At 34.6% G+C, this 244,204-nt stretch overlaps 18 protein-coding genes, 1 long non-coding RNA gene and 16 pseudogenes across 22 annotated transcripts; 21 read left to right on the top strand and 14 right to left on the bottom strand.

The window, feature by feature from the left end:
• The first annotated feature begins 4,025 nt into the window (after positions 1-4,025).
• On the top strand, positions 4,026-9,570 carry LOC120179921 (annotated as a pseudogene).
• Positions 9,571-11,109: 1,539 nt separating this feature from the next.
• Positions 11,110-15,173, top strand: LOC120179999 (annotated as a pseudogene).
• Positions 15,174-19,039: 3,866 nt separating this feature from the next.
• On the top strand, positions 19,040-21,506 carry LOC120179998 (probable WRKY transcription factor 21). Of its 2 annotated transcripts, none has more exons than XM_039185436.1 (4): positions 19,040-20,334; positions 20,451-20,576; positions 21,097-21,264; positions 21,338-21,506. In XM_039185436.1, the coding sequence occupies exons 1-3, from the start codon at positions 19,604-19,606 to the stop codon at positions 21,239-21,241; spliced, it is 1,002 nt and encodes a 333-aa protein (XP_039041367.1). In that variant the 5' UTR covers positions 19,040-19,603; the 3' UTR covers positions 21,242-21,264; positions 21,338-21,506. The 2 variants fall into 2 exon arrangements, with proteins under 2 accessions (XP_039041367.1, XP_039041366.1); XM_039185435.1 differs by lacking the exon at positions 21,338-21,506 and having other exon boundaries at positions 19,044-19,308; positions 19,565-20,334; positions 21,097-21,331.
• Positions 21,507-22,782: 1,276 nt separating this feature from the next.
• Positions 22,783-23,664, top strand: LOC120179963 (annotated as a pseudogene).
• Positions 23,665-24,287: 623 nt separating this feature from the next.
• On the bottom strand, positions 24,288-27,136 carry LOC120179962. Its single transcript, XM_039185408.1, has 8 exons — positions 26,966-27,136; positions 26,655-26,875; positions 26,469-26,530; positions 26,046-26,267; positions 25,547-25,673; positions 24,955-25,277; positions 24,718-24,862; positions 24,288-24,552 (listed from the first exon to the last, which is right to left on the bottom strand). Exons 1-8 carry the CDS (start codon positions 27,102-27,104, stop codon positions 24,310-24,312), a joined length of 1,482 nt encoding a protein of 493 aa, XP_039041339.1. The 5' UTR covers positions 27,105-27,136; the 3' UTR covers positions 24,288-24,309.
• Positions 27,137-36,910: 9,774 nt separating this feature from the next.
• Positions 36,911-38,881, bottom strand: LOC120179918 (annotated as a pseudogene).
• A 3,327-nt stretch (positions 38,882-42,208) lies between these two features.
• Positions 42,209-44,672, bottom strand: LOC120179958 (F-box/kelch-repeat protein OR23-like). The gene is made up of 2 exons (XM_039185406.1): positions 43,647-44,672; positions 42,209-42,578 (listed from the first exon to the last, which is right to left on the bottom strand). The coding sequence occupies exons 1-2, from the start codon at positions 44,594-44,596 to the stop codon at positions 42,287-42,289; spliced, it is 1,242 nt and encodes a 413-aa protein (XP_039041337.1). The 5' UTR covers positions 44,597-44,672; the 3' UTR covers positions 42,209-42,286.
• Positions 44,673-46,840: 2,168 nt separating this feature from the next.
• Positions 46,841-47,427, top strand: LOC120179971 (transcriptional regulator TAC1-like; the record flags this gene model as incomplete). The annotated part of the gene is made up of 1 exon (XM_039185411.1): positions 46,841-47,427. A coding segment is annotated over one exon (516 nt), but the record flags the coding sequence as incomplete, so codon positions are not given.
• An 11,573-nt stretch (positions 47,428-59,000) lies between these two features.
• Positions 59,001-59,914, bottom strand: LOC120179906 (LOB domain-containing protein 29-like). The gene is made up of 2 exons (XM_039185361.1): positions 59,600-59,914; positions 59,001-59,360 (listed from the first exon to the last, which is right to left on the bottom strand). The coding sequence occupies exons 1-2, from the start codon at positions 59,876-59,878 to the stop codon at positions 59,001-59,003; spliced, it is 639 nt and encodes a 212-aa protein (XP_039041292.1). The 5' UTR covers positions 59,879-59,914.
• On the bottom strand, positions 59,160-72,807 carry LOC120179905 (annotated as a pseudogene).
• Positions 72,808-77,698: 4,891 nt separating this feature from the next.
• On the bottom strand, positions 77,699-82,496 carry LOC120179970 (annotated as a pseudogene).
• A 597-nt stretch (positions 82,497-83,093) lies between these two features.
• On the top strand, positions 83,094-84,766 carry LOC120179904 (annotated as a pseudogene).
• Positions 84,691-85,936, top strand: LOC120179928 (probable mitochondrial import inner membrane translocase subunit TIM21). Its single transcript, XM_039185379.1, has 3 exons — positions 84,691-84,765; positions 84,872-85,492; positions 85,576-85,936. The coding sequence occupies exons 2-3, from the start codon at positions 85,349-85,351 to the stop codon at positions 85,858-85,860; spliced, it is 429 nt and encodes a 142-aa protein (XP_039041310.1). The 5' UTR covers positions 84,691-84,765; positions 84,872-85,348; the 3' UTR covers positions 85,861-85,936.
• A 12,374-nt stretch (positions 85,937-98,310) lies between these two features.
• On the top strand, positions 98,311-104,343 carry LOC120179916 (RNA-binding KH domain-containing protein PEPPER-like). The gene is made up of 9 exons (XM_039185368.1): positions 98,311-98,681; positions 98,768-98,869; positions 99,022-99,252; positions 99,395-99,453; positions 99,554-99,651; positions 99,766-99,878; positions 100,029-100,091; positions 103,483-103,559; positions 104,056-104,343. The coding sequence occupies exons 1-9, from the start codon at positions 98,352-98,354 to the stop codon at positions 104,066-104,068; spliced, it is 1,086 nt and encodes a 361-aa protein (XP_039041299.1). The 5' UTR covers positions 98,311-98,351; the 3' UTR covers positions 104,069-104,343.
• A 916-nt stretch (positions 104,344-105,259) lies between these two features.
• On the top strand, positions 105,260-108,089 carry LOC120179917 (peptidyl-prolyl cis-trans isomerase FKBP20-2, chloroplastic-like). Of its 2 annotated transcripts, none has more exons than XM_039185370.1 (7): positions 105,260-105,383; positions 106,132-106,213; positions 106,300-106,496; positions 106,590-106,699; positions 106,987-107,095; positions 107,192-107,268; positions 107,880-108,089. In XM_039185370.1, the coding sequence occupies exons 1-7, from the start codon at positions 105,290-105,292 to the stop codon at positions 107,997-107,999; spliced, it is 789 nt and encodes a 262-aa protein (XP_039041301.1). In that variant the 5' UTR covers positions 105,260-105,289; the 3' UTR covers positions 108,000-108,089. The 2 variants fall into 2 exon arrangements, with proteins under 2 accessions (XP_039041301.1, XP_039041300.1); XM_039185369.1 differs by having other exon boundaries at positions 105,261-105,383; positions 106,294-106,496.
• Positions 108,090-109,456: 1,367 nt separating this feature from the next.
• On the top strand, positions 109,457-110,387 carry LOC120179902 (nitrate regulatory gene2 protein-like). The gene is made up of 2 exons (XM_039185360.1): positions 109,457-109,726; positions 109,833-110,387. The coding sequence occupies exons 1-2, from the start codon at positions 109,457-109,459 to the stop codon at positions 110,385-110,387; spliced, it is 825 nt and encodes a 274-aa protein (XP_039041291.1).
• A 3,186-nt stretch (positions 110,388-113,573) lies between these two features.
• Positions 113,574-114,554, bottom strand: LOC120179901. Its single transcript, XM_039185359.1, has one exon. It carries the CDS (start codon positions 114,552-114,554, stop codon positions 113,574-113,576), a length of 981 nt encoding a protein of 326 aa, XP_039041290.1.
• A 4,075-nt stretch (positions 114,555-118,629) lies between these two features.
• LOC120179911 lies at positions 118,630-120,929 on the top strand (annotated as a pseudogene).
• A 10,334-nt stretch (positions 120,930-131,263) lies between these two features.
• LOC120179900 (phospholipase A(1) DAD1, chloroplastic-like) lies at positions 131,264-132,496 on the bottom strand. The gene has a single exon (XM_039185358.1). The coding sequence runs from the start codon at positions 132,494-132,496 to the stop codon at positions 131,264-131,266; it is 1,233 nt and encodes a 410-aa protein (XP_039041289.1).
• A 29,531-nt stretch (positions 132,497-162,027) lies between these two features.
• Positions 162,028-162,670, top strand: LOC120179955. 2 transcript variants are annotated; one of them, XR_005521656.1, is made up of 3 exons: positions 162,028-162,115; positions 162,391-162,462; positions 162,587-162,670. It is a non-coding gene; the product is annotated as an uncharacterized LOC120179955 (long non-coding RNA). The 2 variants fall into 2 exon arrangements; XR_005521657.1 differs by having other exon boundaries at positions 162,605-162,623.
• Positions 162,671-162,679: 9 nt separating this feature from the next.
• LOC120179899 (GTP-binding protein YPTM2-like) lies at positions 162,680-163,697 on the top strand. Its single transcript, XM_039185357.1, has 3 exons — positions 162,680-162,739; positions 162,897-162,997; positions 163,383-163,697. The coding sequence occupies exons 1-3, from the start codon at positions 162,680-162,682 to the stop codon at positions 163,546-163,548; spliced, it is 327 nt and encodes a 108-aa protein (XP_039041288.1). The 3' UTR covers positions 163,549-163,697.
• Positions 163,698-168,513: 4,816 nt separating this feature from the next.
• On the top strand, positions 168,514-169,421 carry LOC120179898 (uclacyanin-3-like). Its single transcript, XM_039185356.1, has 2 exons — positions 168,514-168,712; positions 168,994-169,421. Exons 1-2 carry the CDS (start codon positions 168,559-168,561, stop codon positions 169,419-169,421), a joined length of 582 nt encoding a protein of 193 aa, XP_039041287.1. The 5' UTR covers positions 168,514-168,558.
• A 1,714-nt stretch (positions 169,422-171,135) lies between these two features.
• Positions 171,136-172,526, top strand: LOC120179947 (annotated as a pseudogene).
• Positions 172,527-172,955: 429 nt separating this feature from the next.
• Positions 172,956-185,496, bottom strand: LOC120179897 (annotated as a pseudogene).
• A 1,124-nt stretch (positions 185,497-186,620) lies between these two features.
• LOC120179969 lies at positions 186,621-187,955 on the top strand (annotated as a pseudogene).
• A 562-nt stretch (positions 187,956-188,517) lies between these two features.
• On the top strand, positions 188,518-190,713 carry LOC120179896 (annotated as a pseudogene).
• Positions 190,714-193,541: 2,828 nt separating this feature from the next.
• Positions 193,542-194,906, top strand: LOC120179968 (annotated as a pseudogene).
• Positions 194,907-195,041: 135 nt separating this feature from the next.
• Positions 195,042-196,863, bottom strand: LOC120179895 (annotated as a pseudogene).
• Positions 196,864-198,079: 1,216 nt separating this feature from the next.
• Positions 198,080-198,614, top strand: LOC120179894. The gene is made up of 2 exons (XM_039185354.1): positions 198,080-198,290; positions 198,358-198,614. The coding sequence occupies exons 1-2, from the start codon at positions 198,080-198,082 to the stop codon at positions 198,612-198,614; spliced, it is 468 nt and encodes a 155-aa protein (XP_039041285.1).
• Positions 198,615-200,835: 2,221 nt separating this feature from the next.
• LOC120179984 lies at positions 200,836-205,478 on the bottom strand (annotated as a pseudogene).
• An 8,375-nt stretch (positions 205,479-213,853) lies between these two features.
• Positions 213,854-215,282, bottom strand: LOC120179893 (annotated as a pseudogene).
• Positions 215,283-217,818: 2,536 nt separating this feature from the next.
• On the bottom strand, positions 217,819-218,382 carry LOC120179933 (FCS-Like Zinc finger 3-like). Its single transcript, XM_039185382.1, has 2 exons — positions 218,191-218,382; positions 217,819-218,067 (listed from the first exon to the last, which is right to left on the bottom strand). Exons 1-2 carry the CDS (start codon positions 218,298-218,300, stop codon positions 217,905-217,907), a joined length of 273 nt encoding a protein of 90 aa, XP_039041313.1. The 5' UTR covers positions 218,301-218,382; the 3' UTR covers positions 217,819-217,904.
• A 7,265-nt stretch (positions 218,383-225,647) lies between these two features.
• LOC120179932 (40S ribosomal protein S11-like) lies at positions 225,648-226,326 on the top strand. Its single transcript, XM_039185381.1, has 3 exons — positions 225,648-225,830; positions 225,968-226,057; positions 226,196-226,326. The coding sequence occupies exons 1-3, from the start codon at positions 225,772-225,774 to the stop codon at positions 226,284-226,286; spliced, it is 240 nt and encodes a 79-aa protein (XP_039041312.1). The 5' UTR covers positions 225,648-225,771; the 3' UTR covers positions 226,287-226,326.
• Positions 226,327-230,437: 4,111 nt separating this feature from the next.
• LOC120179975 (E3 ubiquitin-protein ligase ATL4-like) lies at positions 230,438-231,800 on the top strand. The gene has a single exon (XM_039185418.1). The coding sequence runs from the start codon at positions 230,531-230,533 to the stop codon at positions 231,563-231,565; it is 1,035 nt and encodes a 344-aa protein (XP_039041349.1). The 5' UTR covers positions 230,438-230,530; the 3' UTR covers positions 231,566-231,800.
• Positions 231,801-241,118: 9,318 nt separating this feature from the next.
• On the bottom strand, positions 241,119-242,964 carry LOC120179912 (acyl carrier protein 1, mitochondrial-like). The gene is made up of 2 exons (XM_039185363.1): positions 242,727-242,964; positions 241,119-241,523 (listed from the first exon to the last, which is right to left on the bottom strand). The coding sequence occupies exons 1-2, from the start codon at positions 242,919-242,921 to the stop codon at positions 241,347-241,349; spliced, it is 372 nt and encodes a 123-aa protein (XP_039041294.1). The 5' UTR covers positions 242,922-242,964; the 3' UTR covers positions 241,119-241,346.
• Between the last annotated feature and the right edge of the window lie 1,240 nt (positions 242,965-244,204).

The following is a 244,204-nucleotide window of genomic DNA, read 5'->3' as shown; positions in this document are numbered from 1 at the left end:
ACGACCACGACCACGACCACTACCCGAGACGAGACGGCGGCGGCGGCGGCGCGTGAGAGTCCCCCTTGTTCTCTTCCACTCAACGAGGAAGTGGGAAATTCAAGCCTTAAATACCATTCCCAATAGTGTTTCTAATACTATGTGGGATTGAGCATTACCAACACCATAGAATCTTAGTTCCCGACCACCACTTACTAATCAAAGAGACCGAAATATGAAGGGATTGTTAAACTGCATACATAAGCATCTGTTTTAGTGCTTCATTGACTATGTAATGAGCATGCATTTCTTTAATATATGTGTATTTTTCTAAATCTCTGCATAGGAAAATGCTAATAGAATATAGTAACTAAGATTCTATGGTGTTGGTAATGCTCAATCCCACATAGTATTGGAAATACTATTGGGAATGGTATTTAAGGCTTGAATTTCCCACTTCCTTGTTGAGTGGAAGAGAACAAGGGGGACTCTCGTGCGCCGCTGCCGTCTCGGGTCGGGTCGGGTCGGGTCGTGGTCGTGGTCGTGGTAATGGTAATACGTGTCTTCGACACGTCCGCGCGGATACTATCTTTTTAGAGAAAATTCTTAAGAAACAAAATTTTTTTTTTTAACTATCACAACGAATTTTCGCAACGAATTTAGAAAATCGCAACGAATTTGGAAAATCGCAATGACAACTGTAGACTATCGCAACGCGAAATGGAAAATCGCAACGCGATTTTCAACTATCGCAACACGAACGATTTTCAACTATCGCAAACCGAAATAGAAAATCGCAACGCGATTTTCAACTATCGCAACACGAAATGGAAAATCGCAACGCGATTTTCAACTATCGCAACGCGAATTTACGATAGTGGAGATCGCAATGCAAATTAGAGATCGCATTACGATTTTGTTGGTCATTTTCGCAAATCCAAAAAAAGTTGGTCAAAATCGTATATTATCTGGGATTTTTGGTCAATGAGGTTATTTTCTCTATATATAATGTTTTTATTTTAAATTTTTTTTTATTAATCTGGATAACTACAATATAATATATGTTCAAAGATGAACTCTCAACCTTTCGACATTAATCGCTCACACCCCTGACATCTATGGTGTGCGACCCTGAGTCATAAGGAATAACATCAATTCATTTACCAAATACCACTTGATTTGTGCACATATGTGCACATCTAACGTTTTTTTTTCTTCTAATCACACATTGTTAAATTTGTTTGTATGATGATAATTTATAGGTTTGATATTAAGAAAATAATGGACAATTTGGTGTTAAACTATTTTTAGAAAAGTTGATATTTAAACTTTTTCTAAATTTAAATATATTTTTTTGACCAAACAAAGTGTAAATACCAAAATATATCAATTTGTCTATTAAACCTTGAAAAAAAAAACTCAAAGCTAAAATGGATAATTTCTGTACCATATAACCTGAAATAGAACTTCATAAGAAAATACTTTTTTATTTTTAATATGCACCAATCTTTTTCATTTCTTCATCGATAAACAACAATTTCCACAAATCTCAACATAATTAAAAGACAGCATTTTTTCAGATCAAAATCGTAAAAACCACCGCATCCTTAAACATTTTTTTAAAACATAAAGTGGCCAGCAACGGCGGCAGCTACAACTCCGGCGAGAGCAGAGACCTCAAGCGTGACACCATTTCCAGGAGTAGGAGCAGAAGCCTGTGCAAGAGGAGAACTAGCATCGGCCCCTCCAGGTAAACTTGTAGGGCTGCCGAAGGAACTAGCACCGCCGGATGCGGGGGCCGGTGAACCAGCAGACTTGGAGCCGGCAGCAGAAACCAGACCGACGAGGGCAATCAATACCAAAGCAAAGACAACAAATTGACGTGCCATTTTTGTATTGGGTAATTAAAAAGGATAAAAGATCGGCGATGAAGAAATGCAGATTTTCTCTAAAGTTTTTGAATTAACAGTAGAGAATCACTGCGGGACGAGTAAAATGATTGCTGGTTTTAGTTTTCTGATCAAGTATTTAACGAGTACCGTAAATTAAAAATATATCACATTAGGGGATCAGATTAAAGTTCGGGTTCTTGTTTAACTAAAAATTAGGAATCCTCAACGATTGTGTGTGGAATTGAGATCCTTTTTCACCGATTAAGCTGGGCACGTCAATTTGCATTTCCTCACGCGATCTACTTGACGCGCCCAACTCTACTTTGCTTTGCCTTTTTAACAAAGTATATAAGCAACAATTAAAACATACTAAACCGATTTTTCATTATTAAAATTTTAATTTTTTTAGAATATCATGAATTTATTAAATTATAAAATAGCGATAACATATTATAAAATAATGATAAATTTTAATAAATTTAAAATTATTTTATATTATTATTCAAACAAAAAATTATTTTATATGAGTTCAATAAACTTTAATAATCATTTTGTAGTGAACTTAATAGTTATTTTATAATGATTTAATAAATTTAATTATATCTAAAGTCTACAAAATCATTAGATATTAATATAAAAATTGAATATTTTTTTAAAAAAACAAATGATATAGGTGAGTTTGAGAAAAGTTAAGTTCATATTTTTGAGTTAGATTGATTTTTTTACGACAACTAAATTTCATTAATAAAAATAGAAAAATAAAAATTATAATGTACCTGAAGAAAAATTAAAGACAATAGTCACCAAAAACTCATACATAAAATTAAAATATTAAGTTCAAAGATACGAAGAGAATGAAACCTTCCAGACATAAAAACAATCCAGTAACCTTCATAAAACTCATTGTCTCTGTCTAACTAGACGTTTTACGATGTGATAAATGAGTGGTGAGCGAACCAAACAATTTGGCAGATTGCTTTGCTACACAATTCTGATTATATCGGCAAACGATCATTTACAAAAGAGGGGATCTGACAATATGTGACTACCGACAAGCCAATAAAAAAACAAATGCGTGAGAATCTTTGCGAGCAGCCAATACGATCGCATAGTATGCGAAAAACTTACCGAAAACCATAGGAATTTCTACAAGAGTATAGAAAAAAACGTACCATAAGAACAGAGAAAAATTTATCACGAGGATAGAGATTCTTATTTAAAAAAATAAAAAAAACTCAAGAAAAAAACAAAGACATAATAATAAACAGAACAAGACAAATAAAAATCACTGACTGTCGATAATCAATATTAAGATTGGTGTCATCGCTGGGTAAACAAAAAACAAAGGAAGAAAATAAGACGGAACAAGAATATTAAAAGAAAAAATTTGAGTTATATTGATTTTAACAAATATAAAATGAGTTAATCTTATACATAAACTCAATCCGATCAAGTATCTCTAGTTCTATCATGGATTAATAAAATATCGGCTTAATTAGAAAATGGTTAAAATATCATTCTTTGACATGATAATTAACATTATTAGGATTAATAAAAATTATTTAAACTAAACATCTTTTTCTACTACGCGTTTAAATTATTTTCCGATCAATTTAAGTGTCTAACGTTTTTTACATTTTCATTTGAAGTGTTTGGCTCATCACGGACTTTAAAAAAATCCGTTAAAAATTAATCAACAACTTAGTGTTTGACATGTGACCTAATTATTTTTTAATAATTTAAATATATATTTTTTAAAGGTAAAATGTTTCTACGGTGATTAGGGTGAGGAAAAACTCACTCTAATCGACTCGAAAAAATGATCTTTTCTACTCGACTCAACTTGAACTTTTCGAGTTATAATTTCATAAATTTAACTTGAAACCAATTCAAATTTAAGTTGAGCTAAAAATATAACTTGAATAACTCGAATAAATCAAAAAATTTAATAATTAATTACGTAATTTCAGTTTGAGTTATTTAAATTTAAATTAAATAATTCATATAAATGTTGATTCGACTCCGTCAAAAGCTGATCTTTACATTTGACCAAATCAAAGGAAGAAACAAAGAGAAAGTAAAAGAATGAGAAAAGCAAGACCGTTAAACACGCGCCAAGTGCTGAGAGTAAAAAGCAAGTAAAGTTTATCAGTTTTCTCTGTTTCCTTTTTGTCTTCTTTTCTTTAATGGCTCGAGAAGTGAATTCGGTTCCGCTGGCAGAGACGACGCAAGTAGTTTCGTCGAAGAAGAAAAGTGCGGCGACAACGAGCTGGATTTTGATAGACGCGAAGGGGCAAGGCGTGATTCTTGACGTCGACAAGTATGCTATAATGCGCCGCATTCAGATTCATGCTAGAAATCTTCGTATTCTTGATCCCATGTTATCTTATCCTTCACCAGTTTAGGGAGAGAGAAAGTCATTGTTCTCAACTTAGAGGTAATTTTTATTTTGTTTTATTTTTCTCCTTTTTGTTATTTCTCCTAAAGATGTTTTTAAATTGGATTGCAGCACATTAAAGCTATCACAGCAGAGAGGTAGTTCATCGAATCTGAACATTTTATTCAACTTTGAGATAGTATAAAGTTTGTTATCTATTTCAATTTAGGAGGTTTTACTTTTGGAGGTGAGTTGTGCTTTGTTTTGCGATAGGTATTGCTTAGAGATCCATATGATGAAAACGTAATCCCCATTGTTGCTGAGCTCAAGCGATTGCCTCAAGATAATCTCACAGTCAAGGCCAAGGAGAAGAAGAAGAACACAACCTGATGCACACAACGATATCGATACCGATGAAGAAAATGGTACCCATTAACTTATGGATGGAACTCTTGTGGTTTTATTGTGTATAACTATACCATTGATATATACCGGATCATTTTGGTATGTTTCATGCAGAGTTTCCATTCGAATTCCGGGCATTAGAGTTGCATTAGAAGCAATTTGTAGCTTTCTTGATGCACGTACTAGGGAACTGGAGATTGATACTTATCCAGCATTAGACGAGTTGAGCTGACCTCCAAGGTAATTTCTCTTTGAATTGTTTGTCCTTCATTTTATAGCCTAAGCCATTTGGTGATTGGTGAGATTTGTGCTGAGTGGCTCTTTCGGAATTTCGTTTGAAGATAATAGGTTGGCTTTAACTGTGACTAGAGGAGTCTAATGTTGGCTTAGCTGCGACCTTTGTTATGTCTATTCTATACTTTCTCATTTCAGCAACTTTTTTTTCCTGTCTTCTTTCATTTTGGTTGTTGACAGTGATGAAAGGTATACACCATTACATTCACAAAGGCAGAATTACATGAGTTGTATACAACTATAAGAAATGTACATTAACTTTTTTGCTGAAAAAATTGAAATCCCATTTGAAGTCTGGTTTTTTAGTAAAAGCATTCATTAGCTACTTAGGTAAATATCTGCAATGTTTCTTCTGCGGAATCTGGCATTCTGCCATTTTACGTGTGTTGTTTAATAATTGCAATTGCTCTATTGCTTCATCTGCCAAACTTGACTCGGTAAAGGCAATGATTACTTTCCATGGTGGTAGTATAGGTAGCAAGGTCATTCGGATCGGGTCATTTTGGATCGGATAATTTAAGGTCTAGATTAAATTTGGTTTAATTTTTTTTGAATAGGGTCGGGTCAATTTTCGGGTCGGTGATTATTGGATATTTTGTTTTCCAGTTCAGATCAATATCGGATTGATTGATTTTATGATCGTGTCAATATCTGGTCGGGTCAATATCGAATCGTTGATTTTTGGGTCGAGTTAATACCAGATCGGTTAGATTTTGAGTCAGGTCAATATCAGATTGGTTGATTTTCGGTTTAGGTCAACCTTTAGATCAGGTCAATTCGGGTTAAATTGGTTATGAGTCTAATTAAAATAAGTACATATAGAATAATTGATATATACTTGTAAAAATATGTCTTCTTATTTGTTAATTTTATCATTTAGGTTTAATTTCAATTCTCAATCGTTCAATATTTTGAATTAAACCATCATTTAGAAATGATAAATCGATAATTTAACACAAATTATAAATTTTTTATCAAAATTTTATATTGATATTGTATGAAAAGTTTATAATAACAACTATTTGATAAAGAAATAAATTTTTTGTTAAAATTTTTATTTCAAATTATAAATTTAATATTTTTATTAATTTTAAAAAATAATACATAACTCTATTTGTTAAGTTTTAATCGTAACATAAGTAAACTTTATATTATTTTTATTATAAATCTAATATTATTTCCTTTGTTTTAGTTGTTTTCGATTATTTTTATTATAAATCTAATATTTTTATAACAAGTAAGATAAATAAACTTTACTTATTACCGTCTTCAATATTACAATTAGATTCTTACTTTTATATTCCTCTTAAACTTTCTATTATTTTATTATAAATATAATATTTTTAATAAATTAATTTATTATTAAAAATAACTTTTATCAATTTTAATCTATTTGGGTTGCTTTTGGTTCGAGTTAAATTCGGTTCGGATTGCTTTTGAATTGGGTTAAAATTTTGTTCAGGTTAATTTCGATTTAGGTTTCTTTCGGTTCGGGTTAATTTCGGTTCTGGTTGATTTCGGTTTTGCTAAATTTTGGATCAGTTATGGTCTAGATAGGGTATGAGTCGGGTATCGGATCAAATTTGATTATCATGTTCGGTTTAATATCGGGTATTGGGTCAGTAAATCGGTTCAGGTAATCAGGTTCGAGTCAAGTTTGTTAGGTCTAGGTGGTACCTGAGTGGTTTGCATTGAAACTATGAGGCAAACTGTTCTTTGAGGGGTCATAAAAAGATTTAATGTTGCAGGCGTCATTTTCTCTTCTTTGTTTTGAATTAGTTCATATGAAATCTGCTTTCTGAATTCCCGAGTTTTTGATGAAATCCATTTTGGGATCAGTATGTAATGGAATGAAGTATGAATGGTATATGGAAACTGTAAAAATAAAAATGACGTTCTATGTTTTGATTCCCCCCCCTCTCCCCCCCCAAAAAAAAAACCCACCCACACCCAGTGAAGTATGAATGGTATATGGAAACTGTAAAAATAAAAATGACGTTCTATGTTTTGATTCCCCCCCCTCTCCCCCCCCAAAAAAAAAACCCACCCACACCCAGATTGCAATAACCAGAATGTCAAAGAAAAGGTCTTACAGCCTCATATGATGGGCTGTCACTTAGATTCAGTTTTTCAATTGTCATTTAACATGGAAATATAATAATCTATGTGGTCAGATAAGCAGCCGTAACTTGGATCTGGTGCGTAAACTGAAAAGTGCTATGACAAGGCTGACAAACCGCGTTCAAAAGGTTCGCACTATGTTATTTTTCTGGAATCCAAACATATGTGAAAGTTTGGTTCCTGGTGTTCAGTGATTTCTTTCTTTCTCAGTTTGTTTTGGCCGATACTGGAAAACATCAAGCTGCTTACAGTTTTTCAGTGATCAGATGACTTTGATATGTATCATAACCGCAATAAAATGCATATATCTTGAACAAGTTTCCTTTTTAGGGCCAGATTTTTTGCCGATTGGTCTATCATGCAGAATGGTCCATCTAGTTTCTGAACTGAAAAATTAAATTTAGAACACTCTTGTAAACTTCAACTAATTTTTTATATATACTGATACAATCTAATGCTGTTTGAGTTCACTTTATTTAGTAGAGTTTGTAAGTTTGATCACGATTTCAAATATTTTTCCTAAAAATTGGAAAAGCCTAGGGGAGCATTACTTGAAGGGGTGATTTACAGCCAACAAGCATTATATACAAATGCAATATCTGTAAGCTTAAAAGGAAACTGCGAAGAATAGACAAGAGAAGAAAGAACAACCAGTCGCATGCTGATGGAAATATCATTATATCTTCTTTGGTAATAACATAATTGATACTACAAAATAAACTGAAGTAACATCTCCCGGACTAGGATAATTCATAGTCAGAATCTCTGTTTTTTTATCCTTGGCTCATTCATAGTGTGGTTCATGTAACCTGAGTTCCAAAATTCAGTTTTACAGCTGATATGATTGCTAGTGCCTTGTAGTCATCAGTATCACACACAGCCAATCCTATGGCATTAATGACTGGATAAAAACATAGGGAACTGGATCTCTAATCATGAGTTCAGACTTATCATTTATCAACAATTTTATTTTTTAGGTAAGGGATGAACTCGAACAACTTTTAGACGACGAGGATGATATGTCAGACCTTTATTTATCAAGAAAGTTGGCTGGGGCTTGTTCCCCTGTCATCAGTTGTGGTGTTCCAAATTGGTATCCATCCTCACCACCTTTAGGTTCAATGATATCAAGAACCAGCAGGGCAAGTGCAGTAACAGTTCATGAGGACAACGATGTGGAAGAGCTCGAAATGTTGCTTGAGGTTATCGATGTCATTACCTGTGGCGGGTTTCCATTAGTTAATGCAAAATCCAAAACTTGATCTTTGCTTCTGGATTCTGCAGGCTTACTTTATGCAAATTGATGGTAAGCTGAACAAATTGACCACGGTATGTCCCTTACTTTTTTACCTTCTGCTTTTATCCCATAATTATTGTTTCATAACTATCCTTTTTCCGACCAGCTCCGTGAATACATTGATGACACAGAGGATTATATCAATATTCAGGTGAACGGCTAAAGGAATTTATACTGAAACCAAAATCTATGGTGAAAATTTGCTGTTTACTGTAGTTATCAAAATTCTCCAAGGCAATCTAGCAAATTCAAGTAACGGGTCCTAGTATGTGATCTTGAATCTTGATAATCTAAATGCATTCTCTTGCAGCTCGACAATCATCGAAATCAGCAAATTCAGGTAATTCACTAAAAATTAGCCTTCAAACCCTTTTCTCTGTTGTTCATTGGCCTAACATTAATGGGTTTTCACCGAATGTGGCAGTTAGAGCTCCTCGTAAGTTCTGGGACTGTTTGTTTGTCTATATATTCTTTGGTTGCTGCAATCTTTGGAATGAATATTCCTTATACGTGGAACAAGGGCCATGGATACTTATTTAAATGGGTACAAATCTCGTGATCACCGAATTAAACTCTTGATTTATTTCTTATACATTAAACAAGGCCTTAACGGTAAAAAAATGTTATTTTTTTTTTCAAAGAATCTGTGTTTGAGTAGTCACATTTACAGATGTATGTATGTGTTTTATTATGCAGTTCTTTTAATTCAGTTTATTCTATTCATGATACTAATAGTCAAACTTTTTGATAGAAAAAATATGCTTTTTTTGACTCAGGTGGTCACCCTCACTGGATTGCTATGTGTGTCGACTTTCACATCAATAATGTCCTATGCGAGGCACAAGGGTCTTATTGGGTCTTGAAGTCCATGGAACCAGAGCTTCGAGTACACTCAATATCACAGAGCTTGAAGAGGCGCATCAAATAAGAAACTGAAGTGCTGAACGGAATTCCTTCCTTACCTTACCCTTGGGCCCGGCCTGGTTAAAGATTCAGGTGCCGATGCCAGGTGAAATGTGTGCTATACTATTAACGTTATTATTTATATCATGCTTTTATGGTTGTGATGAATAATGTCCATGCGCATCATGCATGTAGGGTCATCGTTTTGTAACTGGCAAAAAGTGTCGTATAAAGTGTATATCCTTATGTTTGCTTATATCCATGCAAGTAGGTCGCAAGGTAGGTGACACTTGGGGTCCCGATTTAAGAATATTAGCAATCATCATAAATAAATGAGAGCAAATGAAATACTTCTACTGTGTAAGGTAGAATTATTGTTTTAGAATTGATTTTGTTTTGATTAATACAATTGTAATATGGATGTAACTCCAAAGTTGATACAAAACTTTAAATTTATACACCTGAGTAAGAAATATAAAACTTCAATGATATTATTTTTTTAGAAAATAAAATTGATGAAATGTGAGAGGAAAAAAAAGAGAATTTGTAATTTATTGGTTTTCAAAATAATGAATTCAACCTTATATATTTTTTAAATAGTCTAGGATAATTGTAAGTTACATCTATTTATAATATTTCTTAATCATTGACAACGCACATAGATATTATAGATACAATTGTTCGAACTTAAAACTTCAAGGGAGAATAACACTCTCTTTAATCACCAAAATATAAAATAGATTGGGGTTGCTTTCATAAGTCCAACTATGAACATAAATTATCTCATTAAAACTATAACAATACAAAATAGTTAAATTTTTATGTACAGTACGAGCGATAAATCTATAACAATAAAAACTACAACAGCTGTCTAGAGTTGAATGACCCAACAGTAGTGACAACCCACTTAATTGCAAGGATCAACAGTGAGGTTGGGCTTGATGACAAACGGCCCAAAACTTGAGCAAATCACAAAGGTTACTCAGTACAACCAGATGTGAATAAATAAAATCTGTTATTTTATGTTTTGCACTTGCAAAACAACTGAGGCGTAGATGGAAAATTATTCTGGCATTTGAATGAAATTTCCCCTCCTTTAAACCCTAATATATTGTCTTATTAAATCTCTAAATTCTGTCAGATTTCTCTAACATCCATAACATGCCAATAAAATTTTCCATTGTGTTTTTTCACGGGTCAATTGAGTGAGTTTAACGAGGTTGAATGCCCTTGGATTAAGCTTCCTAATGATTTGATTTTTGTTGTGTGATCACAGTAATGCAAAATCATTCTCGCCGTCGTCTTCCGCATTTTCTCTTGCGCTAAAAATTTAATTTTTGTTTAAATCAATTAGGATTTTGTTCAAAGAAATTAATATTATTTCAAATTTCAAATTTATGTAATAATATTAATTATAATTTGTAATATTAAAATAATATAAGAGATTGAAACTTAATTATATTCCATCACTTTAATTTTTCTAAACAATTTATAATGTATTATAATTACGTTATGATGTTGGCTATTTTATTTTATTTCTCTCACGATAACGATAAAAGGATTAGGTTAGTATTTAATGCCTAATAAACGACGTCGTATGTAATACAAGAGGCAGCCTTCTCCATGGTATAAATTTATATATAAAATAAAAAGAAGGGAGAAAAAATACATTAAAAAAAGTAACCGAAAACTATTGTGTTGTGTGTTAAGATTTCAGATCATCGTCGTGCTCCTCTTCTTCTCCGTTGGTAAGTAAAATCCACGTCCAACATCACCCTTTGTCTCCAATCTCATTCTCAATCTCTTCCCCTTTCTTTTCAAATACAAAAAAACATTATCCATCTCTGCTTTACGCCGCCATATCCGTTCTCTATCTAGCTTCTCTGTCAATTAATTACCCTTCTTCTTGTTGGTATTTCCATCTCGGGTTTTAATGCAGGTTTTTATCAACATACGCACGTAAAAAATACACCCTTTCGCCTTTCGCCTGTCGTTGTTGACATGCTGTGAGAGAAGGCGATAACGTGCAAAGAGGGGGGATTTGTCTTAATTAGTTTTCAAAAAAGAAGAAACAGAGAAGGTAAAAGGAGTGGGATATGGCGAATCAAGTCGTCAAAGTGAGGAGAGAAGCGATTGCGGCATGCATGACTTGCCCTCTTTGCAATAAGCTCGTTAGAGATGCCACCACCATATCCGAATGTCTTCACACGTGTGAGATTTCTCTTTCTTTCCCTTCAAAGTTTCAGTTTTTCCCCTATTGGGTTGTACTCCTTATCGAACAAGGATTTCTCTTGTTTTCCCCGTTTTATTATCTGGGTTTCTTTTTCCCGGTTTCTCTTCTTGACTTCTTAGCTTAACGTCCCACTGTTATTCAATTTACTGTTTTTGTTTCGTTCCTCTTTCTTTCTAGCTAAGGCATTCTGGTAGAATAGCAAAATTGGTATAAGATTTTGAATTGGTTTTGTTTAAAATCTAGGATTTTAAACAAAAGTGTGCCTAGGACAATTTTCATTTCATGGTTACTATAATATATATATATATATATATATATATATATATTATTACTATGAATAGTATATGAACCAACTATACTTTTTTGAAGAGTACTCCGATTGTTAGTAAAGCTCCAAAATTTATTTTGAACAATTATTGTTTTCCACGTTCAGCTAAGGGTTCTTGCTACCATATATACTTTACTTCCAATTCAAGGGTCTTTTCCAAGATATGAGCCTTCTTTTTTTTTCTTTTGTTTTGCAAGTTCATAAAGATTCAAACCTTAAGATGATTTTTTTCCTGTTTTTGATATGGAACCAACATTATGCAAGTTACTGTAGTGTTTTCAGTTGCTTTAATTACTACACTTTCTCGGCTTGTTTATTGAATTTTTTCTTTTGCAAGATTGTTTCCATTGAGTTGATAAATAGAAATAAATGATTGATTTTGATTTTGATTTGTGCTTTCTGAGTTCTATGTAGTTTGCAGAAAGTGCATTTATGATAAGATAGAAGATGAAGATTTAGAATGCTGTCCAATATGCAACATTGATTTGGGTTCTGTTCCTCTGGAGAAATTAAGGTATACGTGTTCATTTTGAATTAGGAGTCATGCCATCATTTTGAGGTTGCAGTGGCTTCTACACGCCATTAGCGAAGTTCATTGTTACAAGTTGCTAAAGAAGATAGAAAAGTATGGCTATGTTTACGAGAAGCCGATATTTTGCTTAGAAAAAGTATGGCTATGTTTACGAGAAGCCAATATTTTTGCTTAAACTCTCTTCCAGTCCCAGGGTCTTGGTCCCCTTTTCTACTGATTTGAGTATATGTAACTTAGTCAATTCCAAGTGAAATATCTAGCCAGAATTTAGCGGTGTTATGTAAATGTAAGAACTCATTGCGTTTTTTGGGATTGAGAGTCTTTCAATGCTAAAATCAAGGTGAAAAAATATGTTGAAGTGGAAAGAAAGACCTACTGGTGGATTCATATTATCGCATGCAGCTTTTGGCTTTCCTGAATAATGCTTTTGTATTTTCTCGGTAGACCCTCTGCATGGATGCATTATTGTGGTTAACCAAATTTAGGAAAATTTAATGTGTATTGAGATGCATCTCTGCTTTCAATAATCAGGCCAGACCATACTTTACAAGATGTGAGGGCCAAAATCTTCCCTCTTAAGAGAAGAAAAGCGAAGGCACCTGAAGTTCTGCCCCTGGTTATGATGCCAACTAGAAGGAAGGAGAGATCACTATCTTCATTGGTGGTTAATGTCCCCAATGTATCGACACAAACTACCATGACTGCGAGGAGAACAAAGCTGTTGCCAAAAAGTCTGGTCCTTTACGAGGTTCTGGTTTTCGGTAGAGAAGTCTGTTAAAAGAGAGAGAGACACTGTGGAGAATCACCAGGAGAGTGCAAGCTCACCTGAAACCCTAAATAAATTCACTCAGAATAAGAGACAGGTACATTGGATCCTACATCATGTTCAATTATCTTATAGTGCTTGATGTCGTTTTCTCTTTTTTTTCTCAAACATCCATTACTTGAAAAAGTGTTTTAGATAACTGATTATATCTGTTGTCTTTGTAAAATTGAGCAATACAGTGTACTTCTGCCGAACCTAGCCAACACACAGATAAAGAAGTAGAGAATGGTGGCAAATCATGGGATGGAAAATCGGATCTCTGGAAACCTTTGGACTGTTTAGCAGAGGTTGCAAATAGGAACAACTCCTTCAAGTCTAATTCACAAGGCTCTAATTCTAAACAAGAACTTACCCTTGTCCCAAACCCTGAAGCTCAAACATGCAAAAACAAAGGAAAGACAACTTTAAAACAAAAGTCAAGGATGAAAATAATAATGCTGGTCCTGCAAATTCAGGAAACGTGACTCCTAAAAAGTTACGTAGGATCCATCAAAAAAATGGTGCCGGATTCGGGGATTGCTGCATATCTCCTCAAGCCGTGCTAGATGCTGGTGGTGCAAAGCATCAAAAAATAATTGGACCTGTGTGGTTCTCATTAGTGGCCTCCGATGACCAGTAAGAACTTATTTAGCCTTCAAAGCTAAAAGGGATAACGCAGTTCTTTTAAGATTATTTGTCTTCCTAATTAATTGATTCAAATGTCGATGCTTTTAGGGAAGGAGAGCACCCTTCCCTCAAATTCCTGCAAATTTCATAAGGATAAAGTAAGTTCCTTTTGCTTGAGTCTTGTATAGCTATATATATATATACTTTTTTGTCTGCACCATAAGCTCCTGGTATATGGCTTGGCATACAGAAAAGCAATCGGACATATCAGATGTGAGCAATTTAGAATGAATTCAATAAATAATATATGCTGGAATCCATAAAGTCATAGACATGTATAACTTGGAGTTATAAATGAAATGTTTAATGGGCCATGAGAGCGGAAGGATGAGTGAGGAGAAGATACTAATATCTTCTCCGTCTTCTGCATATCTCTGACACCCAGAGTTTCACTTGCGAAAACCTGGGTAGTGGAAGCTTCGAATTTTTCTAATGGTACATGAACAACCAAGTAGATGTTTTCCATAACCAAGCTGGTTAAACTATTTTGTTCATCAAATGTTGCTACAAAACCCTAAAACTTGAACTTACTCTTCCGTTATTCTTTTATTCTGTGACAGGGATGGAAATATACCTGTTTCCGTTATTCAAAAATACCTGATGAAGAAACTGCACCTTGCCGATGAAGCCGAGGTGAGTTAATCTCTCCTCAAATTCCGTCTAATGATACAAATAGAAGAATATCTGCTTAGAAAGCAGAATTCCTATCGACTCTGATACATTTGTATATTATACTTGGGTAATAGGTGGTAAAATTTAGGCAAAGCATATTGCACTAAAGAAGCTCAATGGTTTCAGCTTACACTTCCTTTGGTAATCATTGTTGATGTCTAGCGATATGTATATCTGTCTTCATTTACAATTTGTCAGGTTGAGATCAAATTTATGGGGCAACCAGTGGTTCCGACGTTGCAGTTGTATAATTTAGTCCACTGGTGGCTACAGAGAGCTTCGACATCACGGAGAGTTGCGGCATCTGTCGGTTCATCTGCAAAGGATTTTATCATGGTGTTGGCATATGCTCGAAAAGCCCCACAGCAATAGTAATGCTTTCTTCCGTTCTTTACCCACCACATCAACGACATACATATATATACATACAAACATATCGTTATTAGAATCTTGTTGGTGATAAGAGTAGGACATTCGAATACGGTATCGTATTCGGTAGAAGCGTGTACTGTATGATAGTTTTATTTCATTTTCTTACATGCAAAATAGAGCAGTGTGTATGCGGGTAAGTAATCGGATTTAGCTATATCCTAGTTGCTGGAAATCATGTCATTCAACTGGTAGGATCTTGAATGAATTGAAGCATGTCTTTTTGGTTATATAGGGTTTAATTAATTTGCCCCTTTACTATGTTAAAATTTGAGATTTGATCTTTCTATTTTTAATTTGATCCTTTATTTTTTATAATAAATTTGAATTTATAACACTTTAATTGCTCTCGTTAAAGTGGTTATGGGAATTTTTTGTTGGTTCTTATAGCAAAAGAGTGGGGACACTTTTGTTACAATAAAATTAAAAATACCACTTTAACATAATAATTTTTTTTATCGAATTTAGATCTATTAATATTATTATAAAAAGAGATCAAATTTTATGATATTAAAAAAAATTCTAATATTCTACTATAAATGGGGGATTGAAATATTCTTAAATCTGATTAAAATGAGAACTAAAGAAATATAGAGTAATTGGTTTAATTATGGATTTCATCCTTTCACTTTATGAAAATTGAAATATTAGTTCATTTATTTTAATTTGTCAAAATTTAGTCATCGTATTTTACGAAATTAAGAAGTTAGTTTATTTTTCAAATTGGTGCTTTTACTAATTGGTTAATATTTTAAAATATAATTTTTAAAATTGATATTTTTTATTAATTTATTACATAATTATTAAACCGTTGACGGTTAATTTAATGTGAATAAATTGTTGAACGTTGATCGATAGCACATCTAACGTCTAGGTTTAACGGTATTACTCAATTGTAATAATTCCTAATTTTATAAAAATACATAACTAAAGTTTAATAAATTAAAATAGAAGAATTATCTTATTACCCCCTCTATCCTATAACTTTTGTCTTATATTGACCAAACACATGGTTTTAGGAGATAAGTTTGACCACATGTTAAGTTATATAAAATGAAAGAAATAATTAAATTATCCCTAAAAATGATATATATTTTGATATATCTGCTTAATAGATATAAATGTAAAATATAAGACAAATAAGGGTAAAAAGAAAATTTTAAGTATTGTTATTTGCTAAATTTTCTAATAAGACATTTTAATGAGATAATTTAAAAAATCTAAATAGACAAATTTAATAAGATAGAAAGTGTACTTTCGTGACATATGTTTGAGTTGGTGTTTGAATAGTTTTATTAAATAAAGAGTAATTACTAGATTTTATCGAATAAAGAATAATTATTTTAAAATTATAGGAAGGGCCTACAAAATCAAGAGTAAATTATTTATATTGACTAATTGTTTTTCTATAACCATTGAAGTGTACAAACTAACCACTTAGAATAAAAAATCATGCAAGAAAAAAGAGAAAAAATAAATAAATATCATTGTGGACAGTGAGAAATAAAGATAATCAACAATAATTTAAAAATATGCAATAATGATAGTTGTTGATCATGATTTTAAGAATCAGACCGATCATCGAACCGGTCATATTACCGGTGGTTTAACCGGTCGAACATGACAATGTTATAATTATTTAAAAAATTAAATAAAAATATAAAAACATTTAATAAAAAAAAGTTTTTATATCATAGGTCATATTCAAATGCAAGTATAACATATATAAGTTAAAAACCATAAATCAAAATCAATACAACATAATATTTAAGGTAAAACATATTAAATAATAAATATAATTATATTACGATAATCAAAAAATAATTTGGGGGCTAAAAAAATCATAACAAACGATGTCGTTTGATTTAATTTTTTTTAAATCTCACATAGCTACATAGAAGAGCATCACAAAAGTCTAAAGAGTAAAAATATGAAAACAAACAATCTCACATGACTAAGAAACATAGAAGAGCATCTCAACCGACTTCTATAAATAATAGAGGTAATTTGACATTCAAAATTATGGAGCATTTTGGTGAGCACTGAACGAACTATTCTTTCGCTTCAATCGAGATCGAATTTCAGGCTTCAATCGAGCTTCTAATTTTTTTTGAGTTCGAGCCTTTTTGAGTTCAAGTTTCAATATTATATTTCAAGTTCGAGTTGAACTTGATAATTTTTAGCTCGTGAGTTTTTAAGTCGAGTTGAACTTACTTTTAAAGTTTTTGAGTTCAACTCGGCTTGTTTAACAAACGACGTCGTTTGATTTAATTTTTTTTAGAAAAAAAACAGAACCGGTTTTCAACGGTACCTTCCGGTTCACTAGTAATGGTTTAACCGGTGTAGAATGAACCGGACCAGGTAGTGATTCCCGGTTGAACCGGCCGAACCAGTTCGATTTTCAAAACACTGCTGTTAATAATTATTGACTAAATGTTTTTCTATAACCATTGAAGTGTACAAACTATCTTTGATGATTACAAACCTCTGTTAAAATACAATCCGATAAATTAAAATAAAGATAAATCAATAAGATAATCAAATAAATGTCATCTAATTATAAAGAGATGACGTGAAATTTAATTTTTAAAAAATACTACTAGAGTAAATAAAAACATAATATGAAAGAAAAGACAAAGATAATCAATAAATGTCGTTTGTAGTATAGAAGCCATCGAAAGTTCGTCGGGAAACCAAAGTTTCCCATCAATTTTCGTCAATTTTCGGTCATCCAGCCTGCCCGCCCTTTGTCTCATCGCCGCCATTGCTGAAGTCCTCTATTCTTTCGACCAAAACCCAGTCGATTTTTAAGCAGTCCGAAACCTATTTTTCGGTCACCCTGTGTCCGTCCATCTCACCCCGGCCAAAAACTCAACCTATAAAGTTGAGTGAGTATATTGAAAATTTTAAAAGTACGGTGAGTAAAAAAGAACCATAAAAGTTCAGTTATCAATTTGTAATTTACCCTAATTATTATTACTACGTGGAAATCCGATGATGCATGTTTAATAGTAAAATATTTCACGTCAACGAGTTGTTAGTGAAATAACGATGGAGTGACCAAAAAAGTTCAATCCATAAAGTTAATGAGAAAATTGAAAATTTTGAAAGTACAGTAAGTGAAATAATCGTAAGAAAGATCAGTTACCAAAGTTGTAAAAACTATTTTGAATTTAAAAGGAAGCCCAACACGAGACGGTACATAGTTGTTAAGTCAACGGCAGTGGGACCCACTTGGGCCACACGAATCTATCAGGCCCGGGCGGCCCAAGTTAGCGGTGTCAGTCAAACGCAGCACCACAACGTGTAAAGATCGGTAAACGTGGCAACCGTTGATTAGGTAAGTCCAACAACGGTTGTATTGGATGATGCTCTCAAGTCCCCGTCGGGACCCCACTTTTGAGGCGGCCATTTTTATTAGGAAAAAAAGATAAAATGACATTTTTAGTCCTTATACTTGATAATATTTTAATTAGATCCTTAAACTTTGTTGTCTACATTAATCCTGAATTTGAAAACTTTTATTCTATTTTCTATTAAAATTTTGATCAAACCCAACCAATCTCAATCCTAATTATATTAAGAAAGAAATAGAAAAGAAAAAAAATGCCAAAAGCATCTGATTTGGCATATTGTAAATGTAATAAGTAGCAATGGGAAGTACTTTTTATGAGATTCTATATGTTCTAATAATTATGCTATCAGAGTAATGTATTTGCATTCAAAAAAGTTGATTTAAAAAGGGATAAAATTTGGTCTAATGAACATTTCCTGTCACTTTATTTTTTGTTTACTTAATTGTATTAATTATTTTGAAAACAATGGATGAACATGTTGAAGTAAAAAGAAATTAAAAAGTGGAGCTGCAAAGTCATAAAGGTCTCCCAACTCTTGCAATATTTACAGTACAAGCCAAAAGCAAAGCACATTTGATTGTTGTTGAAGAAGAAGAAGAAAGTAAGAAAGAACCAAGGTCTTTGCTCGGGACCCACCTTCAATATCTGTGACTATGACAGAGAGATGGCTGTTTCATTTCTTCAGCTCTTATTCCGCTGCTCAAAAACCTCCACTTTTTTCTTATTTAAAATCTCTCAAGTTTTCTTTCTTTGTTGGGTTTCTCTCTCTCTTTCTCTCCGGAATTTCTCATTACTTTCTAAAATATTATTTATTTATTAGTAGTAGTGGTAATATAGTAGCGGATGGGGAGAAAAATGTGAGCTTTGTATTCTTATGGCCGTTTATGAATTCTCCCCCACAGGCAAAACAAAGTCTTATCTTTCACACCCTTTCAATCCCCAAGCAAAAAGAACATGGGAAGAAGAATCTAGGGTTTGACAACACCGAGTCCAACAAGGTCTGTTTTCTTTTTGGTGCCTTTCCCTTAGTTTTTAATGGAAGGGCTGTTTCTGCTTTGATCCTTGTCTGCTTTCTCTCTTCTTTCTTTCCTGTTTTTTTTTGTGCGCCTCTTAACTTTTAAGCTAAATTTGAAGTCCTTAAAGTTCATTTGGATACCTGAAATTGAATTTTGATTGATAGGTTTTCCTTGTTTTTGTTTAAAAATCGAATCTTTAGTGTGAACTTTGATGTTTTTGTGTTATTTTTTGGTTTAGGTGATTTGGGTTTGATTTGTGTTTCTGGGGTTTGGTAACATGGAGGAGGTTGAAGAAGCTAACAAGGAAGCAGTAAAGAGCTGCCATAGAGTTTTGAGTATTTTGTCTCAGCCTAAAGGTCAAGTTCCCTATAGAACTTTAATGGCGGAAACTGGTGAGGCTGTTTTTAGGTTCAAAAGAGTGGTTTCCCTTTTAAATTCTGGTTTAGGACATGCAAGGGTGAGGAAGATGAGGAAATTGGAAACCCCTTTGCCTCAAAGCATCCTTTTGGATAATCCACACCATAAGTCAGCAGATAATTATCCATCCAAGGCTTTGCAGCTTGGTTACCTTGAAAACCCATCTTTGGAATTGGGTTCAAATGGTAAAAACTCTCTTCGACTCGCCCAACAGGCACCGGCCGGACACTACGGTTTCCTTCACCAACAACAGCAACAGCTGCAACAAAGGTTACAACTCCAACAGCAACAGCAAATGAAGCATCATCAAGCGGAAATGTTGTTTAGGAAGAGTAATAGTAGTGGCTTGAACTTGAAATTCGATAGCTCTAGCTGCACACCTACCATGTCATCGACTAGGTCTTTCGTTTCTTCGTTGAGTATAGATGGTAGTGCAGCTAACTTGGATGGTGGGAGTGCCTTCCATGCAATCAGGGTGCCTTGTTCGGCCAATCAGGGTTCCCAACAGAAAAAGAAGTGTCCTGGTAGGGGAGAAGATGGTAGTATCAAATGTGGAAATAGTAGCAGTAGATGCCATTGCTCCAAAAAGAGGTTAGAATTCCGTTTTTCCGATAATTGCTAATGTATACTTTTACATGGAAGGTGTTTGATATAGTCCTTCTTTTACCTTTCTCCTCCTTAATTGGTTGTGCTCCATCCATAATCAGGAAACATAGAGTAAAGAGATCGATAAAGGTGCCAGCAATCAGTAACAAGCTTGCCGATATTCCTCCCGATGATTACTCTTGGAGAAAATACGGGCAGAAGCCAATCAAGGGTTCTCCTCACCCTAGGTAACGATCACTATCTTTTATATGCATCACACTGAGATTTGATCTTGTTGTGTGAACCCGGTTTTGCTTGTGGAATTAATGGAACTCACTGACTAATCGATGTTAGTTTAGTGTCTATTTTTCTAATTATCACCTCATTCCGGAGGAAGTGTTGAGGACTTGAAATGGAGAAATGAAGAGCATTTCTTCCTTTCGTTTTTTGGAACATGCATATTTTTTGTTCAGCTATAAATTTGTAGAGAAAGACTAGTAGTACCGAATAACAGCCTATTTCCGCTCGATGGTATTAGATCAGAGTAATGCTTTTAGTGCACTGTCAAGTACCTAGCCTCGATATTACAGTGTTTTAAGATTTCGGTTCTGTTTTCATGTTTACCTTCAGACCAAGCCAAATGGAGATGCGTATTTAAGTCTTCATGTATATTATTTAAGATGGTGATTATTGGTTGTTAATTTATTTGCATGACGTGGAATGTACCGAAATGCATTGACAAAGGAAGCATTTTCTTTGCTGGTGCAGGGGATATTATAAATGCAGCAGTCAAAGAGGTTGCCCTGCAAGGAAGCATGTAGAGAGGTGCTTGGAAGAGCCATCTATGCTTATTGTTACCTATGAAGGCGAACATAATCATCAAAGGTTACCATTGCAATCGACGACAACGTAGTCTCGCCGAAAACTCTTCTGACATTGTTGCAAGCCTTCGATGTTTAATCTGGTACCTCTATTGAAGACTTGCTCTTGTACATATTTTGCATGTTTTGGGCATGGGATGATATACTGGAGCAGTTTCGTTTTCTTTTCTTTATTCCATTTTCTCTATTAGGGGTGGCATTCCAACCTTGACAATTGTGGTTTTAATTGTAAGGCTATGGTGGAGCAGAAGGAATGTTAAACAAAATTGAGAGATCGGTAGATCAGATTAGAATCTATACGCAGCTCAACATATAAAATTATACAACTGAAAAGGAATTTACAACAATAGTTGGGACCTAAAAAAATTCCCCAAGTTTCTAATAACAACAATAATAACAAATGCAAAGTCAAAGATTCAATCAGGATTTATAGTAGATGAAGATCCAATATGTATAATTAACGAAGCAAACACATTAATTTGTTACTACTAGTTCACTACAGCAGATATGGCTCAAGGGAAGAAATGGATAGCTTAAGTAAGTTCTGTTCTAACTTTTGAGTACTCATTGTAAGAAGACAAGCAGTCAGCACTAAACAAGGTGATCAAAATTCAATAACATACAATAAGGCACATGCAGAATCTTCACTTGAGAGAAATAAACCTGGATGAATGGGTGGCACCGATACCAGGCCTTCCTTGCTTGACGGGCTTGTACGAAATTGAGAATTCAGCCAAGTAATGGCTAATCATTTCGGGCTTGATTTCCACTTGATTAAAAGTCTTTCCATTGTATACACCAATTATACTACCAATCATCTCTGGAACTATAATCATGCCGCGGAGATGTGTTCTAACAGGCTCGGGTTTCTCACCAGGTGGAGCCTCTCGTTTCTATTTCAAAACAGCATAACACCATTCTCAGTACAGTTGCAATCTAACTTAATTTTGATTATTAATCTTAGGATGGTAAACGAGACGAATTGCACCAAAGTATTGTTGAGTTCGACTCAGACTTTAAAAGTGTTAAATTGAGTTTAACTCTACTTGAAAATTTAAGAACTTAAAATTGTCCAACTCAACTCAAAATTTAAATAAATATTTGAAACTCGAATTGAAAATAGAATTTAACACATATAAAATCACCAGAAATTGCACGAAAATATTCATTACAAAGCTTATACAACAAACTAACAATGGGAAAAAGAATAAATTTTTCCATGGGATACAACTCAAGTCATGCTTAATTCAATCAAGGCCAAAAGTACACCTAAAATGTCCAAAACACGTCAAATTCACCCTAATTCCTCCCGACTCCATTCCTTTCTTCCCCTCAAATATTGAACTGTCGATAGCGCCTTATCCAACGGTCCATATTTAAACTTAAAGACAGAGAGAGATCAGCGTGGTAGTCGTCTCCACCAATCAAGTTTCATCTTACGGATACCGTCCCTACTCCATAAGTACTTAAATCAATTCATTTTCATCACCTCCCTTTCACGATCAAATTTACCAGTAAATCGTCTATTTTCCCAATTTCTCTCGGAACCCTAATCACTCTTATCGATCAGTTAATGGCCACCGAGGAGCCGACAGTTGGGTAGAAGCCGCGCCGAGGACGGTGGAGGATAAGCATGAAGAGGCCAAAACCGGTACTAAATCTGGCAGAGCAAAGAAAGCTAAAGAACCCAACCCTAAGAAAGCTGAGGCTCCGAAGAAACCACGAGCACCTTCTACTTATCCTACTTTTGAAGAGGTATTTTGCGATTCATATTGTACTATTATTGTTTGGGGTTGATTATGTGTTTTGATATACGATCGGCTTTGTTATAGATGATCAAAGATGCGATCATTAGTTTAAAAGAGAGAACTGGTTCAAGCCAGTATGCCATTACTAAATTCATTGAAGAGAAAGAGAAGCAGCTTCTTGGGAATTTTAAGAAGCTCTTGCTTTTCCATTTGAAGAAGCTTGTGGCTGCTGGGAAGTTGACCAAGGTTAAGAATTCTTATAAGCTTCCTCCAGTGAGGTCTTCGAAGCCTGCTACTCCCGCTTCTCCTCCGGCTAAGAAGAAACTGGCTGCTACTAAGGCGAAGTGTATGCCTGCAAAATCAGGTTCTAAAGCTCCGGTTAAGAAGAAAACTGCTTCTAAGCCCAAGAGCAAGCCGGCGGCTAAACCAAAGGCTAAGCCTGCTCCTACGAAGACAAAAGCGGTTGCTTCTGTGAAGCCTAAGACTACTGCAGCTACCAAGGCTGCAGCCAAGCCGGCTAAGGCTGCGAGGACTTCAACAAGGATGTCTCCGGGGAAGAAGAAGGCGGCTGCTCCTAAGCCTGTTGCGAAGAAGGCTCCAGCGGCTAAAAAGGCTCCGGCTAAAAGCGTAAAACAGAAGAGTGTCAAGTCACCTGCGAAGAAAGCCGCGCCGAAGAGAGGACGGAAATGAGAGAACATAAGCCTAGTCGACGTAGGGATAGTTTTGTAAATTCGAGTGAAGCTTAGTGGGTGTATTTGAGTTCATGTATACCGAGATAAAATATGTTCTTTTACACTTTTCTGAGTTTTGTTTTTATTATGTTAAATTTCTATTTTCCTTCTAATGCAGATTCTAGATGCGATTTTCAGTTGAATAAATTTTAAGGTGAAATTAAATCTCTGATCTTTATCTCTTCGTCCTATATTTCTTCTCGCTGAGATGATAAGGGTTTTGTATTCAGGGTTGCTTGCTAAAGTAGTAATACGGAACAATGGAAGGGTTAAAGCTCTCCTCTACAGCTGCACCGATTTGAAACATGGAAGATAAGGTTCAAGGTTAAAGAACTCTTTTGTTGTAGTTGTGCATGTCTTTAAATTTGGTGGTAATCGAAAGCATGCTCAATTTGCATTAATTGAATTGCGAAATGAGATTTTATTTTGGTTAAGTTGCTGCCGTAATTGCTCCTACTGTAGCTAGCCAGATTATTTGAAACAATTAATGGGAAAATATTCTATTTTTCAGTTCTAAAGCCTGAACTGAGCTTTAGCAGGTGACAAAAATTGTACACATATGCTTCATGATGTCAATACATAGTTAGCCATAAGTGAATATTCATAAGCCTGAAACTCAAATTAGAGCTTTGCCATTCTTTCCACTTCCTGGATGGTAAACTTGAGCTCCTTTTGAATATTTAGTCTAGAAGGTGATAGCACAATGTCTTTCCAAATTGAACCAGCTTCACAAGCCGGGTTGGGGTTTTTGTATAGTTCATATATGGACTCGGCGTTTTCATTCAGCCTCCCCACCTGCTCTAAACACCCAATCTCATCTGGATCAACTAGCAATGTCCTTTCTCTGTCTTTCCATCCTATCAACTTCACAAAAATTGTTATGTTAATATTGCATACTTGGTTGCTTGGATTAATTTTGCGAGCAATGAAAGTTCCTGCTCAGTTTTATTTGTTAACTCCTGCATGTTGCAACTTTCTCTAGTGGCATCTGGAGAAATCAAGATTGAAAATGTGGGATAGTTAATTCACCTTAGGTGGACCTTCCAAAGCGTTGGTGGAATAGAGCCTAGCATTGTCAACCAGTTGGCAGTATGTTGGAAATGCATTTGCAAATCTCTTGTGGGATTTCAATTGTGATTTCACCCTCACAGCTCGTCTACACATTATAGCTCTCCTGCAAATTCCGAATTCCTTGATAAAATCAGTATCTCAGGAGGAAAAGGACTAATTACTAGGTAGTTAAAGAATGAGAATTAAGCAATGTACCTTATGCCTCTAATAACTGCTAAATAGGCATCGCAAACAACCCCAACGAGCTCTATTCTGTATGGCTTCCTCCTTTTCCCTCCTTTTGGTGATTGATCATCTTCTTCAATCTGTTCCCAGTAATTCTCAATTACGGTCCCATCAGGTTCTTGCCTGTAACCAACCCCCATACGATATCGCCGGCGATGGACACATCGCGCCATAGTTATTGTTTGAAGAACAAATGGTATCCAGGAAAGTGTTCCGTCCATGATCACATCCCGCCCTTCATTGAGTGCTGTCACAAGTAGGGATGCTGCTGCATCTGTAGATGATTGATGCACCTGTTTGGAATGATTGTTAAAGCCAATAACTCGATTACAAGAGCAACAAAAACCAAGTTCCAGGTTGATGGCACCATAAGAAGCATTCATATGGTTATCAACTTATTCATTTACCTGTGTGGAAGTTTTTTTTTCCTGTTGATTTGTACATATAACATGGAGTTGTATTTTTGGGATTTATATGCAATTGAATTTAGTTGGTTTGCTAAAGAAACGATGGGGGAACTACATGTTCCTAAAGTTGATCAGGCTGAGAAAGTGACTCTTACTAGTTCAGCTGTATGAACCATGTCCGCATGACCTTTGGAGCTGAGGGCTCTGTATATGACATCGGATTCTTTGAATGCATCTGCCTCAATCACAACTGCATTCGCCGCTGCCTCTGCCCAGAAGGGTCTGCCATTTTTTTACTCACAACACTTGATAAAACTTCATTGTAAATTGCTCATGATTATTAATAATTTCAAAGCAAACTTTCTAGAATAGTTATACATTCAGGAACAAAAGGAAACTAATTGTCTGCCATGTTACCCTCTAATTACTTGGGGATGAGTGTCTGATATAAGTATGTGTTCGACATTGTTATGTTCATATATTTAGAGGATTACACTTCCATACCTTTGTCTGAATATGTGCCAGAAGCAGGTTTCAGACACCAGTACTTAGAAAGTGCCAAGTTCAAGTAACTAGATTGTGAATAGACATGTATTATGCTCAGTACTTGAGTACGTTTTTGATATTGAATACAGGTTTCCGACACAGGCTTACTCTTTGAGAATGTCCTTAAGGACTGTACTCTTGCCGGCTCCCATTCCACCTCCCATGAGTAGCAGCACCGGACTTCTGTCACTGTGAGCCACCGGAGCCATCACCTCCGTACATTGATAATCATCAGATGAGGTGAGCCCCATTGCTTTCATTTCTTCCACCAATGTATTAAAAACTCTGGCCACCTTCAGGTGTTTGGTCACCCTCTCAAATCTTTGTTCCCTATATCGGAAAACCAAAGTTTCTTTTTGAAGAATCACTAGTCAGGAACGACAAAAATGTTAAGAGACTGTATCTAGGTTACTTTTTAAGTTTTTAGAATCCCAAGTTTCTTGCTGTAAAAGAATATAGCTAATGTTAATTTCTTATAGTTATTGTTATGATCACACTATAACATTAATTAATAAATAGAACATGCCCAACCTAGTTGCTGCCATGAAAATCTGCTTGAGCTTTCTCTTTGGTGCAGCATCGGCACTTAATACCTGAAACAATGCGGCGTAAAACAAGTCACTATATGTTCCCATTCGAATTCGTGTGTCGGATATAGTTTTGTTTTTGATATAGGTATGTTTATTTTATGATATATATGTATTTTTATTTTGTTACCTGACTAATCATGATATCTGCATGGCTCCAATGAAATGCAAAATAACTAAGAATGCATCTCTCAAACTCTTCCACGAGCTTAACGTACAACGAATCTACGTCGGGTTCATCGGAGAAATATGAATAAATATCATCTTCACAACTTTCGCACTTCCTGATGTATTCTGCTGCTAACTTGCAGAGCACTGGACAAGCTCTTCTATCTTTAAATCCCATCTGTCTAGCTGAGACATACCAAAGAAGCTTCAAAAGATTCACAAGATTCACTTGTAAATCGATAATGAAGCCAGGACAAGACATGGGATCGATATTACCTACGTATTGCTCAAAGGTCTCTAGCATTTCGAGACGACCCCAGCTCGTGTTCCTTGATCGTAGGCGTGGAATGATCTTTTGATCCCTTAGGTTTTTTATGTGATACCGCACCGCCACTGCTGCGATGATCCCCATTGATGAAGCAACCAGGATCTGTGTTACCTGTGTTAACAAACATTGAAAATAAACACTATCAAACGAACGATTTACATATATTAACTTATGTATGAATGTATGTGTTACTTAACCCCTCGGCATGTCTTGAAATTCAAGAAATTAGAAATGTGAGGAAAGTCTGAATCTGATGATAACAAATTTGCCATTACTCTTGGCCTTGAAGATGCGCTTGTTAATCGTTATATTTGTTTGGAGGATAGATGGTTTCATGGATCTTCATTGAGATCAAGACCCAGCACTGACACATGTTATAACCTTATTCCCTGCTATACCTAAATGCATGCCAATGCTAGCATACATTAATTTCCCAAATTTTTTGTGTGAAAAAAAGTAATACATGAAAAATTTGTAAAAATAGTTGGACAATAAAATATAAAAACATAAATTTTTTTTACTTTTTATAGTTTACATCTATTGTAACCAATATGATTGGAAATACTATTTTTTTTTTATAATTCTGATTTTATTACCCAAACAAAGTTAAGATACAACCAATCAATCAATCAACATAAAAAACAAACAGCCTATACAAAATGATCGGTTAGCCTATACCCAAGCATTACAAAGCTTTAAGTTAATACTATCTAGTCTATTAATATTAGTTCCCCTAAGACGGATTCCAACGACGTCTTTAACCTCCTTTAGCAAATAGTAGATCGTTCTACTACGTCCTTGAAAAATTCTTTGATTTATCTCTTGCCACAAAAAGTAAATAGCTGCAGTCAGGAAATTTTCAGAATGATAGTTAGCAAAGACCTTCCTTTCCATAAGGAACAAACCTTTGTTACCATTTCATCCCATGGTAAGAAAGTGGACTGCATCCCATTAAGGTTCATAATTAAATTCCAGAGATCCACTGCCAGTGTACATTGTGAAAAAAGATGGTCTCTTGACTCGTAAGAATTGCTGCAATTAACGCAAATATTGTCGTTGCTAATTCCCATTCTAAGAAGTCGGTCTTTTGTAGGTAATTTGTTGAGCAGAGCCATCCAAGCAATCAAGCTAAACTTTGGAATATGCAATGGAAACAAAATGAGTTTGTGCCATATAACTATTTATTTTGTGTTGTCCTAACCCAGTTTTTTTTAGTTTGTATTGTAGTTCATTTGTTTCTTATTCAACACCATTACATTTACATTATAACTAGCCTATGTGTAATACTCTCAATCTCTATTGTTTATGTAACTTTTAAAGTTTATGTCGTAGAGATTGATATTTTCGATTAGAATCTATATCAACTTATAAAATATCTACGTTGATAATAGATTTGTGTTCTATTTTTGTAGAAATAACATAAATTGATTCACGTTAAATTTAATCTCTTATATATATATTTTATTCTACATTAATCTCGTTTTAATTATTTTACCGCTTACAAATTACCAAGAACTTCAATGATTGCAGGCCTTGTCATGGTAGTTCATAGGATCATGTTGACAATGGGAAGTGGGGAGAACTATTCTCACAGAATGGGATGGCATCATAATTAGACTACAGAAACAGACAATAATCTTGAAAAGAATCTAAAGTCTAACACCTACCCTAATCACCTAACACTCTACAAATACATTGAAGTTTGGATCCAAAACTTCGATCAAAGTCCTCATATGCCATACCGATAAGGACCCACTACCGGAGACGACAACCCATGCCCATGGCTGCTCTCAAAACCACATCAAATTCAAGGGTTTGTTGCCATCTGAAGTTTGACTGTAGTCAAGTCCTAGGGCCGGGCTCTGGCCTTGGCTTTCAAACTAGCTAGGTCCTTGTTTAGTGTTCGGCTGCAAGTTCTTCATGATATAGGGGTGCACTGTTGATCGGATCTTTCTCATTGTATTGATTCATTTTTCAACAGATTATTGCTCATCTTTCTCGGCTTATTCATGCAACCGTATCATATAAGTTGACATTTTTGGCCAACGTTACAGCTGAGGCAGATGTAATGATAAACTGCATGAGTTATTTCTCAATATTATACCATGGAACGAGCTTATACCATGGAACGAGCTTCAGTGGGGTCAGTCTAGCTACTTGCTTCTTATAACAATGCCCTTCATGTGATTGTGATGTCCAATAAAATCTGGCTTTTTTCTTTTGCATGGAATGCTATTTATATATATTTCCAAAATATAGTAAAAATTAATTTTCGATAAATTACACTAGGCAATTTATGTTTTGTGTCATTAAATTTAATTTCAATTTTTATTCAAATCAAATTCTTTTAGTTTAATCAAGTTACACCATATAAAATAGACGCTCGAATCCGGATTCTTTAAAGTGAATAGCAATTCCTTTTACTTTGAAATCACTTATATATTCAAAATTACTTAACTAAGATCATCGGTAGATTTTCGCTGTTATAATATTCACTGCATGACTTTGTTCATATATATGAGAAATTGTTTGATGCAAATATTGTATAAATTGTATAAATGGGTGTCATTGGACAAATTTGAATGATTTTAAACTCTAAATCACAATCTCTAAAATTAAACTTAAACCCTAAATCTAAATCCTAAACCGTCATATGTTATCGATAAAACGCCTTCATTATATGGGATAATAATCCTATGTATATACTTGATAGCTCTAGCTTTAGATAATGCATGGGAAAAGATATCACAAAATGGGACACATATAAGCAGACAAGTTCCAATGGTGGCTCCCCCTCCCCCTCTTCTTTTTTGGTTTTTCTTTTTCACTTTGAAATCATTGATCTCCAATCTGATTAATTCTCAAGCAACTCCTATCATATCCCACAAATGAACTTTGATTCCAATTTTTTCAAAATATAATACCACTAGTTACCACAGTTTATTTGACTGGTGACATGAATGGTCTTTTCAGTATCTCATCTTTTACAAATTACTGCAGATAGTGCATGTTTCTTTTCAAACTACCTTCAGCCATGGAGCTACGACAGTTGTTGATGACAACATACTGACAACCTACGACAGATATGAGTTCTGTCCCACACGGAATTATGAGCTTTACATGAAATATACCAGAGACGAATTATAAAAATTTAAAGACAAAAATAAATTATCAATAAAAATGTAAAAAAATATTTAAAATATATGATAATTTGGAATTTTCAGTGGACAATTGTCATGTCCCCTCTCCATCTATCCATGGAAAAGGCTGTACACGACTATCCAAGTTTTGCAGTCAGATGTTCACATTGAGGCACAACTGTTATACGACAACATATTAACTAGAAAGAGGGAAAAAGAAAGGGAAAAAACATGGAGAAATAGGATGTAGGGTTCAGGGTTCTTCAACCTTTAATTTCACTGGCTCCAATGCTGCTCTGGATCGACGCTTGGGATAGTGAAGCTGTGAGAAGACATGGCTATAGAACGGAGTTGGGGGGAATGAAGCCTGGTCCGAAGTCATTCAGAAGACAAAACACAGTTAAGATTTCATATGAATGACTTCGAACCAGACAACATTCCCCGCAACAGTTCATGTTATAGATGCTCCTAGAGCATAACAAAGATGGTGTAATGAAGAAGAATTGGGAGATGTGGTAAATTCTCTTAGAGAGAGAAAGAGAGGGAGATAAGGAGAGATGGGATGCATTATTAATAATTTGTGATTTTGGTTTCGCCATGCATCACTTTTCTCCCATGGGGTCCTTATATATACGTAGTGCTGAAGATAGATTCTCACATGATTGATTAGAGTCACCCACCCTAAACCCCCTCGGTTTCACACACACAGGGTGCAGATCAGGCAGTTAATTTCCCCCCCCCCATAATTCATGTTTAATTTAGTGCCTAAGCTCGAGATTCATAATTGTCTTCCGTCTTAGATATTGTAATTCGAAATTCGTTCGACATAGTTCGAAAAGTTATTAGAGCAACTTTCTTAATGAACAATCAAAATTGAATAAAATAAGGGATATGTTCTGGATGCAAAGACTCTTGGACTAGGGTTTAGTGTTCGTACACTTTATACAAATGTACCTAGCTAGGGTTTTTTAGGATATGGGCGCCTTTTGCATCTCTTGTTAATTGTCTTCGATCATTGTAAAACTAGGGTTTTTCTCGTAGAGTGTTTTCCATGTAAATCCGTGTCCTTTTTTTTTTACCTTTTTTGATTTATGAGTAGTTAGTACTTGTCGGTAACATGTAACATTAATGATAAATTTATCTTCAAGACTCGAATCTAAATTCTCTCGCTAAAAATACAATATACCTCCAACAAGTTTGTTGGTTAAGTATTTTCCCTGTTGGGAACTCGTATAGATGTTTTCATTTATCTTTCCCATTAATGATTTTTAGGTCAACTGAAAGGAGTCACTAATTCTGAAAAAAGAGAGAGAGAAAGCAGTCACTTTTAGACTCATAGGCACAGGCAATTAGTCTAGAACCACTTGCTTTTTGAGAAAAGAATTTTGCACGGTTTAACTTTATATTGAAGATCATGATCTGCTACATTTTCAGTGCCATTACATATTTCATTTCTCTAGGAGAGAAAAAAATTAGAATTCATATGAAAATAACTTTTTGTTTGGCAGGTAAAAGAATGGTGAAGAATCTTCATTAAAAATGGAGGCATATGCAGCTCGTGTGATGCCAAGCTTGAATCCCAAGCTCGTGGCTGATAAAGCAAAAGAAACTAAAAGAGGAGCTGCAACTCAAGTAACTAAAAGGAAGAAAGGGAAAACATAAAGTGGAATGCAAAGTCACCAAAGCTAACTTATATTATTCAATTATTTTTCATTTCATTTCCTTTGCTTTCTTTTCTTGGTAGCCAAGTGGTAACATGGATTTTTTTTTATATATAGATATATAAACTAAGAAATGAATTAGAAAAAGGAAAAAATCTCTTAAGTACCTCTCAATTTTAAAATTAGATAAGTTAACCCCTTGCAAAAAAGTAATTTAATCCCGTTCAATGTTAAAATTAGTGAGCAATCAGAGTAAACACATTTGGTCGATCGATCAAGCTGTTTATCTTTGTTCTCTTATATTTCTTTAGGACATGGGTTATAGACCAACTAATAGCACTCCCCTTCTTTTCCTTAAAGGCCACATTTGGTCGATCGATCAAGTTGTTATCCTTGTTCTCTTATAATTCTTTAGGACATGGGTTATAGACCAACTAAGAGCACTCCCCTTCTTTTCCCTAAAGCTCTCTTCCCCTCTTCTCCCTTCTAGATTAAATTAAGATTAAATTTAAAATTTGTAAAAAAAAATAGTGAACAATCAATGATAATTAATCACATTATCAACATTTTCCATCAACTTTATGTAATTTTGATTGATATGATAATACATTTTATTTTTTTCATATTTATATATTATCTTTAACCTAAAATTTAATAAATTTATCCCTCAAAATTTTTAGAATGCGTAAATTTCATGTTGAATATTCTAAAATCATGATCAAATTGATATATATTGAAGGTTAAATTTATTGTTATGTTAATTGAAATAATGTAAAATTGAGCCACAAATAATTTATTATAGTTTGTAATTCAAATTTTATTTTAATCCAACATAAAAAATTCACGGTATGACTCGTTTGATAAAGAAATAAAATTCAATCTTTTTTTATTGAAGTAAATTTATTGTTGATAGTCAAATTTATTTTATAATCAAATAATTGATCCCATAAATAGAGATATAGATTAATCTTTTAAAGTGTACAATTAAAGAAACACGACAAAATAATTTAAGATTTTATAAGTTGTTTTGTGTTTAGTTATTTTCGACATTTAGTGATATTTTTTCTTCTATCAGTAATTTTCTTTTGAATGTTAAGCATATAGTTTGATTTAATTATTATAATAAAGTTACTTTCCATAAAGCAAAAAAAAAATGAAAGATCGACCGACAGCTTGAATTTGTTATAAACATAAGTGTATATAGTATATACAGATGTAAACGGTATTTGCATTATAATTAGACATTTGAAAGAAGAAGAAAAAAGCTAAAAAGCTAAGGAAAAAGAAATATTTTTTAAAATATTTCTTTTATTAAACCTCACATTTGCTACTCCCCTAGTCTACATGAGAGCTTCGTTATGTTCCTTATCCAATTTTTATGATTCCGTATACACATGATTAACGACGAATATAAGATTTTATGTCATGAGTGAATTTATAAGATTTTAGAAGTGAAAACATGTTATTAATAAAAAAATATTAAAATTTAAAATTTTCAAGAAGACGGATGATCCTCATCCGCGATAAAATACAAAAGCATACTTTTACCCTCCATAATCCCAATGAAAAAGTTGATAATCCCAATTATAAGGCAATTTGCCTACACGAAACCCACTTTCCATGATAGTCATTCATTTTTAACTGCAAATAATTGTGGAACATTAATGTCAAAGGTGAGTCTGTTGCAGCTTTGAATTATTCGACGTACCAAAAGATATGATAGTCCCATACCCAAATCTGTTGATTTAGAGACATATATATTATATAATTTATTAGGTAAACTTTGATTGAATGTAGAGTTTAACATCACAATGATTTGTGAACTACCATCAGGATGGGATGTATATCAGACAACAAAGGCAAACCCATTTTAATCACAATTATGACATACAGCTAAGGAAACTCTGTATCATATGGAATCCCACCATGTTCTGTATAACATCAAACAAAAATTGAAGAATCTTTCGCCATGAAAGGCACTGTAAATACGTCCAAGTTTTGCTTGGTCCAGAAACCCCCATTTTTGTCGAGAAAAAACTTGCATGCTCATTTTAGTATCTGGTGTAGATACTATAGACAGCGTAGTCATAAAAGTCAAACCAATCTTTTGTATTATCATTGTGTTTCCACATTTCAAGCATGTTATATATGTATGTATGTATGTATGTATATATGTATGTATGTATATATATCAGATTTGCTTTAGGGAGTGGTACTTGTGAAATGGTAGTATTTCTTGGAGGTGATTTTATATGCTCAAAATGTAATGAAAACAAAATTTCCGGGAGCTAGGTTGTGATGAGATGTTATATAATTTCATGTAAATAGCCGATATGATTAAACATGAAAAGATTTGCATGTTTATTTTAAACAATGATTTACCATTATTAAAGTGTTTCAATGACTTCCAGTCTATCTTTCCTGAATTTGGTGATGTGAAATGCTACATAGAGAAGTCGTAATGTCACGTTGGATCGTGACAATACAGATTGAAATTATTTTATTTAGGTTTTTCACATGTCTTTTGAGATTTTAGTCTATTAGTAATTTAAGGTCTTTTACATTGAAATATTAAATAAATTAGGTTATATTTTTTAAAACTTTGAGTTCAAATACTTAATAAAATTATTATTTTTAAATTTTAATAATGTTTGATCTTCATTTCGTCCCTATCATAAATCATGTCATATCCAACACATAAAATTATTGTGGGGCTTAGTTATGGAAACAATTTTGGACAAATGCATCATCTTATGTTAAGGTACGAACTTACAAGATTTTAGAAATGACAAACTTATTAAATTTTAAAGAGAAAGAACTTATAAAATTTTAGGACGAGTGAAAATAAACTATCAATAAAAGATATAAAAAATTAAAAAAAAAATACAATCACCTCCGTCCATCCTCTTCGATCTATCTCTGAAAACAACTATCATGGTTGTTTGTTACTATTTACTCTTCTTTTTTCTTTTGGTATAACCACCGATATCCGATATATTGATCGACTAATTCAGATCGGGTATTGTAGAGGCAAATGCGACCCTCTCAACCCAATTTGCTCTATTCACAATTGTCAAGATTCGAACCCCTAATTTTGCTTAAGATATCTAGTGCCTCATCCTACTAGACCAACTGATTGTTGGTTGTTGCTATTTACTCTTTAATGAGAAAGCCTTGATCAGGAGAAATTATTTTATGATCTCACTCACCACGCCATCCATAATCTTAATGAATCATATCAATCAAATTTAAATTATTTCCTCATTAATTGGTTTTGTCTTCAATTTTGTTTGTTTATGGAAAATATGGGAGACAATGTCATCAACTTCCGTGAATTAGGTCTTTAGGACCCAAATTTCCGGAACTCCTCTCATCTAGTGCCATTTATGATTTATGTAACATCGATTTTGCTACTAATTTTTTTATTTACTCTATGCACATAGTATAATTGTACATTTATTTATTCATTTTAAAAAAATGTTATTTGATCTTATTATATTTGAGATGGATAATGGAGCTACGTGGGAATGGATGCCACTAAACCCACCACCCCATTATTACTATGATATGTCCCTTTATTTGCTCCGTTTTAGTGTAGATGTATTTTATAAGATAATATTTGTTCATAATTTTTTAAATTTATTATTAATATAAACACATCCTACAGATACGTTACTCGAATCCAAAACCTTTAAAAAATTAATATTATATTTTATCGTTGAGATTACTAAATGGGTCGATCGATATTGACGTTTACTTTTTGAAATTCACTACCACGTTCATAAACGCTGAATATCTCAATCCCTGTCTTGTTTCACGTCGGCTTCAATTTAAATTTTTCTTATAAAATATAAAATTTTATTATAAAGAATTAAGTTTTAAGGATTATTTTATCTTTGTAGTATATTTAAATAAGTAAATTTATATTTATTTTATAATTACATTAATTTTATTTTTGAATTCATTTAATTATATTGATTTTATCCTTTAATCGACATTGATTATTATAATATTGATATCATAATTAAAGACAATGATGTGGAGCTCCATCGAGGTAATATGATAGTTTATGATGTTAATATAATAGTCTATGTGTGAATGATGATGCAAAAGATCTTTATTATTTTTTGATCAACTTCAAGACATAACTATTTTTTGACTGACTTTGAGGATATAATTACTTTTAATTGAAGGTTTGAGATCTTATTTGATATTTAAATAAAAGGTAATAAGAATTTAATAAGTTATTGAAAATTTAAAATATTAAAATATAAAAATATAAAAACATTACAAGAAATCAAAAATTAAAAAATATTAAACGTTATAGAATAATAAATTATAAATACTAAAAAAAACATACTGCTGGGTATCTTGACCCCGAAGATTAGTTTTCCCAGGCCCAAATCCATTTGTACTACGTAAAAGATCAGTATGCAAAACGTTAAAAATATAACATCAACGCCGTTGCCGGGGATCGAACCTGGGTCACCCGCGTGACAGGCGGGAATACTCAAAACTATACTACAACGACCTTTTTGATAGCTATTGTTATGTTTGCATATTATGATATTTGTTAAGTTTTGGGGATAAGCTCACATCTTATCTCATCTATCCGTCGAATGGAAAACCATAAGTTTTCCCCCCTTAAAGTACCATAAATATTGATTTAATTATGTTGTACTATGACACTAAAGCTTAGGGTCTTCCTCGAGAATAATGTCAAAATCAGCTAAGCTATGATATTCTACTTATGTTGTGGATCCAAAAATATATTTTTTTGTTTCTTAAAGTTCCATGAGATAATAATTGACCCAATAAAACTATTTAGAATTCGGGCATTCATCGATCAGGAGAGTGTATATCGTACAACTTTACTTACATTGAAAGAGATCTGAATTATAACAAGATTGGTTAAAATAGTAAGTAACTTTATATCGCTTAAAGTAAATCTCGAATTCTAATCATTGTGTATGTAGAAAATTTCCACCGAAAATTCACCCACTAAAGCAAAAAAGAAAAAAGAAAAGGAAAAGATAAAATTAGCAATAGAAAGATGGAAAGACTGAGGCGGCTGACCCAAATAAAAAATGGAAATAAAACATCATTTTATCATTTGTCGGATCTAAGAACAATTTAGGTATCACTTGAAATATGATCTTCTAGGAACCTGGCTCTGTATTTGCCAAACAAATCAAACCCACAGTGATTTCATACAAAAAAAATTGCTCTGCAACTTCGTATTGTAATGTAACACGGTTCACCCTGCCATTGCTTCCGTTTAAGACCGTTTTCGACAGAAGCGTGACCTCCTGCAAGTTGAGATGATCACCCAGTAGCTCGTTTCAGAACTTAACGTCCTCATTGAGGTCGGGTGTTTCTATCAGTTCCACCACTTTCTTCAACGTTGCTACGTTCCTACCGGCACCGCAACCCATGGCGGTAGCTCCACCCACGGCATTTGCGAATGCTAACGTAGTAACCAACGGAATGTCGTGTATAAAGCCGAATGCAATAGCAGCAACAAAACTATCTCCGCACCCATCGGTGTCCATGATTTTCACCTAATCAAGCATATGAAAGAATCCAAGACCAACAGCTTTAAAAATAAATTTTCAAGCTACCAAAAGCAGCATCCAATCTTAAAGCAAATCGAAACTTAACCGAGGAATTTCCATGAATAGCATTCATATTCTAGCTACAACCTTCTATGTTTTTTGGATATAAACGAAGCTATAACTCACCTTAAATGCAGGCGCACAAATAATACCTGACTTGGTTATCAGAATCGAACCCTTAGAGCCCATCTTCACAACCACCCATTTATCACGGTTTCCTTTCTTCAGCAACTCCTGCCCTGCTAGAATCGGGTCAGCTATGACGGTTAAGGATTCAACCTGGAAGTTCACGAATGCAAGTAATAAGGTAAACAGCCAAAAACTCTATCATCAGACAGGAAGACATTAAGTTTCACATCAAATACTATAAAAGCCCAAATACTTCCTACTGGAATCAAAACCTCCATAGTTGCAGGCATACCTAATATTTATCAAGGAATGAAGAACACGAACACTCATGTTTATAATCTGTCATAACGAATGAAGTATAGACTTCAGTATTTTCATCTTAGACAGATGATAAATATTTCTTAGATCAATGGTTCAGCTAAAGAACTAACCGATAAAGGAACAATCATTCACAGCGATTAGACGAATCTTGTGATGATTCAGGTACAAATTAAAACAGGTCTAATAGGAGAATGTACCATCAGGATCAATAACCAACACTTTAAGAAAGATCCAGCGAAGCAACTTCCGAAAGTCAAAATGATTACAATGTGATATGAAAGCATTGAAAACAGATATAGAAGCACAACACAAGCAGATAAAAAAGAAATTGAATAAAAACATGTCCATTGATTCTGTGAAAAGAACCTCATCAGCTGTTAGAAGGAGGACATCACTCATCCTCAAGAAATGCCTATGTGCTTTTCGCTCTTCCACGGTTCCACTTAAAAGACTTTTCCCACGTGGCCCCGAATCAAAGAAGACCGATGTACCGACTTCAACAGCATACTCCACGGCTGAGTCTATAACATCAGGGGACAAGTCATCAAAGCCATAACTATTACAAAACAGGATTCTCGCGAGTTTAATCGCCCCCTTTACTTCTTCAGACAGTGTATTCATTCAGCTAAAAGCAGGTTCCTTACTAAAATCCGCCCGACTATTGAAACAAAAACAACGCATAAAACTTTAGCAACCATTTTCTCATCATTGAAAAACAGAAAAAAGAAAAGGGTTTCTTGTTCTTTACCTGCAAAAGCCATGTTTTTGCGAAGGATCAACGAGCACCCAGCATAAGAAGGTTTCTTGTTCTTTGTGTGTGGACTGCAGTGGTGAAAGGTAACACATGAACGACTGGTGAAAAACCTTGGAAATGCAGCAGACTTTGTTGGCCAAGTAGAACACTGGGACATTTATTTGGCTCAATTGTGTGGTATATTTGGCTGCATTGAAACTCGGTGATATCCGATTCATCTGAACAGGACAGCAGATCGATATTGGAGCGAAGGAAAGCTCTTTGGATTTCTACGTGCAAGGCTTTGGCTGTTGAAAATGACCAAAGACATTCATTGCCCAATCTGAATTTAAAGAGTATGTGCTGGAAACGACCACCTTAGGGATGGATAAAAGTCAATTCAGATGGAGCTCGACATAATCTGTTAGGTGCCGCATCTTGTGGAGTACTCATTCGAAACTCAGAAGGTAGATGGTTGATGAGTTTTTCTAAATTTATAGGAATTTTTTCCGTCTTGGAGTGCTGAGATTTGGGGTATTTACCAGGGATTGTTATGTACGAAAGAGCTGGGATTTGAGCAGGTTCTTGTGGAAGTTGACAGTAAGGAAGCAATCAATGAAGTTACAGGACCAATGGCGACTACTAACCGAATTACTATGGTGCACCACATTAAGGATTTGCTGCATGGAGAGTGGATTGTGCGCTTCATTCATTCCCCTCGCAATGGAAATAAAGCGGCTGATTGGATGGCGAAATCGGCAGACCGGAATTCGCAGGATTGCTGCAAGTTTTGGAATCCACCGCTGGGAGTGCAAGATCAACTCCACGAGGACTTATCAATTGCCTGAGTAGTTTGAACAGTTTTAGAAATTTTTATCTTTCTTTATAAAAAAAAGTTAAGGAATTGATGAGATTAACAAAGAGTTATAGTTATGGATCGAATCGAATAATATATATATATATATATATATAAAGGAGGAATCAAAGATACATTTGTATTTCACATTAGTCGAGGAACATGTTCAAATTTGGTGAAAAAAAATTAAAACGAAAGAGTAATTGAATAAATAAGAAAATCAAGATTATATCACAAAATAATTAAATTATGTAATTAAAGATCAAAATAATATTATTTTGATTTTTGATTTTTCAATTGTTTAAACTTTAAAAATGTCTGACCTTGCACGCATCCTTTTTCTTCGTCTTTACTTGGCCAAACGCACTATCCATTTCACACATTATATAATACATAGGGGATTGACAAAGATGATCAAACCCTAACCATTTTCTTTTAAAACCAAACATAAATTCCCCCACTTTTTTATGACTGTCAGTGGTTAAATTAAACCTAAAAGTGCCGTGTTGTTCCACCTCGTTTCAACCTTCAAACCACGGCTTAATCAGTCAAATTCCGCCATTTTAGTAAACCCTAGACCCCACATTTCAGGCTGCAGTCGAACCACACCCATCGGATAACCACTGAACGCCGCTGCCTCTCTCTATATATACACACAAACACCAATCTCAAAAAGAAAAGCTTCATAGCAATAAGATTCAAGGAAGATGGCATTCAAAAACCTGTTTAGAACTTCATTGGTTATATGCTTATTAGTGGCTTCGTTTGAACTTGGAGCTATGATGAGGCCATTGCATGGGGAGCAATGGCTGGAAAAAGATAATGAGCTTTCGTTTCAATCGCTGCAGAAAGGACCGGTGACGGGTTCCGGTCATAATCCGTGCACGGAAATCCCTGGAAGAGAAACCGGCGTCTGCAAGTTGGGTGGCATGAACGTTGCCGGCTATGTTACGCACACGCCTCCGGCTTTTCCCGTGGTTGTTACAGAGTTTGGGGTGGCTTCCATTGCCAAGGGGACTGCATGATTAATTGATAGCTGGCCGGAATTCAAAATACATAGTTTTCAATTTTCTTCTTCTGCTTGTTTAATAACTTATTTTTCGTTGTTAGTTCTTGGTTAGGACATACGATCCAAGTAACGTTTGTTTGTAAATTGAACCGCTGTTGGTTGAGAACATAAATAGTTCATTACTTAATTTATTCAAAATACTTGTAATTTTCTGTCAATATATATTGTTGATGGTATAAATGGATTACGATCATTATAGGTAGTATACCCTTATAGTTTACTTAAAAAATCACAATTAGTGATTAGACATAGACGATGGTTGATAGTATCAAAGTCTTTTATCTCCATAAAGAGAGACGAGCAAAAAAAGGATTTTATTTCTTTCAATTTTGATCGAGAAATTTTATAGAGGCATTTAGTGTTTGTGTCAAATATACGGTCATAATGACTGTTCATATGTTAACAAGTTCAATAGATATAGTCGGTTAAATTTAACTCTAGCAGGACATGTGAAACTGTCGGAAGAGTGTCATGAGTTTGAGATCTTACCTCCAGAATTTTTTTACGGCTTCTACTGCAAAGAAGTTCTGCGAAAATATTTTATGTGGAGGAAATTTATCCGGAGACTGATCTTATATAGAGAATCGAAAGAGGTACAACAATCCCTAATTAAAAATTTTGACACTATCCGCCCGAGCATATGAATTAGAAACTCAACAATCTGAAATTACACTATAAACTTTATAAAATTATACATTTTTTGAAAAATTAAATCTAAAATATGAATATTAAACTTAAATAATCTGAATTTAAAATAATTAAGCCTTCAAATAATCTGAATACAAACTAATTGGTTCTTCAAATAATTACTCAAAATTAATACGAATTAAAATAATCAAATCAAATCAATTTAAAGTTATCTCGATCCATCCAACTAGATATAAACATATTTAGATGTCTCACATTGTTGGACAAAAAGAGGTTAAACCTAAAAGTTTAATTTATTTATTTTTATTGAACTTAGTTGAAGAATTTGACTTCTGACCACGATAAAAAGAGGAATTGGAAAAGTCATGATAAAGAAGAGTCCTAAAAATGCAAATTTGCGTGCATGGACCGGCTACCAATTTTTTAATTACCGTATAAGTATGATCACAATATTAAATAAGATTGAAATTAAAAACGTTCTCTTAATAAAAATTCAAATATAAATTTTAAAATTGTCAAAATCTCAATCATATTATTAAAGGAAAACGTCATGTTGTACACTTTTTTCTTGGAGCAAAAGGCAATTCAGATTAGATCAAAGCATTGACTTCTAGTTTGGATAACCCTTTAACCGGCAAGAATATTACAACTTGGAGCAGAATACAAGCATTTCTAAGAGGGCACTATGACAAAAGTTATAAAATATATCTAACTAAAGAAATGTATGTATGTATGTATGTATGTATGTATGTATGTATGTATGTATGTATGTATGTATGTATGTATGTATGTATGTATGTATGTATGTATGTATGTATGTATGTATGTATGTATGTATGTATGTATGCATGCAAAAGATGCAAGAGAGGGATAGTTGGTAGTTAAATTGCAGAAGCTATTGTTTCCTTTATCCACCAGGCATTGACATCTTGATAACCATATATATATATATATATATATATATATATATATATATCATACATACAAGCTAGACATCACAAATATAGAACCAGAAATATCAACAGAAAATAATATAGGGATCGTCGGATTATTTACGTGTGATTAGCGGCACTAAGCAGGAGGTGTTCTTACATTTACAGTCGAAACGAGCACATAACTGTGGTACTTAAATCCAAAGGTTGTCGGAATGGCAGCTTGGTGACAAGGAATCTCCAGGTCTTCTTCCTAGGATGATATATCTGCATGAACAATGCCCCCGTCCTCTTCTGCTGTCGTGACCGCCGAGTTTCAGTTGAATCAATTCCATTTACAATTGTCATTACATGCAACTCCCCATTCAGAACAATAAAACCGAATGAAGTCTTACGAGCAGTTCGCCTTGGTACACTGCACTCTTTCTGCCAAAGGTTTGAATTCATATTGTATCTGCAGATAGATAAAGCAAAGATGAGTGTGCCATCATACCTAAGACCTAGAATAAGAATTCGGAATAAACAGAAAGGCAAATAACTTCAAATTCTGGCTTTTCTTCAAACAAAATCCTAAACTGAAACTGGTAAAAATTGCAGAAAATGTAAATTGCATTTTTGTTGACAGAAGAGAGAATCATGCAGTTTAGTACAAGCATCCGAGTAAAAGGAACCAATAACAAAGAGTCCAATTAAGTAATCAGCCCAAATGCGTCAATAGTCCAGGAAATGCTGAAACGTAAGCTTATTCTCTTGCAGAACCGAGATTTAGCAAGCCATTATTGAGAAACACATGGATTAAATCTGTGAACAATGCAGGGTGCAGGAATTCTAGGTATCAAATGAAGAACCTGACAAGTTGGCAATAATTCTTTTTTTTTTTTTTTTTTACTTTTTTGCATGATACTATAACTAAATAATGGCAGTACCATCAAGTCATTAGAAGACTAGAAGAATTTCAAAACCCAGAAGCATACAGCTTACATTTTCTTCTCACAACACACACACTACAGTTATGCATCTTTTCTATCAAAATATTGTAAATTCTTGCCGAGTTAAAATCGAATATGACACTCCAAAATGTGTTACTAACCATTATCTGCCTCACTCTACAGATAGAAAAATACCAAATCTTTGAACTGGTTCAGATTTTAACTATCAATTAATACATATGAATTTACAACCTCAAGTGATTCAGTACATGAATCAAATTCAAAATTCAAGCGCAACTAACTTATCAAACAAGTACAATTTCTTGCAATTGATATTGCTGATACCTAAGGTAACATAATGTGCAATCTGTTTCAATATTTGAATTCAGTTGATAAAGATGCTTTTATGAATGGTACATTTAAAACGCATTAAACTTTGTTACTAGCAAAACTATCAACTCATTGAAGCAGATGGCAACCTTCTAACACTATCTCTAACATCCTTAGAGAAAAGCAAATTTCTCCAAAAAGACAATAAATTCAATGATGCCAACATAAATGTAGTTATTTAGCAAAAAGAGAAGCATAATTACATGAGGATATCATAATCATCGAGCATGAAAATAGTAGGAGGATTACCCCCTTCCTCATCCTCCACCACTACGATTTTCCCGAACCGAGGCGTCTCCCCTGCTCCCCACATATCCCCAAGTTCTCTCCACTTGCCACCCCCATTTTCCTTCAACTCCATCACCAAAGCATCCTTATAGTACTCGTCGACCGGGAACACACCCGAGACGGTTCTCGAATCTCCATACCCACCCATCACCCAAAACTCCCTCTCTACCCCATCTCTAACCGTAAACCCCACGCAACCAGCTCGAAACTGAGGCAACCCGTCCAACGCTTCCCATTGATCTTTCTCCACGTCGTACCTCTCCACAGAGCATATCCTACTCCCAGCAGCCCTAAACATGGTGTGCCTGGAACCACCCCCGGCGACGATGATTTGATCGGAGCTGGGGACCGCGGCACAAGCGAAGCTCCCGCGCGGGGAAATCATAGGTGTGAGGCGATCCCAGGAGGAAGTAACGAAGTTATAGCGGAAAGCCGAGGAAGAAGGGGAAGGACGGTCTAAGGGGAAAGTGCGGGTGTCGAAGAGGGAGCCGCCAAGAACGTAGATGGATGGGCCGAGAGAGATGGAAGAGAAATTGCAGAGGCCGTATACGTGAGGGTTGCAAGGCATGGGGGGTAAGGGACACCAGGCGAGGTGTTCGGGGTCGAATAGGAAAGGGGAAGAAATGTGGGGGTCTTCCGGGAATATGCAGAGGAGGTGGGAGCGGCGGTTGCGAAGGCGCAGCGAGAGGAGCGCCTTAGAGGAGAGGAAGATATACCAGGGCTTGCAGGTGGGCTTGAGGCGGCAGTGGTGGGAGTACGGGAGGAAGGAAAGGATAAGGGCGGCGACATCGTTTGGGAGGCCGGGGATTAGGGTTTGGGCATCGTCGATTTCGTGAAGATTCGTCGATGACGATAGAATTGACATTTCCTTCTCTCTCCCTCTCTCTCCTCTTCGATAGTTAGAGTTTCGCTTTGCTGAAACTGAAAATCCAATTCGATCCCTGAAATCAAAAGATTGCAAGTGATTTTCCAGAAATGCGGGAAAGTAAAAATCCTAAAACAGTTTATTGACACGTGTTGAAAGTTAGAACACGACACAAATTAAATGAATTAATGTTAAATGTTTTTTTTTTTACATAATATTACATGTTCAAGTTGTAAGTAATGAGTTTGGTTATACCATTACCATACAAACGAAAAGGTCGTGAATTCTAAAAACATAGTTCTTCTTATGAAATTTAATTTATTATTCTAATTGAAAATATTTTCAAATGTCTGTAATTATTTAAATTTAAATTAAATTTACAATATTTTTTAAAAAATATTATCAATAAAAAATATTATATATTCAGGTTAATTATGAAGAGAAATATATTTAAAAATCAAATATAAATATAAAATTATGCCTTAATTTTTTTTATTGGACTTGTGTTAGTTTTAATTATCTAATGTTTGTGGATGTGGGTTGGGGTAAGGTTACATTTTGGGTTTCGATGTTGATTTGAATAGTGCAAACGACATTTATTTGGATCTGGGCTTTAAATAGTGAAATTGTACTTTTGATGATATTTTTGGATTTAGGATTGATGATATATATTTTTAAAATATATTATAATTACAATTTAATAAAATATATTTTTAGATAATTTTATGGGTTTGGTTTTTTATGAGACCAAACCTTACATAATAATTTATAGATAAAGTCTTAAAGTTTTGATAGCATCTTAATTTTTCACTAAGATTTTTAATTTCGTTATAACTAACTTAACCGCTACTATTATTTTTAATCTCACTGTTAATCCAAAATAAGCATTGGTCATAAAAAAAATACAATTTAGTGGAAACTTGACAGCGTTAGCTGCCGTTAGTGTGTTTCCCTTGTCTGTGCCGAACAAAAGCACCTGCCCAGTTAAACACAACTAACCTACTCTTCAATATAAAAATGTCGGCCTGCAAATATCCACAGCATATTATAAAATGCATACGTACGCCACACATTTTGACATAATACATGATCAACAACAGCTAGATCAGTTCAGTTGTTATCACAAGTTAATAAATTTTCATTTAAGCATAATTACAAGTGTTTCCATTTATCTTACAACGAGTTTTTATATTTTCTTTAAAGCAGTTATGATAAGTAATACAGAATACAAAATCAAGTATCTAAAACAAATTTACAGACAAAGTATTAATTAAGACTGTTGAAACCATCTCGTGGTAGTTTGAATGTGTTCAATCTGTGAAGAATTCATCACGTAATTGAAATAATATTATTTATTAACGAGTTAAACCTAATAGAGGATGATGGTAAATGATCATGAAGCTGATTGTGACACAAAGATGATGCGTTTTTCCATTGATTGTGGTGGGAAAAAATGGTTTACTTTGGGACAAGTGCAAAGTACAAACACAGACTATTTCCCCTCATTATTTATATATTCTGCAATCTGCGGGAAGGTTCATTTACAGTTTCCCACAAGATAAATACTTTCTCATTGCATTGAAAGTATGTGTATATAAATAAATATATATATACATAGGATACATTCTCAATGAAAAGTGTATTTTAAACTTTGAAAGTTGAAGGCAATTTATTTATTTTTCCATAAAAATCTCTTTGTTTTCTATCTTCAGTTTCAATCATTTAACTATCTAAATATATAAATATATAATTATGATTCGAGTTAATTTAATTTGTTGAATATTCATGAATATCCTAACCAATAGAATTTGAGTCTCACCAGCAAATTTGCTGAACAATATATATATATATATATATATATATGTAAGTATCACTCTCACTCTATATGAGAACAGTAATATACCAAAACCCTAATGTTTTATGAGAAAAGAAAGGTGAAAATATATGAAAAAGGGGAAGACAGGTGACAAAAGGGAGACTGCTTTTGAGGAAAAAAGTTAGATGAAAGGGACAAGAGATAGCTTAAAAATGGCAGACATATACGAGATAAAAATATCAATTACTGCCAGCTAAAGATGTATCCACTACCTCAGCCGGCTAGCTAACAACAAAAGCTTAAGACTTTTGTCTCTGGGAAAAAAAAAACTCTTACAGACAACTCACTTACCTAATGCCTGTGTCTTTTATTTGTCCCTTCTCTATTATTATACCCACCTTCATCTCCAATTTGAGAGTCCTAGTTAACAATTCCCATGGAATCCCCATCATCTCCGAGATTCAAAGAGCTTGAGCGAAGAGACCGATAAATCCGAGCAAAGCATCGACTATACACGCGCCGGTAGTCGCTCCTACGAGTGCGTATTTTGCCGTAGAGGGTTCACCACAGCACAAGCCTTAGGAGGGCATATGAACATCCATAGGAAAGATAGAGCCAAGAGCAGGCCTAGTTCAGTTCCCATAATACTTTCAGGAAATGATGACAATCACCCAACACTTAAGTCCTATACTTATCTGCCACATTATTCCATAGCTCCTGAGGTACATGTAACTTACCAAGCTTTTATCCCAGTTTCAGGTTGGGGTTTTAGACCCCCTCCACACACGGCTGAATTCTTTGTAGACAATTCACAACATCCAAATCGGAGTTTAAGCCTGCGAATCGGTCCGTCCAGTGTCGAAGATCATCGGAACAAGAAGGCTGATGGAAGTATTGGAGAAGATGAATTAGACTTGGAGCTTCGATTAGGTCATGATGCATAGTATATATATTATAAAGTACCAATAATGAATTTTCTCTATCTACAGTAGTTGTGGATGTATATTCATTATAAAGGACAGGGAATAAGAAGAAGAATTCCATGCAGAATGAAGAAGAAAAGGAAGGCCCTGCAAGATGGATTCTGTAAGATGTTCTTTTTTATGCGCTCTTCTGCTTTAGACTTAAAATTCTCTGTTACTTCATGTTTTTGTAAAGTTTTGAACTTGAAATATTGGAATTATTCTGTAATTTTCAGCTGTTTTCTTATATTTGTAAAGTTTTTTAATTTACAGGAAACCTAATATGTTTTGAACGAGGGAAAGAATAAAAAAAAACTTGTGTTAGTAGGGTTTGCGATTAGGTTAGACTATATAGTACACTCAAACCCTAATTAATACCTATTAAGCTTGTTTCTGTTTCACTGAATTAAAACCTAGGTTGGCTGGTCCCATCTGGGAACATTCAAACGAAAAACAAACAGTTCCCTAATGTTTCTAAAAATAGGATATCGTTCAATAGAAAAACGTTCGATTATTAATGATGGAGTTACAGGCCGTTAGATCGCCTGATTCTTTTAGTGTTGAGAGGGAAAATAAATGGAGATAGAGAAAAGAGAGTAAGTAGGAGCCAAAAAAACATTCTCTACTCGTAACGGGGTTTACTTATTAACCTTTAGTACCAGTGTGAGGCGTAGGATTATATCAGTAGGTTGGTAGAATATGTAGGTATGTGTTCAACACTTCAGCTATCAATTGATTTTGGGTTTGATAGGTCACATATGTCTGTCTTGGGTTATATATTAAAGGATTGTGGTTTTTTTTAAAGAGTATAGGGTTTTGAGTCCTCTATGTCTTATGTCTTATGTCCGAAAGAGTTGTAGGAAGACCTTGTTGTGAGAAACAGAAGTGAGTTGAAAGGGTACTAATAACACTAAAAAAACTTCGAAGGATAAATTTGAGGTTTAGTCCTATTGTTTCATGCAATCACTTTTAAAATATGTATAATAGATCTTCAAGTGATTAATCTCAATATTCACAGCTCTTTTTATGGAAGATCAGATGAGATGGCCCAAGTTATTCCTACTGGTTTTTCTGCAATGGGTTCCATTGTTCATCAAAGGAAATTATTTGATATAAACACTGATTTTTTACTTTTTTTTCCTTCATTGAATATTAAATGCTTAGGTTCTTAAGTTTTCTGGTTCAATATTTTCAATAACTTTCAAGACTATAATATTTCCATTTCTTCATAAGCATAATTAAGTAATTAATATCAAAATCATTCTTTCTCTTAGATGAAATTCGAAATTCCAACGACTTTGTATCAGATTAAATCACTAGACTGACAAAAAAAAACTAAAACAAATAAAATCATACACTTTTTAATTAAAAATAATATATAAAAATATGTGATTTTTTTCATTTGAAAATCAAATATATAAACCAAAAAACGATGTTTAAATGAATTTTTAAACTTGACTCATTAAGGTTCCAAATTATAAATGTCTATAAAAAATAAATATTTGTTGCACTCCGAAATTAAGAGCCAACTGAAACTCCTCTGATGATATTGTTCCTATTACAAATCAAGAAAGATGTACTCAAATACAAAATAATTTAAATGTTAAACTTATAAAGATCAGTACTACACATTTATTCTATTATATTTAATGAAGTTTATAAATATAAGCATGCAAATCAAATTGAATATCATAATATAAATGTCTTAACTTACTGACTAAATGATAACGTTTTATCAATTGCAAAAGTAAAGAAATTAGTACACCCGAAATCACATCATAATTACATAGTTCTTAATTAACTTTCACAAACGTATTGTAATGGTAGTATCATATTGACACAGCTCAATCTACTAATTCATGGAGTATGTTATACTAACAAATTTGATCATATGGCGAGCCATATTAAGTATTCGGATAATCTTATGTCACTGTTTTCCGTGTATTTCTTTTTAGATCCGCTTTCTCCTACTGCTGGGTAGAATACAATGTATTCTTTTTCTCCCGTTTAGGTTTAGGGAGGTTTTAATTTAATGAGACATTCTACTTGAGCCTTGGTTGTTTAATCTTATCAATAAAAAATTTATTTGCCGAGAAAAAAATACTTCATATTTTATTTATTAACTCGTTTGTAAAAACATATGGTAATTTGAAGAGAAAATATTAAGTTATTCAAATTTGAATTTAAAAACAATCAAGTAAATTAAATGAACTAAGTGATGTTTTACTTTTAACTTTCATGAGTTGTAACTTTCCATCTTCTTACTTATGTTAACTAGATTGAATCATTGAATAATGTTAGAGTACATGAAGCACGGGACAACAAAGAAACTTCGTTTCAAGTATCCGATACTTCCTTGGTATTGGGGTGGCTGGGATACATATATGAGATTCAAATAGTAGAACGAAAACGTAATAGCAACCGTTATTTCGCGGTAGCGCCGTCGTCCGAAATGGATATTGCCCGAAATAGCGGTGTGAACATGGAATCACACCAATAGCGGTCGATAGCGACCACAACTTAACGGGTAACAGTTTATCGTGACGATAACGACCTGCTATGCTTGTTATATTCCGTGACACGAAATTAGTCGAACAAGACAAAAAATAGGGTGATTCGAAATTAAAAAAAAGGAAAAAAGAAAGATAAGAGAACTCACCTTCATCACGAGTAGCCGGGAAGCTTGAGGATCACCGAAATCCAAATTACCAAAAGGTAATTTCTTAGATCTAGGACTTGTTTGGTTTTAGGAAAAATGGGCTTTAGATTTGAGTTTGGGGAAACGAGATGAGTCTTCTGAGACTCTTGGACCATCCCCGACCACCGTGGTCGACCGTCACTGATGTCCATGACTGATGGACTACGCGATTGAGGAGGGCTCTTTTAGAGCATGTGGATTTTCTTTGGCTTTGAGCAAAATAAAGAAATGAAATGTGGGTTTCAAAACCCCAGCGTTTGGGTTATAAATAATAATATGTGCGACGTCGTTTTTAAAGGTAGGGGTTTCATGAATTCGACGCATGGGTAAATTGCTTGATGAGACCCTTTCTATTTGTAAATTTTCCTTTTAGTCATCAAATGAAAATTTCATTTTTTTTGATTCAAGCTTATAATTTTGTTTCAATTTTCGTTTAGTCCCCTAATTGAGACTTTTATGTATTTTAATTTGGTCTCCAATTTTTATACGTGTTGCAATTTAGTCACTTTTTGATCTTCTGATTTGGATATTTTATTTTACACACGTTCATTTTAGTAGATTATAATATGTTGATTTTCGTAAATGAATCATAATGGATAATTTATTTTTATCAAATTTAATTTTTTAGAGTTTTTTCTATGTTGATAGTGTTATTTCTTTAAATAATAATGACTCTTTAAAATTATAACTATAATTATTATATTTTATTATAAGTTGTGTAAATTTTAAAAATATTCACGACCGCGACACTCGCAGTGATCGTGATGACATCCGTTATGTTAGCAACCGCGATAAACGTGACGCGTCAAAAAACGATCCCACGAACACTATTTAAATCCATGATACGTACCTGGGATTTGCCACGATGGCAGGGTACAATTGAACAAGCTTGAGGAAGTTCAAGGGCTTACCAGAGGATGTTTCGGGGACGACATGTGGCAATCACATGCGTCCCCAGGCGGTTGAATCGACCCATAAAGACGATGGATGAGAACCAAAGCTCGCGGATTTCATATTAACGCAGTCCCATGTTAACAACGAGGGTTGGGGTCACAACATGAAAGCTTTTTGACGATGACCGACGACCTACTTACCTTAGACCAATAAGAATGGTAGCGGCGCGACGAATTGTAGACGAGCGCTCGTGAAACAACAAAGGAAGAAGAAAAAAAATAAGGGAGTCGCGATTGAATGTTAAAATAAAGCAAGGGATTTGTGATATAATAAAAATGGTATAATTGTAGAGTTAGTCCTCAAATATTCTAGGGTTTACTAAACATGTTACACGCTTTACAATAATTACAACTTGGTCACAAATTTTATTTTCTAATTTTCTATGAAGTATTGACTTTATTTATGATTTTTATATCTATTTATAATTTAATTTTTTTATATGATGTGTACTTGTCGTCCCCGTACCCTATAATTTTAGGAATTTCCATTTCCCGTCCCCGTATTCGTATCAATGCAACATAAGTTAGGGTTACTTGGAAATAAGTATAGATTGGGGCAAGATCCACTAAAGTTGAAAAACCAAGTTATGAGACGTTGGAGTTGACACTCCGATCACTTTCTGATGCTTATTTGAAATTGAGAATGCTCAAATTTGATGTTTTTATGAGTTTAACCAGACCACTATACTTCTGCTCTCCCTACCTCTCTCAAAGTCGTCTTCAGTCGTTTCGAATAAAATATAATTGAATATTCATAAATATAGTTTATGTCTAATATCGATATCGAAATCGAGACGAGTTGATCAGATTAGAGAAGTGAATCTGCGTATAAACCCAAGTCTAAGGAGTTTTGGGCATTGACCTGGCTTGATGGTATTCTAGTAGGTCTATGTGTGTAGATTTGGTTTAGTTTGGGGCCGGACCACCCTAACAAATTTAGTGTCTACATTGACAAATAGTTATCCTTGTGTTTTGTGATGTTAAATATTTATTTCTAGTTCGAAACCACTCATTTTATGGACTTATATTATAGTGCTATAACACTATACATTGACATGGACAAGTAGCACATGCCCCACAATAATTTAGTTCTCTAAAGCTAAAGAAATCCTTGCAACTAATCCCCATAAATGATTAATTGTTACAGGTCAAAAATTACAAATTCAAAATAAAATATATATTAATATGATCCAAAGTGTTGTAAAACACAGATTGTGCCACTTGCAGTGTTTGCGGGGGGGGGGGGGAGGGTTTAACTCCTATCCTGTCGCCAAACAAAGTCTTTGACGACAAATTCTCGGACCAATTCTTTTCAGACACTGCTTTCTCCTCACAATCATGTCGCATCTCAAAACAGAAAACACCCACCACCCATTTCTTGTCATCTTACGATATTCAGGGAATGTCTCCTTTCACTTTGTCTGGTTCCAAGATCGAATTTCACATGTAAACAAAAATGCATGCATCGATTAAATGATATCGTCTTATCTGTTTGCATTACCACTGTTTGATCTGTGAAATTGCCCCAAAAGCATGATGTGATTCTTGAGTTGAACCCAAGTGTGATACGACAACACTATAAAGAAGACAGCTGCAAGTCATTTCCATTTTAATGCCAACTTTATATCATTGCATGCACTGTGCATGCATGATGTATGGGGTAAAAAAGTTGCAAATTTTTGCAGATACCAACGACACAATCTCTGAACTTTTTGACATTTATATGCATTTCTTATCAGAAATAGCAAAATATCTTGTTTGATTCTTTGTCTGCTTGCGGTTGTTACATCTTTTCTCAATCATTCATTCTTGAATTTCACTTGGTCTTCGTCCATGTTCCTTCTATGGTGGATTGAGCTTGAGGTCTACCCATGCTGCGGCCTATATCCAATTGCTCAGGGTTCGACTCTTCATGCGTTAATGCTCACGTTTTGCGGACTTTTATTGAAGTCGTTCTCAACTCTCGATAGAGTAGGATAGATAAAATCGTGACATAAAAATAAGATTAATTGTTGAAAGTTTAATTATTTATTTAACGAATGATATTTTACAACGAAAAATTTATCTTTTGCTTAACACTCGATCCAACTCAATTCTCTATAGAATTAATATACTCGAAAATAGGCGGCAATCCTTGCGTATTTATTGGGAAGGCATGCCTTTAGAAAAATCCACTTAAAAGGCCGCAATTAAAGGTATGGAAATTGTATGATGTGATTATGGATCTACAAACTTAAGGTATACAGAAAGTGATTGCTTCAAAGTAGAGATTTTGATAGGACTAAATTATTAAAATAATATATATATATATAATATTAAAAAAATTATTTCTCAGAATAACATTCATTTCTATCGTATAGTATGAAAGCGTGTCTATGTGACAACACCTATTTATGTTGCAAGAAAGAGCCTTTGCTTAAATGAAAGTTTCTGGATGACTTCAATGTTGAAAAAACAACTCAAATAACCTATCATAAGTAAAGACGCTTTTTTGAGGAAGAGTCTTTTAAAAAGGTATCGATAGAGTGTTGATTGGTGACTATTTGCAGCGTTAATGCTTGTTGTTGGGTGTATTGTAGTCTGAACTGATTATCCTCGTTGGTATTAGTGTTTTCGCTCTTGTTATCTGGATGAAGTACTATTTTTCTTCATATAGATTTAAGAAGATTTTTAACGAGACATTATTCCCCGTTAATTATTAATAAATTGAACTCTTGCTGAGGAAAAAAAAAGTATTGCCACATTGGTGCATCTTTGTCTTATGTAACATAAATAGAAGTCATTTTAGAAATTAAAGATTTCTTTTTGCTACTTTTATAAAAATATTATTTTAATAACTTAGCACTTTGAGGGAGTAAGTATCGATTTTTTCACTTTAAAAATGAAGTCCAAACATAAACATCCCATTATTAAAACAGTCACGAATCTCGAATATATATCATAAAAATGATGTTATCCGAGAGTAACAATGTGAGACTAAATTGGAACATAAGAAAAAGTAAAAGAAATAATCAAATTCTTTAGAAATAAAAGGAAATAAAATATTATTTATATTTGATTTTGTGATCGGAATCAATTGATGCTTATCACTATCACCGGAAAGACTAAAGGAAAAGGAATATTTTCTAAGAATGAGAGAAAATATTTTTCAAGAGTATAAAACTTCTTGAATTCTGAGTCGTGAAAAAATGAGTGATTTGCTCAATATTTATCGGGGAATTTCAAGAGAGTTTAACTCAAATTAAACTCTTTTAATATCTAAATTTAAACAGGCAATAATATCTTTTATATTTAAAATATTAAATCTGAGAATTTTACTTTAACTGAACATATTTTAATATCTAAATTTAAACAAATAATAATATATTTCAACCACTTAGTTAACCTTTTTTTCCAACAAATGAGACAACGAGACCGAAGGAAGTGAAAGCAAATCAGTGAATACTAAGGACAAAAAGAATGTGGGGGAAACTGTTACCTTTGGAAGGAAAAAAAATGATGGTGGACTTATTAGATAAATCCAGCTAAATCAAATGGGCCAATAAAAGCCTAATAAAATGTCGACCCTTGTTTCCAGCCCAAGCCATGGTCAGTAGATTTAAAGAACCCGACAACAGTTCTGTCAAATCTTATGTTTGGAACTAATTTTTTTTAGCAATGATATGTGCAACAGAAGAGATGGACCAAAAGTCTACAGTCTGCAAGAAGAAGATTGTTTGTTTTTTAACGTCTGCAGACTGTTAAAATAAACAGATTTTTTAAACTATACTCAAATAACCATTTTTGCTATTAATTTTTTAAAAATTATAAATGTCATTAAATTAATTGAATTATTACAAAATAGTCACTATAATGTTGTAATAAATTATAAAAGTTCGATAATATAATAATTATTTTATAGTATTTAGATAAATTTATTAATAATTTTATAATCTTTTAATAAATTTAATAAGTATTTTATAATTTTTTAAATTTTATTGACGAAAATGATCATTTGTATAAAACTTAACTATATCTAATATAATTTATCTGAAAAAAATATAAAATACTTATTAAATATCAAATAAAGTATATTAGATATCGTTGAGTTATATACAAATGATCATTTTCGTCAATAAAGTTTAAAAAATTATAAAATACTTATTAAATTTATTCAAAGATTATAAAAATTTTAAAAATTTTTATCTAAATACTATAAAATAATTATTATATTATCGAACTTTTATAATTTATTACAATATTATAGTGATTATTTTGTAATAGTTCATTAAATTTAATGACATTTTATAATTTTTAAAAAATTAATAGCAAAAATAGTTCTTTGAAGAGGTTAGAAGAGCTTTAAAGACATAAGTCCACGTCTGCGCCAAGAAGACGCGCAGACGTTAGAAGAGCTTCTGTCTTCTAAAAAACAAACGGTATGCGAAGCCCAATGTCTGCGCATAGTCTGTGCGGCGCAGACATAAGAGCTTTGAATACCTTAAACAGTGAAAACAAATATCACCTTAGTGAGGCAACCAAGTAAAATAAAATAAATAAAATATTTAACTTTTAAAACAAGTAATATCATATAAAGACGTTAATAAAATAAAACATGTATAAAATAGATGTCAACTCGTAATAAGAATTTATTATAAAAAACTGTAATTCAAACTGTAATGTGCCATTTTAGATTTGTACTTTTCTATTTTAGTTCATATCAACGCAAAAATATTTTTTTTCAAAATCCGATCATGTCAAATCCATACTTTTCTTATTCATAGCCAAAAATATTCACATGATATGAAATAAAATACCGAATAAAATAATTTGGATTATTCAAACCCAAAATCATATAAAAACATTTAGTAAATCAGTATAAAGATATTTCATAAAATAATTCAAATTGTTTCAATTGAAAAACTTCGAGGTTGGATCATCGCAAGCCGTCCTCATATCGAATATAAAATAATTATGTTGCACTCATCTGGTGCCTCACTAGCTTACTTTACGATCACCTTTATAACCCTCGTATCTAGTTCATTTTGATCTTGATTATAATCACGAACTACTCGATTATCGATTTCCAACATATAGACAATTTCGAACACATATTAATATTGATACTTAAACTAATATTATAATCTTATATTTAAACAAATTTCTAAAAAAATACAATCAATACATATTCGAAACTAATTTATCTTCCTTAATTTAAATCAACTTTATTTCTTTTTATACTCCCTTCCAAGTCCTTGACATAATACTTCTTAACCATAAATCACTTAACTTTTCATAATTTAACAACAAACCCAAAATTACATATTTCTTCTAAATTAATCCCCATAATTCGGAAATCCTCAATTTAGTCCCTATTAATCACTTTTATTCCTCGTCAATCACCATTTTCAACTCCAAACAATTTTTTTCCAAGCAATTTCTTTAATCCCATATTTTTACCATTTCATCATCAACTTCCCCTAGACTTCCAACTTAGTCCTCCATCTTTTACCATTCTACAAAATAGTCCAATTCACTATTTTAACACCAATTTCCAGCATAGTAATTCAATTTCCCAACAATTACCTAATAATCTTTCAACTTCACCAAGCTTGCAAAAAGGTCTCATAAACTTAGCATTACTCCAAATTGATCCAAAACTTAATTCTAATCGCATGAAATCATTCTTCGATCTAATCCAAACCCTAAAGAAATTTTTGCATAAATTTTCTTATATTTCTTCTTAAGGCCTAAAATTTTGGAATCTTTCCTTAATGGTCTCCAACTTTGATTTAAACTTGATTTAGTCGCCTACAACTCTTTTTCATTCATTTCTAATCATTCATATATAAAAAATAACCAAAAATTAACATTTCTCATACTACCCATACATGACCGTATACTTACATCTTGGTCCCATAGTTGTTTTTTTATTAACTTTTAACCTTGTAATTGATTTCATAACACTACTATAATCAAAATTCAATCTTATTTCATTGATTTATCACCTCTCTTCAACCACCATAAAAACTCATTTCACTCTTTATGCATGAAATCATGCAAAAGTGTACCAAAGAAAGAGAATTTAGTGGAGAACATTTTCCTTTTTCACACTTTAGTCCAAATTCTAATTAAAATGGGCCAAAAATGAAAAAGAAAATCACACTCACCTTGGCTATGGAGGTTACGGTCAGCTGTTGGAGAAGAAAAAGAATTTCAAGAGAATTCTATGAAATTCTCTCTTAATTAAACCATTAAAAACTAATTTAAAATGAATTTTTAATTCTTTTTGCACCAAAAGTCTAAACTACCATTAAGGAATCCTTATTTTTACCTCCATGCCACTCCTTTATTTCTATTTTAATAGTCCTAAATAACTATAAAATATCATCTATCAATATCACTTTTTGTCCTTCCAATTTTATAAAATTTCAATTTAGTCACTAAATTGCACTATTTCACTAAGAAAGGGTAAATTATTTTAATCTGACTGATCCACTTCGAATTATTCACATAAAAAATACTAAAACAAAATTTTTAACCTCATACTACCATTCTTAAATTTTTTGTAAATTTTTCATTTGATCTGGATATCAGATTATTTACCGAACTTTACCGATTAATAGGTTTTTCTACAAATTTCGGATAAAAATCTAACAGACACAAAAATCTTTTTTAAGGTAAATTATCCATTTATAGGACCAAATATATATATATATTCAAAATTATACTTTAAGTCTCTAAACTTTTCTAATTTTATATTTTAGCCATCAACTTTCAAAATTTTCATTTTAGTCACCTATTGAAATTGTTGGGTATGACAAAGTTAATCTTAGCTAAACCACATGCACTAATTTTACTGACTTGGGTTGACGATTACTTAGGTCAGTACTTAAATACATAAATAGAGCATTCGATAAAAGTATCTTTTTGAATAACCATCAATATTTAATATATTAATCGATTAATCCAAATCGAGTAATACATAAATCGAATATAAATGATGCTTTTATCCAATTATTCGATTCACAACATTAAAACTCAAACTTTAACCTTGATTAATGACGTAACATCTTATATTTTAGCCTACATGATTTCAGGGTTTATAAAGGGAAGTGTTTATAGAAAAGTAATTAAAGATAACATAAATTTATTACGTTAAAACTCGAGGTCCCTATAATACCAAGTCCATAAACAAGGTAAATATAATGATGAAAGGAAACAGGTGATGGCAATTGTTCCTCTGAAAATTTTAAATCATTATATATTTTTATTGATATCATGTTTTAACCCTATAAAATTTAATAAATTCGTCTTCTAAAACATATTTATCCCTAAATATACCTCAACAAAAACCAGATCAAGTTCTCTAGTTTTTTAAGAGAGGGAAATATTATTAACTTTATCAATATTCCAGGATTACACTAGATTATATATCAAACAAGTATGGTAGAATTTACACGCTCTAAAATTTAATAAATTCGTCTCCTAGAACATATTTGTTCCTAAATATACCTCACCAAAAACTAGATAAAGTTCTCCAGGTTTTTTAGAGAGGGGAAATATTATTAACTTTATCAATATTCCAGGATTACACTAGATTATATATCAAACAAGTAATAGGGTAGAATTTACACCCTCTAAAATTTAATAAATTCGTCTCCTAGAACATATTTGTCCCTAAATATTCCTCACCAAAAACCAGATCAAGTTCTCCAGTTTTTTTTTAGAGAGGGGAAATATTATTAACTTTATCAATATTCCAGGATTACACTAGATTATATATCAAACAAGTAATAGGGTAGGATTACACTAGATTATATATCAAACAAGTAATAAGGTAGAATTTAGGGTTTCTAGTTTTATGAACAAAATCTAGGGTTCCTCGTAGCTTTTATTTATAGCCACAAAAGGTGAATATATTTATATATGTCCCAAAATATGCAGCATGCAATTCAAAAATGGAAGGTTCACCGATTTTTAATCCCAACTTTCTTCATGAATGTTGAGCATAGCCAAAGGCCATTGCTTGAAGGTCATCAACAGCAACATCCTGGCAATTATTCCATTGTCTGTTGCTTGTCTGCATGCCAAAAGTTGTAGTAAACGAGACACAATCCTCGGATCCCGAAGAGCTGCCTGAATTTTCGAAGTTCCTCAAAGAGCTAGTCGGATCCAACACCAACCCGTATGAATTCGGATCAAAATTCGGTGTACTATCCGTCTGAAACCAACTTTGGAAATCCTGAAGATTATGAAGTTTCCCATGGTATCGGTCATTAGGGTTTTCAGTAACAGAGCTCTGAGCTGCTTGTAATTCTTTGAGAGAAGCAAGCTGTGCCTGTAGATTGAAAACCTGCAGAGAAAGAAACAATCAGATCTCCACTCGAGACTCAAATTAGGGTTTTTAAAATCCATGGAGGGAGATAAGATTTTATGCTAAACAAAATTTTAGAGAAGGAAAACATATCATCAATAGAAAATATAAACAAAATATTTAACATATATGATAATTTAAAATTTTCAAGGGACTACTTTTAGTTTGTTCTCGCTCGTTCTCCCTTGATCCATCCTATCTTCTGGTACAAAACAAACCTGTTGTTGGAGAGCAAAGATATGGGAAACGCAGCCATAAATAGGGTCTTGAACCCTAGCTTGAGCTTCATATGAAATGGTTAGAGCAGCTTCAAAGCGGTCATTTAGAGGGAGTTGAGCAAGCAGCTTTGAAACGTTGCTTGCACCAAACACCTTGTGTATGGCAGCAAAATGTGTAGCACCTTGTTCATGGCAGAAATAAGGTGCAAAAACACAGCCCCTGACGCATTTTCTCCTCAAGAACTTGCAGGCACCACAAGGTGAACTAGAACCTGTCATCTTCTTCCTTCTTTTTATGGGTATTTTAGTGGGTTGTTTAAGAGAGATGGGTTTGAGCTAATTAGAATTATCATCTAAAGGGTGATTATAAACACCAGAAGAAGAGGAAGGTGGATGATTTAACATCAATTGTTAATTACAATTGGTCCCCTTATTGGGCTACATCTTTTATTGTTTATTTTCTTTTTTTCTTTTTAAATAAAACCCTCTTGCAACCTTTCAGTCTCATTTTCTTATACAAATGACATTCAATTTGTTACTTGTTCATTTCAACTATTGTTCAAATGTCTTCATTATTATTAATCAGAGGAAGCTGCAGTTTCAGTCATAGGTAGATCATCAGCTGGTCACACCCATCCATTCATCAACCCAAAATAAATAATCATTGGAAAAATATTGGGAAGAAATTGCCTCATTTCGGTGACCTGAAAGATTATATATATATATATATGGTATAGTGGTCCCTCTCCCTTTGCTACAATAGCTATATATATTTAGGGTTGAAAAAGAAACAGTGGTCCCTCTCCCTTTGCTATTTTCCCACCTGAAAGTGGACTTAATTTCCCCACGATATGGTGAAACTGAAAACCCTAAAATTTCATGTTACATTTTCAATTTTATTGATGTAAAAATATACGTAAAGATATAATACGAAAATTCATTCTTAATATTTGATTAAATGATTATTTTAATCTCTATATTTTTTTAAGTAATTTAGTCTTTCAACGTTTTATTTTTAATTAAAATGATTTTTGGTAGGATTAGAATTCTTTTGCTCTTGTAATAAGTCATATATATCTAAAGTATTGATATGATACAATCATGTACACATAAGTAATGACATGCTACAAATTACGTGTTCAAAATAATAATGTGACACTACTATTTGTCTAAAGTGATGATGTGACAATATCGTATATAAAAAAATGATCTAACACATGTCACATGACATGTTAATATAATATTACCACATATATAAAGTGATCATGTTTCACTATCATATCTTAGTTACTTTAGATATGTAAGAATTATCAAATTAACGGCGAACATTGATTGTAAGTTTTCATCTAATTAAGGATCATTTTGACCTAAAATAAATATTGAGACTAAAATATTTTAAAAGTGACCGTAGAAGTGAATTTAAATTTGAATATTAGTGGTAAAATTTGATATTATGCGATTACATAATACAAGAAGAAAAATAAGAAGCAAAAAATGAATGAATTAAATGATAGTAACAATGGAAGGAAGGGCTTATGTTTATTAATGGTTTAGTTTACTAATTAATGTTTAAAATGTTGATTTGGATTAGTTTAAGTAAAGTAGGTTAGCAATACAGCATTAATTAGCATCCCCTTCCACTTTCAAATCACCCTTAAATCCTTACACACATCCCCAGCATGTTTACCCCCACGGTCCTACACTGCCAACCCCTTCCAATAATAGATTCAAAATATTTAATCCAATTTAAAAAGATATAATTAAGTTATCATTTCAAATTAATTTTAGAAAATAGTACATGTTTTAAATGAAATACTATTTTGAGTTTTTTTTTCATAAAAATATATAATTTATAAATACTATTCACTTTATCATGTGTAGTGTTGGAAACTAACAAAAGCACGTTTCCGGGAAAAATGGGAATAAGGAAACTTTGTTTTCCACATTTTGAGTATAAATTTTGTTCTCATTCTCATTTTTAAAAACAAAAAGATTTGTTTGTTTACTAAAATAGGGTTATGAGTATGACAAGGTTAGAATAATAAGAAGAATTGGACATATAGACAAGGCATTGGCATTGGCATCTATCGACCTTATTGGCAAAGGCAGCCAATTTATCCCACCATCGCCCAAAATGACCATTTTTAAGTCATGCTCATTTGTTGGCCACGTCAACATACAACGATAGGAAGGCTTATTTTTAATTTAATTTATCAAGTGATTAAAATATTTATCACTTTTAGCCACTAATTTAGAGGAGGGTTCAACATGTTTTAGTATTGGTCCCAATATCAATTCAACAAAAAACTCTTCCCCTACGAATTATAGCATTCCGAGCAATACGAATTATAGCTCATTGCAAACCCATCCCCTACCGTTTCAAGAAGCAACCTGCATATTCACACAATAAGCTTTCAAAATTAACCCACATACCTGCCTAGCATAACCGCAGAAAACAAAGATATGATTAGGGGCTTAAATGAGCAAAGCGTTCGGTAAACAGTTCGTAGAATGCCCGTTTATCAAGTTAAATAAACGAGTATAGACAAAATTTTTATGTTCATTTAATAAATAAATGTGTGTTCGGTTCGTTTATGTTCACAAACAAACTCATTTAAAAGCTCGTTTATTTTTTTATATTTTGAATATTAGTGAAGGTACATACTAAATTGAATATGTGATGAAATTTAGAGCTTAACTATGAATCCTAAGAAGTTTAAGCAATAGTTGGGTAGTTTTACCATTTTCCCTATTATAACACAAAAAAATCTCTTCGCTCTTTTCTCTTTTATTCTAAACGAAAATGTTCATGAACGCTAAACGAACATATTCACAAACGCTAAACTATCATATAAACGAACATGTTCGCGAATATTTAAGCGAAAATATTCACAAACATTAAATGAACACATTCGTGAACGTTAAATAAACGAACACGAACTTCTTCAAAAATAAATAAACGAATAATATACTAAAAATTAAAAGAACACGAATTGAATATAAATAGCTTCAAAAACAAACAAACAAACACGAATACAACCTTCTTCGTTCAATCTCGGTTTATTTACACCGCTAGCCGTGACGGATCCAGAAATATTTTTCATGGTAGGCATGTATTAATAACGATATATAGGATGTGCACAAATAAAATTTTAGAGTGGACACATCTAGTAAATGAACGACTAACATAAAAAATTCAAATTTTAGGAAGAGATACCTTTAATAAAATTAGCAACTAACGTAAAGAAATCCGGTTCCACCTGAATTAAACATACATACGCCAGTGACCTCTAGATATGAAACTAACCCTTTATTTATTTATATACATATATATAGAAAATGTTATTATTATACATAATGCGTTTTCAATTTTTTTAATCGCTTAAGAGGAATATAAAATAATATATATATATAATTTTCTTAATTAATATAAACATACTTTATATAATTATTTAAATTCAAGATTTCTAAAATCGACAGGTTGGTTATTACCCAACGTTAAAATTTATAATTCTTAGGAATTATGGTGCACGTGCAAATTAAATAAAGAAACATAGACTTTGTTGACAAATTGATTCTGACGCTGACATACAACACGAGTTAAAGTAGACACTGCTACACGTGCAGGTCTCATCTCCACTAGAGATGTTTACTGTTCTGTTAAAATCAAATTAACTGAATTAACTAAAAATATATAATATATATTATTTATATATTTCAGTTAATTCATTTAATCGAACTTAGTTTGATTCGGTTAATTTTTTTTAAAAAAAATTGGCTCAACTAATGATTAACGAAAAAAAATTAATTAATGAAATTTAAGTAATTCGGTTCAGTCAGTTAACCGAATAACACCCTTAGACTCTCCATAGCATTACACACTCATTAATAATCAGGGTCATTTAGGAATTTTAATAATAATAGTTTCTTTATTTTATAACAACATTATTGTTGAATAAAGGCCAAATTGTAATAAGAAACTCGCAAAAATATGTTCCAAATTAATTAATTTACTTTTCAATGTTCCAAAATTTTCATGATTTTCGCCCGGCGCTTACTTCCTTGAATTTTGTAATCCAATTTTAATTTTAAATTAATATTTTCAATGTTCCATCTTTCTTAACTTTGCTTAACTGACTAAACACCAATAAAATTGTGAAATAAAATTCGTTTTCAAAAAATTATTATTATATTACGTTGTGTTAGTCTTTGCTAACCATATCGTGTTAGTGATGTTTATGTTATGTTAATTGTGTTATTTTCAAGTTTAATAAAAAGAATATTATTTCATATATTTGTGCTAAAAAATAGTTTGTGTAAAATAAATTATAAGTCAATGACAAAAATATGATTATCTCTGTAAAATGACTTATCATATTTTTTTTTCAATAATTCATTTCTCAAAGTGTTCACTAATTTTCTCAATTCACTTACACCATTGCAAATAAGTTGGAGCAAAAAATGGATCAACTCACATCAATAAAATAAGTTAATAATATTTTTTATCATATATATTACTAATTAAATTATTATAATATTTTAATACCTACAATGTATCTCGTGTTGACAACAAAAAAAACCCTAATCTCTCTCCCTTCACCCTCTCCCTCTTTTTTTTTACGATTTATGTCATTTTCTATAAATTGAATCAATTTTTTTTTTTGTTTAGGCGGCGGCAACATCAATTTTGATACTAGATGCCGACTGGCGGTTGTCTTTTTTCTTTGTTTCTGTTTTAGTTTTTAATAAAAATAATTATGTCTTTGTGACACGTTTATGTATGTCTTTGTGGCATGTTTATCTCTGTCTTTTGGTAGAGTTCTCGATTTTTTGCCATTGTTTTCGTTTATCTTTTTTCTCATGGTTGGATTTGCATCACTACGACTGATCAAGATGACACTTATTTGTTATCATGTTGATCTTCTCTTCTTTAGACCCTCAAATTGATTTAGATACGCGTTTTACGTTCGTGAATAATTTTCTCACGTTGCTCGACTGTGATTTACGATTTGTCGATGGTCTTTCAATAGCTTTATCCTTTTGTGATTCGTTTGTCAATAGTTTTTCAGTAGCTTCATCCATCTCCTAATGTTCCGGTTTCAATGCCAATCACCAATGTAACCCAAAAAAATATGTAGAAAAAGAAAGAGCTGTAGGGTTTGAAGAAGGGCAAGCTTTAGGTGATGGAGAAAGACAATGGGAAATGTTGGAGAATGATGTTAACATTTGTATTCTTGTAAGTAATGACTCGTCAAACCGACATCTGGGGCCTTTCTTACGTATATTTCATTTGCAAGAAATCTAGGGTTTATTTATAATAATAATAAAAAATCTGGGGCTTCTTAATCATTCATATTGTTTAATTTTGTATTAAATATATGGGTATATTACATAAACTTTTAAAATACTTTCACTTTGATCAATGAACTTTTACAATTTGCATTACAATTATTAAACTTTTAATTTATTTTCATCACAATCGTTACTGTTAAGAAATTCTCACATGACATGTTAAAGCCATCTTCCTCAAAAAACCCTAATTGTCCAAATTGGCAGTTGTCACAAAGGTCGATTTTTTTCAACGAACAAAGTGGCCGTTGGTCAATCCTAACTATGAAAAGACTCCATTTTGTTAAAATATTAACATAGTTTTATTTCAAGTTGATTCGACGGTTAACATTGTCAGATCAAATTTTTTTAATTTTTACTTCCTATGGATCGTTGTATCCTTTTATCTTTGTTTCTACCATCATTGGGTGATTTCTCTGATCGGAAAGAGCACCAAACTGCACTTTTCTTCTTTTTCTTTCTTTCAGTTCAAGCTCTTCGAAAAACAATTTAATCTACTAAAATCTCAATCAAATCCAAATCGAAACTAAAAGCTAAAACTTTTTAATTCGTCATTGTCAAAGTCGGATCAGTTTGAAATCGGAATATGTTAATCTTCTAACTAAACAAAGTTTTTTTTCACTATTGGGATTGACCCACGATTGTTCTATTCATCAAAAAATCAATCTTTACGGTGGTTGTCATTTTGAGTTAGGAAGGAGAATTTAACGTGTCACATCGACATTTCTTAATAATAACTAACGATAATGACCGTAACGAAAGCGAATTAAAAGTTTAATGACTGTAATGTAACTTTTAAAAGTTTATTGACTAAAATAAAAGATCCCAAAACTTCAATGACTACCAATATAATTTACCCTAAGTATATTTAGTTCTTACCTTTTTTAAAAAGGTTATCTCATCATTTAATCAAGAAATGCCCTAAAGCATCTAACATAATAAAAATTGTCAAAGCGGCCTATGGTCATGAATGGGACAAAAAGTCATGGTTTGATAGCTTCATTAATTATATATATAATGGTTTTATTTTTTATTTTAAAAGATGATGCCAAGTTTCATGTGAGTTGTGTGATTCAGGGTTTTAAATAGCGTTCGTAGTCATATTTTCGGTCGCGTCACATTTATCACGGTTGTGAATATAATAGATGCTATTACGGTCATTGCGGATATCGCAATCGTGGATTTTTTTTCGAAAGAGCTGATTTTTTAAATAAAAAAACATGCTTTTAAAAAAATTAAAATAATGGAATAATAACATAATAGCGGTTCGCTATTTTCGCGATTGGTCACGATTCGTTAAATTATGGCCGCGATCCGCCGCGATTGGTGTGATCCTGCTTCACACCATTATTTTCCGTGATAGCGATTTCAGATATCGCTGTGACCGCGATATAACGGCTGTAACACCGCTATTCGACCGTTATTTAAAACCTGGAGTGACTTGTTCTAGACGTTGAAACATCCATTTCGATTCCCAACATTTGCTGTCACTACCCACGAAAATGTCGTTTGATGACATAAAAATGGTTTAAATCATTCGAGTATTAAATTCATTTGATATTATTGTTGTTAATTCAAATATATTTAAACATAATCGCGTACTCCAATTTAAAGATAAAAGATTATAAATAATTTAAACATCGTAATCTATATCTTAAAAATCGCTAAAAACACAACTACTAATCTCCTCAGATTTATGTGACATCGACATTTTGAAGTGCAAAAGCAACCTTCTGTCGACCGTACAATAAAAAATAAAAACAAATCAAATTGGTTTCTTAGTTAGCAAAAGATAATGATTATTTGAGTGGGTCGGCATTGTGCCCAAAAAGTGCAGTCCATGAGAAACCTGTTGCTTAATGCAAGTAAGAAACCAATTTGATTTGATTTTTATTTTTTTATTGTACGGTCGACAGAAGGTTATTTCTCTTACAACAATCATTAAACATGAATGTCATAAATAATATGAGATCGTAGTAAGAAAGGATAAAAAATCAATTGAATTTGAAAATAATTGACTTGTCACAACTCAAGCTTTTCATATTTAGGGTACTTGTAAGCATTTGTCAATATAAGAAAATTAGTTCGAGAATCCAAAATAAATATAGATCAATAAGATAACTAAATATGCCAATCGAAGAAATGATATCAAATATAAAAACCATCCATATCTTTGTATGAAAAGGAAAAAACTAATTAAATAAAATAAAAAATATAACATATATGCAAAACAAAGATTTTGATAAAGTCCAAGAAAAGAAGGGTGAGAAAAAAAGAAAGAAAATTCAACGATCCACAATTAACTTCAAAATAGTGTGAATGTTGACAATAAAAAATATAAGAAAATTGGGACGAGAGATGAGAGAGAGAGAGAGAGAGAAGAAATTGCTAATAATAATAGAATTTTAATTTTGAGAAGTCATTTTATTTTAAATATAACTAATTATTAATGGTTAGGTACAAAGTTCATGCGGATGTAAATCGAGGGAAGGAGTGATCTTTCTTAAAAGGAAACAATTAACCCAAGCTTGCTTTTATGATGAACCTGGCTTCAACTTTACCTTGGATGCTAAGACAAAGACCCCCCACCTTAGCCCATCCCTAACCAATTCAGTATAGCCATACCTTTTTCTCTTTGTTGTTGAGGTGGGTAGTGGTGGGGAAACCTGTCATCATTTGTTTATTGGAATATCTATGCATTCATAAACATAATAGAAAAACTGGATTTGGCTCACAATCAAGCAGTTATCCAAGGGGAATAAGAATTAACTAAATTGGGACAGAAAACAATCCACAGCGAGTGATATTGTGTTGGTTCGTAATAATATATTATGAGTCATAAAGTTATCGTGTGTCCACGCTTCCGACACTTCATACTCCTCACCAAGAATAGAGCATCTTCTAGCGACCCGCTTTGCTCAATAGATGAACCATGCATCCAAAGTGTTGGAGGGGATGGAATAATGAAGATGCTTAAAAACATTGAGATCATGTGAGTTTTGCATTAAATTGGAACATTGTTTCATTTGATGGGCGATTGGTTGGATGTTTAAAGTTAGCGTTGGAGGCTGTTTGAGAGGTGTTGCTTGTTGAGGTTAGCTATGGTCTGATTCTAAAGGCCGAAGACGATTGTGGGAATGGATGCCAAAGAGAACGCAAGTACATCCCATCACTTTTGCTTATAATGACACTCAGGGGTTCTGTTCTCCTTCATTGGATGGCAGCACGAGTACCAACAACCGTGTTGATGAAGTGGTTTTATATCCAATGCACAGCACACAAATTTAAACCATGCGAAGAGCTCCGATTAAAGAAGAAACACAAGGAAAATATCCAACTGGGGGAAGAAGATGATCGATGACATTTCCCTCAAAGCATGAAGAACAGAAGCATACCGTTTCTTAAGTATGCTTTCTCTCCTTTTCTTTTTTATGGGATGGGGAGGCAAAAATCACAAACCAACCAATATTTTACACAAGGAGCCAATGTTACGGCCTCCCTTACGTGACATGCCCTTGCTGCTAGCTTGTAGCCTTGGATTGCAAAATTTGCACTAGAGACCATAAGATTTCCATTCGATGAAAAACTCTCTTCTGTCCCTGCAATGTGTTCAGAACTGAGTATTAGTTTTGGAAAGAGGGAAGCAAAGTTGAACTGCACGGCACTTACAAATGCAATTCATACATGCATGGAGTTCATGGGGTATAGCTTATCATACATTCAATGCATAAACTTCATAAATATCACAAGAAAGATAATAACATGCTCCATTAACGTCCAAGTGGATGTTTTGGGCAGGCACATAACTGATGGAAAACACAGACCACAACCTCAAATAAAAAAGGCAACAAGGACACATTACAAGTTGATTGTGTCCACTTGTTTAATTTCCTTTTTTTCCTGACACAATTGCTTATGATAGATTCAGGTTATATAGGAGATGGAACTTTGAGCTTTATGAAATAGCAAGTATGCTTGCATATTGCGGCGACGAAATACTAAACAATTAAAGATGTACATTAAGATGCCCAAATGATCCTAAAAAAGGGTAATAAATTTCATGTGCAAGCCCTAACATGCCAGAAAATTCATCCTGGAGAATAAACCCTACCTCAACCACAAAACATATCCAAGTCTTCTCACCATGCACTTCTGTAAACCCTTTTAAAATAGTCAGGCCCAAACTTCTGATTGCCTCAGCTATCTCAAGAAAATGACTACATTCCTCACTCAACGGCTGCATGGATCAACTAAAATAATTAGAACACCGATAATAAACAAATGAATAATGAGTAAAAAGTGAAAACCCTTTATTATTCACTTGATTATTCTTGGTTTTCTGACATATTTCTGATAGACAGGTACCAGTGACAGAATGAAGAAAATTTCAAAAATAACATAGATCATAGACTTAGCAGACAATAACTACAACCACTGAAATAGTGGACAAAACTTCCTAAACTTACACTAAGCTGTGGAACCGCGAAATAAATGATAAACTTAACAAATAATAACTACAAGAATGTCACAACATACACAGATGAAAGACCCGATACGTACCTCTACACGTATCTGCCCATTTTTGTTTATATTCTCCGCTACTATTGAGCAAACTTTTAGATGGCTTCCGACTTCCACCGCCCAGCTTGAACCTTGTTCATAATTGGACGATCCAAGAATGCCAGCTCCCTTTTGATGCATCTACAAAACCAAAATAAGATGGTCACTGACAAGGACAAAAAACAGTATGCTCCTCTTGATGATAAATGTTTCCACCAAGTCTTACTCATTGTACACCAACAAGTTCAAACAAGTTTTGGCATTAACAGCCAATTGAAAAATCATGATAAAACTTGATTTCAGCTGCTGATCAGTAATTATCTTACCATTCCAGAAAACGAACAATAATCTATAAATATATGTCCATGAGCATCTTTCAAAAAAAATGTCCATAAGCACCAAACAGAAAATTCCTAGAAAACTGAAATGAGTTCATTTATATCATATGCCACATTACTTGACAACAGCATGGAGAAATTCCCAGTTTCTAATTTACTTAGCCACAAAGGTCATTAACCAGTAAATTGCATGGGCCCTTTACCTTTGAATCGGCACATTTACCAAGCTTGTCAGCATGCTTAGTGATACCTTGCAGAAAAACCATGTGCTTGATTGTGCGCTCCAGCAATGAATCAATACTGCACTGCAGTTTTTTTATTGAAATGTTAGTAGACACATTTATAAGGGCAGAAACAGCAACCATCAGAATCCAACACTCATCAGAACAGCAAGAAAATTACCTTTGCTCCATTTGGCACAAGCTCTCTCAGCTCCTTAATACGGTCTTGAATGAGTTGTCTATCCCTTGCCTAAGCCTGGGATTTTCACCAGGTCTAGCCCTCTTTTTGTTATTCTTATCTGGCTCTGAAGACCTCTCATGATGCTCATAATTGCTGAAGCAAGTAGAAGAATGTGCTTTTGAAGACATTGTTCCACATAGGTCTGATGAATTCAGACAGTCCTGTTTGTTATCTTCCACAAGAGAGGACTTGTTAATTGAATAACCAGCAGAATTAATAGTAGACTTTGTTAGGATAGAAGGCTCTGTTGTATTTCCCTTTGTCAGTGACGACAGTGCTGGTCTGCAAAACGATATCTCGCGTTTCATATCACTGCTACTATGGCAAACATTTGCCACTACTGCTTCTAGGAGGTTTTCTGAGCCAGATTCGAAAGTCAACTGGCTGCAGCTCATCCCCTCTTGCATTTCAATATTAGTTCCAGCTACTGTATTAACTACCTGGCCATCAGCATAGATACTCTTCCCCAAAAAAGCTGGTCCAAGCACTTCATAGAGCTCACAACCAGCAGAAAACTTAACGGAAGCATTAAATCGAGTCCATATCAACTAAATCATTTTCATTCCTCAACTTCAAATTATTTTAAAATTTTATGTCTGAAGATTTGGGTATGTCCAGCACCTCATTTGGATAAGAACTCAAACCAATTGGCTTAACCATGTCACTAAGCAAAGAGCTAAGTAAGTTTGAGGAGTAGTATGCATGATCGGCTCCATACTGTTCAGCTGGAAGCGCAACATTATATAAATTTATACTACCCACAGCAGGACTGTTAGCATAGACATTTTCAGGTTCCAAACTCGTATTTTTCCATCCATCTGTCTCCCCTTTGCATACCGCATTGTGTATCAAATGCCTCCCCAACTGATTTTGATGCTCCAAGTTGGAATCAATTGCTGCTGAGGATAGCTGTAGCTGTTCATGCTTATTTTCCACTTGAGTTGCCCGTTTGGGATGATTACTGGACATTGGAAGAACAAATGAAGTATCACCGTACTTTTGGCGATGTGCAAACTCAGGTAACAACCCACCTGGCCATTCTTTTTGCACAGCTTTATCTAAAGGAATAACTTCTGAATCTAACAGTTCTGGTGAAAAATATTGCTGCAAAATAAAGAGCAAAATCTATTATTACCATATAATATATTAGGGTTAAAAGAGGAAAATTAAAAAAAATGTTTCATGTACATATGCACATGCATAAACTCAAGTATACGCGATAACACAAATGAGGCAAAAAGAGAAAACTGTAATCATACCTTAAATAACGAACTCTTCATGCTACATTCCACTGAGCTGTATATATGTCCTCCAGAAGACTCTTGACGAGCAAAAAATACATTTCTGATGTGACTCACCAGCTTCTCATCCTCGTATACCTGCTCCACTCAAATAAATAAAAATAGTCTAAACAATAAGCTTGAAAAAGTTAGAGCATCACACTGGCAACAATGACACTAAATGTCAAACTTACATCTGGAGATGGCTTTGGATTTGAAGCACTTACAAATAGTCAAGTAGAAAATCTAATAGAACCTAGATAAAAACCTGAAGCACATGAAATGTTGCACACCAAATAACTGGAACTGAATACTAAAAACACGTTATCGTTTTTCCATACGTGACATGTTTATCAGGTAAAAGCGACTTTAATAACAAATCATGAAAGTTTCTTACCGAAATGTGCAGTTTATTCCATCTAAAATAAACATAAAAAAATATAGAATTGAGAATTTAAAGAAAAATAAAATAAAATGGAACAGTAATAGACACTGCCCCAAAAAGTAATGACATCTTTCAAGCCATGAACATACATTTGTAAAAAACAAAACTCTTAGAAGTTTAAAGATATCCATCTCAAACACCCAAAATTGCACCAACATCAACTTAAAGTATATTTATTGATAGTGACGTGACAAGCATTGATAAAGTAGAATACACCAAAAAAAATTGGAAGTCAGCTTACTTTATTTAAGTAGCCAAGCTGCACAACTCCATGTGGAACAACAGAAACAACAACAATGGTTTGCAAAAACTTGAAAATATTCCTATTAACACACTAAACACATATATGGCAACGAAAAATGTTCTAGTTAAAAGGCAGTTTTAGACTACATTTTTGTTGGGAAATAAAACACGAGTAACGAGTAATTTTCCTATAACCAGATTAGTGAGAATGCGAAATAAAAGCAGAAAAATAATACCCGAAATTGATAATGGAATTCAACCAATTTTGCTTGCGTCTCCAGACTGTTGCAGATCTTTTACTAAGAGAGAAAATTTACAGGTGTTTACAGAACACTCACTACTCATAAGAAAGCTCTTTAGTATTGGGAGAAAGAAACGATTTTGGGATAATTTTGAAACTAAATGAGCTAGGGTATTTATAGTTGAAGCTTAGGGACTAATCTTTGAAAATACCCTAAAGTGCAATGACTAAATGTGTGATTTAACCATTACAAAAAAATCAACAATATCAGCCCCTTTTGACTTCCCCATTTTCAGTGCATACATTTGAAAATTAAGCCAAATATTGTTGAAAAAACAGCCCCTCCTTTGTTGAAATTGCAGCCCCTTTCTTTGACTTTAACAATCTCCCACTTGAAGACTGATTTCAATCTGTCTTCACACCTAATCAATGCAACAATATTTCTGGTCTTTTATTCTAGCATGCCGACTGAAGCTGTACACAACTTCAGTTTGTCCATAGTCACATTCTTTGTCAACATGTCTGCCGGATTTTGACCTCAACTAATCTTTTCAAGTTTCAAAATCTCATCTTCCAGAAGAGACCGGATAAAATGATATCGCAATTGTATGTGCTTCGTCCTGGAATGAAAATACGGATTCTTTGCTAGATGGATAGCACTTTGACTGTCGCAATACAAGACATTGTTTTCCTGTTTCTTGCCTAACTCTTCCAAGAAACTTTGGAGCCAAACCATCTCTTGTTGGCTTCCGTAATAACGACATATTCTGATTCAGTTGTGGAGAGAGCAACTATCTTCTGTAGTTGAGAAACCCAACTCACTGCGGTTCCTCCTAGAGTATAGACATACCCTGTAGTGCTTCTTTTGATGTCGACATTTCCGGCTAAGTCAGCATCTACATAGCCTGTCAGTATCGTATCTCCACCTTTGAAACAAAGTGCTTTGTTTGTAGTACCCCGCAGATATCTGAGGATCCATTTTACTGTTTCCCAATGTACCTTGCCCGGATTATTCATGTACATGCTAACAGCTCCCACTGCTTGAGCAATATCTGGTCTGATACAAACCATGGCATACATCAGACTTCCAATTGCTGAGGCATACGACACCTTCACCATGTGTGCACGTTCTTCCTCCGTCTTTGGTGACTGTTCTTTGGAGAGTCTAAAATGAACACCTAAATGTGTACTTACTGGTTTAGCATCTTGCATGTTGAACATGGAGAGTACTTTGTTGATGTACTCAGGCTGTGATAATATCAAAGTCCCCGAATTTGTGTCTCTCTTGATCCTCATCCCAAGAATATGCTTTGATGCGCCTAGATCTTTCATTGCAAACTGCTTTGACAATTTTTGCTTCAAGTTAATAATTTCTTGCATGTCTGAGTCTGCAACGAGCATGTCATCAACGTACAACAATAAAATAATGAAGTTATTGTCGAACGTCTTGATGTAACAACAATGATCTGCTTGACATTTGGTAAAACCATTGCTACTCATGAAACTATCAAACTTCTTGTACCATTGTCTAGGAGCTTGTTTTAAACCATACAATCTCTTCTTTAACCTGCATACCAGGTTTTTCTTGCCTGCCTTTATGAAGCCTTCTGGCTGCCTCATATAGATTTCTTCCTCCAAATCACCATGAAGGAAAGTTGTCTTTACATCTAACTGCTCAAGATGTAAATTCTCTGCAGCTACAATTTTCAACACCAGTCTGATTGTAGACAGTTTTACGACTGGAGAGAAAATTTCATTATAGTCAATACCTTCTTTTTGCTGAAAACCTTTGACAACCAATCTTGCTTTGTAGCGTTTGCTCCCATCATACTCTTCTTTGATCCTGTAAATCCACTTGTTGTGGAGTGTTTTCTTGCCTGGTGGTAATTCAACTAATTCCCACGTCTGATTTGACATAAGCGAGTACATCTCATCTTTCATGGAAGACTCCCACTTGACTGAATCCTCCACTTTGCATTGCTTCATCATAGCACTCTGGTTCACCATTGTCAGTCAGTAACAAGTAGTGCAAAGAAGACGAATAGCGCTGGGTTGGTTTAGGAATTCTGGAGGAGCGTCTCAGTTCTGGTGTGTGTGGTTCTTCTTGAACTGCTTCAGGATTGATCTGAACATCATTTCCAGAAATCTTCTCAAGCTCAGCAAATTCTTTTGTTTCAGCTTTGGTATTGGATCTACTTGATTCTATGGTTGCCCTGTCTTTGTACATCACATTCTCATTAAAAACAACATCTCTGCTTCTGATGATCTTTCGATTTTCATAGTCCCAAAACTGGTAACCGAACTCATCACCGCCATAACCAACAAAGGCACATTTTTTGGACTTAGCATCAAGTTTACTTCTTTCAGCAGAGTTTATGTGTACATAAGAAATACAACCAAACACTCCTAAGTGTGAAAGGTTTATTTCTTTCTTGCTCCAAACTTCCTCTGGTATTCTGCCATCCAAAGGAACTAAGGGCCCACGGTTGATCAAGTAAGCTGCAGTGTTAATAGTTTCAACTCATAGAAATTTGGGCAATCCGACATGTATCCTCATGATTCTAGCACATTTATTCAGAATTATGTTCATGCGCTCTGCTACGCCATTATGTTGTGGTGTCATGGGAACTGTTGTCTCCATCTTAATCCTATTGTTTGCTCACAAATCTCTGAATCTTCTATTTTTGTACTCTCCTCCATTATCAGACCTCAACCGCTTGACTTTCAAACCAGTTTCCACCATGGCTTTCCATTTTCTTAAGGTATCAAAGACTTCTGATTTCTTCTTCAGAAAATAAACCCACACATTCCTCGTAGAATCATCGATGAAGGTGACATAATATAATGAGTCTGCAAGAGATGGAACTGGAGATGGTCCTTATACATCAGTATGAACCAACTCTAACTTTTCAGCCTTGGGTGTCTTGCCAATCTTTGCAAAACTCACTTTCTTTTGTTTGTCAAAGATGCAATCCTCGCATAGTCCAACATCTACACTCTTTAGATCCGGCAGCTTCCCTTTTGACAAAAGTGTCTTCATCTCTTTCTCGCTCATATGACCAAGTCTTTGGTGCCATAAGTTTGATCTTCCATCAACATCAGCTGCAACAATGATATTCTCTAAATTTTATGTTACATAGAGAGTACCAATCTTCTTCCCACGAGCAATGACGAGTTCTCCTTTGGTAATCTTCCATTCACATCCTGAAAAGGTTGTGCTATATCATTCTCCATCAAGCTATCCTACAGAAATCAAATTTCTTTTGAGGCCAGGAATATGTCTCACTCCCTTCAGCTTCCAGGTGGTCTGGTTTGGCAACTTTAATCGGATGTCTCCTTTTTCGACGATCTTCAAGGTTTCATCATCGGCTAGATGAACCTTCCCAAAACCACCACTGACATAGTTCTCCATGATTTCTCGGCATGGGGTTGAGTGGAAAGATTCCCCTGAATCCAATATCCATGATTCAATCGGACTGTTAACGCTTAGAATCATGGCATCACTTGTCTCCTCTGTCACGTTGGCAGATTTCTGTCCGCTGATATTTTTCTTTGGTGCTCGGCAATCTCTTTTAAAGTGACCCTTTTTGCCGCAATTATAAATAGTAAAATCTTTCTTTTCTGTTCTTGATTTTCCCCTTCTGGATTTGGGTCTGCCACGATTTGAATTTCTTTCTGAAGTTCTCCCTCTGGACTCCGTGTGCAAGGCTGAGGAGGTTGATGCTTCACCCGATTCTCTTCGTCGAATTTCTTTACTCAATACCAGATCTCGAACATCGTCGAATTTCAATTTACTATTTCCCGACGAGCTGCTAACTATTGTAACAGTAGCATTCCAACTGTATGGTAGAGATGATAAGAGAATTAAAGCTCGAACTTCATCATCGAATTCAATTTCCACGAAACTCAACTGGGTTGTGATTGTGTTGAGTTCATTCAGGTGTTGAGCCACTGATGCCCCTTCTGCCATCCGCAAATTGAATAATCGCCTCATCAAGTGCACTTTGTTTGAGGCTGATGGCTTCTCATACATACTGGAGAGAGCCCCCATAAAACATGTCGTGGTCTTTTCCTTTGCTATGTTGAAAGCAACATTGCGGGATAACGTCAGTCGGATAACTCTGAGGGCTTGTCTGTCGAGAATAGCCCAGTCTTCATTCTTCATGCCCTCTGGTTGCTTTCCTGAGAGGGGTTTATATAGATTTTTCTGGTAAAGAAAATCTTCGATCTTCATCTTCAAAAAGCCAAAGTCCGCACCATCGAACTTTTTAATTTTCACCTTCCCTTCGTCTGCAGCCATCGCTCCCACTCGAATCTGGCTTCTTCGGATCGTTTCTGACAATTTGTGCGAACCACCGTGTATTATAACACCTCCGTCGACAAACTCATATCGCCGACAAACTCATCTCCGGTTGTTGGGAAATAAAACACGAGTAACGAGTAATTTCCCTATAACCAGATTAGTGAAAATGCGAAACAAAAGCGAAAGAATAATACCCGAAATTGATAACGGAGTTCAGCCAATTTTGCTTACGTCTTCGGACTGCTGCAGATCTTTACTAAGAGAGAAAATTTACAGGTATTTACAGAACACTCACTACTCACAAGAAAGCTCTCTAGTATTGGGAGAAAGAAACGATTTTGGGATGATTTTGAAACTAAATGAGCTAGGGTATTTATAGTTGAAGCTTAGGGACTAATCTTTGAAAATACCTTAAAGTGCAATGACTAAATGTGTGATTTAACCATTACAAAAAAAATCAACAATATCAGTCCCTTTTGACTTCCCCATTTTCAATGCCTACATTTGAAAATCAAGCCAAATATTGTTGAAAAAACAGCCCCTCCTTGTTGAAATTGCAACCCCTTTCTTTGACTTTAACAATTTTGAAGTGTATATACTTCCAAATTTCAATGGTGACGTTATAGGTTCTTTCACTTGAAACCATGAAAGATGACTTGAGTTTCATCTCAAGCATATGACATCTAAATTCTGATCATTTGTATCAGTTCTTAAAGTCGTTGATTTGATATAAAAAAAAAAGGATCAGTTTTGCTTGACGAGCTCTCGATTGTAACAAATTACTTGAAAAAAGTTCAACTTGGAGCAAGAGTGACCCTCCCTCCATTGATGAAACCATCGACAAAAACATTAACTTTATCATCCATAACAAAATAGTGTACCAAGAACAACAAGAATTTATGCTCGATGCTATAATTTAAAGCAACTAACTAAATCACAAAGTTACAAGCAAATTTATTGATCATGTACAAAGAAAGAGAAATAAGAAATTGATGAACGATGAAAATATATGCCTATTGATTCTGAGGGCCAGCAATGATTTCAGAGTCAATGGCGGCCTCTTCTGCAACAATTTCCATATCCACAGCACCATTCTGATCATCAGTCACCTGTTCACGAATTTCCTTATTACCACAATTTCCGTCTTCAACACTCTCTTTAAGTTCAGATTTAGTTGTAGAAGGTTCACTGTTACTAAGTTCTTTCTCACCTGAATCATCTGTTTCTCGAGCTGCAACTTCAGTAGTAGGTTGGCTGTCGCCATTATGCGTCGTTGTTGAATGCTTTTGGGATGTTTCAGTGCATTCAGCCATACCGTTGTCAACTGCCTTTGGTTCATAACCAAGATTGTCAACAGTTTCCGAATGAACATGATCTCCATATGATCGGAAACCAGCATCAGTTGAATGAGTCTTACTTCCGTTCTCATTCTCACTTTCTGATGTCACTGATATATCCAGATTCGGGGCACCGTAGGCTTTCCCGGGAGCAGGCATGGATGGCACTGAAGGTTCACTACTCTTGCTGCCGAAATCATCTTGATGAGTCGTTGTGCATGGCTTTGAAAGCTGTTCTGTTTGGGGAACCTCATCTGGTTGTGGATCCACAGCCATCGCACTTTCATGGCAATTTTTGTTAAAACTTTCTTCACATTCAACTTTAGCTCTTAAAGCATCATCATTGGAAGGTGAACTCAAATTAGGGCCCTTGTCGATAAAAGCTCCGTCTCTATGATCCAGGAAGACATTACCAGGTATAATTACCTTAGCAAGAGATGGTAATTCAGGAAGGTGAATAGCGGAGGGCGGGTCAACACCCATCTCAGAACCGTATATTCCTTCTTCAGCAGTCTCACCATTTATACCAACTACCCGATCAACCGATTCACTGCCGAAATCACTTGCAATACCAGCAGGAGACTCAGAGCAATCTGTGGAACCATTTTCGTGATTAGACAATATGTTCCCATCTACACGATGATCCTCATCAGTTAATCCTCTATTTTCTTTAGCAGAAGCCACCGGTGCGCTTCCTTGCTCAATGCTATCTTTGGTTTGTTTCTGAACTTCACCACCTAGTGAATTTAGCTGTTTCTGCACATATATTGCTAAAGAAACGGCATGATCACGGATCAAAGAATCATGAGGTGGGCAATGTAGCATGTCAATCAAAGCTTTGTGGTACTGAAACAGGCTGACAGAAGGCAAAATAGATCTTTTTTCATGGAAGACCTTTATGACCTTTAAGACGTGCTCACAAAGGTATCCCATATCTGCCCAAGAACAACCACAGATCCCAAACTGAGAGCCGGGGTTCCAAACAACATAAACAGTGTCTCGATCAAGCTCATCAGTCACCTTTGCAGATCTCCCTTCGATGGAAACGTCTGAATCAGGAATCTTCAATGCCTTCCGCCAAGATGTCAAACCACTTACCCACTCATCCTTCCAATACCGTGCAAATCATCTTTCCCCGAATATTCATCCAGCCAAAAGTAGGAATGCACTTTTGAACCCAACTTATCAACCAGCCAATCAGTGCGTTGGTATGCAGCAGGATCCTTCTCATTCAACAACCGGAGCTTCAGTTGATTGTGGTAAAACTCCATTGCTGCACAAGTCTCCAGGCTTGCAAGTGGAAGAGTTTTAAGAGAAGAGACCCAAGCCCCTGAAACAAGGAGAAAGTTATCATTTCTTTTTCCACAAGTTAAAAGGGTTTCACAAAGGCGAAAGATGCCTTCATCCGTTAGTGAAATATTTAAATCAAGAGTTTGGGAACAAGGATAAAGTCGACAAGAAGAAAAGGCCAAAGTAGAAACGAACCTATTCTAGGATACCAGACTGCTTTGAAGTAATCCATAAAATCCGAGCAATCAACAAAATCTTCCATGAACTTCTCAAATAAATCCACATTTCCACATCCTCTGCAAATATCATCAATAACCAGCCCAAGTCGTCTTGATATCTCAATACGCATCTCTGTCTCTGCACATCTCTTCACTAAGTTTTATGCCATGCGTGGCGGACCCGCCAAAAGGATATCAATATGGAGCACTCGAAAACATCCCTGAAAACAATGTAAAGTATTGAGTGACACGGAGCACATTACATCTATTGATAAAAGAGAGCAAATATGATTACCCTTCACTGAGTTTGAATGATGTAACCATTTCAATATGCCACTAAAGGAGTTCACTTAATCAAGCTAAACTAGGCTCTTCCTAGTTTAAATCAGAAGAGAAAAATGCATTCCTTCAGTTTGTTCCATATTTATCAGAATTACATCAGCAGAGGAACCCCAAGGCTAGAGAACACACAAGAGATAAAAACCAAGCAAGGAGCTGATGCACAAATGAACAATCTTGAAACAAAAGGAATAGATTCATTGCTTTAACAGAAACAAGGAAGTTGCCATTCTAATGCTACAAACCAGTGGATCCTAACTCTAATAACTAACGAAGGGAAATTGAAGAAATCATATGAGCCCATGCTCCTCAGTCCTTACCGTACAAAATACACAATAAAACAATATTATTAGCAATAGTAATGTAAAGTCAGCTGAGACAAAGGCCTCAACGCCATACCTAATTGTATGGACATTAATCGAAGGATCATCGACAATAAACCCAGCCAACTTCCAAGTAGGATCTTTCGTGCGAACCCTGTTGTATAGAGCCCTCATCCATCTATGAGCATCTACACTAGCAAACCTCGGGGTTATTATCCAAGCTACCGGGATTGCTTTCTTGTCTGAATTGAAAACAATGAGACTGTGTATAGGATACTGAAAATAATTCATAGAGAGCACAGTTAGATTCAAAGAGATTAGAAGAACTCATGGACTGGCAGTAACAGCTACAGTTAGAGGATTGAGTCACATAACGTAAGAGGTAAGTGGTCGGGGGAAGTCGAAGAAAGGAAAAGAGACAAACCTGAAGTTTATTTGTTCCAAACCTTGAATCAGAGGCAAGGAGGCTGTGATTTCCAAATCGAATCATTTGTTGCAACTGCCACTCAGTTTGAATGCCCAAGATAAAAGGATCTGAATCAGTGAAGTCCTCGTAGAAGAATACATAGTTCTGGTGGCTTTCAACCCACATGCTTACACTCACAGCATCATCTGCATCCAACTCATATGTAGAACGTCTAATGCTCCTCTCCTGTCTTCGAACATACCTGTGGGTCAGAAGGTCATCTCGGTTGTATGGACCACCCTGTTTCTCTACAGATTCATTGTGTCGCTGCATTATGGTCTCCACGGAGACCCCAACATGCAATAAAGATAAAACACGGAGGCGCAGATCCTCTGAGATGTACGGTGCAAACATAGCACGTGTGCCAGCTGCTTTTTTGTCCTGTGGCCCATGGCATGGCAACCCTTTCTTATCCACATGCTTGTCCTGGTTATATAGTATCAATGCTACTGACGGTTCAGCAATTAAGCGTTTTACAATAAAGTGACAGGTGCATCCTCTTTTCGTATTAGGTCGGCCAGCATTTGTCTTCTTAGGAATGTATGTATTTCGGCTGGGACGTACAAGACCCCCTTTCCTATGGTCATCAGGGCCAAATGAACACCAATACCTACAAGTTCAACAGTATAGATTTAAACACAAACAAAACCGTAAGGCAAGACCATTGAGCACAAGCTATCAAAAGATTTTTCAAAAAGAATAAAAATAAAACATAGAAGAAAAGAAGGAGAACCTACAAGATATATTCAAGAATACCATCAACCTTCGGCTTGTAAGGTGCCTTTGCCGTTCTCCGCCTTCTTGCTTCAACATGAAATTTAGTTGGACAATCTTTGTTAGAAGATTCACCCCTAACAAAGTCATCCACTCTAGCAAAAGGGATCAAAGCAACTCTATCTATATTGTCACGCCAACCTTCCACCTTCGACCATACAAGATCATGTGCAGAGAACTCCAAGGTTGGTGGATTTTGTACCGGAAGAGAGAGAATATGATCCCATCTAGCCATCTACATTAGAAGAGTCAGTGATTACACTACCTATCAGCAAAACTATTGCAATATTTTAACCATGGGAAAATCCCATCAATAATAAACCCAAGTTACAACAACCCCATTTTCCTAACGTTCATTACAAGACCATTCAAAATCACATAGAAATTATCATCAAGACCTCAGTTTATTGATATAAGTTGTGTCATGTCTTGGCAGAAATGAAAGAAACAGAAACCTGCAAGAATAATACTTAACTCAGGCAGCTTCAACCAAATTTCAGTGAACTTGGAGCATAATAAAAAATGAAAATGAACAAAAACAAAACAAGTGGGCGATAAACATCCCCCGAGGTTCTCTATCAAAATAGAAAAACCATTCAATTAGCCTCTTCAATAGAAAGGTTTTAAGTTTTTAATGTCCAAAGACTCAAAAAAATCCCATTCCTTCATTCCACCTCAATCATTACTCCCAGGAAACCAATGAAACCTTAAAGCTCCAGCTTTTTGCTCAACTAAAAGTACAATTACATGGAAAAAAAACATATTTTTGTGCACTATTAAGCTTACATAAGATACGGCAGATAAATAAAGATATAAAAATTAAGCTAAAGGTTTACCTGGTAAAGGCAGCTCAAACCGCTCCTTTTTTCCCGGCCTTTCTTTACCCAGACAACAGTCGGAAGGAGAGTAAGGGAAAGGTAAACACCCATTAATATTTCATATTTGCGGTAGAGATTAACCGTTTGTCATTATGTCCTTGAGAATACTGGGCCTTGAGGGAGGTTTATATATTTGTAGCAAACTATTGGGCTCAGGTTAGACCCAAAGCATGAGCCTTGGGTGCAATTTCTCTTCAATTAAACCTCTGTCGCTGGTGTTTCTCGCTTCCCCAATTGCCATCCCGTCTTTCCTCCTGGTTTATGCTTTTGAATTGATTTTTACCCATTGTTTTATTTGTTCTTCCTTGGTAGTCCAACAAGAAAGTATTTTTCATAGAGTTGTAGAAGAAAAGGTTTAAGCTTTGTATAGTCTGAAGAAGCAGATCATTAGGAGGTCTGTAATATCTAGTAAGAGCATAGGATGTAGTTCCTTCAGATCATTGGTGGAATCTAAGCTTTTTTTAATGATTTTGCATCAGCTGCTAAAAGGGTATGTTGGTGTATCCCACCATTACTGCTTTCTATGGGTAGTTTTCTATTTGGACATTACTGTTCTTTCATGATTTCATTGCTTTATTGATGTCTTCTTTTTGTTGCCAACAATATGTTGTTCTTTTGCTTGTGTTATTAGCTGATAAAGTAGTGGCAATGGTGAGTTTTATGTCAAATGTAGGTATACTGTTGCATAAATTATATATTATCACTAAAAGCAAAATGTCTCTGAGGCAATCACTTTTATTGGCTTTTTGCTTGTATGAGTTGTGCCTAGCCCTTTTTACTTGATCAATATGATTGCAGTATAGTTTTTGTATTCTTGTAAGAGTGTTTCTTAGATATATTCAATCTGTTATCAGTTGCTGAATCACTTCCTGATGACATACCGCAGTCTTCAGCGGATCAGAATTCTAGTTTTGAAATACAGTATGTGACAAAGGTGACGCGCGTGCTCTTTCTATTAACATTTTTTTTGTTCTCTAAGTGGCTGCATTGTGCAGACGTGCTTTCTATTCGTATTTTTTTCTCTCTACATAGCTGCATTGTGCAAAACTAAACGCTTCTTCTTTCTGCAGGGTGTAATTGAAGCTAACGGTTAGTTATTTCTCTTCTAAGTTTATCTTTCAACATTTACAGTCAATTTTTTTTGTATCATAGAATTGCTTCATGCATAAGTGACCTACTTTTTGAAGTCAATAACAGTTAATTTCAAGTTTGATTAGCATAAGGATAATTGTTATATTTTTTTCTCCGATATTTTTTTCACTATTTTATCTGACAATTCTGTCAGCAGCAGGCATTCCTCTTCCATTTAGAGGACAGTGTGTCAGAGATTGTATAGTTAGGTTTCAAGCTTTGGTTCCTCGCATAGAAAATTGTGGATTGAAGCTCATGTCTCCTTACTTTGTTAGATCCTTTGCATCAAGAACTTCAAAGCAATCGAAAGAAACATCTGAGGTTTGGATCTTAGCGTACATTTTTTGGCCTTTTGGTTCTTATCTCTGTTGGCTTTTAATAATTGGCAAAAATACTTTTCAAATTGCCTGTTTAGTTTGTAATTCTAATATGTAAGTGAGTTCATGTTTTATCCACTTAAATGGTGAGGCAACCTACGCCTAAATGCTGGAAGGATACAAAATAGGAATCTCTCCGAAAGCGTTGGGGATTTATCATCTTCTTTCTTTCCTAATTGAGCATGGAATTACTTAATTATTCATCGTACTTTGGTTTTGCGTAGCATAAAGATGAAAGAAAACATAAGCACTACTGAAGTTCATTTCATACCAAGTAAATTACGTTTATGCATGTGAGAGCTTAAGGGTAATTGTGTACAACAAGGGCAAGGACGTTTAAGGGTTTTCTGAGTTGTACTCATTAAATGCTATACGGGTTGACATATAATTGCCTGCATTTCTAGTTCTGTGAGCTTTATAGTTACTTGAATTTTCACATCAGTCGCATTGAGTTGTCTTTATCCTTTGGCAGACTAGAAAAGAATTATCTAACGTTGAAGATCCGTTTGGGGTTTTCTGAGTTGTACTCATTAAATGCTATACGGGTTGACATATAATTGCCTGCATTTCTAGTTCTGTGAGCTTTATAGTTACTTGAATTTTCACATCAGTCGCAGTTGTCTTTATCCTTTGGCAGACTAGAAAAGAATTATCTAACGTTGAAGATCCGTTTGATGCTCCTACATACAATACCAGAAAAGCCTGTGACATTTACAGAAGGGCTAGCTACATCTCATAATCCTTGTTGCGCTCGGTATTGCTGCTGCTGCTGGATATGCTGTCTTTAAGGAGTTGATATTTCAACCAAAATAGTAAGCTTCAAATGCCTAGTTGGCAATTGGGTTACTATTAAGCATGGAATTACTAAGCTTCTCCCTTGTGTTACTTGCACCCTAATTCCAAACCGTTGTTTTATAGGTATAAAGTATTCACCAGGCTCTGGAAAGGATTCAGAACGAATGCCAGGTTGTAAACTAGCTTTCTTGTCTTTGAACCAAGTCCAACACTTCGAAAACAGTGCATTGGAGTTTATCTCTGTTAATCAGTTCCTTATGGAAACTTGAAATGACAACAGTACATGTATTATCAGTTATACTGTGGATCTTCAGGCGAAGCATCTCAATATACATCTGCAGCATGAGCATCGAAATAACATCTTAGAACCCTGATTTGCCTTGAATAATAACCTGATAAATTATAACAATGAGCACTATCATCTATTTGCACTTATCAGGTCAGATCTCGGATGAATCCTGCGTATACTGGCTTGATAAATTATGAGTATGTTTCTGTTTTCTTGCATGTATATATGTGATTCGACAGACAGCCAAGCTATATGTGATTCTAAGCATTTTGAAGTATCAGTTAGGGGTTGTCATTCTAATTCTATGCCACATGGTATTACTTATGCTTCTGTCAGGTAGGGTGAGGATTGGCCAACCTATTACCGGGTATGGTCAAGAAACTAGGAATTGCGCTGCTCGCCAACGTATTCCAAACAGGATATATATGGATGAAAATGGCATCGAGCAAGTAGAGGTGACTCTCTAGTCTTTACAAGATTGTTAGGAAAAAAATCTTTTTTTTTAGATGTTTGTAACTTTGTTATCCATTTCAAACAGGTTAATTTCTATATTTGTGGGCCCCATGTAGCCGGAAAAGTTTTCACCGAAATGTTCAAGGACAAAACGGACAATAAATGGAAGTATACCTACTTGATCGTTCAGATCAATTCACCTTCCCGGGCAGAATTAATGCGGGAGTCTTATTTACCAGCAGCGGAGACAAGGCCCTTCGCAGCCATTAACATTGGGATAAACTTGTTTTTGCAGAGAATTGAAATGTTTCTGGATGATGAGCTTTGTTTTCAGTGTCCCCAATTTGATCAGTCACCAGTTGAACTCTAGCTCCCCTCTAGGGGTAAAATGTTTGAGATTATAGATTGATCAATAATTGTTCATTCAACTTTTACCCCTTGGTGAACGCATGGATTGAAATCTTAATCCTACCAGAATATGCTGGGTCAAGATTACACTGGTTGCAGTCAATAATAGTCCAGCATTGTAATTGTTTTTTTTTCCAGCCCCTCTCCACGTTCAAGGTGCCTTGAATGTTATTGGACGATCATGCTCTTATCGGATTCACGACTTGAAATTTGTTGTTGTGAACTTTAAATTCGATGAACGATCAATGTTAAAGAAGGTAAAGATTTTTTTTTTTACAAATGACAGATTTGAAACACAACAATTGCAACTTCTGGATGCTCAAGCTCCCATTGTGTGTCCTTAAAAGGGTAAATGATCTTAATCCAAGCTAGAATTCAATCATCCAACATCCTTGTGGATGCCGGAAAGTGAGTAGAAGCACCAGGAACAGAGAAGTGACCTCGACACAGTAGCCACTGAAGGGAATCAAACAGTGATCACCAGCATGAATCCAGCACCCCCATGAATTGAAACGGAATGGTTCACACAAGGAACAATTCGTTTTCGTAAATGATTTTGACATGACTTTAGAAGTAAATGGAAATAAACCAAAGTTATTGGTGATGTTTGATAACTAGTACATGATAAAAGCAACAAAGCATGGAAACAAAACTATTATGTGAAATGTAACATTTACTGTGATAGTTTGACTTGGAAACCTTTCCCACCTCCAATTCTTTGATTTACAGAGAAATTACAACAGTAAGTTTTCCCCATAGGCCATAACATACATGTTGGGTAGCAAACAACATTTGTGGAGGGCACTAGGTGCCATTTCATCTGGTTCTGTAGTGGGCAATATAGTATAACTGCACCAGAGATAAGATCTTATACCAGAATCCAGCCTGCAAGAGCTCACTACAAAATCCGGATGATCGGTCCTTTGCTGGGAACCAGTCGGGAAGCTACTGAACAGCATCGAGCAGTTTCAAGTTTGAATCACATCTCGTTGCAGATCACTATCCATTTCAGAATCTCTGATGGTCAGGCAACACATTATAATCTGCTGGAAACTGAAAATTTGACACAATTGAGTAGGGATAAAGACAATATATTGCCTACCAAAACAAGAAGGAAACAGAACAAAGCAAGATACCTGCCATGTTGTCGTCAAAACATGTCATTTCGTGGAACATTTTCAAGATGGCAACAACAATGGTGTGAATGACATGGCCTTTCAGTTAGGCTGAAGCTTTAAACAACAACAACCCAGCATTTTGTATGGAGCACTGAATTAGAAGTCAAAACAAAGTAAAAAACACATGAATATTCTGGCACTTAATGGACTTCCTTGCACATGAGCAGATTATAACCATAAACACCTTTGTATTCAATGTTTCCAACAAGATACATATACGACACCTGCCACGTTGTCGTCAAAACGTTTGTGCTCATGGAACATTTCAAGATGTCAACAACAATGGGGTGAATGACATGATCTTTCAGTTAGGCTGAAGCTTTAAACAGCAAACCCAGCATTTTGTATGGGGCACGAATTAGAAATCAAAACAAAGTAAAAAAACATGAATATTCTAGCACTAAATGAACTTCCTTGCATATTAGTTGAGAATATAACCATAAACACTTCTGTATTCAATGTTTCCAACCAGATGCATATATGATTCATGGCTAACCAGAGACTTCAAGTAGAAATGTCAAAATAACAGATGGAATCATCATTTATCTTGGAAAAAACATCCTAACAAATTTAAGGCCATGCTATACTCTAGTATGTGTGTGTGTGCACGTACGTGAAGGTTGGGAAGCAACCAATAGCCGAAACAGCTGGCAATCAGACAACAAATCAGATAAAATTGAAAATAACAAAATTTATATCCCTAATCATTATGCTGCTATAGTAGGACTAGGCATTTATAGAGTTTCCATATGAAGTTTGTCAAGAGGTTACCAAAAGCAGTTTTTTTCCCTTTAGAGGGAAAACATACTAACTCTCAGACACACATATAAAGCATGGTCAATCATAATAGCGTAACCAAACTCTTTAGTTTCCAATACTGATATATCCATGAAATTACAAGCCTAATCAGTCATTCACATCTTGCCATTAAACGCAAACAAATTTTTCCACACGTTTTGCATAGGCAGTTACGGAATGCATATTTTCACAAGAGCATCAAGTTGATTGTTTGACTTGAGGGCTTCCGTACAGCAAACAAACATCTGAGCATAAGTTGCTACTGGATCCATTCACTTGAACACTTCCAACTGGGGAGTTGAACAAGTAAACTAATTGAGAATGTCATTTTTCTTAGATCAGGTAAATAAAGAAAAACTGATCCCTTTTTACTTTTCACGAAAGCAATTGCAAAGCAAGATTTAAGTCACACAATGCACGGCTTCTACGACTCAAATCTTTCCTATCAATTGTGTCTCGGAATTATGTGAGGCATCTACCTCACAATCTCTTCAAAAAGAAGAGGCACACAAAACAACTTTATAATTCATTAACAATTGAACTTGATCTCAAACCAGTCAAGGGCCAGTGAATTAACCTCTTTTCGTCTCATAAGTTTGCTTTCTGATAGCATGTAATAAAAGATATAATGCCTGCAAGCCAATTAGAAGGGCATTATACCAAATGTCTCAACCTATACACAGGAAACACATGCCTTGAATGATTACTTTTACCATTCACAGGCACATATCTTGCTTGAATGGAAACCAACGGGGTTTGTCACTCGTGCTATCTAGAGATATGACAGAAAGAATAACAAGACTAATTACTTTTACTAAATAATGACAGTTTCCTAATAAATTGAAGCCAGCAGACTAGTCGTTTTTGCTTCAACAAATATGCATTTAAGAAGCAAGAAGGAAAGATATCCAATGTTGCAAATGAATCATAAAGCTGCATTCCTACAATATATGTTTCCTTTATATTCCCTCAAGCATTCTGTATTCTAAGATATAGTAGCTCAAGAATGCTCACATGCTAACTATTTAACCCATCAATTACTGCCATGTGCTCAGAACTACTCAAAACTGTTGATTGCAACACCTGCTCAGTAATCAATCAGTAGTTTCTAAAACGTGCTCAGAACCTCTCAATCCGTTAATTATAGAATGTACTTAGAGCTAATGATTGGGTTGATTACAACACGTGTTCAGTACTCAATCGTTAGTTTCTAGAACATGCTTAGAACCACTCAATACGTTCATTGTAGCATGTGCTTAGAGCTACAGAATCAGTTGATTTCTAACACATGTTCAGTATCGACTTAATTGTTTGATTTAAAACATGGTCATATCTACTTAAACCGTCAATAACTAACAAAGGTCATAACTACTATCCCAAAATTACTCACATTCTCCAACCAATCAACTATCAGCACACTAAAAACATTTTATCTGACAGATGCATATCGGAAGAACAAATAAGAAAGAAACAAATGCACATCAAAACAAGCATGCTCTCGAACTTTCTTGATTAAAAAACAGTTATCATGCTCCAAATTATTTCCACATCTACTTAGTCGTTTGATTACTAACTCGTGGCCTTATCCCTTCTATACATCAATAACTAACAGAGCTCAAAACTACTATCCAATAACCGCCAATGTGTTTCTCCAATAAATCAACTGTTAGGAAATGGAGAACATTTATCTGACCGAAGCATGTTAGAAAGAACAAATGAGAAAGAAACACCTGCACATCAAAACAAGTATGCATCCTGAACTTTCTTCATCGTAAACAATTATTATGCTCTAACTCGTGTTCATATCTACTCAATCGTTTGATTACTAGAAACATTATCATATCTATCTAATCCATCATTAACTAACAAAGCTTAGAACTACTATCCAATAATTACTAATGCAATTTTTCAATCAATCAACTGTCAGCATCAACAAACGGTATTAGCTCTAACATGTTTCATATCTACTTAATTGCTTGATTACTAATACGTGGTCGTATCTACTTAATCGTTTGATTATTAACACGTGGTCGTATCTACTTAATCGTTCGATACTAACATGTGTCATTATAATTAATCCATCAATAACTGACAAGCTCACAACAACTATCCAACTACTACTAACATGTTTCTCCAAGCAGTCAATGTTGGTAAACTAAGAATATTTTATCTGACTGATGCATGTTGGAAAGAACAAAATGAGAAAGAAACACAAGCACAACAAAACTAGTATCCATCCCTAACTTTCCGAATTGGTAAACAGTCATTATGCTATAAAACATGTTCATATCTACTTAATCGTTTGATTACAAACACGTGGTCTACTTAATCATCAATAACTAACAAAGTTCATAATTACTATCCAATGATTACTAACATGTTTCTCCATGCAATTGACTGTTGGCAAAAACATTTTATCTAACTTATGCATGTAGGAAAGAACCAAATGAGAAAGAAACATATGCACATCAAAACTAGTATGCATCCTAACTTTCTGGATAGATAAACGGTCATTATGCTCTAAAACATTTTTTTATAGAAATAGGAGGCCTCGTTAAAAACCTCCCTCATAGTGGTTCCTTTCCCTAAAGAAAGAACCAACCAGCGGAAGGAGGAAAATAGTGCCTTAATTTATTAAATATAACAGCATTACTAAGACTTAAAATTACACCAGAAAACAGAAACTACAAAAACGAATAGAACAACCAAAACCTTACATTCACCCAATCACTTCCTTTGCTCTAAAACGTGTTCATATCTACTTAATCGTTTGATTACTAACAAAGCCCATAACTACTATCCATAATTACTAATGCGTTTATCCAATCAATCAACTCACGGCAACTACGAACACTTTATCTAGTCGACGCATATAGGAAAGAAAAATGATAAAGTAACACAGGCACGTCAAAACAAGTATGCAACACGAACTTTCAGGATCGGGAACAGTCATTATGCTCTTATATTTAACCAGTTCCTTGAAGAACTAACAAGTACTGAAAATCTAAGATCTAAACGATCTACCTTAGAAAACGATTTCCTTTTACATAAACTGAAAGGTAACTTAAAACCCTATTTATGAGTCTGACAAGTTGTATTTACAATCTGTAGGCTGTAGATATTCATAACAAATTTCATAATATACTGTTTCCGCCATCCCTCTAACCTCGTCACATATTAAACAAAAAGGCACAAGAACAAGACGCAATTGTTACCCTTTCATATCTTCGAGCTCATTCGACGACTGCAAAAACGATGTTTAGCAGTCGTCTTTATTCCCACCTTCAGCAGCACTACCATCTAACCCTGCGATCACAAAAGGTCAAACCTTTACTCGGAATAACTTGAGCACGTAATTGAAAAGATTAAACTTTTTGAATAAACAAATCATCAAACCTTCAAAAGAGAGTCAGGGACTTTGTACGATTCAGGAGTTACAGTATGTAACCACATACCAGGAAACAAGTTCTGCAAAAGATTAAAAGAAATTAGAAGAAACATTCAAATCTCAGAAATAGAAGATTGAGTGAATCAAAAGGCTTACATCGAGCTCTTTCTGAACATTCTTGTGTCGCCTTTTCGGCTTTCTGGTAGGCCTTGAACCAGTCATGGCAAAGAGATCATCCTCAATCTCTTCTCTAGTAAGCGAAAGCGAGAACTTCTGTTTCCTTTCCGGTTTTGGTTCAGTTGCATTCCTAGTCCGGCTTGACTCTGGTTTCGGAGCTGAAGCTCCTATCTTAAGCCCGCTCCTGTTTTGATTCTGTGGCTTAGGTATCGGCTTCCTAGGCCTCAGATTCCATGTCTTGGGAATGAAGTCCTCAATGTCTTCCGCATTCAAGCTCTGATCTTCAGTTGGCGGAGCCTCGGCAACAGGGTTAGATCTTTGATGATCTACCCTCAGTTGACTGAGTAGCCGAAACACCAGAACCGTCGATGACTTCTTGTCTGAAATACCCGAAACACCAGAACTGTTGATGGCTTTCATCTTCTCCGAAGGAACCGAAACGCCAGAACTGTTGATGACTTTCTTCTCAGAAGGAACCGAAACGCCAGAACCAATGATGACTTTCTTCTCCGAAAGAACAGAAACACAAGAACCAACGATGAATTTCTTCTCCGAATGAACCGAAGCAACAGCACCAAAGATGAATTTCTTGTCCGAAGGAATCGAAACACCAGAACTGTTGATGACTTTCTTCTCCACAGAAACACCAGAACCAAAGATGGATTTCTTCTCCGAAGGAGCCGAAACACCAGAACTGTTGTTGACTTTCTTCTCCGAAGGAACCGATACACCAGTACCAATAATGACTTTCATCTCAGAAGGAAGAGAACCACCAGAACCGTGGATGACCTTCTTCACCGAAGTTACTTTCTTCTCCGAAGTAACCCAGACACCAGAAGGTCCAGAACTGTTGGTGAATTTCCTCTCCGGAGTGACCGAAACGCCAGAACCGCTGATGACTTTCTTCTCCGGAGAAACCCAAACACCAGAACTGTTGATGACTTTCTCTTCCGAAGTGACCGAAGCACCAGCACCATTGATGAGTTTCTTCTCCGGGTTAATGGAAAGACCAGAACCCGTGGTGACTTTCTTCTCTGAAGAGATCAAAACACCAGAATTGTTTATGACTCTCTTCTCAGGAGTAACCAAAGCACCAGAACCTACCAAGACTCTCCTCGCCAATTTTCCAGTCTTGTGTTCAAGAGAAGGGCCAGAAGAACCATTCGGAGGAGGCACCCGCACTATATTCCTCCTCCGAATAACATCGGAATCGAAATCAGTTTCGCTGGGGCGAGGAGACCTCTGAGTGTTATCGGCGAGTTTCCGGAGGCGTTGAGTATTGTTGTGGTTCATGGCCCATCTGAGGTCATGTAATTGAAAGTTGTGGAGAGGCTGAGATTTCACAGCAGAGAAGAGGAAGAAGAATCAGAAGAATAAGCCATCCCCACAGGTTGAGATTCTCTTTCGTTTCTGTGTGGATTGTTTTTTCTCTTGTTGAGCGAATGATACTGCATTGTGAATAAAAACAAATAAAAAAAAACTCTAACTTTCTTCTCGACTGGAGAATGAAAATCAAATGGCTTATGAATGAGAAACAATGAGAGAAAAACTTTGGTTTATAAAGAAGAGAGAAATCTGAGTTCATGAGAAAAAGGACAAAAAATAGACAGAATTGGTGTACTCAAGTGAAGGGTTTTTGAGGTTTTTATGAGAAGAAGAAACAGCAGTTATATTATGATACTCTCAAACTACGAACAATGGAAGGACAAAAAAACATTTGTTTCCGGTTTTGTCCTTTCATGTTTTGCTTATTTACTTCAAATTTATGAAGCTGTTTTTGAGTCTGAACGCGCGCTGTTCTGTCGTTTGCCCACAACTTCAAGGGTTGTAGACTTGTAGTAGTATTGACTAGGGGTGTAAATGCAATTATCCGTTTTTTAAATATCCGGATTGTATTTGAAATTACTATGATTTTGGACTTGTGTTGTAATTAATTCATATTTGGGATATTATCATAATTAGTAAGTTCTACCATAGATTGATTAATTGACTGCTCTTTATTTCTTACAGATATTACACTTTTCCCAAACCTTTTTAATTAGCTATAATCATCTTCAAACTTTTTTAACTCATTTTTAATTTGCTGAACAAATTATGTGCAAAATTAATTACATAATAATTATCATCATTTTTAATTTATTTTATAATTGTAATAAAAGATTAGGGGTGTTGGGCTAATAGCTGATTTTAGTAACTGGTTTGATTAGTTAATTAAAGAAATTGATTTGATTAATTATTTATATAATAATGTTTAATAAAATTTAATTAATATGGGTAAATGATAAATGAGGGTATTATACATTTAGTTGTTAAGTACATATATGTTTTTATAATACATTAGTCTTTATTAGAGTAAAATTATTTTGATAAAATCAGGGATGAATAATTACTTTGAGCTTCAACCATCATTTCAACATCATCATTGTTCGAAAGTTCGAACATTGTATAAGTTAATGGCAACAATGATGTTGGAAATATGTACTGCAATGACGACATTCTTCTACTACTTGCAACATGAATCTTCTTCGAAATCTTCGTTATCAGCTTCTCAAGAGTTATGTTTCTCTTGAATGATATTTTAACACGCTCATTTGATACAAAAACAACGTCAGTTTCATCTTCTCGAATTTCACCATCATAATAAACAATATCTGAAAGTCGTGTCATTCTTTAAGTTTAAAAATGCGGCAATATTATATCTGCAAAAAAAACTGAAACAAACCTCATTAAATAAATAATATATGAACGAAAATATAACACAATAAATTTTTTACACGTAAACGTAAATAATTTAAATAATATAATTTTATATTACGCAAAACTATTTTGACGTATGCTTATGCTTTCCAATTTTAGAAACACATAAATTAATTGACAACAATTAGTATAATATTTTTTCCATATAATCATAATAAACAATAAGTATAATAAAAAAAATTATAACAAAATTACCTTATAACGAAAAATCGAACGAACTTTTGAATTAAATATGAGAAGATTGTCGGATTGTTGTATTAATTTTTTTTTTGTTGAGAGGAGATGTGAGGAGTTCCGGGGGAAGGGTATTTATAGCCGAAAAAAGTTATTATAATTATGTCAGATTCACAGGTAAGGCCCTGCCCCGCGCTATACCCTACGTGGGCTAAGGCGCTCCCCAGGGGGCGCGCTATACACACGTGTATCTAATGTCAGCATAAGGCGCGTCTCACGGGGCGCGCCTTACCCCACGTGACGTCAAATCAACGTTAAGCGCGCTGTAGGGGCACATCTTTCTGCAAAAGGTGTTAGATCAGGAAATATAGTATGAACGGTACCTAATCGAAAATATTAAATAAAAAAGATGATTTTTCGGGATAAACGCCTTGTTTTTCTATATTTAACATATTCTATGAATATGGAACCCGCATGATCTTTCCATTATATAAAATAAATTTAAACATATGGTATTCAACGTTAAATTTTAAGGTAAAGTATATAAATAGTCTTTTGATTATATGATATTATTTTATTGAGTCTTTCGATTATTAAAAATTATAAAATGATCATTCGATCATAATGTGTTTCTCTGTTGAGTCTCATAATTATTAAAAGTTACAAAATGATCATTCGACAATTCATGTGTTTTAAAGTCGTCCTTTTTTGTTAAATTATTAAGGCTTAAGGGTCACTGTTGCCCCTGTAGTTGATCAAATTTATCGATTTATTCCTTATCGTATTTTCGCATCAATTTAGCCATCGAAGTTGTTTAATTACATTATTTTATACCATTAACCGTTAAGACTAACAGAACTGTTAGTTTATGTTGACGTGGATGCCACCTATTTCCATCTCAGATAATATTACTGACGAGTCTAATTGATGATTTGGCACTTATAAAAAATATTTTTTTTAATATTAACTAACATGTACCCCAAATCCCTTATTTTCCCCTAGTGCCTTAATCTTGAAAATGAACGAAGAGAGCAAACAAATACCCAAAATGAGAGATGAGGTCGTTGTTGAAGCGATTAAGCCCCTCGAGGAGCTGTTTCACGAGGGTTCCTCATTGGTTGCAATTTAGAAACAACCGACCGTTGTCCTCGCCAGATATGAAAATCAGAGTCGAAGTTGTTGAACATGTGCTTCATCTGCAAAAAGAATGTGGGTTTGACTGGGTTCAAGTGCCGCTGAGGAGTACATTTTACGACGAGCATTGGTACCCAGAAAAACACGAGTGTTCTTTCGATTTCAAGGGCACCAGTCATGATGCGATCGCCAATACCATTCCCGTTATTAAAACCGACAAAGTTTGCCTTCGATTTCAAGGGCATCGATAAGACTATCTGGAACTGAAGATCGAATTGTTGTTTATTTTACAAGTTTATGAGGGATTAGAAGAATTTAGGGGATTATTACACTGTTAGGATGATATTTAGAGAGTTTATAAATTTGAGTTGATGAACCAGATATTTCTATGGATTTAGCTTATAGGATGATATTTAGAAAGAATATCCATGTTTGTCTCAGGTTTTTATAAAGGGAAAATATGTTAATGGTGCTGAAGTGATTAAGAGCATGTTTGAAGTTAGGGAATTGGCTAAGATTCTTAATGATTTCCCCAGGATACAATCTGGGTTTTGTTTGCGATTGTTGTGGTGATGTCAAGTTTGTGCCTTGTGGGGATTGTAGTGGGAGTCGGAAAGTGTTCGATGAAGACGAAGGGTTGTTTAAAGTATTTTTTATTTATTTGTTTAATAATTATCACATCATCAACTAAACACATCAACAATATTATCTGAGGGGGAAATAATTGACATCTACATCAGTAAAAACTAACGGTTCTATTAGTTTTAACGATTATCGGTATAAAATGATGCAGTTAAACAATTTCGAGAGTTAAATTGATGCGAAAATACGATAAGTGCGAAATTGATAAATTTATTCTACTACAAAGGCAATAGTGACCTTTAAGCTAACTATTAATGGTCGTCTAAGCTTAATATTAACATGTTGACTGAGATATGATAAAATATGATCCCAGTCGACCATCAATTTTATCATATCTCAATTAACATGTTAACGTCTAGGGATGAACATAAGACCTGAACCCAACAGGTTCTGACCTGACCCTTAATCTAATTACTAATGGTAAGGTTTTTTATTTAAAAAATCAAGTTCGGGTCGGGTCAGGTCGGATTTTTTAAAGGTGATGGTTAGGTCGAGTTCAGTTTTAGGGTAAAAAATACTCGATCCAACCCAAAAAAAAATATAATTTTACCTAATATACTTAAGGATAATTATAACAATACCCATTTATATATTATTTTTTTAGTTAAATCCCTATTTTTTATTGAATAAAAATAATATTTTTATTATTATTTCGGTTCGGGGTCAGATTTGGATTTTATCTTAAAAAGTCAGGTCGGTTTCGGGTGGGGTGGAAGGTATATATTTTTCGTGTAGGGTCGGATCGGGTTGATCTAAACCCGACCGGTGCCCATCCCTATTAACGTCCAGCTTAAACAATTGTTAAATTTTTATCGAAAAAAGATGAGTTTTGAAAATATAAATAGTTGGGTGACTATTTTGTAACTTTTAATAATTAAGGGACTCAACATAACAATGCTTAATGGTTAAGGGATCATCTTATAACTTTGAATAATTGAAAGACTCAATAAAATAGCACCCCATAGTCAAAACACCATTTATGTACTTCACCCTAAATTTTAATTGAATTAGTTGCATAGCATGTTTTCAGATTGTGACTTTGATCATAAAATAGTTCTTGATTTTTTTATTATTTTAATTTTATTTTACATTACAATCTTTATTTTAAATTGACCTCTAAAATTTTAAATATTTCAATTTCATCCAAAATTTATATGTATATTTTAAGCACGTCTCTTGTAAATAAAATTGTTAGGTTAAGTTATATTATTATATGTTTGAAAAAAATTTAGGTTAAATTATGATTGAAACTAATGACATATTTAGATGAATTTGAGAATGAAAGTAAAGGATTTAAGAGTTTGAGGTTAGTTTAGAATAAATGTCATAATTTAAATATTAAATTAAAATATTTAAAAGTTTAAAAACCAAATTATAATTCTCTGGTGAAATGATTAGATAGGGGAGTAGTTAAATTGTCATCGGGCTATAATTAGTTAGGTCTTTGGCAGTTAATTGGATCGTTTAATAATCTAGTAGATGATTATAAGTCTGTTGGGCGGTTTTATTAATTTGTTAGAATTTGGGTTGTAGATACTAATGGGCTTAAAGGACTTAAGTTTGTATGAAATCTAAATAAAAGTTTAACTAACCATTTTCCTTTAGTTATCATCGTCATGTTTCTCGTATGGTATTAGATTTTTTATAGTTTTATCATTAGAAATAATAACTTCAGTCTAATTTGACAAATTTTGATTTGCTAAGATTAAGTTCTATTCAAACCGATCGTTACCCTACCTGACGACCATTTTATAGATGAAAAACTATCACAATTGGAATTGACATAAGTTGAATCAGGTTTTTAAAATTTAGGGTTTTTAATATTTTGAAAAAAATTAGGCATTTTTTAATAAAAAATATATTTTTAAAATTTATTTAAAATTATCAGAACGTAACACATATTACTTAACATAATTTTTAACGACAATTATCATCCGAACACTTAGATGAATCAAAAAAATTTAAAACACATACTTTAAAAAATTATATAATTTGAACACTTAATTAAAAATACCTTGAAAAAAAGTAATATCTAATTAGCCAATTTACTTTGTGATCCGAGTTTGAAGTTCCAAATGTCCTTTCAGCGGGGTATATAGGTAAATCAACATGCTGAAGCAAGTTAAAGCCCTTGACTTCAGACTTCAGAGCTCCTACGGATACGCTTCGCCCTCTTCTTCTCTGCTTTTTGCCGAGCCACAGGCGATGGCTCAGCCTGATGAAATTCCTATAAATACCCCACTGGCCCCCACCTCTCAAATCGAAGCTCAACCTCCGTACCCGGTCCAATCCCAGCATCCGCCCCGAAAGGATATTTTGTCCACCGCCAAACGCCGCCGCGAGGAAGAAGACCCTACGGCGGCATATGATACGGGAGAATCGGCCCCAAAACGACAGGCAAAAGCTCAGGACGTTGTTTTCCGTATTGTCGTTCCTTCGAAGCAGATCGGTAAAGTAATCGGCAAAGGAGGTCATAGAATCCAAAAGATTCGTGAAGACACCAAAGCTAACATCAAAATCGCGGATGCAGTCGTCGTAAGTTTAGAAATATCACGATTTTTTTATATGTCGTCTTCCGTTTGATTGTTCTTTTTATGAAGTAATTGGTTAATGTTTCGCAGCGACATGAAGAGCGTGTGATTATTATAAGCTCTAAAGATAATGAGAACATGGCTTCTGATGCGGAAAATGCACTTCAGCAGATAGCTACCTTAATCCTAATGGTAACTCCTTTTTACTGCGAATGTAACTGAAACAAAAAGGATGAATTTCAAGGCATAAGAGCACGGGAAAATATGCCTTTGTTATTTTCATGGGCTTTATTGTTGTTTTTTAACCGTGGGCGTTTTTTGTATCCTATTCTATTTATTAATAGGAAGACGATGGTAGTACAGAAGCAGCAAAGGTCGGTGCTGTCGGTGCAGGACATGTTGCAGCAAATACTATAAGACTTTTGATTGCTGGGTCGCAAGCAGGCAGCTTAATTGGGATGTCTGGCCAAAACATTGAGAAACTGAGGTCTTCCTCTGGAGCCTCTATCACAATTCTTGCTCCGAACCAGTTGCCCTTGTGTGCATCGGCTCATGAATCTGATCGAGTTGTTCAGGTTAGATTTTAACATGGTTAAAGCTTGATGAGATAGGCTTGCAAACATTGTTCCCCATTTTTGAATCTTAACTGTGTCCTGTGTACTACTGTTTTCTTGCTCTGATATAACTGGATGATGATCAAATTCTTACTGAACTCAGATATCAGGTGATTTTCCAGCCGTACTGAAGGCTCTGGCTGAGATTGCTTATCAACTCAGGTATAATAAGTGGAGTTTTTCTTGAGTTTATTTCCTAAATACGACTAGCTATTTTCTAAAGATGAAATATATTTAACTTTTATGTTGAATCCATGTTCAGGGAAAACCCACCACGGCAAGTGATTTCTATTAGTCCGGCATATAATTTTAACTTGCTTCGCCCTGCTCCGACCCAGCCATTTGTGGACCCTACTTCAGGTTAATCAATAACTTTCATAAGCTATTTTTAGCTGCCAACTGCTACATTCTGTGGCTATCAAGTTTTAATATTTTCTTATAACCACATCATCTTTAGGACAACCACTCTTGCAGCTGATTTTGTAACTTTCGAGATGGTGGTTTCGGAGACATATATTGGTGGATTGATCGGTAGATGTGGCTCAAATATTTCAAGGATCAGAATCGAGTCTGGAGCAACTATAAAGGTAGGTGGATTTTTGTTTCTTACTTGCCCTATGGATTCAATCTTTAGCTATTCTTTGACTTAACTTTCAGGTGTTTTAGGTTAATTATCAATGTTTACAAATTAGGTGTGACCTTTTCAACTTCTAAATGTATTAGTTTTACTGTTGCAGGTTTATGGTGGGAAAGGAGAACAAAATGTGAGGCACATTCAGTTCAGTGGTAGTTCTCAACAGGTAATAATTTTCATTAAATGTTCTAAGATTCTGTAATTTTTAGCCCAAAGATTTATTGGCGTAAACCATTGTTACACTTTTGATGTTTTTTCCTTTCAAAACACTGTTTCATGATGTCATATAGGATATTGACTGGCAAGACTAGAGTTATACAAGAAACAAAAGTAGAAATCTAGTGTAATAGAGGAAACAAATAAAACTCTAATTGCCTGCCATCCATATATTTATCACCTTCCTTTTTTAATATTACTTTACACTAAAGTCAGCCTCATCAGTACTCCCCTTCTTGGAGTTGAGATTTTCCTCAAGCTTAAGTTCAGGATAAGCCTCTTGTTGAGATTGTCCTCAAGGTCAAATTCAGGATAATCTTCTTGTAAAATTACAAATGTGTCTCAGGTGGTGCTTTCTTTAAAATAATCTACCCATTGCACTGACACTTGTTTACCTTGATTGAGCATGCTACGAATGATAGCTTGTGGGGTGGGTAAGGCCTTGCTGTCTCACACTAAGAAAAGTCTCTGACAACAGTTGGTTAGGGTCCTTGTATTCTTTGAACAAATAAACATGGAACACATCATGTATCTTGCTGCCCACTGGTACCTCAAGTTGATAGGCACTGTCCCTATGTTGTTCAAGATCTTAAAAGGACCAAAGTACTTCAAGTAGTTTGTGATGCTTTTGTTTAGTTATTGGCAACTGTTGATATTGCTGAAGTTGCAACTAAACGCAACCTCCAACTCTAAAATTCAACTTTCTATTCCCCACATCTTAAGTGTTCATTCGTTGTTGAGCTTGCAAGAGTCTGTCCCTAACATTTTGGAAAAGTGCATCCCTATGTTGTAGAGTTTTTATCCACAACTTCAATCCTCGTAGAACCAACCAAATAGGAAAGAAAATGAGATGGGTCCTTGCCATATACTGATTGGAAAGGGTTGGCACCAAGGATAGTGTGATTAGAGGTGTTGTATCAATTGAGGCCCATGGAAAACAATCGACCTACTTTTGTTTCTTAGTAGAGATGCATCACAAATACATCTCTATTGTTTGATTAACCACCTCTGTTTGACAAACAAATTGGGGATAGTATGCTGAAGAAAAGGGTCTATGGTTCAGTTGAAGGCATTTTTCTTTAGAAGAGATGTTAAGGGTGCAACCACTTGCCCAGTGTCCTTGATGGATTTTTTTTGTAGTATCTTGCCAAACCAAGAAAGTCTTGTAGAGCCTTGGTAGATCAAAGAGCTAGTTAATCAGTCACAACTTTGATTTTTAATATGATTAGCCTTTACTCTATCACCATGGATGACATGACCAAGATAGGCTATTAGGGACTCACCAAAGAACCACATAGACTTCTTTAAGAACATGTTATCTCGCAAGAGTTCAAAAACTAGTCTTACGTTATGCATATATTCATTGCTATAAATTAATATGCCATCAAAGAAGACTAAAACTAACTTATGCAAATATGGGTGGAAAATGTCATTCATCAAACTCTAAACTATAGAAGGGATATTGGTAAGCCCGAATGGCATGATAAGAAACTCAAAGTGCCTCTGGTGGGTTCGGAAAGTTGTCTTTTCCACATCTTTGATGCCATTCTAATTTGAAAATAACCCGACCGTTAATTTAACTTTGTAAATTGTTTTGCCCTATGAAGTTCATCCACTACAAGAATTAGATATTTATCCTTCACAGTGCAAGCTCGCAGTAATCAAGACAAAACAGCCATCACCCATCATGCTTCTTTACCAATAGTACTGTAGAAGAGAATGGGGATCTACTGGGCTGAATGAGTCCTTGTAGCATTTGATCACATTGTTTCTAAATCTCATCCTTTTGAAAATGTGGGTATCGATATGGTCTGACTACAATTTGTCCTGATCCTAGTTTAAGAGGAATGCAATGGTCAAATCCACTGTTAGGAGGCAACCCAAACAGCTCTTGGGACGAATGTGCAAATTCAACCAATAGTAATTGAATTCTGACATTGAATTTGACCTAGTCGTGGAACTACTTCTGGAAGCTGCTCTTGCTATAGTATCTCCTTTTTTGTTTACAACAAATTTCATTGTCAAGGAGCTGAAGTCCCACAAAATCTGAACAAGGGTAAAAAACATTTTAACCCCCAAAATCACATCAAACCCCTCTCATGGTATGGTATAAAAATCAGCTTGAAAGCTGTCATTTGCATCCGTGAACTATACTGATTTACAAATACCTATGCTAGGCACTCGTTCTCCATTCGCCACACAAACTTGCAGCCCAGCTTTTCCCATGCTTCCAATCCCAACTTTGGCATCGAAAATTCACTTAAGAAGTGTGTAATGCCTGAATCGATGAGTACTGGTACTGTTACTCCCAAAACCTTTGCTATCAATTGCATAGTAGGTGAGTTAGGAGTACCGCTGATGGCATGTAAAGAAATCTCAGGGTCATCCACCTCATCATTATCTTGGTCGCCTTCATAATCTGGTACTTAAATCCAGAATAACCTTTTACATTTGTGACCCATGGAAAAGAACTCATCACAATTATAACACGACCCCTTAGCCCTTCTTTCCACCATTTTGTCTGTGTCAATCTCTTGATAAAGGGTGCTGAAGAACCTACTTTGCTGCTGTTCTCTATTGGTTTCATTGGTTGTTCTCTCCCTTCGCATCCAAGCTCTTAGTCATTGGATTGATAGGATTGCTACCAATGTTTTGGGAAGTTGGTCCAGAACTGGTTGGTTCGAGATGACATTTTTGAAGAGACTTTTTGTTTATGTTTCAATGCTTGAGCCATGTTCATTGCGACTCCAAGGTTTCCTGGCTGCTGCATCTCAATATCGATTCCAAGTTCATCTACATCAGTTTAAGATCAGAAGTCCTAGCCAATAATGATTGATCGATTCCAAGCTCATCAACAGTGGTTTAAGATCAGAAGTCCTAGCCAATAATGATTGAAATTGGCTTTGATATTCTTCTACAGTCCTGGTCTGTTTCAGGTTGGCAAGTTCCCCCCATGGGTGATTACTTATAGGTGGCCCAAATAACATTCCTTAAATGCCCCAGTCAAGGCTTGCCTCTTATTTTATCAAACCATAGTTGCTCCTCTCCTAAGAGATGAAATGCTGCTAATCCTACCTCATAAATGGGAAATTCCTTCTTAACAGTATCGTGACACCATGGTCCTACCTTGTTGCGAGTCTAAATTCCCCCTTTTGCCTCCACTGCTGTCTTGTCCCCAGACTAAAGTTATAAAAGGAAACAGCAATACAAATCTAATGTAATAGAGGAATCAAATGAAACTCTAATTTATTGCCATCTCTGATATTGCTTTCCTGTAAAAGCATCCACTTCAGATTCTTTGTCAGGTGTCTTACCTTGTTTCAATTATGGATTCTTCTCAGGTTGCCTTAGCAAAGCAGAGGGTTGATGAGTGCATATATTCTCAGGTGTTGCAACAAGCTGGTACTCAACCACCAGGGTAATTTTCCCACCATATTTAGTTTTCCATCTTGCCATTTGTTGGAAATATTTATTAATGCAGTTGCATTTTCTGGCGTGAGAATCTTTGAAACCCTGTTTCTGTATATCCTTGGTTGTGTATAAATTTAGTTTACTATATCCATGCACACTAATAAAAATTGGGTGTTTATGATGATCACATTAGTGCTTAAGATGGGTGTTAGGCTTTTAGCATGTAAGTTATATATTATTGTTTGATAATCCATTCAGCTCCGAGTATTTCATCTGAACACAATTTTGAGTGGAGCCTATATCTAATACATGTATCCCGTTGGCCGTTAGAGGTATAATCCATCATGCTTATTAAACTGATGTGTTATCTTATTCATCATCATGCTTTACTAGATGTATCCATTGATGACAAAATCTTATCATGTAGAAGTTTGAAGATGGGGGCGATTTGTGCCCCTTGTTCTGGTTCTTCGCTAAGCTTAACATAGATGTATTTCTCTCAGTTTGCAGATGTAACGAAAGCGTCAACGAAATATCCTTCTGATCATCAACAGTCGAAGGCCTGTTTTGGCTCAATGTGGTGTTGCACCTTCTGGCCTAGTAGCTAAGGCTTTATGATATGTTCCAAAATGGATAGACAAGTGAATCGCCAGGTTTTTAGTTTGCTGTTTAAGCGTATAGGGCAGGCTTGTATTCTACTAATGATTGAAACTAGAGCAGTGCTTGAAGGTCGAAAAGATGATAACTAAATTGACATTAACATGGTTAGAAAAGTGGAATGGTTCATCATTTGCCTGATATGTGCGGAATTGTAAACTTCATAAATGGTTAGTGTAAGTTTTTGGTACGCGTGTACTTAGTTTTCGTGCTTTACGAAGAGAGTGCATCTGTTAAGTTCACATACGTGAACTGTGAATAAATTGAAGGGCTTAATTGAGGTACTAAAAGCATAGGAACAGGGACAGGGACGGCCAAGAATAAATAGTAAAAAAAATGGTGGGTTAAGTCTAAATAAATTGAAATTGAGAGTCTAGATTCGTAAATACCCTTCATATATCAATAAAAGAAATTTGGGAGCCACCGTCCCCTAGGGTCTGACGTGAATTAATTAGTTAAGTAATTATTTCATAAATTAGTAAAGTTAGTCTATTTAGTGTTTCGTCCAAAATGAAAAGGCACTTTTTCAAACCTTTTATAAAAAATAATTAAGTTCTTAAAAGTTTTGCGCCAAATGTTCTATAACTTGAGATTTTAGTAATCTATCCTTTTGATTAATATTTATTATTAAATTTAATTATTATTTTTATCAGTGACTCGGTGTAATTAAATACATTTTTATAGGTTCATTCGGTTTTAATGAAATTTTAGAATTGATTAGAATTTTAATAAAACATCTAATAGAGAATTTTAATGTGTATTATTTCAAAAAAAATATTAGTACCTAACACATTGTAAGTATGTTACGATTAAAATCCGTTGTTGATTTTATTTTTTAAAATTTGAGAGTTTAATTGGTTTAATTTATAAATTTGAGGATTTAATTGTGTGTAGAAGGAATTAATAGGCTTAAATAAATTGTTTTCTTTCAAAAAGTTTGAGGATTAATAGAGCAAAGAAACAAGACAATGTCCTAGATCAAACATGTAATAAGCCTTTTGGGTAGAAAAATAAGTATCAGGAAATGGCAGGGGTGATTTGAGAATTTGAGATTTTACTCGCAACATAAGGATAACATGAATGCATTACGAGGCAAACGGCTACTGTAAGCCTGGAAAACGAGCCATGCCCATCATTCTCTCAACTCCCCTTCTGTCCGAACCATCGTTAATCTGTAAGTACCCGACTTTCTCTTACGTTTTCATCATCTTTATCGGAAAACTTGTCTGCAAAAGGCGAAATTGTTAATGTTATTCTTCCAACAGCTTTTATGCTTTCCGTTTTCTGGGTGTTTCTAATTCGACCTTTTAAACACCTCCTCCGTTATTTCTTTACCCATGAGGTGTTTCCAATTTGGCCTTTTCGTGTGTTGCAACCCTTAACCACAACTGCACAAAACTCTTGGAAGTATCCATGCCCGCATGCACGGACGCGTGATTTTATATTAGGGTGCGAATTTAGTAACTTATATTATAAATTTAGAGTGTGTAAAAAGTAAAATTATAAAATTTCAGCCGTACGGAATATGATTCTCAATAGAAAGTATGAAGAAAATACCAATTTGAAATTATTAGGACTGCGATCGCAACCCCAGCGCCTTCATTCTAGTCTAAGTAACATATGAATATGTATATCCGACATATGAATATGGAGATATGAGTTAACCTTGTATGCGTCGGATGTATACTTGTATCCGACTCTCACACTCTAGTCTAAGTAACATATGAATATGGTGTTGCCTTTCAGTTCATTCTATTTTGAACTGTTATCTACTATGGGTTTTGGCAATTCCTGCATTAAGGTGCTTGTATGTTTCAGGAACTTCTTTTATCAATCAAGCAATGAACTCAGACGTGTCATATTCCTATACCTTTTCTATATCAGTATATCTTGTTCATACTTTTTGACATGTTACATTTCAGCACATTTCGGGATAGGAAAGTTTTCCACTCAAAGGAAGAAAAATGCAATTTTCTGCTCGAGTCATGGTTTAAACGATAATGGGTGAGGCAGCTGTTATAATCTCTTCCTTTCCTATGTTTTTAAAGGTTGCTTACGTCCTTACCTTGGTGCATTTTGTTTTGGGCTAGTGTTCATCGGAAGGAAAACTCGAACCGTAGGTTTCTTCTTTTTGTCTTAGTCTCATCAGGCTTGTCTCCGACCTTGGCTTCTTCCGGAAAGACCAAGAGTAATAACCCGTATGACGAAAAACGCTTGCTAGAACAGAATAGACGGAGACAAAAAGAAAACAATGCTCCCGAAGATTTTCCGAATTTCGTTAGAGAAGGTTTGTGTTGCAATTATAGGAAGCTCAAACCGTCTTGTAATATCTAGTAGGATGCACTCCATCTACAAATATTCACCTCGTTTCCAAATTCAGGCTTTGAGGTTAAGGTTGTAACTTCGGAGGATTACAAAAAGAGTGATTCGGGGCTTATATACCGGGATTACGAAGTTGGTAAAGGTGATTGCCCAAAGGCTGGTCAACAGGTTTTCTCTTTCGTTGTCTTTTACCAATCCGTTCCTTTCCATTATTTGCATTACTATAAAATTATTACTCGAATGAATCTTTATCAGCATGCACATGATTTGTTTTGGCTGCATTTGTAGTAATCTTGTATCGTTAAGAGAATACTTCTCTCTAAAACATGATTAAGTCCACATTGAATTTCATAAGATATTCTTACTCTTTAAAGTCGGTTTTGCGGACTATTGAAGCTACATCGTATATGATTGATGTATCCATTTATGTTTCCTAACTACGAAGAGGTTTTCAGGTCACCTTTCACTATATTGGTTATAATGAGTCTGGCCGGCGCATTGATAGCACCTATATACAGGGTGATCCTGCCAGAATCCGCGTTGGAACTAATGCAGTGGTTCCAGGTATAAATTTGGCTTAACATCCCCTGCAAAATATAAGCAACGAAATGTATAACGGAATATACACATAGAAACGATTGAAATAGATGATATATGCAGGATTTGAGGAAGGAATTCGGGACATGAGGCCAGGGGGAAAGAGAAGGATAATCATTCCTCCAGAGCTTGGACCGCCGGTTAGTGATTCCTATGGCTTATTTTATTTCCTTTTGGCACGATACCTTGTTTTCAGGTTTACTATGTGTTTCTAGTGTTGCCATAACCTCTGACCAGTACCAAGATTATTCATTCCATATGCTTCTGCAATTAGCTCAGCTTCGATATGAACTTAAATTTTCTTTGTTGATTAGTAGACCGAAAGGAATCACTACTCTAGATATTGAAAAGGAGGGCAATTCCCTGGGCTCTTATCTCGACCAACATTCTATACTATATTTCTTTCTATTTGATTGATTGAGCATTAAACAACAACTGCTTCTCCAGTATGTTATGGAAACAACATAGTGGAGTCAGCTATGTAGGTTACTGTATTATGTTTGGATCATATTCTCAATAAGCTCGATAAAGCGAGGCCCTTTTCAAGGGTCTCGATCCTTTTATGTTAAATTAGTAGGAAGAATGACTGAAAACTAAGTTCTCAACACCTAAAAAACCTTCGAGAAAAGAAAACTGTAAGCATCAATGCTAGTATAATGTTCATTTCCCACGTCTAGATTCCCTGTTTCTGCCATGGGTTAGATCAACTTCGATTAATTCGATTCGTCGGAAATCTTGTTTCCCTCTGCAGGTGGGGCCTTCAACATTTTTCAGCTCGAAACAGTTCGAAGTTTTCGATATAGAATTACTGGGCATACAAAACTGTCAAAGGAGAACCATAGCATTTTATTCTGATGTTGTATGCAGTTGAGTGATTGGGAACATCTAAGTCCTAGAAGGAAGCCAAGTTTATCATGTAATATATCATTCTTCTCCCTTCACAAGAATCATATCCTTTTTTTTAAAAAAATAATAATGTTTAAAAGACATGGATAGTGCTTTTAGATATATTTTTCTTTAATTTTCAATCAAAAAACCTAAATATTCTTATGGATAGTCACGGTTTTGAGGGGCAGAGTTTGTTAATAATTTAGATGATTAATTTTTGGGTAAACTATAATTTTTGGGCAGAGTTTGAAACATATGAATAATCAGATGATTATTTTATAAATTTTAATAATGAGGGGACTCAACAAATTAATACCTTATACTTTGAGATCATTTTGTAGCTTTTAATCGTCATGGACTCAATAAAATAATACCTTGTAATCGATGTTATTTTATAATTTTTAATAGTTGAAAATTTAATAAAATAATATAATATAATCGAGAATTATTTGTGGTTTTTATCCTTTTATTTCATCGAGATAAATTTTCGAGTTCGACAAAACTGGAGGCCTCTTTTGAACAACGAGGTAAAAGATAGAACCGCTGGAAGTGCGACTCAATGTACATATTAGTGGGTCGAGAAAACAGATTCTTCTTCCCTCTGCGTTTATGTTTTGGGTTTGGATTTTCGATGGATCTAGAAATTCGTGTTATTGACTTTGTTATATTTTATTCTTATGTCATTAATGGGTTATAGGTATATTTTTTAAATAGTTTCACGTGGTTATAAATTAATATTATTTAAAGTTATTTTTAATTATAAATAATGTATGCAAACTGCATATGTAATAGTTTGAATTCGAATCTTTCCAATAGATTATGATTATTGTATATATATGATTAATATTTGATGCTTTGATATTAAGATTATTAGAAGAAAAATAGTCAATTAATAATTCTCAGTGAGAATAGTATTTGAAAAAGAATTATTTAGAAAAATAATAATATTTTGGTAAAAATGCATTACGTCGGTTGTGTTTTTAGTGACGTGGCAGGATGTTCATTTAAAAATTTTACTGTATGTACCATTCAGAGTTAAAATGAAGAAATTGTTTTTGGAAGATCAATGTCGCCCTTTATTCCCCACCGCCCCTCCCTTGTAAATACAGACAACAGCCTTCTCCCACTAATTAATCATATTTAATTACCCAACCAACCGAATTTAAACCATTATTTACTTATTTTGCCTTTGCCACTAATCACCCTTCACCCATCTCTCATCACCCGCCACAACACCAAAAAGCTAGAGTTCAAATGCTCCATTACCTATAATTTTACCTCTGTTACTATTCTTCTTCTTGTTTGATCTGTGCTTTGTTTTGCTCGGCATAGATTTTCTGTTTTTATTCCTTCTTCTTTTTTTTCATGTCTTGATCAAATAGTGACGTGCTCGAGAATAATGGGTTGTGCGGCATCGATGCTGGACTATGAAGACACCTGATGAAGGAAGCCGTCCACACTCGACACCACTTAGCCTCCGCTCACGCCGATTACTGTCGCTCTCTTTGTGTCACCGGTTCAGCTCTTACTTCCTTCGCTGCCAGTAAGCCTCTTTCCGTCTCCAACGAAACCCCTGCAGTTCTTCTTGACCCATCTCCTCCACCAACCAATCCCACCCCTCTACGTGTCCCTCCTTCTCCCTCCCCTTCCCTCCACCCTCCTCCCCCCCCCCCTTATCTTCTTCCCCTTCCCCTTCTGTGGCTCCCAATCGTCGCCTGCCACTAAGTTACCCCCGAAACTCCCCCACATTTTGTCGGATTCGAGTCTTTCTTCTTCTCCCCTAAGCTCGAAATCCGGGTTTTCCAACAATTTTTAGCCGACGGCATATCAAGCTAATTCAACGTACTTAGACTCTCCTTCCCAAGTTTCTTCTATTTGGAACTGGGAAAATTTCTACCCTCCTTCCCCACCGTACTCCGAATTCTTTGAACAAAAAGCAAAACGACGAAAGCAACAACTAATCCAACAGCGTCCTCGAAATCTACATTCTAACTACCCTGAAGACACAGAAGATACCAAAACGGAGAAATCAGGATACGATTTCTTCCGTCCTGAAAAACCGAACCACCGTTACAATATCAATACCGGTACTAATGGCAATAATAATTTCGATCAGGAAACTGAAAGAGAAGAAGTGCAATGCAGTGAATGGGGAGACCATGGCCATGATCGTTTCACCACCACAAGTTCATCGGACAAAGAGGGGGGAGATGATGTGGCATCCAGATCCGAGATTGGGACCCGCAACTCGGAGAGTTACATCATCTCCATCGGACTCCTCCACCGGTGCAACCACTGCCACGGCATCCAATGTAAGGGGTTGCTGCTGGGAATAAAATGGATAATAAGCCGGAGGATGCAGGTGCCATGATGGGTATGACGATGGTTGTTAGGCATAAGGATTTGAAAGAGATTGTTGATGCGATCAAAGAGAATTTTGATAAAGCTACTGTATTTACTCGACTCGGTATGCTCATGTTCCTATCATATCAAATAGATGAACACAACAGAATCTCGATAGGTGAAAGCTATTATTTTCTTGCTTTTCAGCAAATATGTGAAAGCTCAAAAGCATGTTTACAACTTGTAGAATCAACAGGCATACTACAATTCTGATTGCTGGATTGTTCGCTTTCTAAGAGGCAATTATTCTCATAGAGAACAAAAAGTTCTGCCCATGACAATGCCATTGCCTCAACTGTATCTGTTTTAAGGTTCACATTCGGAGTTCAGGACCGCTCATTGGAAGTCCTAACAATGTTGTCACCAAGGTGAGAATTCAGCCCCCCAAATGCCCACAGCACTAGGCACTAACTGGTACATTGTCCCAATTGTTAGGCTTTGTCAATGATCAACATAAAATAGGCTTTGAGAGCAAGTTTTATGGGCAACCAAAATAAAGTCGAAAACCTAATTGGTAAAAAAACTTAAAGATTCCTAATTCTGGTTCTCATGCACACAGGCACAATAATTTTCATACTGATTTAAAGCTTAAAAGTTTAAAAGAGGACCAACTGCATTCCCATATCATACCATTTAGTCATTAACCATTTAAATACAAAAATCTACATCTAAGAAGTAGCAGATGATATATACAACTCCAAAATGATAATAACCAGGAATCAGTTCATACATACATGCATATATAGTGTACTATTAAGCAAATTACCTTCTGAAGAACTTCAACCTTTCCCCCACTTTGAACCCCAAACATGATCTTTCGATGAGCGACAGCTTCATCGAGGCCAGTGCTTTGAGTACAGAAAGCGTGAGCCTTACTAAGGCGTTGATCTGAGTATTGGTTGTGGTTAAACGTCGGACCATCTCATCGTCACCAAAGACAGCCGGACCACTTGATGTTGACGGGTTCTCAGCACTCGGAAACCAAATTGGACGCCCAGGATCTTACCATATTCTCAATTCGACCCCTCCAGATTCTGATCACAGTACCCGATGAGGCTGCCACTCATTGAAAGAGCATATTTGGGTTCGACCATCATTTTAGAGTAGAGTAATTTCTTGGGAGCCTCAACGGCGATGATTTCTCTTTGGGGTTTTCACCAACAGTTCGATGGCTGATTTTCGGAAAAGGAATTCGATTATGCAACCGCAGACGTCTGGGTTCAATTCTCCTTCCATCGGAATTAGAGTTCGAAACCCTAATTCTTGGCTGTGGTTTTAAGAGAAACGGGCTGGAAGGAATGCCGGTAGAATACTAAATCCACCAAACCCTACACACTGATCCTTATTTGTTCGTTCTCTGATTTCACATTTTAAGGTCAAACTTAATTTTGGCCCTTCTATTATATTCAAAATAAAATTTTATATTTATATTTTAATTTGATATAATTTAGTCTCAACTTTTATTTAGAAATGCATTTATTGTCATGATAATGTAGGATTAACTATTCACAAACAGGTCATTCGGATCGGGTCATTTCGGGTCAAGTTATTTCGAGTCTAGATTATTTGGTTTAATTTTGTTCAAGTCGTTCGAATCTAGTTCGGGTGTACAGTAAATCGGATCGGGTCAGATGATTATCAGATCAGTTGTTTTACGGTTCGGATAAATAGAGGATCGGATGATTTTTGGGTCGGGTCAATATCGGATCGATTGATTTTTGGTTTAGATAAACCTTTAGATCAAGTCAATTCGGGCTGAATTGATTACGAGTCTAATTAAGTATATATAGAATATATTCTTGTAAAAATATGTCTTCTTGTTGTTAATCTTATCATTTAGGCCTAATTTCAATTCTCAATCATTCAATATTTTAAATTAAACCAAAATTTAGAGATGATAAATCAATAATTTGACACAAATACGGTCCTATAATATGTGTTAGAATTTGTTATCAAAATTTTATATTGATCTTGTATGAAAAGATTATAATGAGAACTATTTGATAAAGAAATAATTTTTTTATTAAAGATTTTATTTTCAATTATAAATTTAAATTTTTTATTAAATTTTAAAAAATAATATATAACTTTATTTATTAAGTTTTAGTAGTAACATAAGTAAACTTTATATTATTTTTATTATAAATCTAATATTATTTTCTTTGTTTTAGTTGTTTTATATTATTTTTATTATAAATCTAATATTTTTATAAAAAGTAATATAAGTAAACTTTATTTATTATTTTTTTAATTTTACAATTAAATTCTTACTTTTATACTCTTCTTACATAATAACATAAGTAAACTTTCTATTATTTTATTATAAATATAATATTTTTAATAAATTATTAGTTTTATTTAAATTAATTTATTATTCAATTCGGATTAATTTCTATTCGGGTCGCTTTCGGGTCGGGTTAATTTCGTTTAGGTTTGATTTCGGATCGGATTAAATTTTGGTTCGGGTTATTTCGACTTCGGTTCGGGTTACTTTCAGTTTTGCTAAATTTTAGGTCGGGTATGGTTCGGATCGGGTATGGATTAGGTATCAGATCAAATTTGATTATCATATTCGGGTTAATATCGAGTATTAGGTCAGGTAAATCGGGTTCAGGTCAAGTTTGCTAGGTTTATTATTAGAGATACCCATGGGTCAGTAAATTTGATCTGAGTATAATATTTTTTAATTCGTCATTAGATTTAATTTTAATTTAACAAAACATTCTTATCTCGATTTTAAAAGTAAAATTTTACATTTACTATTAATCTCGATACCAATATATATAATATTTTATTAAGTAAAATAGAAATCTAAATGAAAAATATATAAAGAGAAATATTATAACAATCATATTTAAGTATGTAAATGTCAATTATACTATTATTTTTGGATTGAATAATATCAAGTATTTTTCATCTTAAACTTAAATTCGGTCTAATCCAATTTTATACTTAAAAATTTTGTCTCGACATTATCTAAATCTATTTTTTATATAGATTAATCTTATAAAATAAGGTTAGATCGAAACCTGTCGAATTCGAGTATAATACACTTATGAATTACATAAACCATACATTCATTTTCACTATTTATATAACAAATAAACTCCTAATCCATTTTTTTTAATCCGACACAAAAGAACCCTTCACATTTTCACTTGCCATTCTTTGCCCCATAACCCATACAAAGCAACAACTTGGGTCTATATCGTACAAGCGTCTTTAGGGTCACTTGGGACGCATTCTTTTCCTCCCTGCGTGGGGTTATTCCCATGGCCTTCAAGCTAAACTTCCTCTTAAGTTTTGGCCTTGTTTCTTTTCCATTTCCATGGCATTTACCCTTGTTTTCATTGCTCATCGCTCTCATGGAACCACTCCTAAACATAAGGTTCTTCATTTTCTGACCCTTAGTCTGCTTTCCACTTTCTCCGCCCTCCATTGTTGAATCTTCATTCCCAACTTTCACAAAAACTACACCTTTGGGCTCCGCTGGTTCATTGTTCTCCATCGTCTTGTTTGAGTTCGAATCCGATTGTTTCGTCGATAATATGAGTCCCATCTCATTGATCTGCTTCTGCTTCGACACAAACATGCCATTGGTTTCTTTTGGTCTTGTTGTTATCTCCCTAAACGGAGACATAGACCGGGATCGTCTATGGTTTTTGGCTTGGGATTCTTCTTCCTTGACGTTCTTCAAAGCCGTCATGAACGGATCGAAGTCGTCATTTCCCAAGCTCCTACGTTGAAACCAAAGTCTCAGGCCACCACTAGGCGACCTAGGGGACGATAAAATCGACCTTTGCTTATGATGTTGAAGTCTCGGCGAAGGCTTCAACTGCATCACTTTCCCATCACAGAACAGCTCATCAGCATATGACATGGCAGGAAGTGATTCCTTCGGTTTCTCCGGTCGGGACTCGGACTTCCTCTTTGACTCAACCTCGCGTCCATCAACATCGAAACGACAACTAATATCGAACTCGAACTCATCACCATCATTGAAGCTTGAATCTTCAATCCTATTGGGACTTGTTGGGACACTAAAGAGACACAAACCTCCCACTTCCATGCTGATTCTCCTCGGGCTAGTAGGGGCACTCGTAGAGAAAGTGTCATTCGGTGTTTGAGGTGTCATTTGGCTCAAATTCTGAAAATTGAAACCCAGTTCTTTTGCTTCTGATTTGAAGGAGAAACCCCATATTATAGGGGAAATTCCTGGTTTATTTCCCCTCCACCCATAGCTAAAGATTGCATTCAAATGGAGACTTATTTATTGTCAAGAAGCTGTCTGTACGACTAATAGTTTTATCATTTTGTAAAGTACTATGCTCAAGCTTGTTGTGTCTGCGAATGATACAAGACCATATAGTTGTCTTGAAGCATATACAACAAAGATACCTGGCTTTGTTATTTGTAAACAACTAATGACAGTCAGTACTTGTAACACCTCAATCTGTATCCGAGTCCGATGTGTCACATTGACTTTTCAAAACTCTATTCTTTACAAATTCACTAAATTCTTAATTTCCTCATTTGAGAAACAATTACTTTACAGTAATTAATACTATCAAATTGTTTTACAAACCATTCAGAGCATATTCAACTCAATCCACTAAATTCTTAATTTCCTCATTTAAGGGAGATGCTGACATATCTTGCTCTTCTTCGCTTCTCTTCTCGCTTCTGTAACCTACGTGTGAAACAATCACACGCTAAGTCTATGACTTAGTGAGTCATTACATTTATAAAGGAACTCTAATTATTTAAACATGCAGGAACACATCATCTCATGATATCATACCAAAACAGTATAACATTACATACAATGTAATATACACATATACATATCTCACACTATTTTCATTACTAACCTTATTCCACTATCCATATTCTTATCATTTATGTCTTATAATCATATACTCGTATGTCTATTCTTTTAAGCCACATATGATTCATTTAATCAAGCAATACACACATCATCATATAATCATATAATGCAATTCATATTACAAAAGCATATATTTTACATGTAATATATATATTTATTGTTATCTCTTTGTTAGCCTATGTACATATGTGAGAACTGTAGATATGTGAGTCTATTGAGGTTGTGCATTATGTTGTCATCGCAGCTCGTATAATTGTCCCAAATGACCTATCCATATGTTCCGAAGAACATATGTAAATGTCCATATGTTCCGGAGAACATAAGAAATCATGTTCATATGTTCCGAAGAACATAGGTAATCATGTACATATGTTCCGAAGAACATAGGTAATCCTGTCCATATGTCCCGAAAGACATAGGTAATTCTGTCCATATGTTCCGTAGAACATAGGTAAACCCTCGACTCTTGGCATGCCAACTATACCACTAGCTCTCATATTACATAACATGGGCATTATCATTTATAACATTTCACATAATCATATAAACACGTAGTTCACTGTCACGTATCACATAGCTTATATCGCATAACTTGTATCACATATACACATTCATATCACATGTTCATATAAGTTCATAACTTCTTTCACATTTACATATAATCATGTAGCTTCTTTTCACGTAGTTCATGTCACTTTTCATATCATTCATTTATCACATATAACATGGCTTAATATATGTTTGTATTTTTTTCCACCTAATCACATCTACATCTTCTCATATATCTCATACATAATCTCTATCATATATACATTTCTTCACTTATCTTATAGTTATTTATCATATTACATAATTTAACTTATATCATATTATCATGTATACATATATCATGGACACTTAACATGTATCATATAAACATGTATTCACACATATCATTAACACATGCAACAATCAATAACACACATGTAACAAGTCTTATTTTCATTAAATATAATACACTATCTAATATGCACTCACCTTGGCCTCACTAAGTTTCAATCCCATTTTATGATTCCTTTCTTTTGATCGAATTTTAACTTGATAGTCATCCCGGAACTTGTTCGTGCTCGATATCTACATAATCATACATTGATACATATTAGTATCCAATTGATGTATTCTAATCTATCATTTCTTAGACCAAAAGAAAGGCCTAATTCTATTTCCCTTTGAAGTGCATCGGTACATTCTACAGTGCATCGATGCATTCCTTAACATGTGCATCGATGCACTATCCATGCATCGGTACACAATTCACCTTCGATGTTCAAATCTTAAGGGGGTGCATCGATGCACTCTTTATGCATCGATACACTAGTGCCATTCGATGTTCATTTATTTGAGAGTGCATCGATACACATTGAAGATGCATCGATGCACACAACCCAGAAATTACATTTTGAGCTCGAAAATTCTTACTCTGTCCTCAAATTCTACTTATTAATCCCTCTTTACACCTTACAACTTATCTATACATATGTAAACCTTCTTATAACGTTATAACATTAACTATCCCTCATAATTCACCATAATTCTTGAATCAAAGAATTTCATCAAATTTTCTATGTGTTCTTAATTCAATTCTATCACCTCTAACTTCTTAATTAGCCATTTGACAAGTCAAATTTAACCTCAAATTCTACTAACTCTTTTTATTTCAAGAATTCACTTAAAAACTCCTTTTACTTAATCTCTCCTAACTCTGTCGTCTTTTGATTTTAAGATAACTTAAGCTTTCCTTAAACTTAGTTATCGTCTAATGATCACAAACTAACCTTGAATTCATCAAGAAATTAACTAACCATGAACTCACCTTTGCTCTTGGCTTCCACGTGAAAGAGAAGAAGAAAGGAAAAGAAGAGAATTCTGGAGAAATCTCATGTGGTTTCCTTATCTTATAAAGGAAAAATAAAAATATTACTTGTCAAATGATCATTTTACCCCTTATTCCATCAGTTATTTACTGAACAATAAAATAAATATTTCAAATCTTTCAAAATCAGACTTCAAATTTTCAAAACTTTTATTTTAGTCACTTACTCTTGTTTTGGGATGTTACAGTACTCGTCTGTAAGATATCGTCCGCTTTGACACTTGCGCTTTATGATTTTCTGTACCTCTAGACTCTACCGGAAAGTGATATTGGAGATGATTCCATCAAGATCTCCGACCGAAGACCATGTCCAGGCTACTTCACTTATCAGCACCACGTCCAGTAGCTTCTGCAATGACTATCAAATCCATCCTACACATACAATTCCAATTTCCAACTTGATTGTGTTTTGGAACATGTTGGGTAGGAAGGAAGAGTTCAGTCTGCAACCGTGTGATGTGCATGTAAAAACGACACCTCGCGTGCATCAACAACATTTTGACTATCCGCTGTATTAAAGTGTTCGACAATGAAATAATATCCAAGAAACCATAAGGCTTAACGTTTTGGCTCGGGATACATATGATAGTATGAATTTGCAATGTCCAAGTCCCCTTTTCAGCAGGAGAACACTCGACTGCTGGAAGCATGGATAATGCCGAGGAGCAGTTTCAAGAAAAAAAATGGTTGAACCGTGAAAGAAAGGGAATGCAGCATTCTTTCTACTATCGAATTCGACAGCAATTCTTGTGCAATTATAGATAAAAGTCCGACCACATCGGCACATGAACAAACAGGATCTAAACCATATGGTCCAGTTTTGGCACAAAGTAGAACACACATCTGCTAAGATAGACAACATACATCTGCTAAGATAGACAACATACAATAGCGTTAACATCTGGTGAAGAGCATGCCAGTAATCCCTATATAGCAGATGACAATAATCATTTTATTCAATCAAGGTAAGGCCGAGAATCGAAAATAAAAACTACTCAATGAATCGATGAACATGATGAAATCCAATAGTACAGAACCAAAAAAAACAAGCATAATACATACATGAACGCATGCATGCACACGAACAAGACACCTTTGTGCCTTTTCTTTTCAACCAAAATATCCACATGACATAAGACATACATACAAGCTACAAACGCGAATGAAACATTAAATCGTATCAGTAAAGACTGCAAAGGTAGAGGCAAGGGATTAGGGAACTAACAGACTGCATGATATCACCGTCCATTGAAATTGACAAGGACTAAATTGCTCTATTTTTCTTTTGAGAGGGAACTAATAGGATTTTCACCAAAAGAAAGTGTGTGAAAACACTTGTTGATTGAAGGATTCCTCCATCCAAACTATATCTTCCACTTGCTTGCTGGCTTCACCAGTTCTCTCTTGCAGTTTTTCTGGGAAAACTTTCTAAAATCAGGTCCTTGAAATAAGCTTGCTCATCACCTCCAATGTATTACATCCGTTGGATCGAAAAGAAAATGATCTAAGCCGTTGATAAGAAAAAATACCTAAAGGCTAAAGAAGTTCGATAAAAGAGAAGGGGTTTCTCCCATTCTCTTCACGAAAGCTGAAAGGTTCAAGCTTTCTCCTCTTCAAACTAGAAATTTTCAACTATGTTTGTTAAGAATTCTTTTTTAGTAAAGGGGTCTTTTTTTAGACGCTTTTCGTCATCATCATCGTCTTCCTCAAGCGTGCTTTAAATCGAAGATGTTTTAAGACATACAAGAACATTTTCAAATGAAGATGCTAGTGAGTATTCTAAAGTGAGTCATGATGTAAATCCTTTGCACTTCTATTCTGGATCTGCTCGAGCTGCTGGGATCGGCTTGTTCATGGCTTGCTTGTTGCTTCATTGTTTCCACGGATTATTTCCTCCCACTTCGTAAGTCGATTTTACCTTTTTTTTCCTTAATTTTGGCAATGTAAGTGCTTGATAAATTTCTTCAACCAGAATCATAATGATTTTCCCCTGAGTTCCTCAGTTTTTTGTCTGAAGAATTTCTTCGACATTGATTGGTTGTCCTGATCATCCTGCTAATAGATTTATGAAGAGAATACTCCATTAATTTTACTAACAATACTTGAAAAAAAAAAACTACATTATGACTTGAGAATGCCTCACACTTGCTTCAAAATTGTATCCTAGCAAAGTCACTGATAGTCTTGGCCTGGTCCAATTAACTTCACGGTCCTAGTCTGTGCACTTATAGAGTTTTCACTCCTATGGGTGTTAGCCCTTTCCTGGACAAGGTTCATCTCCGATGATCACAATTCTCGATCGCCTAATTCCAAGCATTCCCTTTTCATGAACCATGTATATCCCTCAATTGGAAGTCTTTGATAGTTCAATCTCTTGAATCCTCTAGCTTTGATTGTTCAGTATCCTAAATTGTTCTGCTTTGACACCACTTTGTTGGAGATTGGTTAGTGAAAAGAAATGTTTCTGTTCAATGTTTAGGAAGACCAATAACATTATGCACTCATAAGCACTCTCTCTCTATTAGTTCCCTTTTTCTGTATTCTTCACTTCTGCACTACTATCGCATACATTCTACTCTTGTTACTCGCACTAACGCTTTGAGCTCATTCCTCATGGGTTACTTCACTCCACGCACAGCACACCAAAATGACGAGCTCTATTTGTAGGTTCTTAGATCGATGTTGGAACCGACTTAGATCGCACTCTACAAAGCACCTCCTACTCATGTTACTCACAGTTATACTTTGAACTCATTCCTTGTTGATTACTTCACACGCAGCACGATAAAATGACAAGCTTTATTTATAGAATTTTATACTGATGTTGTAATCGACATAGATCATTCTATATGTCGGTTAAAATATAATCTAATGAGAGCAGCCGGAAGAGAATTATAGAGAGTGATCGGCATTTTAAACAGTACTCTCCTGATGTTGCTTTGGTAATCATGCAGAGCATTATTAAGCCTTCTTGGTGTGCAAGTCAGGTATTTGTTCAACTTCAAGTCATGTCACTTTTTCCTCGTTCGAAAATGAGTGCATTTTTTGTGTGTGTGTTTGGGTCCGAATTGTATCATGAACATTTCGAACTGATTTTGGGCACCCTCTAGAATCTCCATTTGGGCTCTCGCTGCTCTATATTATGCTTCATTTTCATTGTCTCACCGAGTAAAATGTTAAAATGGGAATGAAACTAAACTGTTTTGAGTATCTGAAATTGTTGTTTAGCCTGGAGCTATATATGTTTCACAAAGCTTGCACTTCAGGTCTCCAATTTACATTGGAGATGAAGTTGTGGGTGAGGTAGAAGCTATCAATATTAAACAAAGCAAGAAGAGATACACGTAAGTGTTTGATTGAATCGATTAACTCGAAATTTTGCAAACAAATCGTAGCATTTGGCTGAATGTTTTTTCGTGGTTCAGAGCAAAATTATCAACAGAGTGCTTCAAGAATGGCGGGCTTCTTTTTATTGATGGTGAGGAGGCCGTGGCAATTTTACCAACTCTAGCTATGGAACAAGTTATTACCCATGCAGGGACGGAACCACATTGATGGTGAAAGGGGTGGTGTAATTATTTTTAAGGTTCCTATTGTTTTGAGAGTAGGCAAATTAAGCCCCGACCCTTTTTTTGGTTTAATTTATTTTTTAGGGCTTATCAGTTTTGAGACTAGTTAAATTAATCCTTGCCCCCAACTTTTATTGTTTACTTGTTTTTTTAGGTCCTTGTAGTTTTAAGATTAGCCAAATTAAGCCTTAGTTTCTGTTTTTAGTTTAAATACTTTTTAACTCCTTGCCAATTTGAAGTTAAGCAATTTAGCACTATAATTTTATCCTAGTTTCCTCCTTGTACCCATATGACAGTAGAAGAAACTTGTGAGTCATGGATTCATTACAATTTGATTTGATGGTATATTTTTAATCCGAAGAGCAGCAAGCTGCTACCAAAGTACATCACAAAAAAACCCACCCCGACAAATAACTAATAACTATACCAACCCCCATTCTATACAGATTAAAATTAACTTGATTGTCCTTGTTCATAGGTTTACCCAGCATCCTAAGCCTAACCGCCTCTTTAATTGCTCTTCAACAACTCATGCCCTTGAACATACTTCCCCTGAACCACCCGTAAATTCCTCTCCCTCCAGACAAAGCAAATGATAGATTTCCAAGCTAATTTCAAAATGACAGTAAGCAATGATTTACCACTTAAGGTCCTCATAGCTAGACGTAGCTCCACCTGCCAATAACACACTTCCCTCAGCAGCCCACACAACCTCAAAACAGCAAGCCAAATTTCCTTAGAGAAGTCGCAACAAACGATGTGATCTCTGGTCCACATAGCACACAATCTGCATCCACCTGCATAGCCTATCTCTGGTAGGCAATCTATGTAAGGCAGCCATCCAAGCAATCATAGACTGCCTTGGAAAGTGGAAGATATGCAGACCAACCTATACTAGTCCACCTTCTCTCTTCTCCTAAGGGCATCCCACACCATCCTAGAAGACACCCTAGGATCCATCACAAGTGAGACAAAGACAGAAGACCTCAACTTGAGCATCCTCCTCCAAACGTAGCTATGGCTGAATCTAGGGTGCATCTGTCAAAAGGAAGCATCCTGCATGATGTAAGCACGAACCCAAGCCACCTAAATTGACACCTACACCTGCAAAATGGCCTTAATAAGCATTACAAGGCAAACATTGTTCTAGACTTTCAGATCCTTCAGCATTAGCCCCTCTTTAGACTTAAGGTAGCAAATGGAGTCCCAGCAAACTCGAGCCCCTCTGGAAGCAACATCCTTATTCTTTCAAAAAAACCTAGAATAAAGTTGATCGATTCTAAGTAAAATAACTTTGGGGAGCATCAACTGTCTGCTCCAGTAATTTTGAATACTAAAATTTACATCTTGGATGAGCTGGACCCTCATCGCATAAGTTACTAGTAGCCCAGGTTTGGAACTTAGCCTCAATCCTATCCAGCAGAGGCCTGTAATCAGCAACAGACAGTTTCTTAACAACCAGGGGCCCCCTAGGTATCCGACAGGCAGTCTCCCAATCCTAAACCTAATATCCTCCGCAATATCTTGTAACACCTCATTAGAAACCCCTACAGTGTACAACTTACTTTTAGCAAGGTTGAACCTAAGCCCAGAAAAGTCATAAAACTGCTGCAAAACCACCAAATTCCTTTCACCGCATCATACTTGCCTTTGGAGAAGATCAGCAGATCATCCGCGAAGCAAAGATGTGTGATCTTGATCCTATGACACTTACGATGGTACTTGAAAAAGCCCCTGAGTAGCCGTTTCATCCAGCATCCGAGATAAAACATTCACGGCCAAAACAAATAGGTAGGTAGAAGGAGAAACCCCTGCCTAACCCTTTTGGAACCTCTAAAATAACCAAACACACCACCGTTCAGTGCAACAGAGAACCTAGGCTGAGTAACGTATCTTCGAATTCAACTAATAATGATCTGGGAACCTTCAAAGCTTCTAAAACCCTAAACAAAAAATCACAATGAATAGAACACCTTCTGAATATTGACCTTGAACGCACATCTAGGGGAAGGAGAAGACCGACCATAACCACGACCAACTCCTAGGCAAGCAAGGTATTATCAGTGATGCTCTTCCCACAAATCAAGGCACTCTGACTAGGAGCAACGACCTCATCCAAAGATCTAGAAATTCTCCCAGTGATAACCCTAGTGATGCACTTGAAAATAACTCTACAGTAAACTCCATCATAGAAGAAGGGTTTAGGACCTTGGGAAAAAGCACCAAGGTAGTGTTGTTGGACGCGGGGTGCATATACCCAGTGCGGAAGAAGTAGCTAACAACACTGATCAGATCTTCTCCCAGCTCTTCAAGCCTCCTTAAAGAAACATCAGGTGTAGCCATATGGCCTAAGGCCTTGTCCCATTAATCCCCTTCATTGAGTCCTGAATCTCTTCCCTAGTGACAGGCATACTCATAACAACCCGGGCCACATCTGAGAAGAAATCATTCAGAATTCCTTTCAACAGAGGCACCGACAACCCCTAACATCCAAATTGGGACAACCAAGCAAGGACTTATAGAAATCACGGTTTCCTCAGCAATCTCATCCATATACTCAAGCATTCTACCATCCCTCAGCTTCATTGATTTAGTGGTATTGGGTTCATTTTATGTACATTTAAGAGTGTTTATATTTAAGAAGAAAAGTTAAAGAGTAGCTGACAACTAATTTTCTTTTTAGTATACATATTATTCTTTTAAGTGGTGCTTGAAGAATTAAGCCTTTGAGTGTTTTTTCATTGAATTGAGGAATTAAATCAATTAAATTCTTGAATTCATTGAGTAGTTTTAGTATTAAAGAGAATGGTGTTTTCACTAGAAAACTTGGGTTCAAGAAACTTACTTTAGAGGATGTATGTGTATTGTCAATTGATTAAGAAAAATTTTAAACAATTATTATTTTATAATAATCTTAGACTATTTAAAATTATCAATTGAATTCTTTGATAAATATTAACTATTAAATTTCAATGATTTTCATGAGGATGTTATTGTCATATGATACGATTCTACCACATGGGATTTTTATATATTTTAAATGAAAATTGTAGAATGTTATTAAAGAATTAATAACATTTTTAAAATGTGTGAAAATATAATGATGTGATGAGATATAAAGGTATCGGTCAAGTCGTCCATGTCAGATTATATTCGATTTGAATTCTTTTCTTTGATATGGGTTGGATCAAAATTTGTTTAGATTTAGTTCAAGCTATGTAACTCAAGTCGAGTAGTGTATTGCGTTGGATGAATATCAAATCAGTTAACTTTTTAGTTGGTTAATATTAGATTGATCGATTTTTAATTCGGGTTAATATTGTATCAATTAGTTTTTGGATCGGGTCATTTTTTTATCTTCGGTTTAATTCAAGTTGAGTTGACAAGCCTAACATGTATGTATAGAATATTTATATAATCTTGTTAAAAAATGTGTCATTTCATTTGTCCATGTATAATTTAGACTCGATTTAAACTCGTAATTGTTCAATGTTTTGAAGTCAATCGTCATTTATAGATGTTAATTTAATCCCGATTCGATCTTATAAGAGTGTTAGAATTTGTGATTTGAATTTCATATTGATTCGGTTCTAAAATATACGATACAATGAAAAAAAAGTTAGTGGACAGAAATAAAATTTTTAAAGTAGTTATCAATTGGAACTAAATATTTCGAACTACAAGGGTAGAGAACATATGCTGTCCTTATTGCCACATGACGTATGATAGATACAACTCTTTTTGTTTGGAACAAAATGTTAATCATAGTACATACATACCATGAATAAAAAAGTTTGGAGCCCCCCGACAGCAATCTAATGCATAGAAGTGACTGCGAAAATAAACGAATTTATCAGACTATATATTTTATATTTGTATTTGATACACTAATGGTATATAAATTTATAAATCGTAAACTGAATTTCAAACTAAATTCATCAAATTTTATTTTTAATAATAAACTACTTTTGTGATTTAATGATGACGCGTAAAATTATATTCGATCAATATATTATATATTAATTCATGTTTTTGGGAATAAGACAAATCATGTATGGTTGGCCGTTTTGCATGGCAGTATGCAAACAGCATTGGATAACGACTGTTTTGTTGGCTTTTGGGATTACGACTTTTTTTTTTTAATGGTGAATCCTAACTAAAACAAACTCTTAGGTCTAACACATACACACGCAAATGCACGTGATAAATTAAATATAATTATATTTGGTTAATATAATTGTCAATAATAATAAAAACGTACAACGATGACAATGACAAGAATAAATTCGTTTGGCCTTGAAAGTTTTGTTTTTCAAACCCATGAGATTCATGGGCATAGATATGAAACTATGATTCGAGACAAGTCAAAACAAAGTTTTTTAACGTCAAATCATACTGAGAAAATCGATAATTTTAGTCCAGTTTTAGTGGCCTTGGCCTTCTCTGTCAATCACACAACCAGAATAATTAATTAATTAATGGATATTTTCTCTTTGGTTCCTAAGCAACCGAGTGGAATTATCTCAACTGAGTAATTGTATTAGGGATAGTCTAAATGTACCAAGTGTTTTACTAAACATACCAATTCTTTTAATAAAATAATAAAAAAGGAATGCTTTGTTAGCATTTGGACAGCAACTCACCTTTTTCTATATTTCACGTGCGCTGAACTCAACGTACCCAACCGTCTCCCATTCATTCCAACCGGATCTTGCACAATATATATTTTCATAAATTAAATATTATAAAACATTATTACAGATAATTTTTAGCTCTATTTTTTATTCATTATATCGGATTTCAATCTTTAATTCCAATTAAAGAAATCAATATTATTTATAACATTGATAATTTAAATTAGGATAAGTCTACAACGTATGTTGTATACCACTATATATTATTAAAGCGACATATTAAAAATATATTATTAACTAAAATGTTCTTATTAAGTAAATAATAAATTATACGTGTAATATTTACGCTATTATATAATTATACATACATGTATAAAAAAATAAATATTAAAACATTCATTGATAAATATCAAATTATTTTAAAAGTTTCGATGTTTGAATAGTTTTATATTTATATTGCAAATTATTTACGTAATTGCCCACGACTCCCTTGGTAGGTCGTAAGCAGACTTCTTTGTCGGCTACGATTTGTCGAGCGGTTGATATCAGCGGTAGGGATGGACATGGGTCGGATAGGGTGGTCCAACCAAACCTGAACTTTGTCCTTAAAAAATTCGGACACGATCCGAACCCATTTTTTTTTTAAAAAGCCCGACCCGATAGTTTGAATTAAATTTGTCCAAATATGATTTGAATCAAACATCAATCTAGTTTTAATCTGGTAATTAAATTAAATCAATGAATATTTGATTTTTATTATTATATTTTTTAGTAAAATGATAGTGAAATGATAGTAACATGATAAACAAAGTCAGCAACAAAACGCCACGTGTAGTCTAGTAGGGCCTGGGAAAATAAAACTGAAAAAGGGTTAGTCCACTAATTGTTGTTTTCAACATGACTAAATTTTTTATTATTTTTTTGGTAGGTTTAGTAGTACTCATTGTATTATACTGTAGTCTTAATATATAGTTAAAAAAATTATCATAAATATTAATATATTTTAATATTTTTGATAAAAAATTAATTAAAATAATATTTTTTTATCAAAAATATTAATTTTGTTAATTAATTTTTAGTAGAATCCAATATTAAATATTTTCGGTAGAAAAAAAATATATTAAATATCGTTTTATCAAAAATATTAAATATTTTATGTAACGCCTAATATTAATAATTTTTAATAAAAAAATAATATTTTAGATAATATTTTATCAAAAATATTAAAAAATTATTAATATTTTAGATAACGACTTTTTTAATTGTACCGGAGATTTCAACTACTTATGCTGATTTCGGTACGACAGAACACTGCATTTTCGTTTCCAACACGGAAAGGTACTGCATGTAGTTTTGCTCTTCCACGTGAGACATGCGCCTTAAGATTCGCTTTGACGATCATTGTGATATGGGGAGGAGATGATTTGATGGGCTTTGTCCTAGACAATTAATTTATTGCACTTAATTAAATTTCTTCTATATATTAAAAAATATTATTTTATGTGATTTTTTTATGGTGAAGGTTCACCAAATCAATTTCAAGAATACTTAAAATCAATATATCTGATTATTTTGATTTAAGTATGGTATAAATTTATTATCAGATAATTTTTTTAATAAAAATATTTTAGACCTAACATATATAATATACTTGCTTATCGGATATTTAGAATCCAACAAGTTTAGGGTTAGGGTAACAAAAAGGAAAGTTTGGTATGGTTTTTTGAAATATAATGTATGCACTATAATTATTAGTAATATATATCAAACAATTTCTACAAATTTTAGTCTTAGTCTCAATGAATACCGAATCTACAACCCATTTTAACCATCTATTTTAAAGATTACTGACATAAGTAATATATATTTAAATGGATTGAAATGAGAATTAATTACTATATAATATAATCAAATTAATAGTTAGAATATATTAAAAGAGAAATCACACGTACATTAAATTGAGGCACAAACCAACTTACCTCAGTGGTTAAAGGAATCTGTAACATTTCAAAATCGAGGTTAGTGACTAAAATGAGAAATTTTGAAATTTGGTGATTTATTTAGGAAAAAATGAAAAGTTCATGGATTTAAAGTGAAATATTCTGGTATTGGATTAAATTATGAGGAATGAAAATATGAAGGGTAATGTGGTCTTTTCATGTAAAAGATAGTTATCTCTTATTTAAAGAGATAAGCATGTGGGTTAGAGAGTATCTGGAAGCTTATCTCCTTGTCTACTCCTTTTTATCCCCGTAAGCCTCAATTAAAGGTGAGTTTTCTTGTTAGCTGATTATTTGTTAATTTTAAGTGTGAGTTTTGATCCTTAGTTGATACGTAAGCTTAAGAAAAGCTTAAGTTGCCTTAAAATCAAAAGATGAAGAAGTTATGAAAGATTAAAGAGAATGAGTTTTTAAGTGAATTTCTGGAAAAAAGTTAATAAAGGAATTCTGAGATGGAATTTGACTTGTCATCAACTTAATTAAGAGATATAAAGTAATATAATTGGATTTGGAACATCTTGAAAAATTGGTATGATTATTGATTTTTATATGAAGAATAGGATTTTGAGATTTAAGATGTGATAAATGAGTATAATTTGGTTTAAGTATGTTTACTTGAGTTAATAACATAAAAGGGGAGGAAACATAAAGTATTGAAGTTGAAAGGAGTGAATTTTCGTGCTTCCCTTGATATGAAAACTTCGAATGCAATAAGTGTATCGATACATAGGCAGTGTATCGATACACCAGTAAAGGGATGTACCGATACCCTATAGTGTGTATCGATACACTTCAAAGGGAAAATGGTAATAGATTTTTCCTTTAGTTTAAGAAATGAAAACTAGAGTATGCTATTGAGAATACTGATATGTATAATGTATGATTATGTAGACAGCGAACGTGAGCAAGTTTCAGAACGATCACCGAATTAGGATTCAACTCAAAGAAAGAAATATTAGAGGTGGAATTGGGAATTAAGTGAGGCCAAGGTGAGTGCATACTATAGATATAGTGTAATGAAATAAGACTTGTGATAAGTCTATTTCCTATGTTGGTTTTCATAGTTATATGATTATGAACATGCATAGATGATGACATTATATATATACATGCATAAATTATATATGTTTATATGATATATTAGATGACATATGATTCATGTGAACATATTTAAATAATATGTTATATGAGATGAGATTGATGATTATATGCACATGTGATATGTGACAGGATAAAAGAAATATGTGATCATAAGAGCAATGATATGAATATATGAAGCATAATGATAGTGCCCATGTTATGTGATATGAGAGCTAGGGGTATAGTTGGCATGCCAAGAGTCGAGGGTTACCTATGTTATTCAGAAAATATGGACTGATTACCTATGTTCTTCGGGACATATGTACTAATTACCTATGTTCTTCAGAACATATGGACTGGTCCTTAGGGACATCGATTGAGCTATGGTGACAGCATAATTGTGCACAACCTCAATGTACTCACATACCTTAAATTCTCAGTAATGTACATGGGCTTATAACAGGTATCAAAAGTGTTGGTATTATTATATGCTATCATGTTATTATTCTTTACACTGGAGTACATGTGACATGATTGAATTAATAGATTGTATGTTTATATTTATAAGAAATGCATCATTATTTTTATTCCTCAATAAGTCTGCCTATGACTTAGCGTGTAAGCGTTTTACACGTAGGTACCGAAAAGCAGAAAGGTCCAATATAAACTCAGTAGAACAACATATCTCTACTTGAAGATCAGAAGTAAATTACACAGTATGTCTTCTTATGTAATAAATAAGTTGGCATGTAAACAAAGTCGTTAAGTATGTATGCTCTGATCGAGTTTGGTAATGCTTTAAACGTATTTATGTAAATGGTAACTTTATAGTGATACAAGTTTAATTTTTTTTATGAGTTTTATATATGTTAGGCTGAAATTACTGTAGCAGTGTATTCATACACTATAGTAGTATCGATACACATTTTACATTCGATGTTTTGTGCATCGATATTGTTCATTACTGTTCACACAGTATCGGTACTATTTACACAACATCGTTACTATTCATACAATACAATACTATTCATAAAACATTTTTTCCTTAAATTTGTTATAACGAAACATAATACAACAATATATTATCATATTTTCTTAATATAAGTCCAAATGTTCTGTTATTTTGTAATAATATTGTTTTAAAAAGTCAATGTGACATCTCAGACTCGTATTTGGGTCGGGTACGGGTTGGGGGTGTTACAGAATCGTTGTTGTTCCTAGAGGTCACAGGTTCGAGCACCAACGACTGCAACAGGGTGATTGAGCGTTCATTGTCAAATAAATAAGAGTATTTAGAACATATACTACTTTGTAATCACCTTAGCTTAATAAAAAATAATAAATTAAGTAATTGGTTGTAGTTATTGAGTTGGACAATTCAATTCAATTTGTAAAATCAGAATAAATACTTGATTGAATAAGATTATTTAATGGATTAAAGTACTTAAGTCACCATCAAGTCGTTTTTATAGATCATATAAATTTTTTCTTCTTTGATTTTGTTTAGTCGACGACAACATCAATTTTGATGCAGGTTGCCGACCATTGGTTTTATTTTCTCTTTGTTTTTATTTTATTTTAATATGAATAATTCTGCCTTTATGATACGTGTATCTCTGTCTTTTATGGCACATTTATCTCTGTCTTTTATGGCACATTTATCTCTATCTTTGTGGCACGTTTATCTTTGTCTTTGTGACGCATTTTTTTAAATTTTTTCCTTGTTCGATTGGTCATTCTTTTATTTATGTTTTCTCAAGGTAGAATTTGATGATGCCATGATTTATCAAGATGACGCTTATTTGAAATCTTGTCGATCTTCACTATAGACCTTTGTATTGAATTTGGATGTATGATTTTGCGTTCGTATATAGTTTCTCACGACGTTCGGTTCTGATTTGTGGTTCTTAGTGGTCTTTCAATAGCTTAATTTCCTTTTGTGGTTCATTTGTCGATGCAATCAAATTTATTCATATATATTTTTGTTCGAGTCTTTTGGTTGAATTTTTAACTTTTTCCATGTATGGTCCTTATATGATCTAAAGTGATTAGTTTCAATATTAGAGGAAAAGTTCAAACTATGTATTTGATTTATGATGATAGTTGTAAACTATTATAAAAAAATAGTTTTAAACTTTTATTGTAATTTCAGATATTTTCACTTTTAATAATACTAATGGCTTCTGTTAGACAATTAATAGTTTGATGTTAGTTGGCAATTAGTAAAGAATTTGTTAGATTTGTCAGGTTGCTAATATTGGGTTATAAATACCCAGTCATTGCAATGTGTTCATCATCTATTGTAATTCATTTCTACAGTTAGTGAAAAAAACCTATTACTCTCCATTTTATTTGTTATTACTCATTGCCTTTCTCCTCTTCATTAAGTGATGCCGTTTAAAAATGCCCGACCTTTGTGACGGAGCATCAAGATTTCATCGGCTTCTATTAAAAAATTCACCATCAATCAATCAATCAATCAAGATCTTACATAAAATACGGACTCTTAAAAAAAAGGGAATTACCATCAAAATAACAAATATTTTATTATAAATAAAAATATTAGTAATAACATGTACAATGCCTAACTGATTAGACAAAAGAAATAGATAATTTTAATCATTTATTTACAATTATTTAGCAAATTTAATATAATATACACATTTCTAATCTTTAGACCTATAATCGAATCTTATGTGTACAACTGCATAAATACACTTATAGTTTTTATCTACAAAGATCCTAAAATTTCCCGATAGATTTAGCATAAAACTCTGCTGGCAGCGGCTCGAAAGGGACAATTTGAACTAACAAAACCATTTACTAACTCTAGATACGTGCCGAGTTCGTGACATGCAACCACGCCTCCTTTGCTCAAGTGTGGGCACTGTCTGCTGCTCAGTCTTAGCTCCTGCCCTACGTCGGCGTAAACTAGTTGCGCTTCTTCCACGCGTCTCTGAACCCAGCTCGATAGCCCCGCCGCATTGACCGTCGTGTCATCGTCATTGATTACGAAGCCTGGTACTTTCGTGATAAGATCATCGGAGTTTACTATACGTAGAATCTTGGTCCCGCTTTGTTCTAGTTGGCATCTGAAGCTTTGGTTTCCCACCCGCGGTCCTCCGAACGATAGGACGGTCACCGGCAGTGCATTGTTGAAGCTAGTGTTTATGTCGTACGCAGCGAGTATAGCTAGAGCCGCGCCGAGGCTGTGGCCGGTGATGGTCAGGCTTAACGGCTCGTCCTCGTACATTTCGAGTACTCTCTCGATCTCTTCCCTCACCATTTGCTGCAAGCTGGGACACGTGGCGTTCCCGGAAGTGTAGAGGCTCAAGAACCCACTCTCCACCATGGCCCCACCGCCTCGACCACCCACATCGGTTAACGTTGCGCGTAGATTCTCGAGCCACTCTAAGCACGTGGCGGTACCCCGGAATGCAATCGTCACGTCGCGCCTGCCGAGCCTAGCGATCTCATCCTTGTCTTGACACACCGCGACGTAACCGATCCAGCTCGACCGAGTCGAAACCCAGCTCGGACCTCGATCAACCCAACCCGGCAACTGAATCCCGCAAGTCGCTCGCAAGTTCTTGGTCGGTTTATAACCAGTCTCTTTAATGCAACACCGAGTCAGCAACGAGTTCTTGGTGAACTTACACGACCCAAAAGTCGGCGAAGAGGCGTCGAAATCAAAAGCACGATACGCCGCTTCAACGAATTGACCGTACCTCAGAATCTCACTCCGTAGAACATCATCAAGCGGGTCGAGCAAGTCGTCCCAGTTATTGATCCCTTGATACTCCATCCAATTCTTGGCGAGTTTATCCGAGTTAGAATGATTCAAATGATTCCACGAAAGCTCTTGATTCTCACGAGTAATGAGATTGAGAGGAGCAATGGCGGGAGAGGGAAAAGACGATTGAGTCTGAGTGAGTTTTGGAGTAGCAGGCGAAGTGAATGGGTTGAAAGTAGCAGCAATGGCAGAAACTCTCATATTGGCTTAATGTTTCTGCTTGATTTAGGTCAAATGGAGAATCAAAACAATGGTGGGTTTTTATAGGAGGAGATTGTGGTGGACGGCGGTGGTGGAATTGAAGCATGAAAAAAAATTTCATGGTGAAGGACGGAGAAGGAGAGAAAGTGAAGGTGGGGTAGGGCCGTAGGGGAGTCTACATGGGATAAACTTAACAGATGAAAATTGAAAAATAGCTGGAAAACGGCCGTGGGGTCCAACTGAGTGTAATGATCATTGGAATTTGGAGGAGATATAGCACAATCGATTCCAATTTGTAAATATAAATAAAAAATTATACCGGGACCCACACCCTAAGATATTGGAAAATGACCATCTTCCTCTTTCCGACCATGAGAGTTTTTTTTTTTTGACTCGTTCTGCCCACGTGGATTTCATACCGATAACATTCCATCTAATTGCTTTATGAATACAAGTACTAAGTTAGGCTGGATCGTAATCCACATAATGGATTTTATGTTTTTTTTACAAATTTTAAATTTAATTCTATTTTTTTTTAAAAAGAAAGAACTCTTGAAGAAAAAGCTTTAAAAATAAAATAAAAGGAATCTTTCTGATGAATTAAAAGGGATTAAATTAAATGAATAAAGAAAAGTGGAATATAAACTACAGTATATGCTATTTAATCTTGATTATGGGTAGGGTAAAAAATAAGTTGACTAAAAAATATCGGTTTTTTAATTTGAAGAGCACTCTTAAAACAGATTAATCAAGTTATTTTAATGGCAAAAAAGATATTATTCTATTTAGAGGTATTAAATTCAAATAGATTCATATGTAGATGAGCATTGTTAATGATTAATTTTTTTTAAACAATTACAACATTATAATTACTCTAAACTTTCAAAAAAAATCCTCCTAAAATGTTTCGTTTTGGGAAGCTTTAATAGCTCTTTTTTTTCATATTTATTTATCTTATTTTTTCTCATTTTATTTTTTCTACTTCTTTTTATAAAAGTTGTCTAAAATCGTAACATACGTGGTCACTTTTTGTCAATTACCATAATTTGGTATCGTATATCATATGATATTGATAACGACTAAATGTTTCTAAAAATTATTGAAAGACACGCCTCAACATCCTAAATTCAAATTCGAATTTGGAGTCTGTTTTGCTCGGAATTATCCCAAATAGAGCAGATCTATGCTAGAAGTTTTAGGCACTCTTTTTCTCTCTCTTTGAACCAGATGCTCGATCGGCCTGAGTTTCAAACTAAATTTTCTTTTTGAGAGCGGAATATCCCTTACTGCTACACCCAATACTTGCTGGTTATTTTTAAAACTAAAACTTGAGTCTTACTAATTGTCTATTGATAATGATGTCAATAGAATAATGAAAATCCACACTATCATTCTAAAGCAATTATTAAAAGAATTATTAATAATATTATAAAAGTACAAGAATTAAATCATAATAAATTTAAATCAAAAGGTGGTAATATCAAATTCTAGTATTAGACCATCTCCAGCGTATCGTTAGAGTATAGAAAATCTTCACTTTGGAGATGAATTTCAACTCCAGCCCATCTTCACTTTCAATGCTAGAGTAGAGAAAATCTACAGTGATATTCTACATCTAGAGTTGCACTGTAACTGCACTACATATTTTTTTTTATGATTTTTGGTTTTTGTTTTTTTAACTTTCTTTTGTTATTTTCTTTTTCTTTCCTTTTATTTGTTACAATATTTTCTCTTTTATGTTTTTTATTGTAATTTCTACACAATAAAATAAAAATTAAACATAATATAATAAATTCAAGTAGATTAAATTGCAAGATAGATAAAAATATATTGAAATTAGATAAATAAACATATTAATAGTTAAATATTGTGAATAAAGTAGAGTTTGTGATAATGTATAGATAGTGCTTGAGATGAATTAATATTTCATATTTAGAGTAGAGATAGAGATGTTGTAGAGTAGAGATGAGAGCTGGAGATGGCCTTAAGAGAGTAAATACTTTTATTTAAAATCACTTAAATAATCATAATTTTTTTGTGTTTTTTACGATTTCATAATAATATTTAGGGTAAACTACATAAATGGTCACTGAATTAAAAAAACATAATATATGATCACTTTTAATTAAGATATGGTCACAGAGACGTTAACTTGCGTTAGTTTGATGATGTGGCAGTTAGTAAAAGGTTTAATTTTTACTTCAACCCCTGAAATTTAGATAAAATACTAATTGGTGATCTTTTTATAAATTCAAAGTAGTTTAGAGACGAAGTTCTAATTTACCCTTTTAATATACTTTTCTTCTTCCCCTACTTCCCCACTCGGAATACCCCTTCTTTCCGTTCATCTTCTCCGTTGCACAAGACATCCAATTGTGGTTCGGTTTCAAGGCCAACAAGTTTTCGTAAATAAAATTGTACTAATTTACTTAAACCATTAACTAGATTCTAGTCATAACCTTGCATCAATCGCTGTGAATGAATCAATAGCACATGAAGCTCAAGGTCATGGTGTTTTCCATTAAACATTTAACTGGAAAATTGACAGTGATTTTCCATGGAATTGAACAAACAATGACCTTAAAAAAAAAAGGAAATAAAGCAGCTAAGAAAGGGTGGGATTTGAATTTGATTACTTAATTTCTTTTTTTCCTTTGCCTTTGTTCCCTTGCCTTCAACAATCTTCTCTAAGCAGAGGACACCACATTCATGGTATGGATTTGCAGCATTAGGACAATCTGGGTGAACTCTTCCATTCCCAATGTCCCATCCATGGCCTTTACCTTTGTAGAACACAGAAATGAAATAACAACACAAAATTCACTCACTTGCTATTGAAATACTAAAGCACAAAGATCCTTGCTTTCTATTTCAGGAACTTTCACCATGTACCAAGTGTTTGATCCTTTAACTCAGAAAACAATTTAAAAAATCATGTCAATAATCTATCACTTAGGAAAAGAAAAATTAGATATGTTTCCAGAAACTGAACTTCAGATATTAACTTTCCGTCGTGTTTTCCTACACTTTCCACCCTTCCAAACAGAGGATGTTCATATGAATTCCAAAAGATCACCTTGTATAAACAAAAAGTAATAAGCACATGCAACACCCCTGGACAGATTAAGAGGATGCATACCAGAAAGCAAGCTAGATTCAGATAAGCACAGAAACGAAAGAGAATCCAAAGGAGATCGATTATCCGTGGACAACATTTGATTGTTGAAAAAGTTTCCTTTTTCCAGTTTTCTATGTCATGTGCAACAAAGAAGGGGTGTTCGGCGACGCAAGTAGGGAAGCAGGGGAAGAAGAAAATTATATTAAAAAAGGGTAAATTTGAACTTTGTCCCTAAACAACTTTAAATTTGGACAAAAGCAAGCACAGATAAACGCATTGAATGATTATGCCATAGTATAGTAAAAATCGAAGTATCAGGTCCGATTAGATGGCAATGCAGCTATGCATTAACCCTTTCGTCCCACAAAATTAAATAATGGCCACCGACCTTTTGACAGTACTTGCAATTGAGTATTATAATATATAAATTTGCAAAGAGTTCGTTACATTGGATTCGCAGCCACAACATGATGAGCTTCCGTGACTGCTAAACATCAAATCACCCATCATTAGAGCTTGGCCTCAATCAGGAAGCATAGAAATTTAAATTCTTCTAAAGGACAACTAAGGTTATTCAATTATATATTTGATAAGAAATGAATATTTTTAGAATAATATTTAATTATTTAATTAAAATATTGCTATATTATTGATCATTAAAATTAAAAGGATGTTTAATATGAGCTCGGTATAACAATAACATTAGTCCTAATTTTTTTATATTTTATTCATTTAGTCTTAATTCAAAACAATTCAATAAAGATAACCACTCATATTTAAAAAAAAGAGAAAATAATCTCAGTGACCAAAAATTCCAGATAATATACGATTTTGATCAATTTTTTTTTTGATTTACGAAAATGACCAACAAAATCGCAATACGATCTCTAATTCGCATTGCGATCTTCACTATCGCAAATTTGCGTTGCATTTCGCGTTGCGATAATTGAAAATCGCGTTGCGATAGTTGAAAATCGCGTTGCGATTTTCCAGTTCGCACTTTGCGTTGCGATAGTCTACAGTTGTCGTTGCGATTTTCCAAATTCGTTGCGAAAATTTCGTTGTGATAGTTAAAAAAAAAATTTTGTTTCTTAAAAATTTTCTCTAAAAAGATAGTATCCGCGCGGACGTGTCGAAGACACGTATTACCACGACCACGACCACGACCACGACCCGACACGAGACGGGACGACGTTGGCGGCGGCACGCGAGAGTCCCCCTTGTTCTCTATCACTCAACAAGGAAGTGGGAAAGCTAAGCCTTAAATATCATTCTCAATAGTGTTTCCAATACTATGTGGGATTGAGTATTACCAACACTTATTTCCAACGAATTTGGAAAATCGCAACGACATTGTAGACTATCGCAACGCGAAATGAAAAACCGCAACGCGATTTTCAACTATCGCAACGTGAAATGGAAAATTGCAACGCGAAATGGAAAATCACAACGCGAAATAGAAAATCGCAACGCGATTTTCAACTATCGCAAATCGAAATGCAACGCGAATTTGAGATAGTGGAGATCGCAATGCGAATTAAAGATCGCATTGCGATTTTGTTGGTCATTTTCGCAAATCAAAAAAAATTGGTCAAAATCGTATATTATCTGGGATTTCTGGTCACTGAGATTATTTTCTCAAAAAAAAATTATCAAATTATTTTTTATAGTACTATTAAACCAAGCAAATTCGTTAGATTGAACTAGTAGTTGGATAATTATGTTCAATCATAAAATAGTAATAACATAATATTTCCGAGAAAGGAATAATCAATTTAGAAAAAAAATAAAAAACTAAATTGATAAAAAAAATTAAATATTGCTCATAAAACCAACTCTACTGTTCATTTCTCATCACAGAAATATATAGCATCAATCGATGCTATGGTGACACGGTTACACGATTATAACACCCCTAGCTGTATTTTGCATCAGCTCATAATAACCTACCAACTTAATACACTAACAACATGAATAGTTAAACTCATTAAAGTATTTTAAATTAATAATATAATGTATAGATTTTAGAGACTAAAGTATTTTTATATAAAATTATATTATTATTCTGTTTAAATCATTTAACGGTCATCTATTATATGAGATTATGAGAAAGGGAAAAAAACAATTTAGATGTAAAATATTTTAATTCACTGAAATATTGAATACGTTAAACCTTTGGGTTTTTTTATGCTTTAAATTAACATGCAATAGTTTTATATAAAATAACTCTATTTTCTGAAAACTATATTTCAAAAAATTTATGTTAATTGCAATGTGAGGACCATATTCCTTGTATGTAACTTTTGCATATTTATTTTAATTTTTAATTGGCTGACTAACAATTAAAAAAAAACAACTGCTTTAGTATACACACGTAACAAATAATTACTCGAAAGTAATTAAAATCTAATTAATTATATTATATTAAGTATAAATTTTTTATTGTTGTTTTGAAAAGTTAAAATAATAATTTTAAATATGACATTAAAAAGTTAAAATATTAATATTCTAAAGTAGTCTTAATAGACACAAACCAACTTATCTCAATGGTTAAATGAATTGTTGTTGTTCTTAGAGGTCACGAGTTTGAGCACCAGCAGTTGCAACAGGGTGATCGAGTGTTCATTGTCAAATGATTGAAAATATCTAGAACAGATGAAAAAAAATAAATAAGATTAATCAAAAAATAACTAAATAAAGTGGTCTTAAAAGTTTGATAAAACAGGTTAACTAATCGTCTTCTAGTTAGATAAGATCTATTTAAAGATTGTGCCCAATCCAAATAATAATTTAATTTGCTTCTAAATGTGAACTAATGAAGTTTGTTATTTATTGGAATAGAATTCATGGGACAGATGATAACCTTAATATAATAATATTAGATGGATAACATATAAGGAAAAGGCCGATCCTCCCTCTTTTTGTGTATGTCGTCATCCAAATTAAAGCCACCAAAAAGGCAAAGCTTATCATTGAGCATTTCTAATTGAAGTACTTACGTTACTTGCAACGAATTGAGGAAGCCGTCACCGGCACAAAAATAACTAAATAAAATAAGAAGGTAATGACTCACTCATGACCGAGCTATCATCATTCACCACCAAAATCAAGGATGGATCAACCTTCCACCTAGAATGGCATCTTGAGAAAAACATTGATGAAAAATAAACAGAAATGAAAAACTATATGGTTATTGCCTGGCTGCAAAGTGTTCTATGCCCACAAGATTTGGTTTCATGGAACCCCATTAGAAAATAACTACAAAATGCCACTTGACCTTCAAAGGCCTAACTCCTCCCTTTTCGATGGATAGATAAGAGGGAATTAGACACCTTCAGTCTTCCTACAACTACAGTTCATGTACCCACGAGGGAGACTTTGACCTTCAAAGACCTCCACCATACATGAATTAACGTAGGATTTAATATTAAATAAATAAATTTTATAAACAAAAATATATTATCTATTAACAATGAACTGTGGACGGAGGTGATGTACTTAAAAAAGATGGTATGAAAAGGGGTGTGTGGATTTATGACGGCCGAAAATGCAAAATTAGCTTGTGGCGTCACATGAAATACTTCCGGCCAATAATATAGGAAGCCTATTCCGTGTAGTGGGTATTGGTGAATGTACGCATCGTCACGGGGCCGATCCATTCAACCAAAACAATCATTTTTCCCATAAAAAGATAAAGGCAAAAGTAGACATATACTAGTAGTGCTCTGTCATCCTCACCTCTCAATCCCTATTACAAGATTCTCTAAATAGCTGAAAAAAATTATGTTGAACATTTCAAAAATCAAATTACATGCATGCAAAACATGCTTGTAATTTCATTATTATGTACACAATAGCCATTAAACTGATCTTATTTATTATATGTAATGATTATTTATAACTTCAAAATTATTTTATAATGATTAAAAACATTTTAACATAATTTAGTGATTATATTTATATTTTATCTTAATGCATACTATATGTGGAAATGGTCAAGGAATCGGTTACTTTTTCTATTGATACAAAGCGTTGATATGAGTGCAATAGAATACAAGGTTGGCTGCTAAAATATGTTATTTTATTTATTATTTTTTTTATTAAGCTAAGTTGATTACAAGTAGTATTTATTCTAAATAATTTCAATTATTTGATAGTGAACGATTCATTACTCTTGTTGTAGTCGTTGTGCTCGAATTCAGTACCTGGGGCAAATACATATGGCCCTTTCTAAATTTTTGAATCCATTATTGTCTAAAACATCTAAAAATAACAATTATTTTTTTTAAACAATGAGATAATTTGATTCGTATATTTTATTATTTTTTTTGAAGATTAAGACAACACAAACAAGACATTGTATAATTTAAATGAAACGAAATTAACATGGGATAAATTAATATTACATTTTCATTGAATTGGGTCACGCGGCAGAGAGGGAGGGAGGGAGGGAGGGAGGGAGGGAGGGAGGGAGGCGTTCATGCATTTATGTGACTAATAATCATAGCTATGAATTGTATTTTTTAAATGTCTATGGCATTAAAATAGTACTAAATGACTTGCTAGGTTCCTAGACGGCTAGATCCGAAGTCGAAAGAGGGGAAAAAACTGCCTTAATATGCAAAGATTAAAGGTTTAAAAATAAAAATATAATTGATTTTTTATTACAAAAAATTAATTGAGTATTTATAAATAGTAACATAAAAGAAGATGGTGTGTTTACATCCTCGTTATTTTTTTAATAGTAAAGAGGCTAATTGGCTAAAGCCTAATTAACATAACATAACTCGGGGATAATCAGAGCCATGAACATCTCTTGTTAACAACAGATGGACTTCAGAAGGCACAGACAGGAAGGTTCGCAGTAGATAATCGTTAGGGCACTCGAGCTTGGTCATTACGTTGGCAACCATATTTTCCTCATGGAGAATCCAGCAGAAATCAGTATACCAGGAACGGGAACAAAGTTTGATGATATCTCGCGCCAAAGGAATGTAGCCAACGTTCAGGTCAAGGATGAGATGAACAACTTGTTTATTATCTGCCTGTATTTGAACAAGTTCTGTCCCAAAGCTCCATGTTACCTGAAGACCTATATAAATACTCCATAATTCAACCATAAGGGGTGTCATTATGCCCAGACGCTTGTGGAAGCCGATTAGCCTGTCGCCTTGATTAGTTCGTAAAACCCCACCAATTGAACTATCCCCGGAACTGATATTTACCGAAGCATCCACTTTTAGGTAAGACCAATTTTTAGTGGGTGGTCTCCATTTGAGCCACATTAATTGGCGAGACTTCACTCGAGCAAGGGGAAGACGACACATGTTACAATATGAAGCCAAAACAATACTTTGCCGGAGAGTATCATCTATGCTAGAGCAAGAGTCGTTGAAGATAAAAGAGTTTCGACGCTTCCATAGCTACCAAAGGAAGTTTGAGAAAAATATAGCCCAAGGAAAGTTCATACATGGAAAAGTTTCATTATAATTAAGATTGATCAAGATCCAATTAGTCAAGTTGGATGAGGAGTATAAATGCAGAAGGATTGGTGGAACGAGCTTTCGCTAAATGGCCTACACATGCAAACAATTGCGCAGTAGGTGGAGCATGGATTCAATAACACATCTACAAAGTGGGCAGTAAGAATCAATAGAAAAGCCTCGGCGACTTCACTCTTCATTGGTAAGTAAGGGACCTCTTAGAGACAAACAACGGAAGACCCGAATACGCTGAGGAACCACCAGAGACCATATGATCTTCCATTTTTGCTCCACTGAGTCCCAAGTGCTATTTTCCAACTAGCCATAGACAAATGAAACATTGAATTGGTAGGAGGGAGTCCAGCGCCAAACGACGTGATCCTCTCTACTAGCTAGCAGGATTACTTGTGGGTGATGTCTCCTGCAACGCGGGGGATTCTGAATGACCAGGGTTCGTTGGCTTCTCAGGATTGGCATCCGCTTCCATCAGACTAGCACCCTTATCCGGGGGCTTAAGGCCAACACATCGGGGCTTCTTCATGAATCGAACATCATCAGATGATAGCGAGATCCGATGGCGGGCAACATTAGAATCTTCCGAAAAAATTGGAGGATGCATTAGGATTCTTTCAAAATTCATATATAATTATTATTTTACATCGTTTTTTTAACATATTTGTCCGTTTGAACATACTATTGATTCTAAAAGTAAAGAGATTAAATTACGTTGAATTAATTAAATTTCAAATATTAATAGTATAATAAAAAGGTTAGGTCATAATTAGACCATTAACAAAGAAACTCCAAAGCCCAAGCCCAAACCGAAGTTTGATCAGATTCAATATTTCGGTTTTTTGGCCCATTAGGGCATTCGGGTGTTTTATTTAGCTCATTAGGATACCTGGGTTTTTATTTTGGAGAATACGATAAATGTTATAGTGGAACTAGAGCTCGTCACTTAGAGGTTGTCGTAACCGGTTTTCGTCCGGGCACGAATTTTTACTTGGCGGGAAAAATGATGTGAATAAATGGTTTTGAAAATAATTTAGGAGTCGCCATCGGCCTTTTGGGTCAGGTAGGTCGAATACCTAAAAAACATCTTTTAAAAGAGTTTTAAGAAAACATCAATTAAAAAAAATTAAACTGATCTGCGTTTATAACCAAAAATTCGTTCTTTTTAGTAATAAAAAGGGATTCGTGGTCGGTTACGTTTAGGGAAGGATTAGCACCCCTACAACGCCCAAAATTGGTACTTTGCAATATAAATTGTCTCTATTATTAAAATTTAAAAATTCAAAAATATATTTAATTCTATTATTTTCAAAATTATATATATAAAATATTTTTTTATTTAAAAATATCCAAAAAAGAACTTCTAGGTGCCTTAAGACAGCTCTTTTTCTTTGATATTGATAAATAATATTATTTAATTTTTAATTTTAAAATATCAGAATAGGACATCCAGTTGTATTAAGACTGTCCTTTTCTTCGATTTATTAAGATAAATATTTAAAAATTACTATATATATATATTATGAATATATAAAAATATTTATTCATAAAAATAAAAATACTATTAAAACATATATTTAAAACAATAAATAAAAGAAAACATATAAAATAAATGACTAAATTACAGTAAAAATAAAATTAAAGTCTACTTCATAATTAATCAAAATTATAGGGATCAAATATGTTATTTTCTGATTTAATGATTTAGTGACTAAAATAAAATTATCTAAAATTCGAATTTTATAATGAATAATTAAAAATATAAACTAGGGATTAAAAAATTATTTATAGAAATTAATGGATCAAATCTGTAATTTATCCTAAATATATTATTTTAATATGAAGGACTAAAATAAAAGAAATTAAAATTCGAAGACCAAATTAAGAATATTATAAATTTAATTTAGTGACTAAATGTAAATTTTACAAATCCGGAGGACTGCGGACGGGGTTTAACTATTTCATAATTACGCGTATAGTCCTTCCCGAAACGACGTCGTTCGGGAATGACTATAAATGGTCCAAACCGGCTGGCCCGAAGGGCCAGCCATTTCATTTCTTTTTTTTTCTCTCTCTAGCAGAGAGAGTTTTAAAACTCTCTGCCTCTCTCTAGCTTCCCTCACCGGAGGGAAGCCGGTCACCGGACGGCAACCGTCTGCCGCCGGACCATCACCGCCGGCCACCGCATCCGGTGGCCGGAAAATTTTTCTTTACACTAATATATAGATCGGACCGTCCTAAGGACGGTTCCGGTGTTATTTCTTCCTAAAAGGCTCCCAATCGGAGCAAATCTACAAAAGTACCTTCGTTGTTTCGAAGGTTCCGGTGAGATCTGGTAGTCGGAGCTTCCTCGGTAAGTCTCTTCTTCCTTATTCTTTTTCTTTTTTCCTTCTGGTTCTTTGCTGCTACTGAGATCGTTGGTATTAGTTTGTTTTTTTCTTTTCTCTGTTTTTTTTTTTCCCGGTTCTGTCTCTGTCTCTTTTTCTGTCTCTGTCTCTGTCTCTTTTTTTTTTTTTTTTCGCAGGTGGGTGGTGGCTTTTATAGCCACCACCGTTGTGGCCGTCGGACCGGTCCGAAGAGTGAGTTTCGGTGAGTCACCGGACTACCAGTGGTGACTCACCGAGTAGCCATGGCGTGGACGGCTGCCATTTTATCTTCTGGAGTCTTCGGTTGGGACGTGGCAGCGGCGGAGGCGGCGAGAAGACTGTCGGCAGCCGCGTGGAAGCTGGGGCGGCGCCGCGTGGCCATAGGGTATCAAACCCTAGGGTTCCTCTCTGGAACCATGTGGACCGTTGGATCGTGCCAGATCCAACGGTTGTAATGAGGCGGCTGAGGATGATTAGGGTTAGGAAACCCTAACTGGAAACCCAAATATTTAGGGTTTCTGGTTGGATTTGGACCGGTTTCAGTTGGTTTGTAACTGGGCCGGTTGAATTGTAATTGGTTTGTAATTTATATGTATTTAATATATTTAATAATAAAATAATAATAATAATAATAATAATAAAAATAATAATAATAATAATATTAATAATGATAATAATAATATTAATAATAATAATAATAATAATAATAATAATAATATTAATAATAATAATATGGATAAAAAAAATAGTATCTTCAGCTGCCCCTCTTTGCTCATTCTTGTGTTAACAAGAATAGGGCAAAGATGAAAAGATAATAAATTTTTTTTATCCATTTGACTTTACTTTGATCATTATGGAGATATTGAATAAATTCTTCTTTTTCTCCAAATAAGTTCTTCTTATTATGAACTTTCTGCTGGGGATGATGATGACCTCCTTTTGTGATAGAGTCATTCAAAAGGTTGAATAAGCTCTTGATGAGTTCTTCTCATTATGAACTTTTTCTTCCTTCTTCAGATGAGTTCTTCTCATTATGAACTTTACCTGGTAATGTTGATCCATCAATGATGAATTCAAGCAAAAGTTTGAACAAATTCTTCTCATTATGAACTTCTTCTTCCTTCTTCAGATGAGTTCTTCTCATTATGAACTTTACCTCTGGAAATGATGATCCATCAGTTTGATGAATTTAAACAAAAGGTTGAACAAGTTCTTCTCATTATGAACTTCTTCTTCCTTCTTCAGATGACGAGTTCTTCTTATTATGAACTCTTCCTCTGGAAATGATGATCCATCAATTTGATGAATTCAAGCAAAAGGTTGAACAAGTTCTTCTCATTATGAACTTCTTCTTCCTTCTTCAGATGACGAGTTCTTCTCATTATGAACTCTACCTGGCAAAGTTAATCCATCAAATGATGAATTTAAACAAAAGGTTGAACAAATTCTTCTCATTATGAACTTCTTCTTCCTTCTTCAGATGAGTTCTTCTCATTATGAACTTTCTCTGGAAAAGAATGATCCATCAAGTGGATTTGAAATCTTTTCTAAAATCTTTGAAATTTCTGTTAACAATTTAACAAGAATAAAAATGAATGAAAATGCATCTATTTTTGTAAACACCTAAAATATGATGCATGAATGTTAAGTTATTTGATTTCAGATTGGTGAACTGAATATTTCTTCAGTTGTAGAAACCCAATAAATCTTTCTTCTTCAAATCAGAGAATCTATCCTCTTTGACAAATGTAGAGGTAGATATAATGTCACAAAAATTTCTTGAGAATAAAACTTAATTGTGTAGGCTCTTGAAAAGCTTGCATTCAAGCAACATGTTGATTCTGATAACAGCTCATCTGATTATGAAATGGCCTTTCAAGATTATTTCACAGATATCGATAGTTCTTCTAATACCAAAAAATCTTGACTTCTGATTCTGATGAGGAGAATAAACTGTTATACTTGACAAAAATGGGATTCTCAAAGGCTGAAGCTTCAATAGCCATGTAGAAATGTGGTCCAAACTCATCAATTATAAAATTGATAAATTTTATATGTGCTGCTCAAATGACTAAGGCTGCTGATGCACTTCTTCTAGTAAAAGATAACTCAAAGAACACTTCCAGAAGATGCTATTGGCAAATTTATCTTTTAAATTCAATACTTGATTCTGTCCAATCAGATCAGATAACTCAAAGAACACTTCCAGAAGATGCTATGTTCTGTCCAACCAGATTAGATAACTCAAAGAACACTTCCAGAAGATGCTATTGGCAAATTTATCTTTTAAATTCAATACTTGATTCTGTCCAATCAGATCAGATAACTCAAAGAACACTTCCAGAAGATGCTATGTTCTGTCCAACCAGATTAGATAACTCAAAGAACACTTCCAGAAGATGCTATTGGCAAATTTATCTTTTAAGTTCAATACTTGATTCTGTCCAATCAGATCAGATAACTCAAAGAACACTTCCAGAAGATGCTATGTTCTGTCCAACCAGATCAGATAACTCAAAGAACACTTCCAGAAGATGCTATTGGCAAATTTATCTTTTAAGTTCAATACTTGATTCTGTCCAATCAGATCAGATAACTCAAAGAACACTTCCAGAAGATGCTATGTTCTGTCCAACCAAATCAGATAACTCAAAGAACACTTCCAGAAGATGCTATGTTCTGTCCAACCAAATCAGATAACTCAAAGAACACTTCCAGAAGATGCTATGTTCTGTCCAACCAGATCAGATAACTCAAGAACACTTCAGAAGATGCTATGTCTGTCCAACCAGATCAGATAACTCAAAGAACACTTCCAGAAGATGCTATAAGCACATTCAGTTGTTCCATTTAATGTTTGGACTGGGATATCACAGTACTTATTCGATGTAAAGCCAGAATTTGTAGATTCGAAGCATTTTCCTGCCGTCATACTGAAAATAGGCTATATCATAATCTGCCAATTAAGAACAGAGTTTCTCTATTCTGCTTCCTCCATGTGCTGATGCTTTTCCTTGACAAAGAAATGATAGTCTTCATAGGATCCAAGAACAAAATTGAACTGCTTACAAACATGTACAAGAAGTTCCAGATTGACAGAAAGGATCTGTAAGGCTCTTGAAGCTATGACAATAAGCCACCTTCGAGTATTCAGAAGTATGTTCTTGATGAGTGCTGAAAATGGAATCTAGTATGGGTTGGAAGGAATAAAGTTACTCCACTTGAACCTGATGAGGTGGAAATACTTCTAGGTTTCCTTAAAAACCATATACAAGGATCTGTATAGAAACATGTTTCCCAGTGATATCAATGTCTTGTTTCTTTTTGTTGGAATCAATGCTACAAAGGTTGCCTTTTATTGTCTTAGTATATCTTTTCAAACAGATGTGTAAGAACTGAATGGTGATCGGTTGGAGCAATTGATGAGTAGATTTGTCAAATTCGACCTTGTTGTTGGTTATATCTAGCATAACACCCTTATTGTTCAAAATGGTGATGATTTGCTTATTTTGTATTCCATGTATTTAAAAGTATTAACATAAAGTGATATTCAGAAATCTTTAATTATTTCAAAATTATGTTAATTCAATAGAAAAGAATAAATTGAATTTCCAAAAATAAATTGAATCTCAAATAAATTGAACTTGAAATAGATATAATTGTATTCAAGTTATGGCAAGCATAAGAATAAAATTCAAATGTCTCAACAAATTACAAGCATAAGTATTTCTAAATTAATCAAGTTGACACAATTTAGAGTAATGATGTAAGCTTTGTCTGGAAGATTCAAACGTTGTCAAAATGCTTGTAGATGTGAAGTTTCTCCCAAACTGTCAAAATCTTAAGAGGATTCAATTGCCAGATGCTAATATCAAACTGCGTTTGAGCCGCCTTTTCAGGTTTTCAACTCAAATCCTTCCTTTGGTTACAAGATGCCCTTTGCGGGTTTCACCTTGACCCTTTTTTCTTTTTATTTTATTTTTTTTCTTCTTTTTTTTTTTCTTCTTCTTTTTTTTTTTTTTTTTCTTCTTTTCTTTTTTTAAGCATAATATTTCTTGACAGAATCCGAGTTTATTGGATTTCTCAGAATTTTTCCATCCATTTCTGCCAAGATCAACGCTCCTCTGGAAAAGGCCTTTTTCACAACGTATGGTCCTTCCCAATTAGGCATCCATTTCCCACGGGAAATCTTTATGTATAGGCAAGATCTTTTTTAATACTAGATCACCCTCTTGGAATCTCTGGATGTACTTTCTTATCATGAGACTTCATCATCCGTTTCTGATACATCTGTCCATGGCAAATAGCTTTCAATTTTTTCCTCAATAAGGTTCAATTGATCAACTCTAGCTTGGATCCATTCAGATTCATCATTTTGTTTCTCTCATATTCGGAGCGATGGAATCTCAACTTCAATTGGTAAGACTGCTTCCATCCCGTAGACTAAAGAAAAAAGCGTTGCCCAGTAGATGTTCGAACGTAGTTCGGTATGCATATAGAGCAAAAGGTAACTTCGTGCCAATCTAGTAGTCTTTGTAATGATTCTCTTGATGTTCTTATTTGCTGCTTCAACTGCCCCATTCATCTTTGGACGATATGCCACTGAGTTTGCATGTTTGATCTTGAACTGTGTACAAAGTTCGGTCATCATTTTGTTGTTCAGGTTCAGAGCATATCTGTAATGATCCTTTCTGGTAGACCATACCGGCAAATTATCTCTTTCTTTATGAATTTACAAACTGTGGACCTCTTAATATTGACATATGAAGCAGCTTCAAACCCATTTGGTAAAATAATCAATTGCCACAAGAATGAAGCAATGTCCATTCGATGCTTTTGGTGTGATTGCACCAATGAAATCTATTCCCCACATAGAAAAGGCCAGGGTGCTGTCATTACATGTAAAGGAGATGGGGTACATGAATCTTGTCTGCATATATCTGGCATTTATGACATTTCTTGCATAATCAATGCAATCTGTGTACATGGTAGCCAATAGTATCCATATCTCATTATTTTTCTGGCCATGGAAAGACCATTTGCATGTGTTCCACATATTCCACTGTGTACTTCTTCAATGACGTTCGAGCTTCACTGGTATTTAAACATCTCAACAGCATTGATCACTGCTTCTTCTATACATAATCTCCATCAAGAAAATATCCAGCAGCCATTCTTCTCAAAGTTCTTTTATCAATTCTGATGCATTTGGGGATAACTTTGATTTTTGATATATTGCAGGATATCATGATACATGGTTACATCTACCTCTTCTTCCACACTATAACAATGGCAGGAATTTCATACTTGCATTTTGATTGGCATCATATCAACTTTCTTAGTTGCCTGAAACATAGCAGCTAATGTAGCCAAAGCATCTGCATGATTTGATTTCTTCCGAGGGAGATAATTGAATGTAACTTTCTCAAATTCTTTCACTAATTCGAGGGTAAAATTTCGGTATTCCAACAATTTGGATCTTTTGTTTCCCATTCTCCTCGCAATTGATACACCACCAAAGATGAATCTCCATATCTTGAGAAATTTGATTTTTCTTTCTATAGTACTGCTTCAACCCCATGACAAGCTTCATATTCGCCATGTATTGGTTGCAAAAGAACTCCAGTACTTGTAAAGGGATAATAAATATTTTCTGGAAAAAATAACACTGCCCCAATTCCTCGTCCAAAGCATTAGATGCTCCGTCAAATAAAGTTTCCAAGTTGCAAATTCATCATTGTTGTCCTCTTCATTCATGGATATGCACAACAATCTTCATCGGGAAAATTGAAGTTCAAAGGCTGATAATCATTTGATACACGACTGGCCAGAAAATCAGCTATGACACTTCCTTTTATCGCTTTTGGTTGACATATACATATCAAACTCAGATAATAACATCTGCCATCTAGCCATTCTGCCTGTCAAGCTGGTGATTCCATTAAGAACTTTAAAGGATCAAGTTTGGATATCAACCAAGTAGTATGGTAACATTATGTCTGAGTCTTCGAGTAGTCCACACCAAAGCACAACATAATTTTTGTATGGTGGATATCGAACTTCACAATCAGTAAATTCTTGCTCAGATAATAAATAGCTTTTTCTTCCTTCCTGATTCATCATGCTGTCTAGTACCATCCCATCGAATTTCAAAGACCGTCAAGAGAATTAATGGTCTATCAGGTATTGGTGATACTAAAATAGGGGCATTGGATAAATATTTCTTAATAATATCCAAAGTTTCCTGACATTCTTCATTCCAGACTTCAGGATTGTTCTTTCGAAGTAATTTGAACACGGATCACATTTTTCAGTTAATTGGAAATGAACGAGATATATAATTTCTCTCCCAAAAGCCTCGAACTTCTTTTTTTGTATTGGGTGGTGGAAGATCTTGAATTGCTTTGACTTTATCGGATCAATCTCAATTCCTTTTTTGCTGACCACAAATCCCAGAGTTTTCCAGAAGTTACCCCAAAAGTGCATTTAGCGGGGTTAAGCTTAATTGATATCTCCTCAACCTCTGGAAAGCTTTCTCAGATTTTGAATATGTTCTTCTTCAGTTCGGGATTTGGCAATCATGTCATACATATACTTCAATCTCTTTGTGCATAATGTCATGAAACAAAGTTACCCATGGCTCTTTGATATGTTGCCCCTGCATTTTTCAATCCAAATGGCATTACTTTATACAGAATGTGCCCCACTGGTTATAAATGTTGTTTCTCCATGTCTTCAGGATTCATTTTTATCGATTATATCTGAAAAGCCATCCATAAATGAAACCATGCATGCCTGCAGTATTGTCCCCAATGTGTCTATGTGGGGTAATGGAAAATATCTTTCGGACTAGCTTGTTGATCTCTGTAATCCACGCACATTCGAACTTTTCCATTTTCTTTTGGTACGGGAATATGTTGGCTACCCATTTGGGTATTTAGATGCCTGTAGGAAACCTGCATTGATCTGTTTCATCACTTCTTCTTTGATTTGCAACAATATTTCTGGCCTCATTCTTCTGAGCTTTTGTTGGATTGGTTTATATTCTGGATTGATTGGAAGCTGTGTATTACTATATCTGTGCTCAAACCAGGCATATCTTGATAGGACCATGCAAAGATATCTTTAAACTCTTGAAGGAGATTTATCAATTCTTGTTTTATTGGACTGTCAGAGTGGTACCAATTTTCACCTCTTTCTTTCTTCATCTGTTCCCAAATCACAGTCTAACCTCTTCTTTGTGGGGTAGAATTTGTTTGTCTTCTTTTTCTACCAATCTTAATAGTTCAGTAGGAACATCACATTCTAGTTCATCTTCACAACCATTGATTTCTTCCAGACATATAGGCTGCTCTAAATTTTTCACTGGATTAAATCTAGGAATAATGCTATTAACTGTGACACCTGCAAATTTAAATCGGACATATTTACAAAAGAATATAGTAATTTATGAAATGTAAAAATGTAATAAAAGTAAAGAATGATTGCCATCTGAAAATTTTAAAAAAAGTTCCTTATTTAACATAATTTCTTTTACAGATAACAAAAAGTTTTCATATTTTGAGCTAACATAAAGATTAGTTCTGAATATTACTCTGCATTAATATTAAAAACTATAGGAAGATCTTCAGTGGTCCAATTGGTGAGTGTTTCTCCAGGAAGGCATGGTCGAATCATATCCAAGTACTTGCCAGTCTTGTTGTTATTCGTGATCATGTTGATAAATAATCCATTCATAGCTTCTTCAACTATGTCTTGATCTTTCGTTAACTTTTCTTCTTTAAAGGCTTCAACAAGCTGCTGTTCCACATTAATTGTTTCCCCTGATCTGAATGTGTCCTCAAACTGTGGGAAAGACATGTGTTTCCAAAGGATTTCTCCTCCTTTCAATTTTGCCTTTCTGTCTTCACATCTTCTTTTCATCTCTTTGTTCCTTTGCTGAAAATTGGGCTTAAACCCTAGTCCAAAACGGTCTTTTTTCATCTTTATACTAATAGGAACTGAAATCCCTTGAAGATTCTTTCCTAGACCTCTCCCAGTTTTAGCTCCGATGCCTAAAGTTTGTTGTACTGTCATCTTGGTGCAATCAGACAATCTGGGATATGGAATTTTCCTTCCTTCTGCAACAAAGGTTGTATTTACAAATTCAAGAGCTCGAAAAGAGCATTCAAGAGCCTCATCATTGGTGTCGATATATGGAACATCGCTTGTTACAGACGCAATGATTCTTCTTCAGCATTGACGCATAGTTGTCCATCAACAACAAATTTCAATTTCTGATGTAATGAAGAAGGAACGGCTCCTGCTGAGTGAATCCATGGCCTCCCTAAGAGACAATTATATGTGGGGTGGATGTCCATCACCACAAAATCAATATTGTACACGACTGGGCCAATTAACAACGGTATTTCCATTTTCCCAAGCACTTCTTTTTGAGTACCATCAAATGCTCGTACCACATTCTGATAACTCTTCATGTGTGATTGATCCAGAGGCATTCTTTGAAGTGTAACTAGAGGCATCAAGTTGAGAGCAGATCCATTGTCAATCAATACTCCTGGCAATACATGACCATGACAGTGTGTCGTGATGTTCAAAGCTCTTACTGACCCCATTCCGCCTTCCGGTATCTGTGAACGTTATGTAATTGTCAGCGGCTATATGTCCCACAATTCTGTCAAGTTTATTGAGGGATATATCTTCGGGGATAAATGTTTGATTGAGAATTTTCATCAAAGCATTCCTATGCGCTTCTGAATTCATCAATAGATCAAGAATAGAATTCTCGCTTGTTGTTTGTGTGTTGTTCAACCACACTATACTCACTATGTTTTAGGAATTTCAAAAATTCTTGAGCTTGTTTTTCTGTCACAGGCTCATTGAATACTGGAAGGGATTCATCTTCAAATACCTTCTGAGGTATGGCCATGGCTTTTCCTTTTGCTTTCACTTGTTCTGAAGCATTGGATGTTTCGGAGAGTAACATCTCCCACTTCTTGTAAAGAAACCGACCTCGCTCACTGCTTCAGATGCCGATGTTGTACTCAGACTTTGTGTTTTCTCTTCTGTTTTATTTAGAGAATCAGATCCTCCTACCATTGAAACATTGGTAGTATAATTCCAAGGTACCCTGCGGGTATCTTTGTATGGAAATGGTAGAGGAGTGGTAATAATTACTTTTGGCCTTTTGGTGCCGGAATCGTCGTAGATGATTTCACATTAATGATCACAGGATCACTTATTCTTTGACTTGGTTTAGAATCCTCTGATGAGCAAACATCATCTTCTTTTTTCCCGGGTTCTTCTTCAAAGAATTCTATTTCTCTGTTGTTCATCATTTTTGCACCAAGTTTCTAAACTCAGGACATAATTGAATTTATGCCTTTCTCCTGATGATATTCACATAATTCTTGCCTTCATCTGCTTTGGCCTGAATTGTTGTGGAATTATACCGGCTAAAGAAAGCTGGAATATCCAAACAAATGGAGATTTAATTTCAGAAATGTCAGTCTTTGCTTTCTTTCTGTCCTCTTCCTGAATTGCATTCACGTTTTTATCTCCATGATTTGGCAATGGTTTTTATCTCCATGATTTGGCAATGGATGACTTGATGCGGATGGTGTTAAAATTCCAACTTCCCAGTGTTGATCAATTTTGAACACCCTTTTGAATGCTAGACAGTTTTCAATAGAATGTCCTGTAATTCCTTCATGTAAACACAGTGTGCCTTTGTATCATACCAAGGAGGGAATGGTGGTTGCATGGGAACCAAAGGATAGGGCCTTATAACATCTGCTTTTAACAGCGAATCATAGATCTCTGCATATGGTACTGGTAAAGGTGTAAAAGACAACCTTTCATTTTCCTTTCGAGATCCTCTGGACTCTGCTCGATTAGTGTTTGTTTCCTCTTTCTTAACCCTTGGCTGGGTTATTGTAACACTTTTCGATGAATCCTTGCTGTAAGAGTTTGCATTGTTGACTTCATTCTCCTTTTTCCGGTACGTAGGTCTTTTGGAACTAGACCCATCATTGATTCAATCTTGCCACTTTTCAAGACATTTTCAATTAATTCTCCAGAAATGACCAAATCTGCAAAATTTCTTGTTGCATTCCCCATTAAATGGTTAAATAAGGGGCCTTCAATGTATGGACAAACATTACTGTGGCCTCTTTTTCTGACAAGGTGGTTGAACTTGGGCTGCAGTGTCACGCCATCTCTGGGCATACTGTCCGAATGTTTCATTATTCTTTTTCTCCAAATTCTGGAGAGTCCATCTATCAAGGACCATGTCTGTCACATGGCGGTACTGCTCTAAAAATGCTTTAGCCAAATCTTTCCAGTCTAATGTTGGCTTTGGTCAATTGAGTATACCATTTTAAAGCCGGTCCTGTCAAACTATCCTGGAAGCAATGAATAACAATTTTCGTCCTTCACATCCTGCCATTCTTCGAAAACATAGTAATGGGATGAAGGGCATGTAGTACCGTTATATTTATCAAATTCGGGAGCTTTGAACTTGATAGGGAGGATTAGGTCTGGAACCAAACTCAATTCAATAGCATCAAACCCATAGAATGATTCAGTTATTTCCACGGATTTCATTCGTTCTTCTAAGCTCTTGATCTGTCTGGTCAGCTCTTCATTTACTTTTGTTCTCATTCAGCTCATTTAAATCTGGGATCAACTGATCAGTATTAAGATCCCCTATTTTCACATCTGATATAAGTGGATTTTGCTTGAAGATGCAGGATCCACTTGTTGATCTTCATGTGATTTGACTTCTTGTAATGCAGATGTACGAGCATTGATTTGTATAGGGGTAGTACCAGAGTGATAAATGATTCTGGTGGAAAACCTAGAGGATATATGGTTCTTGGTCAAAAGATACAGGATTTTCATGCATTTTTTCCACTGATAGCCTGCCTTTTAAACATATCCTCTATTTTCTTCATCATACTGTCCTGTGAATTTGCAATACTGGCTTCAATTTTTTCCAACTTCATTCTCATTTCTTCTTGTTCTTTATGATGCTGTTCCACAATACGCTGTATTTTATCTTCCATAATTCTCTTAGTGTCTAGTACCGTAGTGATGTAGTATTCTCTTTTGGCCAGAGTAACTGCGATTGAAAAATCTTTTAATATTTTTTTTTCAAATTTTAATTAATGAATTTTAACTTAATAAATAAAATAATTCATAGCGAAATTATGAAATGAATGATGAATGTATGCAAAATGCTGTATGAAAAAAACATTGATCCCAAAAAGTTAACTGTCATAGACAACTTCCATCAGCATACAAAAGTTTCTTCATAATATTTCATAACTACAGATAAGGTGTAGCTTCCTAAGCTCTATAATTTCCTTCATTAACCATAACACCCTTCTTCCACACTTAGAAACTGGATCAACTTGATGCTCAATTATTTTGGCTTCAACAGCTAGTTCCCCAACATATCTGGCAACCTCGCTCATTTGAACCATGGCCTCGAACACCATATACTTCTTTCTTCACTTCTTTCAACATAGAACTCAGTTGACTTTTGCCATTGCTCATTCGTTCCTTCAAGAGTTTGCTCTAACTCAGTGATTCTGACTTGGCAATTGTGCAGAATTTTTCAAGATCTCTAATGCGTCTTCGCAGTGAAGCATTTTCCTCATTACTTTCCTTGAGATCATTAGGTCCTAGACGAACCTTTTCTTGAAACAATGATTCTTCAAGTTAAAATGTAATATTAAACTCTGAGTTTTTGTTTCTAGACTGATCCAGATCCTCTTCCAGTTTTGTTCGTGCTTCTTGCGTTCTTTGATTAAGCTTCTGGATTGAATATCTTTATTTCTGCATCTCTGCATCCAATTTCTAGCCCACCTCCTGCTAACCTCAAGTCGGTGTTGAAATTTTTTCTTTCTATCTCCCATTTTTCTTTTTCAACATTGGATTCTTCCATCTTTTGGCCTCTGACTTCAAGCTCAGCAATCAACTGGTTCATTTCAATTCAATCCCTTGAACATGATACTTTTCTCGCTTTCAATTTTAACAAAGATGTCATTCTTCATCTCTTCTAAATCTTTGGCTCGATCTCTTTCTCTTTGCATTTCATTCATGATTTCACGGTGTTCAGCCTTGTGTTTTATAATTCGCTCTCTTTTGTCGACCTCAAAAATCTTCCATTTTTTGCTTTCCTTTTTCCAGGCTTTTGAGTAGATGGCTATTCTTCCCTTTTAGATCTTCAACTCGTCTTTTCTCAATGTTCAATTCTCTGGTCATCTGTACCGTTGATTGGCTGGTCCTGATGCTTTCGGGATTTGTATAACTCCTGGTAATCTTTCTGTAAGGCTTTGTACTCATCCTCACCTTTTTCTTTATCTTTTCTCAACATTGCACATTGTGATGAATGAAAGTCAATGTCAACCCCCAACATAGCTTTATCTTGTCTCATTTGCTCTAATTCTTTCGACCAGCCATCTCTTTCTGCTTCAAACTCAGCTCTCAAGATTTCAATCTCTGATGGAACCAACTTAATGCGATCTTCCATAGAGATATCCTCATTTTGATCTGGTAGAGGAATATTTTCGTTTTTTCTGACAGATCTCCAATCTTCATAATCAGGAGTTAGCATTTCTTTTGCTGCTTTAGCTTGAATACAAAAAGTTGTTTTCCAAGCTGTAACGGCTTCCATGATATTTCTTTTATAATTTTGCTGTGAAATGCGAACTCAGATGACTGTAATCCAGTGACAGGTACAAATTGACGACCTTCATACTGTCTTATAACCAGAAGTGGTGCATATCCAATTCCTCCCCATAATCCGAGCAGCATTATCCAGTTGTAATCACCACATTTGTAAATGAATTCCCTTTGTATTTGCCATGGGGCTCGCCAAACAACGTCATTGCTTTGCAGATTTCGAAAGGCATTAATCCACATATCTTTCTTAATTTCTTTCGGCCATTCCTGCTCCAGAAATTCCTTTAATGGTGAATAATCCGTATTAAAGCGTCGGTATGAACCTTTTCTGTTCTCCAGAAATGACTACGGATCCAAACATATAACAACTGAGTACACCCTGAGAATCGTCCACTCCTAACCTTCTGCAAGCATTTAATGATCTGAAGGTCTCTGCTAGGATGGCAGAAACAGGATTAATCTTCTTCGGTAGTTGTCAAACAAGTCTACCACTGCAGCTTCAATATATCCCAATACTTTTGGGAAGATGACCATACCATATATACCCAGAGCAATAATCGAATCGTACTTTATTATCTGGATGGCTCTGAATAAGTTCTCTGATGTTGGTCCAAGCAATGCCTTCGCTTTCGCCTTTTTTTTTTGTACGGATGCTACCCATTCTTCTCGTACCCCGGCAATCTTTGCTAATTTAACTCGAAAGGGTTGAGTTTTAATTGACTTTGAATATATTCGATTCTCCAAAGCACCTTCAAAATGTAACAAAGTTGTATATTCTTCAATAGTAGGGACCCAAGTCCTCCTTATTGAAAGTGAAGCAATTGTACCCTGGATTCCAGAATTGAACTAGGGCTCTGAGTAATTCATCATCAACTTCAACATAGAGCAAATATGAGATGTCTCCGTAAGTCTGATAAAACTGCAATTTTTTGTTTGAATCCCAACTTTTCCCAAATGCTTCGCAAATCTTGCATATCATTTCTTTTTAGTGAACTGAAGCAAACTGACCAAGTCAATACATAATCATCCTGCAGACTGTCTCCTTCTTGTCTTTGTAAATCTTCAGCCACTGTCTTACTTCTGAGTTTAGAATTACTTGACTTGAACACTTTTTATCCATAGATGAAGGCTTTCCAATGAGACAATTAACACAAGATCAATGTCTTTTATCCTGTATGATGCAATGCAAACAGAAAAATAAAGAACACACAAAAGAAAATAAATTAGTTTACATAATAAAGAAATTTAATAATAACATTTACATAAATATTCTTTATTTAAACATGCTTTTCTGAATTTAAATAATTTAAATAAACATGTAATTTAAATAATAATTAACAGAAAAGACAAAATTCATTTTCCTGTGTGTACACCTATTTTGGACAAAATTTCGGCATGACTTCTGATCGGAAGAGTTTCTAAGGTTTTTTATATGCAGGGTTTCAGATCTAGAAGTAAAGGTACCCGAATTGTCTTTGTTAGTGCCCCCTTGGGTTGCTAACCCTCAATCCTAGTCCATTACAGACTAAAGTGGATCGAGTTCAATTCGAGGGGATACATTTCTCTATGTCTGACACGGAGAATAAATTCTCACGAAGACATAGAGCATATGAACCCCGAAAGTTACTTGCTAGGTCTGACACGGAGAATAAATTCTCACGAAGACGTCGCTTTCACCCCACTTAAAAGGGACAACTCAATTATAGAGTTTTATGTAATGCAATGCAAGTGTTGTGTGAGGAGAAATGCTCAACCTTGACAGTAAATAAATAATGAAATAAATAATTACAAATAAAAATAAAACAGATAAATTATATGAAAATATAAGTATATAAAATTTTGAAAAGATAAAATTAAAATTAAATATATGAATTTTTAATTTTTAATTTATAGAGACAATTCATAATTGATTTTTAAAAGTTTGACCGTCCCCAGCGGAGTCGCCAAGCTGTCGTAACCGGTTTTCGTCCGGGCACGAATTTTTACTTGGCGGGAAAAATGATGTGAATAAATGGTTTTGAAAATAATTTAGGAGTCGCCATCGGCCTTTTGGGTCAGGTAGGTCGAATACCTAAAAAACATCTTTAAAAGAGTTTTAAGAAAACATCAATTAAAAAAAATTAAACTGATCTGCGTTTATAACCAAAAATTCGTTCTTTTTAGAATAAAAGGGATTCGTGGTCGGTTACGTTTTAGGGAAGGATTAGCACCCCTACAACGCCCAAAATTAGTACTTTGCAATTATAATTGTCTCTATTATTAAAATTTAAAAATTCAAATATATTTAATTCTATTATTTTCAAAATTATATATAAAAATTTTTTTTTTAAAAATATCCAAAAGAACTTCTAGGTGCCTTAAGACAGCTCTTTTTCTTTGATATTGATAAATAATATTATTTAATTTTTAATTTTAAATATCAGAATAGGACATCCCAGTTGTATTAAGACTGTCCTTTTCTCTCGATTTATTAAGATAAATATTTAAAATTACTATTATATATATTTATGAATATATAAAATATTTTTCATAAATAAAAATACTATTAAAACAATATATTTAAAAACAATAAAATAAAAAAACATATAAAATAAATGACTAAATTACAGTAAAAATAAATTAAAGTCTACTTCATAATTAATCAAAATTATAGGGATCAAATATGTTATTTCTGATTTAATGATTAGTGACTAAAATAAATTATCTAAAATTCGAATTTTATAATGAATAAATTAAAAATATAAACTAGGGATTAAAATTATTTAGAAATTAATGGATCAAATCTGTAATTTATCCTAAATATATTATTTTAATATGAAGGACTAAAATAAAAGAAATTAAATTCGAACCAAATTAAGAATATTATAAATTTAATTTAGTGACTAAATGTAAATTTTACAAATCCGGAGGACTGCGGACGGGGTTTAACTATTTCATAATTACGCGTATAGTCCTTCCCGAAACGACGTCGTTCGGGAAGGACTATAAATGGTCCAAACCGGCTGGCCCGAAGGGCCAGCCATTTCATTTCTTTTTTTTTTCTCTCTCTAGCAGAGAGAGTTTTAAAACTCTCTGCCTTCTCTCTAGCTTCCCTCCCCGGAGGGAAGCCGGTCACCGGACGGCAACCGTCTGCCGCCGTGACCATCACCCGCCGGCCACCGCATCCGGTGGCCGGAAAATTTTTTTCTTTACACTAATATAGATCGGACCGTCCTAAGGACGGTTCCGGTGTTATTTCTTCCTAAAAGGCTCCCAATCGGAGCAAATCTACAAAAGTACCTTCGTTGTTTCGAAGGTTCCGGTGAGATCTGGTAGTCGGAGCTTCCTCGGTAAGTCTCTTCTTCTTCCTTATTCTTTTCTTTTTTTTCCTTCTGGGGTGAGATCTGGTAGTTCGGAGCTTCCTCGGTAAGTCTCTTCTTATTCTTTTTCTTTTTCCTTCTGGTTCTTTGCTGCTACTGAGATCGTTGGTATTAGTTTGTTTTTTTTCTTTTCTCTGTTTTTTTTTTTTTCCCGGTCTGTCTCTGTCTCTGTCTCTGTCTCTTTTTCTGTCTCTGTCTCTTTTTTTTTTTTTTCGCAGGTGGGTGGTGGCTTTTATAGCCACCACCGTTGTGGCCGTCGGACCGGTCCGAAGAGTGAGTTTCGGTGAGTCACCGGACTACCAGTGGTGACTCACGAGTATCCATGGCGTGGACGGCTGCCATTTATCTTCTGGAGTCTTCGGTTGGGACGTGGCAGCGGCGAAGGCGGCGAGAAGACTGTCGGCAGCCGCGTGGAAGCTGGGGCGGCGCCGCGTGGCCATAGGGTATCAACCCTAGGGTTCCTCTCTGGAACCATGTGGACCGTTGGATCGTGCCAGATCCAACGGTTGTAATGAGGCGGCTGAGGATGTTAGGGTTAGGAAACCCTAACTGGAAACCCAAATTTAGGGTTTCTGGTTGGATTTGGACCGGTTTCAGTTGGTTTGTAACTGGGCCGTTTGAATTGTAATGGTTTGTAATTTATATTATATTTAATATTAATAATAATAATAATAATAATAATAAAATAATAATAATAATAATATTATAATGATAAATAATATTAATAATAATAATAATATAATAAATAATAATAATATTAATAATAATAAATGGATAAAAAATAGTATCTTCAGAGGTGATGAGTTCTAATAAAAAATATGTTTTATTCAAACTCGTCACTTCGAGGTGAAGAGTTTTAATAAAATATAATTTTTTTTTTAAATTCTATCACATCGCGATAAAAGTTTAAATAAAAAATTTTTTTTTATTGAATTCGTCACGTCGATGTGACAATTTCATGCATTGTAGAAAATGACATAGATCCAAAAAAAAGTGTGCCCTATTTTGGTAATTTTTTTGGGCTACCTTATTGGACCAAAAACCCAATATTTCCAAAATCTTTTAGCTTTTGTTGCCTAACCATCAATGGCCCGATTCAGTAGATGGCAGACCGCAGACCCAGATCGAAATTTCTCAAAATCAAACTATTCAAATAATATTTTAATTATCAAAGTTTTTGAAAGTTATAAAATATTTAATAAAATTTTCAATATATAATAAAATTATTATCAAATTTATCAAAATTTTGTAATTATTATATCTATAGTATGATTTGTAATAATTTTATAAATTGGGTGATCATTTTGTTTTGAAAGTTTAGTGCTAAAAGAACATTTCAGAATACCTAAGTGATATATGGTGTACTTTACCGAACTAAGAATTGCCGTTTACTTCAGTTCTAATATTATCTGGTTCGAAGCTTGAGAATTGTGTTGCGTGTCCTTTCTCTGCCTTTTGCCCTCTTTTCTTCATCTTACATCAGCTTAGAAAATTTCATAAAAATTATTTGAATCCATAATTGACGGTGATACGTTGTGTCGAATTTCATAATTGTCAAAAGTCTCGAGATTTTGTTTTAGATCTGTTGAGGGAATTAGATGATTTCTTTTTTCTCTGTGGTTTATCGTGGATCTTAGTGAAAGATGTTGCGAGCTTTGATGTGTTCTTCAATTATTCACGCCCTTTGATGTCTCTTATCTTCCCAAAAATAATCATATATGTGAAACATGTGCTCACTTGCTCTAATTTGAATGTAAATGAAATTTATTTGTGATACACCAACCGAAAATTAAGAATTCAACTGTTAATGACTTGAAATATGGATAATCCTTGGAAGCAATTTGGTGTTCTGAGTTTTTAGTGCTGACAATATCAACTTCATTTTTGGTTTCTGATAAAGTCTCTGTTGAGTTTGGGGGGTCAAGCCTTGCTTATAGAAATCGACTTCATGTTATGCAATAATTGGAGATGTTATGCCCTTACATCATTAAGAAGTATGCTAATTTTATCTGGTTGCACATTTTTGCAGTGACTATGTTCAAGCTACTGCTTATTGGAGATTCAGTGTTGGAAAATCTTGTCTGCTTTGAGATTTGCTGTAAGTTTCTTTACTTAAACTGTCATAAAGTATTCTCTTTGCTTCTTGGAGAGTTGTTGCGCATTCTAGTGTCATATGATTACCTGTAATTGTTATATTCACGTTTTAAAAAGTTCCATTGCATATACCATGAATGATGAGAGAATTTGAGTTTCATGTGGTGAACTATTTTTATGATTTGAGTGGAACACATTTTTGGTAGGAGAATAGTTTTATTGGAGATGTCAAATATCTCTGGATACTTTCGGATGGCCATGCAGGACTGGACCTTGGTACTGATCATTGTGTAATTTGTTTAATGCAGGATGATTCATACGTAGAAAGTTCATAAGCACCATTGGGGTTGATTTTGTGAGTAAACGGTCCATAGGTTAGCTTGGACTTTAAGTGCAAAATCTATAGCAATTATTTTGATTTTTTTGTCCTCGCTTGTTCTCTTTTGGTAGAAATACGCACAGTGGAGCAGGATGGGAAGACCATTAAACTTCAAATTGTATGCTTTTGCATTCTGTACTTCTTTTATTTTTTTTTATTTATTCATATCTTTGAATATTTTCTATCTAGGTTCATCCAGGTAAATATTCCTTGTAGGAGAACGAGTTGTCTGCCCTACTGCTACTCTTCCCTTCCTGCTATTTTCCCTTTTGTATATTATCATTGTATTAATATAGTCCTTCAAAGTTTCTCATAAACCTTGACACTTAGCAAGCTTGGCATTTTAGCTTCTTGATGGTTAACTAGTCAATTTGCCCTTGATTCAATGATCAGTGGGACACTGCTGGACAAGAACGGTTTAGGACAATCACTAGCAGCTACTACCGTGGGGCTCATGGCATAATAGTGGGTGATCTTTCCCTTTCTAGATTTCTCCGTTCTTTTCTTCCATTTCTCCATTTTATTTATGATTCTCATTTATTTTTTAAAATTTTAATATCCCCACCCTTCCCTGTGGCTCCTTTATTAGATGTCTATGATGTGACAGACCAAGAAAGCTTCAATAATGTGAATCAATGGATGAGTGAAATTGATCGTTATGCTAGTGACAATGTTAACAACTATGGTTGGAAACAAGTGTGATCTTACAGCAAATAAAGTTGTGTCATACGAAGCAGGCAAGGTATTTGCTAGTTCACATGCAAACCATCAATTTTCTTCTATACCTTTATAGCAGGTTTAATTCTAGAAAGAACTGTATGATTATTCAATGGTAATTATTGGCGTGTTATGTTCATCACTTCATCCCTTTCACCATATTGCTGCTTTTCTTCTTACAGGCACTTGCAGATGAAGTTGGCATACCTTTTATGGAAACTAGTGCAAAGATGCCACTAATGTGGAACAGACTTTATGGCCATGGTGCTTCCATCAAAGACAGGTACCCATATTCTTTTCCCGAAATAGTTTTAGTAACATCTGGAGTCTGGACTGTCATTTTTGACCCGATCCTGAAATCCATCCCCATTAACCTGAATCTGAATCCAATCTATCCTGAATTGATAAGAAGTCAGCAACATGAAATAACCCAAAATTTTAAAATTCCAATTGACTTGACCGGAAACTAACTGGATTGTACCACTCTAGTAATATTGCGCTGATGAATTGCATTTTCTGGTTATCTAGGTTTATGGTTCACTCTTAATACCAGAAAGTTTGGATCAATGAACTCGTTCTTTGAACTTTTACCAACAAGTCATGATTCCTATCGATTGTCGGATACTTAGTGTGTTTTAGTTGCTCATTAAAATTGCTTCTAAATGCAGAATGGCTAGCCAACCAGCCATGAACAATGCAAGGCCTCCAACGGTACAGATCCGAGGACAGCAGTTGAACAGAAGAGTGGCTGCTGCTCATAAAATGTCGAATGCTGGGTTAGTTGGAGGGTCTATTTCTTCAGTATGGTACTGCCGGTGGTGGCACGGTGTGTAAGATTCAAGTGTTTCTTAACTCGTCAGTTGCAGAACCTTATTTCATGTTTGGACAAAACCTTAGAGGATATTATCATTTATTTCTCATGTCTACACACTTGTTAATGTGAAGGGTTTGTAGAATGTATGATTGTTTGTTTGTTGATTAAATAAGTACTAGTGTTCTTTGTCAAGCTATGTTTTTTAGACTGCCTAATTAAATATAATAAAATAAATATTATGGTAAAATTTCCTTGTGGTCCAATTGCCTTTCTTTTTCCTCATGCTATAATTTGCTTCCCTTTGACCAGGCCATGGATAACACTGTAAACTGAACACCGTGCTAACAACGTCATAATTATTTAAAAATTAAATAAAAATACAAAAATATTTAATAAAAAATAATTTTTATATCACAATTCATATTCAAAGCAAGTCATAACATATATAAGTTAAAACTCATAAAATCAGTGAAACATAATTATTCAATTAACTACATAATATTTAAAGTAAAAATATTAAATAATAAATATTATATTATATAACTATAATTAAAAAATAAATTTGGGGTTAAAAAATCATAACAAAATGATATTGTTTGGTTTAATTTTTTTTTAAAAACAATCCCACATGGCTAAGAAACATAGAAGATCATCCTAACTAACTTCTATAAATAATAGAGGTAATCTAGCATTCAAAATCATAGAGCCTTTTGGTAAGCATTGAGTGAATTATTCTTTCACTTCAATCAAGCTCGAATTTTAGGCTTCAATCAAATTTCTAAAATTTTTTTGAGTTCAAACATTTTCGAGTTCAAGTTTCAATATAATATTTCGAGTTCGAGTTAAACTCATAATTTTTAGCTCGTGAGTTTGAATTGAGTTGAGCTTACTTTTAAATTTTTCAAGTTCGAGTTGAGCTCAACAATACTCGAGTTTGACTTGGCTCGTTTAACAAACGACGTCGTTTGATTTAATTTTTTTAAAAAAAAAAATTGGCGATTTTTTTCGATTTTCCCTGTTTTTTCCGGTTTTCAGTCGGTCCGGTTTGAACGGTTCAACGGTTCTGGCCGGTTCACTAGTAGTGGTTCAACCGGTCTAGATTAAACCGAATTAGACAACAGTTCCCGATTGAACGATCGGTCCGGTCCGGTTTTCAAAACAATACTGAACACTTACACCTTAGTCACTAAGTGTCCAACTCACTTATAAGTATAATTTTTATTTGGGTAAAGTACATAGATGGTCCCTTGACCATGGATGTTGCTTTGTTGAATCTCATGACTACTAAAAGTTACAAAATAGTCATCCGTTTATAGGATGTACTTTGTTGAGTTAATCGACTATTAAAAGTTACAAATTGGTTACCCCACTATTCATTATGTTCTAAATTCGTCATTTTTCATAAAAAAAAAATTGACGACAATCTAAGCTAGAAATTAATCTGCTGATTGAGATATGATAAAATATAATATCAAAATCTTAAACGACTATCATATTTCAGTTAGTATGTTAATGTCCAGTCAGACGACCGTTATTTTTTAACGAAATTGAATGAATTTAGAACCTAATGAATAATCAAATGATTGTTTTGTAATTTTTAATAGTCGAGGGACTCAACAAAGCACCATCCTATAGACAAGAGACTATTTTGTAACTTTTAATAGTCGGTGAACTCAACAAAACAATATCATATAGTCGAGGGACATTTATGTACTTTACCCTTTTTATTTCCGGTTACATGTAAGCCACCTATTTTATTTTAGGGGTAAATGATTTATTTGGTGATTTAACTATAATTGAATTTTTATTTTGATCATTTAAGTATTTATTTTGGCAAAATTTTGTGTTTTAGTGACTCGCTTCTCTACAAGGAGTGAATTCTGTCATATTTGATCTCATGATACTTTCGTCACGAATTATTGACATAGTTATCTATCCAATTTATCTTGAATATCTCTTGGATAGCTTTAATTTACTTATTGTGGCAGGAAAGAAATCAACGAATGTTTCAAGGCCGTTTTAGAACGGTTGAATGCTTGTTTAAAGAAGTTAAAGACCATGTTGGAATTCGACTTAGAGGAACTAATATTAATAGGCTTGATAGTACTAACTTAAAGCTTTGTAATGTTTGGGATATAGTCTAACCAATCTTGTATAGGATGTTCTTTAATTTTGTGATGTACGATTGGTTGATTGGTTGTATCTGAACTTCTTTAGGTAATAAAATCAAAATTATCCAAAAAAAAAAATTTATCTTACTTATCGAGATATTTAGTGTGAAATTAAACATTCAAGGGGTAGTTCATATCATTTGTTATCGAATCATTATTCTCCTCTCAAAATATATCTAATAGAATCTCAAAAGACATCTAATAGAGTCTTTATCGTTATAATTTTTAAAATTTAAAGTTTCTTCGTTTATTTTCGGATATAAGATCAATGATGATATCTCTATATGAAACATGACACTTACATAACATCACATAAATTTGAAATGGACTTTATTTAAAAAAATAAATTATATATATAATATTAATGCAATTAGCACAAATTTTGATAATATAAAACATATGCTTTTAATGAAATTAATATAAATGACTTAATTAGTTAATGATAAAAGTTTAATAGGGTAAAAAGTGATTTTTGATAATTTTTATATCTTGAGTTTAATACTCATTATGTGTGATTTTGATCCATATTCATTTTGTGACATTATTAGTATTTGATTAATATTTATAGCTTGTCTATAAATAAACCTATTAAATCACATCAGTGGTAAAAGGAATAATATTATTCTCACTAGATATTATAGATTATAGCACTTACGTCTACAAGATGTGTATACGTTGTCGATAGATTAAAAAAGTTACAAACATATACTATGTTATAATTACTCCAAACTATTAAAAAAATTAGCCAAAAGGGTAACCCTCCACTTTTTTTTAAAACTAATATGACCCTCCAATTTAGAAAAAAAATTCAATGTGGTCCTTTGATTACTTTGTGCTGACGGGACCTTTTTTCTCTCAATCCGGCTCTCCAACTCAAGAAAGTAACTCAATCTGACCCTCTAATTTCTGTTTAATGATGTTATAAATGAGGAAATTATACAATTCCTCACTCAACTATCTTCCCTATTCTATTTAGTCACTAAACTTTAAAAGTTTTCAATTTAATCACTCAACATTTTATTAATATTAATGTATGATGTGAAATTTATTATTATTATTTTATTAATATATGATTAAAATGATATTAATAAATTAAAATTTTAAAAATATATTGAAACAAAAAATATTCTCAAAAATATAATTAAATTAAAAAAATATTCCCTTAGCTTTATATATTTCCAAATCTCCATTATCCTCCTTTATCCTCTCACTTCATTTTTCTTCCTTTTCAACCAAATATTTCTTTTTTTATTCTTTCATTACCTGGTTAAGTAGCTCATCTCCAGTTTTTCAATTTTTTTACAAGTTTAATATGGGTTCACCATATCTAGTAATGAAAGGGAAAAAAAATAAATCTTTTGTGAAAAGGAAAATACCACATCATACATAAATATTAATAGAATAAATCATGATGATTAAAATAAGAGCAATTTAAAAGTTGAGTGATTAAATTGAAAACTTTTAAAGTTTAGTGACCGAAATAGAAGAGAAAAATAGGAGGGCCAAATTGAGTTATTTTCCTTAGTTGGAGGGCCATATTGAGGAGAAAAAAAGGATTTGTCTTGTTTAATGTGCCACTTCAGTACAAAGTAACGGCTCCGTCGATCAAAGATAAAAACGTTGATCAAAAGACCACATTAAATCTTATTTCTGAATTGGAGGGTCACATTGAGTTTTTTTTTTTTTTTGAAAAATGGAGGGCCTCAAGTACTTTTTTACCAAATAAAAACTATAACTCAATGGCACAAAATACTAATTATTAGACCATTATGACTAAGATATTCATCTACCAAACCGATTAGGTGTATATCTGAAAATCCAGATTCGTTACGCAAAGGGTGAAGAAATTGGGTTAAACTCACCCACCCATATTATCCACACTGCCTTTTTCTATTAGGTGGGTTTGATGAGCTCAAGTGACAGGCCATGTTCTACCAACTCCTCCATTTCCAAACTAATACTCCAAAACCATCACTATATGATATTGCAGATATGGTGAGTTCATCATGCCATTGCCTAACCCAACCATACAGGAAAGCCATTATGAATGTATAAACAAATATTATTCCTTTGACTTGGCTGGCCTCATTAGCTTGGGTTAGGTTTTGATTAAGATGTTCTTTAACACATCAAATTGCCGCATAAATATTACACCAGTTCACTGTTGTTAAAACCAAATTAAACAGATCAGCTGAATCAGTCATTTGTGGTCTGATCATATCAGGGACGGAGCCAGGATTCCGACTCAAGGTGGAGCAAAGTATAATTAATCATGAAAATGAGGGGACAAAGTATATCAACCATAGAAAATGAGTGGGAAAATTAAATAAACTAAAATTTAGAGTCCTAATTTAATATTTTTCCCATATATTTTTTAATAATAAAAAAATGAGGGGTAGTCCCCTGGGACAAAGGTAGTTCCGCCTCTGGATCAGATCAATCCTAACATATATTGTTAAATAAAATTAACAATCATAAATATTAAAAACGAACTCAAACAGAAAAATCATAATATTACCTATCTGAATGTAATTCCTTAATTGAAATGTTATGTAAAATTTAGATTTTACATCATAATATTTCCTGTTTAGGATTTAAAGTTTAAGTTTTAAGATTTATAATCAAAATAAATAAGATTACGAAACTAAATTTACTCGATTTGTATCGAATAATTTCTCAATTAATTTAAACTAACACTAATTATTTATCTTAGTAGGAAGATGAGAGAAGATGCTTGACTTTGCTTCTATAAGTTATATCCAAATTTCCTTGAGCCTCTATATAAAAAATATAACGTGCCAATAGGCCCTTCGCTGTCTTTGTTCCTTCTCCAAGTAATTAGGCTTTGAACTTTAAAACATGGGTTTAGCAGCAGCTCTCCTCCTCCTCCTCCTGGCGGCTCCGGCAGCTCTTGCCGTGCAATATATCATCGGAGACAGCGCCGGTTGGACCTCCGGCGGAGATTACGATAGTTGGGTTCAGGGGAAAACATTCACCGTTGGAGATACACTTCGTAAGTAGCTAAATATGGTTTCATCAAAACATCAATGGTCTAATTATGTTTTGGTCCCTTTACTATGATGAAATCTAGGGTTTAATCTATATTTTAATTAACATAATTGATCCTTTTTATAGTTTATATCTAAATTGATAACATAACTATTTGCAGTTGTTTTAATGATAACATAATGTGATCGTTAAAACATTCGACTACCATATAAATTTATTATCAATTAAATATGATTAATTGAATTTTCACGTAATTCTTATTGTATTATTCCTTTTTTATTATAGTGTTCAACTACGATGGCACCCACTCGGTGGATGAAGTATCCAAAAACGACTACGACAATTGCAACTCCGGCAATGCTTTGAGAACTCACAACGATGGAAGGACGGTCATCACACTTTCAAATCCGGGATCGATGTATTTTATATGCCCGACCATAGGACATTGTGCTGGCGGCATGAAGCTTGCAGTCGATGTTGTAGCAGCCGGTGGCAGCTCACCGTCTACCCCATCAACTCCATCTGATTCACCTACTACTCCCGGAACAACACCGAGTGGCTCGACACCATCGCCTCGGCCTAGCGGAGCTCCTAGCATCATGACTATGGTTTCTTGTTGGATTATTGGCTTATTTACTTGTGTTTTTTATTCAATCAGTGTGAATTTATTTTATTTTTCCTTTTATGAACAGAAGATGATTTATTTCTTATAATCTTTTAAATAATTTACCTTAATTATGATAGAAATAATTATTTTACTCGTATTTAGTTTTATATACTTTCGTAATTCTTATAATGATTAAAAGCATTCATAATATATTATATTTAAAAAAATCATGTCATCTTTTTAATCAAATTAATTAGAGCACTAATTCTTCAATTTTTTGTGATAGAAAGCAGTTAGTTTTATTAAAATTAAAAAATATTTATAATTACAAATAATATTTACAAGTATATCGTAAACAAAATATAATTATGAAATTTTCCATAATCATTAATACAAAAACTAGCCAACTATATCATACAAGGACAAAAGAAAGAAATGTTAAAAACCTAACCAAAAAGTCGAAAAATAAAGATACAAATAAATCTGACTACATAATCAAACGAACCACAAAAAGGGGATGAAGCTACTGAAGACCATTGGTAAATTGCAAATAAGAGTCGAGCGACATGAGAAAACTATCCACGAACGCCAAACGAGTATCCAAATCAATCCGAGGGTCTAAAGCATTGAAGATCAACATGATAAAAAATAAGCGACATCTTGATCAGTCGTGACGATGTCAAATTCATCCATGAAATAAAAGATAAACGAAAACAACAGCCAAACAACCAAAAACTACCAAAAGAAGAGAAAAACGCGTCATAAAAGTATAGATAAACGACGGTCTGCAATCAATATTAATATCATTATCATCATCGACTAACAAAATCAAATAAGAAAAAAATTTACTTCATCTGTATAAAAGTGAAAGATTAAAATATAAAGTTTAAATTAAAAACAGTAATTTCACCTGAATGTATTTCAAATAGTTCAGTTAAACATCATTATCAATTATGGGTATCTTTTGTTAGTAGTCTACATCAAATGAAGTACAAATATTAGTAATTAAAGATTTTAGTAGACAATAGAGAAACGGTTTTCCATTTTTCAGGCTAAACAACGTAAATATCATATTGGGTAATTTTGGGGTCACATCTACTTTGGGTAAACTATACTTGAGATCACTTAATTATAGGAAAATTTTAAACTTGGCCATCAATCATTGATTTTATTAATCGGATTATTTAATTATTGAAATATATTAATCAAGTCATAGCATTTGACATAAAGTTGATGAAATAGTTTAAAAAATTATAATTACACATTTAATTCTCATTACTGATGTATTCTATCAATTTTATTCTAGTTTTAATTGAATTCAATAGTTTTAATCATCTAATCAAATGAAGCATGTGTACATGGACGAGCAGGATCAAATGTTAAGAGGGATAAAATAGTTTTATATCGAAGAACAAAAATCTATTAAATATTTAAATCTATAAATTGAAGGAGGAACAGAGGATTTATTTAACTAATATTTAAACTAAAAAAGACCTAAAACCATGTCCCCTGCATGTGTCACTAAATCATATGCTTAATATATTAATTTTTTAACCGTCACCTCGGCTCGTCCATTGATAGCGACGAATAATTTGATTGATATCATTTAATAGTTAAGTGATTTGATTGATAAAATCAACTATCAATTATCAAATTAAAATCTCTAAAATATATGAATCTGCACCATCCATTATCATTTCTATCAAATTATGATTATTAGGGCATCGTTAGTCGGGGAAAACGATGACAAAAAGCCCAAACCAAAACTTCAAATGCCCTATCACTTGTACTTAGTCCATTAAAATCTTTTCCACTTCGATAGTCGGCAAGTGTTCTTTGTTTTCTTCATTCTTTACTCGAGCAACTGAGAGCAAAAAGAGTGAGGGAAAACAATGGCGGCCGAGGAGGAAACCGGAGAGTTTTACCTCCGTTACTACGTAGGGCATAAAGGGAAGTTCGGGCACGAGTTTTGGAGTTCGAGTTCAGGCCGGATGGGAAGCTCCGATATGCTAATAACTCCAACTACAAAAACGACACCATGATCCGCAAAGAGGTCTTCTTAACACCCGCCGTTCTCAAGGAATGCCGTCGAATCATCACAGAGAGCGAGGTCCCCTCTCGTTTTAAACCCTTGCAACGTTTTCTTTAATTCAACTTGGCCTAGGGTTTGGGGTTGTTCATCTTATTTGTAGTGGAAAAATTGGATTATTTTCCCTTTTTTTCTATGTTTTGTATAATAAGATAGTATTAGCTATCTTTGTTATCAAATTGCCCAGCTGATTTTTGTATTCTTTGATAGGTTAAAGGATTTAGTTTTTAGTTGATAAGTGATTGTTTCCGTGATTAATGATAATTTATGGGTCTTGTGTTACAAACTTGCAGTTTTTTATTGATTATGGTTTCTTGTATTGTTCAATTCTATTGTTTTGTCATTGTAGATCATGAGGGAAGATGATAACAACTGGCCGGAACCTGACCGTGTGGACGGCAGGAGCTCGAGATTGTGATGGGGAATGAGCATATCTCATTCACCACTTCAAAGATTGGGTCCCTTGTTGATGTTCAGAGCAGTAAGGATCCTGAAGGTCTTCGCATATTTTATTATCTGGTTCAGGTCAGCCGATGTACATTGTCAATCTGCTATTTTATCTCTGCATTTTTGTTATGATTGCCGTCTTCCCTATGCTTGTACATTTGTGTTGTGATCGTCTTTTGTATTGTATCGTTGAATATGGGGAGATGGTATTAGTTCTCTAACATTGGTAATAATTTGAAACAGATGATTTTTTATTTTCATTGATGGACACTCGACGATTGATTTTTGCGAATTATTTCTGCTTTTGCACTCAGTTTCTTTCTTGCTTTTAGATGCAATGCTGAAAGGCTAAAGTTGCTGCGCTTTCATGTCTATTTGAAACGAATAACCAAAATAGTGGGATTGTTAGTGAATTAAATTTTCGGGTGGTGAATAGATATAAGCTTACCACTCCCATTATCTCGAGTAGTTTACCTGATTCCTATGCTTTGCATAAGCCGAGACACGGATGTTGGTTCTCGTGTGGATTTAATAGCTTTGTTATGCTATAGTCTGTAGGATATGCTGGTTTATGCTTATCTGTCTCTGACCTGATTGGCATTTATGTACTGCAGGACTTGAAGTGCTTCGTATTCTCTCTCATCTCACTCCACTTCAAGATCAAGCCTATTTGAAGAGAGAATCCGCTTCCGTACTAGGTGTCACAAGTGGTGATTTCACTTGTGTTGTAGCTTCCATTTCTTTCTTTTCTTTTTCTCGCCTTGTTCTTGTTCAATTTAAATGGTTAAGCTAAGGCTATGCCTGTAGTGATGGTTACAATGATTTTGAACTTTGGATGAGAATGAGATGCCATCAACTGACATGGAGTTTTTTGTTTTAATGTTTGCGCTTGTTTTTTGTAGTTCTTTCCATTACGTTACATCAAATATATTGAATCATTAATATCATTAAAAGCATTAGCGATACTCGCAATTTCTGAAATCAAATCGGAACACCGATACCACTTGCTCGAAGTAATCACATGTACATTTTTATCTAGTCAAATCTTAAAAGACATGTTTGTAAAAGGAGGACCGGATCAGAAGTGTTTGTCAATCATCCTTATCATCGTGTAAGGAGACTATACGAGGGCATATCCTCCAGCCGTGTTATGTCTTCAAGTAGAAGCTCCCTTTCCAGTTGTCGACGTGTGGCCTTCATTGTCTATAAAGCATAATAATCATTCGGAATAAGAACATACTTCTCGGCAAAAAAGGGTAATGAATGAACGATGATATAAGTTATAAAATATCCGAGCCCTATTATGGTTGAAGAATACACATTGAAGTCCATGTAGGATGCACGCATAGCAAGCCACTGATGGTCCATTAGCTTGAATGTGATACAATAGAGAGGCCAAACGCTGATTCATTTTCTATCAAGTCCAAAAAACAATGCACAATCATGGTTTTAATTTTTTTAACAGCTATCTAATGTATAAACTGTAAAGTTAGATTAAAGAAAATTGGCATTACCTGAAAGGAACTTTAAGAAAACTGCTCCTACAATTGTCCTTGGTTTGACTGTAGAAATGAAGCACATTGTTAACTGATGAGAGACATCAAATAGCTATCTCAATGAGAATGCTCACAAAAGAAAATGGGATTTGCTTAAATTGGTGCTTTTATTTCAACAAGCAAGATTGTGCTGGTGGAAATCCCTAGTTTTAAGGATACATACCTGCATCAAGATCAAGCATCTGAATGAGCAAAGGCGATGTTCATACCAGCAACAGCAAACGGATATTCCCACACAGACCAATCACCTTCCTGCTTCAAAGAAGATCCTTGAAGGATTTCTGCATGGAGATGTTCAGAAGCACCTTAGTGTTAGGATCAGATGAACAGAGAAAGATTTAAAGATAAACCAAATCTAGATTTATGGAACGAAAATGTGGATGGAATGTTTTACCAGACATGACATAGTTATAGTTAATGAGAATTATTATTTTTTAAGGTATAGTTATTAAGGATTTTGAAAGAGCTGTTTTTGTCTCATGTGGATCATCCCCTTCCCCTGCCCCCACCGTCACCCTCTTTCCTTTTACCTTCATCATTGCATGTATGCTTGTAGTTCTTTTATCTTTATGAATATAGCATGTATACTTAGTTCCAAAACCCTTCTAAATTTTCCATACTGGAGAAAATTAAGGAAAGCAAGGCATTATGGGTCAGGCAACACAAGATAACTAAATGGACATACCAGAAAATTCCTAGCAAAGAATAATAGGTTCTCCAAGGATATAAAACCACCACCCTGTGAGATAAATCCAAAGATCAAAATTAGCTGACTCTATTCCTATATGTAATGGGGTAAGGGGATGTAGGATAGTATGCTATCCCCAACGCCAGGTTGAGAGCAGCTTCCGTGGAAGACCTCCGTTATGAATTGCCCTCAGTAAGACTTAATCCCACGACCACAAGGTTAAGAGCCTTGCGCTCTACCAACGAGCTAGATGGGCAGTTATAAATCCAAAGATCAAGTACTTACCAAACAAATAGTCATTCAGGAAAGAGAAAATGCACAAACGAAAAGGCAAACGGGAACTACACTACTAAAATCTGTAGATGGGTCCTTCCCTTACCACCCCATTTCCTTCCACTGCTCAGATATTAAACCACATAGTTCTTCATCTGCTCAGATAATGTCGTCTTCAAGATTCAAACTTAGATTCTTTCATTCACTACACCCAATACTTGTTGGTTCACATAAATAGTTCAACTTGAATAGTTAGCATTGTTACTTGTTTGAAATGAGTGGTGACGTTATATAAATAGAGATCCAATCGTAACAAATTAAAATATAAAAATTATTTTTTTAATTTATATAACGAAAAGGACTGTAATTAGAATCCGACCCTTTTTACGTAACAAACGGTGGAATGATTGTCCTGGGTTGGTGTTTTAGAACGCTTAAAATTGATTCTAACGGCAAAGGTAACAGTGGCAACCCAATTAAAAAATAAGGCTTTGTCAATCGGTTCGTGTCGGCCTAAATATGTTGTGTTTTGGACTAGCTCAGAATTTGAAACTGCGTTATGCTTTGCCAACATGTTGAATTGCTGTCCTATCAACTCCAGTTCTCTATTAGTTTTAGCAGGCTTGGTCAGAAAATAAGATGATTTGTATAATTTACAGGTGACTTAAGCCCATGTTGTTTAGCTGCTGGGCCTTATAATTGCTCAAAAACACTCAAAAGTTTGTTGCTTTCTTTAGATACACATTTTATTTAACAATGTCTACATAGGGAGAAAAAAAATGTCAACTAAGAGCTTTTAACCACGTGCTCTAATGATTGTTGACTAGATATACATGTTATGAATACTTATTATTTGTTGATGATTATTATTAGAACTTGTTAGAGTTTAACTCGAATTCAAAGTGACACAATTTAATTGAGAAATTAAAAACTTAGTTGATTAAAAATATAGAACTTTATTAAAGTAGTTTTTATAAAGTAACTTTTTTTAATTTATTTAGTTTCTTTTGTAATCAAGTATTTATCCTTATAAATAGATACTAAGGGTAAATGTTAGACATCAAGTTTTCCTTCTCTCCTCTTGTATTTTATTTCTTCATATGAGTAAATTCTTCGCATATGTATGTGGTTTTTCCCTTTTGTAGTTTCCATGTTAATCTTGGTGTTCTTTATTTTTTTGTCAATTGTGTTTATTTGTTTGCCAATATAGTTTTGATATTATAAAAAATTAATATAAGAGCTTCAGGTTCAAAATTATGGCAATAATAAAGTATGATATTTCGATATTGGATCGAAACACCAGATTCTCATTGTGACAGGTGAAGGTTTGAGATGTCCTTCCACAAGTGGACTTATATGATGCACTAGAAGGGTTTGGTAAGAAGATATCGTCAGATTAGATGAGCGAAGAAAATTGTAAGGATCGTCAGATACCAACAACTATATCTGACGATTTATTTTCAAGAGACTTTAGAGGAGAACTCCTAGTTGGAAATGCCAACAACTCTATAACAAGTGATGAGTGGATACTTCACTCTGACAGCAATTTTCACATGAGTCTTAATCGTACTTGCTTGCGACATATAAAATTGTATCTTCAAATGATATATTTTTTGGAAACAATGAGCCTTGTAAAGTTGTAGGCATTGATACAATTAAGATTAACATGTTCGATGGGATTGTTTGAACTTGGTAATGTGAGACATGTTCCAGATTTGAGCAGAAATTTAATTTCGTTACGTACCCTAGATTCAAAAGGGTACAAATTATCCAGCGTAGGTGGAGCTATGAAAATTTGAAAAGACTCTCTTATTCTGATGAAAGGATAGAGAAAGACTGTCAAATTTTATGTTATTCAATGTTCAATAGTTTTAGAAATGCAACAAATAAAGTTGTTACTAGTAAAAATGTCTTGACTAAATTAAGCAAAACAAGATTTTTTGTTGAATAAGATAATCGTTGGAAAAATGGTTATGTGAAGTAGAAAAGAGTTCAATTTCGTGGACATAATGAATTTGAAGATAGAATTATCATTGAGAATCGAGATCGTGTTGTGCATGATATAGCTCGTGGTGACACAATTGTGAGTAAAGTTGGCACTTATAATAACCATATCGATGTGAAGTCTAAATCTAAACTTAAAAAAAACTTGGATTCAATCGATGTTACTGAAGATTGCTCCTTTGAGGGGTGTTGTGGAAGAGGTGGAGAACATATTTCTTGAAGTGAAAGAATTTTTTTGTTGAGTTTGAGTATCTCATCGAATTTGGGTGTTCTATCTTGAAACCTTCGCACTTTCAGAATTTACGTTCAGGTGGAGATTTGTCAGAGTTTGACTCGAATTCAAAGTGACATAATTCAATTGGGAAAATAATAAACCTAATTTAATTAAATGTAGAGAACTTAATTAAAGTATAGTACTTTATTAAAGTAGCTTTTTATAGTGTAACTTTTTACTTTATTTAGTTTCCTTTGTAAACCAGTATTTATCCCTATAAATAGATATTAAGTGTAAGGATTAGACATCATGTTTTTCTCTCTCCTCTTGTATTTTATTCTTTCATGTTAGTCAAATTCTTTTCCCTTGCCTGTGTTTTTTCTCTATTTGGTTTTCCACATAAATCTTGATGTTCTTTATTTTTTGTTTGTCGATCGTATTTAATTGTTTGTCGATAATCGTTCTGATATTATAACAAAACTCTATGTATTAAACATGATTTTGATATATTTTATTATCATGACTTTTATATCTATTAAGAAAGTTCTACATTAACCCATCAAGTATTATACCCCTCACTTGAATCTGGTAGAACATGAGTTTAGAAAAGTTTCATTTGACTTGAAACTCGACAAAAATTTTAATATAAAAACTTATATTCAACTTGACCCGAATATAAAAAATTTCATTTTTATTCAACAAAAAAGGACTAAATTGAAAAAAAAATTTGTTCATAAATATATAAAGATTAATTCTACTATTATTCTGGATGTGATTGGGTTCATAGTTTGTCACTCTACACTCTATCAGACTTGATCTCATCTCTCACAAATTCAACTCGAATCAAACTCAATTTTTTTTAAAAAAATCAACCCTATAAGATCATATTGAAACTTGTCATATTTAGGTTAAATTTTCATACACTTACGTCTAAAAATATAAAATTTGAAAAACATTAGATATACTTTACATTGAAATAATACACAATTTCTCTCTATTTTTAGTACATATTGTTCTTCTTATACTTTACTTATCTAATTATCTATAAGGTATGGCTCATAAATATACCGGTAAAGAGGATAGGGTGAAGGCAAACGAGGTCTGGGTATCAGATGTCAGGAGCAAAATTCAAAGTTGCGAAATTTGATGGTCTGGGTAACTTCGGATTATGGCAAACGAGGGTGAAGGATCTGTTGGCACAGTAGGGGATCCTGAAGGCTTTGCGACCTACAAAGCCGGCGTCGATAGAGGAGGAAGATTGGGAAGAATTGCAACAACGAGTGGCAGGAACCATATGATTATGCTTGGCGGACGAGGTTATGTATCACGTCATGCATCTATCGTCTCCAGACGAAATTTGGAGGAAGTTGGAAAGTCAGTTTATGTCCAAATCCTTAATGAGAAAACTGTATCTAAAGCAGCGGCTGTATGGGCTGAAGATGCAGGACGATCATGATTTGGCGCAACACGTGAATGTCTTCAATCAAATCGTTTCTGATTTGGCTCGGCTTGATGTAAAAATTGAGGATGAAGACAGAGCGATGATTTTGTTGTGTTCGTTGCCTCCCTCTTACGAACACATGGCGACTACTCTTACATATGGGAAAGAGACTATCAACGTTGAGGAGATTACTGCAGTCTTGTTGGCTCACAACCAACGGAAGCAGAATGCAGGGGAAAACTCTCAAGTCGATAGCTTATATGTCAAGGGTAATCGAGACCGTGGACGGAAGCCAGAAAAGGCAGGGTCTGGCAAGCGGAATTCCAGATCCAAATCTAGGGATAAGAAGACAATTCACTGTTACAAGTGCAAGGAGGCGGGACATATGAAGCGAGACTGTCCGAAGTTGAAAAAGCAGACTGATGAGAAGCGTGATGTTTCATCGAAGTATGTGAACGTGGTCAAGGATGATAATTCTGATTGCAGTGAGGGTGATATGCTTTCTATTTCAATGACTCAATTGACGGATCCGTGGATTCTTGATTCTGGATGTTCTTATTACATCACGCCAAATAGGAATGGTTTCGACATACAGGTCGGTTAATTCTGGTTCTGTTATTGGGTGATGATCGATGTTGCAATATTGTTGGTATTGGTGATGTCAGAATTAAGATGTATGATGGCTCTGTTCGGACGTTTGTGGTGTTCGACATATCCAGATTTGAAGAAGAATTTGATTTCTTTGGGCACTTTGCACAGAATGGTTTTATCCCTAAGGCTGATGAGGATAGGGAAACCATTCGGATTGTTAAAGGTGCTTTGACTGTGATGAAAGGAAAGATGACTGCAGGAAATATTTATAGATTGTTAGTGAGTACCGTTGCAAGTGGAGTTCATTCTGTTGAATCCTGTGATGATACTACAAAACTGTGGCATATGCGTCTTGCTCATCTTAGTGAATGTGGTATGATAGAATTACACAAAAGAAATATGATGCATGGTGTCAAAAGCTGTAAGCTCGATTTTTGCAAGTATTGTGTTCTTGGTAAACAGACTAAAGTTCGTTTCAAGACTGCGAAGCACACAACTCAAGGGATTCTTGATTATGTGCATTCTGATGTATGGGGGCATTCCACGACATCGTCTTTGGGTGGATCTAGGTATTATTTTACTTTTATTGATGATTTTTCACGGAAAGTTTGGGTGTATTTTTTGAAACAGAAATCTGATTTTTTTGAGAAGTTCAAGCTGTGGAAAGGAGAGGTAGAAAACCAAACAGGACGAAAAATCAAGTGTTTGCGGTCTGACAATGGTACGGAGTACACATATTCACAGTTCTTATACTTTTGTAAAGAGCACGGGATTAAGAGACATTTTACAATGCGCAAGACACCACAACAGAATGGTGTTGCGGAACAGATGAACAGATCGTTGAATGAAAGAGCCAGATGTTTGCGGTTGAATGTGGGGCTTCCCAAACACTTCTGGGTCGAGGCTGTTAACATGGCGTGTTATCTTATCAACAGATCGCCAAGGGCATCATTGGCTGGGAAAGTTGCAGAAGATGTATGGACTGGTCATGATGTTAGTTTTGATAACTTACGGATTTTTGGTTGTCCTGCTTATGTGCATGTACCTGCTGATGAGAGATCCAAACTTGATGCAAAATCGAATGAGTGCATTTTTTTGGGTTACAAGAAAGGTGTCAAAGGATTTAAGTTCTGGGATCCAGTTGCGAAGAAAATTGTGATCAGTAGAGATGTTGTTTTTGATGAACAATCCATGTTGCAACAGAAGAAAGACACGACAGTGGTGGATTTCGAGCAGTTTCCAGTTGAGAAACCAAAAACGTCTCAACCGACTTCTGGTGGTTCCACTACGGATGATTTGCAAGATTATAGTCTCGCCAGAGACAGGGTGAGATGGACGAATATAAAGCCTCCGAGTAGATTGGGTTTTGAAGACTTGGTCTCTTTTACACTTATTATTAGCAGTGATGATCTGGTTACTTTTCATGATACTGTTACTAGTCAGGAAAACGACAAGTGGATGGCAACCATGGTTGAGGAAATGGAGTCTTTGAATCACAATCCTACATGGGAGTTGGTTCCCCTTCCTGAGGGTAAAAAGCCGATTGGTTGCAAATGAGTGTATAAGAAGAAACCAGCAGTAACAGAAAAAGAGGGGGAGAAGTTCAAGGCTCGTTTGGTAGCAAAGGGTTTTTCACAGCAGAAAGGAGTGTTATGATGAAATCTTTCTCCTGTGGTCAGACACACTTCAATCCGAGCAGTACTTGCATTGGTGGCCAGTTGGGATTTGCATTTAGAGCAGATGGATGTTAAAACTGCTTTTTTGCATGGTGATTTAGAGGAGCATATCTACATGCGATAACCTGAAGGTTTCACTCAACCTGGAAACGAGCATTAGTTTGTAGATTGAAGAAATCTTTGTAGGGTTGAAACAGTCTCGAGACAGTGGTATAAACGGTTTGACTCCTATATGATCAAGATTGGCTACAACTGATGTGAGTATGATTGTTGTGTCTATGTTAAGAGCCTTGATGATGGTTCTTTTATTTTTCTATTACTGTATGTTGATGATATGTTGATTGCTGCGAAGAACATGGATGATGTTATCGGTTTGAAAACTTTATTGAGTCAGGAATTTGATATGAAAGATTTAGGTGCTGCAAAGAAAATTCTTGGAATGGAAATTTGCAGGGACAGAGACTCAAGGAAACTGTGGCTATCTCAACGGGGTTATATTAAAAAAAATGCTAGAAAGGTTTACGATGAGCAGCGCAAAACCAGTTAGCACTCCATGGCGAACCACTTTAAGCTCTCATCAGAACAGTGCCCTAAGACAGATAAGAAAGCTGAAGATATGGCAAAGGTTCCGTATTCTAATGTTGTTGGCTGCTTGATGTATGCAATGGTAGTACTTGTCTTGATTTGCTCATGCTGTTAGTCAAGTTTGTAAGTACATGTCTAAACCTGGTAAGCAACATTGGGAAGCAGTCAGTGGATCTTTCGGTACTTAAAGGGTACTGTGGGACATGGAATTGTTTTTGGTAGTCAACGAGATAATCCTTTGGTTATAGGATGGGATTCAGACTATGCAGGTGACTTGGATAATAGAAGACCTACGACAGGGTATGCTTTACTCTTGGTGGAGGACCTATTTGTTGGAAGTCTTCTGTTCATTCTGTTGTGGCATTATCTACAACTGAAGCTGAGTACATGGCAGCGGCTGAAGCTGCAAAAGAAGCTTTATGGCTCACTGGTTTAGTGAAGGAGTTGGGTGTTCAGTAAGGTGGGAGTTCTGCTCTGCGCAATCAAAATGCTATTCACTTAGCTAAGAATCAGGTATATCGTGTTAGAACTAAGCACATTGATGTACGTTTCACAAGATCAGAGAGTTGGTTGCATCTGGAGAGATTTTGTTTAGAAGGTACACACTGATGAGAATGCGCTGATATGTTCACCAAGCCAGTTACAACAGACAAATTCAAGCATTGCTTGGACTTGTGAATGTTTCAAGTTGTTAAAGAAGTAAGGTAACTCAACCACATTGAATGTTTCCTAAGGGGCAGGATATTCGCCAAGGTGGAGATTTGTAAGGTATGGCTCATAAATACCGGTAAATAGGACAGGGGATGGAGCGGAGTGAGCGAAAGCGAACGCCTAGACACCTAGGACGTAAGCACATTGCTGAACTCGTTAAAATTCTTGTTATTTCATTTACTTTGTCCGATTTATCAACATTATCTTATATATATAATGAAAAGTATTTTAAACAAAAAAAAACATATAAAAATTAGACTCTACGAACATGTTTATTTAAATGTTATCTACATTTTTCAATAATCCTAAATCCTAATTTATAAACACCAGATCTTAAATCCAAACGTATAAAACACTAAACTCTAGTAAAACAAATATATCTATACAAACCCAAATTTTATTTTCTACCATAAGTATATGGGATAATTATCTTATATATTTAATTCAAAAAATAAAGAATAGGTCAAAAAACAATTCATAAAAGTATGTTTTATATGAAACTTATTACCAGAGTTCATAAATGTGGGGACGATGTTGGGTTTCAAAGTCGGTAAGAATAGGTCAGTTTTACCTGTAGGGGGACATCAACATACCATTCCAAACCCATCCAAGGGACGATAGAATTGGACAAAAACATATAAGGGATATGGACAAGTTGTGAGACATAAAGGGGACCCACCAAATATCCAATATATCCAATTCATCATGAAATTTGTAAAGACTTTAGAAATTTGATTGAAATGCCATGATTGTGCATGGAATTCAGTATGTACACCGCTTCCCTATTGGTCATTACTTCCAAATCTAATCTTTCTTTTTATTATAAATTTTTATAAATATGAGATAAATGTAATATAATATTTGTTTAATTTGTAATAATTTAATAGAGAATCTTTATATTCTTAAATGCATATTATTCAAATAAAAAAATCTCAATAATAATAACAAATCACGTCATTTTTTCAATTTGGTTTGTGCCTGTGTTACACTTTTGAATCTTCAATTTATAAATTTTGAAAATGTCGTTCTCTTGTACTATTTTTATTTTCCCTCTTTTGAAAGTATATGGTTGGCACTGCTTTTAGAATATTTTATTCACATGTATGGATCAAGGGATAGTTAGGATAATCATTCTTTAAATTTTTCTTATATTTAGGGTTAATTTTATCATTGTAAAAAATTTAATTTGTCATTTCGATTATGATATTTTCATATCAATTTAATCATCTAAATTGTTAATTGTCGTCCTAAACTTTAAATCTTAACTTAAAACCCTAAATCCTAAACACTTAAACACTAACTTAAAATCTTAAACAATAGTAAATGTTTTAAATATTGATGTAAACAATTTCGAGAACTAAATGATGCAAAAATCTATATGATGAAAATGATAAATTAGGTTTATTACAGAAACAAAAAAATAACCTAAACCAATTTTAAATTATCATACTTTAATAATATAGTTTTGTTTACTTAAAATTTTATAAGTAGATATTCCCAATATAAAATTATGTCTATGCGCCTGTATATACAAATATATGCCTTTTGATTAATTTATACCTTTCTATTATGGTATATTAATCTAGCTTTTATGTCATCAATTTAAACGTTAAAATTAACTTAGATCTGATGTAAAATATATCATAATCATATTATAACATTTTAAACAACTTTTGCCTACTGCATCCATAGATGTAATTGACTAAAAAAATGTCTCTCTAAATTAAATGTCATGTTTGATCGATCTTATTACGTAGTGATTTAAATTCTAATTAAAATTAAATGGAATCATTATAATGGTTGAAAATTATTTGATGATTGAGTTTATTTAGGTGTTTATGGATTAGAATTATGAGTGATTAAATTTATTTTTTCTATAAATATAGAGTAAGTCTTTAACTTGTAGAACTAAAATAATATGTTGAAGTTATGTAATCTTTTTGTGATATTTGTAATTATTAGAGTCTAATATATTGATGTTGCGTAGAATGAGTCCATTATATATTGGCTGAAAAAACCCTAATCAAAGAAGAATCTGCAGTAGAATGGGTCATAGTATATTGAAAAAATCTGACAAAATTAGCAATCATATTCATAGGCACCACCTACAGTAATTGCTTTTGTTGTTGTTTGCTACTGGCCGGTGAGGGATTCGAAGGATCTCTATTTCAACATGATTATATATATTTTTCAGCAGCATGTATGATGATAATCGTAATGCATTCTGGCTTCATTCCACTCACGTATTTCTTCCTTTTTACTATCAAAAGCAAAATGGTTGCAGGAAAATAGGGTTTTATTTCATACTATATCTTTTCCTAGCAGAAACTTCTTGTTTTAATCCTATACATTTTACATATAATTATAAACAAATATATTACACATTTTATCAAAATAAATTCAAGGATTAAAATTTTTTGTCCTACAATATGTAATATTTAAATATGAATGTGGTGTACACCGTCACTTAGCTTAGCTCACAAGAAATGCATACTGCAGTCCAATAATGCTGCGCTACGCATGACACATGAATACACCGTTTTTCAAAGCACAGCCGTTTTGCTTGAAAGCAAGAAAGCTGTGTTGTTTTCCTTATCTTGGATCACCGACGAACCATTAGTTCCACTATAGTACCACAGCCGTCATCTGAACTTAACATTACTTAAACGAAGAAAGAGAGACGTGTCGAGAGAAGTTTTCAAAGTACCATCTGTTGTTGTTATTGTATTTTTTTAAAGTGTTTGCATTTAGGTTTAATTATGAGATTCGTACTCCTAAAGAGAATATAATGGGGGAGTGTCTCGTATCTATGTACTCCTAAAAGAGAACTCTTAGGAGGGATTAGAGACGACAACGAGACGGATTGAAATAATTAGGGTTTTTAGTATAAGTTTCGAATTGTTAATTTATTAAACTATAAATCGATACCATGAATAATTAGAGATGCAAAATTCCTTAGGAAATTGATTTCTTAAAGTAGTTGTGTGATGTAAGATGGGAAGACAGGAAGTTTGGTGTTGTGGAGAGAGTTGAGAGGATGTTTTCATGGCGTGTATAAAGAGAGGCTAAGAGTTTTAGGAATCCTGAAAAGAATCATATGCACATCCGAATATATATGAAGAATTTATTATATATAAAGAAAACTCTTCTAGAAAGAATCATATGCCCATCTGATTGAAAGTGGCGAATTTTGTTAATTAGAGACGACGAATGTATTAAGGGTATAAAAGGGGATTATACATCTATTTTGGTCTGATAATTTAGTTTTTGTTAATTTAAGTATTTATCAAATTAAATATTATCCTTAAATTTTAGATTAAATACTTATGAGTCTCTATTAACTTTGAAGTTAGATGATTAATATTTCTCGTTTCGGTAACTAAAGACAGAAACAAGCCAACAAATTAAGCCGAAGCAGCAGCAATCAGTCTCCATGCAACAAGGTTGCACCTCCGCCGGAGGATCCGAAAAAATTACGCATTCGTAATGCCTCCGATCCACCAATTTAGCCAACAGTCCGCAGCTTTATTCCTTGCCGTGAAACATGAGTAAACCGCACAGACCACTCTCCCGTCCAAAAGCTTCGCAAGATGGTGAACCACTGATAACCGACTCAAGCTCAACGTTGAATCCGACACCTCCTTCCACGCCTCTAAACTGTCAACCTCCGGTATGACTTGCATAAAACACACTCCTTGGCACAGCACAGACCCTGATACATACCCCAAAGCTCAGCTTCAGGATTGAACAAATGTCGATGAATTTGGAAAAACCGATTAACCACCGGCCGTCATGATTCGGAATAATACCCCCACACGAAGTCGTACCCAACTCCCTGTGACAAGCGCCATCAGAATTAATCTTCACCCAACCAATAGGAGGCCGACTCCAGCAATGACGGAACATGAGGGATACAGTGCCGCGGCTGCTTTATCTTTAATATTCGGTTAATCCTGATTTTTATCTTAATCTTTAATATTCGTTTTAAATTAGTGGATTACTGAATTAATACACATCACGTAACAAGAAAACTAAGAACCCTGTGACAAGCGCCATCAGAATTAATCTTCACCCAACCAATAGGAGGCCGACTCCAGCAATGAGACGAACATGAGGGATAGTGCCGCGGCTGCTTATCTTTAATATTCGGTTAATCCTGATTTTATCTTAATCTTTAATATTCGTTTTAAATTATGGATTACTGAATTAAATACACATCACGTAACAAGAAAACTAAGAAAGGGAAAAGGGGAAGAAATGGAAAGGGAAATGTGAGGATGGGGCATGAGTGATCACTTTCGTCTTTTTACAGTCTTTTTTTTGCAGGCAAGGATGATCATAGTGTAAATGTGTGGTTTTACAGGATTTGGAAGGCTATACCCTTTTCCATCCTTCAACAACAATATTTGGACATGGATAAAAGCTTTGACATAACCCACCAGCACTCGTTGCCTTCAAGACTCAACAATCAGCTCTTTTTCCCTTCCATTCCACTCTTTCGTTTTTATAATATAACAAATCAATTGTATTATGATTCTCTTACATTATACTGCGTTGGAGGTTATATTTGGTCGTAAAAGATCGTGTTTATTCAAATCTTCTTAAAATTTAGAATCTTTAGAGAAAATAACAATTTTTGTACGGAGAAGTTGAAATCTCTTCACAATATTATAATAACTAATTTATTAAAATACTAAATGTGAAACAATGACATGATTTATACACTAGTTGATATAGATGGCGATTTGTGTACGTTGCGACAAGACCCTTCACACGCACCAAATAAAATGGGAAAAGATGAAACATGATCTTGTGAAAAACACGAAAAATACATCTCAGTTTTGAAATTCTAAGTGGTAGAAATTGAAAATCAATTCGATTCTAATTGGTTGATCATATATAGATCCTATGTAGACCTACTAGAAAACATCATGCGTTGAGACAAGGTATATGTATAAAAGGAAACATGATAGTCAATACGAATGATACATGTCCCCTCGAAACATCCTTTTTAGAAGAAATAATGGAAGGAGGAGGAGCCCCAAATTATGATACAAATTCCACAGGCCATCCATGAAATGGGGTTTCCACAATATGGAGAAAACCAGATGATGAGTTTCTTGGCCCCGGCGCAACCCTCTCAGCCTCTCACCGCCACCAACAACTCCACCGCCATGGCGGCGTTTACCGATCATAACAAACAGGTACATGGGATTTCTGTATACCATTTTTCTGGTAATTTTTGTATCTAATTGGGTGCTTGAAAACAATTTAGGTAGGGACCTTGGAGCAGAACCGCGTCAATAATATCAACGACGGAAACAATAATTCATGGTATCTTCATATCTTTGCTCTATTTATTTATATGGTTCATATTTCTTTAAAGTCTTCCCATAATCCTTAGATGGAAGACTGGGGAAGGTTGTTGCTTGCTTTACTTGCTAATGGAATGACACCAACATCCGTCTATATTGCTCTAACTTTCTCTTTCTTCTTAGTGGACATAGTTTTGTACTGATTTCCACTACAAAAAAGGTTGAGAAAATTTGGGGGTCTTGTTGCAGGTGGAGGAACTCAGCTTCGGGCAAATTGAAGGCGAGGAGAAAGCTTAGAGAACCGAGGTTTTGTTTCCAGACGAAGCGAGGTCGATGTGCTAGACGGTTATAAGTGGAGAAAATATGGGCAAAAGGTTGTCAAAAACAGTCTTCATCCGAGGTATATTTTACTGTCAACAATAATACCGAACTCTACAAGTCTGAAAATTAAAATGAGTAGAATCTAAATCTTTTAACGAGTATTCAATGATGGACAAGTCTGGTACGGGTATCTATTAATTCCAGTTCCAATAGTATATGCATGGTTTGATTTATGATTCATGATTAGGTTTAAGAATCATTCATGGATGCATTTCAGTTAAGTTTAACATGCTAGGTTTAATAATAACAACAATAAACCCGAGTCTCAAAATAAATTAATCCCATGTTTGCTCCCTAATGTTTAGTATTATGTTTTATTCGATTCTTTCTCCAAAATTTGATCATGAAAAATTTATTATTCTGCTAGACTTTTTACCTAACATAAGAATGGGATGAAACATACGATCTTATGTTATAAAATATAAGTAATCCTAACATATATTGTAAATGCGTTGCATCATACCTAATCTCTTATGCATCTAATTAGGTTTTATATTTTGAGTTGGCAGAAGTTATTATCGTTGTACGCACAGTAATTGCAGAGTGAAAAGAGGGTCGAACGATTATCCGAGGATTGTCGAATGGTGATTACAACTTATGAAGGCAGCACAACCACTCCCCTCCGATGATTCTAATTCATCGGACCATGAAGGCTTCACCTCCTTCTAAATCGACTTCCGATCTCCATTATCTTTTGATATCCTTATCTAAATAGAGAATGTTGTCAGATATTAGATCTTAATTATGATTTGGCTTGGTTTATTTATACTAGTAAAATTGTAATTCGAATCTCAACATCTATAAGGTATATTTAAAAAAAAAGTTGCAGTCTTCTCTGCATGTGAGAGGAACATTGCAGATAATGTATACATTTTCATTGGTGATATGTTTTTTTTTGAGAGGAGTTAATAATTGTTAATTCTTTCTCGAATTTAAAAATTTGATTTGAATAATTTAACTTAATAAACTAAGTTTAATTATAAAATATCAATAACTCGAATATAGAGTCATAATCTAAAATAGTATAAATCTATTAAGTAAATTTGATTCAAAGAAAAAATTTAAGTTCAAATTAAAAATGAATATATTCAAATGGATAACCTATATTATTATTATCCATGCATGCATAATGTAATAAAAAAATCATTTTATATTAACAATTTGGTTTTAAAATATAATAAATCTAAACCTTATTTTCTTTCGTGCAAAACCAATCTATTGGGCCGGACGTATGAACCGTACGGTCCATGAACAGGTCCATGTACATGTAAAGGGACAGATAATTTCATTTCCCAGTGTATCTTCAAGGCAGAAGCTCTCTCCTTTGTGCGTAATGCCTTAAACCCTTAGCCAAACGAGAAAAGATATATACTTCTCCACCCTTCATCGTTGTACAACCACCGCGTCTCGATCTCGTCAGCCTCTTCTTACTCACGGCGGCCACCATGCCAGTTTCCCCGGTTCATTCTTTCGAAAACCCGAACTTTCCAGAACCTCCAAATCAAATGTTCCATCTCACAAGTCCATAGCTATGGAACATTGGACTTTGAGAGAAGACCTATGGTCAAATGGAATCTTTGTACAAGAAAATATCTCTCATGGAAAACCCTGAATTGGTTTCCGCCTCGGTGTTGAATGACTGGAAAAAAGGCGGCAGGAAACTCACCAAGTGGGAGCTTTGTAGGGTCGTCAAGGAGTTAAGGAAGTACAAGCGCTACGAGCAAGCCCTTGAGGTATTCCCCCCCCCAAAAAAAAGGATTTCGTGTAATCATTTGGTGTTCATGATTTCTGGGTTGCTTTGCTATCTGTCGTGGATTCTAAAAATTACTTAATAATTACTGGGCAGTCGAGTTCTTCCCCAAATTTTGGTGCTTTGTTGTTTTGAATTTACATTTGATAATAGTTTATTACTTTATTGATTGCCCCATGAATATATTTGCATATTTTGAGTGTGTTGTTACTCATTTAGCAGAGCCTACTTAGTGGGAAAATGTTTAGTTGCTGTTGTTGCTTAGTGTAGTCGATGGCCTCGTAAAATTGCCAATTTTTTGGGGGAAATTAACACCCTTTAGCACCTTTGGTTAGTAGAGTTGTTGCTGTTCTTGCATCGGACATCTTTTTAAAACCTTTCCCGACATTGTACAGGTTTACGAATGGATGAACAACAGAGGAGAGAGGTTTAGATTTTCCGCTAGTGAGGCCGCGATTCAATTAGACCTTATTTCTAAGGTGCGCGGAGTTTCAAGTGCCGAAGATTACTTCCTTCAACTCTCCGATACTTTGAAGGACAAAAGGATCTACGGACCCCTTCTGAACGCCTATGTGCGGGCAAGGATGCAAGAAAAGGCAGAGTCTTTAATCGATAATATGAGGAATAAAGGCTATGCCTTGCATCCACTATAATGTGATGATGACTCTATATATGAATCTTAAGGAGTACGATAAAGTTGAGTCCATGGTTTCAGAAATGTTGGAAAAAAACATTCGTCTAGATATATTCCTACAACATCTGGTCATCTTGCGGGGCCCAAGGATCCGTGGAAAAATGGAACAAGTACATAAACAGATGAAAGAAGATCGAAGCATCAATCCGAACTGGACTACATTTAGCACAATGGCGACTATGTATATCAAGATGGGAGTGCCTGAAAAAGCCGAAGAATGCTTGAGAAATGTAGAGAGTAGGATCACCGGTCAGGATCGTATACCGTATCATTATCTTATTACTCTTTATGGTAATGTTGGTAACAAAGAGGATTTATCGGGTATGTAAGGTTTACAGATCTATTTTCCCCAGTATTCCGAATTTGGGTTATCATGCCATGGTCTCATCTCTGGTACGGGCCAATGATATCGAAGGGCAGAGAAGACTTACAAAGAGTGGCTATCAGTTGGAACATCTTATGACCCTAGAATAGCAAATCTTCTCATGGGGTGGTTTGCCAAAGAAGGAAACATGGATAAAGCTGAGAGCTTTTTCAATCATATGGCTGATGTGGGAGGGAAGCCTAATTTTAGCTCATGGGAGACTCTTGCTGAAGGGCATATTGGAGTGGGGGGAATCGATGAGGCTCTATCTTGCCTAGAGGGAGCTTCTGCAACCGAAGGCTCAAGAAGTTGGGAGCCAAATCCATCAAATGTTTCTGCCTTCTTTAATCTATGTGAAGAAAAAGAAGACACAGAAAGTAGGGATGTTCTGATGGGATTGATACGCAAGCAGGATATCTGAAAAATGTAGCTTATGCATCACTAATTAGATTATCCGAAGATGCTGTTGGAGATCTAAATAACCATTATAGCTCCGGGATGAGAATGAGGATGATGATTCGGAGGTGCTTCTCAACCAACTGCAGGGCAGTGCGTGATAATCGTTTTGTAAATCTTTGGTCAGGGAAAGTTTTTATCTATCTTTTCATTGAAGTCATGACTTAATATATCCGTTTGATGTTGGCGAGGATGAACTTGTAGCTATTCTCTATGCATTTGTGCCAGTGGAAGCATCACTCGGCAGCTGAAAACATCACCTCTGGTGCCCTTTTTAACCATGTTCAAGACGTATGAATTTGCAATTTAAGCCAGTGTAGCCGCTCAAGTGGCAGAGTTTTCTTCCACTGATGGAAGGGATATGGATAATTTACCGTCATTTTTTACAGTAATGTTAGAAGAACTCCTTTCTCTCGACTCTCGCTCCTAAGATCCTAATTACCAGCACTGACGGAGGCTGTACCAGCTGCCATGCTGGCCGATGGCCGATACTCCCCTTTTTTTCTCATTTCCACTTCTTCGTTTTCTTATCCCAAACCCTGTAAACTCTTCACCTTTCGTTTACTTGCTCAGGTGGTCGGCAGCCTTGCTGCGGGTGGCGGTTTGCCACACCCCTATCCATTTTCTTCTTCTGGTTTCAACGAAGTCCTTTGTCTTTGTTTGGAGGCTCGATGCTTCTGATGCTTGATCTGGTGATGAGATCCAAAACAAGGATCTAGGGTCATCTTGTTTTGGCCAAGCTGTGGACTGAACAATACATGGTAAACATAGATATGGAGTTTTGAGGACATGCATGACCAACGACAGAGGCATCGTGTGGGTGGCGTCTTTGTGCGGATGGGAGCATTGACGGTGGCATCATCGTTTCTCATGCTGACCAGCTAGTACAGACATCTTTTCTGTTTTCTATTGAGCCATGAACTTGCCGGACGCACTAGTCCTATTTGTGGGACATATGAGTCCCTAAGTTTGGGATTATGTTGTGGGGATGTCAGGTATCACATGATGGAAGTTGTAGAATCTTTGGGAAAGCAAGACTTGCACAATTACAGTCACATTTTCCCACATGTTATCACATGATGGATGTTGAATGCCGTAGCACAACATTAGCATCGAGCTTTAATCACGCGAAATTTCAATCCTTTTTTCAAGCATGACTTTTAATCCCCGAATGAACCACATTCTAATTTTGTTCTTTTAGATATCTAATATTCAAAAATCAATCTTTAAAAAAATATACATATATACATGAATTAAACTAAATTATCGGTTTCATACATATAGTTTAAAAATTTGATTGTAGACATAGGCTATCTTTCTGTCAACGATTTCATCCGATTCCATCACGAAAAGTGATGTAGAACTCTACAATCATAACATTTGACACTTGTTTGGTTCACGGAGTGTAAGATTACCAGTGAGAATGTAAGATTACCAGGAATATGATTATTGGGAATGTTTATTTTGTGTTTGGTTGGCTTAGCATGAATGTAAGATTACCGTGTTTGGTTAAATAAAAAATTATTGGAATGTATATTTGACCAAATTGTCCTTATTATATATTTTTTTTTTAACAAATTAGAATATTATATATTTCTTTAAAAAATTTAAATTCATAAAATTTATATAATTTTTTTACAAAATTGAAAATATAAAAAGGTTTAATGAAAGGGTAAAATTTTATTTTAACCCCTGAACTTCATATAAAATTTTAATTATAGTCTTTTTTTTTTGTAAATCTAAAATAGTTTAATGATAAATTTGTAATTTAACATTCGTAGAATTTTTATTATTCAATAACAGAAGAATGATATTTTTGAAAGAAAGAAAAATATTTAAGGGCATTTTAGTCCAAAATGTCGGTTATCCAACAATACCTAAGGAAATGGAGGTAATGACATTCCCGATAATATACCTCAAAAAATTCTCTATTGGTAATCTTACATTACCAGGAATGGGATTCCCGAGCTAACCAAACGGTGGAATGTGGATTCCATTCCCATGGGAATCCCACATTCCCCCATCCAAACTCCCCATTAAAAAAATATGGTTTTTAGGTAAATTATATCATTCATCACTCAACTATCTTCTTACTCTTATTTTAGTCACTAAATTTTAAATTTTTTAATTTAATTATTAAACTATACTAACCCTTAACCAAAGAAAACGATTGTGTCCACCTTCTTTCTTATGATCAAAGGCTCATGTCCTCACCAACACCACCGGCCACCGATCTTGGATGGCCTCTCTTGCTTCGATCGTTGACTACTCCTACTGGTGATGACCTTAAACCGTCCTAAAACAAGCAACACTTCAAAATCTGCTTCGAAGCTTACCCAATGTCGATAATGACAAAAATAACGATGATGACACAATCCACTGGTTGGGTCCCGATCAAAACTGACCGGAGAACTCAATGAGGGAGAAGTTTTGATGAACCTTCTAATCCTTCTCTACGAAAAACGACAGCGAGGCTCGACGAGTGGGTCGATGGGTTATGACCGAACAAGGGAGGCACTTCCACGGGTAAGGGTAGTTACGTTCAACGGTGGCCGAGATCGACGATGGTGAGACCCGTATGATTTTTCACAATTTCTAGATGAACGACGATTGGATGGGGGTAACTAATGGTCGGGTTAAGGTCATGGGACGATGGCAAAGCTCCAAGGGTGTGTTGAACGCCACGATCGGCCAAAAGAAGGCCGAACGACGATGAGGGGAGGGGGAAACAGTTGAAGAGAAAACCACATTTTTTTTCTTGGCATTGGTTTTTGTTTTTAAACTTTAGTGACTAAAATAAAAGTGACGGAAGTGGATGAAATCGTTGACGGTAGAAAACTTCATGTATGCAATTGAGAATTTTTAAACTATATGTATGAAATCAAGAATTTAGTATAGTTTATGTATAATGGTGTATTTAACCCTTTTATAAATATATACCTCAACGACACAACACCGATCAGATCTTCTGGTCCAAAAACCTTGTCAGCCATGGCAGAGCTAGAGGACCCAAAACTGATGCAAAATCTCATAACTTTATAATTGTCTTCTCTCATGCAAAAGGTGGCTGAATCCAAGGATGTAAACACAGGGTTTCAGCCCCGGTAGATATCGGTTTTTCACGGCCTAACGCGCCCAACCATCTCGATCCAGAGCTACCTCCACAGGATTTACAAGAACGCAAATTGTAGCCCATCTTGCTTTATCGTTGCTTATGTTTATCTCGATCGGTTTGGTCATAGGCAGCCCTCGTTGCCCATCGATTCTTTCAACGTTCATCGGCTGCTTATTACGACTGTCATGGTTTCTGCCAAGTTCATGGATGACATGTAAGTTTCTCAATTATACTTAGGTATGATAGAGCATAGCGTTATTCATATAATGGTCATTTATGTTTGTTTATTATGTTATTAATATATATGTGCTCAAAATAAAAAATAATTTTTGATCAGCCACTAATTATAAATAATATTTTTATTATGTTCATTTAATAAATGATTGAACTTGAACATATATGTGTTCGATTCGTGTATGTTCACAAAAAAATTCTTCTATAAAACCATTTATTAACTTGTTTATAAGCTCATTAACTATACTTTCATTTTCCCTTTTATTTGTACGTCTTAAATATTAATGAAGATAAGGACTAAATTTAACGTACGATAAACTTAAGGATTAGTTTTTTGAAAATAAAAGAGTACAAGGAGAGTGTTGGTTGCCCAATCATAGGTAATGGTTTTCACCAACCTTAAATGAACATATTTATAAATATTAAAATAACTGAACGTGAACCCTTTAAACAATAAATAAACAAACACAAATGTGATATTAAAATTTAAACAAAACAATTTTATTGATTAAGTATTGGTTCATTTATACCCGTAGGCTTTCACTTGAATCGAATTATACAAAACCTGCAAAGTTCATGGTTAGGTACCTGACTTCGATCAGAATGTTCAATTTGAAACACAAACTTGAGTTTCTAATATTTTAGGAAACCTTATCTTTCAGGAATTACAACAATGCTTACTATGCAAAAGTAGGGGGAATCAGCCCCACAGAAATGAACTTGCTGGTAGTGGATTTTCTATTCGGGTTAGGATTCCACTTGAACGTAACCCCCGAAACTTTTCACACCTACTACTCTTACCTTCAAAGGGAGATGAGGATGGTGTTGCAGCCTCCACCGACGAACCCTCAGTGGGGTCGACGACATTGAAAGTCCATTTGTGTTTCAATGATGAGGAATCCACCGCCTCTCATCACAAGGAACAACTTGCTGTTTAAGGCCTTTTTTTGTTTTTTTTTCTTCTGATGAACAAATTAATGGTAACTTAAGCATTATATGGAATTAACTAACATACAAGACTAGAGTGGCATGAAAACTAATTAATAAAATTAGAGTAAATTAGTTTTAAAATTAATTTATTTGTTATTATATTGTTTTTAATAACTCTAGATTGAATATTAATAATTATAAAAAAATTCAATGGATTCGTGTAACCCCATCGGGTGCTTTAATCAGCCCCCATTTCTTAATCAACCAATACTGAAACGTACCCACTCCGCCGCGAATAGAAGCCCCCATCAAAATCACCATCACATATACTTCCTTCATCTTTGTCGGACCCATAGATCACAGCTATCACATAAGTTCCGGCCATCGAAATAATCGCCAACCTCAAGCAAGCTCTCAGAGGGAACCCACTGGTCAGCAGAGATATAATCGCCAGCGATGCGAAGAAACCGATCGCGTTGAACACCGTGAACACCGCAAAGATCTCAGGGTCACTCGCCATCACCGCCTCTCCGGGCATCATGGTCCGCTTCTGAACCGTGTTGGTATGCGAAGTTTTACGTTTATCCGCTTTCCAAAAGCCTCTCGGCGAACTGAGAATGACTTGGTACGTGAAGGTGGCTATAAGCACCGCCACCACCATCAGCGCGTTCTGGGTATCGGTGGATGATTCGGAAACCTCTCTCATTAGCTCCTTCCATAGGTTCCATGAACACGAAGATCGCACTGTTTGCGTTGCGGTTGCTGTTTGAGTTGGGGAATAAGCATGGTCGATTGGTTGATAATTCTCGGGCTTTCATTGCTCCGACTTGCTGAAACAAGCGGTATATATGAATATCATGGGAATCATTATCATTCTGGAGCAAGAGATCTAGCACATCCTTCGGTGTGAACCCGCTGGAGTTTATGGCGTTTATGTTAATCCCACAAGCAAGCGGTGCTTCTCCACCGATTAATAGACCTATAATTTGCCAACCATTATCATCGTTTAGATCTTATATGTATGCAAGCATGCATGTATGTGTGTATCTGTGTATATGTGCATCTTAACTTATGTTTAGGTGAGAACAAAACTCGAATAGATTTTATAAAAAATTGAACTTTTCAACTCAATGTTAAAAAGTTCGACTTGAAAAAAATTCAAATAAAATTTGAGTTATAAAATAGGCTCGAACAATTAATTTTTTTAGTAATTAATAGATTGATTTTTAAGTTAGAATCGAATCTCTCAACTCTACATAATATATGTCTATCTATATGAAAAATTTAAAGATATATAGCTATAAGAAAACCGTTTAAATTGAAATCAAAGTAATATAAATAGAATATTGAACAATTCGACTGATTAAAAAATTCGAATAAGGTCGAATTATAATCTCGACTGACATAAAGAAATTTAACTCGATTCGGCTAATGAAATAATGTGATAGGTCTAAAAGAAGAGAATCAATACTTGCCTAGTGTTGTCTGTTGAAGTTGCATGATGTAAAACGGTGTTCCCATCCATGTCTTCCCAATTCAAAACCCATCATCTGCGCCTCTTCATCTCCTCGATCAATACCCTCGCAACATCAATCTGGTTGCTTTTCACAGCCAAATGGAGCGCGGTCTCGCCCCGAGCGTCACTTGTTTAATCGACTCAGGGCAGCCTGCACCAGTTCCATACAACATCGACCCGCCCTTTCAATGCCGCGAAATGAAGCGGAATCTTACCAATATGCCCTTCAAAAGGCATATATCCAACCCTCAATAACTCCCTTACTATTTTAATGTGTCCGTTTGCTGAGGGCAACAGCATGGGACCGAAACCGTTCTCATCTAGCTCCCGAAAGAATCCCGGCTTTCCGATCAATACTTCCTTGGTGAACTCCACTTGTCCCGATAATGCGGGTACGTGCAGAGGGTGTAGACGGAGCTCAAGGCGACTCGATCGAGCAGGAACGGATCTTGCTCGAGCAACGAGTGGAAAGCGGATACGTCTCCGACACGAGCTGCTTCGAAAAATCTAGATTCCATGTGTACTACTTGACCTCTTGGCGATCTGGCAAAGACAAGTTTGTACGTTTATAGATGTGGATGAATTCGTGATGACGAGGATTGATGGGAACGTGAATTGTGGCCGGTGAACTGGGAATGGAATTTTGAAGCATGGCCAGGCCATATTTTGGTTGCGAGCAAGCAAGGAATTCGTTTGTTTCCTTTTCTACAATCACTTTACTTTTGATAACTGGAAAGCACCAGAAATTCCTAAACATTTGAATCCTCACTGTATTTGTGTAAAAATAAAGAGCGAATCTTCTTCATTATAAAATTCTCCTTTTACACCCTTTTATTTAAAAATTCATTCACGTAGTATACCTCAACATATTTAGGATAACTATCTATTTAGTCACTCAACTATTGTTTACTTTCTATTTAGTCACTCAACTATTGTTTGCTTTCTATTATAGTCACTAACTATTATTTTTTTTTAAAATCTACATGACGTTTAATTTTATTTTAATCATCATTCGTTAAGAAATTAATGGAAACATTTTTATGATAATTTCTTTAAATATTTTTAATACAGACGTGACATTATCTTACGATGACATGTTAATGTTAGTCATAATGATGACATGTTAGTGTTTACTAACCCCGCCTCATGCACACCTAAGCGGTGGTCTAATCCACCTACATCTCAAAATCAGCCGCACACCTACCCTATCGATTATCTTTAGTGGTGGCCTCATCACCATGACTTTCTTTTCCTTTCCTCTCCCCCACAACCAATTATCCATCCCTCACTTTACTAACATACGCCTCCACCGCCTCCCGTCTTTTTTAACCCTGTTTCTACCATCTCTCTGACTTGACATGTCGAACCCATCTGAACATGACATGCCACCTCCGACGGAACACCTGCTCTCCCTTCCGGTGCTGCCTTTATCCACTCATACAATCGAGAGCGGTCACTGTGACGCCAAACCCAAGGCGGTTGTCGCACGATGAGATTTTTTCCAATCGATACCTACAGCGACAAGTGGTACACGTTTCGTCGACAGTGGCGGATGTATATAGTTTTCAAGGTGGACACGAGTTTAGAATCAGAATTTCTTTATATATATTGTCCATTTGTTGTACTCGTTCTATGTTAAAATTTTGTATTATTAATACACGTCACTTAAAAGATTTTTTTGAATTCCTCGCTGTTCGAGGGAATCTTAAGGCGGCCCATTGGCACAAGTAGCGAATGCGGTGGCTAAACTTTGTCCTTAAGATGGAGAAGCTCCGGAAGCAGTACCGGACAGAGATTCAGCAGACTATATCGATGCCCCTTTTTAGTTTTGTTTCTTCTTGGGTCCATTTTAAACGGATGAACGCTATGGAAAAAGGGCCTAATGTGAAATCACAATTCGAGTGCCCCGATGATGAGAACGACAATGACCATCAAGAGTCACTATGTATACAAAAAAAAGGTGCTAATATGAAAAGCGTGCACAAATTGAATTAAAATGAAATGCGAAACAGCGGTGGAAGTGAGGGTCTGGGTTAGAATCCCTACTGGAGTTGGTATAGCTCAACCAGGGACAAGACAAAACCCAATTCTAACGCCAGTCCTTACCATAGCAATTATGATATCGATGAGCAGGATCCGAGTCGAGTCAATACATGGTGCTAGGGTTCTCAATGATTTGAGAAACAGCAGCGACGGAATCAGAGAAGAGGAGAGAGACATGGTAGCAGAGATGGTTTCGGTAATAAAGGTATTGGGGAAAGGTTCATAAGGATGGAGCGGATAAAATTGGAAGTGGCAAAGGAGAATGGATGTGAAGGTGAAGAAAACTGAGATGGTATCGGGGTCACAACAGATGATTCTTTAGGCTTTCGCCAAGGGGGTTTCAGACAGGAGAAAGATCAAAAGAATGCCACCACCAAAGTACTGATAAGGTTGAAAAATCGGATATTTTGGGAGTTCAGTTCTTAGTTCTTATGTTTTTTCTTGTTCATCTCCTTGTCTCTGTCTTTGTTTCTGTACCAATTTTAGCTTTTGGTTCTTACTTTGCAATCTTAGTGGTAGAAGAATTTGTATCTGTGTGATTGTAATCTTCATATAGTCCTGCTTTGATGATGATGAATTTGTAGCTTGTTTTTATCAGGGAAGTGTGTCCAGAATTCGATTGCCCTTCAAGAGCTTGATCCGATTCATTCTAGTCCGGTAACAATATACATGCGTTCTTCTAAAAACGAGGGTAAATGGGATATTTTTATTAAATCTACAACGACAACAATACAGGATAGTTTTATAGAGCCAAATTACAGCACCTACGTTGTGTGAAATCAAGTGATAGCAGATATCACGCGGCTAAACAAATTAAACCGCTCCTGCTAATAACCTGTCGAGTAAAACAACACAGCAACACACAGCAGTCTTTGTATAAAGCATAAAACATTTTAAGCAAACAATTCTCCCAACGATAGAAGGCCCGCAAGATTGTCCAACAGACTCATTAAACATAACAATTCACCCCTTACGCATCAAGCAAAACGGAGAAAGCAGCAATCAGAAAACAAAACGTCAGACACAAACCACTAATTTTCAGAAAACAAAATGGCAGACACAAACCAGTAATTTCCAAAAGTAAGAATTTTGAACCTACGGCAACCAGATACAGAACGAAGACTAAACCAGATACGGAAAGGGGCCAAGTTCCTCTCGACAGTCGACACTACACTACACTAAACGAGACAAGGGGGTGAGAATGCAAGTCGGTCGCACACAAGTGCAGTTAGTAAAAGTCAATAATTTGTGAACATAGCAACAACTAACAAGTTTGGTTCGGTATGTTTCCTTAAACCAACAAACTCACAGCTTTGGTGATTGCTAAGTCAACTAGGACTGAACTTTTCCAATATCATTGCTCTTCTAAACCCAATTTCTAAAGCAATGACTGATATCCTACCAAGTAGGAACTTAAGAAACCACAAATAGATACCCAACTCAAGAACCTCAAAGGTCAAAAACTGTAAAGGGATCAACAACCTCCCATAGCTAACAAGTATTTGATGAAGCAACAAGGCATTCATTTTAATAAACTAATATATTCCCTGAGATCCACATAAAACTTAATGTGAAGAACAGCTTCATAACAACGAATAACCTGGCACAAAAGAAATAACAAGTATTGAAATATGAAAGCAATTCCCCGGTCATACGTGCTCTGATTTTCTGCTGGTCATAAGGAAAGTTCAAATCTTGCCTAATATACTCCACCAGGCAATTTCAGAACCAGAAACCAAATAAATATGAAATATTCCTCTAGAAAAATATCAACCAAGAGGAGTTAAATGCAATGCATACTTAAACCAAACAAATCAGTTATCGGTATTCAAGATACCATGCACTTTCCATTGTTAATATCAACTTCACATTGCATCTTAGCCTGGAGATCCCAAATAAAAACAAAGTAGAACCAAAAGTTAGAACTAGAGCACTAGGCAGGCTTTAGACAAGGTCAAGCATAACCATTAATTCCTCCAGGCTTGTATAGGGCTTCACAAGTACCAACTCAGAAATGGCAATATACTTCAGCAAGAACATCCTCCACTGATTTCTTTTAGCATTCAGTTAGGGGCCAATAAAACTCTCCATGCTTTTCACACAACAAAATAGCATGTTAATTGCCTTGTTTCAATCTTAATCAGTACTTGACCAAATGAGTTCAATGTGAAAAAGTATCCAAAATCCAACCAAGCTTAAATAAAAACTTTATTCTCTCCCCTAACTTGATAAATGCTTCCAAATTATCCTTTGGGAGGAGTTCTTAAAATACAAACAATTTTGTTCATACAGAGCATATTCTAAGCACTAGCTGTTTTAATCTCTAAATGAGAGTACTTTTTTCCTTACAGCATAACATGAATACTCGCGCGATAACCTTTTTGATAAAGAAACAGCTTGAATGAGCACGAGCCTCTCACATGAAACTTCAGCCCCAAACCTTTTTCCTTCATTGCATGGAGGCTATAGCATTTGGCATGCTTCTATCCAATACCATGAGTATAAAATAAAAGCTTCAAATTTTCCACATCCTACAGCAGCCTCATTGTCTTTGAAATCTGTTCCAATGACAAATTCAGTAGTAACGATATGGCCATCCATCTCCTTGGTAACACATCGTTCAAGAACATAGAAAGAAACTTCTTCAGGAAGCCCTAATCTACATTAAAGATACACTAATCCTAAAGAATATTGCGCTTCCATGAGTACAACACAAAGAGAAATGGGAAAAAATTTAACATACTTACATCAGTAGTATGATCCAGAACCCCACCACCCATGTAACTGCTGCCACCCATACCACGGCTAGAATACATGGTCGAGTAAGAACTACCACCAACCTGCCATGGAAGCAAAAAGAGAATAATTTTAGGCTGGTGTATCTTTTTCACATTTTATAAATGAAAAAGTGGAATAAGGCATACATCAGATCCCTCCGCATGTAATCACCACCATAACCAGATGAGTACATTCCTACAGCATCACTGCCACTGAAAGAACCTGAAACAAAAGTAGAGTAAATTATTAAACACACAAATCAAAAATCAAAACTAGACCACCACCATTCACAAGAGACATTTTTGTCTTCCTTTAACAATCAACAGCAATGTAAATTTCACCTTCGCCATAGCTCATTCCCTGACGACTGCCATATAGCCCATGTGAATCCTGACTGCCTGCTATTGAACTCCTGCCACCACCATATCCTAGACTGGATCTCCCAAACCTATCCAAATGAGAGAGAAACTCCTGAAAGACAAATAAAGAAGAGGACTACTTACATTTCCAAGAGGTAATAACAAACCTATCATCATATGCATCAACATACGGAGGAGCTCCAGCAGCAAGTTCATAGTCTAGACGAGCCCTTGAATGCCTGGCACCCGCATCAGCATATCGTGGAGGAACATCGTCCTGATTCAACAAGGAAATACGCAGCATAAACAACTAGAAATGGTTGAATCAAGCTAATTAAAATAAAATAACAATAAGAAAAAGAAAAGACCAACCAGAGCCGAATATGTTCTCTTTGAACCAGACATAGAGTCATAATCATTGCCACGTCCCTCATGATAAACTAGGAGGAGGCCTTTCAAACCTTTGAGCATATCATCATCCATATAGGGTCCCCTTGCAGCAGGACGGGCACTGCTTCTAGGATAATCAGCGTATCCACCAGAACTGCGAGAAGAATACTCATCTCTATATGATGATCGTCTCTCAGGGGCAATCCTAGAACCCATAATCCACCACATCGCGGCTTCTTGGAGGAGGAAGCTCATTACGTCGACCGTATTCCCTCTTCAAAGTACTCTTTGGATATGGTGGGACTACAAAAAAAAAAAAAAAGAACCAATAAGTAAAACCATATTGAAGTTGTAACTTTTAAATCTAGACAGACAATTCAATAATTGAGGCATACCAAGTGCTCTTCTATCATAAGATCTAGGAGGAGGTGGAGCCAAAGGCCTGCTTCTAGCTGCTGCAGACATTATAGGACGTCTATCTCTTAATCCAACAGACCTCTTCAAACTAGGTGGCGGTGCACGACTATTAATTCCTCTTATCGCGAGGATGGGGACCACGAGGAGCAGGATTACTCCATGAACCCCTCATAACTCCTGGTCCATGCCCAGACCTGAAACTATCACGGCCATGATGCTTACCTCTGCCTCTCTGATGTGGTCTTGACAACCTTGCTCTGACTTTAGCCTGAAAAAGAAAAAAGCGACCACCATTAAACAAGATGATATGCAACTCATGTGAACACAATACCAAGAATTTTGACCAACCTTATTGTTGCCTTCACCCAACTCGGTATTGTTAATACTCTTAGCACATGTGACAGCAGCATCATGAGAATCAAACGTAACAAAACCATAATCCTTCCTGTCAGCAGATGGCATATTTCGGGCAAGTTCAATCTTTTCAATTTCCCCATATTTCTTCAGCAGCTCTCTGACATGATCCTCGTCCCAGGAAGGAGGTAGGCATCAATAAATATGGTCCTAACCTGAAATTAGAATATAGATAGCCAATCTTATAGGATAAAAGGTCTCCACGTTTCCAACATGCCTAATGCCTAGGCACCACTTAGGGTGTTTAGATAGCCACCTAGTAACTGAATTTGGGTGTAATTGCTTCTAATTACACATGTTGCATTTTGGATAACCATTGTATTTAATGAATCCCACCAAATAGAGTATAACTGGGATACCCCAATTACACAATAGATCTCAATAAGGGTGAGATCTGAGTGAATTAAACACATAATTCGTCATAATAGCTTTCAAACTTTATTGTTCATTTTTTAATTAATGTTTCTTACTAAATTGTATGTAATTATACTTTGCCAACCAAAAAAGACTAAAGAATTAGATATCCTAGTACTTACACGAGTTTTGTAATTACTGTCCTAATAATTACAATTCCTTGTAATTACTCAATGGTGTCCAAACACACCCTGAATGTTAAAATGCTCTTGGTAATCCATACAGCCTAAGCAGAAGTGAACCGTTATAACCAGTTACCTGTGCCATGATTTCATCACCAGGGTCAATGAACGAATCTGCAAAAGAAACCTTTGCAGGCCTATCAACCCCAAATAGAACATCTCTTCGTTGAAGGTGCTTAAAAGCATCCATGGCCTCTGAACGAGAGCAAATTCCAAGAATGCAAAACCTCGATTCTTTCCCTCATTGTTGGTATCTTCTACCAATGTCAAGTCCTCAACATTGTCAACTCCATAATGTTTCAACTTTTCTTTCAACTGGAAAAAAAACGACAATGATAGGAACATATTATCTGCTTACAAAATGTTAGAAAGACAGGAACATTATCTGCTTACATGTTAGAAAGATGACTTAAGATGCTGACAAGTGTCTTATTCATTTACTTTTTAGTTTTTAAATATTTTTAAGGACAATTGTTCTAATCTTAATAGTGCTTGTGGAATTATTTTTTCCACCAGCAGTGTACCAAATAATTATCTCGTCCTTAAATGAGCCAATGTACTTACTGCTTCCTTGGTCCATGTCCTGCATATGTTACCCAGGAAAGGGTATCGCTATCTTGACTAGGAGTAACACCACACTGTTTCCCGTTAATCTAGAAATTCATAAAAAAAATAGTATATATATATTGAAGATTCATAATACCACAGGATGCTTAAGTTCAGTAACTGCTCGTTTCGCTTGTCTACAGTTGCAAAACGCAAAGAATGCAAACCCCTTGTTCTTCTTTTTGAGGGTTCATCATCAGCCTAAACTTCAACAATTTCACCAACTTGGCTAAAAACTTTCCTAATGTCATTCTCAGTGGCATCCTTGTCTAACCCCCAACAAACACTTCAAACTCCTTACGCTTCCGTCTTTCTTGAACAACTTGATGTCTCTCGTCATGCTCAGCTTTAAGCCAAATCAGCATGCTCCACTTCCTCCCCCAGCATGCTCACCATCCTCATCGCCACCTATTTCTTCTTCTGAACATCTTCATCATCAAACAGATCACCCTCTTTCTCTCACTATCCTGCTCCTCATCTCTTCCTCTACTTCTACTTCCACCTCATCTGGATCCAGCTCCTTCTCATCATTATCCACCCCACTATATTCTCAGGTCATATTCAATTTCATTATCATCCATTCTAACTGTTCATCTTTTTCATACTCCCGAATAGACTCCTTCGCCTCATTCTCTACAATGAAAAACAGGTATAATATCCAGCTAGTCAAGAATCAATCACTTTAAACAATTCACACTAATTTCTAATATAACAAATTCCTAAACAACCGAAAAACCTCCAAAGGAAATAATTATCAACTCTTGTAAATATAACCCTTTGTAAATCCTCGAATCTGACCCACAAAGCATAGAATTATAGAATGCGAAATTAAAAAAAAAACCCTCAAAGTTACACATATAGCAGTTTTTTCATAACATCGATGTGCAAACAACAGAAGAACGCCATATAAATTTTAAATTGCAAATAACACAATCCCAACACATCAAATTGGAATTAATAGATAAAATCAAAAGACATACCTTATCAACGGAATTCAATCTATAGGTCGTTTTCCTTCACGTCAGTCCCCTTCTCATCAGCCACCACTTTTTCGTCCACGGTCAGCTTCTCGTCAGCCTTATCTTCATCCGCGATCTCCTCCGGTACCATCTTCTCCCTCGTTTCGACAACCGGAGCAGCTGCCTCCGCTACGGGCTCCGGAGGTGGATTGTCGGATTTCGACACCCCTCTATTGGACCTCATCATCTTAGGGCCAGCTGACGCAGACCCTCTCTTCGCTAATCTAGGAGGCATTGTTTAAAAACCTACACGATTGAAATATCAGAAATTGATGATAAGACAGCGCTAACCGAATAGGAAATCCCAAATCTGATATAACCCTAGATTGGTCGAAAACAGATTCCAAATTGAAGATTAAAAAATTAAAAAGTGAAGTTAAACCCTAACCTTAACTATGAGAGAGAAAATCGAGAGGAGAGAAATAATAAGAACTAAAATATAATAATAATATAAAGAAGTTGAAGAATTCTGAAATTTAGGCGTGAATTTATGGAACTCAACGAGAAAAATGTACGAGCGGGCTATAAAGCTAGGGATTATTCGGTATTGTTACTATAGGGGAGGTGTAAGTTATGGGTGGAGTGGAATGGTTTCTATTGGTCAATAACATTTTTTTAAAATATATATAGGATAAGGTATTTCTTATTCATTAATCTTTGATTCCTTAGTCTTTATATTGAATTTACCCCTTAATTTTGTAACGCTTCAATTTTAGTACTAAATCTTAGTTTAATTTCAATGTAAGTATTAGATCATTAATCATTATAATATGTTTTTTAGGCTTAATGCCCAAATAAGTGTCTAAACTATACCTTTTCTGTCAAATAAGTGCTTACATATTTTTTTCCATCCGGTGCCTAACGTTACAAATGTTAGCACTTTAGGTGATCGACCCATCTACGGCATTAGTTCTCCCATTAATGACACGTGTCATAATATGATAATTTTAATTTTTTAAATTATTAAAAATATTATTATATTTATAAAAAAACTAACTTTTTTTATTATAAAACAACTTGAAATCTCAAATCCTAATCTTAATCCACCGTCGCCGCCTTCTCTGTCCACCCACGCTGTCGATATAGTCCTTGCCGTCATATTAGTCTATGTCACTGTAGTTGTCGATTCACCGTTGGAATCACGTGGGATCGATTTTTATCATAGGGTTTGTGGGATTTAAAACATCGATTTGTTGTCGATCGATCGTCAATGGGTCACGATTTCATAGGGGTTTTGGTCGCCGAGGGGAGAGAGGTCGGTGGAGCTTCTTCGACGTCAAAGGGTGTAATATCCCAAAATCCGCTAGTGATTAAAATGAAATTTTGAAAGTTTTGTGCTCAATTTTGAAATAAGTTAAAAGTTATGGGATTTAAGTAAAGAATTTTGATGATGGATTAAATAGCATAGATGGATAATTAAAGGGGCAATTTAGTCTTTTCAGTTTAAAGGATATTTTTTCCTTTTAAATAAGAGTTATACACGTGAGTTTTGGGAGATTTCTGGAAGCCTTCTTCTTGTTCTCTTCTTCTTATTCCCGTAGCTCAAGCTTAAAGGTAAGTTTGATTTTTAGTTGTTAATTTCTTGAATTTATAAGTTGGTTTTGAATCTTTGGGGGTTATACAAGCTTGGGTTATACAAGCTTAAGGAAAGCTTATATAAGCTTAAAACATCAAGAGAGAGAATTAGAAAGGAATTTCTATTAAGAGTTCAGAAATGAACTTTTAATATATAATGGTTTTTGAAATTCTAAGGATGAATTTGACTTGTCCTCACTTAATTAAGACATATGAAGTGTTAGAATTAGATTTAGATCATGTTGGAATTTAAGTGAGATTCTTGAATTCTATGTGGAGGATTGGATTTTTAAGTTTTAGAGGTATTGAATGGGTATTAATTAGTTTAAATAGGTGTATAAGAGTTAAGGATATTAAGGGAGGTGAAAGATGAATAGATGAGCTGAAAAGAGAGTGAATTTCGTGCTTAAAATGGAATTTATGGGTTGTGTGCATCGATGCACTCTCAAATGAATGAACATCGAATGTAATTAGTGCATCGATGCATAAGGAGTGCATCGATGCATCCCCTTAAGAATAAAACATCGAAGGTGATTTGTGTACCGATGCACAGGTAGTGTATCGATGCACACGTTAATGAATGCATCGATACACTATAGAGTGCATCGATGCATACCTTTATTAAAGATGAAAATAGTTTTTTTTAGCCTAAGAATTGATAGTTTAGAATATATGATTAGTATACTGATATGTATCAAGATATTACTATATAGATTCAGAGCTTAAACGAGTTCCGGAATCATTGACAAGTAAGATCGATCCAGGGGAAAGATAAGAGATTAGTATTGACTAGTGAGGTCAGGTGAGTGCATACTAGTGATATATAATGTTTAATAGAAATAAGACTTGCGACGAGTCTATTTCCTAGAGTAATATGCATGAAGTCATGAACATGATTATGTGTTTGTCATAATTATATGTGCTATATGTGATTATATGTATTACATTTGTTTGTATGCATGACTAAAGATATTGATATGCTTTGTACATGCTATATGATTTGTGTAAAACACTATTATGTAATAATGGAAGAACATGAAATAAGTTCTATGATAAAGACATAAAGAATGAAATGAACATGTGACATAAGCTACAAGTTAATGAATCATTGATATATGTGTGTGTGTGTGTGTGTGTGTGTGTGTGTGTGTGTGTGTGTGTGTGTGTGTGTGTGTGAACATAAGATAACCATTATAAGTCATATTATATGGTATAAGTGATTACACGAGAAAGGTTAAGAGACTCTATGAGGATAGTATAATTTGAGGGCATAAACTAAGTAATGATACATAAGTTATATAGGGAAGATTTATATTGTAACATCCCGAAATCTGAATCAGTGACTAAAATGATAATTTTTGAAATTTGGTGATAAAGTAAAATAGTTTAATAGTTTAATGAATTATTGGAAATATAGTTGAAGGTTGTTTGGTAATTATTGAATGAATTAAAGGGCAAATTGGTTTTTGATAGAAATATATTTTTCCCCTTTTATAAGAATGAACACGTGGGGGAAAAGAAAGAGTTATCTGGGAAACTCTCTTATTCTTCTTCTTCCTCCCGTATCTCCAAGCTCAAAGGTAAGTTTGTGATTTCTTGATTATTGGTTGATTTAAAGGTTGAGTTATGATAACTAGATGATAATTAAGCTTAAGGAAAGTTTAATTTGTTCTTAAACACAAGATGAAAGATATATGAGAGATTAAAGACTTTGAGTTCTTGATAAGTCTAATTTCATATGTTGATTTTCATAGCACAATAGTTATGAACATGCATACATGATAATTATTATGATACATGCATAAAGTATATATGTTCATATGATTTGATAATGATATATGTGAAAAGACCCAAATGCATATGTGATATGATAAGTGATATGAGCTATGTGATCACAAGAGAAATGACATGAACACATGAAACATAAGAATAATGCCCATGGTATACGATATGAGAGCTATAGGTATAGTTGGCATGCCAAGAGTCGAGGGTTCTACGTGGTCATTCGGGACATATATGTATCCTTTGGAACATTTACAGTGCCTTTTGAGACAGATCTGATCCACGGGAATATGTATATAGTTCTTAAGGAGTGGTCATTCGGGACAAATACAGTCATAGGTCCTTCGGGACAAATTTCATAGCCCCTATTGGGACCCATACGAGTTGTGGTGATAGCATAGTGCACAACCTCATGTACTCGAATACCTTGAGTTCTCAAAATGTACATGGGCCTATAAAAGGTTATAAAGGTAATTACATGTTATAGTTATATGTTATCATATATTATTGTTTACATGAATTGTATATGACAGGATTGAATGGATATATTGCATGTTCATATTCATACTGAGTGCATTATTGTTATATTTATATCTCACTAAGTCTATGACTTAGCGTGTAAGATTTACACGTAGGTACCAAGAGGAAGAGTGGAAATAGGGTTGCAAGAATAGCAGCACTGCAAGAAGATCATATCAGAAGTAACGGATAAAGTATGTGTTTTGTCGTGTATATGGTTGGCATGTAAGAAAAGTGTCTGTTACAAATGCTCTGATCAGTTTTGTCTTATTTTTGGTTAACTTGTGTAAAGTAACAATGTTATTTTAATGAAAGTTTAAATTTCCTTGATTTTTCGTCAATAGTCAAAGTTTGAAAAGTCAATGTGACACCTCGGACTCTTATCCGGGTCGGGTACGGGTTGAGGGTGTTACATATATACTTAAAGGAAACTACGGTTTATGAGTTATAGTGAAGAATTACAAAACTTTATGAAATAGTATTATATAAGTCATGGAAAATTGAACTAAATAAATAGATAAAAATAGTATATAGATGATTTATGTGAGTGAAAGGGGAAGTGATAAGATAAATAAGTAGAAACTATGTATAGGACTAAATAAATAGATAAAACTAGTATATAGATGATTTATGTGAGTGAAAGGGGAAGTGAGATAAGATAAATAGTAAACTATGTATAGGATAGAATGAAACTATTTGACTTGTAGTATAAACTTTATAAAGGAAGATTAGGTAAACTCGGTATATGATATAATTATAGAGCATTACTATACAATTATATTAATGATGATAGAGTACGTTTATAGGTTAATGATAGGACATATAAGATTATATAAATGTATGATAATATGGAAAGGAAACTAAGTTTATGATGTTGAACCCTATGAGTAGAAGTTATGTGATTATAAGTAACATGATTACATGATCACAAGATATGATATGTGACTGAGATATATGAAAGAGAAAGTATATGTCATATGAAATACATATGACTATGTGATTATATGAAAAAGAATACAATTATATGTGATAAGCTTTGTGATATGTAAATCATATGAAAATGTTCTACGCGTAAGTGAACCATGTGTCTAATGTATATGTGATATGTGATTTATATGACAATGAGCTATGTGAAAGAACTATGAGACTATGTGTACAGGTGAATGTATGATAACATAAATATAATGCCCATGTTGTGTGACATGAGAGTAGAGATATAGTTGGCATGCCAAAAGTTGAGGGTCTACGCGGGTCCTTCGGACATATATGTATTCTTTGGAACATGTGTGGTATTTTGAGACACATACTGATCCTTGGCATATGTATTGATCTTAAGGAATTTTCTACGTGGTCCTTAGGGACAACCGTATATAGCACTTCGGTGCATTCTACGCGCACTACGATGCATTCTACATGGCACTTCGGGCATTTATACGAGCTGTGGTGACAGCATTAGTGAACACCTCTAGACTCACATATCTATAGTTCTCACATGTGTACATGGGCTAATAAAGAGATAGTTGTGAGAACAATGTATGTATACATGTATATAATGTGATATGAATTGTATGACATGATATGTGTGATAGGGTGATTGCTCTGTTACATGATATACATGAATATATGTTGATGTATATGTGAATGCGTATAAATGACTTATATATAAGAATTTGTTATAAGATATAGAATATGAACGTAAGAGATCATATGAACAAGAAATAAGAGATATGAAGTATAAGAGTATAAGAGTATAATAAAAATATAAATGATGACATGTATGTGCACAAGTATGTAATTGTTATATGGGAAAAATATATGAGTTGTATGATTTGATAGCATAAAACAATCATGCATGATTAATGGATATGAATTTTATTAGATAAGTTTTTTTATGCCTCACTAAGTCATCGACTTAGCGTGTGAGTGTTTCACACGCATGTTACAGAAAGTGAATATAGAAGCTGAGAGGAGCAAGACAGGTCAACATCTTTCTTACAAAGTTCAGATCAGAAAAGAAATGTTTAATATGTATTTTATTCTTTTAGATGTAGTTGACATGTCATATAAACGATTTGAATTGTATATGCTCTGATAAGTGTGAAAACTTTTATTTTGAAATAATAGTAAGTTTTCTTTAACATAGATTTTTCATTATTTTGAACAAGTAAAGGTTTATATTGATGTGACACCTCGGACTCGGATTCGGGTCGGATACGGGTTGGGGGTGTTACAAAGGGCAGCAATTAGCGTGGGTTTAGAGGTTAAAATGAAGTTTTCAAAGTTTAGGGGTTATTTCAAAATTTATGTGTTTTCTTTATATATATATATATATATATATATATATTAAATTTTATAAAAATAAAATAAAATTATCAAGTTGTGACATGTGTCACTTAACGGATATAACTAACGTTATTAACAACCCGGACACCTAAAAAGATAATGTTTGTAACGTTAGGAACCCGGATGGACCAAAAAATGTAAGAACTTATTTGGCAAAAAAATGTATTGTTTGGGCACTTATTTGGGCATTAAGACCTTTTTTATAATTTTAATTTATATATTTATTTTGTTATTAAACTTTAAAATATTTTATTTTAAGACATCGACTTTCAGTTTATATACTATTTTAGTCCATATAAACAATCAACAACTCCTCTAATTGTTGCTACCTTTCAATCGTCTATCGCCATTATTCCCAATCACGATAAAATTGGTACCAAATCTTTATATCTCACTCTTCTTCATCTCCTTGAATTATTTTTTTAAAAACTTACTCAAAATCGAAAAAAGTCATTTAAAGATTTGACGCTCTAATACCTTGATCTTCTCGAATGTCATCCGATGAGACTAATTTCAAGTTATATTGTTCGTAATACTTCTCACCATTCTGATTTTGAACAAATATATCAAACCTCTTAATTGATAAAGCCCCAACCGAATACTATATTTATGTTTAATTTGATAAACTTTAAAGATGTTTTTAAGAAATCTAAATCAATAAAATGAATGAAGACAATAAGATCAATTCACTATTGTCTAGGATAGTCACAAAAAAAATAAAAAAATAATGATAACTAAAATGAATAAAAAGCTCTAATTTTAATGAAATAATTGAGGTTGTAAATTAAAAAATATTTTTAAACTTCAATTTCAACACCACTTCAACTCCAAATTACCATGTCATATAGTTATGTAATGGTTACATGCTATAATTGAAGCTTTAACTAAAATTAGTATTACAACTAAATCAATTTAAAGTTCAATAGTAAAATCAATATTAAATCTAATGTTCAGTGGTTTTAAGTGTATTGGCCCGAATTTTATAATATTTAGGAACGTGGACAGCTTGAAGGTAGAGATTAGAGAATGTCTAATGCTTGAAGTAGGTGATGATTTCTCATGCTAGAGCACAATAAAGGTTCGTGTGGCACCATTACAGTTCACATTTTATCTAGGTGCATTGATAAAAATATGGGGTAAATTATAAATCTTATCATTCAATTATACTTTACTTCTTATTTTTGTCATAAAAGTTTAAGTTTTTCAGTTCAATTATTAATCTCTCAAATCACACTTACTTTTGTCACTCACAATTAAATAATTAACAGTGTTATAATATGACATACCGCAACAAATAATGTTGCTTTGAAAAAAATATTTACACAAAAACAATATTATTTGTATAATTGTAAAATTCATTTTTCTTTATCTTTTTCTTCTATTTCCCTCTTTATTTTTTTAATATGATCATTACACCAACAAATAAAACTAATCTGATAGATTTTTATAGTGTCCCTAATTAACCTATTGGCAGACATCATACTCCTCTTCTCTCTATTGTTCACTTATACGATATTATTACGTGAATCTATTCTCTTCCTTTTTAAAAGATAAGTGGTCTAAATTAAATTTATAATCTAAAACTCAAGCAGATTTTTTTCCTTTTCTCTACTTTCTTTTTTTTCTTTACGATTTATGTAAATTTTATTGATCAATATAATTTTTTTTAATTTTATTTAACTGATGACATCACTAATTTTAATGTTGGTTGTCGTTTGTCGGTTATTATTTTTCTTTATTTTTTAATAATAATAATAATATTTTTGTAACATGTTATATGCCTTTATGACACGTTTATCTTTGTCTCTGTGACATTTTTCTATGCCTTTTGGCAGCTTACGTTTTTACTGTTGTTTACGTTTTTTGTCGTTGTTTTTGTTTATCTTTTTTTTTTCAGGATTAAATTTAACATCGCCATAACTGATCAAGATGACGCTTATTTGTCATCATGATGATCTTCCCTGATTTGAACCATCAGATTGATTTGGATACGCGTTTTGCATTTGTGGATAGTTTTCTCACGTCGCTTGACTTTGATTTGCATTTTTCGATGATCTTCAGTAACTCATCCTTTTGTGATTCGTTTACCGATGCAGTCATATTTTATTTATCTTTCTTTTTTATTCGAGTTTTTTGTTAAGTTTTTTAACTTTGTCCTTCTTTGCTTTATGTGACCTGGGTGGTTAATTTTGTTTCAATGGTAATAGAAAAATATCATAATTATATTTTAAGTTTACGCTTATAATCTTCATTTAATTATAAATATTTCTATTTTTAATAAAACTAACAATTTATGTCAAAAAAATAAGTGGTCTAGTCTCGGATACCTTTCATCTCTCTTTTCTTTCTGATTTAGATCGAATTTATTCTGCTATCATAACTAACGTCTCTTTGTTAAAATTAGAAAAGATAAATTGCCACCAACATACTTGTAAAATAATAATTTTAACAATTTTACCAATACTACATAGAGGAGGATCAAAATTACAAATCATAAATATGAAAGTTACAAATAAATAAAAAAGATCGCAACAATTTTTAGTTGATATGTTGAATGGAAATTTGATTTTTTTTTCGAGACCAAATTTATTCTGAAAACCAATAATAGATCTATTAAATCGAATTGATGGTTTTCTTCCAAAAAAAAACGAAACCGTTGTGTTTAAGTTAATGATGAGTTTTCCATGAATTCCGGCATCCATTATGCGGTGACCAACTAAAACTATAGTTATATTAGGAGCAGCCTCGGGGTACTTGGTCACAGCCGCCTTAAACCTCTTCCAATCACGGAGGACGGCCGTCAAATCCCTGACCTTAGCATCTATATGGCGGCAAACAATTCGCATGGACCGTCATTACGACACCGACATCTCGACTGTCTTCACAAAAACCACTGAAAAGCCTCGTCTCCAAGAACCTTACTCGGAGATCCAACTCGGTGACGACGCTGTGTCGCAGCAGGTCTAACAACACATCCTGCTCCTTTTTCGTAGTGGAATTGTCCTTGAGTGAATACCATTTATCAAAGAGAGTGATCGTCTTGTTGTTGATCTTATGTGGTAGAAACCGGTGTTGATCAAATTATGGTCGGGCCGTGGATCGCCGTAGAACATATCGATACTAATTTGAAGATCTTCGGTTCCATTTAGACCTCGTTTCGTAAATGGATTCCGTAGCCACATCACATCTGTGTCCTGATCAGGAACAAAACTATTAATGTTTAACTAATTTTTATCACATAAGATTTTCGTTTTGTAACAAAAAAAAAAAGCTATAAGACTATCGACAACTAATTAGCTTATTGGGATGAGATATTATTTTCTTTAAGAAAAGCGAAAGGTTTGAATATTGGTATTATAAATGGAGGAAAACTGGGTTAGTCTGCCAGCTAATCAATTAATTTTTATATGTTATAGGAAAAAAATAAATATAATCAACGTTTGATAATTAAGAATCAAATTGAATGAATTATTGAAGAGGGTGAATTCAAGAACGCATACCGTAAAAACGAAACTGTATCCACGCTTCAAGACATCCAGAAGGAAAAGCGTTCTTCTCCACATCATCTTGATAAATCTGGCGACATGAAAACCTTCTCCTCCCCGAAATCCACACCGTCCGTCACAGTGCAACCGCTTGAACAAAACCCGTTCGTGAGCCGCTGATCCACGGTGACGAGGAGCAGATGATCGAGCAATGGCCTCGTACCTTCTCCAAGCCAAAAGCTCTCCAAGAAGATGTCCAGCATGGTCGTCTCGGCTTCGACACTTTGCTCCACATAAGCTCCGTTGACGACGGTGATGATCACTGTCTTGTTCGGCATCGAAGCTTCCTCTAATGCCAAATCCAGCTCGTCTTTTACAGGGAGCTCTACGGTAGTCTGTAAGCGGAAATAAGAAACGAGTTTTAAGAATATATATATATATATAGAAGACAATATTAATGGAGTATATACTTACAAAGTATTGGGTGAAGTGCTGGTTTCATTGAAGGGGAGTAAAGGGTTTGAAGGAGACCAAACACAAATGTAGAGAAAACCAGTAAAAGGAGAAAAAATATGGCAGAAGTTCCCGGAGATAAATTTTGGATATTCCATTTGATGATTGTGAATTTGAAGTTTCTTTGGATGAAATAAAGAACAAAAATCTTGTGTCCATTCCATGCAATGCATCTATATACTATATATGTTTACGTCCGTGTTTGGTTAATCCAGAAAAGGGAATAACCTGGATAAAAAAGCATTTTAACGTTGAAATCTGCCTCTTGTCTCATATTACAACCCTGAATTTCCATGAGTCATTTACTTGTCGTATACAAACGATCTCCTTCATCGAAGATGGTCCGACGGTGTTCTCAAATTTTTAATCTGATTACAATTTAGGTCATTGTAAGTTTAAATATTAGACAAATTAGGAGTTGTATTGTGATTTGAGTTTTTTATTATAAATTTAATGTGAATACAAGGTAGTATATGTACAAAAACTTTCAACTATTAGACAATGAACGCTCATACTTTTACATATGCAGTTGCAGATGGCATGGCTAAGCTCGCATGGAATCTGTCTTTTGAATTTCGTTCTTTCCGGGACCTCCTCCTGAGTTTGAAGACCTTCTCCACAATAGCACCCATGGTTCACCAATAGTTGCATGGCTAGCCTCGCAGGAATCTGTCTTTTGAATTTCGTTCTTTCCGGGACCCTCCTCTGAGTTTGAAGACCTTCTCACAATAGCACCCATGGTTCACCAATAGTTGTATGGCTAGCCGGCACTAGACTTGCTAATCCTTTAATTCCCAAAAAGGGGGGGGGGGAACCCATTTCTTAAAATGAATTAATTAATTGGAAAAAAGTTTAAAACTATTATGGGTAAAGCACATAAATGGTCTCCGACCCTAGAGTATTGTTGACTGAATGATCCGACTATTAAAATACATAAATGATCACCAACTATAGAGTGCTTCTTTATTGAGTCTCCAACTATTAAAAATCATAAAATGATTTACCGACTATTAGGTGTTGCTTTATTGAGTCTCTCGACTATTAAAAGTAACAAAATAGTCACCCCCACTATTCATGTGTTCATAACTCGTCGTTTTCGTTAAAAATATGATGGTCACCTGAGTTGGACGTTAACGTATTTACCAAAATATGATAAAACCTGATCCTAGAACCGTTTGAATTGTATAGTCGTTTGAGATTCTATGATTAGATTTTATCATATCTCAGTTAGTAATTTAACGTCCAGCTCAGACGACCATAAATTTTTTAACGAAAAATTTTTTAACGTATGAAAAGTGATTATTTTGTAACTTTTAATAGTCGAAAGACTCAACAAAGTAGGACAATATAGTCAGAATATTATTTTGCAACTTTTAATAGGCTAAGGACTCAACAAAATAAGATTCTATAGTCGAGGGACCATTTGTGTACTTTATTTTTCTCAATAATGATGTTAATTAGATAAATATATTTTTCTTTAATTAATATCGATTTCGAAATTGTTGTATCGCTCAAATTTTATGTGTTCCTAAAGAGAAAGAGATAAGGAGGGATATGTTTTGACCTTTTGAGTTATTGTTCAAATAATGTCTATAAGCCATAATTACATCGAGGTGATTTTATGCTTGCTTTCGATTAAAGCCCTTGGAATTTCTTATATCCTTGAAGTAGAATTATGGGTGTTCAAGGAGGACTCCGATCTGTCATAATGAAAACATAATTCACCTCCGATTTCAATATAATATAATCCCTCTCGGATGATGGTGAAAATGGATGTTTCAATGGGACAAAACACAAACGTGCGAGGGATTTGTCCGTTCCAACCGACAAGTAATAAGTGCTTTCAAGGTTTTAACCATGGTCCCGAATTTAGAGGAAAATGGTGACAAATTGTTTTCAATAATCAATATGCAGCTGTTTCATTCATGTCTACATTCATTTCATTTACCAAACACTGATGAATCCGTGTTTTACCTGCCCTAGTACTTCTTTCCATTCACCTGTTCCCCTTGGTGTAATTGCAGTGATTAGTCCTTCATAACATGCAAAAATTCCAATATTTGATCTAATCAGTCTGAATGTTGTTAAAACGGTATCATATTTTTTAACATTAAGCACTTGCTAATAGCATGAAAGTAAACAAATTAATTTAAAACGATAAAATAAAAAAAATCAATATAGTTAGAAGGACTAAAACCAATATTAGACTATTTTTTCGTATATAGTTTCGTTCATTTGCTTGGGAAGAACTGAATACCGGAAGGTGGATTAAAAGATGGATCTTCAGCTCATTCAGTAGCTCGACGGAAACATAAAACCAAGGTGATTAAAATATGGATCTCTTCTAGATCATTGTAGTAATTGAATTTAAATTAATCGAACAATAAATTGAATTTAAGATAATCTAACAATAGATTAAACATGAATGCCTCAAAATTCCCAGAAAATTATAGAAATCGCTTGAACATTTCTCATTTCTCATTAATAAAGAACTGCACAATCCAATTCCTCCTCTCTCTCCTTACAAACATCTACGCCTCCCAACCACCAAACCCAGAAGAAGAAAAAGGAGGAATAATTAACAATTAAAAAAAACGAAAACCCAGAATCCCATCGAAGTTTTTTCTTCTTTATGATCATCTCTTTTTCGTTTTTTTTCCTGTCTATCCACCCAAAATTGATTATTATACCACATCACTCGCTCTACAACAAAGCAATCATTACGACACCGTTACGATCCCCGTCCGTACAGTTTTGTTGGGCGTGGAGCTCTTGGAATCTGATTTCCTTAGAGATCTACCGGATTTCAACTTCTTCTCCCTCGATTCATCGAGCTCCATCTGTTCCTGCCTGCACTCTTTGCTGCAAAACGGTGTGTTCCCTCTGCAAAAAAAAAAAAAAAAACCAACGATACCCATCAGCAAAAAGAAGCAATATCTTCCATGATTTGAACACGAGAAATCAAAAAAGTTGAGATCGGAAGTGCTACATGAACAAACAACTGACCTGTACATGAAGATATCGGAATTGTGAAGCGATTTCCCGCAAGCGGAACAGGAATCGAGGTAATGTGCCTCGTAGTTATCTGAGCAACCGGGGTAGTAATAAGCCGACATGATTTGCTTATGGAAAAAAGCAGAAGAGGATTGGAGAGGATGATGGCCTTAAGGGAGAGTGTTTGTGTTGAGTGGGGAGAGCGCAGGTTAAAAGCTTCGAAGGTATTTATAAGGCAAATGGTGCTTACAAATTAGAGCTTTAAGATTAGAGCTTTAGTAAAAAACAAAGGTAAATTACACTGTTCTTCACTAAACTTTACTCCATCTCATATTTTACTCACCATACTTTTAATTTTTTTTATTTTGCTAATTAGACTTTACAGATTGAATCATTTTGCTCATTATGTCGTTAACTTTTTAACAGTGTTATGACATGGAACATAAATTAAAATGATGTAGCTTTGAAAAATTCAAATATACTATAAAATGACGTCGCTTTTTGTGAGTAAAATACGAGAGATAGTAAAGTTCAATGTCTCATGGTATAATTTACCCTTTTTATTATCTTCTTCATTTTTTCTCTGTCGACCACCACTTTATTTTTATTTTGGTCACCGTCGACCATTGTATATGATCTCAAATTTCACGAGTCAGTTTGTCTGACCCCATGAGTTCGAATTTGGTGATTGTTTCACCGGAAAATGTCCCAAAACTAGTGAATTTGTATTGAAACGTTTCAGTTTCCTCACTTTCAATCTCAAACTCGTGGACTTCAGAAAAAGTTCTGACAAAATGGAGGTCAGATTCGAACTCAAGGTGTCGAGGTGAAACGACCTATTCCATTTTGAGACCAAACAACCATTATCTACGGCCGTCGACGGTGGCTGACGGTGACATTCGACCACATTCTATTTTTATTTTATTTTTAATTATTTTATATTAAATAATAATAAAAATATGTAATGTAATCAAATGTTAGAGAGAAAACAACAGAGTGAGTAAAATGATTCAATCTGTAAAGTTTAGTGATCAAAATAGAAAACTTGAAAGTAAAATGAACAAAATAAGAGAGAGAGTATAGTTTAGTGAGGACTGCTGTAGTTCATCCAAGAAAAAGGAAAAGGCTTTCACTTGTTGCAATCAAGTGTAGCACGGTCTATTGTAAACACTAAAGACTAGTAGGTAAAATATTGTACAAGTCCTTGTACTATCTAACAAGTCATATTTTGATCGGTACATATTTTTCTTAATAATAATATCCATTATTTTTATTGAATAAAAAGGATATATAACAAAATTACAAGAATAGTCTATAAAACTAGAGTATATTAAATCACGTTAGCATATTTCTTTCCTTAAAACTTTCCAGGGGCACATATAAGTCATTAAAGAATAAAATAACTCAAAAATGTTAAAAATTTAATTAAATAAAACTATTGACGATTAAAGTTAAACATCATCAATACAAATATAAAAATACACATAACAAATTGACATTGAGTCACATTAACATCATTTGTTTATCTCAACTTAAGCACGAGCTAACTTTGGTGATTATTTGAATAAAAGAAAATCGACCCAATGGTTCAAATAAAAAATAAATCAATAAGATATCTAAATAAATGACAATTGCAGTGACGACACCAAATTCAACCTAGATAAAACTAGAAGACGTGTTACAAGAGCAAACAAATAACCCGAGATCAAATATAAATATGTATTCTAATACATAAATTTGACTTTAGAGTTCAGTTCGATATTTACGTTTTTTTGTCCTAAGTACTGGACTTGATACCAAGATTTAACTTTGGACAAGTAAGTTAAAGTAGTAAATTAAATTTTGAAGGCAAATGTAAATACTATAATATATATTTACCCTACTTCAAACTAATTTTGTATCATTTAATCAATTATACCTCGTTAAATTCATGATTCTTCTAATACAAGATCAAAATAAAAAAGTTGGCTATAATACGGGGGCATGTACTGTACTTGTACCGTTCCAATCCGTAAATGACAGGTGTCCGACTCCCATTGGCGATGTTGCGAAAGTAAGTGGTTTTCCGATACGTGCGACGCCTGCAAATCCAAGGGCGGAATTCGAGATCAAAAGCGTTTTAAATCCTTTGGCTGATAATTGATACGCCAGATCTTCTACTTTCTCCCAAAGTTAAAATCATTTTTTTTTAATTTAAAGTCGAGCTTTTAACAAGGAATCGAATAATCCCCGAATAATTTTTTATATTTTAAAAGGCCAGTCCAATAACGTTGGGTTTCTATTGTACATGGATGAAATGTTTTTCAAATGCCGGTTATAAATTTAACAAGTGTTGCGACAGCCAAATTGTTTATTGATTAATTACGGAGTTTAGAGGTTAATTAATCAGTGATTTTCTACGTCAGCGAGAGATTCTTGGTGTATTTAATTAGTGTTTTGCGTTTCTTGTGGTTCAATGAAGTCAGCTGTGCGTTGGATCTTCGAGTCGAGTTACACTTGTTTATTGCTCTTTGCGATCTCGATGGCTACAGGGAGAACGCGTGTTGCAATCAACGAGAACGTGGCAAAATATTGTCTTTCATTGTATTATGTTGACAATTGATTTCCGAGATTCGGATTTTGATTTATTTAAAAAAAATATTATTATTTTTAAAGATTAAGATAAATATTGTTGGAAAAACAGATAAGCAACTTGAATTATATAAACGGTTGAATGTGTGCTTAATGCATTACACAAAAATATATATACATCCTCCTTACACGCTTATAAGAGTACGATGTACTTCACATCCGCTCCATTTTCATATTAGAAAAAAACTTTCATTAAAATTTGAATTTAATTTTGAATAGTTTTTTTTTATGGAAAATTACGCATATAAAACAAGGGGAAAATTTTGGGGGAGGTCCCTGAATTCCACACAAGTCTAGGGACCTCTTGTGGTTTTTGGCTCGTTTTATTTGTGTTTTTAATACCACAATTTTCCCCAAACTGAGATTGAGACCAAGAAAACAAAAAACACTCGGAGCTGAGTAGACGTAGGACCCACTCAGTGGAACACGACCCAACAAAAAACCATAGAAGAACCGGGGCCCACCTGACTCATCACCCCGCTGGCTTTATTTTGCAATGGGGTCCTTGTCCACTGATGCTGCCCGTAAAACCCGGGTAGACGGGCAGCTACATCCAAATTCCGAACGTAATTTACAACCTTTTTCATTTACCCACGGGTACGTGCGGCCCGATGGGATCGCCCAGCTATACGGGAAACGATACCGAGTTATCGGAGGGGATGCGAATTTGTTCAAATCACTGAGTTGGATGGCTGTGGTGTGGGTCGAATTCGACCGCTATAGGGGGAATCAATTATTGAGCTGTGGACAGCTAGCACGTGCTTATCCCCTATTGTTGGAACTCGGCCGTGTTAAGTTATCATTACAATATTCAATAATATTAACTATAAATATAAATAGTTTTTTAATAAAATTTATTTTTAAGGTGGTGTTTGTTTTTACATAGGTAAAAAGTCTGTAGTCTGCGGATCACATCTGCAGCAGTAGAGGTGGATTAAAAGTTTACAACCTGCAAGGAGAATACTGTTTGTTTTTAACGTTTGCAGACTGCTAAAATGAACTGAAATATAAATAAACTGATTTTTTAAACTTAAAAGAGTTTTACAATACTGAGATTTAAATAATTTTAGTTTTACAATACTGAAATTTAAATAATCCATACAACTACAATAATAAATTATTTAAAATAAATTAATTCATATTTTAAAATAAATCAATATATACTAATAAATTATTTAAAATAAATCAATCTATACAACTACAATAATAAATCAATTCATATTTTAAAATAAATCAATCTATACAACTACAATAATAAATCAATTCATATTTTAAAATAAATCAATCCATACTAATAAATTATTTAAAATAAATTATTTTAAAATAAATCAATCCATACTAATAAATTATTTAAAATAAATTATTTTAAAATAAATCAATCCATATTTTATAATAATTTATTTTATAATAAATTATTTTAAAATAAATAGCCTTATTAAATTATTTAAAATTATTTTAATAAATAACCATATTTTATAATTGTTCTTGAAGAGGTTTGAAGACTTTTGAAGACATAAAACCATGTCTGCACCAAGAAGAGCTCGCGTAGACGTTAGAAAAACTTATGTTTTCTAAAAAACAAACGGTCTGCGAAACCTAATATCTGCACGACGCTGACCTAAGAGGTTTGATTAATAATACTCCAACTATTGAGTAATAATGTTAATAAAATGCGAATTTTATTATTTACAAAGGACAAATATCCTTATAAATGTATATATTTAAAACCAATTTAACATGAAATCAATCCGTCCCCTGAATTAATTTCAAATACGTGTCCTTTTTCTATCATTTCAACTCTAATGTTGTGGATAACTATAAAGGAAAAACCACTTTGATAAATATAAATACAGTAATTGATTTGATCTAAAAAATTAAACATTCGATCTTTGAATTTTTTTAGAACATAAGTCCATGTATAGATCTAATACCAATTATAATCTTTTCCAAATTAGCGTCGTTTTAACCTTTTCTCCACTATGAACATATATCCTCTTAACCAATGTCCTAATCTAATCCTTTAAAAAAAATATTCGAATCGAAGTTGCATGAGGAAAGTTTAGACCTAACACGGTAAAAAATAATGATTTTTTTTTCATTTGCTGCAAGGTGGCTTATACTAAATCTAAAAAATTAGTAATTTTCTCACCATGTAGTCTTTTCATAAAGAGAAAATAATGTAAAAGAAACAAGCAAGCAGAGGACTTTGTTTAATCATATATCAGAAAAAAAAAAAAATACCTTTCTCCTGTGAATGTTGGAGTGACGATGATTCTTTAAAATTATGAAATATAAAAGTTTGACAAGGCAAGTACATTTTCAAGTTCTAAGTTTACATATTTTATGTTAACTTACGTGTGATCTATGGACTACAATAAGCAGCATGTCAAATACTCCACCACCTATATATATATATCAGTGCTGATATATAATTCCCTTTGCTGCTTTTATGCTACCATGCGTTATCGAGATTCGAATCTTCAATCATGGTCGACTAGCCCTACTGTATTTTGATTAAATATCAAATAAAGTTAACCAAGTAGAATCTCTTTAGATATTGGTTCAGTCTTGACCATAGAAATAAATAGAACAATATATATTCAGAATTGCATCAGCATCCATGAGATAGATCTGAAGGAAGAGCACTAACCAATGAACATAATGGCAACCGGCACTTTTAGCCTGTGAGAGCTGAGTTGAGTGCACTATGAACATCAATCCCGATTTGTGCTTCAGCTTTCTCTAACTCAGTTGTGGCTGAGCTCAGCTTCTGTGTGAACTCCACAAGCCCTTTCTGAACAAGGTTAGCATCGATTCGATCGAGTGGGGCAGCCTCGACAGCAATTACATCTGCGAATGAGTTATGCAGGCTCGACATTCATGTGACAACTCGTACATCTCTCTCATTGTTTCCATCGAAAGGGTCTCCAGGGAAGGGATGATACTATATTTTATCAAGGGTCAAAACCAGGATGAATCCTTTTTTCTTTTTATTTTTTTTGTGGGGGGGGGGTAATAAATAGTAATAAAATGGGGGTGTCAAGGTTAATTGTTAAACCACCAATTTAAAATTAAAAAATTAGGGTTCAGGGTCTAATTTCCTAAATTTGAATCATAAGCGCTGAAAATAATAGTCTTTGTGATACTTATGAGGGGTTCCATTCAATAGTGTTGACAATCTTTATTAAACTAAAAAAAAAGGTTCTTAACATAATCAGGAATATTAAGGAGCTAATATGAGAACAGATAGGCTTCCTCATACTAAATACAACCCTTCACTCTCTTTGTAATGACCCTTATCAGTGTCACGGTAATTATAATGACCCTTATAACTCCTAGCTCTAAAAGGAGCACCTGAATAGGCATGGAAAAGCAAGAAACAACAAGTACTAGAAAAATCTCCTAAGAGATGTTTCTGTGGGATAAATGGTGCTGCAGGTGCAAGCTATGTGACGTCAAATAATAAATTTCTGGAAAGTATAGTATACGTCATCAGCTAAGGCAATTTGAAGAAGCTCGTGAAATTACAGAATTAGAGAAGAAACACTAAATTGCAGAGCAACAATACAACTATAGGTTCAGAATCTATAAGCCATTTGCGTTGTAATTTTTTTCTCCTACCATATTGATGGGCGGTTCAGGTAATACTGACCCGATGAAAAGAATTAGAGATACACTGAACGGTATCATCATCAATAATATTTACTATACTTGTTTCATAAGGCAAATATTCGAAATTGGAACTGTGGAACAATTAGAGACCTATTATCACCATTACAAAATACAAACTGAACTTACTAATATAATTTCAGATAAAAAAAGGTTGACCTTGCCACCATTTTCTATTACCAACCATACTTAACCACCAGCATTGAAAACAAAAGGAAAATCTCTTAAATAGAAATAAAAAACGAGAAAAGAAAAAGGAAAATCCAAATGTTACCTCTTTGGTGGCCAACTAAGAAGCATAAGGGAGAACGAAATTGACGGTGAGCTTGGAGGGAATGGAGGAAGGGGTAGGGGGTCGAGGCTGCATGAAAGAGAGAGAAGTTTTGGGAGGATCCATGGTGGGCATCACTTTGTTCCACGCTTCCAATAGCCCCATTGCTCGACGCAACATTCTCGGAACGGTTTCGGGGTGGTTCGCTCGGCTCTCGCAAGGTCGGATACGGAGCATGTGGGGTTCTTTGACTCACTTTTCCCTCCCTCACTCTTTGAAAAATGGTGTTTGGGAACTGAAAAATGGAGAGGAGATTGCCAAAATGGGCTTAAAATAGGCAACCCACCGATGGCTCTTTGTAACTCGGTCCACTAATAGCCCGTAAGCAGAAAACAGAAATTTACGAACGAAAGCCTATATATATATAAAGGGCGGCTGCTTTCCCCAAGTTAGGCCAAATGCTCAATCAATTTGAGACAAAATTTAAGGTCCTCTAAGTGCCTCCTCAATTTAAGGACTTCTATGGGCTGCAAGAGTTGTCCTTAATTGTGTAAGGTCTGGTCCTTAGTGGACCATTTTGGCACACAAAAGTCTTTGTTTGAGCAGCAGTTTTGAAAAGGTTCAGTCCATCGAGAACTTTCAAAGGTTTCGTCTTTATTCACTCAGGGCATCAAATGTTTAGTCACAAATTGGCCATATGGCTTTTATGTGATATACTTTCTTTGGACTTATATTGTAGTTTGGTTAACATTCGTATGATACAATGCGGTTACCTTGTTTCTGTTTATTTGGCTTTTGCTTAAATAGTGCAAGCCTTTGTCTGGAAATATAACACTGCTCTAATTACTTTAATTATCTTTCATTGTAGAACCATGTGGTATCCATAACTTTTTTGGATTTGTGGACACTTACGTTGGAGGTTTCATTGTTGATCAGGAACATATATTGATAAGAAATGCCCATTTACTGGCACTGTTTCTATCAGAGGCCGTATCCTTGCTGGCACTTGCCATAGTGCGAAAATGGTGAGGACCATTATCGTCCGAAGGAACTACCTTCACTTCATCAAGAAATACCAAAGGCAAGATATCCTTTTTATTTTAACGTCTTCATTACCTTGCTAGATATCTTGGTATATTTTTCCCCAAAGACTATAATACACATTGATGAAAAACTCTCATGCATGTCATCTAATGTGGCGTTGCAATATTTTTCCAGATACGAAAAGCGCCACTCTAATATCCCAGCTCATATATCCCCATGCTTTCGTGTTAAAGAAGGAGATCACGTTATAATTGGGCAATGCAGGTTCATTGTTTGGTTTCATCTTATCCTTTGCATATTTATCGTCTCCATTGTGCCCCCAACCTCCCCACCGTAACCGCTACCGCCCACACGTGAAGATTGTTACTGACCTCTATACTAATTTAAAAACAAACTTTGCAGGCCGTTGTCGAAGACGTTGAGGTTCAATGTCTTGAAGATCATTCCGGCCGGGTCATCTGGTGGCGGGAAGAAGGCTTTCGCCGCCATGTGAGAGGTCAGCTTTTGAAATGGTGAAATTGCGGTGTCAGGGTGTTGAGGTGTATTCCCGATAGTGTTGGTTTTGGTTTAATTTGTGTATTTTGATGGACATAATTTCTGGGGTGGAAATCCTATTTTTACAATTTAGAGGAACTATTTATGTTCTGTTTTCTGAGTTCTTGAATGAAATGGATTGTTGTGTACCGGAGAAAGTGAAGCTTGTCCCTAATTAGTATCGCCATCTTCTCCCGTTGTTGGAAAAAGATAATCCTTGTAAATTCCAAGTGTTTAATTCGGATTCGGTCCACCACTCAAACCAAATGTATATACATGCGTAAGTGTTTAATTTGGAGGTGTAATTTTGAATTCATTGCATAGGTGTTCTCCTCTCATTTTTTTGTGTGTGGATAATTCTGATTTTATTACCCAAATCAAGGTTTAGTTACAACCAATCCACCAATCTACAATGAAAGAATGAATCTGCCTACAAAATGATTGGTTAGACTATACCCCAAGCAATACAAAGCATTAAATTAGTATTATCAAGTCTGTTAATATTAGTTCCCCTAAGACGGATTCCAACAACGCTTTAATATCTTTGAGCAAGCAATCAATTTCTATAAAATTGGTTTCTATAAAAAAAAGTTCTATTAATTTTCAAAGGTTTTGTTAATTATAATGCTTTTAAGAAAATAATTTGTTTTTAGAAGTCTTAGGAATGGAATTGATTTATTTTTTCAAGGTTGGAATTGGATATGTGACCTAAAAATTTCTTACATCTTTTAGACAACTGATTCATTTTTCAGGATCTTCAAGAACATTATTTTGTCAAAACTAATAAAGTTTAAGGATTGGTAAAGAATGTTTTAAAGTACGAAATTTCCACAGATTAATTTAAAATGGGTTAGTCTGGGGATTAGTATAGAATGTTTTGAAGTTTAGAGAATATTTTAGAATAGAAATCATAATTTGGGGACCTCTTATTGTAATTAACTTAGTGATTTTTGTAAAAATCCAAAACTCTTTTTTTTTTTTTTTTTGAGTTTTCCAACAAAACTGTAATATATGTATATATTTTCATTCATGATTACTTGATTTAAATTCCCACAGACAAAAAGATTTAAATTAATGGTTGAACAAGAATAGTCTCAATAGGAACACGTGGCTGGAAAAATGTATAAAATGACAAGAGGATATGCAAACACAAGAAGAAAGGGAAATGACCATTATAAAACGACGAAGTCTTCATAAATGTAAAGAAATGGACTGTCGTCTTTAGAGAAATTATTCCACAACCAGAAATTGGTTGGTTCCTAGGGTTGATTACAATCTTTATATTATGTTGCATAAAATCAAAGCGTGAGTGATTGAAACTCGTATCCTTTCTTGACATTTCTTTCACGGCCAACCAAATCATTATATACTAATAATCCAAACCAAATCTTATTTGGTCTTACATAGGATTCGTATTATCTTTAAAGTTGTTGTTTAATAGATAACGCAAACGGCAGACGTTTTCTCTCTTTTAATTTAAATAAAATAATATTAATTATATCGAACTTGAGAGCCGACATCCTATTAGTGTCCAATCCCCCAAGGGGCCATATAGGGAACTAACCTGAAAAGAGATCCGAAGAGTAAGAGGTGCAAATCAAAACACAGAGGGACCAAACATGAAGGATTCCAAGAGCCTGAGTGCAAAGGAAGCAAAGCAACGAGAGAATTGAGAAGGTGGCTTACATTTTCAAGCATCGGGTGGTCAAGCAATAAAAACTCGGGAGCCTTAAATGAGGATAGGTGGTATTCAGGGTTTGTTGATCCAAGAGTTTAATGTTCTCTGATGCAAGACCTGCTGCTCTTACACGACACCATTTGTACCTGTTCTTCCATTCCACCATGTCCTTGTCGCGTTTCATATTTACCTTCTTTTACAAAAAGTTAAAAAAAAACAATCTATTTGGTTAAATCTCATTAATCGAATACAAACCAATTTATCTCGGCGGTTAAAAGAACCTCTGCAATAGGGTAATTGAGAGTTCATTATCAAATTATTAAGAATATTTAGAATAAATACTACTTTGTAATTATCTTATCTTAATAAAAAATCATTAGCCGAAAGAGATGGTGGTTACTTGTTAGATCCGGCGAGGCGAGGCCAGTCCCGCTGCTGTAGGTGAACTAAAATCATCTCATTCTGTATATTGTAATCTAATAACTAAGCTAAATATTGTTAAAAACATATTAAATATCAGATGAAATAATAACTGATATAATAATAATTTTAGTTCTCACAAGAGTTTAAAACTTTTATATTTGAAATTTCTTTTTTATTCTTCTATAAATGTTTCATTACTTTCTTGTTACTTTCGTGATACAATAACAATCTAATATTACTTTGTTGTTGTTTCATGACATAATATAATTATTTTATTATTTCTTTGATCTAACATACTCGTTTGATTAGAAGATATAATAAAAAGAATTATATTAGTAGAATTTATAAATAAATGGGCTAAATTTATTAAGTTATTTTATATTAATAACAAATTGATAAAAATATATGAATTTTAGAGATTAAAATTATTATTATATTAAATCATATTATATTTTTCACTTATTATTTCAAATTTTAATGATATATTTATAATAATATTTTAATAAATAATTAAATACTCTCAACCATTTGACAGTAAACGTTCAATCACCTTGCTGCAATTGATGGTACTCAAACCTGTGACTTCTAGAAACAACAACGATTCTTTTAACCACTGAGATAAGTTGGTTCGTGCATAAAATCATATTTTTTAAAAAATTCATTCATTATCAAATATATATATATATATTAATATATGGTCTATAATCTGTCTTATTTGTGCAGCCACATAGGTGTCTACTATTCCTGCAATCTGATGCTATATCCGGCTTTAGTATATAACTTTTGTGCATCAAATTCAGTACTCCTTAATTTGGCTATCATCCGACACCAATTATTGAATAACCACATGATAAAAGAATGATAATTCAACTAAACAAACGGCTCATGAGAATGATCAGATGCTAAAATCAAATCCTCTACCCATCCCATATCTTATGCTTACAATTTCTTCTTTCTTCTAAATTTCTTAATATTATAATATCATCGAGAGTTGAGATAGATATAACATTTTATATTAAAAACGTAAATATTTATAAAATTATATTAAAATTTTAAGAATATAAAATTATAAAATATACTTAAAAAATAAAAAAAAATACTTAAGTTATATAAGAATTTAAATTTAAAAGTAAAATAGAATTATCTCTCAACATCTCTTCGATCCATCCATATGTTATATAGTGGCGGCAGACATCACATTTTTGATCAATAAGATAATTGTATATAAAAGTTTGTTGGATCGAGAAATAAAATAATTTAAATTTAAAATTTATAAAGTAGGATGTTTAGGAAACTAGACATGTATTGTTATTTGTTATATATAGTGATATTTTGAGTAAACTTCTCTTATTGATTATTATATTATGCTTTAACAAAATGATTATAATTTGAGGTAGAGTTAAAAAATTTTAAAATATAAAAAAAGAAAAGAGAGCTTATTAAAATACAAAAACTAAATGAGATAATTAATTACACATGGAATCTCAAAATCATTATCTCATTTTAAATTAATCTTTAGACTTTATAATATTTTATATTGGTCTTCAAATTATCAGTAAAATTTTATTTTAATTCTTGCATTAATTTGGCTTAACTCTATTAGTTAAAAAATAATCTATTTTTCTAAGGTCTTGAAAATTGAACCTGTAGAATAAGTAGAGTTAATAGAACGTTAACAGAATGATCAAAATGAAATGATAGTTCGAGAACTAATAAAGAATTTTTAAAAGTTTAGAGACCAATTTAAAATGGGTCATAATTTAAAATTTGATGTAGAAGATTTTAAAGTTCCAAAACTAATTTAAGACAAAATCATAATTTGGGTATATCCTATGCAATAAACTCAAATTAAATCTATAACTTGCATACGGAAGACTTACGATATTGAATTGGCCAGCTGTTGGTTCGTTGAAGCATGTTTAATTTGGTGGAGCTTCAGTTGCTTTAACTCGCTCTGCGCGGAGTCTTTAAATTCTGCGACACCCTATTTACTGCCCCTCTTCCTTTGCACTTTATTTCAATTAAATGCTGTCTCAAAATTAACCCAACAAAACCACCTTCTCCTTCTCAAACATCTCTTATTCCATAGCATATACATTTCTATGGCGTCGATGTCCTCGTCGCCGCCTCTGTTATACGGCGTACTCGGAGGACCTGTCCCCGCCGTAGAAGTTAATGGAAGTGAACGCTCGCATTCCTCGTCTTCTTCAATTGAAAGTGGGAAGTCGAGTATTATAATAATAATTTTGATCCTATCCATTACGCTGCTTGTTTCGGTTTCTCTCTGTCTTCTTTTGCGGCAATTGAACCGGCGTTGCTTGCGTCACCTATCTCGTTCGTCGACTTCTACAATCATCGCCTCTGCCTCCAGCCACCACCACCACCGTGTCAGTCCGGAGCAATCGCCGACGGCTTTGTTGCTTGATTCTCTTCCTCTTTTCACTTTCTCTTCCATTACTAGCCGCTCCAATAACAATTCGAAGACCGGAGATTGTGCTGTTTGTTTATCGAAGTTTGAACCGGAGGATCAATTGAGGCTGCTCCCTCTCTGTTGCCACGCGTTCCACTCTCATTGCATTGATACGTGGCTTAGCTCGAACCAGACTTGTCCTCTATGCCGCTCGCCTCTGTTTGCTTCCGAGTCGGATCTCATCAAGTCATTGCTTCAGTCGTCTAATGCGACTGAACCGATCGGAAGTGGCCGCAGAGATAGTTTCCAGGTCGAGATCGGCTCCGTAAGTCTCCGACGACAACCAGGATCTGAATCGGGTGAGCAAAGAAGGTCTTACTCCCTCGGCTCATTTGATTACATAATAGAGGAAGAAACAGAGGTGACCAGGAATCAAACGCATCAAAGAAACGTGTCCTATAAGGAAGAGGTCGCCGGTGCTGAGGCAGCTTCGGAAGCGAGCCTCGCCGCAGAGGTCGCTACCGGAAGGAATTGGCTAAAGGAATACCTTGATAGGCTCTCATCTTCGTTCTCGTCTCGTGCGTTATCTTTTCGTAGTTCAGGCAGGTTCTTTACGGGGAGCAGTCGCCGAAGCGATTTCGCCGGCTCAGTCGGAGATTATGACGTGGAAGCCAATCGCATCGGCGAGGAAATCAGCGAAATGTTTCGGTGGTTTTCAGGTGTATAATAGTAAAAATCTTATTCGAACTTTGACGTAGGGACATACCCGCCGTTTTCTGCTTTTCGTTTTGATTAGTTTACCTTACTCTACCTTTTGCTCATTCCACTCTTTTCCGGATCGAGAATATCGTAATTCGTATACGTCAGATAGTGAGCAAAAAGTTTAAGAAATAGAGTGGACATAGCAAAATTTCTGAGTGCAGGCGTTTTACTTTTTACCGATTTACCCGCTGTAGATAAAGAGTCTAGAATTCAAGGAAGAGACAACATTTACAAGGGTAAATTACATGATTATCACTAAACTTTACCCTCTCTCTTATTTTACTCACTTTACTTTCAATTTTTTTCAATTTGCTCACTGAACCTTAGACATTGAACATTTTTAGTCACTCGACCATTAAATTTCTAACGACGTTGTAACTTTGTTATATTAATTGAAAAAAATAAAAGTATAGTGAGTAAATAAAAGTGAGAGTAAAGTTCAATGAATAAACGTGTAATTTATCTTCTTAATTTTAAGTCTTATGTGGCATGTTTTATTATTAAATTAAGCCACACGAGCACCCAGTTACTGAGTAAACGATCGAGTGACCAAAAAAGTTCAATGTTTAAAGTTTAGTGAGAAAATTAAAAAATTAAAAGTATAGTGAGTGAAATAAAAGAGAATAAAATTCAGTGAATAAGCATGTAATTTTCCCCATGTACAATCTATTCCCGGGTAATTTTGTATGCAGCGACTAGCGAGAGCGTTAAAATTGGTTTAATGATCCAATGGCTCACATTTGACCTTTAAAATCTTACGGTAATATTTTATGTAGCCAGATCGTTACAAGTTGTTTGATCATTTTATACTTTGAATTTGATAGTGTTTATAAATAAAATAAAATAAAAACTTAGTTAATGTATGTTTCCCTTAACCTTGGTTTTGATCTGTAATTTGGTCATGATTTTTTTGTTAATAGGGCGGAGGTAGGTGGAGCGGATCTATTATCATAAAATTTTAACCATCAATTGCTCACATTAGACCTTAAAAATCTAACGGTACCAAGCAGCGGAATATTACTTTTTTGTACTAAATTATTACACTCCAAATATAGTGTGTACATAAAAGATTTGTGAATTCGGATATGTCACTATTCGCTTGAACCAATTGATATAAAGTTGTTTTAATTTAATTCGAGACTTTAAGAATGTAATAAAGTTAAATATTTGATAAAAATTTTCTTTTATATTTATGATCATACATGTAATCTTTTACATAAATTATTAGAACGGATAGATGGGTGACACATATGATTCACACCGAGCTCTCTCTCTATATATGTATATATCATTACTTATAGTTAAAAATAGAGCTCTTTCAGTCATCGACTGAACATGATTTCTATTAACCGAATTAATCAAACCAAACAAAGTTCAGTTATTTCGGTAGGTTAACCGAATTAACAACAAAAATTTATAACTTTTAAAATTAAATTAAATTAAATATAATATAAGTATTTTGTTTATTTGGGTTAAAATTTAATTAGGTGTTAATAATTTAATGAATCTAGTATGTTCAAAAAATAATCGGATCTTAATTCTTAATGAGTTTGAGATTAAAATATATATTTAATATATATAATAATTTTAATATTTAATAATTTCGGTTAATTCAGTTAATTAACCGCTTTTGAACCGAATTAACCATTAACCGAATATTAAAAAAATATTAACCATTCTCCGACATAACTAATTTGATGGTCGATCGAATTAACTGAACTAATTTGGTTCGATCGGTTAATTAGGTTAAAAACTGAAAAATGAACACCCTTAGTTAAGAAAGATAAATTATAATAATAAGCATTAATTGGATGTAAAAAGAAAGAGAGATCCATTAATTGATCGAGTTATAATGTTTACATTATCTCATATTATACTAGTTCAAATCAATACATATATCTTGAAAATATACTATCTCTAAATAACATTATAATACATTTAATATTTTCTATTTATTTAATATGCATATTTACGGTATAATTATTAATATTTGACTCGTTAATACAATTTTAATACTATTGTAATGACCTCTAAATATATAAATAATAATTATACTCTTTTTTTGTTATATTGAATATTTTTCACCCCAATTCAAACTTAATTAGATTTGCCTTATCTTAAAAAAAATTGACATGAACTTGAATTTCAAAAAAAGATACCCCACAAATATTGAATCGAGTATAGTTGAAAGTCATTAAATCAGGTATCCCAAGGTGTCCCCAGGCTTCGCTTGAGACTAATCATCCGAGGTACTATCGGGCACGAAAGGTGGGGACCTATCCCAAGAAGGTTTTCTGCATCCACAAGGGCTCAAACTTGAGACCACTTACTTAAACGACCAAAACCCCTTCCGCTCATGTCAACCTTCGTTGGTAGAAATTATAATATTTGATAGTACTAGAAACAAGGGTGTATTTATTTGCTTATTGGGTACGGGTAGATGGATCATTTAATCCAGTCAGTCACTCTCCCCATTTAGAAGTCATTGGAAAGGCCAGAAGCAATAAATTAGTAGTTAGAAGTGGTAGCCCATTAGGTTGGGAGTTTGTTTCATATTTAGCAAAGTATTATATTATCATTTTATTTAGTTTACTTTTTTAAAAAAAAATTAAAACGATACTGAATTTTATTGAAACAGAAAAAGATACAACTTAATAAAGCACTCGATCAAAGAGAGAATTTCTGAGACTAAATCCATCAAAACACTCAGAAGTGTTATATTAATCGAAACATTATTTTGAATTTAACGTCTGCATCCATGGTAACCCAATAATCATCAATAATACTCTTTTGTCTCTATTCAACTAGAGGCTTCAGAACGATGAAGGAGCGACAAGCGAATCAAAGCAAACTTACATGATGTTTCCCAAACTATATCTGAATACATCGACAAACCACCACAAAAGGAAATTTATCAATTGAAAGGTCATCGACAATCACAAATCAAATACGAGCGGCGTGAGAATCTCTACACAATCGCATGTCTACCACAGAGGTGGGTGAACAATCAATCATAAAGCATATAAAATGTGCCACAAGAGTAGAGTTAAAACGTGCCAAAAAGGAAGACGAGCATACCCAAAATACGTGAAAAAGTAAGAAATCAAGCAAAATATTTTTTTTACTAAAAATTAGAAAAACTGAATAAAAATAACAACCTGAAGTAAAATATAAAAAACAATGATAAAGGTGAACACCCATAGTCAACGATCAGTATTAAAAATGGTGTCTTATTGTCGATCAGTCAATCAAAATAAATAAAAAAGGTCTTGCTCTATTGGTGACCTAAGCAATTGAGTTTTGGACAATGAACGTGATGACCTAAGCAAAATAAGCTTGAAGACAAAAGTGTAATAAAACCAAAGGGAAGACACATAATCGATGAGGATTTAATGATGATTATTACTGCATAGGTCACATTTTGCTTTCAGCTTCTAACCATTGTTGAGTTCCTACTCTTTCATTTATTTATTTTAATTTCCATCTTCTACTTTTAAAAATATAAATAAGCTTCTTACATGGCATACGGTTACTTTTAAGGTTGTACTTGTATACATTTCGATGTTCTAAACCATCCACACACGACAATTTTCATAATATTTTTTATTCTTGTTTATACATATATAAACAATTGTTAGGTATGGCTCATAAATATACCAGTAAAGAGGATAAGAGATGGAGCGGAGTGAGCGAACATCAATTGTCCTTACAAAGAAAGTCTCGTTGTGGGGTTACGAATTATGTGGGTTGGGGGTGCGGGGGCGCAGCCCCGCGGTACGGTACATGGTTGATTTTGTAATTATGTACTAGGGTTTTCTATTATAAATATAGATGTAACCTAGACCTAAAATATCATTGAATAAAACTTCTAGCGCCGCCTAGGCACCGAGGACGTAAGCACATTGCCGAACCTCGTAAAATTCTCGTGTTCTTTTGTTTTCTTTACCCGTTTTCGTCAACAATTGGTATCAGAGCTCAGTAGCAAAATTCGAAGTCGCGAAATTCGATGGTCAGGGTAACTTCGGATTATGGCAAACGAGGGTAAAAGATCTATTGGCGCAGCAAGGGATCTTGAAGGCTTTGCGACCTACAAAGCCGGCGTCGATGGATGAGGAAGATTGGGAAGAATTGCAGCAGCGAGCGGCAGGAACCATACGATTATGCTTGGCGGACGAGGTCATGTATCACGTCATGCATCTATCGTCTTCAGACGAAATTTGGAGGAAGTTGGAAAGTCAGTTTATGTCCAAATCCTTAACGACAAAATTGTATCTGAAGCAGCGGCTGTATGGGCTGAAGATGCAGGACGATCACGATTTGGCGCAACACGTGAATGTCTTCAATCAAATCGTTTCTGATCTGGCTCGGCTTGATGTGAAAATTGAGGATGAAGACAGAGCGATGATTCTGTTGTGTTCGTTGCCTCCCTCTTACGAACACATGGTGACTACTCTTACATATGGAAAAGAGACTATCAACGTTGAGGAGATTACTGCAACCTTGTTGGCTCACAACCAGTGGAAGCAGAATGCAGGGGAAAGCTCTCAAGCCGATAGATTATATGTCAAGGGTAATCGAGATCGTGGACGGAAGCCAGAGAAGGCAGGGTCCGGGAAGCGGAATTCCAGATCCAAATCCAGGGATAAGAAGATGATTAACTGTTACAAGTGCAAGGAGGCGGGACATATAAAGCGAGACTGTCCGAAGTTGAAAAAGCAGACTGATGAGAAGCGTGATGGCTCATCCAAGTCTGTGAACGTGGTCGAGGATGATACTTCTGATTGCAGTGAGGGTGATATGCTTTCTATTTCAACGACACAATTGACGGATGCTTGGATTCTTGATTCTGGATGTTCTTATCACATCACGCCAAATAGGGAATGGTTTTCGACATACAGGCCAGTTAATTCTAGTTCGGTTTATTTGGGTGATGATCGATGTTGCAATATTGTTGGTATTGGTGATGTCAGAATTAAGATGCACGATGGCTCCGTTCGGACGTTGAGTGATGTTCGACATATCCCAGACTTGAAGAAGAATTTGATTTCCTTGGGCACTTTGCACAAGAATGGTTTTATCCCTAAGGCTGACGAGGATAGGGAAACCATTCGGATCGTTAAAGGAGCATTGACTGTGATGAAAGACAAGATGACTGCAGGGAATATCTACAGATTGTTAGGGAGTACCGTTGCAGGTGGAGTTCACTCTGTTGAGTCCTGTGATGATACGACAAAATTGTGGCATATGCGCCTTGCTCATCTTAGTGAACGTGGTATGGCAGAATTACACAAGAGAAACTTGTTGCATGGTGTCAAAAGCTGTAAGCTCGATTTTTGCAAGTATTGTGTTCTTGGTAAACAGACTAAAGTCCGTTTCAAGACTGCGAAGCACACAACTCAAGGGATTCTTGATTATGTGCATTCTAATGTATGGGGGCCTTCAACGACATCGTCTTTGGGTGGATCTAGGTACTATGTTACTTTTATTGATGATTTTTCACGGAAAGTTTGGGTGTATTTTTTGAAACAGAAATCTGAAGTTTTTGAGAAGTTCAAGCTGTGGAAAGCTGAGGTAGAAAACCAAACAGGACGAAAAATCAACTGTTTGCGGTCTGACAATGGTACGGAGTACACAGATTCACAGTTCTTACAATTCTGTAAGGAGCATGGGATTCAGAGGCATTTTACAGTGCGCAAGATACCACAACAGAATGGTGTTGCGGAACGAATGAACAGGTCGTTGAATGAAAGAGCCAGATGTTTGCGGTTGAATGCGGGGCTTCCCAAACACTTCTGGGCTGAGGCTGTTAACATGGCGTGTTACCTTATCAACAGATCGCCAAGGGCATCGCTGGCTGGGAAAGTTGCAGAAGAGGTATGGACTGGTCATGATGTTAGTTTTGATAACTTACGGATTTTTGGTTGTCCTGCTTATGTGCATGTACCTGCTGATGAGAGATCCAAACTTGATGCAAAATCGAATGAGTGCATTTTTCTGGGTTACAAGAAAGGTGTCAAAGGATTCAAGTTCTGGGATCCAGTTGCGAAGAAAGTTGTGATTAGTAGAGATGTCGTTTTTGATGAACAGTCCATGTTGCAGCAAAAGCAAGACACGACAGTGGTAGATTTCGAGCAGTTTCCAGTTGAGAAACCAGAAACTTCTCAACCGACTTCTGGTGGTTCCACTACGGATGATTTGCAGGATTATAGTCTCGCCAGAGACAGGGTGAGATGGACGAATATAAAGCCTCCGAACAGATTGGGTTTTGAAGACTTGGTATCTTTTGCACTTACTGTTAGCAGTGATGATCCAGTTACTTTTCATGATGCCGTTACTAGTCAGGAAAACGACAAGTGGATGACAGCCATGGTTGAGGAGATGGAGTCTTTGAATCACAATTGCACATGGGAGTTAGTTCCCCTTCCTGAGGGTAAGAAGTCGATTGGTTGCAAATGGGTGTATAAGAAGAAACCAGCAGTAACAGAAAATGAGAGGGAGAAGTTCAAGGCTCGTTTGGTAGCGAAGGGTTTTGCACAGCAGAAAGGAGTTGATTATGATGAAATATTTTCTCCTGTGGTCAGGCACACTTCAATCCGAGCAGTACTTGCATTGGTGGCTAGTTGGGATTTGCATTTAGAGCAGATGGATGTTAAAACTGCTTTTTTGCATGGTGATTTAGAGGAGCAGATCTACATGCGGCAACCTGAAGGTTTCACTCAACCTGGAAACGAGCATTTAGTTTGTAGATTGAAGAAATCTTTGTACGGGTTGAAACAGTCTCCGAGACAGTGGTATAAACGGTTTGACTCCTATATGATCAAGATTGGCTACAACCGATGTGAGTATGATTGTTGTGTCTATGTTAAGAGCCTTGATGATGGTTCTTTTATTTTTCTATTACTGTATGTTGATGATATGTTGATTGTTGCGAAGAACATGGATGATGTTATCGGTTTGAAAATTTTATTGAGTCAGGAATTTGATATGAAAGATTTAGGTGTTGCAAAGAAAATTCTTGGAATGGAAATTTGTAGGGACAGAGACTCAAGGAAACTACGGCTATCTCAACAGGGTTATGTTGAGAAAATGCTAGAAAGGTTTGCGATGAGCAGCGCGAAACCAGTTAGTACTCCATTGGTGAATCACTTTAAGCTCTCATCAGAACAGTGCCCTAAGACAGATAAGGAAGCTGAAGATATGGCAAAGGTTCCGTATTCTAATGTTGTTGGCTGCTTGATGTATGCGATGGTATGTACTCGTCCTGATTTAGCTCATGCTGTTAGTCAAGTTTGTAAGTACATGTCTAAACCTGGTAAGCAACATTGGGAAGCAGTCAAGTGGATCTTTCGATACTTAAAGGGTACTGTGGGACATGAAATTGTTTTTGGCAGTCAGCGGGATAATCCTTTGGTTGTAGGATATGTGGATTCAGATTATGCAGGTGACTTGGATAATAGAAGATCTACGACAGTGTATGTGTTTACTCTTGGTGGAGGGCCTATTTGTTGGAAGTCTACTGTTCAATCTGTCGTGGCACTATCTACAACTGAAGCTGAATACATGGCAGCGGCTGAAGCTGCAAAAGAAGCTTTATGACTTACTGGTTTAGTGAAGGAGTTGGGTGTTCAACAAGGTGGAGTTCAGTTGCTTTGTGATAATCAAAGTGCTATTCACTTGGCTAAGAATCAGGTGTATCGTGCTAGAACTAAACATATTGATGTAAGGTTCCACAAGATCAGAGAGTTGGTTGCATCTGGAGAGGCTTTGTTTCAGAAGGTACATACTGCTGAGAATGTCGCTGATATGTTCACCAAGCCAGTTACGACAGACAAGTTCAAGCATTGCTTGGACTTGTTGAATGTTTCGAGTTGTTAAAGAAGCAAGGTAACCCAACCCACATTGAAGTTTCCAAGGGGCAGGATATTCGCCAAGGTGGAGATTTGTTAGGTATGGCTCATAAATATACCAGTAAAGAGGACAGGAGATGGAGCGGAGTGAGCGAACATCAATTGTCCTTACAAAGAAAGTCTCGTTGTGGGGTTATGAATTATGTGGGTTGGGGGTGCGGGGGCGCAGCCCCGCGGTACGGTACGGGGTTGATTTTGTAATTATGTACTAGGGTTTTCTATTATAAATAGAGATGTAACCTAGACCTAAAATATAATTGAATAAAACTTCTAGCGCCGCCTAGGCACCGAGGACGTAAGCACATTGCCGAACCTCGTAAAATTCTCGTGTTCTTTTGTTTTCTTTACCCGTTTTCGTCAACAACAATATATACTCATTGGTTCAAAAGTATATTGAATGTTTAAACGTATTTGATTTTATGTTTTTAATATTTATTTTCTTATTAACTCGAAAGATATTGAATATTTAAATATAGTTTATTTTATTGATGAAAATAAATATGGTACGATGATCATAGACGGTTCATCCCTTTTAATTTGAATGAAGAATCTTAGTCGATAGTGTAGACATTGAATGAAGAGATACATGAGAAGAATTAGAGATAGAACTAGTAAAAAAGAAAGTCAGAGGAGAAGAAGAATGTTCTTCTCGTCTTTTATAAGAGTTTATATATTTATCTCTCGTGCGTGTTGGTGTCAGACTTAAGATCATAATTGTTTTTTTATAGATCAAAAGAATGTATAATACAATCGCCAGTCAATATATCTGTCTCTAACGAATTTCTTAAGTTTGTCAATGAGCTTATCAAGAGTTTATAGTCGAACATAATACTTGTTTTATGACAGTTTCTCCAAAGGATGTCTTAATAAACAGAAAAGTTACAAGTGAAAAGAAGAGTATTTGTGAAGATATAATATTTCATACTCCAGAAGGTATAACAAACTTCATATATTTTTCTATGTTGCAACGACTATATAAAAGTAATTTTTAAAAGGGCGATAGATGCTACTACATATTTTTGTGACTAATTTAACTTTTTATGGTATATACTCGGAGCTTTAACCCTAGATTCTGAACCTACTGATATTCTTCGTTTTAATATTAAGTTTGAAAATCAGGTTGAAAACCCATGAATTTTCCCTTCCTTCCAGTACTGTGGGAAAACACTAATGGCATATCCACCATATTAGATACTCTCTCTGATCATAGACAATGCTTGTAATCCAATGTTGAACAGATTAAACAGTAACGCTTGCATCAATCACTTACTGAACCTAGAAATGCAATGCTTGAAAGATGTATTACTCCATTTATGGTAAGGGAAAGGCCAATTATTATTTCAATAAAATGGATTTAAATAAGTACCGACAAAGATAAATTTATAAAATTTTAAGATGATGAATACAAGTTGTCAATAAAAAAATACTTAAATTATATGAGAATTTGAAATTTTCAAAAAGAAAATGTCACGTGAGTATCCTCAATCCTTCCCTGGATGGAAGGAGCAACTTCCATAATTTCGTAAACAACGATGGATAATGCATTAGCAAAGAGCAGAAGTTAAAAGACAAGTGCAAACGAAAAAATAGGAGTAATTTTGAAAGGTCAGATAACATCCATGCAATGCAAGGTGTTTATTGCAAACTGAAATCTGCTGTTGTTTGGTGTATAAACAAGTTCAGGTAGTACCGCACCAAACACAGATTCAAATCATCGGTCTTAACCTTGTTATGACGGTAAACTCGTACAAAGCCTAAAATGTTGAACAAAACAGAGCAGGAGATGTCATCCTTCGTCCCAAATGAAACTTAAACTAGAGAAACAAACACCCTTTGCTATTAACCAGCCATTGGATGATTATATATGTACACGATAGCAAGGTTGCAGGAGTCAATTTTGTCGGCCTCCTTGTCTGGAATTTCCAGCTTGAACTCTTCCTCTAAAGCCATGACAATCTCCACATTGTCCAAGCTATCTAACCCCAAATCTTTCTGGAAGTGAACATCGGGTGTCACCTGCAAGTGATCGATAAAGTTGATTCAGACCCCAATAAGTCCTCTTTCAGGTATTCATTTTGACTCCTATTATAAGGAATGAACTTTTCCATGCATTTGGACTGCAACGGTTAAGGTTTTTCTAAGAAGCAAAAAGTTAATAAAAATACAGATTGGAGACAAGAAACATCAACATTTGGAAATGATTACAAGAAAATAGTATAAAGATGGGAAACAAAAGACAAAGGATGCCGGTTGAACATACATAGAGGCATAAGATAATCTCCTAGATCAATACCTTTTACGTTATTCACAATATTCCAAGAGGAAAATGAAAATAGAAGTGACAAGATAGTCAATATGGTGTTTTGCATTCTTTGCTCCAAGAACATTATTATATCATTACAATGTCAAGATATCACATAATCAATAAAAGAAGAAAGAACAAAGATTTAAAATCCATCTTTATATAGAGGAGAATTAATAAACTCGATGTTACCAAGGATGCAAGCCCTTCTTACTCTTAGTAACGAACTATGCCCTCATATTCAAGGTTATGCACATGGCTGTGAGAGAGCTTAGTTCATAAAAAGCTATCATCTTTCATAGAAATCGTTACTGTCTACCCTAAATAAGTACATTCATCTATAAAACCAGAAAACAAGTAAAATATTGTTATCTCCATTGAGTAGTTTATCTCAAAGTTATGTCAATCAAAAAAGCAAATGATCCATCAAGACCACCTCCTCCCACCTGGGGGAGAATTTAGCAGTTAGCACAACCCGACAATTTCGACCAAATCTAGAATGCAGAATCAGCTCCAAATGCAAGCTTCAAGTTAATACTATTACTGAAATTGCTTCCTATTGAGACAATGAACCTGAAGTTTTCACTTAAACAAATCCACAAAACAAATGCAATCAATGGATTATATTAAAGCAATCTTCGAATTTTAAGCTGATTTTCATAACCCACATTTTTTTCTAGAAAACCAAAGAATGACATCAGATCAACCAAAGAAAAGGGTACCTAATCGATCCCACATATTCAACTGAGGGAAACAAAACCAAATCTGATGCACCGACTATAAATCGGGTCAAATATCAAGTAAGTGCAAAATCATTTCTTTTTAAGAATCGAACTAACGAAACATAAAATTCAACGATTGGGTCAGAAAAAAAAAAAGAGTTATGAAAAATGAAAGTGAGTAAAGAAGGGATAAACCTTGGAAGGGTCGACTTTGGGGAAGCTTTTGATAACGTCGAGGACTCTGTCGATTACTTCTTCTTTAGTAAGGTGATCGTCATGCGATGAGAACAACCGGAGGAAACTCCGTTGGGACTGAGGCCTTGTTCCGATCGCCGGTAGGGTTTGGACGGGAAGCCGAATGTGGCGAAGTACGGCGGCTCTTAATGCCATTCTCTATTTCCTGCGATTGTTGTTAGTAACTAACAGTGAATTAACCATTTTGAATGTTAGGCTAGTTAAAATAAGGCAACCGGATGATCATGCGGCGTGCACGTGCTTCTTCTAATCAATCATATGTGTCCAATTATTGATTTAGTCCTTCCTTCAGAATTTGGGATATAATCTCTTTATTTAATTTGACATAATTTACTCCTTTAATTTTATAATTTCAGTCTAAATTAGTAATATTCATTACCTAATTTGATTAAAATGTTGACATAAACTTTTATATTGAAAACATTATTTTGCCTTTCTAACTCATCACGTTGATAAGAATTTTATGATGAAAGTGGTGTTTTAAAAAATATTTAAGATACCGTTATAAACAGAATGATTAACCATGTTATATATATATATATATATCAGCATAACTGTAAACCTAAAATGTAATTATGATATTTTCTTATTACTATTGGGACAAAAACTAGCCACCTAGATCACATAAGGGTCCAAGAAGGAAAATGTTAAAAAATTAAACCAAAAAACTCGAACAAAATAAAGATAAGAACAAATCTGACTGCACCGACAAACGAACCACAAAAGGGGATGGAACTATTGAAAGACCACTGACAAATCGCAAATTAGAGTCAAGCGACATGAGAAAACTATTCACGAATGCAATACGCGTATCCAAATCAATCCGAGAGCTCAAAGAAGGGAAGATTATGATAACAAATAAGCGTCATCTTGATCAGTCATGGTGATGTCAAATCCAACCCTAAAAAAAAGATAAACGGAAACAACGGTAAAAAATCGTAAACAACTGCAAAAAAATCATAAGATACCAAAAGACAAAGAAAAATGTGTTACAAAGGAAGGGATAAACGTGTCATAAAGACAGAGAGCATGTCACAAAGACATAATTATTCTTATTAAAAACTAAAAAACAAAGAAAAATAACCAACATGCGTCAACCAACATTAAAATCGGTGTCGCTGCCAATTAAACAAAATTAAAAAAGAAAAATTTGGATTGATCAATAAAATTAATATGAGTTGTAAATAAGAAGAAAAGGGAAGAGACTAAATCTTTAATTTGGACATAGTGAAAGAATGAAACCATAATTTAATCTCATAATAATAAGCTAAGTTAACTTGCGAGAGACCAGTTCAATACTAGTGGGCACTAGTAAATTGAACACTCAAAATTCAACCTTTTTTTTATATACATTGTTAAGTTACTTGTGTAAGAGGTTTTAAACTATGACCCTTATTTTAAGTTAATACATAAATCTT

The sequence above is a fragment of the Hibiscus syriacus genome, unplaced genomic scaffold, assembly GCF_006381635.1.
Source record: "Hibiscus syriacus cultivar Baekdansim isolate YM2019G1 unplaced genomic scaffold, ASM638163v2 tig00112471_pilon, whole genome shotgun sequence".
Classification (NCBI taxonomy): domain Eukaryota; kingdom Viridiplantae; phylum Streptophyta; class Magnoliopsida; order Malvales; family Malvaceae; genus Hibiscus; species Hibiscus syriacus.
Note: the sequence above shows the minus strand (reverse complement) of the source record. Positions and strands in the feature narration are given on the sequence as shown.

Excerpts from the sequence above, each read along its gene's own strand:
- LOC120179933 (XM_039185382.1), bottom strand. The coding sequence starts at position 218,300 with ATGTCGGCTTATTACTACCCCGGTTGCTCAGATAACTACGAGGCACAT. Across the intron at positions 218,068-218,190 it reads TCCGATATCTTCATGTACAG|AGGGAACACACCGTTTTGCA; the intron begins GTCAGTTGTTTG and ends TTTTTTTTGCAG.
- LOC120179958 (XM_039185406.1), bottom strand. The coding sequence starts at position 44,596 with ATGTCAATTCTATCGTCATCGACGAATCTTCACGAAATCGACGATGCC. Across the intron at positions 42,579-43,646 it reads GATGATTATGATATCCTCAT|ATACAATATGAATTCAAACC; the intron begins GTAATTATGCTT and ends ATCTATCTGCAG.
- LOC120179932 (XM_039185381.1), top strand. The coding sequence starts at position 225,772 with ATGGTGAGGACCATTATCGTCCGAAGGAACTACCTTCACTTCATCAAG. Across the intron at positions 225,831-225,967 it reads TTCATCAAGAAATACCAAAG|ATACGAAAAGCGCCACTCTA; the intron begins GCAAGATATCCT and ends ATATTTTTCCAG. Across the intron at positions 226,058-226,195 it reads GTTATAATTGGGCAATGCAG|GCCGTTGTCGAAGACGTTGA; the intron begins GTTCATTGTTTG and ends CAAACTTTGCAG.
- LOC120179900 (XM_039185358.1), bottom strand. The coding sequence starts at position 132,496 with ATGAGAGTTTCTGCCATTGCTGCTACTTTCAACCCATTCACTTCGCCT.
- LOC120179916 (XM_039185368.1), top strand. The coding sequence starts at position 98,352 with ATGGCTCAGCCTGATGAAATTCCTATAAATACCCCACTGGCCCCCACC. Across the intron at positions 99,253-99,394 it reads AATCTGATCGAGTTGTTCAG|ATATCAGGTGATTTTCCAGC; the intron begins GTTAGATTTTAA and ends TACTGAACTCAG. Across the intron at positions 99,652-99,765 it reads ATTTGTGGACCCTACTTCAG|CTGATTTTGTAACTTTCGAG; the intron begins GTTAATCAATAA and ends CCACTCTTGCAG.
- LOC120179998 (XM_039185436.1), top strand. The coding sequence starts at position 19,604 with ATGGAGGAGGTTGAAGAAGCTAACAAGGAAGCAGTAAAGAGCTGCCAT. Across the intron at positions 20,335-20,450 it reads TGCCATTGCTCCAAAAAGAG|GAAACATAGAGTAAAGAGAT; the intron begins GTTAGAATTCCG and ends ATCCATAATCAG. Across the intron at positions 20,577-21,096 it reads AAGGGTTCTCCTCACCCTAG|GGGATATTATAAATGCAGCA; the intron begins GTAACGATCACT and ends TTGCTGGTGCAG.
- LOC120179912 (XM_039185363.1), bottom strand. The coding sequence starts at position 242,921 with ATGGCATTAAGAGCCGCCGTACTTCGCCACATTCGGCTTCCCGTCCAA. Across the intron at positions 241,524-242,726 it reads CCAAAGTCGACCCTTCCAAG|GTGACACCCGATGTTCACTT; the intron begins GTTTATCCCTTC and ends GATCACTTGCAG.
- LOC120179899 (XM_039185357.1), top strand. The coding sequence starts at position 162,680 with ATGGTTGGAAACAAGTGTGATCTTACAGCAAATAAAGTTGTGTCATAC. Across the intron at positions 162,740-162,896 it reads TGTCATACGAAGCAGGCAAG|GCACTTGCAGATGAAGTTGG; the intron begins GTATTTGCTAGT and ends TTCTTCTTACAG. Across the intron at positions 162,998-163,382 it reads GGTGCTTCCATCAAAGACAG|AATGGCTAGCCAACCAGCCA; the intron begins GTACCCATATTC and ends TTCTAAATGCAG.
- LOC120179902 (XM_039185360.1), top strand. The coding sequence starts at position 109,457 with ATGAAGGAAGCCGTCCACACTCGACACCACTTAGCCTCCGCTCACGCC. Across the intron at positions 109,727-109,832 it reads CCCTTCTGTGGCTCCCAATC|CCGACGGCATATCAAGCTAA; the intron begins GTCGCCTGCCAC and ends AACAATTTTTAG.
- LOC120179962 (XM_039185408.1), bottom strand. The coding sequence starts at position 27,104 with ATGGGGATCATCGCAGCAGTGGCGGTGCGGTATCACATAAAAAACCTA. Across the intron at positions 25,674-26,045 it reads CTTAAGGACATTCTCAAAGA|ACCCTTCTGGGCAGAGGCAG; the intron begins GTAAGCCTGTGT and ends AAAAAATGGCAG. Across the intron at positions 24,553-24,717 it reads CTTTGGAAGGTCCACCTAAG|TTGATAGGATGGAAAGACAG; the intron begins GTGAATTAACTA and ends ATTTTTGTGAAG.
- LOC120179894 (XM_039185354.1), top strand. The coding sequence starts at position 198,080 with ATGCGGTGGCTAAACTTTGTCCTTAAGATGGAGAAGCTCCGGAAGCAG. Across the intron at positions 198,291-198,357 it reads TGACCATCAAGAGTCACTAT|CGGTGGAAGTGAGGGTCTGG; the intron begins GTATACAAAAAA and ends AATGCGAAACAG.
- LOC120179898 (XM_039185356.1), top strand. The coding sequence starts at position 168,559 with ATGGGTTTAGCAGCAGCTCTCCTCCTCCTCCTCCTGGCGGCTCCGGCA. Across the intron at positions 168,713-168,993 it reads CACCGTTGGAGATACACTTC|TGTTCAACTACGATGGCACC; the intron begins GTAAGTAGCTAA and ends TTTTTATTATAG.
- LOC120179901 (XM_039185359.1), bottom strand. The coding sequence starts at position 114,554 with ATGACACCTCAAACACCGAATGACACTTTCTCTACGAGTGCCCCTACT.
- LOC120179928 (XM_039185379.1), top strand. The coding sequence starts at position 85,349 with ATGGTATTACTTATGCTTCTGTCAGGTAGGGTGAGGATTGGCCAACCT. Across the intron at positions 85,493-85,575 it reads ATGGCATCGAGCAAGTAGAG|GTTAATTTCTATATTTGTGG; the intron begins GTGACTCTCTAG and ends CATTTCAAACAG.
- LOC120179975 (XM_039185418.1), top strand. The coding sequence starts at position 230,531 with ATGGCGTCGATGTCCTCGTCGCCGCCTCTGTTATACGGCGTACTCGGA.
- LOC120179906 (XM_039185361.1), bottom strand. The coding sequence starts at position 59,878 with ATGACAGGTTCTAGTTCACCTTGTGGTGCCTGCAAGTTCTTGAGGAGA. Across the intron at positions 59,361-59,599 it reads TCTTTGCTCTCCAACAACAG|GTTTTCAATCTACAGGCACA; the intron begins GTTTGTTTTGTA and ends CTTTCTCTGCAG.
- LOC120179917 (XM_039185369.1), top strand. The coding sequence starts at position 105,290 with ATGCATTACGAGGCAAACGGCTACTGTAAGCCTGGAAAACGAGCCATG. Across the intron at positions 106,497-106,589 it reads TCCGAATTTCGTTAGAGAAG|GCTTTGAGGTTAAGGTTGTA; the intron begins GTTTGTGTTGCA and ends TTCCAAATTCAG. Across the intron at positions 107,269-107,879 it reads CTCCAGAGCTTGGACCGCCG|GTGGGGCCTTCAACATTTTT; the intron begins GTTAGTGATTCC and ends TTCCCTCTGCAG.